The 273,478-nt window shown below is 51.0% G+C and overlaps 15 protein-coding genes across 33 annotated transcripts in view; 12 read left to right on the forward strand and 3 right to left on the reverse strand.

Annotated features, from left to right (window-relative positions):
- The first annotated feature begins 16,693 nt into the window (after positions 1–16,693).
- LOC118357322 (tubulin alpha-1B chain) lies at positions 16,694–20,186 on the forward strand. The gene is made up of 4 exons (XM_035729104.1): positions 16,694–16,825; positions 18,187–18,409; positions 18,580–18,728; positions 19,026–20,186. Exons 1-4 carry the CDS (start codon positions 16,823–16,825, stop codon positions 20,004–20,006), a joined length of 1,356 nt encoding a protein of 451 aa, XP_035584997.1. The 5' UTR covers positions 16,694–16,822; the 3' UTR covers positions 20,007–20,186.
- A 10,104-nt stretch (positions 20,187–30,290) lies between these two features.
- On the forward strand, positions 30,291–44,012 carry LMBR1L (limb development membrane protein 1 like). The gene is made up of 17 exons (XM_027593408.1): positions 30,291–31,815; positions 34,972–35,056; positions 36,197–36,230; positions 37,227–37,366; positions 37,564–37,667; positions 38,503–38,626; positions 39,404–39,472; positions 39,613–39,677; positions 40,009–40,081; positions 40,173–40,256; positions 40,353–40,429; positions 40,987–41,064; positions 41,211–41,284; positions 41,504–41,594; positions 41,695–41,761; positions 43,071–43,232; positions 43,435–44,012. The coding sequence occupies exons 1-17, from the start codon at positions 31,744–31,746 to the stop codon at positions 43,500–43,502; spliced, it is 1,467 nt and encodes a 488-aa protein (XP_027449209.1). The 5' UTR covers positions 30,291–31,743; the 3' UTR covers positions 43,503–44,012.
- A 1,943-nt stretch (positions 44,013–45,955) lies between these two features.
- On the forward strand, positions 45,956–54,063 carry DHH (desert hedgehog signaling molecule). The gene is made up of 3 exons (XM_027593410.2): positions 45,956–46,554; positions 49,222–49,483; positions 49,763–54,063. Exons 1-3 carry the CDS (start codon positions 46,252–46,254, stop codon positions 50,386–50,388), a joined length of 1,191 nt encoding a protein of 396 aa, XP_027449211.1. The 5' UTR covers positions 45,956–46,251; the 3' UTR covers positions 50,389–54,063.
- Positions 54,064–66,156: 12,093 nt separating this feature from the next.
- Positions 66,157–69,306, forward strand: RHEBL1 (RHEB like 1). The gene is made up of 8 exons (XM_027594557.1): positions 66,157–66,371; positions 66,986–67,057; positions 67,409–67,476; positions 67,757–67,839; positions 67,929–67,985; positions 68,178–68,225; positions 68,571–68,652; positions 68,817–69,306. Exons 1-8 carry the CDS (start codon positions 66,320–66,322, stop codon positions 68,904–68,906), a joined length of 552 nt encoding a protein of 183 aa, XP_027450358.1. The 5' UTR covers positions 66,157–66,319; the 3' UTR covers positions 68,907–69,306.
- A 1,716-nt stretch (positions 69,307–71,022) lies between these two features.
- KMT2D (lysine methyltransferase 2D) lies at positions 71,023–112,587 on the forward strand. 11 transcript variants are annotated; one of them, XM_027593480.2, is made up of 56 exons: positions 71,023–73,852; positions 78,109–78,194; positions 78,454–78,580; positions 78,984–79,207; positions 79,332–79,441; positions 79,611–79,773; positions 80,092–80,257; positions 80,363–80,477; positions 80,618–80,775; positions 80,981–81,126; positions 81,253–82,737; positions 82,831–83,939; positions 84,431–84,544; positions 84,896–85,006; positions 85,623–85,727; positions 86,736–86,917; positions 87,098–87,262; positions 87,355–87,464; positions 87,554–87,601; positions 88,251–88,472; positions 88,755–88,874; positions 88,963–89,076; positions 89,287–89,417; positions 89,500–89,647; positions 89,844–89,909; positions 90,088–90,198; positions 90,401–90,538; positions 90,643–90,727; positions 90,920–91,161; positions 91,262–91,335; positions 91,545–91,595; positions 91,720–93,531; positions 93,638–93,820; positions 93,909–94,045; positions 94,269–96,133; positions 97,508–97,631; positions 97,785–97,869; positions 97,957–98,041; positions 98,155–98,387; positions 98,487–101,297; positions 101,434–101,574; positions 101,698–101,865; positions 102,022–102,181; positions 102,826–102,901; positions 103,113–103,288; positions 103,385–103,515; positions 104,153–104,285; positions 104,364–104,491; positions 104,639–105,779; positions 106,640–106,776; positions 106,872–107,002; positions 107,465–107,512; positions 108,674–108,959; positions 109,207–109,280; positions 109,407–109,515; positions 109,673–112,587. In XM_027593480.2, exons 2-56 carry the CDS (start codon positions 78,146–78,148, stop codon positions 109,763–109,765), a joined length of 16,656 nt encoding a protein of 5,551 aa, XP_027449281.1. In that variant the 5' UTR covers positions 71,023–73,852; positions 78,109–78,145; the 3' UTR covers positions 109,766–112,587. The 11 variants fall into 11 exon arrangements, with proteins under 11 accessions (XP_027449281.1, XP_027449285.1, XP_027449286.1 ...); XM_027593484.2 differs by having other exon boundaries at positions 97,975–98,041; XM_027593485.2 differs by having other exon boundaries at positions 90,941–91,161.
- A 155-nt stretch (positions 112,588–112,742) lies between these two features.
- On the forward strand, positions 112,743–126,234 carry PRKAG1 (protein kinase AMP-activated non-catalytic subunit gamma 1). 4 transcript variants are annotated; one of them, XM_027593496.1, is made up of 13 exons: positions 112,750–112,853; positions 114,102–114,213; positions 117,174–117,222; positions 122,799–122,908; positions 123,109–123,190; positions 123,289–123,347; positions 123,468–123,513; positions 123,616–123,670; positions 123,975–124,101; positions 124,623–124,788; positions 124,955–124,992; positions 125,256–125,402; positions 125,543–126,234. In XM_027593496.1, exons 4-13 carry the CDS (start codon positions 122,837–122,839, stop codon positions 125,645–125,647), a joined length of 897 nt encoding a protein of 298 aa, XP_027449297.1. In that variant the 5' UTR covers positions 112,750–112,853; positions 114,102–114,213; positions 117,174–117,222; positions 122,799–122,836; the 3' UTR covers positions 125,648–126,234. The 4 variants fall into 4 exon arrangements, with proteins under 4 accessions (XP_027449295.1, XP_027449298.1, XP_027449297.1 ...); XM_027593494.1 differs by lacking the exon at positions 114,102–114,213 and having other exon boundaries at positions 112,743–112,853; XM_027593498.1 differs by lacking the exon at positions 122,799–122,908.
- A 2,942-nt stretch (positions 126,235–129,176) lies between these two features.
- Positions 129,177–131,990, forward strand: DDN (dendrin). Its single transcript, XM_027593490.2, has 2 exons — positions 129,177–129,386; positions 129,806–131,990. The coding sequence occupies exons 1-2, from the start codon at positions 129,178–129,180 to the stop codon at positions 131,715–131,717; spliced, it is 2,121 nt and encodes a 706-aa protein (XP_027449291.1). The 5' UTR covers position 129,177; the 3' UTR covers positions 131,718–131,990.
- Positions 129,268–160,310, forward strand: WNT10B (Wnt family member 10B). 2 transcript variants are annotated; one of them, XM_027593491.1, is made up of 7 exons: positions 129,268–129,386; positions 154,368–154,495; positions 154,827–154,966; positions 155,872–155,991; positions 156,124–156,386; positions 158,121–158,494; positions 159,134–160,310. In XM_027593491.1, the coding sequence occupies exons 4-7, from the start codon at positions 155,918–155,920 to the stop codon at positions 159,590–159,592; spliced, it is 1,170 nt and encodes a 389-aa protein (XP_027449292.1). In that variant the 5' UTR covers positions 129,268–129,386; positions 154,368–154,495; positions 154,827–154,966; positions 155,872–155,917; the 3' UTR covers positions 159,593–160,310. The 2 variants fall into 2 exon arrangements, with proteins under 2 accessions (XP_027449292.1, XP_027449293.1); XM_027593492.1 differs by lacking the exons at positions 154,368–154,495; positions 154,827–154,966 and having other exon boundaries at positions 129,290–129,386.
- WNT1 (Wnt family member 1) lies at positions 144,040–147,069 on the reverse strand. Its single transcript, XM_027593493.1, has 4 exons — positions 146,966–147,069; positions 145,990–146,243; positions 145,028–145,293; positions 144,040–144,528 (listed from the first exon to the last, which is right to left on the reverse strand). Exons 1-4 carry the CDS (start codon positions 147,067–147,069, stop codon positions 144,040–144,042), a joined length of 1,113 nt encoding a protein of 370 aa, XP_027449294.1.
- A 4,194-nt stretch (positions 160,311–164,504) lies between the features above and the next one.
- On the forward strand, positions 164,505–182,480 carry ARF3 (ADP ribosylation factor 3). The gene is made up of 5 exons (XM_027593047.2): positions 164,505–164,715; positions 177,423–177,663; positions 178,501–178,611; positions 178,848–178,972; positions 179,506–182,480. Exons 2-5 carry the CDS (start codon positions 177,516–177,518, stop codon positions 179,665–179,667), a joined length of 546 nt encoding a protein of 181 aa, XP_027448848.1. The 5' UTR covers positions 164,505–164,715; positions 177,423–177,515; the 3' UTR covers positions 179,668–182,480.
- Positions 182,481–189,666: 7,186 nt separating this feature from the next.
- Positions 189,667–192,920, forward strand: FKBP11 (FKBP prolyl isomerase 11). The gene is made up of 6 exons (XM_027595184.1): positions 189,667–189,984; positions 190,164–190,229; positions 190,627–190,714; positions 190,995–191,028; positions 191,394–191,464; positions 192,684–192,920. The coding sequence occupies exons 1-6, from the start codon at positions 189,862–189,864 to the stop codon at positions 192,899–192,901; spliced, it is 600 nt and encodes a 199-aa protein (XP_027450985.1). The 5' UTR covers positions 189,667–189,861; the 3' UTR covers positions 192,902–192,920.
- Positions 192,921–193,037: 117 nt separating this feature from the next.
- CCDC65 (coiled-coil domain containing 65) lies at positions 193,038–232,132 on the reverse strand. 3 transcript variants are annotated; one of them, XM_027595182.2, is made up of 8 exons: positions 231,823–232,132; positions 201,733–201,938; positions 197,922–198,091; positions 197,248–197,386; positions 195,190–195,387; positions 194,771–194,989; positions 193,819–193,971; positions 193,038–193,705 (listed from the first exon to the last, which is right to left on the reverse strand). In XM_027595182.2, the coding sequence occupies exons 1-8, from the start codon at positions 231,857–231,859 to the stop codon at positions 193,388–193,390; spliced, it is 1,440 nt and encodes a 479-aa protein (XP_027450983.1). In that variant the 5' UTR covers positions 231,860–232,132; the 3' UTR covers positions 193,038–193,387. The 3 variants fall into 3 exon arrangements, with proteins under 3 accessions (XP_027450983.1, XP_027450984.1, XP_027450982.1); XM_027595181.1 differs by lacking the exon at positions 231,823–232,132 and adding an exon at positions 202,461–202,801 and having other exon boundaries at positions 193,040–193,705; positions 201,733–201,900; XM_027595183.1 differs by lacking the exons at positions 194,771–194,989; positions 231,823–232,132 and adding an exon at positions 202,461–202,801 and having other exon boundaries at positions 201,733–201,900.
- Positions 232,133–235,209: 3,077 nt separating this feature from the next.
- Positions 235,210–242,514, forward strand: RND1 (Rho family GTPase 1). Its single transcript, XM_027595252.2, has 5 exons — positions 235,210–235,454; positions 236,232–236,319; positions 239,146–239,255; positions 240,126–240,260; positions 241,393–242,514. Exons 1-5 carry the CDS (start codon positions 235,335–235,337, stop codon positions 241,636–241,638), a joined length of 699 nt encoding a protein of 232 aa, XP_027451053.1. The 5' UTR covers positions 235,210–235,334; the 3' UTR covers positions 241,639–242,514.
- A 3,134-nt stretch (positions 242,515–245,648) lies between these two features.
- DDX23 (DEAD-box helicase 23) lies at positions 245,649–259,306 on the forward strand. The gene is made up of 17 exons (XM_027593506.1): positions 245,649–245,788; positions 249,364–249,572; positions 250,209–250,319; positions 251,272–251,365; positions 251,477–251,542; positions 252,099–252,237; positions 252,520–252,653; positions 252,782–252,894; positions 253,146–253,289; positions 253,387–253,612; positions 253,886–254,031; positions 255,038–255,215; positions 255,944–256,186; positions 256,605–256,756; positions 256,977–257,085; positions 257,859–258,033; positions 258,409–259,306. The coding sequence occupies exons 2-17, from the start codon at positions 249,364–249,366 to the stop codon at positions 258,630–258,632; spliced, it is 2,463 nt and encodes an 820-aa protein (XP_027449307.1). The 5' UTR covers positions 245,649–245,788; the 3' UTR covers positions 258,633–259,306.
- Positions 259,307–260,113: 807 nt separating this feature from the next.
- Positions 260,114–273,478, reverse strand: part of CACNB3 (calcium voltage-gated channel auxiliary subunit beta 3) — a 13,685-nt gene continuing 320 nt past the window's right edge. The window contains exons 1-13 of one of the 3 annotated variants that reach the window (XM_027593508.1): positions 272,374–272,567; positions 265,182–265,304; positions 264,843–264,965; positions 264,280–264,395; positions 264,025–264,089; positions 263,789–263,808; positions 263,510–263,590; positions 263,251–263,309; positions 262,971–263,080; positions 262,499–262,650; positions 262,223–262,318; positions 261,937–262,086; positions 260,114–261,485 (exon numbers count right to left, since the gene is read on the reverse strand). In XM_027593508.1, coding sequence (XP_027449309.1) covers positions 261,171–261,485; positions 261,937–262,086; positions 262,223–262,318; positions 262,499–262,650; positions 262,971–263,080; positions 263,251–263,309; positions 263,510–263,590; positions 263,789–263,808; positions 264,025–264,089; positions 264,280–264,395; positions 264,843–264,965; positions 265,182–265,304; positions 272,374–272,415 — 1,452 coding nt within the window. In that variant the 5' untranslated portion in view covers positions 272,416–272,567 and the 3' untranslated portion in view covers positions 260,114–261,170. Of the gene's footprint in view, positions 261,486–261,936; positions 262,087–262,222; positions 262,319–262,498; positions 262,651–262,970; positions 263,081–263,250; positions 263,310–263,509; positions 263,591–263,788; positions 263,809–264,024; positions 264,090–264,279; positions 264,396–264,842; positions 264,966–265,181; positions 265,305–268,999; positions 269,477–272,373; positions 272,568–273,478 lie in introns of those variants that run through there. The other 2 variants (XM_027593507.1, XM_027593509.2) reach the window with 2 other exon arrangements.

A 273,478-nucleotide genomic window follows, 5' to 3' on the forward strand; every position in this document is an offset into this window, starting at 1 on the left:
ATTATTCAGTCATAAAAAAAGAATGAAATCTTACCACTTGCAATGACATGGATGGAGCTAGAGAGTATAATGCTAAGTGAAATAAGTCAGAGAAAGACAAATACCATATGTCACTCATATGTGGATTTTTTTTTTTAAGATTTTATTTATTCGTTTGACAGAGAGAGAGAGAGCACCCGAAGGGGGAACAGCAGGCAGAGGGAGAGGGAGAAGCAGGCTCCCCACCAAGCAGGGAGCCTGACATGTGGCTTGATCCCAGGACCCTGGGATCATGACCTGAGCTGAAGGCAGACACTTAACAGACTGAACCATCCAGGCACCTTCATATGTGGAATTTAAGAAGCAAAACAAATGAGCAAAAGAAAAACAAAGAGACAGAGACAAACCAAGAAACAGACTGTTAACTCTAGAGAACAAAATGATGGTTACCAGAGCGTAGGTTGGGGGGCTGGGAAATGGGTGAAACAGGTGATGGGGATGAAGGAGTGCACTTGTCATGATGAGCACTGGGTGATGTATGGAATTGCTGAATCACTATATTGTACACCTGAAACTAATATAACACTGTATGTCCACCTTACTGGAATTAAAATTAAAATTAATTTAATTTTTTTAAGAAGAAGCATTAAAAAATCTAATTTCCCAAAGAAAGTGAGTTTTCATGGTAAAAAAAAAAAGTTATGCAATGCAAGAAAATAAGGCATCACCCCATACAAACAACATAGGATAGAAATAGGTCAGCAAAGATTTTGGATATTAGAATTATTAGATCCAGATTATAAAATAACTCTGCATACTATATTTCAAAAAATAAAAGATAAGCTTGAAAATATCTGTAAGAAATAGAAAACAAGAAAAGACCAAGGAGATTAGAAAAAATAATAAACCAAAAATAGTAGAGATAAAAATTAAAATGATTGTATTAGTTTCCTAGAGCTGCTATAGCAAATTACCACAAACACATCTCAATAACAAGCATACAGGGGCACCTGGGTAGCTCTCTCAGTTAAACTTGTGATCCCACCCCCACCCATGCCAACATCGCTGACTGGGGAGCCTAGATTTTCACCTTTGCCAGGCTGTAACAAGGTGCCCCCAAAGAATATGCTTTTCTGAAAATAGTGCTGGGACAACTGGCTATCCACATGCAAATGAATGAAATTGGATCCTGTATTGTGTTGAATTGTGTTCCCCCCAAAATTCATGTCTACCTACAACCTCAGAGTGTGACCTTATTTGGAAATAGGGTATTTGCAGATGTAATTAGGTAAGATGACGTATTACTGGATTAGAGTGGGCCTTATATTCAGCGACAAGTATCCTTATAAGAACACCACGTGGAAAAAAAAAAGAAAAGAAAAAAAGATGCCACACAGGGAGAATGCCAGTAGTGATGGAAGGCAGAAATTGTAGTGATATGTTACAAGACAAGGAAGGCCAAGAATTATCAGTAACCACCAAAAGCTAGGAGAAAAACATGGAACAGATTCTCCTTCAGAGCCTCCGGAAGAAACCAACATAGTCAATTCCTTGATTTCAGACTTCTAGCCTACAGAACTATGAAAGAGTAAATTTCTGCTGTTTTAAGTAACCCAGTTTATGGTACTTTGTTATAGAGCCCCAGGAAAGTAACACAGACTCCTATCTCCCACCATATACAAAATTAACTCAAAATGGATCAAAGATATAGATATAAGAGCTAAAACTATAAAGCTCTTAGAAGAAATCATCAGAGTAAATATGGTCTTGGATTAGGTAATAGTTTCTTGGGTATGACACCAAAAGCATAAGCAGCAAAAGAGAAAAAAAGATACATTGGACTTCATTAAAATTTAAAACTCTTGTGCTTCAAAAGACACCATCTTTTAAAAAGTGAAAAGAACACCTTTTTAATGGGAGGAAATACTTGCAAATCAAGTATCAGAGAAAGGACTTATGTATATAAAGAAATATAACTCAACAATAAAAATTAAAATTCAGGGGGCACCTGCCTGGCTCAGTCAGAAGAGTATTCAACTCTCAATCTCGGGGTCATGAGTTCGAGCCCCACATTGGGTGTAGAGCTTACTTTAAAAAAATAATAATAAAATAAATAAAAATAAAAATGCAAAAATGGGCAAAGGATTTGAATAAACATTTCTCCAAAGAAAATATACAAATGGTCAGTAAGCATATAAAAAGATGCTCAACACCATTAGCCATCAGGGAAATGCAAATCAAAATACAAAGAGATACTACCTCATATTCAGTAGGATGTCCATAATTAATAAGACAGACAATAACAAGCATAAGCAAGGATGTGGAAAAATTGAAACCTCATACATTGCTGGTGGGATTATAAAATGCTACAGCCACTTTGGAAAACAGTTTAACGGTTCCTCAAAATATTAAATGTGAAGTTATCATATGACCCAGAAATTCCCCTCTTAGACATACAACCAAGAGAAACAAAAACATATAGCCACACAGAAACTTGCAGATAAATGTTCATAACAGCATTATTTACAATAGCCAAAAAGTGGAAACCACCCAAATGTCCAACAACTGATGAATGGATAAAGAGAATGTTGTATATCCATACAATGGAGTATTATTTGGCAATAAAAAGAAACGAAGTACTGATACATGTTATGGCATAGATGAACCTTGAAAACATTATGCCAGGGGCACCTGGGTGGCTCAGTCGGTTAAGCGGCTGCCTTCGGCTCAGGTCATGATCCCAGGGTCCTGGGATTGAGCCCCACATCGGGCTCCCTGCTTGGCGGAAAGCTGCTTTTCCCTCTCCCTCTGTCTGCCACTCTGCCTACTTGTGCTCTCTCTCTCTGTTAAGTAGATAAATAGAAATCTTAAAAAAATAAAAAAAGAAAGAAAACATTATGCCAAGTAAAAGAAGTCACATATTGTATGATTCTGTTTATATGAAATGTCCAGAATAAGCGAATCCAAGGAAACAGAAAGTAGATTAGTGGTTGTCAGGGGCTGGAGGGAGGAGTGAGTGAAGAGTGAAGACTCATGGATACCAAGTTTCTTTTGGAGTGATAAAAATATTCTGGAATTAGAGACTATCGATGGCTACACAACTATGAATATGCTTTAAAAAAACACTGAATTGTACTCCACTCCTTAAGGGTGTTTTTTATGGAATATGAATTATCTCAATAAAGCTGGGTTTTTTGTGTGTTTTGTTTTGTTTTGTTTTGTTTACAAAGTAGGGAAGGGACAAAAACAAATATTTCTACCTCTTAAATGAGTCTTAACCCATCTTTTACTTTATTTTTTTTTAAAGATTTTATTTATTTGAGAGAGGGGGGAGAGAGAGAGAGAGAGAGCATGAGAAGGGGGAGGGTCAGAGGGAGAAGCAGACTCCCTGCCGTGCAGGGAGCCCGATGCGGGACTCGATCCAGGGACTCCAGGATCCTGACCTGAGCTGAAGGCAGTCACTTAACCAACTGAGCCACCCAGGCGTCCCCATCTTTTACTTTATATTGGCCCTTTTTAAACACTAATTTTAATTATGAAAGTAACACATCTGGATTTTAAAAAACTGTTAAATATAAGAAAGCAGAATGAAGATTTTTAAAATCACCACAAATTTTACCATTCGATATTGAGATTTCCATTTTCTTTTCAGCCTATTAAGTATCTCCCTCTGTAACTGCTATAGGAATTTTTTGCTTTCTCAGTTTTTAAAATATTTTCTGCATCTGTGCTCCTTTCCTATAGAATATAGTTCACATACATAAACTCAGATCATGGTTAGTCTCTACTTAAAAATCTTCTCCTCAATCCTCTTTAGTTATTATTGGTACTTTATTTTCATCACATTCAAAGTGCCTTATTACCAGTTCTCATTTAACCTGAGGAAAATGGAGCCTTCCTTTCTTCTTCGTTTTTTTTTTAAAGATTTTATTTATTTATTTGAGAAAGAGAATGAGAGATAGAGAGCACGAGAGGGAAGAGGGTCAGAGGGAGAAGCAGACTCCCCGCTGAGCAGGGAGCCCGATGTGGGACTCGATCCTGGGACTCCAGGATCATGACCTGAGCCGAAGGCAGTCGCCCAACCAACTGAGCCACCCAGGCGCCCTTCCTTTCTTCTTCTGTATAGAAACTTTAAGTACTCAAGTCTCTAGATGTGCACTGTGCAATATGGTTGCCACTACATGTAACCATTTAAATTCAAATTAATTAAAATTTACAAAAATAAAACATTCAGTTCCTCAGTCAGATTAGTTACAAGTCTAAATGTTCAAAGCCAAATGTAGCTAGAGGTTACCATATTGGACAGACTACTCCAGATCTTGGAGTATTTTCAAACACAGTATTATCAAAATAGTATTCTCAAAAGCATTTAACCACTCCTGGTATCTTAATTCTTTAGTATTATTATTAATTTTAAATATATAACAAAGAATCCATGTACATGACTTAAAAATAAAATACTCTTGATCTGGGTACTAATTTACACAGGTGTGTTTAATTTACCAAGTTGTACGTTTATGAGTTATACTCTTTTCTACATGTAGGTTGTTACATATATGTTATAGTTCAATAAAAAGTTTACAAAAACCAAAAGTCAAATAATATTGTTTTAAAATAACAGTACTCCTGCATCATTCCTCCTCTACTCCAGTCCCATTCACCAGAGGCATATACCCCTAATTCATCTAGTCATTTTCCTTGGAATTTATCTACTTCTTTTTTTTTTTTTTTAAGATGTTATTTATTTATTTGACAGAGACAGAGAGCACAAGCAGGGGGAGCAGCAGGGAGAGGGAGAAGTAGGCTCCTGCTGAGCAGAGAACCCGACGTGGGGCTCAATCCCAGATCCCGGGACCATGACCCAAGCCAAAGACAGATGCTTAACCAACTGAGCCACCCAGGCACCCCTACTTATTTCTGAATAATATGCCTATGCTGCTTTTTCTTAATTTATCAATTTTAGACATTACCTATTTACTTTTCACCATGTCAGGTGAGAACTTAGTTCTTTATACTCCTCACACTTCACCTCCTGACTATCTCAACACAGTTTTAATTGAAATCAGCTAGTGTTTATATTATGATTATTTAAGTATTATTCATTGCTGAAGCGAACAGTCCACTGTAATCATACTTCCTTTCTCATACGAACTTTTATTTTTCCTGAGCCTCATAACTGCCTCAATCTTTGCTTGATTTTTCATATAAAATTTTCCAAATGCTCTCACCTCTCTGCCAAAAGCCCATTAGTAGTATTAATGACATTTTTGTTCTTGTTGTTCCTTTGCATTTCCCTTCTCAATAGCCGAAATTCAATATCTCATAAACCCTCAGCAAGGACAGAAAACAAACACTACTTCAAGGTCAATCAGTTACTTCTTGTTTAAAATGGTCTCATTTGAGTAAATATTTAGTCTAAATCAAGATTTAAATTCTTTCTCCTTCTCCTCTTATCTTCTCTAAAAGTGATCTAAGTTCCTGGAGGGGCTTAGGTATTTTCTTGACTTCTTGTCTTCTGACTTCTTGTGCTGGTGTCTAGGTTCCTGCCTTGGTCTCTAGTCACAGCCCTTCTTACTGTAATTCCAGGTCTCTTTTAGTTTGCTGGCCTTCTCAGAAATTCTACATTTCACTGGGTACTTGGGCGCTCTCAGCTGCTTTGCCCATCATCAATGGTGGGGTGTAGGGAAAAATTTTGTATGGTTGCTTTTAGTCCCAGCTGCCTAGGCACCCCCCCCTTAGCCATGGCTACTCAACTACTCAGGCACTATGTTAGATGTTGGGCTTCTTTAAGAATCTTGCAGTCCTCCAACCTATACCATAGAAAGTGAAACACAAGATTTCTCTACTTAGACTATCTCCTCAACTGGCTAATCTACCCTAACCTCAACTGCCAGGACCAAGGCCCAGTGAAGTAAAGTAAGAAAATCTTAAGATATGAGAATCTGGATCTGGTTTAAGGAACCCACAAGCAGCTAAACTTTAACCACTCTGCTTTAGATTCACCACTTCCTGTCTGTTGCTTGAATCCTTACTTCTTTTTGGAGAGATAATGATTTTGTTCATCATCCTGCATTCTTCATAATTCTATGGATCCTGGCATGAACTTTAAACATGAAGTCCTGCTATACTGACTCCTTGGAACCCACAAAGCCTTAAAAAAAAAACAAACAGTTCTTTCAAAGAAAGGCCTTGCTTTCAAAATATTCATTAAATAAATCATGATACATCCATAACAATAGAATACTCTTTTTTTTAAGATTTTATTTATTTGAGAGAGAGCAAGAGTGAGAGAAAGCCTAAGAGGGGATAGGGTCAGAGGGAGAGGAAGACTCCCCGCCGAGCGGGGAGCCCGATGCGGGACTCGATCCCGGGACTCGATCCTGGAACTCGATCCCGGGACTCGATCCCAGGACTCGATCCCAGGACTCCGGGATCATGACCTGAGTCTCAGGAAGTCGCTTAACCACTGAGCCACCCAGGCGCCCAACAAGAGAATACTCTTGATGAGAGAAAAACTCTCCAAAGGCCTGATACACAAGAGAAGCCATTTTAGATTTCTAAGTCAGCATGACTACATAAACTTCGTTTAAACCAAAAGCCAGATTTATGACTTGCCACGTATGCATTGTACATCTGCATTGTGAACAAGTAGCCTAAAGGAAAACCATCTTGTCCTTGAGATATCCATCAATGCTCCTACTCCCTGCATTCTTTTACGATAAAACCTGTGATTCCTGCCTATATGCTAATCTATAATCCTTTGAGCTTTCACAAGATGTAAAAAAGTATATAACCCTGTGAAAATTATTCATTCTCAGAGCACTTTCCCTGTGAAGATCATGTTTCCTGGGCAGCTGCCTTAACTTGGGCTCAAATAACACTCTCTTTCTTATGTTTAAAGATCCTAAAAGGCTCGTTCATTTTACATTGACATTTTGTAGATGGAATATAAAAATAAAAATAGGGGTGCCTGGGTGGCTCAGTCGTTGGCCATCTGCCTTCGGCTCAAGTCATGATGCCGGGGTCCTGGGATCGAGCCCCACATCAGGCTCCCTGCTCCGCAGGAGGCCTGCTTCTCCCTCTCCCACTCCCCCTGCTGTGTCTCTCTCTGTCAAATAAATAAAATCTTAAACTAAATAAATTAATTAAATAAAATAAAAATAAAAATAATGAAGATACTCTTTAGGAGTTGTTGATATGGAAGGATATCCAGAATATACTGAAAAGTGAAAAAAGTAAGGTGTAAAACAGCATGCACTATAATTTGATACCCTCTTGTATATAAGAAAAAGGTGAAATAAGAATAGATCAATCAATATATGTTTATATTGTCATAAAGAAACATTGAACAAATTCACAACAAACTAATACAAATGCTTATCTGTAGGGCTAGTGGGGAGGACTGGAATGAATGAGCATAGAGGTGTGTATCAGGCAAGATTATCCAGAGAAAGAGAACCAACAGGATCGATCGATCTATCTATCTATCTATCTATCTATCTATCTATCTATCTATCTATCTATCTGGATTATAAAGTATTGGCTCACATGATTATTGAGGCTGAGATGTCCCACTATCTGCCATTTATAAACTAGAGACCTAGGAAAGCCAGTCATGTAGTTCAATGGCTGGAGAGCTAATGGCGTAGATTCCTGTCTGGATCTGAAGCTTGAAAACCAGGAGCACTGAGGATAGAAGATTGATGTCTCAGCTCAAATAGTCAGGCAGAAAGTAAATTCAACCTTCCTTTGCCTTTTTGTTCTATTCAGGACCTCAGTGTTTTTTGCGTGTTTTTTTTTTTTTTAAGTAAACTCTACACCCAAATGGGGCTTGAACTCAGGACCCTGAGATCAAGAGTTACAGGCTCTACTGACTGAGCCAGCCAGGTGTCTCAGGCCCTCAACGGTTTGAATGATGTCCACTCCCACTGGAGAGAACCAACTGCTTTACTCAGTCCACCAAATTCAAACGTTAATCTCTTCTGGAAACACCTTCACAGACACACACAAAAATAATATTTAACCAGCTATCTGAGCATCCCTTGGCCCAGTAAAGTTGACCCATAAAATTAACCATCACAAGGTAGAAGCAAAACTTCTCAGTGTATATCTGCTTATCTCTTCAACTTGTTTTTTGGGTTTTTTTTTAAGATTCTAGTTATTTATTTGACACACAGAGAGAAAGAGCACAAGCAGGGGGAGCAGGAGAAGGAGAAGCAGGCTCAGCAGGGAGCCTGACGCAGGGCTCAATCCCAAGACCCCAGGATCACAACCTGAGCCAAAGGCAGATGCTTAACTGACTGAGCCACCCAAGTGACCCTCTCTTCAACTTTTGAACCATGAGAATTTTTAACTATTCAAAAAATGTGTTTAAGTTTTGCTTTTAAGTCTATTGTTTTTACTACATGTTTTTTAAAATCCATTGAGATATTCAATTATCTTCTCAGTGACTAACATCTACTTTGTCTTCTATTTACAGTGGTGATCTAGCAGTTTCAGCAAAATACCAATCCTGGATAAATCCATCTCTCCACCTGTTTCATATCTCACCTGAGCAGCTGAACCGGACTTGAGAAAACATAACCAGGATGACTGATATCATTTTATTTATTTATTTATTTCAAGATTTTATTTATTTGAGAGAGAGAAAGCACAAGCAGGGAGAGTGGCAGACAGAGGGAGAAGTAGGCTCCCTGAGCCCCCAACATGGGACTTGATCCCAGGACCCTGGGATCATGACCTGAGCCGAAGGCAGACGCTCAACTGACTGAGCCACCCAGGCGCCCAACTGATATCATTTTATATTTACAGCCATAAATGTCTGAAAAACCTACTATGCCTTCAACAATACTTGGAAATTCTACTACATTTCCCTAGTTAATTTACTCTCCCACTCTCAGAGATGATTATTTTATATATTTACTCTCTTTAAATCTCCCAAACTCCCTCCCCAACCTTCACATTTAGCCAATGACCCTCCCCTCCGCATTTCACTGAAAAAAAGACGAAATTTTAAAAACAGAAGAGAAATTCCACAAGGTCCCACCACATCAATTGTAAATTCAATCAGATGCAAATAACAGACACACACATCCCAGAAAAAGGAAAAAAGGGAAAAAGATCAGTGTGACTTAAACAAATTGTTTTATTTTCTTCCATAATGAGAAGTCCAAAGGTAGGCAATCCTGGACTTGTGTGGCAGCTCCACAATGTCATCAGGGACCTAGACTCTATCTTCCTCTATCCTTAGCAATGGTTTAGGTTCACTTTATTGTCATAAGATGGTTGAACTTCAGTTATCATGTCCACATTCTAAGCAAGAAAGAAAGGACCAAAAACATATACCAGTTCAGATGCCCCACAAGACAACTTCCACTAACAACTCACCAGAACTTAGTCACATAGACATCCCTTGTGTAGTTGGAACAGAAACTTGGCACCCTGCTCCCAACAAAATCAGGGTTCTGTTGTTATTAAGAAACAGGGAGAGTGGCACCTGGGTGGCTCAGTCTGTTAAGCCTCCAACTCTTGATTTCGGCTCAGGTCATAACCTCAGGGTTGTGAGATCGGGGGAGCCCCACGTTGGGCTCTGAACTGGGTGTGCATCCTGCTTAAGATTCTCTCTCTTCCTCTCCTTCTGCCACTCCCCACCCTTCTCTCTCTCCCTCTCTTTAAAAAAAAAAGAAAGAAAGAGAGAGAGAAGAAAAAGAAAGAAAGAAAGAAAGAAAGAAAGAAAGAAAGAAAGAAAGAAAGAAAGAAAGAAAGAAAGAGAGAAAGAAAGAAACATGGAGAGAATAAGGACAAATTACCTATTTTCCTATTTCACTAGGGTGGGGAAGAAAAAAGAAGCAACTAGAAGAGAAATTCCAACGTTCCTACCAACAAATCTAACTATCAACCTGAATCTGTACTCCTCTGGCTTCCTCCTATGTGTCAATGGCTAAACTATCATGCTCCTCTCCAAGGTTAACCCCTCCAGTGGCGCACTGAATTCCTTCCCATTTCACTATTCTAAAATTTTGCTCCTGAATTTATCCCCTTTTCATCAATTTCCCCCTCCCTTTTGTTTATTCTCACTAGCAAACAAACATGCCAAAATATCTCCCATCTTCTTTAAAAATCTTCCCTTTGTTGAACATCCCTATCCAACTACCCAGCTATCACCCTTTATTCTCTTAAAGCAAAATTCCTCAAAGAAGGTTTTTATCCCACTTTCTCCACTTCCTCACTTGCATTCTCTCTAAAATCCACTCCAATCAGGCCCTTCATTCATTCCTACTGCCCCACGGCAGCCACTCTTGCCCAAGTCACCCATGACACCCACACTGCCAAATCTATTAGCCAACTCTCAGACATCTTACCTAACTTCCCAAAAGAATTTGACACAGTTATCACTCTCCTGCTTGAAACACTTGCTTCATTTGGTTTCTAGGACACCACACTCTTCATGTTTTTCTTCTTACACCACTGGCTGCTCCTTCTCACTTTGACTACAGGATCCACTTCCTAATTTTTTAAAAGCTGAAGTGCTCCAGGGTTCAATCTTTGGTCCTCTTTTAATCTACACTTTCTTGCTAGGTGATGTCACCCAGTTTCTATGCTGGGGACTCTTAAATTTATCTCCAGTATGACTTCTTCTCTACACTTTAGCCTACTGCCTAATCATTTCTACTTAGATGACTAATAACCTATATCTCAAACTTAACATGTCCAAAACTGAACTTCGGATTCCCTCCTTATATCTGTTCCTCTTTCAGTATTCCCCATTGTTGCTCAGGCCAAAAACCTTAGGATCATGTTTGACTCCTCTTTCTCACTCTACATTCCATGTATTAGTAAATCCTACCAGTACTACATTCAAAAATTATCTATACACTGACCTTTTACCACCTGCACCACTGGTCCACCCTGGTCCAAGTAACTATCACCTCTTATCTGCATTACTACAATTCCCTTCCAACTCATATTTCTTATTCCACTCTTAACCTCTTATACTTTATTCTCATAACAGCTAGACAATCCTTTTAAAATCTAAAATAGAGTATGTCACATCTTTGCTCAGAACTATGTAATTGCCTTCCCTGATTTTAGAATAAAACACAGTCTTCCCATGACTAATAAGAAAGACACTTATGTGACCTAGACACAGGTACTTCTCTGATCTCATTTCATAATACCCTCTCCCTCACTTCCTCGGCTCTTATCTCACTGACTTCATTAATATTGCTTTAAAAAAGACACACACCCTCAACCTCAGGCTTTTGCACTTGATGTTCCTCTGCTTGAAATGCCCACTCCACCACATAATTCAGGTCTTTGTTCAAATAACAACCTCCTCAGAGAGGTCTTCTCAGATCACTTTATCTAAAATAGCCTTCCTCTGTAAATTTAATCTCTTTTCCACACTTTATTTTTCTTCATAGCACCCAAAAGCACCTGACATTACATTTCACATCTCTTTGCTATATATTTATTTTCTTTCTCCTTCACCAAAATATAAATTCCATGAGGGGAAGGGCATATTTTGTTCATTGTTATATCTACCCAACACTTAAAAGGAGTATTTGCATCGTAAGCTCTCAGTAAATATTTGTCCAATAAATAAATAAAAACAGAAGTCATATTGTTTTCTATATACATACAATGAACACTTTCCAGTTTTTACTCTGCTTAACTTCTCTGCAGCATTTGGCATTGTACCACTTCTCCTTCTGGAAACTCTCTCTTTCCTTGAACTGTGAGACCTCCAGTTCTCCCTCTCTGATCATTTCTTTTCAGACCCCTTTTACAGGTTCCTTTTCTCTACTTTAAATATGACCAATCTTCAGATTCCCTACTAAGGCCAGGTTCTCTACTAAGACCACCACTCTCCAAGTTCTATGCATTCCCCCTGAAGGGTCTTATCCATCTCCACGGTTTAATTATCATCTTTATGCTGAAGACTCTCAAATCTCTCTCTCTCCTCTCTCCATAGCTGCATACATGACTAATTGGACATCTCCAGGTATATGGACCACAGACACTTAAACCTCCAGACATGTCAAAAGCTGAATTGTTAGCTTCTCCTGTGTCCCTTCTTTAGTTCCCATCCACTTCTTCCTTCAGTATTCTGTTTTGTATTGTTAAGATTTTATTTATTTATTTGACAGAGAGAGACAGCCAGAGAGGGAACACAAGCAGGGGGAGTGGGAGAGGGAGAAGCAGGCTTCCCGCTGAGCTGGGAGCCCGATGCGGGGCTCGATCCCAGGACCCTGGGATCATGACCTGAGCTGAAGGCAGACGGTTAACAACTAAGCCACCCAGACGCCCCTGGACGTAGCTAGTTTTCAGGTTGGCTCAGCAGCTTCAGTGTCAGAGCACTGAGATGTCATCTCTTTGATTCTTTTTATATTAAGACTCTGAAAATCTTAAATTGGCTATAGGCATCACACCTTCACAGAACATTTCTAAAAGCAGAAAAAAAGGGGAAGAAGTGAAACTAAAGGTCCTCAAGGGTGCAATCTCTTTTCATCAGGGAAGAAAACTGTAGCTGGGGCACAGGGGTGCAAGAGCACCTGGCTCTGGGGGTCCCAAACAGATCAGGTTCAGCCACTCACCAGTGACAAAATCTAAAGGCAGAGAAAAGAGTGGTGGTGAAACAAGAAAGGAATTTATTTCAGTGAGGCCAACACTGGGAAGACAGCAGACCAGCATCTCAAAGTCTGACTCCAAAGTGTCAAAAATACTTCCAGGTATATATAAGGAAAATGTGGAGCAAAGGTTGGTGGGTACATGCAGGTAGGCAGTGAAAGTTAAATTGATCATTGTCTTAGGGTCAGTCATGAGGGGTCTTGCTGGCTCAGGGCAGTCCTTATTGCTCGAAGGGGTAGTTTGGGTTCCCATCAGAGGATGCTTTGCCCACAGGGTCTTTTGCCTAGGTTAAGAGATAAGTTTGGTATGGGCCACCTGGCTGTCTGTGACTCTTGATCTTGGGGTTGTAAATTTGAGCCCCACGTTGGGTGTAGAGATTACTTAAAAATAATATCTAAAAAGAAGAAAAAGAGAGAGAGAGATAAGTTTGGAAAAAAGAAGTTAGTCACTTAGAAAGTACAGACTGCGATCAAAATGAAGGTAGTTGAAGTCCTCTTTCAAATCCATTTGCAGAAATACCCTAGCCAACTTCCCTTTATATTCCATTGGCCAGAACTGGGTTCAATTTTAAAGGAGACTGAAAAAGCAAGTAAATATCTGGTAAAGGGAAATAGGGTTCCTTTGATTTATCCCCTGGGATCGAGCATATAAATATCCTTTAAAAAGAGACAGAGTGAGAGGGGCACCTGGGTGGCTCACTCGTTAAGCATCTGCCTTCGGCTTAGGTCATGATCCCAGGCCCTGGGATAGAGCCCGGCATCGGGCTCCCTGCTCCTGGGGAAGCCTACTTCTCCCTCGCCCACTCCCCCTGCTTGTGTTCCCTCTCTCACTGTGTCTCTCTCTGTCAAATAAATGAATAAAATATATTTTAAAAAAATTAAAGGGGCGCCTGGGTGGCTCAGTCATTAAGCGTCTGCCTTCAGCTCAGGTCATGATCCCAGGGTCCTGGGATCGAGCCCCACATTGGGCTCCCTGCTCGGCGGGAAGCCTGCTTCTCCCTCTCCCACCCCTGCTGCTTGTGTCCTTCTCTCGCTGTGTCTCTCTCTGTCAAATAAATAAAATCTTTAAAAAAATTTTAAAAAAAGAGAGACACAGAGGTTATCTTGGCAAAGAAGAATGGAAGAAAGTGTTTTTTGGAGGTGCAACCAAGATTGGCTTCCACAAAAACAGACATGGAGCTTGCATGTAATTGGGGAAAAATTTTAAATAAGTAAATAAATATACAAACAAGGTAATTTCAAGTTCTATAAATGCTATGAAATAAGGGGATGTGATAAAAAGTGATGGGCATATTTTGAAGATAAAACTGGTAAAATTCACTAATGGGTTTGAAGGTGACAGGATGAGAAAAAGATGATTCAAATTCACTGATTCCCATTCATAAATGAAGCTGGAGAAAGATAATTAAGGGTCTAGGGGCACCTGGGTGGCTCAGTCATTAAGCGTCTGCCTTCAGCTCAGGTCATGATGCCCCACATGGGGCTCCCCGCTCAGCGGAGAGCCTGCTTCTCCCTCTTCCACTCCCCCTGCTCGTGTTCCCTCTCTCCCTGTGTCTCTCTCTGTCAAGTAAATAAATAAAATCTTTAAAAACAAACAAACAAAAAAACAAAACCCATTTTCTTTCCCCTATACCATCTACCTGTGGGGGCAGGGGTGGAGGGGTGGGGGGGAGAGAGACAGAACATAATATAGCATATGTAAATTTATAACACTGCAATAAATAAGAATAAAAGATCAAATATTCAAAAATAGTTGATGTTTGGTAAGTTACTGCTACTTATTTTTGTCTTTCCCTGTAGAGCTGGTTAAAGGAACAAAATATATTGTGAACTATTGTGTCTAAACCACAATATGGAACTATTAGAAATGTTTCTGACTGCGTAGAACAGTAGCAAATGGCCACAATACTAAGTAGCAAAAACGGGAGTGGCTCAAATAGCAACACAGGGTTTCCCACTACACCAAAGACTTAAAGCAAATAGTTACAGACCCTGAAACAGTCCAACAAAACAAAGATCTAATAATCAGTTAAAATGTTAAGACAGTGGATAATACTGTGTTTATATTCCAGCAATAGATAACTACTACTTAGTTGTTAAATATATACAAAGTATATGCATCTATATATAATAGAAGCAAATATACCTATATAAGTTTAATATAGGTAAAAAAAGGAAAAAAAAGTCAGCATTTCCTCTCAGGTGCTAAAGAGGTAGCAAAATAAACTTAGCATTATTCAATATTTTTCTGGCATAAAGATACCAGACTAGATTATATTTAAAAGTCCATTTTGGATCTAAATTACTCTCTGAAAACTAAAGTGTCATCAGGGACCTAAAAAACCCTCAAATACTTCCTCATTCACAACAGGGGAATTCACAGAAACAAGGCTAGCAAAGCTAATGATTTTAGGAAGGTATCTGGGGAGACATACAGGCCCACAGGAGCAAATCTCTGCAGTGAAAGCTCTAAGGTTCTGCAGAGAGCTAGAAGGAGGGAGGTGCCTGCTTCCAAATGGCTTTCATCCAGAGCAGACAGCAAAATGGAGTTAAGCAGGGTGGTTCCCTAACATTCATTTGCTGGTCCAGGCAAACTAATTATTTTCCATCTCCTTTAAGAATAAGTGAGACAATATTCAAATATATTCCTGTCCCCAGTAACCTAGTTTGGAAAATATGTGGAAATTTGGATCGAGTTGAAAATCTTTTCACAAAAAAACATCCTACAAAAAAAAAAGAAAGAAAAGCAAGAAAACCTTTTAACAGGATTACAAAAAATATATTTATTAGAAATAAAAGAAAACCTCCTTGTTTGTATTCCAGGTTCATATGAGTGGAAATTTTACATACACAGAAAATAAAAATTGTGTGTGTGTACATATATATACACATACATATCCTTACAAACTACACACACATATTAACAGTATAAATCTGTTATTCGTCTGATATGAGGGTGAAGTCTTTACCAAATCTGAGCAAGGTAATAACTGAATATGAACTGTGAATTGTTAGTTTTACATTTGCTTTTTTTGTTACATACTATCCCTGGGAGGATATTTTGAATAGTGTAAACAACAACAGGTTTCTGCTAGGGCCATTTTAAATTCACACTTTAAACCTAACTAACCACTTCATGCATTTCCAAGGGTTTACATAGTTTATGGTCTTGGAATAGTCTCCTGAAAGGCAGAGGTGGGGAGGAGGGTATCCACTATAATCTGGGCCTCCTAGAAGGAGGCTACGACCAATTGATCTTGACATAACAGAAAGCAGTTATTAAATAGAGTTTTACAAAGCTCTATATAACACAAGGATTCCCTACTTCCTAATATCCTTCAGTGTCAATTTCCTCACTACCCAAGTTTCTGTCCTCACTTCTACAATTCAGCTGCCAAATTTGAAATGTATCTTTGAATCTCCCTTTTTAAAAGCCCCTGGGACTGTTCCATAAAGTTATTGGTTGTATCTAAAAATGGGGCCTAGTAGGCCCTTTTAACAGCTTCAATGTTCAATGCTTAGGTACTACTCTTTGAATGACTGAAATACTTTTGCTTCCAACATCTGGCACCTTAGTTTAACGCACAAGTCATTACAATAAGCCAAATAAAACTAGTCTGTTTTCTAAACCTTGCATCCTCCACATTATCAGGTAAGTACTGAGAAAAGAAAAAGACAAAACTCACTGACAGATTGTGGCAACATGAAAATAATCAGCTGAGCTATCCGGACCAGAAATTTCTGCATCTCATGGTGCTTCATCTTTAAAACTGTACAGACGTCTTAAGTCTTAGGGTTCGTCCAAATTAAGGCAAGCCTGCTTTCCCGTTCCCATGTTGGTTGCTTTCCGAACCTGCGCCCGCCCCCGCCCAGGCCCTGGCGGCCATGCGCCGCAGACTGCAGCACCCGAGCTCGCTGTCCGCAGGCGCGGCGGACCCCGCCCCACAGGGCCGGCGCGGGGAGGGGGCTTTGGGCCAGGAGCCCGCCTCTGCGGCGGCCGAGCCGGGCGCCGAATGGGCGCGCCGGGCCGGAGGAGGGGCCCGCGGCCGTGGCACCGCCTGGGCCCGCCCGCCCCTCCCCGGACCGCTACTTAAGTAGCTCCGGCACCGCCCCTGCCTCAGTGCGTTACTTACCTCGACTCTTAGCTTGTCGGGGACGGTAACCGGGACCCGGTGTCTGCTCCTGTCGCCTGCGCCTGCTAACCCGTAGCCACCATGGTAAGTGGGCCCCTCAGGACGCCGCCCTCGCTCTGGAAAACGGGAAAAGCGAGCCGGGCGGTCTTGAGGGGGCCGTTAGCCAGGGATCAGCGCTCTGGTTTTGGGAGGCGAAAAGCGAGGTTAGAGGCGAGGGTTGTAGTAGTTAGAATAGTTGGGGCCCGGGAGGGAGGCCGCCGCGTTTTCTTCTCGGACTCTGGGAGGGCATCGCCGGACGCCGGCTCCCCAGACTGTGATTGGGGCTCTCAATTAGCCCTTACCTCTTGGGCGCGGCGACCCGAGACCCTAGTCTTTTCCCGCGCGTTCCCATCCCCCTTTCCTTCCTCCGCTTTTGGCGGGCGCGCGCGCGCGCGGTCTCTCCACGCCCTCACTTCCTCCTCTGCCAGAAACGCGGAGGCGGGAAGGAACCCGACACAAAAGCGCAGGCGCAACCGTTACCTTCCCGCCAGGGAGCGGCGGGAGACCGCCTTTGCCGTCTGCGCGTGCGCGCCGGGTGCTGCGGGCCTACCACCGTAGGGCGTGTCTTCTGTTAGCCTGAGTCGCGGCGCAGGGGGAAGGTGTTTTTTAACTAGAACAATAAGATGAATGTGGAGAACGGCTCCTTGTCACTGTCCCGCACTACGCCAGAGTATTAGGACAATTAGCTCCCAACAGCTTCTAGAAGCCATCTGTCCTTCCTTGGTCTAAGTGAGGAAACACATAGGAGCAGGTGGTGGCAATGACGGATTTTGAGGGAACGGAAATCGGATCTTGGTCGAGATCTGGGCCGCCGATAATCCCCTGCTGTGCCCTGACAGGTGTGAAGGTGCTGGGCTGAGCCCAACGCCTGGGGGAGCCGAAGATGGTTGGCCATGGCAGGCGCCTCTGCAGACGTGGCTGTTGCGTGTCTCTGCAGCTGCGCGGCCCCGGTGGCCGCAGAGGGGCGCGGGTGCGCGCACACCCTGAATTGCTCATTCATCCTGTGCCGCAAAGCCCCGCCCTTTGTCCCTGCGGCCAGACATTTCCTCTGCACTGTTCTGGCCACGTGCTTCCTGCGATGGTAGCTGCCCGGAAATCTGGCCGCCTAGTCTCAAATGGAATTCTGAGGCCTGAGCACTGGATGAATACCCTCCCTATCTTCGTCTTCCAAAGGAGGAAGCTGTGACTAAGCGCTCTTGTTCTGGAAAGAGACCTTCCCAATTTAGATTGGGAAAAGAAATTCATTAAAAGCCATGATATCAAAGTATACGGAGTCTCCCCTGGAAGAGTATTACATTTTAAATAGTTTTAGAAGGGGAAGTTTGTAAGATTGTTTACATAAATTATTTTGTTCTGCTTTAGTCATTAGATTAATACTGATTTTGTTTTTTTCTATTCTTCCACAGCGTGAGTGCATCTCCATCCACGTGGGCCAGGCTGGTGTCCAGATCGGCAATGCCTGCTGGGAGCTCTATTGCCTGGAACACGGCATCCAGCCCGATGGCCAGATGCCAAGTGACAAGACCATCGGGGGAGGAGATGACTCCTTCAACACCTTCTTCAGTGAGACGGGCGCCGGCAAGCATGTGCCCAGGGCCGTGTTTGTAGACCTGGAACCCACGGTCATTGGTGAGTTGGCCTCGGTGACCCCAGTGAGCTCCCGGGGCCAGACAGTGGCGGCCGGGGGGCGGGGGTGTCTGGGACAGGAGGTCCGTCTTGAGGCTCCGTGGACACCCTGGGGTTGAGCGGGCTTGTGCAGGGGGTGAGTGAGGGGTGGCTGCTCTGTTTGCCTTTTGCAGATGAAGTTCGCACCGGCACCTACCGGCAGCTCTTCCACCCTGAGCAGCTCATCACCGGCAAGGAGGACGCTGCCAACAACTACGCCCGAGGGCACTACACCATCGGCAAGGAGATCATTGACCTTGTCTTGGACCGCATTCGGAAGCTGGTAGGTTTATTCTCAAGAATAAAGTAAATAATGATCCTAAGGAAGACATTGGAAATACATTCTTTTCATCTTAAACACAGAACTGAAATGTAATAGAGTGAGGTAAACTATTCTGTTATAGTTTTTTAAAAAAATCCAATTAAAGCATTAACTATTTGGTGTCATTTTATAGATATTAGTGAAGCTATTTTTAACCAAATGCTTAGTAAGATCTGTATTCCTGGAATTATATGAAAAGTGAAAATATATTGCAAAGAGCAGTAACAATATGTTTCCTCTCTTCCTTTTTTCTAACAGGCTGACCAGTGCACCGGTCTTCAGGGCTTCTTGGTTTTCCACAGCTTTGGAGGGGGAACTGGTTCCGGGTTCACCTCCCTGCTGATGGAACGTCTCTCTGTCGATTATGGCAAGAAGTCCAAGCTGGAGTTCTCCATTTACCCAGCCCCCCAGGTTTCCACAGCTGTAGTTGAGCCCTACAACTCCATCCTCACTACCCACACCACCCTGGAGCACTCTGATTGTGCCTTCATGGTAGACAATGAGGCCATCTACGACATCTGTCGTAGAAACCTCGATATTGAACGCCCAACTTACACTAACCTTAACCGCCTTATTAGCCAGATTGTGTCCTCCATCACTGCCTCCCTCCGATTTGATGGAGCCCTGAATGTCGATCTGACAGAATTCCAGACCAACCTGGTGCCCTATCCCCGCATCCACTTCCCTCTGGCCACCTACGCCCCCGTCATCTCTGCTGAGAAAGCCTACCACGAACAGCTTTCTGTAGCAGAGATCACCAACGCATGCTTTGAGCCGGCCAACCAGATGGTGAAATGTGACCCTCGGCACGGTAAATACATGGCCTGCTGCCTGTTGTACCGTGGCGACGTGGTTCCCAAAGATGTCAATGCTGCCATTGCCACCATCAAGACCAAGCGCAGCATCCAGTTTGTGGACTGGTGCCCCACTGGCTTCAAAGTGGGCATTAATTACCAGCCTCCCACTGTGGTGCCCGGTGGAGACCTGGCCAAGGTGCAGCGGGCCGTGTGCATGCTGAGCAACACCACAGCCATCGCTGAGGCCTGGGCTCGCCTGGACCACAAGTTCGACCTGATGTATGCCAAGCGTGCCTTTGTTCACTGGTATGTGGGGGAGGGCATGGAGGAAGGAGAGTTTTCTGAGGCCCGTGAGGACATGGCTGCCCTGGAGAAGGATTATGAGGAGGTTGGTGTGGATTCTGTTGAAGGAGAGGGTGAAGAAGAAGGAGAGGAATACTAATTACCATTCCTTTCAGCCCTGCAGCATGCCACACTCAGAACTTTAGCTTCAACATTAGCTGACAGGCATTAAAGCTTTCTGGTTAGATTGTCTTCACTTTTAACTGTGATCATGTCTTCTCCGTGTGTACCTGTCGCATTTTTCCATCATGTCTCAAAAGTAAAGGCTATAAGAAAGAAAGTTTGACTTCTGTGCTTTTTCTAAATTGCTTTCTCCAATTCAGGATCTACTACCACTCATCTATATCTGGAAGATAGCAGGGTGCTGATATCAAGGATCCTATTTCTTGTGTAGCCACCTCTGGGGAAAAGGGAGTACACTGGACTAGAAAAGCAGGAGAGCTCGATTCTGACTGATCTGCTAATATCACCTCAACCAGTGTTAGAATCTAGATCAAACGAAGCTTAGAAAAATGTTAGTCCAGAGCTAATCTAGCTTTTGAAATTATTGGCTAATTACTAATCACTTAGGTATAGGAAGTTTTGAATGTCCTACAAATTCATGACTGCTGCTTAAACAAGTTTGCTAACCTATCAATGTAACTAAAAATTTCAGAATGACCCTTCTACAGGAAAACAGATGACTAGAGAAACTTTTGAGCATGATGAGGTAAAAGCTGTTTCCAACCCTGTCATAAGTTGCAGGATCATAATTCCTGCTGATGAACAAAAATCCTAATAGTAAACCAAATAAGCAGCTGTGGGTTAAAAAAAAAAAAAGGCCATGGGTGTTTGTGGAAGAGCACTGATTTAAGAGAGGGTGAAGTGGCAACATTTGTACAGGTTAGGATAAGAGTTTACAATTTAGGGCACTTAGCATAGTTTACATTGTTTCAAGAACAGAATTTGGGGGGCGCCTAGGTGGCTCAGTTGTTAAGCGTCTGCCTTTGGCTCAGGTCATGATCCCAGGGTCCTGGGTTTGGGCTCCCAGCTGCACGAGAAGCCTGCTTCTTCCTCTCCCACTCCCCTTGCTGTGTTCCCTCTCTGTGTCTCTGTCAAATAAAAAAAGTAGAATTTGGCTGCATCTAAAGGACTATGTAGGAGATAGGCAAACAGGATGCAAATAGTGCTTTACTGCAGAGAAAATGTATATTTGAAATTCAGAAAGTACAGGGACTATTAAGGCCTGAAGATGTTGATCCTTGGTTTAAAGAAATTAGGGAATGCCAAAGTTTTCCCTTTTTTTTTCTTACAAATTTACAAAATAGTTAATTGGCTCCTATTCTCAGATATTTCAGAGAAAGCTCTGTTGGGTGGCGCTGCAGGCTGAGCACAGAAACAAATGGAGCCACCACAGGTCCCGGGGGAAGGCAGATGCCAGGGCTGTAAAGTGCTATGGGGAACCTTAAACTGAATTAGTGACCAAATGGGGATTGAAGGTTTTGAATTAGTGCTAAACTGGAAGGAAGTCGGTCTTGAGAGATGTCTGAAAAACTCTGATGTGTCTCTTCTGTAAAACGAGGGAAAGGTAGCTAGGCTAGAGCCTGGGAAACAGCAGCAAAGTAATGCAGAGAAGAGCTTGCTTTTCAGGAAAATGTCCTGGGTGACCTAAAATTAGGGAAGCACACAGTGTACAGTGTGCCCTGTGCTTTTTTTCGGAATTCTGAGGCACAAGGCAGGGACAGGATCAAGAAGCGAGCGTTTCAACTGCATCTGATTTTTTTTTTAAGATTTTATTTATTTGACATGGGGCCAGGGGGCGGGGAGCAAGCACAAGCAGGGGGAGAAGCAGGCAGAGGGAGAGGGAGAAGCAGGCTCCCCACTGAGCAGGGAGCCTGATGTGGGGCTCTATCCCAGGACCCTGGGATCATGACCCGAGCCAAAGGCAGTCCCTTAACTGACAGCCACCCAGGCACCCCTGATGTTTTATTTTGGTTGGGTTTTATGTGTTGGGGTAGGGGGTGTTGTATTTTTAAGAAGATTAATCTGTAGTAAACAAAGCAAAATAAGGTGACAGGCTGGTGCTAGTTACATAGTTGTTTGCAATTTTATTACCTGTTGTCACATAACAAATTGCCCCAAGATCTATGTGTATTACCTCACCTTTAGCTGGCTAGTTCTGTCTTGGGATTTCTCATAAGGTTGCAGTCAAGATGTTGACTGAGGCTACAGTTCCCTGTGTGCTTCACTGGGACTGAGGGATTCACTTCCCAAGGTGGTTCACCTACCTGCCTTGCAAGTTAGTGCTGGTTGTTGGCAGGTGGCCTCAGTTCACACGTGGACCTCTCTCCAATAGGGCTCCTTGCGTGTCTTCAGAACATGGGGACAGCCTTCCCCCAGAGTGAGTGATCCAAGAGAGGGCAAGTTGGAAACTGCAATGCTGTGACTTAGTCTTGCAAGTCACACTTTCTCATTTCTACAATATACCATTTGTTACACATGTCAAACCTGTTTAAATCTGGGAGAAAACTATAGGAGGCAAGAATCAGTGGGAGTTACATACAAACCCCTAAGGTTTAAATTTCTAAAGGATAGAACAGTATCTTTTATATTATCCTTTTTTCCCCAGTATGATTGATATATTTTATTTTTTAAAAGGGAGGAAACTTGGGTGCCTGGCTGGCTCAGTCAGAGGAGCATGCGACTCAATCTCTGGGTTGTGAGTTTGAGCCCCACATTGGGTATAGAGATTACTTAACAATAAAATCTTTTCAAAAGGGGGGAGGAAACCTGTAATTTAGAAAGGTTTTCTAGGGGCGCCTGGGTGTCTCAGTCGTTAAGCGTCTGCCTTCAGCTCAGGTCATGTTCCCAGGTTCCTGGAATCGAGCCCCGCGTCGGGCTCCCTCTCCCACTCCCCCTGCTTGTGTTCCCTCTCTTGCTGTGTCTCTCTCTGTCAAATAAAATCTTTAAAAAAAGAAGAAAAAACCTTTTCTATTTTCTACAGTTCAAACTCAAATTTCAACATTTGTGGTTGTTTTAATCTAAGCTATCCTTTAGAATAGACACCTCCTATCTACCTTCTTCCTGAACTATCCAGTCCTCTTTATACTCTAATTATTTGGTTATTGATCCAACTGGCTGCCTGAATTCAGTATTCCCTCTGTCCCCTCTGTTCCTAATCGTCTTGTATGCAACATGACGGTTAGTAGTTACTAATAGTCAAAACCTTTGGTGACATGAAATACCAAGTGTGGGACTGGGGTGGAGAGGAAGGGGCTGCCTATAATGAAATGCCATGAAGCATTCCTCTGGGGGCACTGGGGTCTGATTATATCTCTGCCCTGGCAGCAAGCACAATTCCTGGTAATGATTATGGCCCACAGACTGCTCTATTGGAGGTAAAAATAAGGATTATTTATTTCCCTCTTAGGACAGATCATTCAATACAAACATCAAACCCTCAATTTGAGGGTTTGGTAAAACATATTCACTCTCTTTGCAGGCCCAGGTCTCTTTAAGCACCTTCTGAGTTGAGTTTCAGGGTAGAGAGGACTAGGAAACAGAGACACTTGACTTTTTGTTCTGTCATTAGTCAGGCTCTCTTAACCTCCTAGGCCTATTATCCCTTTTTTCTTTTTTTTTTTTTAAGATTTTATTCATTTGACCGAGAGAGACACAGCAAGAGAGGGAACACAAGCAGGGGGAGTTGGAGAGGGAGAAGCCGGATCCCCGCAGAGCAGGGAGCCCGAAATGGGGCTCGATCCCAGGACCCTGGGATCATGACCTGAGCCAAAGGCAGACGCCTGACTGAGCCACCCAGGCACCCCTTATTTTTTTTTTTTTAAGATTTTATTTATTTATTTGACAGAGACACAGCGAGAGAGGGAACACAAGCAGGGAGGGTGAGAGAGGGAGAAGCAGTCTTCCCGCGGAGCAGGGAGCCGGAAATGGGGCTTGATCCCAGGAACCTGGGAATATGACCTGAGCCGAAGGCAGACACTTAAATGACTGAGCCTCCCAGGAGCGCCCCCAAAGGCAGATGCTTAATGACTGAGCCATCTAAGCACCCTGGCCTATCTTCCCTTTTGCACTCCAGATTCCCATTCTGCCTTTCTCAGAGAGGGTGGTGAATAGGAAAATCAAGTCTGGAAGGACTTGGTTTAGCAGCAATGTGCATCTAAGCTTAGGAGATGAGGGACAGGGCACCACAGGACTTGACAGCTCTACTCAGTGAGACACCAAAGCCACTGCCAAGGAAAAATGAGCCATTTATTTAGAAAAGAAATAGAAATAAGTAAAACCCAAGGAGAGTTTACTTAGAGGTGGCGAGGATGAGGATGCTGATGATGATAATTAACCTTAGTACATCAGGACTTTCAATTTACATCCACCCATCTGTTTTTAAAAAACACCAGAATGCTTAAATGCCTTTACGATGCAGCATTCTTTTTTTTTTTTATTTTTTTAAGATTTTATCTGTTTATTTGACAGAGACACAGCGAGAGAGGGAACACAAGCAGGGGGAATGGGGGAGGGAGAAGCAGGGGGAATGGGAGAGGGAGAAGCAGGCTTCCTGTGGAGCAGGGAGCCCAATGCGGGGCTCGAACCCAGGACCCTGGGATCCTGACCTGAGCCGAAGGCAGACGCTTAACGACTGAGCCACCCAGGTGCCCCAACAATGCATCATTCTTAACTTCCTTGAGGTGACCTTAAAATGAAAGGAGCCCAGTGCCTCATTTTTTTTTTTTTTAACAAATGACAGATTTAATTGGCAGGGAAGAAGGGAAGTGATACTACAGCCCTGTGTCCTGCCTTGTAGGACCAAGGGCCTTAAATATGGCTTGCCAAAAGATCAGAAGGAATAGGGAGTCTTTCAGCCTTATGGAGGGCCAGGTACATGCTCAGATTAAGAGGCTTGAATGAGAGAGAAGAGAGATGGCATTTTCCCCTCCTGATCCCATCAAATTCCTGGCAAATTCCTTAATGCCCTGCAGATGGCACCACTGACAACGAGTTCTCTGCCCAGAAGAGCAGAGCTCAGATTTGTGAACTCTGCCCTGTCACCTTGGAGCTGAGCCTAAAAGATACATAACAACAGGAAGTAACTGACTTGGCATCTCTGGCTTGTCGGTTTTTGGGGGTTTTTTTTGTTGTTGTTGTTGTTCTGTCCATTCCTAAAGGCGGCAGCTAGGCCTCATGGTAGGCCATTATGACTCAGGCAGCCACAGGATTTAGGAACTCCCATACCCAAGCTCTTAGCTGCAGCTCCTGCCTCAAGGGTCCTCCCCAGGGTGGGATGGGTATCAAAACATGGTCTTGGGGTCAACATGTGGTAAGGGAGATTGCCAGATCAATCGAACTCATTATTGACGCAAAGTCAATAACCACCTGATGATGTGGAAATTATCATGTAGATACTGGTATCTTTGTGTTGTGAAGCCCAGCTACTTCCTCTCTGCCATTTGGTCCATACACCAAAATATAAACGTCCTTCCCCACCTACCCCTCAACTGATCCACCCATCTCCCAACTGACAGCTTGCCGTATGCTACTGTGTCAACTGTGATGAAATTAGCTCATCTCATTCCTGCAGGGGGCCTTCACTCTTCCCTCTACCTATGTAATACCTTTTCCAGACATAACTGCCCCCCCCATCTTTGCCCACTTAACTCATACTTTTCCTTTGATGATGGAAACTGAAATGTTACCTCTTCAAGAACTTAAAGATTAGGTCAGACTCAGATTTCCCCATTAAATATTTGCATAGAACCTTCTACTTTTCTCTCAAAGCAGGGATCATATTTGGAATTATATACTTGTGTGATCATTTAATTAATATATTTCCCCCCATCAGATTTTATAAGCTCTGCGTCTATCGTGCTTATTACCATTGTATTGCCAGTGCCTAGCTTGGTGCTTAGTGCATGACTGGCACTCAATATTCCAAGAATTAATTTGGGGCAAGAACAAAGATTCAAACTTTCTTTTTGAAGATTTTATTTATTTATTCATGAGAGACAAAGCAAGAGAGAAAGAGAGAGAGAGAGAGAGAGGCAGAGGGAGAAGCAGGCTCCCAAGGAGCAGGGAGCCCGATGCGGGACTCGATCCCAGGACCCTGGGATCATGACCTGAGCTGAAGGCAGACACTTAACCACCTGAGCCACCCAGGCGCCCAAAGATTCAAACTTTTAACTCTGAAAGCTAGAGATGACTGCCCCTCCACTGTCTTCCCTTTTTTCCCCTTTTCCCAGGCCCAAAGATCTAAGATGCCTCAGGAAGACACCACAGGGTAGATGGTGATATCAAATGAAGGTAGAAGGGAAAGTTGTTCTAAACATTCTTCATAAATAAGAGCTGTTCTAAAGATTCTTCATAAATAAGATCCTTCACCCTCTCTCTGGCCCAACTCGTCTTATGATAATAGCATGCAGAAACTTCTGCTGGCTCACACTGACCAAATGAATGTGTGCCAGGGGCCAAAGTATGACGCAGCTATCAGAAGAGGCAGGTGTCACCTTAGACATTCCATCAGTATGCAAAGGTAGGCAAAGCTAGGCAGCTGAGCATTCCCAACATCTTCTTCACTGGTTGCCCTGGTTGCCCTGCTATGCACACTGTTTGTTTATCCAGTTCTGGGCACCTCAAAGAGGATACAGAAAGGGCAAGAGAGTTCCCTTCAAGGGGTGAGTGGAATGCTAAGGAGCTTTGAGTAGAGGAACTCAGAGAACTGAGGATGTTTAGATTAGAATAGAGAAACCCAGTGAAGATCTGCTGTCCAGAAATTGCAGCAGCCTCATTCCTCAAAAACCCAGAGGGCACAGCAAAGGATGGGGAAAAGCACTGGAGCTCACTTTCTAATAATCAGCTAGGATCAACAATGGGCCACTATGCCATCCATGTTGTCAGTGGCAAACAGAGAGAACCGAAGATTTCTAAGATCCCTCTCCATTCCCAGCGTCCAGGATTTCACAAATTTTTCTATTTCAAGCCAATCTTTCATTATGACTATCCTCTCAAATATTTTTAGAAAGGTCAGAGATAGGTAGGGACAAAGGAACAGAATTGCTCAAAGCATGTTTCTTAAACCCAACCCCTGCTAACAACAACAGGCTCTCAGATCCAGGTAGGTCTTACCTAAAAGGAACCTCTGGTTTTCTGGCTTCCCTGGCATTATAGAAGAGGGCAATCCCAAAGTTGCTGGTCCATTTCTAGGAACTGGTCCAACTCCCATCAGAGAGAAAGGAGGAGGTTTACAGCCTTAGCTTGGGCTGCTACAACAAAATGCCACAGACTAGATGGCTTAACCAACAAACTTTTATTTTTCACAGTTCTGGAGGCTGGGAAGTCCAAGAATCAGTGTCTGGTGAGAGCGCTCTTCCTGGCTTGCCTTCTTGTTATGTCCTCACATGGAAGAGAGAAAGCTCTAGTCTCTTTCTCTTCTTATAAGGACATCAATCCCATCAAGGGAGCTGTACTTTATCTAAACATAATTACCTCTCAAAGGCCCCACCTCCTAACACCATCATTTTGTGGGTCATATAAAAATATGAATTTTTAACTTGGGACACCTGGAAATGAAATTGACACAAAATAGCCCAGCCTATAGCATTTTCACCCCAGAGCTGGAGGAGTTCTTCCCGAAGACCCAGGAAGTCCTGGGAATAAAATGGCCTTGAAGGTACTCAGAGTAAGCAGGACTTTTTCTGTACTTAATGTATTTTCTGTAGAAAAAAATAGGACATGTAGGTAAGGAAAGAGAAAATGAAGATATCCATAATTTGGAAAGTTTCTGAAATCTTTGTTTAAAGAAAAGGGCAACTTTTCCTAATCCTCCTCTCTGTGCCTCTCCTGCCCCAGTCACCTTGGGGAGTAGATGCCTCTGGTCTTCTATCTGCTCCTCTCAAGGTGCTGTTCAGCAATAAATCATCATTTGGAAGTTCAAAAGTGGTCTCACAGATACAGATGGAAGAGTTCCAGGGCTCTTGAAGGTATTGAAGTTCAAGTTTTAGCTTCCTATTACACTATCTAAGGAATATAGTAATGAGAATACAGAAGTGGGGTATATATTCACTAAGAGGCAACAGTAGAGTGTCAGGAAAAAGGGAGTCTTTGGAATCAGAGAGGCCAAGTTCAAATCCTAGTTCCACCACCCGGTGTTGCTGGCCCTTGTACACGTTACTTAATTTCTTTGAACTGATTCCTCATCTCTAAAAAAAATAATCTATTTTCTAGGGTCCTTTTGACACTGAAAAAATCTATGTAAAGTATCTATTAATATTTAGCACTTAGTGGAGGCTCAATCTGGACTTGTTCCCTTCCTTGTGTTGCTTGAAAAAGTTGAAATTAATCCTCCGTAATCAAGGTAGTCCTCTCCCAATGAAGGGTTACTAATCTCATAGGCAGATCAAATCCACAAGCATTGTTTACTATGAGAACTGCACTGAGACTGGAAGGGATGAATTAGAAGCCAAATACACGTTTCCAATCCTTGAAGGAGAGGGGAAAGGAGAAAAGATATAAATGGAGGTAAATTTAAACAATACAAAAGATTTAAATAATAGCTCAAGATAATGTTATGAAACAGTGCATATATGCCTAATTGTTCACTGAACTATATAGCTGAAACTGTACAGGCAGAAATCCCTTCAGGAAAGAATGGAAGAAAAGACATTATTGGTGTTGAGCCTTGAAGTAGATAGGATTTGGACAAAGTGAGACTTGGTAAGTTTAAAAATATATTATGGAGTGTCTTTTTGCATAGTTTTCTGAGTGTTAATTCAGTAATCAGAGAATCTCTTGCCAATTCTAAACATAGGCATTGAAAAGAAAGTTATTGTGCTTCCAATGGATTTGTAAACAAGGGCTCAAGGACTTGTGAGCAAATATATCAGATTGTCACTGGGCTCAAAACTACTTTCTCTAGGAAGTATTCTACATTCTTTCTCTCTGTTCTGAGCTTGAGCTTGTCTTCTACTATGCAGTTCCAAGTTCATAGGTTTATTGATATTTTGCCTTTTAAAATTCACTTCAGTTGTACATAACTGTACATTCTGGATGATGATAAGTCTCTAAGCAGAATCTATGCTAACCAGTTGTATGAATCAGATTTAATAGTCTGTGGCTCTGGTGATGTCACAGAACTTTGGAAACTGCAAAGGACTATTAACATTAGATTTTTAGACTTAGAAGCAATCTGAAGGGTGTTCTAGTTAAGTGTAGTCCAGGATGACAGTGCTAGAACCAGACCCAGCTCTTCTGATTATCAGCAATGCCTGCTATCTTTTCTCACCATATTTGTAAATATTTGAGTGTCTACATGTATTATGCACCAGGCTAAGGGCTAGGGAAATAACTACATCCAAGACAAATATGGGGTGCCTGTGTGGCTCACTCAGTTAAGCATCTAACTCTTGAATTCAGCTCAGGTCTTGATCTCAAGATCACGAGTTCAAGCCCTGCGTTGAGTTCCATGCTGGGGCCTACTTAAAAAAAAAAAAAAAGACAAATATGATTCTTTCCCTTTACAAGCCTATATGGAGGAGGCAGACAAACAAATGCAAGCAAATTAATTTATGGCAACCTGTTATAAACAATACGATTAGGTTGCTTTAGATAATGTAATGGGGGAAGGCTCTGAACAGGTATCATTTAAGCTCAAGCCTGAAAGAGATTGAAGTCAGCCAAAATGAATTGGGAAGGGGGAGGGGAGGAGGAAATATCAAGCACAGAGCCTTAATGAAGGCAAGAGCTTGGCAGGATCCACCAGGAACTGACCAAAGGCCAGGGTTAAGATGCTGGCAAATTGAAGCAGTAAAGAGGATTTAGCATAGGTCACAACCTCAAATGCACAGCTGGGCTGACAAAGTAAATGGAAAAACTGGTGAGGTGTAAGAGCTTACCAAGTGATAGGGACTGTGGAAGACTGGAGCACACCCTGCCCCATCTACTGGGCCATATGTCCTTTTTGACCAGTTCTGCCAGATCTTCTATTTAAGAGACGGAAATCTGAATTTTTAAGGTATCCTGATTTTTATTTATTTTTTTTTTTTTAAAGATTTTATTTATTTATTTGAGAGAGAGAGAGAACGAGAGATAGAAAGCACGAGAGGGAAGAGGGTCAGAGGGAGAAGCAGACTCCCTGCCGAGCAGGAAGCCCGATGTGGGACTCGATCCCGGGACTCCAGGATCATGACCCGAGCCGAAGGCAGTCGCTTAACCAACTGAGCCACCCAGGCGCCCAAGGTATCCTGATTTTTAAATGTTTATTCAAATTTGTTAAAAATACCGTGAGCCAAACAAAACACAGTATGTTTATTACTAAAACACACTCAATAGGCCCAAGCCACCTCCCTGTGCTCTCCTTTTCTTCCTTGCAGATCATCCCAGGACGCAGCCAGTTAGCTTCTTCTCTTTGTAACTACCCACTCTTCCTGCTGGAGTTCAGTTCACCCCCAGCTTGGTTGCTAAGAGGGAAATCAGCTCTTCAGCTTCTCTCATCTTGCTATCACCAAAGACAAATGTGTGTACATATACATAGAAACAAGTACATTCTTTTTATTTCCCAAGGTTCTGTTGCAAATCAGTGGGGAAACAAAAAAGGGACAAAATAACTTGCTTCCGAAAAGTTACCAGGGTACAGAATTCAGCTGTTAATTCTGGCCCCTGACTCTTGCTCAGATAGTAACTGGATGCAGTCTAGGCCTTTACAATTGGGCTCTTATCCTTCAGTGGGGCAGTTTGCAAAACTCAACCCTTCTTTTGAGTTTCCCTTACTTCTCCAATTTAGAGGAAGGGTTCAAGTCCATGAAGGCAGAACTACCCAAACAGTACATATTCCAAGGTTGCAGGAAGGTAACTGGCATTCCTTAATTGTGTGACCTTGGCACGTGACAACTTCTCACCATTTTCTAATCTCAAAAATGCTAACCATATCTTCCTCTGAAGGGCTGCTGTGATGTCAAAAGGAGATACAAGTCTATACGGTGAGTGGCACAGAGTAGGGTAACATTTGACTCAGCCCCATTAAGCAATGATTCCCCCGGGGGTACTTCCTCACAAAGTTTCAGGATATTCCTGTGGTTCTCTATCCACTTTTCTTCAGTATTTGCTCCAGCACACACTAGGCTTCCCACAAAAGTGACTGAGTGAAAACTCCTAGCAGTGGAGGGGCCCCACCCCAACAGAAACACACTTTCAGAAAATGCTGCTACAGGCCTTGGGTTACTGGGCAGCGGTACCTTTCAGACCCCCCTTGGTGCTCTCACATCCTGCCTTGCTGGCCTGGTCCAAAGGGTTCATTTAACCACAGTCAAACTAAAATCTTGGTTGCTCGGAAATGCAGGAACTGCCCTCTCAACCACGGCGCTGAAAGGAGACGGCTGTTTAGTTTTAGAGCAAGCACTCTGAGGCCCCAAAGATCCCGCCTCCTTCCACGGGGTGAGCCTATCAACGTTCCTCTAGCGATGAGCGGCAGCTCCCTAGGAGCCAATGAACTCCGCTCGCTGGAAGAAACCCGCCCATCCCTTGTGTCGTCAGTTGGTCTCGGGTAGATAGAACCAGCACCTGTGCTTCCTCGTTGCAAGCTTGTTGGAAGGTGTTTGCGTTAAAGTTGACTGAGTCCGGACCTTAAAGGGGAGGGAGCAGAGGGGGCCGGGGCCCTTTAAAACGAGGCGTGTGGTGCCTGCCCCTTTAAGGCGTCCGGACGACTGAATCTGAGCTCCAGATTACCCCGAGTTTCCGTCGCAGGCTGCGAGGAGAGGCTCTTTGGTTGGGTCCGGGTGCTTGGCGGCGGCGGCTTTATCCCCGCTCGTCCTCCCCGGGCCCGGAGACACCCCCGCCCCAGTCATGCTGAGCAGAGTATGGAAGCAGCTGACTACGAAGTGCTATCCGTGCGAGAGCAGCTCTTCCATGAGAGGGTTCGCGAGTGCATTGTGAGTACGGGACCCGGGCAGGGAAGGGTAAATAGGACCAAGCGGGAGAGAAGCACCGGTGTCGCGGGAGAGGGAGAAGTTCGGGTTGGAGTGCTACCACCCGGGCTCAGAGCGCCGTCAGGGCCTGCGTGGCCCAGGGGCGAGCGACGAATGGTCCCGGCCTGGTGAACCTCTAGATCGGATCAGTTGGGTAGTTGCGCGATAAACAAAGCCGCGGGTCGGTTTCCTTTCCTCCCTTCTACACGCCCCTCCCCCCGCCCGACCTCCAGTCCCCCACCCCTGCGGGGCTTCAGGGCGTGGGTCTGCGAGTCTAGTGATTTTGATCGTAATCGGATAGTCTGAGAGGGATGGGTTTAATTGGGGGAGACCCCGCAAACTCCGCTGATGTTTGACGAAAGGGAGAAGTCCAAACACTGAACTAGGTTCCAAAAAAGACTTGGTAGGTGTAGGGGTGGCATGCCAGAGGAACGGGGCACTTTGGTGGGTCTTCCAGTTTGGAAGAAAGGACTCTTGTGGGATGGATTCTACTGTGTAGAGATGGAGAACAACTAAGTTATCCCCTTACCCCCGCATTGGTGCTTGTTGGAACCCCCCCCCCCCCGCCTCGCCCCCCCGCAACGAGGTTCATAGCTCCCCAGCCATTCAGGGATTTCCCCTGTGAGTGATCCTTCCTCCCCAGTGCTCCAGAGGGCAGCAGGCTGCGTTCCCTACTCCCCCACTACCACCTTGAGCAGCCCCTGAACCTGCCACACAGCGATGGACTCCTCACTTCTGGGCCCCAGGGAAAAACCCCGGGGGAACTTAGGGAGCTGCATCTTCCTCAGGCCTGCTTTCAATTCTCATCTCTCCCCTCTTTCATCAGAGTTCCCCAGAGTAGCCCTCACCCCCAAACACTAAATGGAAGGCAAAAAGGAAAGGTTTGGAAGAATAGAAGTGTTAATGAATAGGGGGACCCACTGATGGGGTCATCTTTATTTTTCTCAGTCTGCAGCCTCAGACTGGAGGAGGGGTAAAGTGAACCACCACATAACTAGGTCTGCTCTTATCTGCGAGGACTGAAAAGTAGGGAATGTACCAGTCCATGTGTGGAACTCCAGATTAACTTTCCTTGTGTGATCCTTAGTGGATAGTCCCACATGGTGAGGTTGGGTATGTTGTGGAGACAGGACCAGGCCTTGAAACATTGTAGGGACAGAGGCCCACGTTCCTAGAGAACAGGGAGGAATGAGACCTTGGACAGAGAAGCAGCCTCCTTGATGTCTCCCCCATCCTTTAGTCCTATTAGCTGAGGACATCAGTGCTGGCCAAGGGCAGCCTGAAGGCTTCTGGTGCCTCCCCCACCTGGCTCCCATCCCCTGCGCTAGAGAATGACCTAGCCTCTGCTGGAACTGCGTGGAGCTCCAGCCTGACCTTTTGAGCCCTCCCACCTTCCTGGCTATTACGCAAGCCCAAGGGCAGAGGGAGTGTCAGGCAGTAGAAATCTTCAGTACAGGGGTAACTCATTCTACTCCACTTCCCTAATGTTAAAAGCTAAAATTTTCTAGACTCATCACTCTCCTTGGGTTTCTTTGACATCTTCCTTCCATGTATAGATATAGATAACATGTGTAGATTCCCTGTGGGGTGAGCTCCTCTTGGAGACTGGAGGACCTAGGAGACTGATCCTGCTTTCTTAGCTTACTTTATTTATTGTTTTTTTTAAAAGATTTCCTTTATTTATTTGAATGAGAGAGAGCAAGACAGAAAGCAGGAGTGGGGGTGGGGAGGGGCAGAGGAGAGGGAGAAGCAGACTCCCTGCTGAGCAGGGAGCTGGCTGTGGGGGCTTGATCCCAGGACGCTGGGATCATGACCTGAGCCAAAGGAATTACTTAACCAACTGAGCCACCCAGGTGCCCCTCTTGGCTTACTTTAAAAGCAATAACATGGCGGGGTGCCTGGCTGGCTCTGCAGCTCTCTATCTCGGAATTGTGAGTTTGAGGCTCATGTTGGGTGTAGAGATTACTTAAATAAATTAATTTAAAAAAATAAAGATAAATGCAATAACGTCTCAAGACTCTCTGGTGCTGATTGTAGAGCCAGGCTGACCAGCGGCTCCTCCCTTAGGCAACAGCAGCTTACTTGGGGCAGGGTAGGGATACATGCATGTGCAGACTAACCTGGCCAAGTCCTGCCATGACTACAGATTGGAGGGCCAGTTGCCCAGGGGTATGGGACAGCCTGGCTCTGGAGTTGGAAGTCACCTGAATAGGGACCAGGAATCGACCGTCTTTATTTTTTTTATTTTATTTTTTTAAGATTTTATTTATTTATTTGACAGAGAGAGACACAGCGAGAGAGGGAACACAGCAGGGGGAGTGGGAGAGGGAGAAGCAGGCTTACCGAGGAGCAGGGAGCCCAATGCAGACCTCGATCCCAGGACCCTGGGAACATGACCTGAGCCGAAGGCAGACGCTTAACGACTGAGCCACCCAGGTGCCCCAAGACTATTTCTTGATAGGAGAAATACCATGTACCTATAGGAATGAGAGAAATGGTTAGAAATTTGAAAATGCTCATGGTAGATTGTCTTTGGTTTCATATTCAAAGGGCAATGAATCTAATTCACCATATTAATAGAATTAAAAACCGCCCATACGATCATCTCAATAGATGCATGCAGAAAAAGAATTTGACAAAATCCAACATCCATTAATTAAAAAAAAAAAAACTTTCAGCAAACTACGATAGTAGTTTGAAGTTCTCATTATCAGAAAAAAATTTTTAAGTGTATATGGTGACAGATATTAACTAGATTTATTGTGGTGATCTCTCTGCAATATATACGAATATCAAATCATTATGTTGGTACGTGTGTATGTGTGTGTCTAGGAGTTTTCTCTGCCTATTTACCAACCAGGGTTCAGCTGAAGCTGTTTTCTCCCGGAAAAAAACTTCATAGGGCTGGACATAGTGCTGTTTCCCCATCCTCTGTCTGATGCTTCTTAGAGGCCCCTGAGGGCCCTGACTAGAAGGAAATGCTGGGGAGAAAGATTGAACTCCTAGAAGTATGGAGTCTTGTTTTGGGAAAGTGACCCCATAGAATTACCAGAGAGGCCACTGGGGCTCAGGAATGTGCTGGGGACAGAGCTTCTCATTCCAGCTCACACTCTGCCACAGATCTCAACACTTCTGTTTGCGACACTCTACATCCTCTGCCACATCGCTCTGACCCACTTCAAGAAGCCTGCTGAGTTCACCACAGGTACCTGTGACTGCCCTCCCTTTTCCCTGCTCTCTGCCAGTGTTCCTGTTGCCATGCGACCAACCTCAGGGGAGTGGGCCCATGGTGCTTGCTGGGAAAGGAAAGGTGGCTGTTCTGGAGCCTTTGCCTCTTCTGCTTCGCTTCTTCCACAGGCTGGGGCGAGGTGGTAGAGTGGAAAGTCTAGACAGAAGGATCTGCAACTAATAAAGCCCCTGGGCAAGTCATGTAACTTCCCTCAGTTCCATCCTCTACAAAATGGGCCTAATTGTCTCTAACCAGTTCATTGACCTTGTGTGGACCAAATGAGATGGTTAACATGAAAGCCCTCTGTGAACCTAAAATGATCAGCTACAGGGTGAACGTAATCATGGGCACAAGCTCTGTCCTCTCCTCTACTAGTGCACTCACACCCAGGAACAGAGACCTATCTGACCACTGGGGCCTCCCAGGACATGGTGATGGTAGCCTTTCTCTTTATAGAGAGTGTAAGTGTGCTCAGATTGGAGCTTTCCTTCCTGTAGGCATTGTGCGATTTGGGGGGACACATTTGCCCCCATTCCTAGCCCAGCCTGTCCAGATCATCCTGTTCTGGCCCTAGTCTTTCCTCCCCTCCAGAAGACTTCATGAACCCCCACCCAAGAAGGCAGCTACTCCTCAGTATAATTCTCCCAAGGACTTTCTCTGTGTATCTCCCCCCATCCCCCGTCTCATTTCCCTTTGCTGCCCCCAGTCACCAATGTAATCAGCCTCCTAGACCAGTTGTTCCTGATATTTTCAGCTGACAAAGAGAAACCTACACTGAGAGAGATCATGGGGAGAGAGGGAAGTGAGAGAATTTCTGACCTCTACTCTTTCTACCTGGGACCACAGATCTTGAAGCTGCCACCTTAGGCAGAGAATAGGTTGTGGGGTTCATAGTGTGAACTCTCCCGGAGCCTAAGTCCAGCTCTGCCTCTGTGGCCCAGGCCCTTCTTCAGGGGGCAGGGAGGGGGCAGGAGGGAACACTGCAGGACAGATGATCCCAGAGCTGCCCACTGATGTCTTGCCTCTTCCCCATGCCTCTCCCTCTCTCTCTCTCTCTCTCTCTCTCTCTCTCTCTCTCTCTCTCTCTCTCTCTCTCTCTCTTTCTCTCTCTCGTAGTGGACGATGAAGATGCCACAGTCAACAAGATTGCGTAAGTGTTGCTGACCCAGCTCCTGGCACTAGGAGCCTTTGGAAGCTGGGATCTAGTGAGACTCCTGGAGCTGGGGGGAGAGTGGGGTGTCATACAGTGAAGAGAGTGTTCCTGCATTTCTGGCTTCTTCCGGCTTTATCTCACCCTGGGGACGCTTGAAAAAGTTGTTGTTCCTGTCTCCCTGGTTAGGCCAGGAGTTTCTGGGAGCCTCTTGGCCAGGAACTGTGAGCTAGGGCCTGAGTCACCGGAAATGGTTCCAGCTTGGCTTCACCTCCCAGTGGTCATCAGGGAAGGAGTGGGTCAGGGATGTAGACCAATGGACTAGAGCAGCGATGTGGAAGGTGGGACCCTCAAGGGCAGGGTGGGCTTGGTTCTAACAGGATGGCCCTTGCTCCAGGCTGTTATTATTCATTAGCACATATAAGGAAAATATAGAGATGACCCCTCCGGTCAACAGATTAAAAGAAGGCAACCTTCCCCCCTTGGTGGACCAACTAAGTAAAAATGTCTCTTCTTTTCACCTGAGGCAGTCCTGGACACAGGCCTTGGCTCTGAAGCTGGGTTTCAGGTCCTTCCTTTCCCCCTTTGCCTAGTGCCTTCATGCAGGGCCTGGCCATATGGGGTGACCCTGCTCTTATTTGGGCTAGAGAAGGCAAGCTCAGAAATCCATATCTCTGAGCAGAGAAGAGAAACCCCTTAGCTTGGCATGCCTGTGCACCTGGCAGACATGTGTAAGAGGACCATATTCCAGGGGATAGTTCTGGGCAAGTGTCATGACCCATGGCATGAATGCCTAAGGTGTGCCCATCCCTGGTGCCAAGGCTTCCCTGGAGGGGAGGTTTAAGGGACAGTCGGGAGATCCTTAGCTGGATGGCTCCTTCCCTCGGTCTGTCACTGCTACAGGTAGGTCCAGGACGAGGGGGGATGAGCAGGGCTTCTTGGGCCCAGGGAAGCGAGTGTCTGAGCTAAGCAAGGGCACGACCATTCTCCGCCCAGGCTCGAGCTCTGCACCTTTACCCTGGCGGTCGCCCTGGGTGCTGTCCTGCTCCTGCCCTTCTCCATTATCAGCAATGAGGTGCTCCTCTCACTGCCTCGGAACTACTATATCCAGTGGCTCAACGGCTCCCTCATCCATGGTACGTGGCTCCTGGCTGCAACTTGGGGTGGTGATAGGGAACAGACTAGGTTCATGCAGACACAGGCAGCCTTGGCTAATTAGTCGTATATCACCTTGCCCCCTCCTCCACCACATGGTCGGTCCCCGGTAGGTGTCTACCCTCCCCCTACTCCATCCCTGCCACTGACCACCCCTGCTTTCCCTTTTTTGCCCTAGGCCTCTGGAACTTCGTTTTTCTCTTCTCCAACCTGTCCCTCATCTTCCTCATGCCCTTTGCATACTTCTTCACTGAGTCTGAGGGCTTCACTGGCTCCAGAAAGGTGAGTGGGGGATATATCAGTCAATCTAGGCAGGAAACAGAAGTCCACTCAGATGGTTCAACTGAAGAGATTTATTTTTTTTTTAATTTTTAATTTTTGGGGGAGGGGGAGGGGCAGAGGGAAGGCGATAGTCTTAAGCAGGCTCCACTCCCAGTGCAGAGCCTGACGCGGGGCTCCATCTCACAACCCTAAGATCATGACCTGAGCTGAAAGGAAGAGTCCACCGCTTAACTGACTGAGCCACCCAGGCGCCCCACTGAAGAGATTTTAACAAAGACTATTTGCAGAGGTTTAGTCAGAGTTAAGGGGATCAACAAGGAATTTGAGGTGCTACTGTCAGCAGGAAGTCATTACCACCCTTGGGCCTGTGGGAGCAAAAGGAAGAAATAGTTTCTGGAACCCATTGATAGTTGAAGCTGGGAGGTGCTTCACAGCTACTGCCCAAACCATAGTGACAAAGGTTGAAGGAAACTGAAGAAATACCCTGATCCCTCTCTCTTTCTACTTTCCACTCTCCTGCCTGTCCTCACTGGGCAAGCGGAACCAGAGGGCAAAGAGCTTGTGTGATGCAGCCCTCAGGGGTCAGCCTCCCACAGCAAGGCAGGATAGGGAAGAAATTTGGGGAGGGGGGGTTGCACATGAAGACTATACTGTATAAGGAATGGCCCTAGATGTAGGGTAGGAAGACAGAGTGATTTGGCAGAGTGAGAGGGAGACGCCCTTCCCTGTCTCCTGAATCTAGTCCTCTCTGGTTTCCCCAGCCAGGCTGCCATCCCGTGTCTCCTTCCTTCCCCTGATGTTGATCCTGCCCCTTACCTGTTGCCTCCTCCTATAGGGTGTCCTGGGCCGGGTCTACGAGACGGTGGTGATGTTGATGCTTCTCACCCTACTGGTGCTGGGCATGGTATGGGTGGCATCAGCCATTGTGGACAACAAGGCCAGCAGGGAGTCACTCTATGGTGAGAGGGCCGGCTTCCTCCCCACCCTCCAGGCTGAGTGGCTCTGCAGTTCGTTGATGGGTTTCCCTGCCTGGAACAACTGTATCCCTCTAAAGTGGAGAAGGTTGGGACTGTGTTTCTTAGACAGAAGTTTCAAACTGATGGATGTCAGGCCAAGTCCAACCTGCAGAAATGATCCATTGAGCCCATGCAATGATTAAAAATATAAATGAGTCTGTTGCTGACATGCAAAACTTGGGAGATTTCACATTAATATCCAGATTTGTGGCTTTACCTGACAAAGTTGAGGATCTGGCCACACTAGACCCCTAGGAGATTGGGCCTAATAGCAGTTGTGTTCCTTTTTTTTTTTTCATCTTATTTTTAAAAGATTTTATTTATTTATTTATTTATTTATTTATTTGAGAGAGAGAGAGAGAGGGTGAGAGAGCATGAATGGGGGGTGGGAGGGGCGAGGGAGAGGGAGAAGCAGCTTTCCCACTGAGCAGGGAGTCCGATGCAGTCTTTGATCCCAGGACATGACCTGAACTGAAGGCAGATGCTTAACTGACCAAGCCACCCGGGTGCTCCTGTTCTTTATGTATGGCTTAGTGGGCCTCCAGTTTGCTGTAGCCCCACTGCTCCCTCTTCTGCTGACACTGGCCCGGCTTTCCTCATTCACATTACTTGCCTAACCCCTGTGGGCTTATGTGTGATGTCCTTCCTAGTGTCTGAGGCCCATCAGCCTCCAGGAAGCTGGAAGAGAGACCAGCTGACATACTTCTTTTTTACCCTTAGACTTCTGGGAGTACTACCTCCCCTACCTCTACTCCTGTATTTCCTTTCTTGGGGTCCTGCTGCTCCTGGGTGAGTGTTCAGGGCCTTGGAGGGAATGGGTAAGGTCCGTGGATCAAAGTAACCAGGGTGGAAGGAGAGGAAATGGAAGGGTGGGTAGGGGAAGTGGTGGAGAGAAGGGTCTGGCAGGTAACCGGCTCCTGTCCCCACAGTGTGTACTCCACTAGGTCTCGCCCGCATGTTCTCAGTCACTGGGAAGCTACTGGTCAAGCCTCGGGTATGTAGTGCTCTTTGCCCTTCGACTCCTGCAAAGCTGGAGCCAAACAGTGAAGCTACCCTACAGTTGTGTAGTACACACCTTGCGGAAGGCCACAGCCTTTGCTGCCTCCCGTATCCTTCACCCCCATCATCTGGGGCTGGTCACCGGACATGCAAGGCAGAGCAAATGGCAGTTGGGAGGGACTGGATAAAGCTTCTGGCCACAGGGTGGTGAATGAGGGTTAGGGGAAGGAATGAGACTGTGGAGCCTAGGATGAGCAGGGGTCTCCTGGGGCCCCTGGGATCAGGGAGCCTCTGACAGGTAGTCCCTCTCTTTCCCCTGTCCCCAGCTGCTAGAAGACCTGGAGGAGCAGCTGCACTGCTCAGCCTTTGAGGAGGCAGCTTTAACCCGCAGGATTTGTAGTAAGTCGTGGTTCTCGCCAGCTGGGTTGAGGGCCATGGCTTGGGTGGGGGCTGCAGGACCGGAGGGCAGCCCCATCTTCTCTGCCCTCAGATCCTACCTCCTGCTGGCTGCATTTGGATATGGAGCTGCTGCACAGACAGGTCCTAGCTCTGCAGACACAGAGGGTCCTGCTGGGTATGTAGGTGGGGAGGGATTGGGATACCTGCGTTTCCCCAAGGAGGGTAGCCTGTCATTCCTGGCCCTTGCTAACAGCTTCCCATCCCTGTACAGAGAAGCGGCAGAAGGCCTCAGCCTGGCAGCGGAACCTGGGCTACCCCCTGGCTATGCTGTGCTTGCTGGTGCTGACGGTAGGTGTCCCATTCCTGGTGGAGGCGAGGAATAGTAGGCTCTTGACTACTTTAGGTCCTCTTAGGGAAGAGGGAGGAGATGCAGGGACCCGGTTATCAGTGATAATAGTAGTTGCCTCTCACTGATTGCCTACTTTGGGTCCTGCCCTGTACTGAGCACATTGATCCCATTTTGTAGGTGAAGAAACAGGAGTGAAGGAGTTTGCCTAAGGTCATACATGGCCACTGAGTAGTTACACAGGTTTTCTCTGGGGTGAATATAAGGGTGGAAATCAGTCCATCCCTCCACTTGCCATGTTCTGGACTTGGAAATAACTCTTATCGATCTGGGGGAGGAGGTACATTTTTCTATTCAAACTTTTTGCAATCCTTCCACCCCGAAAGGGTATCTTACAATAGCCTCAAAGGTGCTCCGTTGCTAGCAATAACCTTGAAGAGGTCCCACAGAGCTAATGGGAAACAAAATGTTGGACCAGAGTGTCTGCTCTTAACATTCAACTCTGAATACAGCTGTGGGCTGGGGCAGGAATGGGAGTCCGTGACCTTGCTTCCCATAGGGCCTCTCTGTACTCATTGTGGCCATCCACATCCTGGAGCTGCTCATCGATGAGGCTGCCATGCCCCGGGGCATGCAGGTACTGGGCTGCATATCTTTTGGGGAGGGCTTAAGAAAGGCTGGGGTGAGAGACCGAAACTGAGGCCAGAGGGAAGGCTGGGTGCTGGGTGTTGGGTGGTGCTCCTGGTTGGGAGTATTCCATAGTGACACCACTCCATCTCTCAGGATGCCTCCCTGGGCCAGGTCTCCTTCTCCAAGCTGGGCTCTTTTGGTGCCGTCATTCAGGTTGTACTCATCTTGTATCCTTCTGGAAATCCACTATTGCCTCTGTTCACTGAACCTGTCTCCTGGGACTGTGGTGGGAATGATGGGGAAGGGGGCAAGTCTTCACCCACCCTGGGGTTCAGGAAGAAGGAAAAGACTTCATTTGAAAGGAGGTTTAGGGGAGAGGTCCATTCTCTTTGAGATGAGGCATTAATCCTTGGGGGCTGGCCAGTTCTTCCTTAACCTAGTGGCAGTTACCTGATGGTATCCTCAGTTGTGGGATTCTACAGCTCTCCATTCTTCCGGAGCCTGCGGCCCAGGTGGCACGACACAGCCATGACGCAGGTAGCTGTGCGGGAATAAAGGAAGCCTCCTGGGGGCAGCATGGATGCTAGGTGCTAGCAGCTCGGCTACCCTCACCTCCCCTTTCCTTACTCCCACCTAGATAATTGGGAACTGTGTTTGTCTCCTGGTCCTAAGCTCAGCACTTCCTGTCTTTTCTCGAACCCTGGGTAAGTAGCAAAAGGAGGTAAGGGAATTGGCTTTTCTGAGTACCTACTGGTGCTAAGCATACATTTTATATACATGCTCTCTTTAATCCCCACAACAAACCTATGTGGAGGTATTACCCCCATTATACAGATGGAGAAATTGAGGCTCTGTAAAATGCCTGTGTTGAGCTTCAGAATAGTGTTGCTTCAAAGCTCATACTTTTCCATTAGGTGTATCCCACACCCTCCCCTATTTACTTTCATTTTTTTGGTGGAGAAGCACCACTTTCCCCCAAATCTTCGTCTGAGCTGGATCCTCTAATAAACATTCTCATTTTATAAAGACAAGAAACGGAGAAGCTAATCAATTTACCTAGTTATATAGCTCACTTGAAGCAAGGCCAAGTCAGACTAGAACCCTTGTCTCTTAAACACGAGTCCAGTGCTTTTTCCGCACACTGGGACATCAGATAATACACTCAGTCCTTCTCCCATCTTTAGAGCTATCATCTAGAGTTGCCTGGTAAAAATGTTCAAAAGTGTAATAGTTCTCCCCAGGGTAGTATGGGAGCTCCCCCTTCACCACATCATGAACCATCAGCTCTGTTTGGTTCTTCAGTCATACTGTCTCCACTGTGCCATTGTCCTTATGCCCTGGGGATTCAGTAGGAAACTAGGCTTGTGGGTCCGCTAGTTCATTCCTTTAGGTCGGATGCAGGTAAGAATATTTTTGAAGTGGGGGATGGCCCCAAAATTTGGACTTGTGATGACATTATTATGATGATTAAGGAGTCAAGTGTCAAAATAGTGCCTGGCACATATAGTGCTTTATATGTGTTGTTTCATTTCATTCTCACAGTCCCATTATTTTCTCTATAGTTAAGGAAACCTAGGCACAAAAATTTATGGAAGCTGCTGCAGATCACACAATTAGTTAGGGGTGGAGTTTGGATCTGAACCAAAGCAGCCTGATCAGAGTCGGAGCTCTTAGCCTCCACACTGGGTGACCAGCTTTTAGGTTCCTGGCCCAGGAACAAGTAGCAGGCCCAGGGAGCTCCTCGGGACACATGGAGCCAGAAGGGGTGCCCCACTGGAGGAGAAGATGCTGAACTCTGGAAGGGAAGTTGGAGCAAGCCTAGCTGCTGACACTCTCTTCAACAGCCATAACTCCCTCTGAGACAAGCTGGGAAGTAGGAATAACTAATACATTGGAAAGGCCAACCTATCAATTGCACTGTTGAGATGTGGCCACTAGGAGGCAGCAGAAAACTGGGCTCTGAGCCAGGGAGGAGCTGGGGAGCCCACTCCCATGCTGGCCTTTGTACTTCAGGGCTCACTCGCTTTGACCTGCTGGGTGACTTTGGACGCTTCAACTGGCTGGGCAATTTCTACATCGTGTTCCTATACAACGCAGCCTTCGCGGGCCTCACCACTCTCTGTCTGGTGAAGACCTTTACCGCGGCTGTGCGGGCAGAGCTGATCCGGGCCTTTGGTGAGAGGGAATGGGGGTGCAGGCTAATGGGGTGGTTGTGAGGTGGGGCCCTCTGGAACCATGGTCATCCAAGCAGGAGAGATGGCATGCTCTCTGCTTTGTTTGTAATGTTCCTCATATACCCATTCTGTGGCTTGGTTGTCTTATCCCTGAGACTGGACCTATGCCCTGCTTTTGACTGCCCACCCTCCCTCTTCTCCAGGGCTGGACAGATTGCCATTGCCTGTCTCCGGTTTTCCCCGGGCATCTCGGAAGACCCAGCACCAATGACTTCCAGCTGGGGGTGGGAGGGAGAAAACTGGATACTGCCATCTGCTGCCCAGGCCTGGAGGGGCGCCCAGGGGTGGGTGGACCTTAGGACCTGGAATCTGAGAGGGTGGTAGAGGGGAGCTGAGCTGTCTGCACTGTTGCATAATCTGAGCCAGAGTTTGGGACCAAGCCCCCCTGCTTTTCCAAATTTAACTGTGGGCCTCAGCATGGGGTGGGGCTGGTGACTGGGTCTGGTTCCTGGTCCCAAATCTGTTTACACATCAATCTGCCTCACTGCTGTTCAGGGCCATGCCCGTAGCCATGTTTACATGATTTGATGTGCAATAGGGTGGGGTGGGGACGGGAGAAACTGAGCTGGAGGTAGACTTGGGAGGCAGATTGTCTCCCTTGCCTCTGGCCCAGCAGAGCCTAAACACTGTACTATCCTGGAGGGGCTTTGGACCATCAGAGAGACAAGGGCGTAGGGAAGAAGAGACCACAACCATCAGCAATAAAGTTGATCCCAGGGTTTGCTTTGGTTTTTTAAAGGGCCTGTCTTTGTGTCTGTTGAACAGCCTTATTCCCACCAATTCTGAGTCTACCAACTGAGAAAAACAGAGGGATCCTGCCTCCCATCCTTTCTCTTCTCTTCCATCTGCATTCTTAGTATCTTTTAGAGACTTGGGTCTAGTGTTAGGTCATACAATTAGGCAGTGGGAGACTCCTCCTCCTTTAGCCTTGCTTAAAGCTGGCTGGTCCCCTGACTCTTCCTTATACTCATGCCTTATTTCTGTGCCTTGGTTATTGGGGTTAGGTGGGCATGGGTGTAGGAATAGGATAACTTCCCCTATATGCACACAACATCCTCAGCCCTGTCCTCCCTAACTTGGGTTTGACCTAAAGTGAAGGAAGGCTGACTGACACGGGTTTGTGATTCTCAGAAAAGAACATAACTCCATCTTTCCGGAAGCTATCAGTGCCTAGAACACTGTGCAAGCATCCCTGCTGTGTTGGGGGTAGGGACAAAGTTTCTGCTCAAGGTGACACAGATTGTGCATTGTGCAACTTCTAGGGAGCACCAATCACCTTGTAGGCTTATATATAGTTACTACGACTGTTTTCTTGCAAATGGCAGTTAGGTGTCTGGAGGAAGGAACACTTTTTTCTAATGTACACAAAGTTGCTACAAGTGCTAGCCATGGAGCTGAGGGAGGGGGGATTATTGAACACCAAAAAAAGTGTGGATGCCACAAATACTTTGCTGAGCACCCTACTATAGGTCAGGTACTTAGCCATGGGGATTCATGGTAAACAGTTTTTGTATTTAAGAATTGCTTTGTCTCGTAAGGGTGACATAATTCTAATACCACAATGGTTGTCAGTTAATTACTGGTTCTCAGGGAAACAGGTGGGCAGTGTCAGGACATCAGGGAAGCCTTCTTAGAGAAAGTGATTTTTTTTTTTTTTTAAGATTTTATTTGACAGCACAAACAGAGGGAGTGGCAGGCAAAGGGAGAGGGAGAAGCAGCCCCACTTGGAGCAGGGAGCCCAATGTACAGCTCGATCCCAGGACCCTGGGATTATGACCTGAGCCAAAGGCAGATGCTTAACCGACTGAGCCACCCAGGTGCCCCAAGAAAGTGATTTCTAAACAATAATAGATTGGTGGGTGAAGTGTTGCAGGCCCAAAGCCTCTGAGATGAGACCTGAGTGGTGGGAAGCAGAGCCCCAGGGGGTTCAGAGAGGGAGAAAGCTAGAGAGGTGCCTAGATGGAAGGTAAAGGGAAGCGACCATTAGCCTATTAAAGACTATGACTTTAAGTACCCTCTGCCCTCCAGCAGCTTCCAACTGACAAGTTATGCATTTGAAAAGAAGCAGCCATTGGGTGGGTGTCTGGCAAGGAAGAGACAGGAGGCAGAAGTTTGAAGTCCAGAACCAAATTATAACTACAGAGATCTATCCCTGATTCTGGGGAAAGCTCTCAGCAGAAGGCTGCAAAGTTACCAAAGAAAATGGTCCCCTGGTACCCACCCCTTCCAGTCCAGGCTACTACTGCCAAGGAGGAGAGATGAAAGTGGGGGAAGTTTGGGGAGGACCACGAGAAGAAAGTCTCTGGTTGTATGCCCAAAGGGCTTGGTTGGCCTTGGGTAGAAACTGGAACCCATACTTCCTGGATGATAGCAGAGGACAATGGCCTGCCAGGATAGGCTTTGGGAGAGTAAAGATCCAATTCAAGTATCAGAGGAGGGTGGTTTGGTGCCAGGCTTAGGCTTGGAAGTAGAAGGATGCTTATCCAGGCAGCTTAAGACTGAAAAGCTCCTAGGATTTCTTAGACAGGTGCCTGCCTGGTTTCCAGGATGGGACACGCTTCAGTCGCGAAATGGACCAGCGGTGACCGGCTAGAGCCCCCGCCCCGGTGGGAGGGGGCGGGACGGTCCTGGGAGAAGGGCGGGGGGCGGGGCCAGGGGCCACTTAAGGCGGAGCTGGGGTGTTCTGGCAGCGCCGGAGCCGGGCAGCAGAGCCAGGCTGGGCTGGCTCTCACCCACGACCCCCCTTCCCTGCTATGATGGCCCGTCAGTAGCAGGTTCCAGACCCCCCGGGAGCATGTAGGCAGAGCTAGCGGCAGCCAGGTGCGCAGAGCCACCAGAGCTCTAGGGCACTCTGGGGGCAGCTCTGCCTGCTGCGCTCTGTGGTGCCTGGGGAAATGCCCAACTGACGGGCGAGCTGGTGAGGACAAGAACGTACCCTTTGGTCCGAGCCCTCTGCATCCATGGCGCTGCCGGCCAGGCTGATGCCCCTGTGCTGCTTGGCACTTCTGGCGCTGCCCGCCCAGAGTTGCGGGCCGGGCCGGGGGCCGGTTGGCCGGCGCCGCTACGTGCGCAAGCAGCTCGTGCCCCTGCTGTACAAGCAATTTGTGCCCAGCGTGCCCGAGCGGACCCTGGGCGCCAGTGGGCCTGCCGAGGGGAGAGTGGCAAGGGGCTCGGAGCGCTTCCGGGACCTGGTGCCCAACTACAACCCGGACATCATCTTCAAGGATGAGGAGAACAGTGGTGCAGACCGCCTGATGACCGAGGTAAGGAGGACCTCTCCCCACCTGTGCCAGGGCATTGCCAACTCCTGTGGCAGCCTGGGAGGGTAAGCTGGGCTTCATCCATAGAGACCTTAATCTCAAAGATCTCCTCTCCCTACCCTTCCACCGCCCCCCCCAAAACAACCCAAACCTGTGCTCACTGGGCTAAGTGATCAGGAGGGATCCCAACAGGGAGAAGCTGGAATGGGGAGGGGAGGAGGGACTAGTGAGAGTGAAGCTGGGAGAGACAGTGAGGGCGGGGAAAAGAGGATGGCGGCAGGCGAGACGGGAAATGGCTGAGGCGTGGACCGGGGGGTCAGCTACCGAGCCAGGCAGGAAGGGCTGGGGTGAGCTGGGGGCCAGGAGCTGGCTAGGCAGCAGACAGAAAGCTCTGCCCTTAGCCTGGCTCCTGACCTGATTGTGGAAAAGATCTGCGGGCTAAAGAGATTGAAGGAGGCTGGGAAAGGGGTGGCCAAGGGTTAGGTCACCAGGCCATGTACCTGAGAAGGGGCTGGGCAGGAATTGTCTTCAGCATGGGGGAGGCATCCTAGAACCAAGGCAAAACTATTCTAGAGTCTAAACGACTGTTTTGGGTGAAAAGTAGTTCTCAATGGGAAGAACAGATGGGCCCACCTGAGAATCAAAGTGTTCCTGCATCCTTCAAGCTCAGCTTAGCTCAGGAGTTTTCCTTGGAATTAAAGAATTAAATTCAACTAGCATGTATCAAGCATCTGCTGCAGACTGGAACCTAATTGACCTAGGATAAGGTGAGCAATGCCTTGGGAGTGAAGGACCACCTCTGGCCAATGACCTCAAATGTCAGACCTGGAAGGAAACTTGGAAATCACATTCTTTCACCTCCTCGCTTCAATTTTGCAGCTGAGAGCTGGGCCCCAAGAGGAAAAGTGATTTAATCAAAGTCTTAAAACTAATTAGTGGCATGGCTGGGACTAGAATTCAGGACTCCTGATTCTAAGTCTATACACTTTCCATTACACCACCTAATTGTGTATGGAGTGGGGAGGTGGGGGGAGAGGGAGGGGTACGGATTTCCTCCGATTAATTGCCATAGTTTTCCAGGTTACTTTGTTAGGAAAACCTGTCCAGGGGAGAAAGAATTCCTTCTACTACTACTCAGAGATTGGGACGGAGACACTCCTTGGTCATGGAATATTGTGGCCCTTTCCCCTGTCTGGCACCTGCAGCAGAGGGGCCAGAACAAGGGACAGGCCCAGGAGGGGCTCTGACAAGGCCTGGGAACCCCTCGGTCCTGCTTATCTCCCACACCCTGGCTGCAAAAGGCCTCCATTGAGTTGGCTCTGCACTGGGCTGCTGCCCCCGCAGGTCAAGGCCTCAGGGCCTCCTTAGGGGACAAAACGACAAAAAGTTGGAAGGAGTTACCACTTTTCCTGTCTTCCCCTCCCCTCCTCTCCAACCCTGCGGAGGTGTAGAAAACTCGGGAAGAAGGGAAGGAGGAAAGTGCCCCTCTGGCACTTAGGAGAAAACCAAGCCTGAGGTGAGAGGTCGGAGCGGGGAGAAGAAAAGGAAACTGTCCTCCCTGCGCCTCCTCCCGCCGCGTCCGTGCTATGGTGCGCGCCAAGGTCTCCGGCTCCCAGACTAGAGCCGCCCAGATAACCGTGGTCTCACTCCCCCGGGTGCAGGCTTCCAGCCACCGCTGCTTTTCCTCCTCTCCACTCCCACCCTGCAGGGGGCCCCCCAGTTCCGCGCAAGGGCAGCTCCCGTTAATCTCAGGTGCTACTCCCACGCCTTTCTGGGCTGCATCTGGAACAGAGATGGAGAGACCGGGGTTCAGGGCTGGCAGAGCCTGAGATCGAATTGGGAGGGCTGGTCGCGCTGGGGGAGGGGCCCGGCGGGCAGGAGCAGGGATGGGGGGGCGCGGCTTTCTGCCCTTTCCTCTCCCCGAGCCGGGGCGGCTGAAAAGCGCCTTTGTGGATGGAGCTGCTGAGTCCGCTTCTCCCGGCGAGTCCCCGGCCTCGGCCCGGGATTCTCGCTCGGTTAAGTCATCCCTGAGAATGGCCATTGTACTTCGCGCAGCCCCCGCCACCCAAACCCTTTTTCCAGCAGCCTCGATCCCGCACCGCTCCGCTTGGGCACCTCTGTGGGGGGCACTCGCACCACGAAGGGGTTAATGCTAGGGGCCAAAAGGAGGAGGAGGAGGAAGGAAGGAAGGAAGCGATGCCCGGTGCCAGGGAAGGCAACGAAACAAAAGATGAATCAGGCGGAGGGAGGGCAGCCCGGGCTTGGGGCGGGGGCCAGGCTCAAACAGGGGCTCCTCTAGGGGAGCCAGGCTGCTCAACCCCTCCCTGACAGAGCTTCCACCCACCCTCTCAACTCTTGCCCTCTTCCAGATTGAGCCGAGGTCCCAAAACGAGTGAGGGGCGGGCGTCGAAAGAGGGGAAAGAGTTAGGTATGGGCACACCCTCTTAATCTCTGAGGTGACCCCACAGTTCTCCCACAACGCTCTGGAAAGGGAGTGCATATTGGCGACTACACCTCTTCGGATTCTCACTTCCCCAGGACATTTCAAAAGCTGGGAGGGAGTGGTGTGGGGCCAGGAAAACAAAGAAGAATCGGCCCTCCCTTCCAGGTCCCTTTTGCCCCTGCGGTGGGAGTGGTAGTGAGGAGACTGACTCCTTTATTCCCCGCCAGCGCTGTAAGGAGCGGGTGAACGCTTTGGCCATTGCCGTGATGAACATGTGGCCCGGAGTGCGCCTGCGGGTGACCGAGGGCTGGGACGAGGACGGCCACCATGCTCAGGACTCACTCCACTACGAAGGTCGTGCTTTGGACATCACCACGTCCGACCGCGACCGCAATAAGTATGGGTTGCTGGCGCGCCTGGCCGTGGAAGCCGGCTTCGACTGGGTCTACTACGAGTCCCGCAACCACGTCCACGTGTCGGTCAAAGCCGGTACAGTAGGGGATGGGTGGTGAGGTCCGCCCAAAGGGGGCTCCTTCCGGGAAACTGAGGCTGCACAGCTCTGGTGCGACCCTAGGGGAAACCAAGTGGGCGTTAGTGTTGTAAACCATCCTTCCATTTCTGCCCAGGTTGGGGCCAGATCCGTGGGAAATTACATGTCCCAGGACTGGCGAGGTCTGCTCTGGGCTTGACCCACATCTTTGAGAATCTGTACCAACATCCTGGAACCGCTGGTCTTGATTCAATCATCGCTGTGCTTGTGCCCTGCAGATAACTCACTGGCTGTCAGGGCAGGCGGCTGCTTTCCGGGAAATGCCACCGTGCGCCTGCGGAGCGGCGAGCGGAAGGGGCTTCGGGAACTGCACCGCGGAGACTGGGTGTTGGCGGCAGACGCGGCAGGCCGGGTGGTGCCCACGCCCGTTCTGCTCTTCCTGGACCGGGACTTGCAGCGTCGGGCCTCTTTCGTGGCTGTGGAGACCGAGCGGCCCCCGCGCAAGCTGTTGCTCACGCCCTGGCACCTGGTGTTCGCTGCTCGAGGGCCAGCGCCCGCACCAGGCGACTTTGCACCGGTGTTCGCGCGCCGGCTGCGCGCGGGGGACTCGGTGCTGGCGCCCGGCGGGGACGCGCTTCGGCCGGCGCGCGTGGCCCGCGTGGCGCGGGAGGAAGCCGTGGGCGTGTTCGCGCCGCTCACAGCACACGGGACGCTACTGGTCAACGACGTCCTGGCCTCGTGCTACGCGGTTCTGGAGAGTCACCAGTGGGCGCACCGCGCCTTCGCTCCTTTGCGCCTGCTACACGCGCTGGGGGCGCTGCTTCCGGGCGGGGCGGTCCAGCCGACCGGCATGCACTGGTACTCTCGGTTCCTCTATCGCTTGGCGGAGGAGCTCCTGGGCTGAGTGCGTCGCACATAGAAACCTCGAGGCGCCTGCTGAAACCCGGGCGTGCGGGCTGAGATCTGGGGATGTGGGCAGCAGAGGATGCTGACTCGAGGTGGAGGGAGGGGATAGGGAGAAAAATGGAGGCGAGACTGGACTGCTTGGTTTAGGGGCAACCTCCACCTGAGAGGAGATCCCTGGTCCTAGGTAGATGGAGTTGACGGTGGATACTCTTTGACGAGAACTATTTGGCCTCTTCTTCCCGAGTACCTCAGCCCCACCCGGTTATTTTATTTTATTTTCTATTTATGAATTGTAATATAATGATCTGCTTGCCCCGCCTGGCAAGGCGAGGGGCCAGGGCATGGCGTTAACACTGTTTGACACAGCCAGCCAATCTGACGTCTGACATTTTCCTACAGGCGGGCTAATAAAGGGAAGGCTTGCAGGAGCTTATTGGAAAATGTCTCTATTCTGAGGGTGATTCACCTCCAGAGGAGGGGAGAAGGGGACCAACTCTGAGTCAATACTTTACTTCCGACTCCTCCCTGCTTGCCCAGCAGGTCTTCCTGCCTGCTTCCTCCCCTCAGGGGGGGCATCCCAATTGATCAGCAACGGAGACCAGAAGAGTCGTGCCCTTTTCTAGGCTGCTGGTCCCTTCTCCCACCCAGAGAGGACCAGCATTCTGCCTGCATGGTTGTATGCAGAATGTTGGAGGGGCCAGGGTTGTTGAAGGAGCAAGAGGGTCCTCGTGTGTCCTTTCTCGTTTATAGAGGCTCCAGCGAGGTCTCAGGCTATTGCATTACTGATAGTCGGAGAATTCTGCTCCCTGATTGTTAGCCTGCCATCCTGGGCCCTCCATGAAGGCCATGAATCCGCCTAGTTCCCATCCTACCCTGGTGTCAGGATCTGAATGGGGGTGATGTTTTATTCTGGGATGTCACTGGACTAACTGATGACCCTTGGGAATCCCTAGCTAATTTATAACTGATAGTACCCACACACTCTTGGTCAAGAGAAAGAACGGGAACAGAGGGCTGGAACCTATCTCTCCTGAAGGGCTGTGGGCAGAGAACAGCTTCAAGCCCTGGTGTGTGTGTTTAGGGGGAGATGGGTAGGCTCTCCAAGCAAGGGCATATAGGCATATAGGCATTACAGCTGGAGTCCTCTTCTTGACCGCCTGTCCTAGTTGTTGTTTCTCCTGGCTTCCTCCACCCCCACCCCCCACCCGCCTCTTGCCTCTCCCATTCTCCTGGCTCTGCTTCCCTGGCCTGGGTGTTCCTGGAACCTTCGGGTTCCAATGCAGCAGACAGGCAGGAACTCAGACAGTCAGGTGCCCCTGAGTTAGAATGGAAGCTCAGAGGAAGTTGAACTTCAGTGGAAGGGGAATGCCTGGGCTCAGGGGGAGATGGAGGGGTTTGGTGGTACCACCAAGGAGCCAGCCCTTGCCTGTAGCAGCTGTGCAGCTTCAGTCCACAGGGTCCCTGCTATACACCGCCCTCTGGTGGCCTTCAGGATCAGTTCTCTTCCAGACCAAAGGAAAGAGAACTATACTGCAGGGATGGGTGGACTGGACCTGCGCAGAGGAGCCTTATCTCAGGAGGTGAGAGATGGTGGGTGGGGCTTGGTAAGCTGCCAGGGCTGAGCCACAGGTGTCAAGGTCTGGTGAGGAGCCCACACGCCTCTCCTTGTGAAAACTCGTCCAAGCCTGGCATTTTTGCATCCTTTGTGCCTGGTTTAGCTTTGTGGCTCCCAGAAGCTGGAGGTATAGTCGTAGCCAGATTCTGTGCACCTCCAAGTTGCACCTTGTGACACTTGAGTTCAATGTCTGGAGATGAACGCATACTTAGGGTTCCAGGAAGTGCTTAATAAAGGCGAAGATTGGAAGCGGAATAAGTTTATCTTTAGGGTCCTTCCACCCACCATCTCCTTCAATCCGTACCAGGTACCTGTTGCCACCTCCCTCCCCCTTTCCTGATCTCATAATCCAAGCTGTGGATCTTTCCCAGAGCATGGCCTGGAAGTCAGGCAGACCTGCAGATACTGATGCCACCCCAAGAGGATTGTTGACGAGATCAGTGTCTGTCTGTGCCCAATGTGGGATAGGCACTCGGTCAAATGTTCTCTACGCTCTGCTCCCATTTCTCACTGCCTTTGCGGATTTCTGCTCTTTGTCTGCTTCTCTCCTCACTGCTCTGCTAGAAGCAAGATTTATCCATGGTTCCCAAATATTTTGGGGGTTGTGTTGCCCCTATACTTGTTTGATTTCATAACACTCCTTCAGAAGGTGCTGTGTGAAAGAGTTGGGCTTGCTTTAGAACTAAAGTCTAATTAAAAGTGATCTTGTTTTGAGAATTTACAGAGTATTTTGTGATAATCTTGGCAAGACCTCTCTGCATACTGGGAAACCAGAGTTGAGAACCACTGCTTCAAGGTTCAGTTGACCTTTTTAACCCCCCGAATCCAGACTTTTTCCCCCCTTCCTCTCTTCAAGCCGAATTTACTGAACATCTAGAGTGTAGCACTGCATTAGGCATGAAAACTCAAAATATTAAGAAACTGCTTTCTCCATGGAGGAGTAGGCTTAAAGGTATAAGATGGGTAACTACCAAAGCAACGTTGTTACCTAATCAGGATGAGTTGAATGGGTGGAAAATGCCACATCAGTACAGAGAAAGCCTGTGGAGAAAGTAGGGCCTGGCTAGAATGTTGAAGCATGTAGGTGGAGGAGACCAGAGAGGGCATTCCAAGCAGAAGTAACAACATGAGCAGGCACTTGGATTCTGGAATGAAGATGTGCAGCCTGGCTAGAATGGGAGATCAGGGAGTGTAACTGTATGTAGCTATTGTTTCTTGAGAACTGACTACATGTCAGGCCCTGTGCTAGCTCTTTACATGCATTCTCACCTTTCCTCCTTACATAACCCTGTGGGATTCTATTACAGATGAGGACACCGAGGCAAAGACAGGTTTAAGTCTGTGGCTCAAGTTATTACAGCTAGTAAGTGGTAGACCTGGAGCAGGAATAATAAGAAATAAAACTGCTTTGATGGACAGGGCCACATCCTAGAGGGCCTTAAGTAGTTTCTGACTCGGTGCACCTGGGTGGCTTTGTCGGTTAAGCTTCCGACTCTTGGTTTTGGGGCTCAGGTCATGATCTCAAGGTTGTGGGATTGGGCCCTGTGTCAAGCTCCGAGCTCAGCAGGGAGTCTGATGGAGATTCTCTCTCCCTCGCCCTCTGCCTCTCGCTCTCTCTCAAATAAGTCAATAAAAAGTTTTGGACTCTCATTCCCTTCAGGGAGTCACTAGTAAATCTTAGCTTTTTGACAGTTATTTCTCTCTCATTTTCACTGGCTCTTCTTTCTCCTGCCTTGATCGCTGGCTTCCTTAACTAAAGTTACCTAGCCAGTAAAGGAAAGCCTCCAGATTAGAGGAGAGGGGAGACTGAGCTTCGTTATGGATTGAATATATGTGCCCCCTCCAAATTCATTCACACAAACCCTAACCCCTGTGTGGCTGTGTTTGGAGATGGGACTTCTAAGGAAGTAATTAAGGTCAAATGAAGTCATAAGAGTGGGGCCCTGATATGATAGGATTGGTGGCTTTATAAGAAGAGACACCAGGGGCGCCTGGGTGGCTCAGTCGTTAAGTGTCTGCCTTCAGCTCAGGTCATGATCCCAGGGTCCTGGGATCAAGCCCCGCATCCGGCTCCCTGCTTGGCGGGAAGCCTGCTTCTCCCTCTCCCTCTGCCGCTCCCCCTGCTTGTGATCTCTTTCTCTGTGCCAAATAAATAAATAAATAAAATGTTTAAAAAGAAGAAGAAGAAGAAGAAGAGACACCAGAAAGTTGCTTTCTGTCTCTTTGCATGAATCAAAGAAAGGGATGTAAAGACATCTTGAGAAGGCAGCCCTCTGCAGGCCAGGAAGAGAGTTCTCACCAGAAACCAAATTGGCCAGAACTTTGATCCTGGACTTTCCCAGCCTCCAAAACAGTGAGAAAATAAATGTTTGATGTCTAAGCCACCCAGTTGATGGTATTTTGTTATGACAGCTCTAGCAGACTAATACAGTCTTCCAGAAATGTGTGAAGTAAGAAGAAGCCAGTGCTAAGATGGAGTCTTTATTTAGTGAAAATAATGAACTTTGAAAAGTGAGCATTTCTGACCTAGAGCCTTGACATGTTTATCTCTGACTGTACCTGTGTGGTCACTACTATATTGGAGGAAGCTTTCTTCTCTGGCTGGAAGACTGAAGCAGCTGTGTATGGGAAAAAGGCTATGGCTGGTCAGGGTATTTCCTTGTGGGGACTGTGTGGCCAGTTAGCACATTCAGACTCTCCTCTCCCTGTTACTGTCTATATGTGAATTGGTTGATGTATACACATGAACATCTCCCATTAGATGGGGGGATATTTTCAGTCAGATCTTACTGAGTGCCTATCTTGTGCCAAATACTGTTGATGTGCCGTGGGGAGAGGACAGTAAGTCAGGCATGGCTCTCACAGCTCACCCGGCAAGACGCAGTGGTCAGAAGGTTGTTGAGGACGGTGAAGGAGATGAGGAGTGATACTGAAGCTGAGACCTGAAAGATGCGTAAGAGTTGTTCGAGCAGAGGTAACAACATAAACAAAGGCCTGGAGTTGGGGAGCAAGGGTAAATTGAACATCAATTCAAGAGTAAAGACGCATCAGTAAGTTCAGTTTAGTGAAAAGAAGGTGTGATATACTTTAAAGATTTTCAATTTTGTCCTGAAGATGAAAACCAATAGTAGGATTTGAAGCAGTTGGCGGGGGTGGGGGTGGGGGAATCAAACTTGCATTTTAAAAAAGAAATTGGCACTTGGATGGGCTTTTTGGGTCATCTTTAGTCCCTAAGTAGGTTGGTCCTCCTCTGTGCATGTGAGTGTTGCTAGTTTTTTTTTTTTTTAAGATTTTATTTATGTATCTGACAGAGAGAGACAGTGAGAGCGGGAACACAAGCAGGGGGAGAGGCAGAGGGAGAAGCAGGCTCCCCGCTGAGCAGGGAGCCCACAGTGGGGCTCGATCCCAGGACCCCGGGATCATGACCTGAGCCGAAGGCAGACGCTTAACGGCTGAGCCACCCAGGCGCCCCCGAGTGTTGCTAGTTCTGATTGCAAGTAGCAAATGCCCCATTCCCACACTGTGTGTTACGGGAGCAGATGGTGGGGGACAGTGTGGGGGTACTGGAGCAGCGCATGATAGGATAGGGACAGATTTGAAGGTGATGCCTCCAGCCCTGGCTTTGCTTCTCCCTAAAACCCAAACCCAAGCTGTCTCTCAACTTCTCTCCTTGGGACCACATAACCTAAGACCATAGTTATTTGACTCCAAACCACATGGTGTCCAAACAGAAGTCCCTGGTACTGGGAACTCCTTTTTTGCTATTCTCTTTTGCTCTCCAGCCATTCTTCCCACAGAGTTTGGCTTAGTTTGGAGCTGATGGCCCTAAGCTGAGACAGAGCTGCCACCCCGAGAGCCGGGTCTGGGCTGAACGCTGCAGCTGCCCAGGAAACAGCTGGTTAAGCCCTTAGCAGCTGCAGCAGCTGGGATTCCACCCAAAATTTGAGCTGGGATTAAACCCATTTCCTCCACACACATCCCTTCCCTGTTCTAGCCCTTGGCTAGTCTATAATATCTCCTAGAAGTTTTGAGACTAAATATCACAAGTCTCTCTGTGAACTAAGCTGAAGCCAAAATCATCCACCTTCTTCTTGGAGGCAGCTGACCCAAAGCACCTTAGGACCATCACAGGAAGGAGGGTGTGGGTCTCTCTCATACCCAACCTCCTTTCTCTCATTCTCTCTATCCTTTGATAAACTGGCCAGGATGGATTATTCTTTAAATTGTCCAGTTTTCTTTTTTTTTTTAAGATTTTATTTATTTATTTGAGAGAGAGAATGAGATAGAGAGAGAGAGCATGAGAGGGGAAAGGGTCAGAGGGAGAAGCAGACTCCCCACTGAGCAGGGAGCCCGATGTGGGACTCGATCCCGGGACTCTGGGATCATGACCTGAGCCGAAGGCAGTCGCTTAACTAACTGAGCCACCCAGGCACCCCTAAATTGTCCAGTTTTCAATAACCATTAGAATTGTCTAAAGAAGAAGGGGTTTCTTTGGCAGGGTGAGGAGGTAGATTTCCTTTATCTTGGAAAAACTCTATACCAAGACCTAGAAACTTGGTGGGAGTGTTATAGGAGGATCAAGAATCATATGGGTGGTTGTCACTTTTCAACCATGATTGCTTCTCACTTAACTGTGATTCTACACTTGCGAACAATAGGGCTGTATATTCTATTTGGTGCTTTTGCACCAGCTGTGTGACCTTGAGGAAATCACTTTGTAAGAGATGCCAGAGGCCACAATGAGGTACTTCCAAGAAGCTGGAGAGAAGGAGGTGCCCTGAGATTTGAACAAGGCAAATTAACACACAAAAGAACAAGGCATTTCCTCCCAGCCTCAGAGATTTGACTCCCTCCCTTCAACAAATATTTATTAGGCCCCTGCAAGTACTAATAGGCATCTTACTATGCTAAGGATTTTTAATGTTTTTCTAGAGAAACAGGCAGTCATTTGAATAGATTGAATTAATTTAATTAGGTTTTAGCTTTGTGGAATGGCCTGATCAAATTTGGATTTTATTTTATTTATTTATTTGACAGAGAGACACAGCGAGAGAGGGAACACACAGCAGGGGGAGTGGGAGAGGGAGAAGCAGGCTTCCTGCAGAGCAGGGAGCCCGATGCGGGGCTTGATCCCAGGACCCCGGGATCATGACCTGAGCTGAAGGCAGACGCTTAACGACTGAGCCACCCAGGCGCCCCTCAAATTTGGATTTTAAAAAGATCACTGTAGTTGCTGAGTGGAGAATGGACTAGAAGGGAGTTAGTGAGTCCAGGGAGGAGGGCAAAAGCAAAAAGGCAAGTGCAGTGGTGCAGATGAGAGGTGATGCTGGTGAGATAGAGAGGTGGCAATGGAGATGGAGAGAAAGGACAGTTGCAGGCAATATTTAAATTTGTGGGATGGATAGGACCTAGTGGTTGGTAGGATGAAGTAGGGAAGGAGGGGGAGAAAAAGATTTCTTTCAATTTTAGCTGCGTGATATTAATGTATCTAGAATGAAAGGGTGCCTGGGTGGCTCAGTTGGTTGAGCATCTGACTCTTGATTTCGGCTCAGGTCATGATCTCAGAGTCGTGAGATGAAGCCCCTAGTCTGGATCTACGCTCAGCATGGAGTCGGCTTGAGATTCTCCCCCTCTGCCCCTCCCCTCCCCCACTCTCTCTCTCTCTCTCATTCTCTCTCAAAATAAATATTTATTTTTGTAAAGGATTTTATTTTTTAAAAAAGATTTTATTTATTTATTCATGAGAGACAGAGAAGAGGGAGAGAGAGAGAGAGAAAGAGAGGCAGAGGGAGAAGCAGGCTCCCAAGGAGCCGGGAGCCCGATGCGGGACTCGATCCCAGGACTCCGGGATCATGACCTGAGCCGAAGGCAGACGCTTTAACCATCTGAGCCACCCAGGCACCCTAAAGGATTTTATTATTATTTTTTAATATTTTATTTATTTATTTGACAGAGAGACACAACCAGAGAGGGAACACAAGCAGGGGGAGTGGGAGAGGGAGAAGGCTTCCCGTGGAGTAGGGACCCCGATGTGGGACTCGATCCCAGGACTCTGGGATCATGACCTGAGCCGAAGGCAGACGCTTAACAACCGAGCCACCCAGTTGCCCCACTAAATAAATCTTTAAAAATATAAAACGAGGGGTGCCTGTGTGGCTTAGTCGGTTAAGCGTCTGCCTTAGGCTCAGGTCATGATCTCAGGGTCCTGGGATCAAGCCCCACATCAGGCTCCCTGTTCCATGGGAAGCCTGCTTCTCCCTCTGCCCGCAGCTCCCCCTGCTTCTGTTCCCTCTCTCACTGTCTCTCTCTGTCAAATAAATAAATAAAATATTTTTTAAAAAATAAAATAAAATAAAATAAAATAAATAAAAATATAAAACGAAATGAAAGAGAAAGAATAATTGATCAGCCAATATCAGTCTATTAAGCCAAAATGGAATGTGGTAACATGAGCAACTCAGTCAATAAGAATTGTTACTATGTGCCCAGAATGATCTTGGTCAGAGAGGTGCCCAATGTGGTCATTGGTGGGGCAGGAATGGTTCTTCAGGCCTCCAGATGACTGTCTGAAATACCCCTTTGAGAGAGTCCTAATTTTCTACTCAACAGGCAGCAATCTGGTACCTCACTAGAAAAAAAGGGAGTGCCCTAGATAAGAGGACACAGGCATTCTGGGCAGTAGAAAGGGAATGCGATGGATACATTGGCATGGTAGGACCCAGATCAGACACTCAGGAATTATTGCAAGGCTTCCCTAGCATGTGAATATTTGGAGGTGCCCCGAGCAAGTCCAGTCCCCAAATTGACTAGACTGAGTGTTCTTCCCAGGATCATCTTTCTCAGTGGTGTTTGGGGAGGGAGCCAGATCATCTGCCTTCCTGTGGGCATACCTCTCTAGCCAAACTGTGAATTCACTTTCAAACTCATAATGATAGTTATTATGATGGCATTAATTCGGTGAGTAACAGCTTACATACATTATTGTATTCACTTCTCACAACAGTTGTGCAAAAATAAGTATTTGATTCCAGAAGGATTTAAGCAGGTCACAGGGACCACTGGAGGCCTGGGTTGTGAGGCTATGCAGCCAGAAACAATGCCTCAAATCACAGAAGCAAGCTAGTGGGGACACTGTGGCAACTGCCACTGAACACTAGACCCTGCAATTTGCAGCCCAATGCTGACACCGACACAGGTGCTGGAAGGCCCTCCTGGCACCACTGCCATGGGCTGTCCTGGACCTCAATCTTCCTGCCAGCAGCCACAAAGAATGGCAGACATCTGCCACCATGTTGTTCCAGCCATTTCATAGAAGAGAAACCGAGGCTCAGAGTAGTGAATTAAACCACTTAAGATCACATAAGATCGGGCGCCTGGGTGGCTCAGTTGGTTAAGCGACTGCCTTCGGCTCAGGTCATGATCCTGGAGTCCCGGGATCGAGTCCCGCATCGGGCTCCCTGCTCAGAGGGGAGTCTGCTTCTCCCTCTGACCCTCTTTCCTCTCATGCCCTCTATCTCTCATTCTCTCTCTCTCAAATAAATAAAATCTTAAAAAAAAAAAATCACATAAGATCATACAACCTCTTTGACACCAGGTCTGCTTGACTGCAAAGTCCATGTTCTTTCCACTGTGTTTTGCTGCTGTGAACCACTATTTACTTCTCCAGGCTGCTGCTTCTCAGCCTGTAGTCTGGAGAAAATTGTGATATCAGCTGATCACCAAGGTCCTCTGGCTCCAGTAGGTTATAATTCACTTATTTTGCATACTGCTGGTTATGGTCCCTGGATTGAGCAAGTTCCCCTGAGGGGAGATAAGTACTTCCCATTTTCCTGAAATGGACTGGTATTTATCATCTCCATACTAGCAGAAGCCAAGAGTAGGTGTAGGAGTGAGGGGAGAACCAGACATAGGGAACACGCGAGGAAGACACCTGCATGTGTATCCTGGTTATTTTTCTGTGGAGTGCCTAGAGACACATATCCTTCAATGGCTCATCAACATGTGAATATCTGGGAGGTGCCCCAAAATCCACATGTCAAAAATAAATACATTAACTCAGTATTCTCTCCTCTTACCCCCACTAAAAAATTCCTGTTCTTCCTCCCATGTCTTCTAATCCTACTCACAGAATTGCCATCGCCCTTCCCTTTGTCTCCTTTAATCAGGTCATCAACTTCACAACTTCGATCTAGAGCACCTTCTCTATGAGTCTTCACTACCCTTTCTGTTGTTACCTGGTCCAGGCCCTCATCTCCTTTCTGGGTATTTTTTCTCCTAATAGACCCTCCACCGCCAGCCCCAACCTCTCTTGGTCCTACGTCCTCTATAGGGCCACCGGTGTGACCTCATAAAGCACAGCTCTCCTTGAGGTACTGACTCTCCCCATCTCCCCACCAAGTTAATGGCAAAGATCCCATTGCTCACTGCAGTGCTACCAAAACCTTGTACTGTTTTCATGACAATGTCCATAGTGTCTTTCCACCCATATAAATGTTTAATATTCTTCTCAAATTCTTTTTTTAAAAAGATTTTATTTATTTATTTGACAGAGAGAGACACAGTGAGAGAGGGAACACAAGCAGGGGTAGAGGGAAAGGGAGAAGCAGGCTTCCCACCAAGCAGGGAGCCCGATGCGGGGCTCGATCCCAGGACCCCGGGATCATGACCTGAGCCGAAGGCAGTCACTTAACCAGCTGAGCCACCCAGGTGCCCCTCTTCTCGAATTCTATTGGCTTTTCTTACTACCAGGTTTAGCTTCTGTGCAAGAGTATTTGTGAAGTCATAGTTTTGGCATTATATTGTTTTTCCCACCACACATTAAAAATTACATAAGAAAACAAAATTTTAAAGTGTGTGTGTTACCTGAATCATCTCACATACCACCACTAGTGGTGTATTTTGAGAACCCTGGATACTGAATAAAGGTCAAATTCTTTTAGTAAACTCTACCCACAACGTGGGGCTTGAGCTCATGACCCCAAGATCAAGAGTTGCATGCTCTACCAACTGAGCCAGGCAGGCACCCCAAATCAAATTCCTTTTTTTTTTTGAGAGAGAGAGAGAGCACGTGCATGGGGGTGAAGGAGGAGCAGAGGGAGAGGGAGAGAGAGAATCTTAAGCAGACTCCAGGTCCAGCACGGAGCCCCATGTGGAGCTTGATCTCATGACTCTGAGATCATGACCTGAGCTGAAATCAAGAGTCAGATGCTTGGGCGCCTGGGTGGCTCAGATGGTTAAGCGTCTGCCTTCGGCTCAGGTCATGATCCCAGGGTCCTGGGATCGAGTCCCGCATCGGGCTCCCTGCTCCTTGGGAGCCTGCTTCTCCCTCTGCTTCTCTCTCTCTCATGAATAAATAAATAAATCTTTAAAAAAAAAAAAAAAAGAGTCAGATGCTTAACCAACTGAGCCACCCAGGCGCCCCACAAATCAGATTCTTAAAGCTGGCATTCAAAGACCTCCCTGATTTGATCCCAGTCTAATATCCAGGTTTAATTTCCAGACAGCCCATATACACAGAGTGCTGCAGGGTCCACTCTGTATTTCCGGACGCACAGTCTTCCCTTAACTTTTTGCTTTTTTCCCTAGGGCTTTCTCAAGCTTTAAGGCCCGGCTCAATTATCAAGTACCATGTGAAATCTCAGATCTTTCCAGACAGAAACAAGCCCCCTTCCTTCTGTCCTTCCTTCCTTCCCTCCTTCCTTTTCTTCCTTCCTTCCTTTCCTCCCTTCTTCTCTTCCTTATTTTCTTTCTTTTTTTTTCTTGAGAATGGTTTCTTCCTCTATGCTTCTAGCTACTCATATGGTGATGTAAGGCTTAATATAATTTTGCCTCTAATCTTTTACTTGATAATTTTCCCTCTATAACATTAACATTCAGAGGTATATCATTCAGAGTCCTTGGGGAAAACAGATTGCACACTCAAATGGGGGAACTGAGGAAAATATAACAAGAGAGCTGTTCATATGTTCATAAAGTTGTGGGTAGGGTTAAAGAATATCTACCAGAGTGGTGAAACATTGAGTCTGGCATCAGCGAGGAACACTAGAAGGAACCCCTAGGCCTGAAGGGGCCAGGGAAGGAAGGGTTACAAGAACCCAGAAAGATCTGTAACGAGCTGTAGTTGGAGGAAAGGGCCACCCAACAGGGTCTGTGGCCTCTGGTAACCACAGGAGTGTGTCCAAGAGACACAACAGAAGAGTTGCCAGTTCAACCCACAGAACCAGGAGAAAGAATACATTGTTTTTTTTAAACTACCAAGTTTTTGTCATCATTGTTGCTGTTTTTAAGTAATCTCTATGCCCAACGTAGGCTCAAACTCGTGATCCTGAGACCCAAAGTTGCATGCTCTACAGACTGAGCCAGCCAGGTGTCCCTGGAACCGATACTTTTTAAAAAATAATTTATGTATTTATTTTAGAGAACGAGAGCATGAGAAGGGGGAGGGGTAGAGGGAGACAGAAAGGGAGAGAGAATCTCCACACTCCCCACTGAGCGCAGAGCCTGACACAGGGCTCAATCCCAGGACCCCAAGATCACCACCTGAGGTGAAACCAAGAGTTGGTCACTTAACCGACTGAGCCACTCAGGTGCCCCGGAACCCATACTTTTGATACAAACATAGTAAAAATGTTTTCACTTTTCATAGAGATACTTAAAACAGTTTCCTGAGAGCATTTAATCTTTATTTTATCTCAGTTGTTTGAGACATAGCAAAATATATGATGCTGTCTCTAGAAATTTTATTCCAAGCCCATTTACATGCCATTAGAATAGTTTACTTTCTTTAGTTGATCCTATATTTGTATATCTGTGATCTTTACAAAGTAACCATTTGTGCATTACTCTCTAAGGTGATTAATATTTAATAAACTAATATCTTGGTCCTGAGGTGTGCAGGTCTTGTGGATTGGCTCACTGAACATTTATTCCTTTTTTTTTTTAACACTGTTTGTCTTTTGTTTTTAGCAGTTTATCTATTTATTTATTTAACAGGGAGAGAGAGATAGAGTAAGAGAGCACAAGCAGGGGGAGCAGCAGGGAGAGGGAGAGGGAGAAGCAGGCTTCCCACCAAGCAGGGAGCCCAATGCGGGGCTCAATCCCAGGACCCTGGGACCATGACCTGAGCTGAAGGCAGGCACTTAACCGTCTGAGCCACCCAGGCGCCCCTGAATCACCTTCTCTTTTGCCTTCCTTTATTATTGAGGGTAGAAAAGAAAATGCTAAAATTTCCGGGCTCCCTTGCATCTAGAGATGGCCGTATAATAGTTCGGTTTGAGGAGATGTAGGTGAAAATCTGCTGTGAGATCTTCTTTCCCTGTATAAAAAGAAAAAGCCACAAGAGGAAGAAGCCCTTTGTCTTAGCCCTTTTGCTTTCCTCCTGATTGAAAACAAGAGAATTTGAGAATGATTTAATAAAGAACCTATTTACAAAGGTATAGGGAAACTACAGGGGTACAGCAGTACCCTAAGGTGAGTATCAGAGAAGCTGTCACCAATAAAGGCCAGAAGCAACTAGAAACAAAACAAGAGATGTGTGTGTGTGTGGGGGGGGTATTGGAGGAGTGACTTGAGGGGTGCTAGGACCTTCAGTGGGGGTCACAGATACTCTCCCCACTCCATCTGACCTTCTGTGAGGGCTTCACTTAGGCTGAACTCTGCTGGGATCCAGGGGGCAAGGTCTGCCTCCTGGAAACAAATCTGGGTGGAAAAGAATAGAGAGTTAATCCGGAAAGAAAAACAGCACAAAAGGCATCTCATTTATCTTTACATCCATATTGTGCAACAGGTGGTGCAAGTGTGAGTATCTGGTACAAAGTAGGAGATGAATAGATTTTTATTGAATTTCACTGAATATAGTTCTTTGTTCTACCCTGCAGTGCTTAAGACCCAATCTGGAATCTCCACCAACCTCACTCAGGCCAAATAATTCAACATAAAATTGCTGGTCTGCAAGGAACTTCATTTAGCCAGTTGAAAAGCTTTTTGGGTCCCTTTCTGAGGCCAGAGTAAGTGGCTCTTTGAAACAACTTTTGTATATTTGGACTTTCTAAAGCATTAGATAGTTCCACAGTTATACAAAGCCTGTCTTCCGGTACAGTCTAACTGCTACATACCTACTTCATGAAGCCCTTCCAGAAGAACTACCTTCTGTGTGCTATCTATATGGCTAAGTCTCAGTTTCCACATCTGTAAGATAAGGGTGATAATAACTACCCATCATTCAAGCCTCAGGTACAAATGTCACCTCCTCAGGCTTTCTAGGATACCATATAAAAGAAGGGGCATACCGCACCCCATTACTCTCTAGCCCATTAATACCTTGTTTTTCCTCCCACTGCAGTTATTACTTTTTTATTGTAGTTTATTTATTGTTCATTTGTAGATTGTTGGTCTTCTCCCAAAAGAATACTTGCTCCTTGTGAGCAAAGACCTTGTCTGTGTTGTTTGCTGCTCTATTCCCAGCATCTAGAAGGGTGCATGGGGTATGATGGTTGTTTGATAAATATTTGTAGATGAATGGATAAAAAATACCAATTACCAACTTTAGGGCTGTTGTGAATATTAAATGAGATAACAATGAAATGCACCTGGCGCAAAGTAGAACTCCATAAACCTGTTTTCTTTCTTCTTTTTCCCTCCCTGACCTGCTATATCCAATCCTTTAGCAAATCAGATTGACCTCAGCCTCAAAATGTATCCAAAATTCTCTACTTCATTCATCTCTGCCACTCTAGTCAAGCCCCCTTCACCTCTCACCTGGACTACAAGTAAGTCTCCTAGCTGATCTGCCTTCTTCCCCTCTTGCTCTTGTCCCCCTCATTCTTCACAATGAGAGAAATTTATTTATTTATTTTTAACCAGGGAAAACTTTTAGAAATACAGTTCAGATATTCAGATCATCAACTGCTTTCTGGGTACCCAAACTTCTTTACATGGCCTGGCCCCTGCCATCCTCTTAGATTTCATCTGCTTTAGGTCCACACACACTCTCTCTCCCTCCCTTTGTCCTGAAATTTAACAAATTTATTTTCATCGTGGCACCCATAGCACTGATGGATTCTTCTGTCAGAACTTCACGCTAACTGGCTCCTTATTGTCTTTCAGACCTCAATTTATTTATTTTTAAAGATTTTATTTTTATTTATTTGACAGAGAGAGACACAGTGAGTCTCTCAACAAACAGGGGGAGTGGAAGAGGGAGAAGCAGGCCTCCCGCTGAGCAGGGAGCCCGGCGGGCGGCGCGGGGCTCCATCCCAGGACCCTGGGACCATGACCTGAGCTGAAGGCAGACACTTGACGACTGAGGCAGCCAGGCGCCCCTAGACCTCAATTTAAATAGGGATTCCTTTGATAGGAAGTATTACTAATCTAATGTGGCCATTTCTTATTATACCACCTTTTATATCACTTAATACCATCTAATATTTCCTTGTTTATATGTTTGTCCCTTCCAACTAGGTTTTAAGCTTTGTGAGCACAGAGACGTCTGTCACGTTCTTCACTCTATCCCCAAAGCTAGAACAATGCCTGAAACACATAGCATATGCATAATAAATATTTGTTGAATAAATTAATGCATTTGATTATGATGATGACAACAAAATTTCAGACGACCTGGCCACAAATTCTAACGACTTTCTCAAGAATAAGAATCGCATTTCCGAAGATCCTGGTAGACTGGGGAAATCGACAATAAAAGATCTGGGGCCAAAGTCTGGGGGAAACAGAGGTAATATTTTGGAATTTGGGCCTTCCCCCCCATTCCAAGGATCTCAGAGACCTCGCAGAAGGGAAGCCTAGAATCTTCTGAGAAGAAATTCCAGCCCAGCCACAACGAATATTTTTCCATCCACGATTCTTCGCAGCCGCTTCTGCTAGGTTGAAAATGCGCAAACACCTCTAGGACCCCGGGCTCCTTTCTGTTTCTTTATGAATGAACCGGCTCTAGTCTGCGCAGGCGCAGCTCCAGGTTCTCCTGCTCCACGTGAGGCCCACCCTTCCCTCCCGCTGGCGGCCCCGCCCTTATTCTTTCTAATGAACCAATGGCGAGCGGCCTGGGGGGCGGAGCCCGGAGCGGCGCGGCACTGTAGATCCCCCGGCGCCCGGCTCCCTCGCGTTAGTCTTGCTGTGTTGTGATCACGTGGCCAGCTCCGGGCGCGGCGCTTGTTTTGGTTTCCCTCTAGCTTGTCCCTGGCAGCTTCGGGGTGAGCGACTTTGCTGTGCCGGTTGCTGCGCCTGCCTTACACTCTGATCTCCTCTGCTTAGGGCTCTTTCAGCCCGCAGTTCGGCAAGCCCCTCGGGGCCGGCTACTGCCATGCCGCTAGTTCGCTACAGGAAGGTGGTCATCCTCGGGTACCGCTCTGTAGGTGAGTCTCAGCCTTGGGGAGAGCACGGACGCACCGCGGCTTTGTGGCCAGAGGAGGCGCGCTGTCGCGGGAACGCGACCCAGAGAGGAATGGTGGCATCGCTAGAACGGGGTTGTAGGACGAGGATTGAAAGGATGGAGGAGGAAAGGCTGGGGTGGTGGTAGTGTGTGGAGGGCTGCAGGAAGTAGGAGCATGTAAGGGTTAATGTGGGCTTGGTTGCAGGAACACCAGAGTGGTCCCCTGTGTTAACCTGGGAGGGGTAGGGATGGGGTCAGGCTTTGATGACGGGGGCGCGGTCTGTGTGGGTGGCAAGTCTCAGGTGTCCGGGTGCGGGGCAGACCTGATCCTAGGGGAATCCCGGCTCTTCCCGGGGGTGGGGTGCGGAAAGGCGGCAGGAAAGGCTTCCTGCGGCGCTACTGAATGCATCCGGTGGCCAGGGTGCAGAGACCCAAGGCGAAAAGAGGGTGAGGGTAGGCTAAGGAAAAACATTGCATGGCACCCACAGGCTAGGGTGCTAATTTGGGGTCCTCTTTAGTCCTGGGCCACAGTCCGAAAGGACAGAGGATGTAAATGTGGATGGATGATTTGGATACAACTACCACTGCTTCCCACAGGGAAGACATCTTTGGCACATCAGTTTGTGGAGGGCGAGTTCCTGGAAGGCTATGATCCTACAGTGGAGAACAGTGAGTAGATTTCTCCCCTAGGGATGGAGCAGGGAGGTCTTTGTTGCCCCACCTAATTCTGTAATCTGGGGTTTTCCTGGTGCCAAGGGGCCGATTTAATTATCCATTAAATATAATCTCTTCTCTAGCAATCTTGTTCTATTAGTTGAGCTGGAGTGTGGATTTTGCAGGATACTGCATCCAGGATGGTGTAGATTAGACAATAAGAACCTTGACATTGTCTCTCCAGCTGCCTGGAGTGCTCCCTGGTCCTGGCCCATCTATATATCACCCCTAGAGTTAAGAACGCATCGGGGCACACATTGCTAGCCCTACAAGGCACCTCACAGTCAAGTTTTCTTTTCTTTTCAGCTTACAGCAAGATAGTGACTCTTGGCAAAGATGAGTTTCACCTACACCTGGTGGATACAGCAGGGCAGGTACCAGTTTGGGGTAGGGTAATCTAAATGTGGCAGTTCAGTAATGGGAGATGAAGTCTGGTTGCCTCCATGGCTCATCTATCTGTGAAGTAGTTTTAAAAGAAAAGCATTTTAGCAGCCGGTAGTGTGCAGTGCACATTGGAGCTACTCTGTAAATACTTGTCTAATAGAAATGACTGGAGTAGGGAGTGCCCCAGGGAGGGTCCCCAGGATGCAACCCACCAACCTTTGCCATCTGAGTGTTGTGTATCTAGGTGTTGATGTTTCTGTTTTTTGTCAGGATGAGTACAGCATTCTGCCCTATTCATTCATCATTGGGGTCCATGGTTATGTGCTTGTGTATTCTGTCACCTCTCTGCATAGGTAAGTGACCAAGGTTATGAGTGGGGGACTTGGGAGCATCTGAGGGCTGTCCCAGAATAAGTTTAAAGCTCCATTTCTTGTGTTTAAAGCTTCCAAGTCATTGAGAGTCTGTACCAAAAGCTACATGAAGGCCACGGGAAAACTCGGTAAGTGGCCCTGGGAGATAGAGACAGAGTATGGACATGAGGAGATGGAAGAGAGTGGAGGGTCCAAGTGAGGGAGGAGGCCAGGACAAATCCTGTCTGATCTGCTGGGGAGTTGTCCAGCCCCGATGTGAAGGGAGTTGGGTTCCAGGCAGACTGGGAGGGGATCCTGTAGTAACTGTTATTTCTTCACAGGCTGCCGGTGGTGCTAGTGGGAAACAAAGCAGATCTCTCTCCAGACAGGTACGGAGATCTCTATAGCTCAAGGCAAAGGAAAGTGAGATGGACTAGCAGTCAGTCAGGCTCTAGTCCTGGCTCTGCCACTGACTTGAATGAATCATTTCACCTCTTTTTGTTTCTAACTTGAAGGTTAAGGCAAGATAACCCTTCTATCGCAAAAGCTATAATTTCATATTTCAAGCCTCAGTCCTAGGCTTCTGAGTTCTCCTTTATTTTTCTCCTTCCCCAACCCACCTCCCAAACCTTAGAAACAGGATGGGTCAGAGGAAGTCTAGATTCTATAATGATTTTGCAGAGAACATGGGGACATTGCTATCTTCCATCTTTATGTTCCAAATTTGCTTCTAGGGAGGTCCAGGCAGTTGAAGGGAAGAAGCTGGCAGAGTCCTGGGGTGCGACATTTATGGAGTCATCTGCTCGAGAGAACCAGGTGCTTGGCCTGAAGCTTAGGGGCACAATCAGGGTAGCAGTGTTTTTCTTATGGCACTGCTTGGTGGTGAGGATGGTCGGGGAGTGGGGTATACACCTCAGAGCTGGGTTGTATTGGCAATGAACTGACTTTCCCCCCCCCACCCCGAATTCTGTCCCTTGCAGCTAACTCGAGGCATCTTCACCAAAGTCATCCAGGAGATTGCCCGGGTAGAGAATTCCTATGGGCAAGAGCGCCGCTGCCGGCTCATGTGAGCCCTCAGGCATTGGGTAGCTGCCTTGATTCTGCCCCTGGCACTTGCCAGGCTCCAGCGGGTATAGGCCCTTAGGACTTCACGGGTATGGTTGCCAGCTGTGTCCCCGGTCCTCTGGTCACACAGTGTGGTACCCTCATGTTTGCACACTTTTCCAGGCTCTAATGGCCTGGTTGTCAATGTTTACAATGGGGCAAGGATGTCTCATGGGACTGGCCTCTAGTCCTCTGTTTTTGCTAAATGAATTGTTATAACCTGCAGGGTTGGGATACGAGTCCTAAGCATTGTTTATTTAGGACCCTGTCTTCTGTGCAGGTTTTGGGCGTTGGCTGGGTGAGGGGAGCTGGGGATTCCTGAAGTGGAGCTGGCTCCCTAGGGTGACAATGTATATATGCAAATAAACTGAGAAATCTTTTTGTCGCTGGCTTCTCTGTATGTGGGGAGAGCTCAGGGCCGATATCTCCTTTTCCAAGGAGTGGTGACTGTGACTTTTGGTGGGGAATCAGGGCTAACTCTTTCCTCCTACTTCATTCCTATTCCTCGTGCCTCACTCATTCAGGAGGACCGTTAGCCTAAGACTTACTGCTTAGTTTTTCTCACCTTTCTTTTCTGCTAGGTTCTCCTATGCCGGTACCAGTTGGCTGCCACTCCATCCAGGATTATAGACGCTCAAGGTCCCCTTAACTACAGAAATACCGCCCTCTAGTGGCCAGCTGCCGCATGCTGACCTACCTTCCCTCCTGGGGCCTTGGCATTCGCTGGCACTCAGAGAGAGGCTAAGGTTTGGGAGGAAGGAAGCCCCTCATCCTAGTGATGTAATAATTGAGAAGGAGTGTAGAGGCAGGGACTGAAGCGTTGGTGAAGATTTTGGCTTTCTAAGAGAGTTGAGTAAAGTAAGAAATAATGCTGTGTATCCATCCTTCCACTCCCATGTCCCCAGAGCCTTTCATTAAGTCGATGTTCTTTGGTCTTTCATACCTTGGGTGACCTTTTCACACCCTTCACACTTTTGGAATTGTGCCACTTTTTTAGGTGTGAAAGGGTATTGCTTCCGTTTTTGTTTTTTTTTAAGGTTATTTATTGAGAGAGCGAGCATGCGGGAGCATGTGCCTGAGCCTGGGGAGGGGGAGGGGCAGAGGGAGAGGGAGAGAGATACTCTCGAGATTCTGGGGGCTCGATCTCATGACCCTGAGATCATGACCTGAGCCAAAATTAAGAGCTGACTGCTCAACGGACTGAGCCAGCCAGGCGCCCCTACTTCTACTCTTTCTTCTTAACCTGCCATCTCAGTAAGAGGATGGACATTTCAGCTAGGAAGAATTGGTCCTAGCTGCCTCTACTTTTTCTGCTCATCCACCACCCCCATCAGACCTAGGTCCTAACTGGCCTAATACCTCCTCCAAGGACTTATGAGTGTTACTGGAATAGTATCCCTCACAGGGAGAACACAGACTTCTCTTGCCACGTGAGGGAGTCTGAGGTACCCTGTCCATGCACTTAGTTGGGGAGGATGGGCAAAATCTTAGCCGTGATCTTGCTGGAGCCCGACTCTTGACTAGCTGGGCTTACAGTTGGGGCAATTGTGTGTCATGCTAGTTTTCGAAAGTTTTGCCGGCTGCTTTTGCATCTCTAATCTAGAATCTAAAAAATAAGGGCTGCTGGAAGAAGCATTCTCCAAAGAGCAATCTCAGTGGTTTAGAATTCTTTTTAGGGTTGTCACCACACTCTTTCCTTACATTAAAATGAGGTCCTTTTGCACATCTGACCTGGAATACTCACTATAGGTTGTCTATTGCCCTGCTGCCCTTTCCATGAGGTCTGGGATAGACTTACAAATGTTTGAAGTTTTCTAAAAGTGTATCAAGCAATCTCAAAGTCCTGATAAAAGTCACAAATAGTAGTTAGTGGCTAGGTTGGAATACTTTTCCACTTAGCTGTGTGACCTTGTGTAGTCACTTAACCTGGCTGAGCCTCAGTTTCTCATTTATGAAGTGCAGTTAAACCTTCATAAGGTTGAGTTGAGAATTAAATTGGGGTGATATATGAAATGCTTAGCATAGTCTCTCATACATAATAAACCCTTAAGAAACAGTGGCTATAGTGTTATGGGAGGTGTTTTTGGTGAAGGTCAGCCTCCCGGCCTCTGGGTATAGAGTAGAGAGGGACCTTCCATTTTCCAACTTTTTTAAAATTAAAAAGTGTTTATTTATTTTTAAAGATTTTAAGTAATCTCTACACCCAATGTAGGACTCGAACTTGCAACCCCAAGGTAGAGAGTGTGCTGTACTGACTGAGCCAGGCACGCACCCCCATTTTCCAACCTGTCTCAGTTAATTTATTCATTATAGCTGGGACAGGTGTGGGTCGCCCCTGGACTTTTTTTGCTGAACTAGAACTGCATGGTCAGTGCAGGGTATATGATGCCACTGTGTGACTAGCACAGGATATGCCTAGTTCTGATCCCTCCTATGAACCTGACTGGTAGGGATTTAGGTTTTCTGCACTGTCCAATATGGAAGCCACATTTCACATAGTTTTAATTTAGTATTAAAATTAAACAAAAAGGTCCTCAGTTGCACCACCTACATTTCAAAGTGCTCAATAGCTACATGTGGCTAAGCCAAATTAGTGTAGCTCTAGTGCCATTTCCATCATTGCCGAAAATTCTATAGGACAACACTGTAAACCCTTTCCCACAAAACCAGCCCTGTACCTGATTTGCCTCTTTCTTCACATCCTCCTTAAAAAAATTTTTTTTATTATATAAATATATATAATCCTAGGAAAAACATGGCCATTGGTTTGACTCATGGATGTCACTTGATGTGGTCCGTTGGGAAATTTTGCCTATTTTATTTAGCCTCAATCTCATCATCATAGTCTTAATTCCACTTAGTTCATAACGAGGGTGAGAAATAACTAAGAATATATTAAGTATCTAGCACATAGTTAATTTGTCTCGTTCTGTTCAGCCGTGGTTACAGCTAATGCAGAAAAGGCATTCCAATCCCTTCTTGCCCAGACTTATTGGGGTGTGTGGGGGAATGCCTGCAAGTAGTGTTTTGGGATCTTGTCTAGAGTAACAGCACTCCGGCCAGGTAGCAACAAGGCTCCAAGGTCCATCCTTTCTGTTTACTAGAAAAGGGGACACAGGGCCTGAAGGTCCCGAGAGAAAGACTGGGGGTCGGAGTGGGAGCACCCGGGAAAGGAAGGAAATTCCACATTTATGTTTTGATGGGGGAGGTGTGTGTGTGGTGATTGTGTGGGCACTGACTCTTCTTTCCTCAGGAGGGGGTTTGAGAGCCAGAAGGAACGACTAGGTACTCGTCCCGCTTTCCTTCGGGCCCCCGAACGTGGCAAGAACCCACCCATTGCAGCGCCAGGCGCCGTGCCTCACTTTCTCCATTTGCGGACTCCAGTTCCCAGGATGCAGAGCAGCGGCCAATCTCCTGGCTCTTCTTCCATCCCCCTCCCGCGAAAGACTGCCCCTGGCCAAGGCAAGGGGGCAGGTGGTTTCAGGGGCCGAGAACTGCAAGGGAACGGAACTAGAAAGTGGCCGGAGTCCTAGTTTCACCAGCCGGGCGGTGAAGGAGGCAGGTCCAGGGCCGGGGCGCAGAGGAGGGGGGCTTCATTCCCACGTGTCTGCACAGTGGCCGGCCCGGCGCAGTCGGGGTTAACCCGAAGCGGAGGGATCCCGCAGCGTGTGCGTAGAACTGCAGAGTCACAACCTTTCCTCCGAGAGGGCCGTATCCCTCCGCCGCTCCGCTCCAACACAAAATAGGGCCGCGTCTTCTCCTTTCTCCGCTTCTAGAGTGGGGTTCCCCAGGCAAAAGGCCCCCCCGGATCTCGCGCCGGAGGCTTCCCGAATCTCCACGACCGCTGCCGAGATCTTGGGCCAGGAAATAGCCCCTTCGCAGGAACCACCCTACCGGCCGAACAGGAGGCGGAGGGGGGGAGGCGGAGCGGCGCCGCGCTGCACTACTTTCCTCTCCGGTTGCAAATGGCTGCCTCGTTCCCCACTTTCCGCTCAGTTTCCTGACCCCCCGGTGCCGGGAGCCGGGGTTGGGCCATGCACCTCTAGGCCCCCCGCGATCACAGCCAGCCGGGGGTCGAAGGGGTGCCGCCGATCAGAGCCGGCCAGGCCGGGGGCGGGGCAGCTCCCGAGGCCAGAGGGGAAGGGAGGCGAGCGCCGGGCCTGGAGCGGCCGGAGGGGAGCGGGCAGAGGGCTCGCACCGCCCGCCCCTTCCTCTTCCTCGCCCACCTACCTTCCTCCCTTCCCCGGGGGGGGGGGAGCAGAAGGTGGGGGGCTCGAAGCCTCAGAGGGCGAGCGCTCGGGGTCGAGGAGCCCGGCGTTGGGTGTGTGTCAGGTTCAGCCCCGCGGCCCCGCCGGCTCCGCGTCGCCGTAGCTCGCGCGGCCCCGGGGCGCCGGCCCGGGCGGGGAGAGGGGCTCGGCGCTCCAGCGAGGGTCTCACGTTCCATCCGGGCCCGGCGCGGGGCGGCGCGGCATTCCTTCCGGGCTGCTGGGGAGGCGCCTCGACGTTCCATCTGGAGAGCCTCGACGTTCCGCCCGAGCCCGGCGCGGGCGGCCGGGGCGCTGGCCCGGCCCTAGGACTGAGAGGCCGCCCGGCGACGCGGATGCGGAGCCTGCTCGCCCAAGATCAAAGCCACCGGTGCTCTCTTTGTGTCCGCTCGGGATTCGCCGCCCTGGGGCTGTCCATGGAAACCTAAACTGCTGGAACCCGAGGCAGAGAACCTTTCTTTGGCTTCTTGCTTTTTTGGGGGGGGGGGAGGAGGGTGGCCACTCCGACCTGGATTTACCGTTCTTGGCCCCCGTAAGCCCCCCCGTGCGGGGGGCGGCTGTGATCGCTCTGGCGGTTGGAGGTCGGGGAGCGGCCCGGGCTCTGGCCATGTTCTCGGATGAGGATTTCTGGATCGCCCTGTGAAGAGGTGAGTGAAGTCTGCCCGGCCAGGGCCCAGAAAGGGTTGGACTGGGGGCATAGCCAGATGGACTATCTTGGCCGGAGCTGGCCTTTAGGTTGGAGAAAGGGGTGCCAGAGCTGAGGAGGGTTCCTTTGGCAGGGTCTGTCAAGGGAACCTGAGCCAGTCGCCGGGGCAGAACTGAGGCCTGGTGTCTGGGCTGTGCCTCTTTAAAGACTGGGGGTTCAGGGAACCACGGGAGTTTGGGAACCTGGCCAGATCGCCTTTCTGCCTGTTTATTTTTGTGTTGGGGGGAAGCTCTGCTAAACTAGGACCCAGGCCCTGATGCCAGCACCAATCCCAGTTGGCTGCTTCTCCCTCAGGGTTCCTTGTGGGCCTTGGGAACAGAACAACTTTGGGAGGGAGGATAGAGTGCCCCTGCCAGGTCAGACTTAATGCCAGGTTGGACTTTAAGGTTGTTCTTGCCCATCCGGGCACCCAGAAGCAGTCTCTGGGAGACTCCAGGAACCCTAGGTCTTTCACCAGGCCTTATTTCACTGTGCAAAGGGGAGAGTGTGTGGAAATTGACTAGTGTGATGAAGGGGGTGGCTAGGGCGAGTAGGAGGCGGGGCTGGGGGCAGCTCTGGCCTTGCTGTTCAACTTTAAACTGCCCCTGCCTGGCAAAGTGACCCCAGCGAGGCCTAGTGCTGTCTTAGCCTGCTTTGCCTCTCCTCCTCTGGGGATGGACATAATCTCTAGGGGATTATAGAGGAGGCTGTTGAGATTTGCTCCCTGCGAATGTGGGCTGCAAAAAAATGGCTTTTGTCTCCCGCTTTCTCTGGGCCTGGTGCGGAGAGCTGGTTGCCCATAAGTCCCTGGCCAATCCCACAGGCCCCTCCCAGACCTCTCCAACCCTTTTCAATCAGGGAATGTTAACTGGTCCTCTGATCTTGTCCCAAGCCTGCAGAATAGGGTGGCCTGTCCCTCTTTGGAGGAGAAATGACCTGCTCAGAGCTGTTTCTGCTGAAGCCTGTGTTTCCAACCCTGGCAGGAGGTGTTGGGGGAAGAAGGGGTGTGTATGTGAGTGTACGAAGGGTGCAGCATGAGCCTCATGCCTCTGGGCCCTGGGCTGGGACAGCCCCTCTCACAGCTGTCATGCTGCCCAGCAGGGATTTGGCTGGTGTGTTTTGCTCCCTCACTCCACCCCCTCCAACATACATAGGCTAGCTCCCTTTGGGCCTGGTCTTGGAAAGGAGAAAATAGGGATTTTGCTCTTGAAAGACTTCTGGGTGGTAACCCTGAGCTGAGAGGTGCTATAGGGGTGGTGGAGTGAGGCTAGCTGTCACCCATCTCTCTGCCTTTGCCTCCTCAGGAGCGTCCCTCCTGTTGTCTGGCCCCAAAGAACTTCCTTGGGAGGGACCTCTCCTTGTAAGCTGTGGCTAACCCCAGGATGACCCAGAGACAGTCTGGAGGGTCGACAGGGCCAGTATTGCCATTTGGATTTTTCCTGGAGGGCTGGCCTAAAATGGGGGTGGGGAGAGGTGTGGTTTGATTCTCAGGCTGGGAACCAGGAAGTCCTGAGTCCTACAGAAGAGCTGTTCACTCAAGGGCCTATTTCAGCCTTTCACCTCCCCAAGCCTCCATTTCCCCTTTGGCTGGGAAAATGGAGTTAAAGCTATTGATCTGGGATGGAAGCAGTGGGGGAGAGTGGGTTGAGACGAATCCATGTCTTCTTCCTTGCTGTTTTGGGCCTCTTAGGCCCAGGACTAAGGGAAGCCAGCACTGTTTTACTCCCTAGATCTGTACTTCTCTGGGATCTCTAGTTTCCCAGAGGAAGCCTAGCTAGGTATTAACCCAATTTAGATCCAGGGGAAAAAAACCCTTGGGTGTGTGTGTGTGTGATTTCTGGCTGTGAAAGATGGGACAGGGGAACCTGTGGTCTTCATTTGTTTGATCCGTTCAGGGGCCTGGCAACTGGGACTCAGCATTGGGGTGCAGGTGCTAGACTGCAGGGTAGAGAAATGGAGTCCAGGCTTCTTGGAGGTACCCCTAGATTCTTTTTGGTACAGCTTGGAGGATACTCTACTCTTTGCTGCTTGATCTATCTTCCATGGCCCCATGAGTGAGGCTCTGGCTTTGGAGGATGTTGGTACTCTGTCTTCCAAGGCTGGACAAAGGTGGTTTCTGTACCTCCCCGAGCAGTGCCAGCCTCACCAGCTTGAGAGGGCTGCGTTCGGGGGAGGGCAGAGGAATTTGTCCCTCTGGCCTTGTGTGAGGCAGTCCTCCTCCCACCTCCTGTATTATCACTGTTGCTTTTTATTTCTTACTGTTTGTGACTCCTTTGGCCTTAACTGTGAGAGCAGAGCTGGTGGAGGATCTTTGGGGTCATGTAGTGGTAAGGTACTGTAAGGTGCACACATTTAGGCAACTTTGAAGTCTCTGGGTGTGGTCAGGCCTTGAATGACTGAATAGGAAAAGGGACCTGGCTGGGGCCCTGACTTCGAACCCCTGCTTCCCAACAGTGGCTTCTAAGGGCCCCTTGAAGTCCCAGAGCTACTTTTCTGTGAGCTGGCCAGATGACCTTCCTACTTTCCTTTCAGGTGTGGTTGTGTGACAGGTTTGGGAAAGAGATGACCTGGGAATGGAGGTAACATTGTATCTTTCCCAATCTAGTAGATTCTGATAGTGTGGCGGGGAAAAAAAGTAAAACAAAACTTCTTTTCCTGTGATAAGTCACAGAAGGTGTGTTGCCAGTCTCTGGAAATGGAGTGTACGCTCAGGGAAAGAGGAGTGATAATTGTGGTTCTTAGGTAATTGATTTACCCATCCTGGGCCCCTTTGAGGGTTCCCCCATCTCATCTGCCCCAGTCACTCAGCCCCAGTGGTCGACCACTGGGGTATTTGGTTTGGGAAGAGACGCTTGTCCTTACTAAGGTTGGTGTGGACCCTCTGGTTAAAAAAGAGGAGTGGAAAAGGTGGGAGAGAGAAATTTCTCAAATTTTATTTAGAGTCGTTTTAGGGGTTTCCCCTTTCCCGTGCCCCCACCCCCAATCCTTAGGAACACTCTGCACTCTTTTCTCTGCTTACGCCCCTACCCTTCCCGTTAAGAGCTGCTCGCACCTATCCCTTTATTCCCTTCTTCTAAAAGATGTCTTTCTTCTTCCTCACCTCTGTAACTCTTCACTTCTCTCTTTTTTGTACTGTGCTTATTAGTTCCCTCTGGGGTTTAGGAAAATATGCCTAAAGGGTGGGCATACCTTCTTAGGTATAACTTCAGTGTGTTTCATTTGGCTCTGATATAGGCAGGCATACTGTAGAAAAGGGGACCGTTACCCCCCGCCCCCATAGTGTGTGTGGAAACCCTGCTTGACGGAAGAGGAAGGAAGCTACTCTGCTCTGCTGTGTCCTCCCCGGTTTAGAACTCCTCCAAGTGGCAGTGTGTTTCCTGAGACTACAACTCCCAGCATGCCTAGCCTCAAGCCTGGCTACACATGCTCAGTAACTCTTAAGGCCCACTTCTGTTAACTACTAGGGACATCTGAGGAGGAAGGGCAGTTGGCGTTGCTAAGGGCAACGACCTGAGGCCTTCAGGCTGGGTGAGATCCTGAGCTCAGTCACAGCAGGGGTCTGAGCTGGATTTGGATGGGCAGTGGGGGGGAATTGGGGAGTTTCTTCTGTTGTGATTGGAATCTCGTCGTTGAAACCTGTGGAAGTGGGAGAGATCCATCCATAGCTGGGCTTTAGTTTCAGTGATGTATTCTCCATCCTGCAAGACCTCAGGCTCTGTCTCTGGGAGAGGGATTTTGACTGGACTCAGACTTCTTGGGTTATGGCTACCCTTGGGTTGGCACTGACATACGTCGAGGATGGTAGCTGACTTGAGATCCGAAGAAAAAAGCCAGGGAATAGGGCTCACCAGGAGCCAAGAGCTCAGACCTGAGGCAACGGGTGGTACTAGATATAGATTGGATATGCTTCTAGTTGGGTGCTATTGCCCTGGGAACTCTCATGCAGGAGGTAGGAAGGGGGAAAGGGGAGTGGATCCCCTGAGAATCCAGAGTGGGAGAATATGGTAGGTGTTTATCTGGGGAAGAAGTAGGCAGTGGGATAAGGGTTAAGGAGAAAGACTTTCCTGGTTACTAGAACAGGAGTTTGTAGGTGTGGCTTTTCTCGATTTTCTGTAAAGTCTAGTTAGGTATAGCTGTTTTCCTTCTAGGATTCTGGGAAAAGTGTTTAGTTGGGGAGACTTACTAGACATATAGATCTTTCTTTTTGGCTCCCGACAGGTCTCCCCGAGAGGGCCCTGCCCAGTCGGAGAGAGGGATGGACAGCCAGAAGCCGCCTGGTGAGGATAAAGATTCAGAACCGGCAGGTGAGTAGGGCAAATTCTGGGTTTGCTGGCAGCCTTCTGCCCTTCCTAGGCAACCTTAGGTTTCGGGCCCTGACACAAGGACAGAAGCTAAGTCTGCCTAATAAACAGGTAATTGAAGGACTTTGTTCTTTGGAACAAAAGGCAAATTGCCATCACTGTGATCTACCAAGGGTTTTGGTTAATCTCCAGGGTCTGATGAGTGGACTAGTATCATATAGAGGATGATGGCTGATGTATGCTTCTCTCTCTGTTCATTCAGCTGATGGACCTGCAGCCTCTGAGGAGTCAGGCACCACTGAGCCAGACCTTCCCAACCCACATGTGGGGGAGGTCTCTGTGCCCAGTTCTGGAGGTCCTAGGCTTCAGGAGCCTCCCCAGGACTGCAGGTAACTAGTTTGGGAAATGAGGATATAAAGGCATACAGAGATTTGATTTGAGAATCTCAGCTTTCTTTTTTTTTTCTTTTAAAGATTTTATTTATTTATTTGAGAGAGAGAGAGAGAATGAGAGAGAGCACATGAGAGGGGTTAGGGTCAGAGCGAGAAGCAGACTCCCTGCCGAGCAGGGAGCCCGATGCGGGACTCGATCCAGGGACTCCAGGATCATGACCTGAGCCGAAGGCAGTTGCTTAACCAACTGAGCCACCCAGGCGCCCGAGAAGCTCAGCTTTCAGGGAGGAAGATTTAGGAAGCTGAGTGTTTGGGAGTCATAGGCATGCCAAATCACGGGGATGTTAGGGTTGCCTTTGGGCCGGGGCCCGGCATGGTGCTGATGCTTGTATGTCCACAGTGGGGGTCCAGTGCGGCGTTGTGCTCTCTGTAACTGCGGGGAGCCCAGTCTACACGGGCAGCGGGAACTACGGCGCTTTGAGTTGCCATTTGACTGGCCCCAGTGTCCAGTGGTGTCCCCTGGGGGGAGCCCAGGGCCCAACGAGGCAGCGCTGCCCAGTGAGGACCTGTCACAGATTGGCTTCCCGGAGGGCCTGACACCTGCCCACCTAGGAGAACCTGGAGGTAAGTGAGGGGAGGTGGGGTGGCCAACTTGGGCAGGAAGGGGGGCATGGGCTGAGCAGTCCTGAGCCAGTGGTTACTCGTTTGCTAACTCTGTCCTTTCTGTTTACCCCTCTCCATCGTGAAGGGTCCTGCTGGGCTCACCACTGGTGTGCTGCGTGGTCGGCGGGCGTGTGGGGGCAGGAGGGCCCAGAGCTATGTGGTGTGGACAAGGCCATCTTCTCAGGAATCTCACAGGTGTGGCTGGAGCTGAGGGGCTGCCCAGGCAGAGGGCAGAGCCGGCCGGGCTGGCGGGCTTCTGAGAGCCTAGGCTGAGCAGGGCAGTGGGGAGACAGGCGGGGCTGGTGGCCGACCCGTTGCTCGGGAGAGAGTGGCGGGCATTGACACTCTGTCTGCACCCCGGCAGCGCTGCTCCCACTGCACCCGGCTCGGTGCCTCCATCCCTTGCCGCTCCCCCGGATGTGCGCGGCTTTACCACTTCCCCTGCGCGACTGCCAGCGGTTCCTTCCTATCCATGAAAACACTGCAGCTGCTATGCCCGGAGCACAGTGAGGGGGCTGCACATCTGGGTAAGAAGCCCTGCCCTCTGGCCCTAGGGCAGATGAGGGGCCAGGTGTGCCCCGGGGGCTGGGTGCTCTGCACAGCGCCATCTGTGTGCCCCACGGAAATAGGGGCGAACCTGGGAGCGCAGGGACTTCTTGCCTGTCCTGCTTACTGTGGCGTCCGCAGTGCCTAGAAGAGTGCCTGGCATGTGTTAGGCAGATACTCAACTCTTTGTTGCTTGTTCATTCTGTGTCCTCTGGAATGTCTGTTATGTGGAGAGCGCTGTGCTGAGTCCTGCAGGGAATCCATAGCTGACCCGCGTCCTCTGTCTCTTCCCACTGTAGAGGAGGCTCGTTGTGCGGTATGTGAGGGGCCAGGGGAATTGTGTGACCTGTTCTTCTGTACCAGTTGCGGGCATCACTATCACGGGGCCTGCCTGGACACTGCTCTTACCGCCCGCAAGCGTGCTGGCTGGCAGTGCCCGGAATGCAAAGTGTGCCAAGCCTGCAGGTAAGAAGTGGGGGGCAGGAGAGAAGCCTTAGGTGAAGCGAAGCAGGGCTTAGGGTTGAAAATGAGGGGAGGAAGGACCCTGTTATGTTCCCCATGTCCCTGCAGGAAACCTGGGAATGACTCTAAGATGTTGGTCTGTGAGACGTGTGACAAAGGATACCATACCTTCTGCCTAAAACCACCAATGGAGGAACTGCCTGCTCACTCTTGGAAGTGCAAGGTGAAGATCCCCCGATTCAGCCTTCCTCTCCCTAATTCTGCCCACCTACAGCCTCTTGTTTCTCTGTGGTGCAGAGTCCTGCACTCTCCTCCAGGCTGCTCTCTGACCAGTGCCTCTTTTTGCCCGCTTCCTTCCCCTAGGCATGCCGGGTATGCCGGGCCTGTGGGGCAGGCTCAGCAGAGCTGAATCCCAACTCTGAGTGGTATGAAAACTACTCACTCTGTCACCGTTGTCACAAAGCCCAGGGAGGACAGCTCGTCAGTTCTGTTGCTGAGCAGCATCCCCCTGTCTGTAGCAGGTAAGTAGTGTGGACTGGAAGAGATAGGGAGGGGTGTTTGGAAGTACTGAGACCCGCAGGGGACATGTGAAAGCAAGTTGACTTTGAGAGGAGAGCCCCAAGGTGGGCAGTATGATCTGTAGTATTCCCGCCCTGCCCTGGTGTGCTCTCTAGGAGTTGATAGTTGACGAGAGCCACGGTGCCTGCTCCCCTGTACCCTCTACAGGTTCTCACCCCCAGAGCCTGGCGATACCCCCACTGATGAGCCCGAAGCTCTGTACGTTGCATGCCAAGGGCAGCCAAAGGGTGGGCACATGACCTCTATGCAACCCAAGGAACCGGGGCCCCTGCAATGTGAAGCCAAACCACTAGGTGAGTGGGGTTTGAGGGTCCCTGAAAATAATTCCTGTCTGTTCTGTGGCAAGGGACAGTGTCTGCTTCGCCTACTCTATGAAGTAGAGCTGGGCTAGGTGGGAGCATAGTGTTTTATATCTGCAGGGAGAGCAGGGGCCCAACTTGAGCCCCGGTTGGAGGTCCCCCTAAATGAGGAGATGCCACTGCTGCCCCCACCTGAGGAGTCGCCCCTGTCCCCACCACCTGAGGAATCGCCCACGTCCCCACCACCGGAGGCATCGCGCCTGTCCCCGCCACCGGAGGAATCACCCCTCTCTCCACCGCCTGAGGAGTCTCCTCTGTCTCCTCCACCTGAATCATCACCTTTTTCTCCACTGGAGGAGTCACCATTCTCTCCACCAGAGGAGTCACCCCCATCTCCCCCACTTGAGACACCCCTCTCTCCACCACCTGAAGCGTCACCCCTATCCCCACCGTTTGAAGAGTCTCCCCTATCCCCCCCACCTGAGGAGTTGCCCACTTCCCCACCACCTGAAGCATCTCGCCTGTCTCCACCACCTGAGGAGTCACCCATGTCTCCTCCACCCGAAGAGTCTCCTATGTCTCCACCACCTGAGGCATCCCGTCCGTTCCCACCATTTGAAGAATCGCCGCTGTCCCCTCCACCAGAGGAGTCTCCCCTCTCCCCACCACCTGAGGCATCACGTCTGTCCCCACCACCTGAGGACTCGCCCATGTCCCCACCACCTGAAGACTCACCTATGTCCCCCCCGCCTGAGGTATCATGCCTGTCCCCCCTGCCTGAGGTGTCACGCCTGTCCCCACCGCCTGAGGAATCTCCCCTGTCCCCACCACCCGAGGAATCTCCCACGTCCCCACCACCGGAGGCTTCACGCCTATTCCCACCACCTGAGGACTCACCCACTTCCCCGCCACCTGAAGACTCACCTGCTTCTCCACCACCGGAGGACTTACTCGTGACCCTGCCGCTAGAGGAGTCATCCCTGTTGCCACTGCCTGAGGAGCCACGACTCAGCCCCCCGCCTGAGGAGCTGTGCCTGTCCCCTCGGCCGGAGGAGCCGCGCCTGTCCCCTCGGCCGGAGGAGCCGCGCCTGTCCCCTGCACTTGAGGAACCATGCCTGTCTCCCGCGCCTGAGGAGCTGCGTCTATCCCCTTGGCTTGAGGAGCCGCGTCTGTCCCCCCGGCCTGAGAAGCCATGCCTGTCCCCTGCCCCTGAGGAGCTGCACCTGTCCCCTGGACCTGAGGAGCCCTGTCTGTCCCCCCGGCCTGAGGAGCCACGCCTGTCCCCTGTGCCTGAGGAGCCGCAGCTGTCCCCCGTGCCTGAGGAGCCGCGCCTGTCCCCCCGGCCTGAGGAGCCGCGCCTGTCCCCTCGATCTGAGGAACCGCACCTGTCCCCTCGACCTGAAGAGCCCCCTGAGGAGCCAGGCCTATGCCCTGCACCTGAGGAATTGCCCTTGTTCCTCCCACCTGGGGAGCCACCTCTATCCCCCTTGCTTGGAGAGCCGGCCCTGTCTGAGCCTGGGGAACCACCTCTGTCCCCTCTACCTGAGGAGTTGCCGTTGTCCCCATCCGGGGAGCCATCCTTGTCACCTCAGCTGATGCCACCAGGTAAAGGGATGTTAATACCTTCTTATCTGGGACAGTCTTAATCCTTTATGGCACATCTAATCTAAAAGCCTCCCTTTTTCTCTCTCTCTCCAGATCCTCTTCCTCCTCCGCTCTCGCCCATTATCACGGCTGTGGCCCCGCCGGCTTTGTCTCCTTTGGGGGAGTTAGAGTACCCCTTTGGTGCCAAAGGGGACAGTGACCCTGAGTCGCCGTTGGCTGCCCCCATCCTTGAGACGCCCATCAGCCCACCACCAGAAGCTAACTGCACTGACCCTGAGCCTGTACCCCCTATGATCCTCCCCCCATCTCCAGGCTCCCCAATGGGACCAGCCTCTCCCATCCTGATGGAGCCCCTTCCCTCTCGGTGTTCTCCACTCCGCCAGCATTCCCTGCCTCCCCAAAACTCCCCTCCTTCCCAGGGCTCTCTTCCTGCTCTGGCACTGTCCATTCCCTCCCCGCTGAGTCCCATGGAGAAGGCAGTGGAGGTCTCAGATGAGGCTGAGCCGCATGAGATGGAGACTGAGAAAGTCCCAGAACCTGAGTGTCCAGCCTTGGAACCCAGCCCTACTAGTCCTGTCCCCTCCCCCATGGGGAACCTTTCCTGCCCTGCACCCAGCCCTGCCCCAGCTCTGGATGACTTCTCTGGTCTGGGGGAAGACACAGCCCCTCTGGATGGGACTGACACTCCTGGTTCACAGGCAGAGGCTGGACAGACCCCTGGCAGTTTGGCTGGTGAACTTAAGGGTTCCCCTGTGCTCCTGGACCCCGAGGAGCTGGCCCCTGTGACCCCTATGGAGGTCTATGGCCCAGAAGGCAAGCAGGCAGGGCAGGGTTCACCCTGTGAAGAGCAAGAGGGGCTACGTGTACCAGTGGCCCCTACCCCACCCGCTCTCATCAAATCCGACATCGTTAATGAGATCTCTAATCTGAGCCAGGGCGATGCCAGTGCCAGTTTTCCTGGCTCAGAGCCCCTGCTAGGCTCTCCCGACCCCGAGGGGGGCGGCTCCTTGTCCATGGAGCTGGGGGTATCTACAGACGTTAGTCCAGCCCGAGATGAGGGCTCCCTGCGGCTCTGTACTGACTCGCTGCCAGAGACTGATGACTCGCTGCTGTGTGATGCTGGGACAGCTATTGGCGGAGGCAAAGCCGAGGGGGACAAGGGGAGGCGGCGCAGCTCCCCAGCTCGTTCCCGCATCAAACAGGTGAGAGGCTATCCGGCCACTGGTGGTGGTCAACGTGATGCCACTGTCAGGGGTGTAGCCCTGTGTCCCTGATAGCTTCCCGCCTGGCTTATTGAGTCCTAGCCTCTCAGAGATCCTTTGGTGCGTCCTCTTCTGTAAGGGGAACACTGATACATAGAGGGGGAAGTGAATTGCCCGGGTTCGTGGTCACTCGGTAGGAGAGCGAGGACTAGAAGTTCACGTCTCTCTAGCCAGCGTGTTTCTCCTCGTGCCATGTTGGCCCCTCTTTCTCCTTGGGACAGGGGCATGGTTTGAGCCGGAGCTACCTACCTGTTGCTGTCTGAGAGCTTGGCTTTTGCCCTGCCCTGACTGGGACTCCTGGGCCTTGTCAATAACTCTTATGCTCTGTCCATTCGTTTCTTCTCTCCCCACCCCCAAGCGCGCGGCCCCGGCACGCTGCAGGATCACGAGCTCCCGACTTGCCACTGTAACCACCCTCTTCCCTCACTCAGGGTCGCAGTAGTAGTTTCCCAGGAAGACGCCGGCCGCGTGGAGGAGCTCATGGAGGACGTGGGAGAGGACGGGCCCGGCTAAAATCAACTACTTCTTCCATTGAGACTCTGGTAGTAAGGAGAGGCTTCCCATTTCCCAAACATGCTTCAGCTGGCCCCTTCAAGATTAAGCACCCTTTAAACGCTGCCAGTCCCCTGCACGCTCACCTACCTGCCCGCTAGCCTAGGGCCCGTCCAGCTCTGTCTGCGCTCCTTTGTCCACCTGGCCCCCGGGCTCCTCTGAAATCTCTGCTGTCGGGCTGAGCCCCAGTTTGGGAGCTGGGGTGTTCTTCTGCTTCTTAGTGCTGGCTCCTGGCCTTCATCCTAGCCAGGGGTTCACGCCTCCTTCCCCCAACACCAAAGAGGAAAGCAGCTTAGTGGGGGCAGATGTAGCTGCCTCACTTGCCACAACTCTCTGCCTGTAAGGTTGCTGATATCGATAGCTCTCCCAGCAAGGAGGAAGAAGACGACGATGACGACACCATGCAAAATACTGTGGTTCTCTTCTCCAACACAGACAAGTTTGTCCTCATGCAGGTACCATGCTTGACCGGGGCAGTCCCGTCCTCAGCACCGAGACCCAGCAGACCCGACACTGGGTGTGCGTATTTTGGTGGGAGGGTAAATGAGGAAAACCAAACCAAGGACTGACTTCTGGGGATATCCAGCTAATGAGAAAACAGTGACTCGGCATCATGTTGCTCATTTGTTTATCCGTCCATCAAATTTCTCTTTAGCGTCTCCTCTGAGTTTGGCACTGAGCTAGGAGCAAGGGGTATAGCAGTGAAAAAGGCAAGACATGGTCTCTGCCCTATCGGAGGTTATGGCCTAGGGAAGTTAATGTACGTCCTCACCTGAATAACCTCGAAGCTGATAGACTTTTGTCAGACAAGCTACTCTCTCATCCTGACCAGTCTTTATTTTTCTTACCTTCCTTTTACTTCTCCTTCCTTTTACCCATGTCAGGATGTACCAATTCAGATTAGGCATGCTAGGAAGGAACAGGCCCATGATGGCTAAGTGTCCTAGCGACGGGGGGTGGGTTTTTGGTTCCCTGATTCCCTCCTTTCAGATTAGTGTTGTAGTTGCTCACTGGGACTGAGTGAGATGAGGAGACCAGTTTGGACATTTGGGTTTCTGTGTGTTTCTTTAGGACATGTGTGTGGTATGTGGCAGCTTTGGCCGGGGGGCAGAGGGCCACCTCCTTGCCTGTTCCCAGTGTTCTCAGTGCTATCACCCTTACTGTGTCAACAGCAAGGTGAGTTCAAGGCCCAAGAGTCCTGGGCCAGGGAATGGGATCAGTTATTTCTTATCTTAGGCCCCAGTTCTGGTCACACTACGTTTTTTTTTGTTTGTTTGTTTTACCTTTTTTTTTTAAGATTTTATTTATTTATTTACTAGAGAGAGAGAGGAAGCACAAGCAGGGGAAGCAGCAGGCAGAGGGAGAAGCAGGTTCCCCGCCGAGCAAGGAGCCTGATGCGGGACTCGATCCCAGGACCCTGGGATCATGACCCAAGCTGAAGGCAGATGCTTAACTGACTCAGCCACCCAGGCGTCCCATGTTTGTTTTAATTTTAAAATTCGAGTATAGTTGACGACTGGTCACACTACTTAAAGTGGCTGTTGGTCCTGGAAGTTATTTATCAGCCACTAGTGGTTATCCAACTCATCTTGGGGCAAAGTACTCTGGAAATCGTGGTGGTCTTTATTACGTTTCTTGGTGGTAGACCATGATTTAGGGGTATAATTGAATCTGTTGTATAAGCTGTGAGAGCTTTACTAATAGAAAACATGATATGGCCTGGAGATAAAGTATAAAATCAAAATTAAAAGCACATGTTTACAAGGTGAAAGCACTGTTTTTGACCCAAGCGTGATCACTTGTTTTGGGGTTTTCGTTAATGTCGATTTAAAACTTGTTGATTGCTAATGTTCATTAATTCTTAACAGTAGCGGGTTCTAAATGTTCAAGAAAAATTGGGGGAAATACAACCTAATTCTACCCCCAGTCTTTCTGGGGACTTGGCTAGTGAAAGATTGTAATGAAGCAGTGGCTGGGTGAGGTTGTTCTCTGGTCGGTGGGGGTCCCCGGGAGCCTAAGTTTAGAACCACTGCTTTTGGGGATGAGGGTGCTCTGCGCGGCCTTCCTGTGCTCGGATGGGCACCGAGGTCCTCCAGCCCTACCCATGGTAAGTCCCAGCCTCCCCTAAGAGATCTTCCCTCTCCTGTACGTCATACCCTGAGGCATTGCCATCTTCTACACCAGATCACCAAGGTGATGCTACTAAAGGGCTGGCGTTGCGTGGAGTGCATTGTGTGTGAGGTGTGTGGCCAAGCCTCGGACCCCTCGCGCCTGCTGCTGTGTGATGACTGTGACATTAGCTACCACACGTACTGCCTGGACCCGCCACTGCTCACTGTGCCCAAGGGTGGCTGGAAGTGCAAGTGGTAAGGAGACCCGGGCTCTTGAGGGGCCTGGGCCAGAGATGTTGGAGGGGTGCGATGTTGCTAACATGACAGAGGCTGGGTTTAGAAGGCCGGGCTGGTTGCTTGCTTCTCAGTGTGAAGGTGTCTCTGTTGCCTTGGGTAGGTTTAGGTGCTGAAGGTCTGTTTTTCTGCTCCCACCAGGTGTGTGTCCTGTATGCAGTGTGGGGCCGCCTCCCCTGGCTTCCACTGTGAATGGCAAAATAGTTACACACACTGCGGGCCCTGTGCCAGCCTGGTGACCTGCCCTATCTGTCACGCCCCGTACGTGGAAGAAGACCTACTAATCCAGTGCCGCCACTGTGAACGGTGAGGGCGCCCCTCCCTCCTTATGTAGGCCTTTTCCTTGTTCTCATCCTTGCACTGTCTGGATTTATCTCTTCCTGCCTCCCTTCTTCCAGGTGGATGCATGCTGGCTGCGAGAGCCTCTTCACGGAGGATGATGTGGAACAGGCGGCTGACGAGGGCTTTGACTGTGTCTCCTGCCAGCCCTACGTGGTAAAGCCTGCTGGTGAGTCCCAGGTGCTGGGGAGAGGGGCAGGGGTGCCTTGCTTTGGGACAGGGCCTCAAGTGGCCTTGGCTTGCTTGTCTCTTCCATAGCGCCTGTGGCCCCTCCAGAGTTGGTGCCTATGAAGGTGAAAGAGCCAGGTGAGTCACAGAAATCCGAAATGCCAAGGCCAGAGGAGACTTAGACACCGTCTAGTCCAGCTCCAGCCCCCCAACTTCATCTCCTCATTTTCAGAGGAGGAAACTAAGATCCTCGGAGGTTGAGTGGCCTGCCCAAGGTGATCCCAGTAGATTAGTGGTAAACTTGGGATGAGAACCAAGGCCTCCATTTTCCCAGGCAGAGTTCATTCCACTAGGCAACATGGCCTTCGCACTGCCAGAATCTCATCTCCAGAGAGCACAGAACACAACTTTTTCTCCTCAGTGAAGGAGGCTGGGGCCACCTCCTCCTCCAGCATGATGTGGGCACTGCTCCTGGCGTCTGGGGCACCATATGCTGGCCTTGGGCAGGCCCAGGCAGCTAGAGAATGTATTTGGTGAACTAGTGTTAGTCATGAGCAAAGTCAGGCTTCTGTAGTAGCCGTCTCTGTGAACCCCTCTGGGTCACTGATGGAGATCTCAGGCCTCAGCACCCGTCGGTGGCCTGTCCTCTCCAGCCCTCACACCCCAGCATTCGCTTTGGTCTGTCTTTTGCTGCTGTTGTCCCAGCTGGGGACTTAGGCTGGAACTTGGAGTTCTCATTTCTCTGGGGCCTCCATCCAGGGGTTACACATTCTTCCCCTTTGTGCAGAGCCTCAGTACTTCCGCTTCGAGGGCGTGTGGCTGACCGAAACGGGCATGGCCGTGCTGCGTAACCTGACCATGTCACCCCTGCACAAGCGGCGCCAGCGGCGGGCACGGCTCGGCCTCCCGGGCGAGGCAGGGCTAGAGGGTTCTGAGCCCTCAGATGCCCTTGGCCCTGATGACAAGAAGGATGGGGACCTGGACGCTGATGAGCTGCTCAAGGGTGAAGGTCAGGCTGGGGAATCTCAGGGAGTGCCCAAGGAACGGGAAGGCACCTGTGAGAGTGAGGTGTTGGGGGGGCAGCATTGCCACTCCCGGTCCCCCTCAAGCCACCGTTGGTCTTGCCAGATGCCTCTGTGGCAAGGCACCGGGCTCTCTGTTCTTGGATGGCAGGATGACAAGGTTAAAAGGGTCCATGCCTCTGATCTTCCTCTCTCTCTCTCTCTCTCTCTCTCTCTCTCTCTCTCTCTCTCTCTCTCTTTCTCTCCCTCTCTCTCGTCCCCATCCACAGGTGGGGTGGAGCACATGGAATGCGAAATGAAACTGGAGGGCCCCGTCAGCCCTGATGTGGAGCCTGGCAGAGAGGAGACCGAGGAAAGCAAGAAACGCAAACGCAAACCCTATCGGCCTGGTGAGGTCCTGGGATGGGGAGGTGCGTGGTGAGAGATAGCTCACTAGGTCCCCAGCGGCTTCTCAGTCTCCGCTGTGCCTCCTCCTAGGCATCGGTGGTTTCATGGTGCGACAGCGGAAATCCCACACACGTGTGAAAAAAGGGCCTGCTGCACAGACGGAGGTGTTGAGTGGGGATGGGCAGCCCGACGAGGGTGAGACGGGTGAGGGCTCCAGTGGGGCCTGGGAGAAGGTGGGGATCACAGGAACTCTGGGGCACTGCCAGGGAGGCCCGGGAGGTGAGGGCTCACGCCTAGGGCCGAGAGGGTGGTGGGCCCAACTGGCGTTGGGGAGAGTAGGCAGAAAGCATCCCTCAGCCGAGTTAGGAGCACAGCATGCCTGGGAGGGGCTGACACCTCCCCTTCGGTTCCCAGTGATGCCTGTGGACCTGCCTGTTGAGGGCCCTGTAGACCAGAGCTTAGCTGATGGGGATGAGAAGAAGAAGCAGCAGCGGCGAGGGCGCAAGAAGAGCAAACTGGAAGACATGTTCCCTGCTTATCTGCAGGTGGGTCTTAGGCTCTGTGGGGTGAGGGGAGCGCCTGCCCTGCAGACCATGAAGAAGCTTGTTTCTCTTATTTCTCCTGCAGGAAGCCTTCTTTGGGAAGGAGCTGCTGGACCTGAGCCGGAAGGCCCTTTTTGCAGTTGGGGTGGGCCGGCCAAGTTTTGGACTAGGAACCCCCAAAGCCAAGGGGGATGGAGGCTCAGATAGGAAGGAGCTCCCCACCTCACAGAAAGGTCAGTCATTTCGGGGTGAGGTGGTCTGAAGGGATCCAACTTCCCTGTGGTTAGGAGCTGGTGAGGGAATATAGTAGGGAATGGGCTTGTCTCCTGGAATTGGGGGTGGGTACGGCCCCAGCCTGGGGAGCTGGGGACCCATTCTGGGCATCAAGTGCCAGGCATCTCTGACTGGAGCGGGGACTATTGCTCACAGGAGATGATTGTCCAGATGTTGCAGATGAAGAATCCCGTGGCCCCGAGGGCAAGGCTGATACACCAGGTAAGAGCTGCTGGGAGGACTGTGTCCTGTCTTGGATTGGCCGCTGTCAACACGTTTTACCCCTGAGCACCATCTGGGCTGGAGGCTGGAGACTGTGTCATGCCCCCTGTGGTTCAGGGTGGCCAGGCTGGTGCCTCTACACTGTCCTTGGCTGATGGGTTTCTTCTGGCAATTGCAGGGCCTGAAGATGGTGGCGTCAAGGCGTCCCCAGTGCCCAGTGACCCCGAGAAGCCAGGCACTCCGGGTGAAGGGATGCTTAGCTCTGACTTAGATAGGATTCCCACCGAAGGTGAGGCTGTGGCTCACACTCTTAGTGTGTGGGGGTCCTCTGTGGGAGAAGGACAAGGTCCTACCCGTGGGACTGCCATCTGCACAACTTCTTTGCTGGGGAGTGCTGGCCACCTTCCCTGACCGTGGCCATTTGTAGCCCTGTGGTGTCCCCTCAAATTCCCAGTCTTCCTCAGCGGCATCCTTCATCAATCCCCCCACAGAACTGCCCAAGATGGAATCCAAGGACCTACAGCAGCTCTTCAAGGATGTTCTGGGTTCTGAACGAGAGCAGCACCTGGGTTGTGGGACCCCTGGCCCAGACGGCAGCCGGACACCGCTGCAGAGGCCCTTTCTTCAAGGTGATGTGGATGGGAGTGGCGTGAAGACTGGGTGGCCAGGTTTGGCTAAGCTGGCCCCAGGACGGGCCTCTTGCTCCCTTTCTCTGATCCTGTGCCTCTTGTAGGTGGACTCCCTTTGGGCAATCTCCCCTCCAGCAGCCCAATGGACTCCTACCCGGGCCTCTGCCAGTCCCCGTTCCTGGATTCTAGGTTGGTATCTGTGCTTAACCCCTGTGGGCAGTCCCTGACTCCTGGGTGCTGCTGTGGCAACACTTTACTCTGCTCCTTAGTTAGTGACCCTCCTTGAGGGGGCAGGGCAGTGGCCTGGGGGCTCTAGGCAGTTTGTCTGGGGGTGGGGCTTGGCATCCCTGCCCTCTGTGACTCTCTGCCCCTGCGCCCCAGGGAGCGCGGGGGCTTCTTTAGCCCGGAACCCGGTGAGCCAGACAGCCCCTGGACAGGCTCAGGGGGCACCACGCCCTCCACCCCCACCACCCCCACCACGGAGGGTGAGGGCGACGGGCTCTCCTATAACCAGCGGAGCCTTCAGCGCTGGGAGAAGGATGAGGAGTTGGGCCAGCTCTCCACCATCTCGCCTGTGCTCTATGCCAACATTAACTTTCCTAATCTCAAGCAGGATTACCCAGGTACCCATGGGATGGGGGCAAGGGAAACAACCTGGTGATGTGGTGGGCACAAGGGTCACCTTCCAAGTCTCCTCTAACGAAATACTTCTTCTGCCTCCAGACTGGTCTAGCCGTTGCAAACAAATCATGAAGCTCTGGAGAAAAGTTCCAGCTGCTGACAAAGCCCCCTACCTGGTGAGACAGAAGGGAGCCTGAGTCAGGGTGGGAACTGGCTCTCGGGGGTGTCTTTGGGAAATTCACCTCAATTCTTTCCATTCCCCACTCCCAAAGCGACTGGGCCAGAAGGGATCCGCTTCTGGGTAGGGAGTGAGTGATGTGAGGGATGGGGGCTGGGCATGAAACTGAGCCGTAGTAGGCCTAAGGCTGTGTCCTGTATCCCTCAGCAAAAGGCCAAAGATAACCGCGCAGCTCACCGCATCAACAAGGTGCAAAAGGTGAGTCGGGGCCAGGCTGGGCCGTGCCCTCCAAGTCCTATAGCTGGGGGCCTCTCGGAGAGTGTGGGGGACATAGGGCCTGCCACAGCAGCCTGACTGCTCTGTGCCTGGTCTCCCTCTGTAGCAGGCTGAGAGCCAGATCAACAAGCAGACCAAGGTGGGCGACATGGCCCGTAAGACTGACCGACCGGCCCTACATCTCCGCATTCCCCCCCAGCCAGGGGCACTGGGCAGTCCGCCTCCCGCTGCTGCCCCCACCATTTTCATTGGCAGCCCCACAACCCCCGCCGGCTTGTCTACCTCTGCGGATGGGTTCCTGAAGCCGCCGGCGGGCACAGTGCCCGGCCCCGACTCGCCCGGTGAGCTCTTCCTCAAGCTCCCACCCCAGGTGCCCGCCCAAGTGCCTTCGCAGGACCCCTTTGGACTGGCCCCCGCCTACGCTCTGGAGCCCCGCTTCCCCACGGCACCACCCACCTATCCTCCCTATCCTAGTCCGGCTGGGGCCCCCACGCAGCCCCTGACGCTGGGCGCCTCGTCTCGTCCTGGGACTGGCCAGCCAGGGGAATTCCACACTACCCCACCTGGCACCCCCCGGCACCAGCCCTCCACACCTGACCCCTTTCTCAAACCTCGCTGCCCCTCACTGGACAACCTGGCTGTGCCTGAGAGCCCAGGGATAGGGGGAGGCAAGGCTGCCGAGCCCCTGCTGTCGCCCCCGCCTTTTGGAGAGTCTCGGAAGGCCCTAGAGGTGAAGAAGGAAGAGCTTGGGGCATCCTCTCCTAGCTATGGGCCCCCAAACCTAGGCTTTGTTGACTCACCTTCCTCAGGCCCTCACCTGGGCAGCCTGGAGTTAAAGGCACCTGATGTCTTCAAAGCCCCTCTGACCCCTCGGGCATCTCAGGTAGAGCCCCAGAGCCCGGGCTTGGGCCTAAGGCCCCAGGAGCCACCCCCTGCCCAGGCTTTGGCCCCTTCTTCCCCCGGCCACTCGGACATCTTTCGCCCTGGCCCCTACCCTGACCCCTATGCCCAGCCCCCATTGACCCCTCGGCCCCAGCCCCCACCCCCTGAGAGCTGCTGTGCCCTGCCCCCTCGCTCACTGCCCTCAGACCCTTTCTCCCGAGTGCCCGCCAGTCCCCAGTCCCAGTCCAGCTCCCAGTCCCCATTAACCCCCCGTCCTTTGTCTGCCGAGGCTTTTTGCCCATCTCCTGTTACCCCTCGTTTCCAGTCCCCTGATCCCTATTCCCGTCCACCCTCACGCCCTCAGTCCCGTGACCCGTTTGCCCCCTTGCATAAGCCACCCCGACCCCAGCCCCCTGAAGTTGCCTTCAAGGCTGGGCCTCTAGCCCACACTCCTCTGGGGGCTGGGGGCTTCCCAGCAGCCCTGCCCTCAGGGCCGGCAGGTGAGCTCCATGCTAAGGTCCCAAGTGGGCAGCCGCCCAATTTCGCCCGGTCCCCTGGGACGGGTGCTTTTGTGGGCACCCCCGCTCCCATGCGTTTCACTTTCCCTCAGGCGGTAGGGGAGCCTTCCCTAAAGCCCCCCGTCCCTCAGCCTGGTCTCCCTCCACCCCATGGGATCAACAGCCATTTTGGGCCCGGCCCTACCTTGGGCAAGCCTCAAAGCACAAACTACGCAGTAGCCACAGGGAACTTCCACCCATCGGGCAGCCCCCTGGGATCCAGCAGTGGGTCCACAGGAGAGGGCTTTGGGCTGTCCCCGCTACGTCCCCCATCAGTCCTACCACCACCTGCACCCGATGGATCCCTCCCCTACCTGTCCCATGGAGCCTCACAGAGGGCAGGCATCACCTCTCCAGTTGATAAGCGAGAAGACCCAGGGGCTGGAATGGGCAGCTCTTTGGCGGCACCCGAACTTCCAGGTACCCAGGACCCAGGCATGTCCAGCCTCAGCCAAACAGAACTGGAGAAGCAGCGGCAGGTGGGTGGACATCCTGGAGCAAACCCCCGCATACCTCTGCTGTCCCTGTGCCAGCCCTGTGCTTGGAGGAGAATGGACTTAGCCCACTTGTCTGTTCTCTGCGCAGCGCCAGCGACTCCGGGAGCTGCTGATTCGGCAGCAAATCCAGCGCAACACCCTGCGGCAGGAGAAGGAGACAGCTGCGGCAGCTGCAGGAGCAGTGGGGCCCGCGGGCAGCTGGGGTGCTGAGCCCAGCAGCCCTGCCTTTGAGCAGCTGAGTCGAGGCCAGGCCCCCTTCGCCGGGACCCAGGTAGGTAGAGTGGCAAGGAGCCGGGGCGGGGGGGGGGGGTCCAAGGTACTGACGGTGGCCCGCCCTCATCTCCCTCTGTCTCTCCTAGGATAAGAGTAACCTTGTGGGGCTGCCCCCAAGCAAGTTGGGTGGCCCCATTGTGGGGCCGGGGGCTTTCCCCGGCGACGACCGACTCTCCCGGCCACCTCCACCAGCCACCCCTTCTTCTATGGATGTGAACAACCGGTGAGGCTCCCAGGGGTTCCCTCGGGGTAAAGTGAGGGAACAGACTTCACCACCGCTGTGTGCTGCCCCTGGTGTTCCCGTGGCTGACCCTTGTCCGGTGTCCACTTACTCTTTCTCCCCGTTCCCTCCGACTGCGGCACCTCCATCCTTCCCCGCCGCCCTAAGCCCGTGTTCTAGCTCTTGGCCCTGGTTTCGTCATACTGACTACTGCGTGTTCTTGCAGGCAACTGGTGGGAGGCTCCCAAGCCTTCTATCAGCGGGCGCCCTACCCCGGCTCCCTGCCCTTACAGCAGCAGCAGCAGCAGCTGTGGCAGCAGCAGCAGCAGGCAGCAGCCACGGCAGCGACCTCCGTGCGACTTGCCATGTCTACCCGCTTCCCATCAACTCCCGGGCCCGAACTTGGCCGCCAAGCCCTAGGTTCCCCCTTGGCGGGAATTCCCACCCGCCTGCCTGGCCCTGGGGAGCCAGTGCCTGGTCCATCTGGTCCTGCCCAGTTCATTGAGTTGCGGCACAATGTACAGAAAGGACTAGGACCTGGGGGGGCTCCGTTTCCTGGTCAGGGCCCCCCTCAGAGGCCCCGTTTTTACCCAGTAAGTGAGGACTCCCACCGAATGGCTCCTGAAGGGCTTCGAGGCCTAGCGGTATCTGGCCTCCCCCCACAGAAACCGTCAGCGCCCCCGGCCCCTGAACTGAACAACAGTCTCCATCCAATGCCCCACACCAAAGGTCCCTCCCTGCCCACTGGCTTGGAGCTGGTTAGCCGGCCCCCCTCAGGCACTGAGCTTGGCCGCCCTCCTCCTCTGGCCCTGGAAGCTGGGAAGTTACCCTGCGAGGATCCCGAGCTGGACGATGACTTTGATGCCCACAAGGCCCTAGAGGATGATGAAGAGCTTGCTCACCTGGGTCTGGGTGTGGATGTGGCCAAGGGAGATGATGAGCTGGGCACCTTGGAAAACCTGGAGACCAATGACCCCCACCTGGATGACCTGCTCAACGGGGATGAGTTTGACCTGCTGGCCTATACTGATCCTGAGCTGGACACTGGGGACAAGAAGGACATCTTCAATGAGCACCTAAGGCTGGTGGAGTCGGCCAATGAGAAGGCTGAGCGGGAGGCCCTGCTGCGGGGGGTGGAGCCAGTACCCTTGGGCCCTGAGGAACGCCCTCCCCCTGCTGCTGATGCGTCTGAGCCCCGTCTGGCATCGGTGCTTCCTGAGGTGAAGCCCAAGGTGGAGGAAGGTGGGCGCCACCCTTCCCCTTGCCAGTTCGCCATTACCACCCCCAAAGTAGAACCAGCACCTGCCACCACTTCCTTAGGCCTGGGGCTGAAGCCAGGACAGAGCGTGATGGGCAGCCGGGACACCCGGATGGGCACGGGACCCTTTTCCAGCAGTGGGCACACAACTGAGAAGGGCCCCTTTGGGGCCACGGGAGGCCCACCAGCTCACCTCCTGACCCCCAGCCCGCTGAGTGGCCCAGGAGGGTCCTCCCTGCTGGAAAAGTTTGAGCTAGAGAGTGAGGCCTTGACCTTGCCCGGTGGCCATGCAGCATCCGGGGATGAGCTGGACAAGATGGAGAGCTCGCTGGTAGCCAGTGAGTTACCCTTGCTCATCGAGGACCTGCTGGAGCATGAGAAGAAGGAGCTGCAGAAGAAGCAGCAGCTTTCGGCACAGCTGCAGCCTGCTCAGCAGCAACAGCAGCAGCATTCCTTGCTGTCCACACCAGGCCCTGCCCAGACCATGTCTTTGCCTCACGAGGGCTCTTCTCCCAGTTTGGCTGGGCCCCAACAGCAGCTTGCCCTAGGACTTGGAGGTTCCCGACAGCCAGGCTTGGCCCAGCCCCTGATGCCCACCCAGCCACCAGCACATGCCCTGCCGCAGCGCCTGGCCCCATCCATGGCCATGGTGTCCAATCAGGGGCATATGCTAAGTGGGCAGCATGGGGGGCAGGCAGGCTTGGGGCCCCAGCAGAGCTCACAGCCGGCGCTGGCACAGAAGCCCATGGGTACCATGCCCCCTTCCATGTGCATGAAACCTCAGCAGCTGGCCATGCAGCAGCAGCTGGCTAACAGCTTCTTCCCGGACACAGGTAACTTCGTTACTCAGGGGTGATCACTGCTACCTCCAGTTGGACACTGGAGCTAGAGACCGAAGCTAATCCTCCGCCAAGGGAAGTGGGGCACACAGAGCATGGGTGAAATGCCGCAGGAGCGGGGCAGGCAGAGGTGGTGTAGCTTTTGCAGAGGGAGGAACAGCGCCTGGCCTATAGCAGGCATTCAGATGTTGGAATGAATGGAATGAATGCACGAAGCCTGATTAGCAAAGGCTTTGTAGCCCTGGTGAGACCGGAAGGTGAGGAGCTGGAGAGAAGTGGTGCAGGACAAAGCAGTCCGGGTAGGTGTGAGCACTTGAGCGAGACTGCTGGTGGGGAGCCTGGGGAGCCGGCGGGTACGTTTGGAGATGGCAGTGGAGTGGTTAGGCCGCAGTGGACTCTGTGTGGAGGGAGGTGGGTGGGCACTATGCTAATTTTGGAGACGTAAAAAGGAGGGCCAGATTGAGGAAGATCTCAGATTACACTAGCTTTTATTGAATTACTGTTTGCTAAGTAAGCACTGTGTCAAGCACTTTACGCTGGTCGTCTGATTGAATCACAACAAACTCGCTAAATAGGTACTGCCATCGTCTTCAGTTATAGAAAGGGAAGCAGGTGTGGAGGTTAAGTATCTTCTCCAGATCCAGATCATACAACTGACAGAGCTAGAGTTTTAAGTCCTGGTCCTCTGACCCTGTTACCTGTTTCTTATTGCCTCAAAATAGGAGGAGAGGGAGTTTGGTTAGGCCTTTAGTTAGTTTTGGGAGCAGTGGAGAAATACACAGTGGGCAGGAAGATTTGAAGTTTTGGGGGGTTGCTTATTTCTCCTTTTTTACCCGGCATCCTAAACAGGCAAGAAAGTAGGCTGTAGGTGATGCATCTCGTGCCCAAAACAGCTCTGGCATCTAGGACTTTGGCACAGTGCCCATATCTTGGGTTCTTGGGCTGCACTAGTTGCCCTAAAGAATACTTTCTTTGAAGAATGTTTTCTAGGTTCATAGAGTGCATTCACAGTCTTTGTCACATTTGATTCAGTAGTTCCATGAGATAGGTGGGGTAGGGAATCATGAGCTCTGTCAGAGGAGGAAACAGGCTCAGAGAAGTCAAATGACATTGATATGTTGGCCCCACAGATATCTACGAAGTGGCTCTTCTTAGCACCTTGCAGGTGAAAACAGGGCCACATGTCTTGTGAATAGTAAAGCTGAGTCACCCGTGCTGCCTGGCTCCTAGTTAGTGGTCTTTCCATCACTTTTTTGCCATTCTGTTGTTCTGCTTGGTTCGGTGGAGGTCAAGGTGTTGGAAGGCACAGCAGACATAGCATGGAGTATTGAATCCAATGTCCAGCTTATTCGGCTCTCCTCTCTCCAGATCTGGACAAATTTGCGGCAGAAGATATCATCGATCCCATTGCAAAGGCCAAGATGGTGGCTTTGAAAGGCATCAAGAAGGTGATGGCTCAGGGCAGCATTGGAGTGGCACCTGGTATGAACAGGTAAGACTTGGGGGGTGGGAGGGGGTGGTTGGCTCTTTTCCTCTCCCAGTCCTTCCCCTCTCCTTCCTGCCTCCCCATCCCTACTTGTCCCACCTCTTTGTCTTTCACCTTTCCCCATGACCTACACGTTCCCTTTGTTTTGGCGGACTCCAGGCAGCAAGTGTCCCTGCTAGCCCAGAGACTCTCGGGGGGGCCCGGCAGTGATCTGCAGAACCACGTGGCAGCTGGGAGTGGCCAGGTAAGTGGTCAGGTGGGAGTAGGAACTTGTGTTCTCTACAGTCGGGCTGCTCTTCTTAGGGCCTGATTTGCAACAATGACCCTTTAGCGGTCTCTCTCACCACAGGAACGGAGTGCTGGTGACCCCTCCCAGCCTCGTCCCAATCCACCCACCTTTGCCCAGGGAGTGATCAGTGAGTATGGGGCTGGGGAAGAGTGTGCAAGGGAGTGGCTTGAGGCAGATGGTGGAGGAAGAGGGATTCCGATCTCCCTTTTGCGGGTCCTGACACCCTGTTTCCTTTCTCAGATGAGGCTGACCAGCGGCAGTATGAAGAGTGGCTGTTTCATACCCAGCAGCTCCTACAGATGCAGCTGAAGGTGCTAGAGGAGCAGATTGGTGTGCACCGCAAGTCCCGGAAGGCTCTGTGTGCCAAGCAGCGCACTGCCAAAAAGGCTGGCCGTGAGTTCCCGGAGGCTGATGCTGAGAAGCTCAAGCTGGTTACAGAGCAGCAGAGCAAGATCCAGAAACAACTGGATCAGGTAGGGAAAGCAGACTTCAGCCTGGCAAGCAGGAGCCCGAGAAGAGGGAGAGCATGGGTGGGCAGGCTCCAGGCTGACGTCCCGACTCTCCTGTGTTAGGTCCGGAAGCAGCAGAAGGAGCACACCAACCTCATGGCAGAGTATCGGAATAAGCAGCAGCAGCAGCAGCAGCAGCAGCAGCACTCGGCCGTGTTGGCCCTTAGCCCATCCCAGAGTCCCCGGCTCCTCACCAAGCTCCCTGGTCAGCTGCTCCCGGGCCATGGGCTGCAGCCACCGCAGGGGCCTCCGGGTGGGCAAGCTGCAGGTCTTCGCCTGCCCCCAGGGGGCATGACACTCCCTGGACAGCCTGGTGGCCCTTTCCTCAACACCTCCCTGGCCCAGCAGCAGCAACAGCAACATTCTGGTGGGGCTGGGGCCTTGGCTGGCCCCTCAGGGGGCTTTTTCCCCGGCAACCTTGCTCTTCGAGGCCTAGGACCCGATTCGAGACTTCTACAGGAAAGGCAGCTGCAGCTCCAGCAGCAGCGCATGCAGCTAGCCCAGAAACTGCAGCAGCAGCAGCAGCAGCAGCACCTCCTGGGACAGGTGGCAGTCCAGCAGCAACAGCAGCAGAGCCTGGGCGTACAGGCAAACCAGGCTCTGGGTCCCAAGCCCCAGGGGCTTCTGCCTCCCAGCAGCCATCCGGGCCTCTTGGTCCAGCAGCTGTCCCCGCAACCACCCCAGGGGCCCCAGGGCATGCTGGGCCCTGCCCAGGTGGCAGTGTTGCAGCAGCAGCAGCAGCACCCTGGAGCTTTGGGCCCCCAGGGTCCTCACAGACAGGTGCTTCTGACCCAGTCCCGGGTGCTGAGTTCCCCCCAGCTGGCGCAGCAGGCTCAGGGCCTTATGGGACACCGGCTGGTCACGGCCCAGCAGCAGCAACAGCACCAACACCAACAGCAGGGATCCATGGCAGGCCTTTCCCATCTGCAGCAGGGCCTGATGCCGCATGCTGGGCAGCCCAAACTTGGCGCTCAGCCCATGGCCGCCTTACAGCAGCAGCAGCAGCAGCAGCAGCAGCAGCAGCTCCAGCAGCAGCAGCAGCAGCAGCAGCAGCAGCAGCAGCAGCAACAATTTCAGCAGCAGCAGCAGCTCCAACAGCAGCAGCAGCTCCAGCAGCAGCAGCAGCAGCAATTTCAGCAACAGCTGCAACAGCAGCAGCAGCAGCAATTTCAGCAGCAGCAGCAGCCGCAGCCGCAGTCGCAGCAGCAGATGGGCCTCTTGAACCAGAGTCGAACTTTACTGTCTCCGCCTCAGCAGCCGCAGCCGCAGCCACAGCCGCAGCCGCAGCCGCAGCCACAGCCGCAGCCGCAGGGGCCCCTCGGCCCGGGCATGCCGGCCAAGGCTGCGCAACACTTTTCTAGCCCCGGAGCCCTGGGTGCTGCCGTCCTGACGGGCAAGGAGCAGAGCATGGTAGAGACGGCTGTTCCTCCAGAGGCCACAGAGGGGCCATCCACACATCAGGGGGCGCCGCTAGCCCTAGGGGCTGTTCCCGAGTCGGCGGCCACCGAACCTGGGGAGGTGAAGCCCTCGCTGTCTGGGGACTCACAGCTCCTGCTTGTCCAGCCGCAGGCCCAGCCGCAGCCCAGCCCTGCGCAGCTACAGCCGTCTCTGAGGCTCCCAGGGCCCCAGCAGCAGCAAGCTAACTTGCTCCACACTGCAGGTGTGGGAAGCCATGGGCAGGCGGGCAGCGGCTCATCCTCAGAGGCCTCAGCCATGCCCCACCTGCTGGCCCAGTCCTCTGTTCCTTTAGGGGAGCAGCCTGGGACCATGACCCAGAACCTTCTGGGCTCCCAACAGCCCCTCGGACTAGAGCGGCCGGTGCAAAATAACGCAGGGCCACAGCCTGCCAAAGCAGGATCTGTCCCCCAGTCTGGTCCGGGCCTGCCCGGGCCTGGAGTCATGCCAACGGTGGGTCAACTTCGAGCGCAGCTCCAAGGAGTCCTAGCCAAAAACCCCCAGCTGCGGCACTTGAGCCCGCAGCAGCAGCAGCAGCTACAGGCGCTCCTCATGCAACGGCAGCTGCAGCAGAGTCCGGCAGTGCGCCAGGCACCCCCCTACCAGGAGCCCGGGGCCCAGCCCTCTCCTCTCCAGGGCCTCCTGGGCCGCCAGCCCCAGCTTGGGGGCTTCCCTGGATCCCAGACTGGCCCCCTCCAAGAGCTAGGGGCGGGGCTTCGACCTCAGGGCCCACCCCGGCTCCCCGCCCCACAAGGAGCCTTAGCCGCAGGACCGGTCCTCGGCCCTGTCCATCCCACACCTCCACCATCCAGCCCCCAAGAGCCAAAGAGACCTTCCTCACAGCCCCCCGGAGCCAGCCCCCTCGTCCCATCCCAGCTCCCCTCTGAGGCCCAGCTCCCCCCTACCCAGCCAGGGACCCCAAAACCCCAGGGGCCATCCTTGGAGCTGCCTCCTGGGAGGGTCTCACCTGCTGCTGCCCAGCTTGCGGATACCTTCTTTGGCAAGGGGCTGGGACCTTGGGACCCCCCAGACAACCTAGTAGAAGCCCAGAAGCCAGAGCAGAGCAGCCTGGTACCTGGACATCTGGAGCAGGTGAACGGGCAGGCAGTGCCTGAGCCACCCCATCTCAGCATCAAGCAGGAGCCTCGGGAGGAGCCATGTGCCCTGGGAGCCCAGGCAGTGAAGAGGGAGGCCAACGGGGAGCCAATAGGGGCACCAGGTACCAGCAACCACCTCCTGCTGGCAGGCCCCCGCTCAGAGGCCGGGCATCTGCTCTTGCAGAAGCTTCTACGGGCAAAGAATGTGCAACTCAGCACTGGGCGGGGGCCCGAGGGGCTGCGAGCTGAGATCAACGGGCACATTGACGGCAAGCTGGCTGGGCTGGAGCAGAAACTACAGGGTACCCCCAGCAACAAGGAGGTGAGTGCTCTAGATAGATTGGAGCAGATAGAGTGGGGACTGCAACCCGGGGCAGCGTGAGCAGGTCTGGTTCACACAGAAGAGGTGAGGGCTCTGAGGAAGACCGCAGCCTTCACTGTGGGTTTATCCGGCTTAGGATACAGCAGCAAGGAAGCCTGTGACACCGAAGCCCAAGCGGGTGCAGAAGGCAAGCGACAGGTTGGTGAGCTCCCGAAAGAAGCTGCGGAAGGAGGACGGGGTCAGGGCCAGCGAGGCCTTGCTGAAACAGCTGAAACAGGTGACCCCCAGGAGCCAGCCCCCTGGTCCCATCCCAGGATAGGGGGCACGCTGGCCCCCAGCTGGGCAGTGGCAGAGATGTTCACGCTGTAGGTTTCCAACCTTGTCATTTTGCCCCTCCTAGGAGCTGTCCCTGCTGCCCCTAACGGAGCCTACCATCACCGCCAATTTTAGCCTCTTTGCTCCCTTCGGCAGTGGCTGCCCGGTCAATGGGCAGTGCCAGCTGAGGGGGGCCTTTGGAAGTGGGGCACTGCCCACTGGCCCTGACTACTATTCCCAGCTGCTTACCAAGGTCAGAAAAACGGCAATACCTTTTGGGGATGACGAGGTTCTTGGGGAGGTGGAGGTGGGAGTGGAAGCTGAGGAGATTGCTGATGTCGTGTGGGGCCAGGAGATTACGTCATTCTCCCTCTGCCATCTTGCACACAACACCCCACCCCACCCCCAGAATAACCTGAGTAACCCGCCGACACCACCCTCGTCGCTGCCCCCCACCCCACCCCCATCGGTGCAGCAGAAGATGGTGAATGGTGTCACTCCATCTGAAGAGCTGGGGGAACACCCCAAGGATGCTGCCTCTGCCCGGGATACTGAAGGGACGCTGAGGGGTAAGGCAGGAGCAGCGTGGGCCTCTCGTTCTCTGGTAGGATTTGGTGGCTGGGGTCCAGGTCGGTCAGTGTGCCCTCTCATACGGTTTGAGACAGGTGTGATCGCTTGTGGTCCCGTGTGCACACGTGAACAGGGTAGCTGAGCTAGGGAAGGGCCTCTTTAGGGCTGATTTGTTGGAAGCAAGGAGTCCAGAGCATAGGCGACAGAGGAGGTGGTGGTAGGAAAGAGTGTTGATGAGGCTTTTGTTTATGAGGCACAGCCTACAGTGCTTTAGTGGGTATAGAACTCCAGTCAAATCTGGATTTGAACTCTCTGGTTCCTGTATGCATTTAGCTGTGTTATCACAGCTAAGTAACATGATTGACTTGGGTGGGCCCCAGTTTCCTCACTGAAAATAGATGTTAGAATATTCCTCTGCTGGAGTTGTTAAAACTTGATAAACAGAGCCCGGTGCCTGGCGCATAGGAAAGGCTCGACAGACGCAGCTCATCTGCCCCAGACTTATAGGTAGGTGGGTGGGTAGACAACAGTGGTCATGAGAGCTAAGCTAGGTCTTGTACTAGTTAGGCCTGAAATTTGGGGGAGACAGCCCTGTGAGCTCTGGCCACCAGCCTGACTTTTTTTCTCCCTTCCTACCCTTCAGATGCTTCAGAGGTGAAGAGTCTAGACCTGCTGGCTGCCTTGCCTACACCCCCTCACAATCAGACTGAGGATGTCAGGTGGGGGAGCGGGGCTGGAAATGGGCTAAGGAATGGGGTGGGGGGCAGGTTGCCTCATTTTTCCCTTCGGCCAATGGCAGGTGCCACGTAAGGCTATGACATCTATTAATGTCTAGATCTGGGAGGGGGAGTCTGCAGGGCTGTACCAACAAATGTCTACTTGGGGGAGTCTGCAGGGCTGTACCAACAAATGTCTACTTTTGGCCCGTAGGATGGAAAGCGATGAGGACAGCGATTCTCCTGATAGCATTGTGCCAGCTTCGTCCCCCGAAAGCATCCTGGGGGAGGAGGCCCCTCGTTTCCCTCAGCTGGGCTCAGGCCGGTGGGAGCAGGAAGACCGGGCTCTCTCCCCTGTCATCCCCATCATTCCTCGGGCCAGTATCCCAGGTAGAGGCTGCTCTGGGCATGGGCCAGGCAGGGCTGGCTTGTCCGAGGCGGGGGGAGAGGGCAGCTGGAGCTTACACAGGTCCCTCTCTCATTCAGTCTTCCCAGATACCAAACCTTATGGGGCCCTGGACCTGGAGGCCCCTGGAAAGCTGCCTGCCACAGCTTGGGAAAAGGGCAAAGGAAGTGAGGTGTCAGTCATGCTGACAGTCTCTGCCGCTGCGGCCAAGGTATGTCCTGGGGGTTCCTTGGAGGCCAGAGGGATCCTGGTCAGAAGGCAGTCCCTGGAGCTTGTGTGGATGAATTCAACCACTCAGAACTATGTACGAGGACCTACTGTGTGTGACTGCCTGGGCTGAAGGCTGCAAGATCAGGGTAAATAAAGCACGAGGGGCTCACAGTCCAGTGAGAGACGCAAGTCAGCAAATTAGGAGAGCACACATAATGCGACGAATGCTGCAAGACAGCATGGCCCCAGTCACGTTTGGTGGAACTCTTATTTTTTAATGTTGACAGGGTTTTGTGGTCAAAGAAAATTGGAAATCCCGGTTGAAACCACAAAACAAGTTTCTTTACTACAGGACTTCTCAGATTCTTTAATTTGCTAATGTATATCGTGAGTTTCCAAGTGGTGCATATAGCGTGTGTCATTCCTAAACTTGGTGGGCACAGGTCCCTCTTTGTGGAGCGCCCATTAACAACCGCAGCATTCTGGGAGAGGTGTTGTGAAGGAAGCGTGTGAGAGGGGCAGGACTGACCAGCCGCTTGGGGAGCGGGGTTCCGGGTGTTCTGTCCCCACCAAGCTGGTGGCGGTACCTACTCCACACTGCCGACACGGTCCTCCCATCCCCTTCCCTGCCCTGGCAGAACCTGAATGGTGTGATGGTGGCAGTGGCAGAGCTGCTAAGCATGAAGATCCCCAACTCCTATGAGGTGCTGTTCCCAGAGAGCCCTGCCCGGGCGGGCATTGAACCTAAGAAGGGGGAAGCTGAGGGCCCTGGTGAGTGTGGCGGGAAATCTCCTCGGGACCTGCAGGGAGGGATTCTGGTGGGAGGTTCTGACCCCTTCCTTCTTGCAGGAGGGAAAGAAAAGGGTCTGGGAGGCAAGAGCCCAGAAGCTGGCCCTGATTGGCTGAAGCAGTTTGACGCAGTGTTGCCCGGCTATACCCTCAAGAGCCAGCTAGACATCTTGAGCCTCCTGAAACAGGTAGGTCTGGGGGAGAAAAGACGGTGGGTGTCTGACTAGGGTAAAGAAGGCAGAGGGCTTTTGGGAGAGTGGAATCTGGGTGAGAGGAGGGAGGGGGGCTCATTAAGTGCGGAACTGGCGATGATACCGGGCTGTGCCCTCCCCTAGGAGAGCCCCGCCCCAGAGCCACCCACCCAGCACAGCTACACCTACAACGTCTCCAATCTGGATGTGCGACAGCTCTCCGCCCCGCCTCCTGAAGAGCCCTCCCCGCCCCCATCCCCCTTGGCACCCTCTCCTGCCAGCCCCCCTGCCGAACCCCTGGTTGAACTCCCGGCTGAACCCTCAGCTGAGCCACCGGTCCCATCGCCCCTGCCACTGGCCTCATCCCCCGAATCGGCCCGACCCAAGCCCCGAGCCCGGCCCCCTGAAGAAGGTGAAGATTCCCGGCCCCCTCGCCTCAAGAAGTGGAAGGGGGTGCGCTGGAAGCGGCTGCGGCTGCTGCTGACCATCCAGAAGGGCAGCGGGCGGCAGGAGGATGAGCGGGAAGTGGCGGAGTTTATGGAACAGCTTGGCACGGCCCTGCGACCTGACAAGGTGCCTCGTGACATGCGGCGCTGCTGCTTCTGTCACGAGGAGGGTGATGGGGCCACTGATGGGCCTGCCCGCCTGCTGAACCTGGACCTGGACCTGTGGGTGCACCTCAACTGTGCCCTGTGGTCCACGGAGGTCTACGAGACTCAGGGCGGGGCGCTGATGAACGTGGAGGTGGCCCTGCACCGAGGACTGCTAACCAAGTGCTCCCTGTGCCAGCGCACCGGTGCCACCAGCAGCTGCAATCGAATGCGGTGCCCCAGCGTCTACCATTTTGCCTGCGCCATCCGCGCCAAGTGCATGTTCTTCAAGGACAAGACCATGCTGTGTCCAATGCATAAGATCAAGGGGCCCTGTGAGCAGGAGCTGAGCTCTTTTGCTGTCTTCCGGCGGGTCTACATCGAGCGGGATGAGGTGAAGCAAATCGCCAGCATCATCCAGCGGGGAGAGCGGCTGCACATGTTCCGCGTGGGGGGCCTTGTGTTCCACGCCATCGGACAGCTGCTGCCTCATCAGATGGCTGACTTCCACAGCGCTACTGCCCTCTATCCCGTGGGCTACGAGGCCACACGCATCTACTGGAGCCTCCGCACCAACAACCGCCGCTGCTGCTACCGCTGCTCCATCGGCGAGAACAATGGGAGGCCCGAGTTCATCATCAAAGTCATGGAGCAGGGCCTGGAGGACCTGGTCTTCGCCGATGCCTCCCCCCAGGGTGAGCACAGGGCCCTCGAAACGCTCGTGTGGAAGTGGAAGGGATCTGCAGCATCTTCGTGCAGGATCCTCCCTGCCCTGGCTTCGGGCCAGTGGAAGTCTTTTAGAGATCCCCTGAGGCAGTGCTTTAGCCTCTCTCAGCCACCTCGCACCCCCCCCCCCCCTCCCCCCGTGGCTGAAGACCTTCTCCTTGTCTCCTTCACGTGTGCTGGCTCCTTTTCCTATCCTCAGCCAGACTAAAGAATACGGTTCTGAGACCGCATCGTCTGGCCTGGCTCACCCTGTTCCTAACCATGAGTTCCTTACGATTGCTTTTCCCTGGTCAGAACTCTTTTGCTCTGAGCTTTAGCATTAACGATAGAAATAAGTGAGCAAGTTCCGTGTGCCACGAACTAAAGTAAGTGACGTAGGCTGTTTTGTTCATGGCCACCCTATGAGGTAAGTACTTTCATTTTGCCCAGTGTATACATAAAGAAACAGAGCTTTAGAGAGATTTAAGTATTTGGTGTAAGGGCCCATAGCCAGTATTAGAACCTGAACTCAAAAGTCTTCCCCACTCCAAAGCAGGCCTATTGTTCTGGCTCTCGGGTAGGCACTGTGGCCTGTGCTGGGTCTCCTGGGCCCTGGGGTCATGGCTCTGTGTCCTAGGGCTCTCTGGTGCCCCTCCAGGGTAGGAAGCCTACTGGCTTGCTGAGGGAGAGTGGGACTGGGAGGCCAGCGGGGGGTCCTGAAGAACCACACAGTCTCGTGGCAGGGAGGTGTGCAGGCTACAGAAAAGGACCGTCGCTCCCGATCGAGGTTAGGCTGAGGTCCGTCAGCAGAAGTTGCCTCTGAGGGCTGCTCTCTTTCCTTGCCTCTTAGCGGTGTGGAATCGCATCATTGAGCCTGTGGCTGCCATGAGAAAAGAGGCTGACATGCTGCGGCTTTTCCCCGAGTACCTGAAAGGCGAGGAGCTCTTTGGGCTTACGGTGCACGCCGTGCTGCGCATAGCTGAATCAGTAAGGAGGGGGCCGGGGGCCACGTGGGCACTGGGGACTCTGGTCCTGCCCCCGAAACACTCAGGCTAAGGGAAGCACACGACCTGTGTCCACAGCTGCCTGGAGTGGAGAGCTGTCAAAACTATTTATTCCGCTATGGACGCCACCCCCTGATGGAGCTGCCACTCATGATCAATCCCACTGGTTGTGCCCGATCGGAGCCTAAAATCCTCACACACTACAAACGGTGAGCTTGTGGGGTGGGGGCCATGGGATGTGGGAGTGGGGTTGGTAGGGGCCCTCTGGCCAATTATGAAGGTTTGGGGATTCACTCTAGGCTTCCTGATTAGAGGGTATGCAGGTATCACTTAGGTCATCCCTTTCCTCCTCCTCCATGCCGCTCAGGTGTCCTGGGTTGACCTGGGGTCTGGGACAGACTTATCTTGGGCACCCTGGGAATGGCTGTTGGGGAGGTTCTGGGTAGACAGTGGTGAAATTTTATGCAGTAGATAAGGGAGCCAGTCACCTCCTTCCTCTCTTATTTTGCTTCCAGGGGGCCTGTGATTTCTCCCAAACCTGAGACACCCCATAAAGGCTAGGGTCACCTTCCCTTCCCCAGGCTGAGTTGGTGTCAAAAATAATTAGAAATATAATAGAAAAATAATAAAACCTTACATTTGTATAGCACTTTATACTTTTTTTTTCAAAGCGTTTTCACATCCATTATCTCATTTGATCCTCACAACAACCTTATGAGGTAGGTAGGGCAGGTGGTATGACCCCCATTTTACAGCTGAGAAAACTGAGACCCAGAAAGGTTAAGTGACTAGACAAAGGTCACACAGCTGGGACCAGAACCTTACCTCTCGACTTGTGGTTCACTGCTTTTTCTGTGTACCACAGTAGCCTGACTTTGGTCCCTGGGTAGAGGGAGGCAGAATCCTTGTAGCAGGGTTTTCTCAAAGGCCTTCTGTTGCTCCTTGGGCTAGCCTAGAGCGTCAGGCTCTACTACCCCAGTCATCCCTAGTCCTTGATACTCTACAACAGTGGTTTTCAAACTGTGTGTGTTTCAGAAAGTCCTGGAACACATAAACCGAGTGAGCAGAACTTGGCCCTCCCCGTGCATAACTCCCCCTTCCCCAAATTGGATTCAACCGGAAGCATTCCTTTTCATCTAGTTTATGTATTGGAATTCCAATAACATTTTGTTAAAGAAAAAAGGAAAAAAATAAATCTCTACTAGATCAAAAAGAATCAAAAACGTTTGAAAACCACTGCTCTGGGATGGGCAAGGTTTTGGCTGGTGCCCTAGGGTGGTGAAGAGGCATCCTGCCAGGCAGCAGTCATTCCCCTGCACTGAGCCATCTGTACAGAGCCCAACATTATGTCAGAGAAGGGGACAGTCTGAAGAAAGGAAAGGGTACCACCTCTTGGCTGTGAATTCAGAGCCACTTTTAATTCAGATCCAGCCCAGTGTGGTAGACACGGCCCCCAATTTCAGGGCTTCTAGTATGTGCAGGAGGTAGAACTCAGATGTTTGAGCAAATCATGAGCTTAAATGCCAGGCCTGGGCTGCTTGGGGAAGACCTCCCAGAGGAGCGTGGCCTTGTGTAATGTTTGGCAGGAGGGTGGAATAAGGCAGGGAGATGGGAGAGCGGGCTCAGTGTAGGGGAATTGGTGCCCCCCCCACCCCTCCATCCCCCATCCCCCATCCTGGGCTCTCTGTGCCACTCAGGGTGTCGCACGGGTCCCCAAAACTAGTGGCTGTCTCACCAAAGCCAAGACCCACACGCCTCCACTCCATTTCCAAGACAGCACATGCCCCTAACTGGCATGTTGCACATCCCAGGGAGGAGGTGGGTGGGGTGTGCTTGGTCTGGGGGAGAGCTGTCTTGTCATGGCCTGTGTCACCTCCCAGGCCTCACACCCTGAACAGCACCAGCATGTCCAAGGCATATCAGAGCACCTTCACAGGCGAGACCAACACCCCATACAGCAAGCAGTTTGTGCACTCCAAGTCATCACAGTACCGGCGCCTACGCACTGAGTGGAAGAACAACGTGTACCTGGCTCGCTCCCGTATCCAGGGCCTGGGGCTCTACGCTGCCAAGGACCTAGAAAAGCACACAATGGTCATCGAATATATTGGCACCATCATTCGCAATGAGGTGGCCAACCGGCGGGAGAAAATCTATGAGGAGCAGGTATGGGCTGGCAGGGGGGCTGTCTGTCTTGGTTTATGGCCGCCCTCTCCACGGCGGAGCAAGGGGCTGAATTGGGGTCAGGGGAGCAGGTGGAAAGCTGTGGCAGGAGGAGGAGGTAAGACACAAGAGAAAGGCAGAACAGGAAATGAAGATAAGCCCGCTGCCCAAGTCTGCTACCTGATCCCACCGCCAGCGCTGTTGCCATTCCCTGATACTCTTCCCACTTCTGCAACTTCTTCCCTTCTAGAATCGAGGCATCTACATGTTCCGAATAAACAACGAACATGTGATTGATGCTACGTTGACCGGAGGCCCTGCCAGGTGAGAGAGGAATGAGGAAGGAGGAATTTAGGGGTCCCTGGGGGTGACACTCAGGGTGGGCCAAGAAGGAACCAAAACCCTCCCGACTCAGTTGCCTGGCATCCCCGACTCTGGCCCACTGCTTAGGTACATTAACCATTCCTGTGCCCCTAACTGTGTGGCGGAAGTTGTGACGTTTGACAAGGAGGATAAAATCATCATCATCTCCAGCCGGCGAATCCCCAAAGGAGAGGAGGTGAGAGGAAGTGTTCTGTGTGAGTGACAAAGCGGCTCCCGCTTCTCTTCACTTCCCCAGAACCAAGTTCCAAGGCCACTGCCGTCAGACCTGATCTCTGCCTGCCCCCCACTCCCTCTGGGGGGCTGCCATCGATTCTACCCTCTTCTCTTTCCAGCTGACCTATGACTATCAGTTTGACTTTGAGGACGATCAGCACAAGATCCCCTGCCACTGTGGAGCCTGGAATTGTCGAAAATGGATGAACTAAGAAGCTTAGAGGCTACCAGGCAGGGGAGTCCCCCCACCCCCAACCTCTTCCCTGAAAGGGATGAGGGGGAAGAGAGGTAGCAGCCAGAGCCAGGACCCAGGGCTGGGGCTGCCGGCTGACCGGAGCCCCTGGAGCAGGAGGCTGGGGCAGAGGGCCCTAGGCCAAGCCCACCCTGGGCACCAGGGACAACCCTCTTCCCCGCCACCGGCCCCCAGGCTGGCATCTCTGCCCCCAGCTCCAGGAGGGGCCAGACAGAAGCAGCCATTGGGCATCTCAGGTTTGAGGGGGATATGGGCCGGGAACTACCCAGAAGCAACTGGGAGGCAGCAGGGAGGGGGGAAGAGGATGTGTGGCCGGGCCTCACAGCCCTGCTGCCCCCACCGACCTCTCCGGCCCGACTCGAGGCTGCAAAGAGACTTGACTAAGCTTGACAATCCCAAAGGCCGGGTCCCACACCTGGCCCTGCCTGCCGGGTCCTGCCCCCACCCTCACTCCCATCCCCTTCCCTCTCAATCTGTCTCTGTCTCCCTCTTCTCCTCTGTGTTTCTGTCTCTCTATGGGTTGTGTTTCCTTGTTTTCCACTCTGACAAATGCAACATGAACGGGAAAGAGGCGCCCAGCTGCCCAGGAGGGCAAGCCAGGCAAGCCGGGCAAGGAGACCCCGCACCCACACCTACCTCATTTAAGTGTTGGATTTTTTGCTGTTTTGAAATGTGAGACCCTCTCCAAGCCCCCTACTGCCCCGACCCTCTCTTCCGCCTCACTGCCCTCTTCTGAGTGGGTGGAAGGGGGGTAGGAAGAGGAAGAAAAACAACAACAAAAAATCCATCTTTGTTTTTAATTATGGGCATGGGATGGTGGTTGAGGCTAATGATGATGAAGATTGGGGATAACTGGCCCCTAGTTGCTCTAGGACTTCCTTCTCCATCTGGACATGGGGGCAGGAGGGGTGTGCTAAACCTAGGACCAGGATATCTCCCTCCTGTTTTCCCAACCCCATCATGAGCCCATTTGCCCTCCAGCCCCTGGATGGGGTGGATGGGTGGTAGGGTGAGGGCTATCCCTGAGTGGCATGCCCATACCCAGTGAGGCAGGGTGTGGCCCGGAGCTCCCACTTTCCCTCAGTCACCAAACTGCTGCTGGTCTGGTGGGAAGGGGTGGTGATGTGGGGGTGGGGAGCTTAGTGTCAGCGCGGGGAGGGTGGGGGGTATTTATCTATTTATACATGGGATTGTACATAGTCTTGTGGGGAATGGGGGAGCCGGCTGGAGGTGAGAACCCTCCCCTCTCCCCCCACCCCCGGGGAGAGCAAATGTAAAACTACTAATTTTTGTGCTTTATATATTCTATATAAATATATCTATTTTCTTTTTACAAAACCAGTTTATAAATGGTAGGGGGGCGTGGGGCGGACACATGGAGCTCCCCTTGTGGGGGGGCCCCCTCCATTACCCAACCTACCGCCCTTTTCCTCACCCCCTCCTCCCCACCCCCTGGCTGTGACTGCTGTAAGGTGGGGGTATAGAGGCTGGGCAATTCTCACCCCCGTTGTATAGTTGGACTATGTTATAACGCACAAAAGTGAGCTGGCCCCAGGGGGAGCCAGAGGGTGATGGGTTCCCTGCCTCCCTTTCCTTCCCCCTTTCTGCCCAAGCTTGTGCTGCAGTTGAACCTCTTCCTGGGGGGTAGGGGTAGGTTGGGGGTGGGTGAGGCCCCAGACCCCCTCAAGTAGGGAGCGTGGGGATGAAGATGAAGCTTATATGCAGTTCTCTCCTAGGGGCTGTGGGCAAAGGGCATTTTGTAATTAATATTTTCAAGAATCAAATGTCTGGAGTGTAGGGGTGGGCTTGGTGGCGGTGGATGGGCGGGCCTGCTGGAGGGGGAGCAAGGTCGCTGTTGTGATTTTAGGTTTTGTTTTGTTTTGTTTTTGAATTTGGGGGGTTGCGGATTGATGGGGGTAGGGAGATTTTTTTTTTTTTAAAGCTGCTTCCTCAACTGTTTCAAGCTGCAAATGTTTAAGAGAATAACATCCCCCCACCCCCACAGAAACCACTGTCATTAAATCAGACAGCGGGGAGACTGGGCTGCTGCCCCCAAAGCCATTGGATATTCCTTTTCCAAGAGCAAAAGGTCTAGGCTACATAGAGGGGGAAGATTGGCTCCTGTGAGTCAGGCTCTGGTTGGGGCTTGGGCCCTGGGATTGGGAAAAGGGGATGGGGCAGACTTTGTAAGCATATGCTAGGTATCCGATAGTCCTGTAGAATTTAGTGAAGAAACCTATACAGTTTTTAATTTTTATATAAACTAACTCAGACCCAGGCTACAAGGTTGGAATTTTGGTTGTTGGTTTTTTTGTTTTGTTTTGTTTTTAAGTACCCCGCCTGTATAATTGCATCTGAATTCCCTCCTCTCCCTCCCCCGCCCCCCCCCCCCCCGTGTTTGTATTTTGGGTTGGTTTACACTTGCACATATTCAATTTTCAGTTTTTCCCTTTTACAGTCTTCTCCCCTCACCTCCAGGACCCTCCCCCTTTTTAAAAAATAAATCGCTGACAAGTGTGAATCCCGTGAAGACTTTATTTTGTGTTGTGTGTATCCTGTACAGCAAGGTTGGTCCTTCGTAACAACGGATGAAATGATTCCCTTTTTTAAAGCGCCCTCTCTCCCTCCACCCCCAGCGCCCTGTCCTTGGCATGTTTTGTATCAGCGATCATTCTGAACTGTACATAATTTATGTTGCAAGAGGCAAAGGGCAAGTTTTGGATTTTGCTTCTTCCAAGTTTGTTTTTAAACGACAAATAAAAAAGAACATTTTAAATACAAGCGGCTCCGTCCAGTCACCCTCGCCGTCGGCGGATCCGGAAGGTCCGAGAGGACCCAGGGGAGGGCGGTTACTGAGGCCAGGCCGCGCCGGAAGAGTGAACTCCCCGCCTTCCGCCCTTGGCTTGCGTGTGTCTGACGTAGGCGGAAGTGGTGTCGCGGTACCGGACGTGGGGCGGGGCCTGAGCCCCCTCCGCCCCTCCCGACCGGCTCCCAGAGAGCTACCCAAAGCGAGCGAACTCAGTCCGCGCCCCCTTGAAATGGAGACGGTGAGGAGCACGGGAGGGCGGCGGGGGGCGCTGTGGAGCCCAAGACCCTCGTTAGGGGACGGGGAGGCCTGGGCAGGGACCGGCGATGCACGAGAAGCCGGTGTCTGTCCTATCCCGTGACCCTGCCCCTCCGCTCCTTCGCTGGGCGCATCTCCTAGGACTGGGCCGCGCGGTGCCTACCTTACGTCGGTGGTACTCTCAGCCCGAGCTGGCAGTGACTCTGCTCTCCGTTAGGAACCCGAGCACACCTCGGCGATCTCGGGCCTCCTTTCCTCTGAGCACCTCAAACCTTTAGAGGTTTGCCAGAGAGAGCAGGGTTGTGATTCGGCTTTCCTGGGTAAGGCAAGGGGCTTCCGAGGGACTCCCGCTTGCGGGTAGCACCTGGCCCCCGGTTGTCTGAGTGTGAGCCCTGCAAGCGCTGGCAGGAGGGAGATCAGAAAGACTTTTATGCTGCTTCGAGATGTCTAGCGAAGTCACATTGCCTTAATAAGACTGGAAAGTGGGCTCTCCCTGAAGGAGGGACTCTTTCAGTGTTAGAGGCCACTGTGTCCCTGGACAAGTTTAGGTTATGCCCTGCTCTACGATTCTAAGCAGGCGTGTTGGCATAGATCATTCTTGGCTAGCAGGCACTGAACAATTGTGGCAGGTCCCTGTCATCCTCCCAGAGATGTTGCAGGTAGCCTGCTACATGTTTGGATCCACCGTCACTCTCAGGAGCCTTTTTCTAGCACTCTGGAACCAAATATCCTCTGTCGGCCAGAGTAATTCTTCCGTGTCTTGATTTTTATCATCTATTACTGGCAGGTTCATCTTTCTTTGGGTCAGTCCCATGCCCATAGTAATTCCTTTACCACACCCTTTCTCTGCCTGCAGAGAGGTCCTGTTCCTCAAGTTCTAAAGGAGAAAACAGACTGAAGTGGTAAAGTGATTTGCAGTTGGGCACCCGGGCAAGGGAATCAGCTCTTACAGATTAAGAGAATTTTGAACAAGAATAAAAGGTCTGGGGCGCCTGGCTGGCTCAGTCAGGAGAACATGTGACTCTTGATCTCAGGGTCGTGAGTTCTAGCTCCATGTTGGGCATAGAGTTTACATAAAAATAATAATAATAAATAAAGAATAAAAGGTCTGGTTCCACTAACGGCAAAATAACGTTATCAATTTTTATTTTACTCACAAATGTATTATGGTTTACAAAACATTTTTATATAGCTCTTCTAATTTAGTCCTCACACTTTTTGTATTGATTAGGTTCTTGGAATAGAAATTGTTTTAAAAAGAAGAAAAGAAAACCCTTGCTTTGAAAATGCTCAGCCTGCCTGGAGTGGGGGTGAGGGCAAACCAGTGACAGCTGTTATCGAAGGTAGACTGTAATAAATGCTATCATCAAGACGCAAACAAAGGACTGTGGAAGCATAGAGGAGGGAGAAATTACTATGAACCTAGGAGAGGGCATTGCAGGTTGAGAGAACAGTGTGAGCACAGGCATAGAAATCGGGGTATGTAGAGATTAATTGAGGGTGAGCCAGTGGCGTGATGTTGCTGGAGCTTTAGATTTTGCTTGCAGTGGGAGAAAAGATTGGAAAAGTAGGCTGAGGTCAGGTTGAAGGTATTGCGTACCACGCTAAGTTTGAACTTTGTTTTGTAATAAGGGGAGCCATGGACGCTCTATGAGCAAGGCAGCGAGTGTGCTTTAGGAATGTTCTTAACAGCTTCTGCAAATGGATGGAGCCACTTCAGAAAGTAGTGAACTGCTAGTTGCTGGAGATAAAAGTCCCTTACAGACCTGAGATGCTTAGTAAGAGAACTTGGAGACAGCATGAAAGATGAAAAGGAGATAGATTTAGGACAGGGAGACCAATTTAGAGAACATTGCAGAAGTGAGAGGTAAAAGCCTAAGTTAAAACTGTGAAAGTGGAAAGGAGAGAAATGGATTTGAGACATTTCTAACATACCAGCTTAGTTGATGGATGTTAAGGACAAGTTTAGGTCATGCCCTGCCCTGCGATTCTAAGCAGACATATTGGCATAGCTCATTCTTGGAGGAATCAATACTACAGTCCTAGGCACCTATAGGAGAGCAATGCAAAAAAACAGAGATGGGAGCCCCAGTAAGAATAATAGGATGAAAGGACAGATGCTGTTTTGTACTGAAGCGTTTGAGGAGTCTTTGTGACATCTGTGGTTATCCAGCAAACAATTAGAAATGTGGATCGGAGGGGTGGGGGGGGGACACCTGGGTGGCACAGTCGGTTAAGCATCTGACTCTTGATTTCAACTCAGATCATGATCTCAGGGTCATAAGATCAAGCCCCATGTCAGGCTCTGCACTCAGTGCCAAGTCTGCTTGAATTTTTCTCTCCCTCTCCCTCTCCCTCTGCCCCTCCCCCCAGCGTGTGCGTGTTCTCTCTCTAAAATAAATAAATAAATCTTTGAGAAAAATGTGGATCAGGAGTCAGAAGAAACTGTGAGTCCATGTGTCAGATCTAGCCTGTGTCTCTATAATAATACTTTGTACTCATGTATTACAGTGGTACTTTCTCAGGTTTCCTATATTATTAAAAGCAGAGAGAAGTGGACAGAATTATCCTCCTGTGTGGAGAAACAGGCAGAGAGGTAAAGTCATATTCAGTAATGCCTGACTCTGTTGTGTAGGTTTCTGTATCTCTACCTGTACATCACTTTCTCCCTGTAACTTAATCTTAGGTCTCTCTGTTCACGGGAGTGTGCATCACTGTCATTATCAATTGAGAGTTAAAAAACAAAACAATTGAGATTTATGTGTAGAACCCCATGCTAGATACAAAGAAATATAAAATAGTTCTAGGCTTCCAGGAATTTAAAACCTGTTTGGATGGATAATAAACTAAAAAACTGTAGCACAGTGCAGGATATAAGTATTATGTGATGGGTATAATAAACAGCTACACAAGTAGCTGTTTCTGTGTCTTTGTATAGATCTTTGTGAGACTATATTATCATGTGTGTATCTTTACCACTGAACAGCCCTCTCTCCCACTTATAAGTGATGAGGCTGTTGTTCCGATAGCCTTGCCAAAATGCCAGGCCAAGCTGATAGTCTAATGCAGCCCAGAGAGAAGAGAGGGTGATTATTCCCCTTCCCTCCTGCCCCCACCCTGGGCCATTAGGGGAGGGAAATTTAGAGCTGTCCTGCCAACTTGACCCTGTTTACCACCAACCTTCCAGGTTCAAGCCAAGGCCTTTAATTTCGTGTTACTACAGTAGCTATGTAGGTGAAGTATGCCTTTAAGTTAGTTTTGGTATGTTACCCAGAATAAATGGAGCCAAATCTGTTGATTCCAGTGGATTAAAATTAGCATGACCCCTCCTGGGTTCCTAGATAACAAGGAAATTTCCAAATGTTCCCACTTGAGGGAGCCCAGAGATGGTTCTGAAGGTTTCTCTATATTCAAAGCACTCTAATGTCAGACTGTCATGGTCAAAGAAGCTTGGAAAACCAGCATCCTCTAGGCTGTAGGAGCCTTTGACTCACAAGGTGCTAAGAGGAGTCAGGTCCCCAGTTTCAAAACACTTGTCCTCATCCACCCCTCAGTCATTCAAGCTTTAGCTCTCTGTGACAGTCAGCTGCCGGGATCCTCCCTAGATGTGGTCCTGTCTCTCTCTCTCTCTCTCTTTTTTTTTTTAGCACCCGCGCAGGAAGGGTGAGGGGTGAGAGAGAGAGAGAATCTTAAGCAGGTTCTATGCCCAGCTTAGAGTCCGATGTGGGGCTTGATTTCACGACCCTGAGATTATGACCTGAGCTGAAATCAAGAGTTGGACGGTTAACCCACTGAGCCACCAGGCACCCCTGATGTGGTCCTCTCTTAATGGTAAAGGGGCATGTCTATGATTCTGGTGTCTACAGCTAGGCTTAGTATTTGGGGGGAAGCAGTACTGTCTCTCTGGCTTCCTTGTTTTTATAAAGTAGATCTGTGAGAACCTTGTGGATTCTTAGATTTTCTAGTCTCAGCTTTTAAGTCTAATGTTTCATTAGGCATTGTGGTATATAAGGGCATAGGCTTTGGAACCATACAGATATGTGTTCAAGCTCCTGTTCTACCTCAGCCATGTGACCTTGGGCAGGCTGTTTAATATTTCCTGAGCCTCAGTTTTCTAATCTGTGAAAATGAGGCTAATAATAGTATTTACCTCAGGGTTGTTATGATTAAATGAGATAATATTTTAAGAGGGCCTTATGGTGCTTTAAATGACATCATTAGTTCACCAGCCTTTCTCATCATGCTTGGCCAGAATGGATGGAGCCTAGCATAGTCTGAATCTTTGTTCCTCTTTTCTCTCCAGGTCACTTCTTCAGATAGCTCCCCAGCTCTGGAAAATGAGCATCCTCAAGGTAAGTCTACTGAAGAAAGGAAACCGCTACGAAAGCAATAGCCCAATCCTAACTTGTCCTCAGCGGTGCTTTTGAATCTCTCTCAGGATGCCCCCTGGGAAAAATCAAAACTGGGCCAGATAATGTGCCAAACCATAACAAATCAGGATTAGTAATTTGGCAGGATCACCCAGGAATAAATCTTGGGCAGGGTGGGAATGACTAATATTTTCAGTTATCAAACCACTGAAATTTTTGAGGGAAAACTTCCATAGGCAACTCTGGGCTGGCTAACCATGTATCAGTGGTGCCTGTTATTTTCTGATTAGCCCAGAAACAATGCCACTAGGATTTTATCATCCAGTGAGCTCCCTAAAGCCACTGAGTGTACACAAGAAATTATAGAAAGGCCTTGAAAGCCCTTAAAACTAGTCTAGAAATAGAGGCACTAAACCCTAAAATCCAGGGCAGAGGAGAAGGCATTCTAGCACCTGCCCAAATAACTGGTTAGAATGGAATGGTCCAACCCTAGACTATCTAGAAAGAAGCAGAACTTACAGGCACCTGCCCTAAAGGATTTTATCCAGGAACACTCCTAGGTCTTCCCAGGACATGTTTATGGCATTAGGAGTACATGCTTTCTTAGAGAATTGAAATATGGGCTGAGATCTTAGGACGTATTATTAAGGGTCTGTGAGTTCTCCACAAGAATTTTTAAATGTTCTGTTTTCATTTTGTTGGTATCCTAAAAAGTTAATGTAGTCATATTTGAATTATCTGGGTGATATCTTCATAATTGAGTACTACCACATGATATCAGTGCCTATTTTATATTAGTACATTTGCAGTAGCACCAAGGCAAGGGTCAAAAACTCAAATTGTGAACCAAGCAGTGCTGTAGGCTGCAGATGACTATGACAGCCTATATAGATCTCATCGTATCTAAAAGGAGGCAGCAACTATCCAGGTCTTGTCAATTGTCACTGTTCAGAAATTCAAGCCTAGTGTGGTCAGATCTGATTTTGAAAAAAATTGAGAATTTGGGTTTTTATGTTAATCTCCACATTTTTACAATTGGGGAACTGATTTAAATTATTTTTAAAATACCGAGAAAGCCAAATCAAATATGTTTATAAATCTGTGGCCTAAAATGATGGTATTTAACTATCAGTGGAACATGTCTTAAACTAGCATCAAAAGGCATGTTCTTGGGAACTCCTTAGCCCAGCCACCTCGGGCAAGGCAGGGGAGTTCCCAGGTGGGGGACACTTGGGACACTGGAGTCCCACAGAGGCCAGCAGCATGGGGCCACAAGAGGTTTCCTTTGAAAAACAGTAGTGGGCTTCAGTTAAAGATGGTGGATGGAGTACATGCATCTACTTTTGTTCTTTCACAAAAACCTCCTAAAGCCACCATAAAAGATTTTTTTTCAAAAGGTACAAACCCACCAGAATAGGGAGAATAAGAGAGGAGACAATAGTAATTGGAAGCTGGAAAACAGATGCAAGAGTGGTAAATCATTTAGCAGACCTGAGAAAACTGAATTACAGACTAGCAGCAGGGAAAGCCAAGAGAAGCATTGGAGATCTAAGAAGCAGTTAGATTCAGAGACTCCCTGCTCCACTGAGTGCAGCTAGGAAACTCCTCCTCCCAACTCTGGCAAAGACTGGAGGTCTGGAGAGGGGTTCAGGCCCAGTTGAGGGCTGAAGTACTATACTAAACACGGGAGCATAAAGCGAACTGCACTGGATGCCAAGATCCCAGTCCTTTCCCTAATCTAATTTCCAGAATGCTTACAGAAAAGACTTCACCCTCCAAGCACAAGATTGAATAAATAATCTTCTCCAGAATCCCCTTGAAGGGAAAGCCCTAAAAATACAAGTATTGAATGCTCCCCATCTAAACGGCTCACAGTCAACAAGACTTAACGTGTACACTTGAGCTGCCAATCAGCTTTAAAGACTGCACTCTGGGGTACCTGGGTGGCTCAGTCGGTTAAGCATCTGCCTCCAGCTCAGGTCATGATCTCAGGGTCCTGGGATCCAGCCATTGGACTCCCTGCTCAGCAGGAAGCCTGCTTCTCCCTCTCCCTCTGACCCTCTCCTCTCCCCCTCCCTGCTTGTGCTCTCTGCTTTCTCTTGTGCTCTGTCTCTCAAATAAATAAATAAAACCTTAAAAAAAAAAAAAAGACTGCACTCTTAGAATATGGTTTGAATGCTCCTTTAAACCAAGGATAACCAGACATCTAAAGAAAGCGTCTAAAATAGGGGCGCCTAGGTGGCTCAGATGGCTAAGCATCTGCCTTCGGCTCGGGTCATGATCCCAGGGTCCTGGGATTGAGCCCCACATCTGGCTTCTGGCTCAGCGGGGAGCCTGCTTCTCCCTCTGCCTCTCCCCCTGCTCATGCTCTCTCTCTCTGTATCTCTGTGTCTCGAATGAATAAATAAAATCTTAAAAAAAATTTTTTTTAAATGTTTAAAAAAAAAAAAAAGAAAGCCTCTAAAATAAAAAGAAAAGTGATCCAAACTGCTCCCCCCAACCGAAGAAACAAGCAGGGGAAAGAAGCAACGGAAAGAAGAAGTCAATGCATAGAGAAGAAAACTTTTAAAAATTAACATTAATATAACTCAGATAAAGAACCTATTTCCACCATGCAACAAATAGAGGATGTCATTTTTTTTAAAAAGGAATTTTCAGAAAAGAAAGAGGAGCTCTTGGACATTAAAAATATAATAGCAAAACAAACTTTTTAGAAGATTTTATTTATTTAATTGACAGAGACAGTGAGAGAGGGAACACAAGCAGGGGGAGTGGGAGAGGGAGAAGCAGGCTTCCCGCTGAGCAGGGAGCCCGATGCGGGGCTCGATCCCACGACTCTGGGATCATGACCTGAGCTGGAGCAGTCGCTTAACCAACTGAGCCACCCAGGCGCCCTAATAGCAAAAATTTTAAACTAAGTAGGAGGTTTGGAAAATTAAGTTGGGGAAGACTCCAAAAAAGTAGAATTAAAAATCAAAGAAGTGTGGTGCCTGAATGGCTCAGTTGGTTAAGCTCTGACTCTTGATTTCAGCTCAGGTCATGAGCTCAGGGTTGTGAGATCGAGCCCCACACTGGGCTCTGTGCTGGGCGTGGAGCCTGCTTAAGATTCTCTCTCTCCCTCTCCCTCTCCCTATGCCCCTCCTGCCCCCTCAAAAAAAAAGTGGGGTGCCTGATTGACTCAGTTGGTGGAGTGTGTGGCTCTTGATCTTAGGGGCTGTGATTTCAAGCCCCATGTTGGGTAGAGATTACTAAAAAATAAAATCTTTTTTTAAAAGCCCCAAAAATCAAAGAAGTGAAAAAAAGAAAAAGAAGCGTAAACTAGGAGAGATAAGGTATTTTATTTAACAACAGTAACAACAAAAACAACTCACCAAATAAAACAAGAACAACCTTAAAGGGTCAATCTAGGAAGTCTGATATCTAAATAATAGGAATTACAGAAAGAGAAAAAGGACAACACAGAGGGAAGGAAGTAGTCAAGGAAATAATTCAAGAACATTTCCTGGAACTGAAGGACATTAGTTTTCATATTGAAAAGACTCACTGAGTATTCAGCACAGTGGATGAAACTGACCCACCCAAAGCACAATCATCATGAGATTTCAAAACACTGGAAACAAAGAGAAGATCCTGAGTTTCCAGAGAAGAAGACAAACAAACAAACAAAAACAAGTTACATAAAAGGAATCAGAATTGCCTTGGACTCTCAACACACCAGAAACTAGAAGGCAGTGGGGCAGTGCCTTCAACATTCTTCAGGAAAATAAATCCAAACCTAGAATTCTATATCCAGCCTAATTATACATCAAAGATGAGGGTAAAATAAAGATATCCTGCAGGCTGCAAGGTCTCAAAAAATTTACCTCCCATGCACCCTTACTCAGGAAGCTACAGGAAGATGTATAGCACCAAAACAAGGAAGAAAAAAAAAAAGATGAAAACATAGAGTACAGGACACAGAAGTGCCAATACAGGAGAGACATGAAAGGGGGCCCCTGGATGGTGATGAAGGAAGATCTCCGGAGGACAGCTGTGCACACCAGCAAACCAGCACGGATTTGAGCAGGTCAGAAGACTCCTGAGAGACTTCTCTGGGTGGTTTACATTGATAGATTGTCTAGTGCTTCTGAATTTCTTGAAAGGAGATCTAAACAACTGGTAGAGTTTGGGGTTGAATTAGTTATGAATACTTGAATTAGTTATAAAAAACAAAAAGACAAGACAGTTACTAACTCCAGGGAAAACAAAGTTGTGAAAGAAAGAAAAAAAGAAGTCAGGAGTTTACCACTGGGCTTAGCTCCGAAGAAGGAATATTCAGTCAAAATTATTTAAATACTAATGTAACCAACATTATAGGTTAACTTCTGGAAGAATGGGGAGATGGGAAGTGCTTGTTTGTGTTGGGGTCCTGGTAGGAGGGAGAACTAAAAATTCTCATATTCCTTGGATGATCATAGATAATGCCCCAAAATGGAAAAATAAAGCCAGCAATATAAGGTTGTTATTTACAGCCCTAGTAATAAGTGCCAAAGTAATCAGCTAAAAGAGGTCTCATCTCTGAGGAGGGGTAGGACAGGGCAGTAGGTGCCAGGGACGGCAGTTTTTCTTAACAAAATCTCTTGAACTGTTTGGCTTCTTAAACAGTGTACCTTTATAACGGGTAAGAAATTAAACACTAAAAACAACTGGCATAGGATTTTAAGATCATGAACTTTGGACTCAGGTCTGTGTTTAAGTCTTTCTTGCCACTTACTAATGGTGTGACCTTGAGCAGTTTATTTATCTGCTTCCCACCTGTTTTTCTCATCTGAAAAATGAGGACAGTATTTGCTTTACAGATTTGTTGTAAGGATTAAATGATGTGATATTTTTAAAGTACACATAGCGTAGTACATAGCACATCCAGGTGATTATTTTCTGGGTTGCTTCTCCAGTTTAGAGGAAGCAATTGAAGTCAGAGGAATGGACAGGTAAACACAGCCAGGATCTCCCATTTGTCTAGAGTAGGTGGGGTGATGTCTGATTCACGGGGTCATCCCAGGATGGACTCTCAGGACGTTTGGGGCCAGGTTCATTAAGCACTGGGCTCCAACTGAGTCTTGATCTGAAATGGCCCAACTTGGACCATGACTTTCTCATCTGCAGATCTTAGAAGAATTTTAAGAAGCTTACTTGAATTTTAAGAAGCCTAATTACGTCTTTGAGAAAAGAGAACAAGTGAAAATGTGCTTAAATATATGAAAGGGGAAATTTAAGTTAAAGATGAGAAAAAACTTTGAGACTAGAAGAGGTTAATGAAAGATATTAATAGATTTTCTGTTTCAGTAGCCATCTTTTGCCTGAGGAGCCAGTAGAGTCCTACCTGGAGATGGGGGTTGTATGAAATAGTTTCTAAGGGGTTTATCTAGTTTTTCTGGGAACAATAGGAACAAAACAGAAAAGGGGCCTTGTAAAAAAGCAGGCTCTAAATATTGGAACAACTACACTTTTAATTTCTGCCTCTTTTGATTGTGAGTCGTTGCATGGAAGGAAGCTTCTAACTATCCCACCCTATGCAGAGACCCCAGAATCCAACAATAGTGTGTATACTTCCTTCATGAAGTCTCATCGCTGCTATGACCTGATTCCCACAAGCTCCAAATTGGTTGTATTTGATACTTCCCTGCAGGTGGGTGAAATCCTCTTCTCCCATCCCCCTTCCTAGGAGCCTCTGGTTCAAAAACTCTCATCCTATCTCATCCCAAGGGTAATATCCTTGTCCTTATATGGGTTTAGTCTCATGTTTTCCCTAACATACCCAACCCCTGTTCTTTTAAAGTCTTGCACCCTGTGAATTTTCCTTTGTGATGAGTTCTCTTTTGGCTACAGGTGAAGAAAGCTTTCTTTGCTTTGGTGACTAATGGTGTACGAGCTGCCCCTTTGTGGGATAGTAAGAAGCAAAGTTTTGTAGGTAGGCAAAAGTTTCTGGTACACAATATTATTGGCATCTTGTGCTGGGCAGGGAGAGAAACTTTGGGCAGTGCTGAGGGATCTTGTCTTGGCTTCTAGGCATGCTGACCATCACCGATTTCATCAATATCCTGCATCGCTACTATAAATCAGCCTTGGTAAGACGCCAAAGCCCAATGACCCAAGTCCCTCATTCCTAGTTCCTTTCTTCCAAGCAAACTACGAGGGGTTAATGAAGCAGAGAGATCAAGTCTCAAGTCCTGTGCTTCTCTTTCCAGGTACAGATCTATGAGCTGGAAGAACATAAGATAGAAACTTGGAGAGGTATGTAGAGAACTGGGGGTTGTAAAAGGAAAAAGGGATGGAGAGTTTCCTGGGAAATGGTTTTCCATACCGGTATTTTGTGAACCTCCCTTTTCCCTTCAGAGGTGTACCTACAGGATTCCTTCAAACCACTCGTGTGCATCTCTCCTAATGCCAGGTGCGTTCCAGCTACCCATTTGTCCAGAAGGGGAAGAGCCTTGCCACCAGGGTAACTAAAGCCCTAGGTACCCAAAGATCCAGGGGCAGAAGAGAAACAATACTCTTCTGCAAACACACACACACACATACACACACACACACACACACACACACACACATTCACACACTCTATAGGTCTGGTTTGAACACTGCTCCCCTCTCCCAATCATTAGTTTTCCCTGTTTATAAACACACTCTTAGAAGCTATTTATTCATCTCAAGCTCAGCACTGTGGGACATCATTATCCCCCACCTTCCCACAGCTTGTTCGATGCTGTCTCTTCATTAATTCGAAACAAGATCCACAGACTGCCAGTTATTGACCCGGAATCAGGCAACACTTTGTACATCCTCACCCACAAGCGCATCCTCAAGTTCCTCAAATTGTTTGTAAGTGTCCTCAGCCTGGTTTTTACTTTTTTTTTTTTTTTTAAAGATTTTTTAAATTTATTTATTTAACAGAGATAGAGAGAGAGCGTAAGCAGGCAGAGCGGCAGACAGAGGGAGAGGGAGAAGCAGGCTCTCCACCGAGCAGGGAGCCTGATGCGGGGCTCGATCCCAGGACCCTGAGATCAGGACCTGAGCTGGAGGCAGACGCTTAACGACTGAGCCACCCAGGCGCCCCTTTTTTTTTTTTTTTTTTTAAGAGAGACAGAGAGCAGGGGAGGTGTAGGGACGGATGAAGAGGGAGAAAGAGAATCTTAAGCAGGCTCCACAGCCAGCACGGAGCCTGACATGGGGCTCGATCTCATGGCCCTGAGACCATGACCTGAGCTGAAATCAAGAGTCAGACACTTAACTGACTGAGCCACTGGGTGCCCCTGGTTTTTACTTCTTATATACTGGGTTGGAGGGTTATCCAAGGCTGGTGTGGGGGTTCTTGAAGATGAAGCTGATGGTTCTCTCCTCAGATCACTGAGTTCCCCAAGCCAGAGTTCATGTCTAAGTCTCTGGAAGAGCTACAGATTGGCACCTATGCCAACATTGCTATGGTCCGCACCACCACCCCTGTCTATGTGGCTCTGGGCATCTTTGTTCAACACCGAGTCTCAGCACTGCCAGTAGTAGATGAAAAAGGTGAGAGAGTGCGCAGAACAAGAGGGGAGGCTCCAGGGAAGCCAGGGTGGTTCTGGGAAAAATCTGCTGTTCCTCAGGTCAGCCTGGAGGGTGATGCTATAGGCAAGGGGGGCCTTGGACGCTTGGATGCCAGATCCTCCTTGCTGATCTGCCTCTGTCCCCCTAGGGCGTGTGGTGGACATCTACTCCAAGTTTGATGTTATCGTGAGTGATTGCGGAGGGGCTGGGAGGTAGGGAAAGGAGCGGGGTGTTGAATATGGAGAGGGAGAAGAAGAGAGTCTCTTCTGGGACCTAAGGGTTTTAGAAGCTTCTAAGCTTTCAAATCCAATTTGAAAAGGAATGAGTTGGGTGTGGCTTGTGGGCATGGCTAACAACTGCCCTGAATCCCCCTTGTGCGGTTGGGTGGACTTAGGGTTTGGGGGCTGGCTTCCTTGCTTCCCTGCAAGCACCTTCCTCTCTCTCCCCAGAATCTGGCAGCAGAAAAGACCTACAACAACCTAGACGTGTCTGTGACCAAAGCCCTGCAACATCGATCGCATTACTTTGAGGGTGTCCTCAAGTGCTACCTGCACGAGACTCTGGAGACCATCATCAACAGGCTGGTGGAAGCAGAGGTAGGGAGGCCAGTGACTCAGAAGGAGCTGAGGGGAGCAGCTTTGAGTGTGGGGTTTGGCAAGGTGGGTAGGGGTTGAAGGGCTCATCCTAACTGAGGCCATCACTAAACATCCCTTTTCTCCCTTGTTGCTCCGTGCAGGTTCACCGACTTGTCGTGGTGGATGAGAATGACGTGGTCAAGGGGATTGTATCACTGTCTGACATCCTGCAGGCCCTGGTGCTCACAGGAGGAGAGAAGCCCTGAGCTGGGGAAGGGGTCAGGCAGCACCAGGGGATATACCCCACTTACTGCCTGCCCAAAGTTCTAGGAACCACAGGTGAAACCTTGAGAGAATTGTGACTCTGTTCCCTGCTCAGGAGCCAGGGAGGGTGCGGGGGGAGGAAGAATGGATTTTTAGCTGTCCTTATCCTCATGCATACAGCCTAGCCCATCTTAGCCCCAGCCCTCTTAGATGTAGCCCCCTTTCTGGGTGAATGATGGGCTGTGTGCCCCTCAGGCCAATTCTGATCTCTGAGAGATCCCCAGACCTCACCCAGCCTTTGCCTCTCTCTCTGCCCCTGACTCCACCCTAAGATAATAGCACAACAAAACTCTTCCTAAAGATATTTTTATTCATCCTGTTTCATGCTATACGGAGGAGGCTGAGTCCATTTAGTGACTTTTCTTCCCATAATGGGAGTGGGGAGGATTCTGGGGAGGAGGGCCTTTGGGTTCTTGTGCTAAGTGCATATGAAGGGAGATGGGGGTTAGGTGGAGGAGGGCAGAGTGATTAGCTGAGGTTATTGCTTTTCATAGCAAACCTAATTAAAATGACAGGAACCTCTTCATGGTATTGCTTGATTGTTTGATTCTTGTAATTGGTGGATACTACTGCTCCAACCAACCTACTTCATATGGCTTCTTCAACTCATTACTAACAACAACAGGAATAACGGCACATACACACAATATATGTAAAACTGTGTCACGCACCATGCTCGGTGCTTTACGTCTATTAATTCATTTAAGCCTCAGAACAACAGTAGATAGGATTCCAGTTTTACAGATTAAAAAAACAAAAACAAAAGCTGAGGCAGAGGCTAAGTAACCAGCCCAACGCCACACAGCTGGTAAAATGTAGAGCTAGGATTTGTACCCAAACAGTTTGGCCCCAGAGCTCCTGCTCTTTACCACTACACTAGACTTACTGGCTTTCCAACTCTCCATTCATAACTGTTTCCCACCCTATTCCCAGCAGCTCTCCTTATTACCTCGCTTTCTCCTCTGCCTGAATCATAGCTGGGCCCCAGGAAAATCTCCTAACAGCGTTAGGTTTCCAGAGAATAGAGAGACTGAGGGTCTCCTTTAGGCAGAGAGACATGCCACCGTCATCAACTTTTCTTAGTCAGGGAAGGTTGGACTCTGTGTTTGAATTTTGCTGAGCTGGCACTATCTTTGAACCTACAAAATGCCTTGCCATTCTTCCAAGGTGAGAATGAGCTGGGGGGTCGGGGAGCAGACTCTACCTGTGCTGAAACCATGTGAGCGAAACAGTCAGCACCAAATACCATAAGGACTGCTAGACTATTGGGCCTGAGCCAAATTTTGGGTACCATCTCACCACTGACTTGCAGGTTTGATACCATTTCCTATCCAACACCAGAAGCAATCTCAGAGTACCTCCTAGCCCCTACCTAACCTCTCCCTACCTACGAACTCTGAGGAACCCTGCCATACCATACTGGTTCCTCCAAAGTAGGCTTCCTCATGGCTCATGGGGAAAAGTGTCAAGGCAGCTGCCAGGGCTGCCCTCCTGGCTTTGGAGAAAGCCCCTGCTTCTGCATTCACCTCTTCACAGCGCACAGCACATTCCCAGACTTGGGGGAGGGAGACTTCCAAGTTATTAAATTAGGGTATGTTTATGTGTGTGGGGGTGAGTGCATGGTGGAAAGGACAGATGTCTTCTTATGTCACATTCCATCACGGAGGGTTTGTCTAGGGAGGAGGCAAGGGCTTTAAAAAGCCCTAGGACTCTGGGGGGCCCTGGGTAGAAGGAAGCACCTTCAAGCAAAGAGCCACAAGAGTGCAGCTGGTAGGTGTGTAAAGTGGGGGAGGGGAGTGTTGTCAAATGGTGGGAATAGGGGCTGTTTGGGTTTCTCTAAAGGTTCATATTATGGAGCAGGGGGCCTGGGTTTGGTTGCTTTGGTTCTCATAAAGTCAGTCTCTGCCCCCACAATAACCCTCCTGGCCCCATCCTCTTAAAAGGAAGGGTCTGTACCCAAAGGGCTGCATGATCTTCTGCCTCTCCCATTCTCCCCTAAAACCCAACCAATCAGTCTCAAAATCTGAGAATGGAGCAGAGGGAAAGACAAGGGACAAAATTAAAGAGCCTCATAGCCTATTCTTACCTATTCCTCTCAAAAGAGGCAAATTATCCCTTCTTCCTTAGGAACCATTGCCATACACACTCTTCTCCCACCTCCCTGCACCCCTCCCCTCCACTGGAGCTGCTGCCATGGTTGCCAGGCATGGTTGCTAAGTCTCTGCATGGAAGGGTTGGCGTGGGCTGTGCTGCCACTAACATTACCATGGTGAATCAGGGGACACCTGGTATAGGCTTGGGGGGAGGGATCATGTGGATGTAAGCAACACCCCCTGCCCCTGGGACAGAATGAGCGGAAAAGGTGAGCATCTTGAGCACCACTTCAGGTGGGGGCTAAGTGAGCTAGGCATTGTGATAGCGGTGATGATGGGGAGCTCTACGCTAGGAAATGGGGGCCACTTTTATCATTTCATTTGGTAGGGGATGGTTTTCCAAGGGAGCACACCATTCCTCCTCCATCCGTTCTGAAAGGGTGCAAATGCATAAGCACCTTAGTCTGTCCTCCATAAGGCTGAGCAGAGCTGTGTGGGCACAGAACAGTATGACCCCCAAATCCTGGCTTCTGGATTGGGGGAGAGAGCCTGCTGCGGGGAGAAGGCTCCATAGGTGCCCAAGGACAAACATCTAGAATGGGAGCGTGGGACAGTTCAGATAGCCAAGACAGACTCCTGTGTCCTACCGGCAGCCCTGGGCTGCAACACTGAGAGGGTAAGGAGTTAAAGGTGTGGGGGTCACCCTTTCTGAGCTTGGGGGAGGCAGCTCTCCCCCAGAGTCACATAAAAGCTGCGAGAAAGCCACCGCCTCCTCCCTCCACTGCATGGAAGCTGGTTACTCATCCCTGCACCCGAACAGCCACTGCCGCTAAAAATAGACCCCCTGCACCCCAACCCCATGGAAACCAGCAGAGAGTGGCAGGCAGAGACCTTGAGTTCCATTCCCATCACCTCCTGAAGTCCGAGGCAGGAAGTCAGTGGCAGAACCCTGGTGATGGGGCACCCCGACAAGCAGAAGAGTGAAGGGTTAAAACGACAGGAAGGTTGAAGAAATGGGGGTGGGGGAAGGGCACTGTCAGCTTGGCAAAAATAAGTCCCCTGCCCACTCGCGCAGGTCCCATCAGGCTTGGGGGACATGAGCAGTGGGAAGGGGCGCCCAAACCCGGGCCCCAGGGGGCGGCCGTGCACATGGGGGAGGTAGCAGCGCGGTGCCGTCCGCGCCGCACCGTGTCACATGCGCGCGCGCGCACACACACACACACACACACACACACACACACAGGCACACACGTGTGCCCGGGTATATATAGTCCCCAGTCTCTGGGCCCGTCGCTCTGCAGTGGGCGCCGGCTCCTCGGGCTGGGAGGGGGCTCTCGGGGCGGGTGGGAGGGTGGGGGGCCGGGGTGGGGTGGGGCAGGATGCTGGATGGCCAGCTGTTCTCCGAGGGGCCCGACAGCCCCCGGGAGCCCCAGGATGAGGAGTCTGGCAGCTGCCTCTGGGTGCAGAAATCCAAGCTGCTGGTGATCGAAGTGAAGACTATTTCCTGTCATTATAGTCGCCGCGCCCCTCCTCGACAGCCCATGGACTTCCAAGCCAGCCACTGGGCCCGAGGGCCCCAGAGCCGCACGTGAGTGAAGGAGGGGTGACGGGTGACGGGAAGAGAGCGGTGGGGCGGGGAGTGGGGTCCGGACCTCCCTGCAGGCACCAGCCAGTGCTGCTGGCCCCCTTTCTCTTCCCCACGCCTCCCCCTACCCCATCCCGAGGGCTGGGGGCCTGACTCTTCCCGCATTGTTTTGGGGGGCAGGAGTGGGTGTGAGAAAGGGCAGGAGGTGAGATGGGGCAGACGCTGTTAAAGTGTGCATGGAGAGATGGTGAGGAGTCCGGCTTCGACTTCGGCCCTAACATATACGCACGTGCACACGGGCACACACTCACACACACCCCTCCACACGGCTGCCCCAAATGGACTCCAGTGCTCCCAGCTCCCCGGACCTCGGCTCCCTTCCCCCACAAACTGCTCACCTGGGTTCCTGCTCATTGTCCCAGGTGTGGGCCGCGCCCGGGATCCCCTGAGCCGCCGCCCCGCCGTCCCTGGGCCTCCAGGGTGCTGCAGGAGGCGACCAACTGGCGGGCGGGGCCCCCGGCCGAGGCCCGAGCCCGGGAGCAAGAGAAAAGGAAAGCGGCATCGCAGGAGCGGGAGGCCAAGGAGACCGAGCGAAAAAGGCGCAAGGCTGGTGGGGCCCGAAGGAGCCCCCCCGGTCGGCCCCGCCCGGAACCTCGGAACGCCCCTCGGGTGGCCCAGCCTGTAGGGCCCCCAGCTCCCTCACGACCCGAGCGCCTGGGGCCGGCGGGGCGACCGCCCCGTCCATCCGCGCAGCCGCAGAGCGACCCAGGGGCCGCGTGGGCGGGGCCCTGGGGAGGTAGGCGGCCAGGGCCCCCCAGCTACGAGGCTCACCTGCTGCTGAGAGGCGCAGCCGGGACAGCCCTGCGACGACGCTGGGACCGCCCGCCACCCTACGTGGCTCCACCTTCTTACGAAGGCCCCCACAGGACCTTGGGGTCTAAGCGAGGCCGCGAGCCCTCCCAGGCGCCAGCCTCAGCAGCCTCTGCTCCGACTCCGGCCAGGACAGAGGGAGGGTGCACAAAGAAGAGGCTGGATCCTCGGATCTACCGGGACGTCCTCGGGGCTTGGGGTCTCCGACAGGGGCGGGGTCTCTTGGGGGGATCCCCAGGCTGTGGAACAGCCGGGCCGAGGCTGGAGTCCCGCAAGGGGGCCGCGGAGAAAAGCCTGGGGCTGGCCACTGCTGGCCTGAATAGTGGAAGCGACGGCCATCCCCGAGCCAAAGCTGCTGGGAGCCCAGGCACGGAGACAGCTCCTGCGGGGTTGGCCACAGCGACTCCCAGCCCCCCGCGTCCCGCTCCCAGGTCCAGGCCCCATCTCAAGGGCTCCGGGGAAGGGAAAGAAAATAGGGAACAGGGCTGGCTCCCCAAATGCTGGATTCCCTCCCTTAAAAAGCAGCCGCCCCGACATAGCCAGACCCTCCCCAGACCCTGGGCTCCAGGAGGCACGGGATGGAGAGAGTCCCTAGGTCATAGAGAGGGGGCCGGACCTGAGACCTCGGAGGGTTGGAAGGGGACCCGCCGCGCCCACACCCTGCCCCGCAGTTCCCGCGGCCGTGCTCGGGGAGAAGGCGTCTTTGTCATTGACGCCACGTGCGTGGTGATACGGTCACAGTATGTTCCAACCCCTCGAACCCAGCATGTACAGCTTTTGCCCGATGGGGTGCCGCGCGTCGTGGGGGATGCCCCTAATCAACCGAAGCCCGACAAGGAGGAGGGCGAGGGAGCCGCGGCCTTTCCCCCTCCTTGGCAAAAACTGCTCTTGAGCAGTCGCCTTTCACACCAGTTCGTTGGGGGGCGCGGGTTCGAAGCTGAGGGCGGGAAGCCAGCGGACTCCTCCTTGGAGGAGCGCGCCTCCCGCATCCTGGGGCTCCCGGTTGGCGAAGTAAACCTTCAGGACGCCCCCACGCAGCCAGGTAGCCCAGAGCGCTCAGCCTCAGGCCCAGCGGCTTCAGGAGGCACGGTCAGTGCCGAGGGCTCGCAGCAAGTGGCGGCGGTCCCACGGCGCGCGGCCAGGGGCTGGGCGCGGACCCCAGGGCCCTACGCCGGGGCCCTGCGGGAAGCCGTATCCCGCATCCGCCGTCACACCGCCCCAGACTCGGACTCGGACGAAGCTGCGGAGCTCAGCGTCCATAGCGGCTCTTCTGATGGAAGCGACACAGAAGCCTCGGGCGCCTCCTGGCGAAATGAGCCGCCCCGGCCCGGGGAAGGCGGGAAGACAGCCGAGCTGAGCGACAGTATCCAAGAGATTCTAGATGTCATCAGCCGAACGGAGGAGGCCCTCTTCCGGACGAGGGACACTAAGGGGATCCCACAGGGAAATAGGGAGCGGCAGTGACAGGCCCTTTCTTGTATTTGTGTTCCCCACTTTTCCATCCTTGGGCCCACTGGTCCTCTTTCTTCCTCACAGACTTCCTTGTACCCCCTTACCCAGAGTCGTTCCCATACTTGAAATAGAAGCCATCCAAATGAAAGGAAAGGGAACATATGCCAATTCGTGATTTCTTTCTTTTTCTTTCTTTCTTCCTCCCTCCCTCCCTCGTTTCTTTCTTTCTTTCTTTCTTTCTTTCTTTCTTTCTTTCTTTCTTTCTTTCTTTCTTTCTTTCTTTCTTTCTTTCTTTCTTTCTTTCTTTCTTTCTTTCTTTCTTTCTTTCTTTCTTTCTCTTTCTTTCTTTCTTTCTTTCTTTCTTTCTTTCTTTCTTTCTTTCTATCTTTCTTTCTTTCTTTCTTTCTTTCTTTCTCTCTTTCTTTTCTTTCTTTTCTCATGACAGGTGAGGATAAGCAGTAGACTTTAATGCCTGCTCCATTCAGGGCACTGGGGTAAGGTCTTCAGTGGGGGCAGATGCACTCGGTGTGGAGCAGAGCAGATGGCCTAGCCAGGATCAGGCAGGAAGGCAGGGATGTTATAGTCATAGGGCAACTTTAGGGCAGGATCTTGGGGCTTGGAGGGAGAAAGTGATGGAGAGTCTTCTGACTGAGGTGACCAGATGACGTAGAGGCCCTTGGCAGAAGAGGAAGGGATCCAGATACAACCAGCAAAACAGGAAGAGGGCTCACTTTGGTGTCACATGCCTTGGGATAAGTTCATCCCTGATGCTTTGGATCCTTGGGGGCGGCTTTTATCTCACCCTCTCTTCCACAGGCCAAGAAAGAGAATTGGGAATAAATGAACAGAGTCTGAGGGTCCCTCAGATGGCTTCATTGTCACCTGCACTCATTCTCAATATTCAAGAGACTGTCCAGGGTTTGCAGAAGATCTGAGCAAATGGGTACAGGCTTCTATCCCAGTCTCTTAGGTTTGGGTGAGGGCTCCTCAAGGCAGAGGAGGATGGTGGCCTTGTCACTGTCCCTGGCCTGTGGTGGTCCGAGCTGGGGAGGGAAGGCAGCCAGTGAATCAGCTTGGGACCTCCTTAGGCCTCCCCCCTTCTCTTCCTCCCCAGTGTTCCTTAGTGATGCTCTGAATCGTTACCACGATTTCCCACCCCGGTGGTATCACTCATCTGAAAGAACCCTGAACATTTCTTGCATCTCTGCCTCTTCCAGAAACCTTGGCCAGGGAAGGAAGAGGGAGGTTGGTCCCAAAAAGCCTGTTAAGCGTGGGGTGTGATACTCGCTGTAGCCACTACGGGGCGCGCGCAGGTCGCGATTTTCCCCGGTAGCTAATTCCCGAGTCCCCCCTTCCCCGGGCACAACTAGTTAACCAGTTGATACCCAGATACTGCGCGCGGGTCCCCCGTCTTGCCACCTCCAGCCGTGCGAGGTCGGGGACAGGCCTCTGGCCTTCTAGACCTCTGGAAGCGCGCGGAGCCCCTCTTTGTTACTCACCCACGCCAACCGGCTTGGGACCCAGACACTGAAGTCTTTTTTCTCTCTGATCTTGGACAGTTCTGTCTCTACTTACTAGCCATGTGAATCTGGCCAAATCACTTCACCTCCCTGAGCCTCAGTTTCCTCATCTGTCAAATGGGGGTTTATAAACACCTACCTCGCAGGGTTGTTGTGAGGATTTTATGCGATAATGTATGTAAAGCGCCTTGCACAGTGCCTGGCACACAGTAGGCGCTCAATAAATCTAAGCTTCCCTTTGTCCAATCTTGGCATCTTTTTCCTTTCACCGGCCCAGTCCCTCCCGTGTCCCTCCCCCTAGGGCTCCACTGTTTCTTCCCGCTCGGTGGGGGGCTGGGGGGACTCCTTTCTTTGATGGAAACTCCCGGCTCACCCCTGTCACCCCCAGTAGGACTCTTCCTTCCTTGCCCCCCACCCCACCCCCGCTGACTCTTCCCACTGCCCCGGCGCACTCCCCCCACCCCCCATTCCGGGCAAGGGCTGAGTCAGCCTGGGTAAATTTAGCCGCCGACACGGCGGGCGCGGGGGCTTCGCCCAGACTCAGTCGCAAAGTCCTGGGTGGCCCAAAGTCCTGGGCAGCCCGCCTCTGCCCCCATCCCTACCGAGTCACTCCAACTCCCGCTCAGCATTCAGAGCCCCAGCCCCGTTCTCAAGCCACTTATGATTTTGGTCTTCAGTTATCTTGATGTCACTCCCTACCCTCATCCGGAGAGATCAGACAAGTCAGGACGGGTAGGAGAGAGCCGGACAGTTTGGGAGGTCGATGGGCTGGACCTTGCACTGGGGCAGGCTGACCTTGGTTCAGTGTGTGTGTGTGTGGGGGGGGGTGTCTCTTTGGGCTTCTGAACCTGAGGGGAGAGCATTGATCAAAATTACACTGGAGAGTCCAACCCAGAACCTGCCTGGGACCCACAATGTCAGGTTTCAAGTTAGCTCTTGCTGGAGGAAGTAAAGGAATTGAGGTTCACCTTAGGCAGAGATCAAAGTTTCCTGAGGTCTGCCTACCTTCCACCTGCAAGTCTAACTACTGCTGATTCTAACTACTGAGCATTTACTGAGCACCTGAGAGGAAGCAGGCCTGAGCTGGGCTCCAGGAAAGACATGAGTAAGGCCTGCCTGCAATGGGATGAAGACGAACACGCACCAATAATGATAGTAGTAAGCAGTGAGTGGTATTATAAGGAGTCAAACAGGGAGATTGTATGGATTTTGTGAGATCAGGAAAGGCTCCCTGAAGGAGGTGGCATCTGAGATAGAATTTGGGTAAAGGAGCTCCAAGTAGAGGAAAGAGCAAAAATAGTCGTATGGATTGAGGGAAGCCGAGTATGTGTTGGAAATTACCAAACGGTCTGGTTAGACTGGAGTTGAGGGTACATTCTCAGGAGTGAAAACTGAGGACAGGCTGGGGCGAGCCTGGCCCCCTCGGGAGTGTGTGCCTTGGACCTCTGGGCTTGAGAAGAGAACAGACTTGAGGACAGGAGGAAGACAGAGGAAGGCGAGAGCAGTGGTGAGAACAACTGCCTGGATTTTGCTATAGCCCAGGGGCTCCAGGCTCTCAGGTTGGGAGAAGAGGTGAGCTATATGGGTAGTGGAGGGGCCGGCCCTGTGGAGGGAGACCCCACCACACAGCTAAAGACTCTGTGAAGTGGAACACTCAGGAGCTGAGTTTCTAAGAGTTCACCCACACTACTATCATTACCGGAAAAATAGGGTAGCATTGTGTTTAGAGCATGGACTCTGGGGCCTGACAGCATGGGTTTAGATCTTGCCTCTACCTCACACTAGCTGTGTGACCTTGGGCAAATTACTCAATCTCTCTGTGTCTTAGTGTCCTTAGTTATAAGATGGGGTTATGAATAGTGCTTTTTTCATAGGCTTGTTGGGAGGATTAAATGATTCAATATGAAAAGCACTTAGAACAATGTCTGGTACATAATAAGGGATATACAAGTGTTAAGCTCTGATTATTATTTCTCTCTAGAGCTATTTCATTAGTATTGGGAGCATGAAAACAGGAGGCGGAGGAAAGAAAGATTGGGGAAGAAGAACAACAGGCAGCTGAGGCCAGGTCAAGAGGAGAAGGGAGCCCTGGGGTGGAGACACAGTCCCTTGAATGGGTGGAGGGTGTACAGGGAGGATTTGGGCAGTTAGGGTGCCAGGCAACACACCCTGCTTCTCCAGGACTTCCTTCATCTTTGCCTAAGGGTGGAGGCAGCAGTGGCTGCTAAAGATCTGGGGAGAAAGGGACAGAGAGAGGGGAGGGGTGACTGCAGGTCTGGGGCGAGCCCTTGGTGAGCCATATCTCAGACTGGCCCTGCATGGCACTGTGGGTGGGAGGCTGGAGGCTCCCTGCTGTGAAAATGACTTCTAAATCTGGCTGTGTCTGCCAGCCGGCCAGCCTCAAGACGGAGGCCACAACCACCCCCAACCCAGGGACAGCCTCCCAGGTCAGGTGTAGGGAGACCAGACGCAGTAGGGCGTGGTCAGGATGGGGCAGCATCTCTCAGGTTAGCACAGGCCGCTACCCTCCCAACAGCCAGGTTCTTCCCAGTGAAACCCTTCTCTGTCCCAAATGGACCCTGCCCCCAAATGGGGCCGGGTTAATATGGCTTCAGAGGGCCTAAGGGCCCCCTCTCCTTTTGGACTCTCATGAGAGCCCTGGGACTTCCCTAGATCAGCCACAAATGGCCAACAGAGAACCAGGCCATAATTCTGGGACTTCAGGGGATTCGGGGTGAGGAGTGTGTATATGGGGTGTGAGGAGGAGAGAACCAGGAGAGATGGCTAGACATGAATACGCAGGGAGGGGGCAAAGTGTGTCTGTAGAGAAGGGTGAGCATTCCCTCAGTTACTCATCCGGTCACTCCTTCATTAAACTTGTATGCCAGGCCCCAGGGACACACAAGAGACTCAGACAGGGCTCCTATTTTCAGGGAGCTTCCAATCCAGGGTGTGTGTGAGACAGGGGAAGGGATATGGGAGAGGAAACCCACAAAATCATTACAGTGCAGGCTGTACAACATAATATATGTTAATGAAGGCATTCCTGAGGATCTAGGCAAGCATGTAAGAAGGAGCAGTTCCCCAACTGTGAGTTACTTCTGGGGAGTAGGAGATGAGTCACTGAGGGTGCATTCGTCGTGAAGGAAGGCTCAGTCTGGATATTGTCCCCTTGCCTGCATGCCTTGCTTGGCATGGAGTGGGCTTCCTCCCTTGAAGCCCCTGACACTACATAGCTTTTGATGAGTCCTTTTAAAGAAGAATTGCTTCATCCACCCGTCCATCCATCCATTCATGCCTCCATCCTTTTGTTCATCCATGCATGCATCCACCCATCTATATATCCCACCCATCCCTTTATCCATCCATCTACCAACCCCTCTGTCATCCATCCATCCATCCATCCATCCATTTATCCATCCATTTGTTCATCCACTTATTCATCCATCCATCCAACCATCCATCCATCCATCTCTTTCTTCTCTTAATGATGACATATGATGTGCCTAGCTCAGTGCCACAAGGAATGCCAAGATGAACAAAACACGGAGCCCATGTCCTCAGGAAGGTAGAAGCCTAGTAAGAGGATAAGTAACTTATGCAGATAACCTTCCACGGGACAGCCAGTATGGGCTGTTAACCAAAGCCCTGCCAAGAAGCTGCTTCAGGAGGCAAGGCCACTTCACCAAGGGAAATTAGAAGAGCTTAATGGAGGGAGGGACATTCCAGATGGGTTTCAGTAGGGGGAGATGGGGAAGAGGCGCATTCCAGGGTGTGGGCAAAGGTAGAGAGGTGGGAAAGCACAAAGCCTTCACAGGGAACAGAGGCCCTGGGAAATGCAGAGGTGCGGGATCCTGGAATGATGTGTGTGAGCCAAATCATGAAGCGTCTCTGAAAAGCAAGGATAAAAGTTTGAGCTTTAGTGAAAGGAATTGAGGAAGAGGGGAGGGGCAGAAAGTTTTTGAGCTCCTAATGTCCCCGTTGCCTCCTCAACACCTATATCATTGTTTTCTCTACTGCCTGATTATGACCTTTGTTGGTCTTGTTAGGCTGTGGAATCCCCTGCTGGACCATGAGCTACTCAAGGGTAGTGCCTTTGGTTTAGCTCTGTATCCCCTACAAGCTCAGCCTGGAGCAGGCTCTCAGCAAATGCTAGCAGAAGGTAGGAACAAGTGGTAAAACTGTGTAACAGGAACACTGGCACAGGAACTCAGCCTCAGATATACAGGAGGAGAGGGGGCTGCAGCCTGGTGTTCCCACCCCCCAGCATAGGGAAGAACCCTGCTTTCTTTGCCAGTCTCTCCAGGAGCTCTTCCAAGAGGCACCACAAGGTGGCGCTGTTCCAACAGTAGCTCCTCATCCTGCCAAGGTCCTTAAAATGTTTGCAGTTGGAGGAGTGCCCATCCAAGAACTGTCCCCGGATGGTCTAGACACTTCCTTCCAGCAAGTGCTGAGACAGAATAAAAAGGCTAAGTGCAGCTATGGAAAAGAAGAGCCAAGAGCCCCCCAACTCCAATGTAAGAACTGGCCTCATCTATCCATCCATTCGCCGGACAGTACCTACTATGTGTCAGGTACAGTGTTAGGCTCTTGGAAAAACAACAGTGACCAAGACATAGTCCCTGTCCTCAAAGAGCTCAGTTAAAGTCCTAATCAAAAACCAAATCTTCTTTTGCTAGCTTTCTCTCTCTTTTACACACACATACACACACAGATGCACACACACACACACATACCTGTTCCCAAGGCCAATCCCCTTGACCTGGGAAGCCATCTCCATGTGAAATCTACACTTTGGCACTGCCCACCCCCTCCAAATCTACGTTTCTCCCTAAGGTTGCTGCATGGCCACATAGATGTTCCTTAGATGTTCCTTCCTGGGATGACTCCTCTTGCCTTATTCAAGCTCCCTGACCAGCCCTTTCCTAGTCTCTCTCCCAACCTCTCCCATCATACCCACAGCCATGGCACCAGCTCTGGAGGCTAGGGACCTCCTGAGAATATGCCTGGTATGGATTAGGGCCTCCCAATATTCTACAACTCTGGAGGCTACAGGAACATGAAGGTGGATCCACAGAAAGGCCCTATGAGACCCTAGTGTCACCAGCCCAGAGATGAGGAGTTGGAGAGTCCAGAAAACCAAAATCTCAGAAACATGCCCCTGTATGGCCTGGGGGCTCTGCCAGACAAACCTGTCTCCAGACAGACTGCCTTCCTTTTCTCATCTACTTTGGGGTGACCAGGCTTCTCCCTAGCTCCAATTCCATAGTGGTGGCTGTGGGAGACACTGGTTGGGAGGTGAAGCATTGTGGGACATTGTCCACTTTCCCAACATGCTCTAGGGCCCAACTCAGCCCTTGGCGGGTTTGGGAGAAGAGAGGAGGGAGGGTTGGTGCTGAGAGTGGGAGCCAGGCCCATCGAGGTCCCGGGAGTGAATGCGGCATTGTTGGCCAGGCCAGAGTCACAGATAATTACCTCAATTAGTGACAATGGGAGAGTAATAAATACAGGCTTAGTGTCTCCTACCCCACCAGGGCTCCGAAGATTAATCCAGGCTGACGGGCGGGCCCTGAAAGGCGTGATGGACAATTCATTAAACTCCCCAAATGCCGCACAACCTGGGCGTGAAGGCTGAGTTAGCCCCCTGGGGGCTGCGCCTTTGTCCTGATTGTGTGTCTCCGCCGCAGCCGAGCCGGGCAGCCCCCAGAGAGCGGGGAGGTGAGTGGGGCTCCCCCAGCCCGGCCAGGCGGCGGGAGGATTAGGCCTCGGTCCGGCCCTGGTTGCCCTGGCACACCAGCCCGGCCGGGCTGGAATGTCCGTGGGGGGGAGCAGGCCGAGCGGAGGGGCGGGGCCGACAAGGTGGGGTAAGGGGGGCACACAAAACCGGGGGCAGGAGGAGTTAATTAGACGCCAGCCGAGGAGGGCGAGGGGCCACAATAGGGCCGAGGGGCCGCCAGGGACGGCCCCTTCACTTCCGAGGATTAATAGGGAGGAGGGAGCGGGGAGGGGGTCAGCCTTGGGGGAGGAGAGCTGGAAGCTTCCCAGGGTGGCACTGCCCCCTTTTGCCCAGCTTGGCACCTACTTGGCAAGTGGCTGGGAAGCAGGAGGCTCTGGCAGCCTGGGCAGGTGCCCCCAGGATCCCACAGAGTGGCTCTTTCTTCCTGGCATGGTGCCCGCATTGGGAGATGGCTGGGCAGGGAGGAGAAAAAGGACCGTCATTTACCGGGGCACTAGTGGGAGCAGGAATGTTTGAGGGCCCTGGTTCTCAACATCCCCCACCTCCGCCAACCCGCCCTGAGGCAGAACCAGGAGCCTGGAGCTTTCCCCTTCCTGGTGAGCCTGCCAGGTTCAAGCCCCGAAGTCCATAGGGAAGGCCGGCGCTGATGTGAACCCATGGGAGGGAGTCAGGGCCACCGTGTGTGCACACACGTATGCGTGCGGACACTTGTGTGTGCAGGTGTGCTTAGGCACACGGCCTGGGGCTCAGCAGGCCCCCAGCAAATGCCTGTTGAATGGCTTTGCTGAGACTAAGCGAGTGTGAGAAAGAGAAGTGGTGCTGAGCTGCGCTGTGAGCCAGGGTGGCGTTGGGCCCTCTCCTTCTGAGGTCCCTGCCGAGGCTGGCCGGGGAGGGATGGAACCCCACCTCTGGGCAGATGAGCCAATGTCCAGGAGAAACGAAGTGGTGGTGGTTCCTTCCCTTTGAAAAGGGCAAAAAAAAAAAAAAAAAAAAAAAGTGCAGTAGCCTCTTGGAAGCCCCACTTCCTCCTGGGCCCCAGGAGCAGGGCAGCCCTGGCCCCTCCCTAGGAGCCACCCCACCCTATCCCCTCCCGGGGAATGACAAGGGAGCGAGTTGGCGGCAGTTCCCCGGGCATATTTATAACCTGCTGCTCGCTCACCAGCGTCTGCTTTTAGCCCAGACGGGGGAGGGGGCAGGGGGGTGGTCTGTCTCATGCTGGGCGCCCCGGCTGGGTGTGGAAAGAGTGAGTAAGGGTGAGTGGTGGGCAGCTCTGTATGGATATTCCTGCTCACACCACAGCCAAACAGCTTATTTTCTCCTCATTTTGTTATTTTTCTCCCTCTGGCCTGGAGAGGAGGACTGAGCCAGCCTGAGGTGGGGGGGGGTGCCTAGACCCTGGGGTATTTGCAGCCCCACTGACAGGGTTTTTCCAGGGTGCGTGTGGCAGGGTGTGTGTGGTGCCGGCTCGCTGACCCCCTGGGGACTGTGCAGGTCTGCCATCTCGGTCCTCTCAGCTTTTCCGCTCCCCCCAGGATATTTCAGGACTAGTGCCTCCCTCACTCGCTGAGGCCACCCGTATGTCCGGGGTCCCTGACAGCCTCAGGTCCCCCTGGCTGTGTGGCACCTGGCACCTGAAGCTCAGAGGTGGGCAGAAGGATAACCTGGGCAGATGGGGCAGAGCTGGGGCATCAGGTCCATTCCTGCCAGCACTATCCTATGGCGACCTCTCTAGGCACAGCCCTCCGTGACGATGGCCCAGGTGATCAGAACATCAAAAGAATTAGCTTGGGGCGCCCGGGTGGCTCAGTCAGTTAAGCCCCTGCCTTTGGCTCAGGTCGTGATCCCAGGGTCCTGGGATGGAGCTGGTGTTGGGCTCCCTGCTCAGGAGGAAGCCTGCCTCTCTCTCTCTCTCCCTTTACTCCTCCTCCCTGCTCAGGCTCTCTTTCTCTCTCTCTCTCTCAAATAAATAAATAAATAAACTTTTAAAAAAATTAGCTTCTATGTAATGCTTGTAGATCCTATCCCCGTTTGCTTGTCCCACCCCCCTTTTATCTTAGTGCATGGCCCCTCAAGGGCCCAGCCTTATTCTGCACTTCCCTACCCACTGTGAAGTCCCAGCCCCTGGAACTGAAGGGCCTCCATGCAGCGGGCTTGAGCATGGGAGTCTGTCCTTAAACCTCATGGGTGTGCCGACGGCTTTACACTTCACTGAGCCTTCACTTCGCTCCGCTATTACTCTGACAATATGTTTTGATGTGCTTGATTCCCTGGCCACACCGTAAACTCCTCCAAGTGGGCACTGGCTCATACAGCCCTGTACCCCCAGCGTTTGGCATATGCCTGGTGCAGAAGAGGTGTCTGCAAATGTTCAAATGACCCGCGTTTTCATATATGTGATCTCATCTGAACCTCATCACTTTCCGGAAGAAGATTCAGTACTGACAACCATCCCTGTTTAATAGACAAGGTAACTGAGGTTGAGAAAACAACAGATTTGGTAGAAGTCTAACTAAGGCCAGAACAGGATTCATTGCTCCCCTTTACCCTTCCTCCAGCTCCTATGTGTCAGTTCGACTCAGAGGCCCTAGCTTCTGGGCCTGAAAACTGATACCAGTTCCAGCTCTTGGGATTAGGAGTTAGGTGAGAGTGACTGGGGACAATGGCCAACCCCTCAGCTCCCCAACCGCTGCTTCTCCCCAACCCTGGGCATTGTCCAGCAGGGCCCGAGGCTCCTCTCCTGTCTCTGGCAGCCCATTAACTTCTTGCTTTCGTAGCTGGGGATCTAATAATTCATTGGATTATAGACTGGATATTCTCTGCAGGGGGTTCTTTACTGGAAACCCAAGGCTTATGAGGTGTCTTCTACTCTGGATCAATAAGTTTTCTATTCCTCCCCCTCCACTGCCCATCAGAGCTGAGCTGGTGCTGGCTTGGCAGACGGAGAAAAAGGGAAAGGGATGTCCGTTGCAGGGTTGAGCAGCTCCTGGCTCCACTCCCCTACCCCCACACATACCCCAAAGGCCAACAGGGGTCAGAGTTCACATATCCAGGGAGAGGTGGGAGGCAGCAACAACAGTAAAAGAGTCCTGGGGAGAGTGGGAAATTCTCCAGTCGTCTGGGATCAGTTGTTGCCCTTGGGGGGTGGGGTGCTTCATAGCTCCCCCTGCCCTTTAGGTCCTCGCCTGGGGGAAAGTGTTAGGATTAGGGATAGGCATTAGAGCTTAGGAAGGGGTTAGTGTTTGTCTGAAGTTAGGGTTAAGGCTAAGGTTAGACCTAGACCTAGGGAAGGGGAGAGGATTAGGGTTAGATATCCATAGGTTTAGGGTGTGGGCAGGATTAGTAGTCCTGCCCACTCCGGTGAGTGTGCGCACGGAGGTATCTGTGTTATTAGTAACAGTCCTCTTTCAGGCTCTTTACGGGAATGGCTAACTTAATGGTTGAGTTATGGACCACACTTGGTTTCCTTTTGGTTACATCAGTTTAAGCCCTAGCCTCTGTTTGGATTCTGGCCCTCCAGCTCCCTTCTGCTCCCCAACCATCATCCCTGAGATTTTGGGTCCAGGACTAGAGCCCATCATGTTACCTGGATCCTCCCGAGCCCAAGTTTGGGAGCTGGGGTCCTAATAAGGTGTTTCCTTCTCTTGGGGAGGGAAGTGCCTTCCCCACTGCCCCATGCTCTACAGCATCACCTTTTCTGCTTGGATTTCTCTTTCTTCTTTGGTTTCTTCTCACAACACGGTCATGGCTATCACTCAGTTGTGGCTATTTTCACAACTCCAGATGGGAAAGGCAGGCTCAGAGCTTGTTTGTCTGTTTGTTTAATACCCATTTAGCAAGGGAAGAAACTGAGGCAGTTTGGACTTGCCCGATATCACACAGCCAGTTGGTGTTCGAATAGGAAGAAGAATCCTGCAGGGTCTCTTGGCTCCTGACTAGGTTCTTTTGGAGACCTGGATCCCCAGTAGCCTCATTAAGGTCATCCAAGGGTCAGAATCTCAGGGTGCTCCTGCAGGGCCAGGACACCAGTACCCCAACAACATATTCTATTTGTTTAAGAGCAGTAAGCAATGGTGTGTTCTGGATTCAAGGAAAAGCCACCAAGTCATTGATAAAAATAGAGATTTTATTCTGCAGAGGAAGATACTACGTTGGTGGGGGCGAGGAGCCACTAATAGCCACAATGGAAGGAAATACTGATTCCGGTAGGCAAGAGCATCTTTGAGAAATTGGAGAGAGGAGAAGAGGGATCAAAAAAGGCTGGAGAGCAAAAGGAGAGAAGGGAGAGGGGTTGGGGTGAGTGGGATGGGGTAGAAGTGGTCTCTGCAAGCCAGGCTGGAACCCAGCACAATAAATAGTTTTATTTACAACAACCAAACTCGTGGCTTTGTATCCACGATTCAGTGCAAATTATTTACACACTGATGAGGAGGCAGGACAGGAAGGGGTAGGAGGTGCCCGAGGGAGGCATGGCTCACAGCTGTTCAGTGGCTCCATGACAGAGGCTGGGAGAATGGGGGTATTTCGGCTGGGTCCCCCAACCTCATTTTCCACATCACCACAGCTGCCCTTTCACCCTGGCACCTCCTGGTTCGGCTGTAGGTGGGGAGGAGAAAGGCCCCGATGCCCAGGTGTGTGTTCAGGGTCTGCGCCCTTGGCAGGAGAATGGGAAGGGCACGAGCGGACCTGGAGAAAGACTGAGGATAAAGGAGAGGGAGAGAGGCAAGGAGGTCACCGGCGCGGTGGAGGAGGCCGAGCCACACGGTCAGCCGCTGACCCCCACGGGGGAGGGAATGAATCCTTCTCTCACCTCGGGGCCAAGCAGGGGGCAGTGCAACAAGGGGTCTCCCGGGACAGGGAGGGAGGTAGGTCCGGGGCAGGTCCGTCAGGATGGCAAGAGGGTTTGTGCCGGCCCAGGCAAGTGGTGTCAGGAGTCCCCAGGCAGGAGGAGGTGGGAGAAATGATGGCGTACGCAGGAATCCCGGGGAGTGTGGCTGGAGGGGCCGGGTGGGGGCGTGTGCGGGACTGTTTGGAGGTGCGCGAGAGGAGAGCGCTCCCCGGCGCGAGTCCGCGCGGGCTTTCACAGACACTCGTGCAGTACGCGCGTGTGCGTGCAGTTGCGGCAGCTGACATGGCAGCACCAGTGGAAGGTGCAGTTGCAGCGCTCGGTGACGCGCTGTGTGCGCGTGCGGTGGCCGCGGCCACAGCAGAGCAGCTCGCAGCCGTCCAGCGCGGGCGACGAGCTGTTGCAGGCGCGCCCCGCCGTGCCGGCTGTCCCCAGGCGTCCGCTGTACGTGCAGAAATTGGGCGATTTCTCAAAGTAGACGAGGTCGTGGGGGGAGGGCGGCTTGTGCGCGGGGTCTTCGGGCTCCAGGCGCAGCAGTTCTGCCCGCGAGGCGCGGTTGCTGCCGCGGTTGCCGTAGAGGACGCGCGAGGCGCCGTCGAATCGGTCGCGCAGCACGTCGCCCACGGCGCGCAGCGTGGGCAGCCGCATCCAGCACGTGCGCACCGTGCACGAGCCCGACATCCCGTGGCACTTGCACTCCTGGCGCATCTCGGAGAACACGGTCTGGGAGGAAGGCGGGGGGAGGGAAGGAAGGGTGTCCCAGGGTGGTCACAGCCAGAGCCACCATCCCAGATACCGCCCCCTCCCGGACCCTGCCAGGACCTCCGCAAAGGCGGAAGGGAAGAAGGGGAAGGGAGGCGTGAAATGTCGCGCAGAGATTTGGACACCAGGCACAACTCTGCTCCACGCCGGACAGTGGCCCCGGCCTCCAAGCCTCATTTTTTTTTTTCAGTGATTACAACGGAGGGGCTGTAGGCAATACATTCCACGGGTTGCATGACTCCTAACCTCTCCAGTTCTCCCCGCCCTCCACCACTCTCTTCCATTCTCTGCCTTCCCTTCCAAACCTCCACCACCCTCTGGACGTCCTCTCCTGGTTCCCTGCCCCGACGCCTGGCCTCATCACCGTCCGTTACTGCCCAGATTCGAGGTCAGCCCCTGCTCGGGGCCTCGGAGATCCCTGCCACTCCGCTTCCAGGCAGAGCCCCCGAAGCGCGCTCACCGTGCGGCCCGCCTCGTTGTTGTGGAGGTTCATGAGGAAGCGCAGGTCCCGCCCCTTCTCCCCGGAGTCCACAAACTCCCTGCCGAAGAGGCGGCCGAAGTCGATGTTGTCGCTGCAGCCCCCCCAGTGCCAATCGGGGCCCCCAGGACCTCGCCGCCTGTAGTCGCACGTGCAGGACTCGATGGAGCCCTCTGAGCAGGAGCGTGCCACTGAATGCGTAACCCCGGCGGAGGTGATGGCGAAGATAAATGCAGTTTCTCGACAGCCTGTGAGGGAAGGGAGCGGGGATGAGCGAGGAGGTAACGCGGGGGTGCGGCCAGCCTCCTCTGTGGAGGGTTCGGGACCCTTGAGTCCGGTGCCCCGACTCCGCCTTTGGAGTCCTGGGAGCCAGGCGGCCGGCTGTGCTGGGAAGCTGGTCTCCTAGAGAAAGCACGTGTGTGGGCACGCAACCCTGTCCACGCTTGTCATCACGCGCTCCCGAGACTCAGAGCGCACTTGGCTCCTCAGTGGAAGTGGGGCAAGCTCCAGAGAGAGAAACCGAAAAGAGGGGAGCGGAAGAACTCTACACTGTCAAAATCTCTCCGCAGCCCAAACTTTCGGCCCGTGTCGGCGATGGGAGCCTTGCTGGGCTTGGAGGCGAGACACTCTCGCAGAGATCCGCTTCCCGGGCGCCTTTGAGAGGGGCCGGGAAAGCGGTGGCCAGCCAGCGTCCACGACCTAGGACTCGCTTTTGCTCAGGCAGTGGCGCAGAAAAGCTAAGCTCCGCGCCCAAGGTGCACGGCTTGAAAACGCCTGGTAGAACGAGTCTGGCCCAGAGCTGGCGCTGGGCGTGAAGCTCTTGGCGGGTTGATCATGTAACCCTGCGGGCGCCGGGGACATCTTCCCTGCGCTCGCCCGCCCCTGCCCTGCGGGTGACCCTGCGTTGCCCTGGTCCTGGAAACGTCGCTTTCCTGGGTACCCACCTCGGTTGACGATCTTGCCGAAGAGGTGGGGCCCCGAAGCCGTGGGACAGTTCCAGCGGCGGTTGCGGAACTGCCACTTGCACTCTCGCACCGCGCTCTGCAGCCCCCCGCTCACGCTGTGCAGGATCCCCGGGTTCTGGCGGATCAACCTCCGCTGTTTGCGGCTCAGCAGCTGAAGACTGGGCTCGAGCACCAGTTGTAGACTCTTGGAGTCGGTCAGCAGGTTCGTGGAGGAGGCTACGTTCACGATGCCCCTGGTGAGATGCATGATAGGAGATCAAGCTCTGGAATGGGGACCTGCACCCTTATCAAAAAGGTCGTGTCTACCCCGCCCTCTTCCTGGGGCTATTTGCCTGAGAGAGCCGCAGGAGATCAGAAATGAGGTAAAGACTCGGCGCTCCCTGGCTCAGTAGTTTGAAAGGAACGGGCGCCCAGAGTTTTGTGCAGGGCCACTCGGGGCCCTGGGTCTGGGGACTGGACAGGGGAGGCATGGGAAACCTGAAGGCCAGATGTCCACCTTGGCTCTGAGAGACTGCTTCCGGGCAGCCTGGGCGAGGAAATCCTGGCCTGGAGTCCATGCCCACCCAAGGCGTGAAATGCATAGGAGTCCCACCCTCTTCTTGCCTCCTTTCTGAGCGCTGGCCTGGCCCTTCGCTTGCGGAGGCAGGGAAACCTGTGGTGTGGCTACCACCGTGAGGCTGCGTTTGGGGCTCACGGACGAAGGGCGGTGCTAGATGGGAGTGGGCTCCCTGCCTGGAGTATCGTGGGCCGCCGCGGGCGGACCATTCACCCCACCTCATCAGAACTAGATTCTCTGGAGCACCTCCGCTCCAGAGCGCCCCTCGGTGTCTCGCAGCAAGTCAGTGCGGTGGAGGGAGCCTGTCTGCGCACGGATCCCAGAGCGTGGGAGCTGGCTGGGGCTGGCCCCTGGCTCTGCGCCCCGGCACCAGTGGCGACCCCGCACCAGCTCACTTACCACCATCGGCCACTGCTGTTGGCGGCCAGGGCTGCGGGCAGGGCGGCCAGCGCCAGCAACAGCGTAGCAGAAACCCAGCCGGGCAGCAGCGCCCAGTGCCCCATGGCCTGCCCGGCCTCGCCTGCTCTGTGCTGAAGTTGGGGCGGCTTTGGCTGCTGCCCGCGACGGTGGGACGGGATGCGGCGGTGGAGGCAGTGGCGAGAGTTCGCAGTCTGGCTCTAACAGCCCTGGGGGCGGGCGGCGGGCAGCATGGCTCGCGGTCCCAGCTGGTGGGCTGAGGCAGCCACGGCGGGCGGCACCGCCTCTTATAGTTGCGGCGCTGGCTGAAGTGACGATAGGAGGCTGCCCCGCCGGGCCGCACTGTGGCACCAGGGCGCACCGGTCAGGGGCGCAGACAATGGGCAGCGAGCGGGGCCGTGGCTCCCGCCCGTCTGAGGCGAGAGCTGACGGGCTGGCCGTCGGGGCTCACCCCCGCCCCCTGCCCGGTGGCTCCCGCCTCCGGGCCTGCACTGGCCGCCGACCCCTCCCCTTGGGACGCCCTCCCACGCGCGCCCGCCTCACTCCTCCTCGCGTCCGGAGCCCGTCGCGGACCAGCGTCCGCCAGGGGGCGCGGCGATAGTGTGCTACGTGGAGAGTCGGCCAGGAGCCCGGCCGCCTCGCCACCACCGGCCGTGGGGCTGTCCCCTCGACGTCAGCCCGGGCCTCCGCTGGCGTCCCCTCTCTCCCCACTCCTGAGTAGAGGAAGGCAAGGAAAGCTGTCGTTCTGGGCGGCGACTCCGGGGAGACTCCTCCTTCCCAGGAAACCCCCCCCCCCCCGACGGCTGGACAGGGAGGGATAAGCGGGAGTCTGAGGGTGCGGGTGGGGTCGTGAAATCCTGGGGGTGGGGGGGGTTGGGGGTGAGTTCACCAAACAGAGCCTGCCGTGGAGAGAAACCAACCAGGGACAGCAGCAGTCTGTGGGCTGGAAGGCATGCACAAGTGACTGTGTGTGTGTGTGTGTGTGTGTGTGTGTAAGTGGGACAATGCAAATGCGAATGCATATGCGAATGTGTGAGTGTGTCGAGAGGGTGTACACCCATGTGCGTCCTCATGTAGGGAAACTCCGTGTTTGGAGGAGGGATGTTAGGAACGTTTCCAAAGAATCTTGGAATTTAGCTCAGGTCAGAAGGGATCAATCGAGTCATCTTGTCACAGCCACCACCTGGAACAGTGCATCATCGATGTGTGGGGAAGGAGGTGGTAGCTACCGTCAGGAAAGACCCAGATGATTGACTGAGGGATAGAGTGTCTGGAACTGTGTGTGGAGATGGGTGGATGAGTATGTGTGCGTGGGGAGATTAAATATGCATATATGTGTCACACTCGCCGTGTATACCTTGTGTCATCCTATGGTGCGTCACCCCGTGGCATGTGTCAACCCGTGCGCGTCACTAGGGGAGGGGCCTGAGCCGGCAACCTAGGCAGCATCAAGATGGACAAGGCCTGGAATGGCTGAGTCTCTGCGGATTAGGCTCAGGAAGGGCAGTGGAGTAGATGCCAGGTGTGTGTCCGTGTGCAGGAGGGAGGGCTGGGAAGAGAAGAGCTGCTTGCTGAACTGAACCCAGAATAGAGAACTTGTGCCTCCACGCGTCTGTTTCTTTTTGGATTTTTCTGTTGAGTTTCTGTCTTCCTCCAAAACTCTGGCTCTTTCTACTCTTACACATTGAGATACCCAAATGCTTGCAAGCATCTCCTCCATTGTACACTTTTCTGTTTTCTCCCAGGGACTCCAACTCAGCTTCAAGGCTACCCTTGGCCTCCTATTGAGGATGTAGCTGCTGTTCCCTCTGTGGGGCATAGGGAGCACTGCCAGCCTGCTTATCATGCCCTCCCAGCCCACACAGATGGCCCCTGGAAGGAGGGAAGATCTCCTCCTTCATGTCTCTCCTCTCTCTCACTTCACAGAGGAAAAGGTAGATTAAGAAGTTGTCCAAGGTCCACACAGCTAATAAATGGGGGCACTTGGCTGGCTCAACCAGTAGAGCATGTGACTCTTGATTTTGGGATTGTAAGTCAGAGCCCGACGTTGGGTGTAGACATAGAAAATGAATAAATGGGGGGGCGCTTGGGTGGCTCAGTCGGTTAAGCATCGGACTCTTGGTTTCGGCTCAGGTCATGATCTCAGGGTCCTGAGATCGTGCCCTGTGTCGGCTCCATGTGCAGTGGGGAGTCTGCTTCTCCTCCTCTCTTCCCTCTCCCTCTGCCTCTCTCCCTGAGTGCATGCTCTCTCTCTAAAATAAATAAATAAATAATCTTTTTTTTAAATGAATAAATGGTAGAGCCAGATTAAAACTCAGATCGTTTTGTCTCAAAGCCCATGTTCTTTCCACCTTACGAGCTGTTTCTGAGTGTGCAGCAATAGCAAGCTTTGGGCCCGTCTCAAAATTGACAGATAAATAAAAATGATCTTTAGGATCTTTCTGTCTCCCTTTTGGATCTTCTCTTTTTCATCTCCCCCTCCTTCAGGGTACTTTCTAACTGAGTATGTACCCAGGTCTGATCTTGAAGAGTTCCAAGCCTCGGAAATAACCAGGTATCCCCTTCAAGGCAGGGAAATCACTCTAAGGAGTACATGTCTGATGAGTTTAAATAATCTTCCTGGAGCACTTCCCTTTTAAGTGAGATGTTGATTAACCCAAATGAAGCCTGAGGGAGGTTATTTTTGAGGGCAACATCCTTCCCAGGCCTATTGCCCCATCCACTCTACCTGGTCCCTCCAAGGCTTTGACCCTGAGGGAAAAAGTGTACTGGCCCAGCACCCTCCCCAGGTCCAAAAGCCAGTAACCTCTCCAGAGGGCACCCAGTAGAGATGGCTCAAGTAAATAGACAATGATGGGCAGCTTGTCTGGGTCATGTCTTTTGGCCTATGGATTGATAAAACTCCATGGAGGCTGGAGATGCACTGGAAGACAGGAAGCCCTGTCTGTGGCCAGTGGTGACAAGCAGAGGTGGAAAGAAAGAAAAGAAGGAGCGAGTATCCTTTATTCCACCATTCCACCCACCAGGAGTAGTGGGGAAGAGCGGGAGGGGAGGTCTCTAATTCTGGGTCACACGGTGCGTGCTCTGGCCGAAATTTCTATTTAGATCAAATCATCACTCTGGGGGCGCCTGGGTGGCTCAGTCGGTTAGGCGTCTGCCTTTGGCTTGGTTCATGGTCTCAGGGTCCTGGGATGGAGTCCCGGGTTGGGCTCCCTGGTTAGCAGGGAGTCTGCTTGTGGCTCTGCTCCTCCCCCAACTTGTTCTCTCTCTCTCTCTCTCCCCGTCAAACAAATAAATAAAATCTTTAAAAAAAAATCATCACTCTGTCTGTTGTCCTCTGTTTCTTTCCTGCATCTTCAGTTTACCTCTGTACCAGATCATACCCATCCACATGCAAAATGCTGTAATATTTCCCATCTAAAACCGCCAAAGCGTCATTTGACTCCACATTACCTCCCAAGATTGTCCCGTTTCTCTGCTCTCTTTTACAGCAAAGCTCAAGAGGATTGCTTTAATCACTAGCACCAATTTCTTTTCTTTATTCTCTCTTTCCATCCTGATCACATCTTTGAACCTGCTATACCTCCTTATCAAAATCATCCATGACCTCTTGGTTGCTCTATGGTCAGTGCTTGGTTCTCATCCTAATCAACCTCCAAGGAACAGCAGCCAGAATTGAACGCTTTCTCCTTCTTGAAATACTTCCTCACTTGGGTTCTAGAACACCATTCCTACCTCACTAGCTGCTCACCTTCTCAGGCTTCTTATCTGGTTCCACCCTGTGTACCAATTTCTAAGCTTCAGAGTGTACCCCGATTCAAGCTGGACTTTCTTCTCAGTCTACACTCACTCTCTTGGTGAACTATCCAGTCTCATGCTCCCTAATTTATACCTCTGGCCCTGAACTCTGCACTTGCACATCTAACACTTGAATAAGCTAAAAATGTACCTGTTCAAAACTCGAACACATGATTCTTCCCCCTCCTAACCTGCTCTTTCTTTGGTCACCCCATCTCGGGAAGTGGCACCTCCATCCTTTCAGTTGCTCAGGACAAGAGTCTTAGGGTCATCCTTGATCCATCTGTTCTCTTGTACTCCGTGTCGAGTCCGTCAACAAATCCTGTCCTTCTGTCTTTAAAATATATGCAGACTCGGACCCATGCTCACCCCGCCGCTGCTACATCATTGGTCAGAGCCACCACCCCCTCTCTCTTGGATTACTGCACTAGCCTCCTGGTAGCTCTCCTCGCTCCTACCTTTGCCCCCCACAGTCTCTTCTCTACCCAGCAGCCAGAGCCATGCTTTCTAAAACCGAAGGCAGATCATTTCATTCCTCTGCTCAGAATTTTCCAAGGATTCCCCATCTCACTCAAGGAAAAAGGCGAAATCTTTACAGTGGCCTACATGACCCTATATGATCTGACCCTGCTCCTTCCTTGTCCCCGTCCCCCAACTTCACTGTCTACCACTCTCTCCCCTGTGGGTTCCTCCCTTTGGTCACACTGGCCAACTTGCTGATTCCCTGAACATACCAAGCAAGTTCCTGTCTCGGGATCCTTGCACCTGCTTTTCTGTGTTCTGGAATGTCCTTCCTCAGATATCTCCATGGGCTTGTTCCCTCACTTTCTTTTTCATCCCCCTATATAAGATGGAATTCTGCTACCTAGCTCCTTTACCTTCCTGTATTTTTCTATCACTTTTTTAAAAACAGTTCTTTTTTTAATATTTTATTTATTTATTCATGAGAGACGGAGAGAGAGAAGGAGAGAGAGAGAGAGAGAGAGAAGCAGAGGGAGAAGCAGGCTCCCAAGGAGCCTGGAGCCTGATGCGGGACTCGATCCCAGGACCCTGGGATCATGACCTGAGCCGAAGGCAGACGCTTAACCATCTGAGCCACCCAGGCGCCCTTTTTCTATCACTTTTGACCACGGATAACTTTAAAGGCTCGAAGTAGAAAATCAGTAGCAAACCACCTCTCTGGAATAGGAACAGGAGAGAGATGGCGGAGGGGAAAGGGGGTCTTACCTTGTTGTTGGGATGTGGGGAGGAGGCAGGAGACCAGGGCTGAGAGTTTGTGGGCAGAGGAGCCTACCTTCCTTTGAAGCACCAGCAGGCGGCACTGCCTCCTCGTGCTGGGAAGGCATCAGCCTCTGGTAGAGAAGGGGGCAAAATTGTCTACGGTAATCCCACAGATTTGTTGGGGCTAACTGCTCAAGTGTTGGGGGTTTCCCCGGGAGTCCAGTGCGGCCTGGCTGCAGACCCTTTGGTGCCTCCGGGTGGTGGCCTACGGTGCTGCAGCAGAAGGCGTGAGAGGCGGAGGGTGGGCAGCGCAGCTGAGCTCACCGCTGAGGGCGCATCCATCCCTCCTGGGCCTATAATTTGGGTTCCCCGAGCTTGGCCGCCCCTATCAGCGGCTCAGCAATAGATGAGTCACCCGGGACCCCGGGCCAAGGCAAACATGAGGGGAGGGGGAGGAGAAGGTTCCCAAGGCTTTGCTCTGCTTTAGCCACCGCCTCAGTTGCTCGATCCCCCAATCTCCCGGGGGGGGCCCCACTCTTTTCTTTGACCCCCGCCCTCCAGGGCCCCAGTGATCTTCCCAGATTGTTCTTGCTACACCCTCCATCCCCATGATGGGAAGGCAGCCCTCCAGTCTTCTCATCGAGCGGAAGGGGGACCAGCTTGCTCCCACTCTCTCCCCAAAGTAATGACAGCCCCTCACTTTCCCCCTCCTGTCGTGGCCCCAACCCCTGTCAAGGTCTCTCTGGTTCCCGCCCCTCCCCTTTCCTGGAGCTGGCCGCGTGCTTGGGGTATTAGGCAATGGGTGTGTACCCACAGCCCTCTCCAGACCCCGCCTGCTCCACCACCCTTCAGCCGCCTGCGGGTCAGCGCTCAGGCCAGCCGGTCGGGCCAAGGGCACTGGGGGCCAGCTCAGGCCACCCAGTCTGCCTGCCTGTGGCCTCCTGTCCCAGAGCTGGGCTTCTGCGTGGAGAGGGAACAGGAGTGTGGGTCCTTGGATTTGGGACAGACCAGCGTGGGGAGCCCTGGAGTCACTGAGAAGTTGGAGTCTATGGTAATAGATCTGACCTTGGCCCTTCCTTGGCACCTGACTGTTCTATAGCCTGACAACGGTAGAATCAGAAGTAACAGTCGGAAACCCGAGGGAGGTCCAGAGACCCATGGAGAAATACAAATGCCCATGGGAGAAGAGGGGCATAGGAAACCTCATCCCCTTCCTCCAGGGACCTGGGTGGAGTCCCCAGCTGACATGCAGGAAGAAGGACAAAGACGCTGGCCAGGGTCACTGCATCCAGGTGTAAGGATGAAAGGTACTGAGATCCGGCTTACAGATTCCAGTGGCCTCAAAAGCCACACATGTTTTGGGTCTTGGTGTCTAAACAGGAAGGAGAGGCAGGAGTTCTAGGGCTATTTCTCTTCCTCCCCTGCCCCCAGAGGTGAGAAAGCAAAGCAAAGCAACCCTCTCTGGTCAGAGCTGTCCAGTGTCAGGAACCATGGCACTTTTACCTCCTCAGGCCTGCTCCAGACCCGGCACATAAAGGTGGTTAGTAAGTAATATGCCAGCCGATGAAAAGTCACTGATCTCTCTCAGATTGCTCTGCCCCCCAGACAGCAGCGCCCCCTGCAGCATAGGGCAGGCCCTGCAGCAGGACAGGCTGGAGGCTGACTGCCCAGAAGAGCTGCAGGGCCACCACCAAGGAAGAGATGACTGTGGCTGTGGGTTTCGGGCCCCGTGGCTCTCCTTCCCCAGGGGGCCTGTCTCTGAGTCAACGTGCCAGCCTCGGGCGCGCGGGGCCAGTCGTGCCTTGGGCTGCGGTCTGGCAGGGGCGGGGGGGGGGGGCGGCTGGGAAGCCTGGGGCCCCTCTCTGGCAAAAATAGCCCGCAGTGGTTAGAGCTGGGAGGGTGAGTCAGGCAGGAGCGCAGTGGCGCCTAACCCCTTCACTGCCACTGGAGCTCCGTAAGGTGGTTTGCTCTGGTCTGTGCACCCCAAGATGCAGGCTCTTTCCCTGGCTATCCAGGTCTGAAAGCCTGGAGCAAGAATATGGGCCACTCGAAGTGCAGACCCGGGATCCCGGGATGGGCAGGAGAACTCTGCGGGCAAGGATGCCTATAAGCCAAGGGAAGCATAGGAGAAGGCTGGAGATCTTTGGGGCTACCCGAGTCTCTGCTAGGACCAAACTCTGAGGCCAAGTCTGACCCCTCCCAAGGGGCAGGCGCAGAGCTCAGAGGTGGGTGGAAGCCAAGCCACCCAGAAGGGAGCTTTTCCTGCTGGCTCTGAGTGCCCTGCGGCGCACTCTCGCTGAGGGCTCTACACAACATTGTCCAGGGAGGGAAGTTGAATCTCAGCTCCGTGTTCATCTTGTCAAAGGCACTCTCCAGCCATCCAGCTCTCAGTGGGGAAACTGAGGCAAAGAGCAATGACCACGTGGGACCAGGGTCCTGTCTCCCTAGTCTGGGTCACGTCACCCTCCTTGCAGACTTGGCTACCCAGAGCAGGTGAGGGGCACTCTGGTCACCACCCCCTTCAGTGGGGCCAAGCGTGAACCCAGGCGTCGGGGGAGAGGGTGTGTGTGTAGGCTGGGAGGAGGGGGAGCGCCTGCGCTCCCCGGGTCAAGGCGGGGGGTGCGAGGAGTGGGGTGGGGATGCCCGGGGCTTGGGGAGGGGCCGCAGCTCTGTCAGCCGCAGCAGAGCCGCTTGTGAGCTCGGCGTGAGTAGAGTAGAGCCGGAGCCCCCAGTTCTTTGCTAGACCACTCGCTAGCTTTCTCGATCGCTCCCTCCCTTCCTCCCTCCCTTCCTCCCGGCGGCTGCGGCGGCGCTGGGGAAGCAGCGAAGAGGAGTGGCCCTGCCCTGGAAGAATGCGGCTCTGCCGAGGGGGCAGAACCCGGCGCAGTCTCCGCACGGTTTGAGAAGCCCGAGCCCAGGCGACCCAATCGTGCCGGTGGCGACCCCGCACCAGAGCAGCTGGAGGTAATCGGAGCCGGGAAAGCAGGGAGAGCAGGGATGCGCACACGGGGCCAAGACAGGCACACGGGTAGTCAGACAGACAGACAGACAGACACGCATCCGCCCACTGGGGCACGGAGACAGAGAGAGAGCCAGGGATATTGGCAGAGATAAAGACAGCAAATAAAAGAATATCCCCAGATCAGAAGGGCAATGAACGCGAGAGCAAAGGGGTGGGGAATGAGCCTGGGACCCAAGGGGACCACACGGGCATCGCAGATGAGGGGGACACTGAAGTTAGGAAAAGTGGCAGAGGAGGAAGAGAACTCAGCCTGCGCCGCCGTCCTCTTCAGGCGGGAACCAGGTCCCCTCCCTGTCTGGTGCACCTGGAGCCTCCCCTCTCTCCCAACTGTGGAAAAAGTGGGTAGAGCAGGGTTGGGGGCCCATTCCTCCAGGTCTCTCACGGAGGCTGCCTGCCCTCGACGGCACCTGAAGGTGACCCTCCCCCACACCCCGCCGTCTGTAGGGGGTGCAGAACCCTCTTCCGAAACCGCCCCCTAGCCCTGAGAGCCAGGCTCTGGTGGGCGAGGGAAGCCAGTTGTGGGGCCCTCAAAGAGGGAGCGGGGGGGGGGGCAAGATGGTGGAGTGGTGTTTGTGAGTCAGTACGTCTGCGTTTGCACGTGAGTGTGTCTGTGTGCCAGGCACTGTGTCTGTCTGGGTCCAGCTCCAGGGGCTCTTGCATAAGTCCCTGCTGCGGTGCCCAGACCCTTCCTCCAGGGTCCAGGGACAGGGGTGATTCTTACTGTTTTGCTTGGGGAGGGATGAGAAGGGTCACTGGGGTGGCACTGGTGAGTTAGGAATCCTTGGTTGCCGGGGGGGGGGGGGCAGCCCACCCTATTCCAAAGCCCCCAAGTCTCCCTGTCCCGCAGGCCCTGATCGATCTGCCCACCGGGGCCTTAGGGCCCGGGCTTCGACATGCGGGAGGAGCCCCGGCCGCGGCCTCCGCCCTCGGGCTTCACGGGTCTCCTGTTCCTGGCGTTGTGCAGTCGGTGAGCAGCTCCCCCCTGTCACCCAGCCCACGAGAGAAAGCCCTAGGCTGAAAGCACCGACCCAGGACGGGAGGAGTCGGAGGGGGCGCGAGGCCTGGACCACAGACCCCGCAAAGCCTTCTGCGTTCCCAGGGCCCTCAGCAATGAGATTCTGGGCCTGAAGCTGCCCGGCGAGCCGCCGCTGACCGCCAACACTGTATGCTTGACGCTGTCGGGCCTGAGCAAGCGGCAGCTGGGCCTCTGCCTGCGTAGCCCCGACGTGACGGCATCCGCGCTTCAGGGCCTGCACATCGCGGTACACGAGTGTCAGCACCAGCTGCGCGACCAGCGCTGGAACTGCTCGGCGCTCGAGGGCGGCGGCCGCCTGCCGCACCACAGCGCCATCCTCAAGCGCGGTGAGCCGGGCCAGGCGGGTCTGCACCGGGGGGCTGGGGCTGGGGGGGCAGGCCGAGGCGAGCGGAGGCGGGAAGGGACCGGTTCGCGACTCCGGGAGGGGCCTCTCTCCGGGAATTCCCCCCCACCCCACCCCCGGGAGCCACAGAGCTGCGCCTGGCCACCCGTCTGGGCCCCTGCGCCTCACTTCCACCTGCGTGCTGCCGGCAAAGCAGCTGAGTCTTGCTATCCTACCCTAGGGCCCCCCTTGCCTGCCTCCACCAGGCTCGATCTGGGTTGCACCTGTGAGCAAGAGATGCCCCCAGCCCTGGAAGCTTCAAACGCCCCCCCATTCCCTCCCCCAATATCCTCCCCCCTCCCTCTCCCCAGACAAGCCCAGGCTGGTGTCCCCAGAGCCTCAGCGGGGGTGGGGTGACGCCCCCAACCGTTTAAGGGTTAAACCTACTCCCCTAATTGCTGGGGTTCCCAGGAGCAGAGGCTGGGAACAAAGACCCTGATGGCTTTGAAGCTGGGGAGCAGCCCCCTCCTCTGTGCTGTGGGGGCCCCAGGTGGCTCTCACCTGAGCAGGTGAGGAACGGCTGGAGGGGCGAAGAACAGGTCACTGCTGGTCTGGTCTGGGAGGTATGGTCTGGAAGGCATCGTTGCCTCTTGCCAGGCCATGCCCGTGTTTCCTCCCTGGAGGAGTAAAGATCCATTCTGGGCTCAGCTCGAGGGTGGGGGCAGTACTTCAGGGACTACGGGGTTAATAGGCAGCTGCCATCTGCGGGGGAATTCCCAAGACGTGTGCAAACAGCTTCACCCCGGAGGGTTGAGGTTGGGGGGGATTGGGAGGCTGGGCCAGAAGCCCTGCATCCTGGGGTGGGAGAGGCTTGGCCCCTAAAGAGGAGCTGTCTCTCATCCTCTCAGGGCTCAAGAGAGCCCCTACCTAAAAGGAAGTGAGGGACCCCCTCCTTCTCTAGAGGGCCGGGTGTAGGGAAAGGCGTTGATACCCAAATGAGAAGCATGGGAAAGGCTTGTCATCTTGAGCCTCTGTGACCCCCAAAACATAACAAAGAAGCCAACATTTTAAGAGGGCCTCAGGGAAAATCACCCCCCACCCCTTTCCCCCTCCCAGCATTTTATAGAGTAATAGCAGGTTAGGATAAACATAAAGGGCAGTCTTAAAGGGCAAATATAAAACTAGAAAGTGGAAAGGGGAAGGATAGCTCCACAGCTCCAGTGCTTTGGGGGTGTTGGGGTGGTGGAGGAAGTTTGGTTAAAGGGCCCTAAAGAAAAAAGAAAAAAGAAAAAAAAAGAACACGAAAGTCTCAGCTTCCACCCCACCACCCAAGCTCCCTGCTGGGCTGGGGAATTTTAAAGCTTTCAGATGTAGAACTCAGTGATCACTTCTTCAAAGACCTCGGGGACTCCCTCTCAGTCACCTGCCAACCTCAAGGGTCTTGCCCTCCAGCTAGCTCTTTCATCTGCACCCACAAATCCCAGACTTACAGAACGAGGATGGGCCTCAGAGATCATCTCAGTCCAGCTCCTCCCTTAATAAATGAGGAAACTGAGGCTTCGTGCTTCCGTTCCCTTCCTTCTCCGTGACTTTCTCCCAAATTACGCAGCTGGTAAATGACAGGGTCAGGATTCAGCTAGGAATTCCTGGAATTGAAGGGTGGCTGCTTATTTCCTCCCACCTCCCTACTCCAGCTGCCTGTCAACCTTATCCCCCGTCACACCCTTTTTATCCCCAGGTTTCCGTGAGAGTGCTTTTTCCTTCTCCATGCTGGCGGCAGGGGTCATGCACGCGGTCGCCACGGCCTGCAGCCTGGGCAGGCTAGTGAGCTGCAGCTGCGGCTGGAAGGGCAGTGGTGAGCAGGACCGGCTGAGGGCCAAGCTGCTGCAGCTGCAGGCTCTGTCCCGGGGCAAGAGTTTCCCCCACTCCCTGCCCAGCCCTGGCCCCGGCTCAGGCCCCAGCCCTGGCCCCCAGGACACATGGGAATGGGGTGGCTGTAACCATGACATGGACTTTGGAGAGAAGTTCTCTCGGGATTTCTTGGATTCCAGGGAAGCTCCCCGGGACATCCAGGCAAGAATGCGAATCCACAACAACAGGGTGGGGCGACAGGTATGTGTGTCCGACGTGTCCTGGGTCTCCTTAGCTTTTGAGGCCTGGCTGGAGTTGGAGAGGCCGAGCAGAGTAAAGAGGATGAGATGTGGTGGGGGATGGCCGCTCACCATCTGGATGACCTCAAGCAAGTCACTTACCCTCCGTTCTGCATCTGTAAAAAGAGTCTAACGATACCTACCTTAAGATGTCATTAGGAGTGAGCTATTAAATAGGGCACTGGGCAGAGAGCCTAGTCCTTGGCAGGTGCTCATTACATGGTAGCTAGTACCACAACTGCCTTCCTACAGAAGCGGGGCTCATTTTAGTGCTCACTCTGCAAAGAGCACTGGACTGCGAGTCAGGACAACTGGAGTTTAGTTCTGTTAGCAGCTAGTTATCGAAGCTGAGTCTCTCTTACCGGCTAGTGATTAAAGATGGGCGGATCACTCTGCTCTGGCCTCAGTCCTCAAACCAGAAGATGAGGGAATTGAGCTCTTAGCCAGCCCTGCAGTGCCCTTTCTCTTCTGATATTCCATGGTCATTCTTGCCTCTATGTCTCCCTCCCTGTGCTCTCTGTTCCCTCCCCTCTGCTGCGACCCTGTGCTCTGCCCCTGTGCTGCCCCCCTTCACCTCTGCCCCCCCCACCCAATGCTCTAGGTGGTAACTGAAAACCTGAAGCGGAAATGCAAGTGCCACGGCACATCGGGTAGCTGTCAGTTCAAGACGTGCTGGAGGGCGACCCCAGACTTCCGGGCAGTGGGGGCAGCGTTGAGGGAGCGCCTGGGCCGGGCCATCTTCATCGACACCCACAACCGCAACTCCGGAGCCTTCCAACCCCGCCTGCGTCCCCGTCGCCTCTCGGGAGAGCTGGTTTACTTTGAGAAGTCCCCCGACTTCTGTGAGCGAGACCCTGCAGTGGGCTCCCCTGGCACTCGGGGCCGGGCCTGCAACAAGACCAGCCGTCTGCTGGACGGCTGCAGCAGCCTGTGCTGCGGCCGTGGGCACAACGTGCTCCGGCAGACGCGAGTGGAGCGCTGTCACTGCCGCTTCCACTGGTGCTGCTATGTGCTGTGTGACGAGTGTAAGGTCACCGAGTGGGTCAACGTGTGTAAGTGAGGGGCGGCTTCACCTGGCCCGCGGGGCCGGGGCCGGTGGGGAGTGGGCGCGCCTCCTCGGCCCTTTGCTCTCATTTCTGTCCAGGGGCAATCTTGGCTCCTGGCAGCAGCTTTGGGGGCGTGGGGGGGTCAGGCCGAGTCCGCGATGTGCAGCCTTCTCCCCCACCATAGGGGGGCCTGGGAGGGAAAGCTGTCACCCCCTCTTCTGCTCCAGAAACACCTGAAATGAACTAAGTTGACATGCACTGTATTGCCTCCCTGTCCCCAGCCCTGGGGTCCCTTTAGCTCTGGTTCATACACCTTCTGGCTGGGGTGTCCCTGTAGTTTGACCACGCCTCTCCTTTGAGGGATAGCCCCAGGCCTTGTGTGGAGCCATAAGACCTGTATCCAGGGAGACCACTCGTTCCTATCTGCTGTTCCCTAACTCCTCTACAGCAGCCTGGGCCCCTTCTTGTGGGGGAATAGGAGACAGTGGTAGAGAGGTTTTTCCTGGGGAAGGGAAGGGGGCTCTCCCTAGAGTCTTCAGAGAGTTGTTTGTCTAGGCCCTTAGGGAAACTAAGTCCCCCCCCAATTCAGATGTTAAAGGGAACCCTCCAAAGGAAGAGTTTTATCTAAAACTCTCTGAGCCTCTTACTTATTTGTTGTTAGCAGGAGGGATGGGAATGAATAATTTATTGTACTGAGACTTGTTCTTGGTTTCCGTTTGTAACTAAAATAAATTAAACTACTGGACCAGTGGATGCATGTGGTTATATTTCTGCCCACACTTGGGATCCCAGTCCATCGCTTCTTTTCCAGGTGAATTCTACCCTCATACACCCAATGAGTATGTGTATCCTGCCTGGGTTCCACAAAGGATTTGAAATGGTCCTCACTGATTTAGTTGGCAACTTTCAGTGTGAAAAACCAGGGGGTACTTCTAGGTAGAGGGGGGCTAGATATCCAAACATAGGCCCAATTTACCTTTTTTTTTTTAAGATTTTATTTATTTGACAGAGACGCAGCGAGAGAGGGAACACAAGCAGGGGGAGTGGGAGAGGGAGAAGCAGGCTTCCCGCGGAGCAGAGCCTGATGTGGGGCTCGATCCCAGGACCCTGGGATCATTACCTGAGCTGAAGGCAGACACTTAATCACTGAGCCACCCAGGCGCCCCTACCCAATTTACTTTTTATGTGCTTCAACTCCAGACTTCACCTTGACCCTTGTCCTAGAACAGGGGTTGGCATTTTTTTTTTCCTGCAGAGGGCTTGATAGCAAGTATATCAAACATCTGTGCATAACTTTTGATTCCCCCAAAACTTAATTACTTATAGCCTACCGTTGACTGGAAGCCTTACCGATAATAGAAACAGTCGATTAACAGATTAACACATACTTTGTATGCTACGTGTTTTATATACTGTGTTCTTGAAATAAAATAGAGAAAAGAAAATGTTATTAAGAAAATCATAAGGAAGATAAAATACATTTACATTAGGGTACGGTAGGTATTTACTAAAAAAAAAAATCTGTGTATTAAGTGAACCTACACAGTTCAAACCTATGTCATTCAAGGGTCAGCTGTATTAGGCTTGTGGGATTTGTCGCAACTACTCAACTCTGCTATAATTACGCAAGTCTGTTGTTGTGAATCAAAAAGTAGCCACAGACCACACATAAACAAATGGGTGTGGCTGTGTCCAATAAGGCTTAATTCACAAAAATGGGACTGCAGATGAGATTAGGCTCTCTGGCTGTACTTGGTTAACCCTTGCCCTACACCATGGTTACCTCTGTTCCGGAGATTTCAAGTCCTGAACGCATCTCAACATTAAGCCTGGACCCAAAAGTGCAGGTGCTTTTCTTTATGGCTCCAAGTCAGAGAACTTGGGAGGTAGATATAAGACTAATGGGAAACATATAAAAGAGATTCCAGTGCTTGAAAAGGGAGTGTTTTGCTCTGGAAACCAGCAAAACCAGCATGCTTTCCTATTGAATTATTTGCATGTGTATTGTGTTCTTCCTTATTCAGAGCTCTTCTGCATTTAATCTTAATAAAATAATTCCTTTCTCTTTCAGGACATAACCAAAACTAGAGAAAACAGATTTTTTACAGTTACAATCTGTCCATTCCTAACTCTATCTTTGAAAACAAACCATTATCATTCAATTCAGAAAAGGGATAGGCATCACACATTCAGAACTTTACAAGTGACTAAATGTTTGTGGGGTTGCAAGATGCTGCCTCTAACAGGTCATCTCTTTGGCTGGGGAATGTAGAAATGGTTTTCTCTATTTCTCTAGGCAATAGATATGTCTGCTACCCAAATTACCCTCAAATTTAGGTGATCTTGCTACTCAGGTAGCAAGGGCATTTTGAGGAATGTTGGGTTAGGCTAGTACTTTATGACAAAATTTTATGTCCAGAATTTCCACCTGAGAATCCTGGGCTTGGAAACTTGATGGAAGCAGGAAGACATCTCATCCTTACCTTAGTCACTGACTGAGCCTGGTGTGTATGGGGGTGTCGGGCAGAGAGGGGATGCAGGTAGAATGGGCATAGGAGAGAAAATAATGATAAGGAACAACCAGAATGGGAATTTCTCACACTTAGAAAGAGGGAGGAGAATCTCCAATGGTATTACAGCAAGAATATTTCGGCTTTTTCCTGTTTCCTTCCTCTGTATTCTCTTTGGCTCCCTCTCTTTCTTTCTCTTTCGTCAGGCACACTCTGTGGCAAACTTAAGCCCCAAACCACAACCTTGAGAAATTCCAAATGGATTTTGTCAGCATGGCCAACACCCCCCCACCCCTGCTCCCGGCACACGCACTGGGCTCAGACCCAGACCTGGGGTCAGTGACTGAGAGTGGGAGTGTGCAACCCACAGAGCGGGTGGCTACAATTTCAGCTTTCACTTAGCTCCACTGGCTGTCAGAGGGAGGGAGAAAGACTGATGAACTCTAAGTCGGGCCTCTAGGCCTCCTTCAGCTCTGGATGAGCTCTTTTCCCTTAGCCTTTCAAGTGGTTGGGAAGCTGGGGAGTGGCAGTGGCTGGCTGATTGCCAGCTAGGCAGCACCCCCTCCTATCTCTGCTCCTGTTTGGTCCATGGGAAGCGCCCACTGATGCTGCAGCAGACTCCAGACTCCAGACAGGTGAAGGACAGAAAGCCTGGGAGATTCTCCAGTCCCATTCATCAGTTATTTTATTTTAATTATTTGAGAGAGAGAGTGAGCATGGGTGGGGGCAGCGATGGGGCAGAGGAGAGGGAGAAGCAGACTCTCCGCTGAGCAGGGAGCCTGACAGATGTGGGGCTCCATCCCAGGACCCCAGGATCATGAGAGTCTAGAGCCGAAGGCAGACACTTAACCCACTGAGCCCCACATCCATCAGTTCTGACTCAAATGTCATGGTACTTGCTGCTAACCATATTAGGCTGTCACCATTTCCATCCTTCCTAACACCCGGGACCCATCCTTGAGAGTATGTGAAGTCTCTGGCAGGAACACTGAATTTCTATCTCCTGTCAGAATCTCAAAAGGCATGTTGGTGTGGTTGGGGCACTAGTGAAGGGCGGAGGTGCAAAGCATAATTTTGGTGGTTGGTGTGGGGGCATAACTTGGTGGGGTGAAAATTTTAGGAAAAGAAATGGAAAGAGTAGTCATGTGGAACTATCACAGGGCCTGATCCAAGAGTCTGCAATAAAACTGAAGAAGTCTTCTGCCATTTACAACACAGAGCTTAGCAGGGCAAAGGCCCTTAAGAGTAACAGCTCAGGACATATACAACTCTGTTATAAACATGCTCCTTGTTATCCAGATCATCCCTCACTATGTTAAATTAGGGTCTTCTCGGCTTCACATTCTAGGGTCATATTATTTTCCACATTAGAATAAGAGAGAAAACAGACTGGGATAAGAGGAAGAGAGTGGTGAATATATACATCAGGGATTGATGAGGACAAGGGATAGACACAGTATGGCTATCTACCAACCTGGTTCCTCTTGAAAGAGACAAGAAATAAGGCCAAAAAAAAAAAAATCCAGAAAAGCACCAATTTTGGCTCAAGCCTTAGGGAAGAGCTATGTGTTCCCTTATACTGAGGAGAGAGGCCACTTTAAGAACCTTCTGTTCTTAGTATTACTAGTGACCTTTTATCACAGCAGAGACTGTTCCAAGGCATCTCTGCATGTCTAGATCAGATGAAGAAATGAGTGTAAGGGAGGTGGGAGTGGGCAGGGGAGGAGAAACATGGGTGTAAAGTCTCATTTTCCTTGGGATACTAAAATTCATAGTCATCTAGGTACACTTCCTCAAACCACACCTCTAAATATTAGGCTTCCACGGTTGTCTTTCACTTTCCAACTTCCTAACTGTACCAGAGTCCAGTTCTTTCCTTCAGTCTCTTAAATTCATCACCTCTCTCTCCTCTTCCCCATGGGAAAGGATCTCCTGATTCAGACCCCTGAGTAACCTAGTCTTAGCTTGGGAGGGGTGAGTAGCAACAGTGATGCAGCAAGGGCTCTCAGGGAGATGCAGCTAGCCGTGGTTAAGAAATAAAGGTATGGTCTGGAAGAATAGGGTGGGTCACAGCAAGGGCTCTTCACTCGTACCCTGCTCCTGGCTTTGCGTCTCCGCCCAGCCCCTTCCAGCGTGGCCAGCATGCAGTTCCAGTCCTTAAATTTCAGGCATGGCCCTGGAGCTTGGAATTCTCACCTCAGTGCCCACTGCCTCATCCCCACTTCCCGGCTCCCGGCTCCCGCCTCCGCCGCCCGCAGCCTGCAGCCCCCACATCGGCCCCCGCCCAGGCTTCAGCTCCAGCACCCGGCTGCCTCTGCTGCAGCCGCTGCCATGGTGATAGATCTCGCGAGAACTGCCGCTCGCTACCGCGCAGTTCTCGCGCGATCGGGGAGGTGGGACGTATCCCGGTCTGGGGGTGGGGGTGCGCCGCACAGCTCCTGTCGCCGTCGCGGCTTCCGGTGCTAGGTGGAGGAGAGGAAGGAGGGAGCTGGGGAGCGGGGCCAGGGGAGCAGTCTTGTCGAAATCGGCTTGGGGGAGTCGGAGGGAGCGGAACCAGTGCCGAGCGGAACCTGTGGGGGCGGCGGCGGCGGCTGCTGCGGCGGCGGAGGAGCTGGGAGCAGGAACAGGTGAGGGGCTGGGGAAGGAAGGCGGGTCCCGGTAGAGGAGAGGCTTGGGGTGGGGGATGAGGAGATAGACCCCCCCGCCCCCCGCGGCACTGCCGGGCTTGGAGCGGTGTGGTCCTTCCCACCCGAGAGCTCGGGGAGGGGGCGCCGGGCCAGTCTCTCGCCTTCCCCCACGTTTGAAGGACGCGGAGCTGGGGTGGGGGTGGGGGGCGCTCACGAATTTGTGCTCTGCCTCGCACGCGGGGGCGACCCGGGCTGCAGTTGGGTTCCCCTCGCCTGCAGGAGGTGGGCTTACGAGGGGTCGGGGTTGAGGTGGAGGGAAACAGTCCAGAGAGAGGTGATGCGGGGGCGGTGATGACTGTTTTGTATCCTTTTCCTGTTAAAGGGCTAGGGAATGCCGCTTTTTCCTACCCTCTCTCCTGCTCCACCTTAGTACTAGGAGACCAGAGCCTTGTAGAGGTGACACCCTGTACTCCCTTCATGGGGCAGGGGTTCGTAGGGGGTTTAGGGATCAGACCGCCAGGCAAGCTAGTGAGGCACCCCCAGGGGCACTATTCCGGTAGAGGTTGCGCTTTGGGTCTTGGGAACCACACGTTGGGACGAGGGCAGCAGGTGGGGAGCGGGAGGAGAAGAGGCAGAAGAGGGTGGGGGGGATCAGATCTTGCTTGGAGAGGAGAGGTGGTGCCTTCCTCCCCCAGGCAAAGCGGGGGCGGTCTCACAGGAGGAGGGAGCAGCTTGTCGCTGGCTCTGAGTTTGTGTCTTCCAATCCGCTTTCTTTCTTTAGGAAGTACCAGGATTCCCGGAACAGAAAATGGAGCCATTGCTTACACCAATGTTTGAGGGAAGGAGGGGGAGGTGGAGTTCCCATTTAACCCCGGCCACTTGCACAGCAAAGTGGTAGCTCCTCTTTTGGGGGAGTTCCCTTTTTTCTGGGTTGTATTACTGCCGGTCTCCCTCTGGCCAGGCCAGGAGGAGTGTGGTATGTGGTCAGGAGTGAGAAGAAATAGTGAGGTCATCTGGTTGAGGGAGAAGCGTAACTCAAAACCTGCCTCCGCTGCTGTTGGATTGGGTCACCCCTGGTCTATGGCATGAAAGTTTTATGGGTAGAAGAATGCTGCAGGAGTCTGATTGCTTGGGTCAGTGCAACAGGACAGAATCTAGTCTCTGCATACTTTTCTCCCCTGGCCTTAATCAGGTAGTGACCATCTTTGCTGCCATTTTGTCTTGAGCTTCTTGGGTAAGTGTCTCCACTTGATATGACTGGAGTGGAGCAGTGAATTAGTTATTGCACATTAGACCTGAGTTTGAATAACACATCTCTAAAAGCTCATTTTAAGAAAGAAGCTGATCCACAGAGGTCACCTGTTCACAGAATCATTGACCTTGGATTTAGGGGGGAAGGGCCCCCTGTGTATCACATATTTATATGCTTCCCGCCTCCCAGCATAGAAATTATTATTATTACTATTATTTCAAAGATTTTTTTTTTTGAGAGAGAGAGAGAGAGAAAGCATGAACGGGGGAGAAGCAAAGGGAGAAGCAGGTTCCCCGCTGAGCAGGGAGTCTGATGCTGGGCTCAATTAGGATCATGACCTGAGCCCAAGGCAGCCGCTTAACCAATTGAGCCACCCAGGCGCCCCCAGCATAGAATTATTACCTTGCATCATCAAAAATTTTATGTGTAAGTCTTGTTTTTCCAAAGAGATGAAACATTTTGATTGCAGGGATTGGATCTCATGTTGTGTCTCCCACAGTGCCTAATGCAAACAGTAGGCTCTTGGGATGAATACAGGATGTTAATGGGTAGAACTCAACAAGCTTTCTGACTACAGTTTAAGGAAAGAGAAGGAGATGGCTTGACTGTCAGAGTGCCTGGAGATAGCTGAATGAGGGTACAAAGGCCCTTGGGCATTGTAATTACGAAGTCTTGGCCTCTCCACCTTCCTAAGAGGCACAAAACAGGCATGGATAATGGAAACTAAGACCCAAAAAAGAAAAATATTACTAGAACACAAAGTCATTATTTATCCGAAAGCCCAGATCTCCTGCTTCCCCATTGTGGGCAAAGATGTCAAGTCCTTCAGAGTATTGTCAAAATTGGAATTCTGGAGATTACAGAGGAGAGAGCCAATGTATGTATGTGGTGCCTGGCACAGCATTGGTGCCAGTGAATGGTAGCTGCTATTATTAAACTGAATGCAAGCATAAAGGAGGGGTGACAGCGGGCTGGAAAGAGTGGAAGTGAAGTCTCAAGTGCACAGAGGATCATATTGTGTGTGTTCATTTCTGCTACTCTCTTTCCACTGGAGTCATAATAAGAGGAAATGGACTCAGAGGATAGTGGGTGGGATTTGTTGCTTTGAAGGAGGAACTTCTTTAAAACCAGGTTTGTTAAAGCTGAGTAAATAACAGGGAAATTGTGGAATCTGCTTCCCCATACACCTTGAGAAATGCATGCCAAGCGGCCCGAGACTCAAAGCATATCACCGTTTTTGGCTCTCTTCATTTTTGTTGTGGGTCAGTTTAGAGGCAATATGGTATGGTTATTTAGAGTGTGGACCTTGGAATCAGACAAAATTGGGTTCAAATCCTGCCTCTGCTAATTACTAGTTTTATGATTTTGGTGAAAAACTTGTCCTCCTTCATTTTCCTCATCAGTAAAGAACATGATAATGATAGTACCTACTTCATATTATTGGCATGAGAATTAAATGAGATAATATATGTAAAATACTTAGTACCTTACAAAGCACATAGTAAGCCCCAAATAAATGTTAGTTGCTATTAATAATCATCGTCATAATAGCAATGGTAATATGAGCACTTAGGGCTCCCTTAAAGGACAGGAGGTTGACAAAAGAATAACTTGCTGCCTGTGTAGAGGGATGATTGTTACCATGACTTTCTTTGCTGGTCGTAGGCTTATGAGCAATGAAATCTTTTTTCAGCATCAGCCTCACAGAGGCGGCTCCTGCTGCCTGAGTGGGAGGTGAAGCTGGAGCAAGGCAGGGGCCCTGAACCATCAACTTGGATGCACGGTGAGGATGTGGGGGCTCAAGAATAGTGTTCATGTTAGAAGAGTCAGCATGATTGAAGCAATGGTTGACTCTTTCATACAAGAGCACTCTAAATGACCTAGGTCAGGGATTTAGATTCCTGGGCCCCTTTATTTTAGGTCTCAATTAGTATTTCAGCATCCTCCATTTCCTGGGCCACTCTTCATTTAGTCATATCTCCTTTAAATGTCTCCCTCTGAGTATGTTTCAGAATGTACTGTATTAAGGTCCAGAGTTGTAATATCAGTATATATAATTCTACCTGCTATACCTTTTCAACATCTGTTGCAAATATAGGTAGAATGCTAGTAAAGCTTTTTGATAATGAAGAAACATGGGGAGCATTTGGAAGTTCCACAAATGTCTGAAGGCTTGCATTATAGTCTGGGAAAGAACTGACTGAGGTAGGGATTCCATGAACGTTTTAGAGCTTTGTATTGGACTTCTACAAAGGATCTGCTGTGCCGTATGGACCCGAAGGGACATGGCTTGGGCATTCATGGATCCACCATTATCACCATATTCCTGAAGAAAGGCAAGATGACTGGGTGGAGCAGATCTCATTGTACCCGTTAGCTCTTCCATTACTGAGGAGACCCTGGTGTAACCCTTCCTTTATGAGCTTTTACACTAGAGCATCAGGCATGGATGTTCTTTATTTTATTTTATTAAGATTTCATTTATTTATTTGACAGAGACACAGCGAGAGCGGGAACGCAAGGGGGGCAGTGGGAGAGGGAGAAGCAGGCTTCCTGTGGAGCAGGGAGCCCCATGCGGGGCTCGATCCCAGGACCCTGGGAACATGACCTGAGCCGAAGACTGAGCCACCCAGGCGCCCCAGGCATGGATGTTTAAACTTCAGCATGATTTAGGATGCAGGAGAACATTTGCTCTCTGTTGCAGTGGTTTTTGACCCCCTCTTCCTCTTCTGTTAAAAGGAATTAAACGTTACCTTCTATAAAATCTTATTTGAAGTCTAATACATTACATGGATAAAAATGGAGCTGCTCTACTGGTGGGGTAGAGGGGAGGAGCATAATTAGAGCCTCTCATATAGTTCTCCCCACACCCCCAAGCCTGTGAAGCCCATCCAGGGAACCCTAGGGCTAGGGCTCTGAGAACATAGCAACCATTTCTCGAGTTTGTCAGATACAGGAAAAGGATCAGGGATCACCTCTAGAATACTGTCTTCCTCAACCTCAGAAATGTTTTATCACCATCAGTAGAACCATACTCCTCAAAAGCAAGCATGTTAGTCACTAGCTACAGACTAGTCATGGTGCTGGAGACATGAAACATGAATAAGTCATGGTCCCTGCTGACAAGGGACTCATAATTTAGTGAAGTACTTCCCCAACCTTTTGTCATCATGGCATACACAGAGAATGGTAATAGAAAGACATAGTGCTTGCAAGCTGAGATGACTGGCCCTTGGGCTCTAGCCACCTTAAGCCCTGCCTAGCCATCCAGTACTGATGGGATGTATGGCAGACCTGTAATGTGTTAAAGGCACATAATTTTTTTTTAAGATTTTATTTATTTATTTATTTAAAGATTTTATTTATTTATTTGACAGAGAGAAACACAGCGAGAGGGAACACAAGCAGGGGGAGTGGGAGAGGGAGAAGCGGGCTTCCCGCGGAGCAGGGAGCCTGATGGGGGGCTCGAGCCCAGGACCCTGGGATCATGACCTGAGCCGAAGGCAGACGCTTAACAACTGAGCCACCCAGGCGCCCCTAAATTCACATTATTTGGGAAGTTCCAGCTCTGGAAAGCAAAACAGATAAATGTGAATAAAACATCTATGGTGAGTCCTAAGAGTAGGAGTGTGTTTGAGGTGCTAAGGGATCACACATAACTCTTATTCCCCAAGCAAGGAGTGCTCTGTTTTCTTTTTTATTTCTTTTTTTTTTTTTTTTAAGATTTTATTTATTTATTTGACAGAGACACAGCGAGAGAAGGAGCACAAGCAGGGGGAGTGGGAGAGGGAGAAGCAGGCCTCCCGAGGAACAGGGAGCCCGATGTGGGGCTCGATCCCAGGACCCTGGGATCATGACCTGAGCCGAAGGCAGACACCCAACCGACTGAGCCACCAAGGTGCCCCAGTTCCCTGTTTTCTGAATCCTCAGACTGCTCTGTAATGGTGGGCCTTGTCTAAACCATAGCTTCCTGTGTCGTCTGTTTACCAGCAGCTCGATTTTGACCTGTGAAGTGGGAACCAGATTGGAGCAAAGGTTTATTAGGGCTTTAGGCTGACTGCTTATGGAATTTCAGTGCTTTTGTAATTAAGAAAGCATAGTGAAACACTAGAATAGTAGAACCCACAGGATTTAATTTAGGAAGGAAGAGTAGAAGAGCCAAAAATGATTCCCAGGTTTCTGGCCTGGGTGATCTGGTGGCACTTCGTTAGCCAAGAAATACAAGAGGAACAAATCTGAGATTGAAGATATTTGTTTTTATTTTTTATTTTTTATTTTTTTTAAAGATTTTATTTATTTGAGAGAGAGACAGAGCATGAGCAGGGGGAGGAGGCAGAGGGAGAGGGAGAAGCCGACTGCCTGCTGAGCAGGGAGCCCACCGCGGGGCTCTATCCCAGGACCCTGAGATCATGACCTGAGCCGAAGGCAGACGCTTAACCGACTGAGCCACTCAGGTGCGCTGAAGATACTTATTTTTAGATTAAACTTCGATTTTGAGGTGCTAAGATAGAAGTTCAGGAGAAAGGCTGACCTGGGTATTTGGGAATCATCTGCACAGATGGTAACTGAAGCCATAAGAGAAACCAAGATCCAGGATGACAGCAGTTACTGGCTATCTACCCAAAGAGCAATTCTTCCCCTTCTTGCTTCTAACACAACCCCTAATGTGTTAAGATGTTGGGGTGGGGGTATAAGGATACCCTTCCCCAACCCTACGGTATGAAAACTGATCAGCCTAAGGGATGTGGGCATTCCATTTCCCTTGCCAATGACTGAGTCGCAAATGGTCATGTACTAATTCTAGCCAATAAAATATAGGGAATGTCTCCTGGGAGCATCTGGGAAAGTTTTCCTCAATCTTAAAAAAAAAGACATATGGCAACATTCTCTTGTCCAGCCTTTAGATGTTGATGTAGAAGAATGAGATGCTGGAGTCATTCTGAGAGCGTGAAGAGACAGACATAAGAACTCTAGGATGTCAGAGCAGAAAAATGGAGAAAATTTGGGTCCTTAATAACACTGTAGAGCTGGTGGATTAAAACAAGCACTCTAGCTCTAGATTTCTGTGTGTGTGTGTGTGTGTGTGTGTGTGTGTGTGTGTGTGTGTGTGTGTGTGTGTGTGTGTGTGTGTGTGTGTGTGTGTGTGTGTGTGTGTGTGTAGGGGAATATACATAACACAATTTACCGTTTTGACTATTTTTAAGTGCACAGTTCAGTGGCATTAAGTACATTCACACTGTTGTGCAACCATCACCACCATCCATCTCCAGAACTTTTTCATCTTCCCAAACTGAAACTCTGTAATTGTTAACCAATAACCTGCATTTCCCCTACCTCCATCCCCTGGCAACCACCATTCTACTTCTGTCTGTATGAATTTGACTAGGTGCTTCATATAAATGGAATAATACAATTTTCTCCTTTTGTGTCTGGCTTTTTTTACCTAGACTTCAAGCTATATGCTTTAATAAATCTACTTGTCATTGAAGCCACAGGTGTGTCTTCTGTCTTTTGCAACTGATGCTACTCTAACTGATAGATCTAGGGAGAGTGTGTACAGTGGGACAAGAGAAAAGGCCAAAGGCAGAAACTTGGGGCACATCAACATTTAAATCAGTAGGCAAAACAGAGGCCAGGAAAGAGTAAGAAGCAACCAGAGGGGCCAAAAGGACATCAAGACAGTAAGACATCATAGACACCAGTGAGGAAAAAACATTAAAAAAAAAAGGGCAGGAGGATCAAAGGTTGTAGAAAAGGCAAATTAAAATAAGGCCTGAAAGGGGCGCCTAAGTGGCTCAGTCAGTTAAGTCTGACTCTTGGTTTTGGCTCAGGTCATGATCTCAAGTTTGAGACTGAGCTCCACTGTGGCCCCATGGACAGCCCTTTTCCCATGGACAACGAGCAAGAGAATCAACAGAGAATTGGGGCTGTTTCAGAATATATGGCCAGATAAAAAAGTGACCAGATAAAAACTAGACTCATTTGTTTCTTTGGAACGTTCCGTGGCACTGCCCTCTAACAAAGCTTTCAGCTCGCCCTATTCTTAGAAACTGACCAGCTTACAACCATTTCATCTCCTGATATTCCATAGCTGCTCCAATGCCTACAGCTAGAGCCTTGAATATTCAGAACACTATGCTTTCTTTTTAAAAAAATTTTTTTAATTTATTTTTTTGATTCTTTTTTTTTTTTAAGATTTTTACTTAGAGAGCACAAGGTGTGGGGGAGAGGGAGAAGCAGACTCCCTGCTGAGCAGGGAGCCCGACCACGCGGGGCTCAATCCCAGGACTCCGGGATCATGACCTGAGCCTAAGGCAGAGCCTTAACTGACTGAGCCACCTCAGCGCCCTGTTTTGATGTTTCAAATCTGTCTTTTCGTTTTTATTGCCTCCTGTGGTTAAGAACTTTTGATTTTTCGGCTGTATTGTACCTCCCACATGGTCTCTCTGCCTCAAGTCTTTTTCCCCTTTTAATTTACAACCTAAATGACTGCCAGAATGGCCTTTTTTTTTTTTTTTTTTTTTTTAAAGCAAGCTTTACACCCAACATGGGGCTTGAACGCACAACTCTGAGATCAAGAGTTGCATCCTCTACTGACTGAGTCAGCCAGGTGCTCAGAGAGAATGGTCTTTCTAAAGCACATACTAGATCGTGTTACTAAGTATGGCCTTTAAGGCCCTTCATGATCTAGCCCCTTCTTATCTCTCCAGTGTCGTCACTTCCTTTTACTCACCATGCGGCATCCAAATAAACTGACTCCCAACTGTGCCTGGCTTTGGCTAGTAAAAAATGCTGTCTCTAACTCAGGTCTTTATGCCTTTGACACATGTTCCCTCTCCCCCACTCCCTCTTCTTTATTGTTTGATTACTTCCTATTCTGTCAGAGTCAGCTTGTGGGGGGGGGGGGGGCGCTGACCTGAGAATCATGTCTGGGAATTGCCCTTTACTCCTTAGTCTTGGTTAACTGCTCCAGCTTGCTGTCCCCATAATACTGTGTGCTTGTTCCACTCTTACTCTCGTGCTGTTTTGTAATTCTCTGTTTGCTTGTCTTTCTCTCCCACTGACTGAGTTTCATGAAGGCAGAAGTTGTCTTCCTCTCTGTATCCCTAGTTCCGTATACCCAATAAGTGCTTAGTGAATGGATGGAAGCTGACATCAGAAGCTGTTTCTTGGCTTTGGGAAATCTCTGAGTCCAGTAGAAGTCATTGAGATATTAATCTAGGAGTTCTTGTGTGCTTGTGATTACAGTGCTCTTGAGACAAAAACTTGGAAAGTTTATAGAGGTCACAAGCCAGCTGTGCTAAGGAAACCAAGTACAGGCAGACCCTGCTTTTGTTTCCTTACATTTTATTGGTCTGCTCCATTGGCTGTACTAAAAATAGCATATCTATTAGTGATATCTCAAGGTGAAAATTGTCTGGGAACAAAGCTGCTTTTAGTGCACCTACCTGGCAGTAGAGGGTTTGGGAGACCTTGGTCTTCCTTTCCCTGGACCCATGCAGCCTGAAGAGGAGGAGGTGGTGTCAGATCAGAAGTCCCCTCAGAGGTAGGTGTCATAGGACGCAAGCCTGAGTCAGCCACCAGAGTCAGGTCGGGGGAGTTGTGTGTGGTAGACTGAGTGTGACTCTCAGAATCACTTGGAGAGTGAGGCAGGCATGTTCCTGCAACACACACAAGCCAGGATGGCTGAGCAGTCATGGCAACAGCCTGCCTCTCCTGGTGGGGGCGGGGGGTGAGGATGGACTAGGGGGCAGTAAGTAGTCGCCAGTGAGGACATCCTCAGATGAAGCTTAAATCAGGCAATGTGTTTGATTGAACTCCTGCAGTGGTCCACACGGATTGTACTGGAACACATCTTAAGAGCTCTTGTTATTTGTACCACTGATAACAAAGCTTGTGGCTGTAAAATAGAATGTTGAGATATACTTTTTTAATAATAGGGATATTGCTGTAGTCCATTTTGCATCCTAAGCCACTCATCTTCAGTTTTAACTGCTGATTCCTGGTTTCTCACAGCCTGTGGAGCCCTGGCATTTTGCCCTTTCAACACAGGAGTGCCATCTGTGGTAAAAGAGAGTAACTATAGGCTGTACAGTACGTAGGGAAGCAATCCAGGGTTTATGTATTTTTTTTTCATTCTGCTTCCCAGAGCTTTTTTTAGGAATGCATTATGGGTGAAAGTAAAAATCGGCTATATAACCCAGGATTTGTGTTCATGACACAAAGCTGAAAGTTGCCACCATCCTCGTGGTAGAGGCAGCATGCTATTTGGTGATAGGGACAGAGAAAGCCAGGACAAGAAAACCAACACCCGCTTTGGAATGCTCATCTGAGTCTGGCTCCTGATTGTATTAAAGAGGAGTCATAATGTCCACTAATTTCAAGGTGTGGCGCTGCCCCCAGAGGACACACAGTGACTACGTGGGCATTTCATCAGTTATCCATCAGGCCCATTGAGTATTAAATGGCAAGAGAAAATTCCATCGATTTTAGTCTTCTAGTCCTTTTGTGGTGTTTCCAAACCAGTCTTGGGGTCAAATATGGTGTGGAAAATGGCCAAGAATTGACAGGGTATCTAAGAAACCATCTGTGCTTCACACAGAGATACCAAGTACTGCTAGGGCAGAAGAAATGATATAAGGACATCCTCAGAGGAGGCTTAAATCAGCCCCTGTGCTTGGTTGAACTCCTATAGTGGGCTTGGCACTGGGAGTGGGGACAGATCCAAAATAAAAGGCATAGTCCTTGCCCATGGAGAATACAGTTAAACTGTAGAGACGGTAAATGTACAGACTTCTAAGAAAGAAAAAGCTCCATGAGGTAGTAAGTGCCACGTGAGTGGCTCAGATAATTCAGGGACATGCCAGGAAAGAGAAGTAAGTGTAACACTGGGATCAGCTTTTGAACCAAGACGTTAACATGCTAGCTTAGCAAAGAAGCAAACCAAAGGCCAGTGTGTGCATGTTTTGGGGCCAGGGGTATTTTTCAGCCACTCAACAGTTGGTAATCCTTTAATCAGCAATCGTTTCATTCATGAAGGACAGCAAGATAAATGCCTGGTATAAATTCCAATTCAGAACCTGGAGCCTCCAGCCTCTCCAGAGCCTACTACCAAAGCCTTAAAGCAAAGTATCGTCTGGAACTGGAGAAGAGGAGGCCGAGTAGGAAATAAGATCAAGACTAGGAAGACTTGGGGACGTTTTAATTTCCAGAGATGAGGGTGGCAGAACCAGAAGTCTGACTACTACAGATTGCCAGGGTTGATGGAATCTGATCTTATTGGCTGGGCAGATGTCCCTTCCTGCCTACAGATCCTCTAGGATCTGTCTGCCTGGGTGGGTTTAGGCAGGATGGGCAGGGAGGATGGCTAGTGGGCGACTTGGCTGAAGTTGAGCCCTAAGGTTGAGCCAGGTCCTCTCCCTGGGGTGTGAGTCCTCTGGGTCAGGGGCAGGGCTCCTCTGAGGAACCTACCAGGAGCACCACGCCTGGCTCATTAGTGGATGTCTGGGAAGGCCTTTGAAGATGAAACACTCCATAAGCACTCATTGTTTCTGTTTTTTGGACAAACTAGTACTTTGGTCTCCAGGGGCTGTCGATCTGGCTCCTTTGTACTAGTCTGGAATTTGCTGCAAACTGAGGAGAGTAGGAAACAAACAAAACTGAAATAGTTTTTGAGAAAACAGCTCAACTCCCACTAAACCCCCATGCTTTAGCTTATAAATCAGATTCCTCCCCATCCACCTTTCACATTCTTGGGTTTGGGTGCACTCTGTCTTGACCTGTTCCTTCGCCTGCTGGGTTTGGGGTGTGTGTGCCTCTGGTTCCCAGACTCTATAGAGAATGCCAGCAGCTGGCATATGGTGATTGCTGAATAAGCTGCCCGCTGACGCCTGTCTCCTGCAGGCACAGAGAACTGGCTGCCATGGGCGATCCTGAACCCTGTTTCATTGGCTCAGAGATGCAGTTCTGTGGCCATCCTGTGCCATAGAGAAGGGAGGGAAGAGGAGAGGGAATGATTGACTCTAGGATTCTGTCTTTTGGGGGCAATGGGTGGGGTGGGAAGATAGGCAGTTTGTGCCTTCATAGTCCTTCTTACTGCCATCTTCATTTTCTCAGCAGATAATTTGTTAAGATCCTAGTATGCACCAGGCATAAGCTTCCAATCAGTCTTAGTGAGCTGCTTAGTAAGGTCAGTATTAGACCCTGGGAGTTCTAGTTCATTTGTTCAGCTGCTATGTCAAGGTACCAGGAACACAGCAGTGAACAAAAACAGATAAGGAGCTGACATCGTAGTAGGGGAAAAACAGTACAGCAAGAAACAAATGTGTGATGTGTCTGATGATGATAAATGCTATGAAGAAAAATGAAGTGGGATAAATGGGGTAGAGGGTGATGTGCGTGTTTTAGAGGTGGTTGTGGAAGGCCTCTTTGATAAGGTGATATTCAAATGGATACCTGAAGGAAGTGAGGGCATGCTCCATGAAGGTTATCTGGGAGAGGAGCGTTCAGGGCAGAGCGAATAGCAAGTACAAAAGCTTTAAGGCAGGAGAGTGTCAGGGAATTGAAGTGGAGTAAGCCAAGAGAAGAGTAGTAGAAGATCTAACGAGAAGCAGGGGAATGCAGATCGTGCAGGACCTTGCAAGCCACGGTATGGTTTTGGATTTTACTGAAAGGGAGACAGGAAGCCAAGAGAGGGTTTTGAACAGAGAAGCAGCATGACCTGATTTTGGTTTTAAAAGTAGTCTGACTGCTATGTGGAGAACAGACCGAAGGGGGTTAGGGAGGAGGCAGGGAATGAGGTGACTGCCTCATTGCAGGTGAGAAAGTGGAGAAGCTGTCCTTGGATGGGCCACGATGAGCCTAGGAATGAGGGGTAGCCTAGGCACACCGTTGTATGAACAGGGCACAACTTTCACCTTATTTCTTCCTGATTAATTTTGGTGTGTGGAAAGAAGGTGGAATCGCAGACATACGGAAAGGGAAGAAGTGAAGTCTCTTGATTTGAGTATGGACCTTGGGAACCTGGCAAGCCCGAACCTTGTCAGGAGTCACAAAGAGCCACTCCTCATTCCGCTCCCTCCTCTCCCAGCCTTTCCAGGAGTCTCAGGGGAAGGTTGCGGGAGGGAGGGGCATTCATGGTCTTGCAAGGCCTTGTATGGTATAGAGTGTCAGAACTGAAGGGACTTCAGAAGTCATCTAGTTCAGTCCCCTCCATTTATAGGGACAGATGTGGATGGGGGGAATAACTCATCCAAAGTCACACCGGTACATTATGGCAGAGCAGGGGTCCTGAGTGTTCAAGGCTTTGTCTCCGCTCCCAAAGACTCAGGATGTGTCTGAGTGGGACTGGATCTTCATAGCTTGTTATAAATTCCAGCCATGCCTTTGGCAAATCCCATTTACATGGAATCCTGACTAGCAGATGTGGTAATGAGTTTATGTTTCTTTGCCTTAGGATCGAGTTCTCCATACCAGGGCCCAGGCCAAAACCAGACTGCCACTGCCCCCACTTGAGCCCTCCTGTCCTCAGAAAGTGGTTGCTGTGATCATGGGTAATATCTTTGGAAACCTTCTGAAGAGCCTGATTGGGAAGAAGGAGATGCGCATCCTGATGGTGGGCCTGGATGCTGCAGGAAAGACCACCATCCTGTATAAGCTGAAACTGGGGGAGATCGTCACCACCATCCCCACCATTGGTAAGGGCACAGCTTAGATGTAAGCTTTCATGCCAACAGCTGGGCCAGGCAAGGGGCCTATTCCTAGATCCCCCACCTGGCCACCAGGCAAGTCTATGCAACTTGGGGGGATTCAAGGAAGGATGGTTATTTAGCTTACTAGCAGGTGCTGGGGCTGCCGTTTGCCCACCTACCCGGGCCCTCTCTGATGCGGGAACTTCCGCAGCCTGGCACTGAACAGTTGCCCTCAGGCACTGAGCTGGTTTGTTCTCTGTGTTGTTTGGAAAGCGGGTGAAAGGCTTTGATGTTCCTGCCAGAGGCCAGGAGTTGTTTCAGTTTAGATCCTCAGTGGACCTGATCCTGGTGAAGACCTGCCTGTGGGAGGGAGAACGTTTGCCTTATAGATGGGGCTCCAGATCATCGTTGTCCACTGGTTCTGCATCTGGGGCTCCAGGACTAGAGCTCACTTTTTCTTCACTGTGTTTCCCAGGCCCTACATTTTAGCTGTGGCAGACTCGTGATGGCTGAGGTACAGGAGTGGGGCTGAGTCATTTCTTTGCAGGAGAGAGAGGCAAAGACAGAGAATGAGCAGAGAAGGGTAGCTCATGTGACCAAGGGGATTGTGAACCTCCTGACTGGCCCTCCTCATCCTCTTCTACCTTTTCTCTAAGGGTTGTTGTTGTTTTTTTTTTGGCCTTTAGGCTACTAGGTCAGGGAATACTAGGCCTGAGGAAGCCTCAGCTTTCTTTCCTTTGCTAGGATCAGAACCAGGCTGGGGGAAACAGAAACAAACCACTGGGGTATTGTTTGCAGGCCTGGTGTTGGAGGCCAAGTGGCCATTGTCTGTTTTTTCCAAAGGGTTCAACGTGGAGACAGTGGAGTACAAGAATATCAGCTTCACAGTCTGGGACGTGGGTGGCCAGGACAAGATTCGACCTCTCTGGAGACACTACTTCCAAAACACCCAGGGTATGGCGTATGAGTCGCCCAGCTTGGCACGGGTTGGTTGGGTGTGAGCAGAAGGTGTGGCAGTCATTCTTGGTTATGGGCAGCCAATCCTTGCCCTGCCGCAGCTCCTTAGGGGTGGGAGAACGGGAGGAAAGGGGGCAAATACTTGGAGGGTGTATGGAGGGTGTTGTCTTTTGGTGGTAGGGATGAGGGGAGTTCATCTGCTATCTTACGCAGCACATGCTCTGCCTCCCTAGGGTTGATATTTGTGGTTGACAGCAATGATCGGGAGCGAGTAAATGAGGCCCGAGAGGAGCTGATGAGGATGCTGGCAGAGGATGAGCTCCGGGATGCAGTGCTCCTTGTCTTTGCAAACAAACAGGTGAGACTTCTCCCCACCCTGGATTTGAGAGAGGTCAACCTGGCTGTGGAAATCCTGGGCGTTGGGGCTCATTGTAAGGGAAGCCCTGGGACTGTGTTCTCAATTTTGGAAGTGGGGGGAATATGATTAGCTGGCTTCTTTATGTTCCTCTTCTTGTCCCCTACCCAGCTTTAATTAGCAACACTTCTCTCCTCAGGGATTGTTGTGGTAGATACCTCAGATTCCTCCTTCATCTTCCCGGTTGTCTACCTCAGTGGAACTGCCCTCACTTCTGTAGTCAGACAGACCTGAATCACCTCTTCACTTCCCTACAACCCCATATTTGGTTTGCAGCTCCCCAATGGAGTGACCTTTAGCGCCTTGGATCTATGGTTCTGGGATGAATAAATCCAAAGCAGCTCTTTACGACCTTGTTCTGGTTCCTACAGTGGAGGAGGAGAGGGTGCTGGTACACATCTCTTTGGTAGATGGGTGTTCTAGAAGCCTTTGAAAGATCCTGAGCCTCCTTTTTGTGTGTCTCCCTTGTGCTCCAGGATTTGCCTAATGCTATGAACGCTGCTGAGATCACAGACAAGTTGGGCCTGCATTCTCTGCGTCACCGCAACTGGTACATTCAGGCCACCTGTGCCACCAGCGGGGACGGGCTGTACGAAGGCCTGGACTGGCTGGCCAATCAGCTCAAAAACAAGAAGTGAGAGCCAGGCAGCCCTATCCGACCACCCCGCCTATCCCTGACACACCTACTGTCTCCCTGCCCCAGCCCTGCCCCTTCCTTCCCGTTGCCAGTGTGGCCAGGGCCCTGGGTATCATGTCCGCATGCCCAACAAGAGCCTTGCCTCCCCTGCCTCCCCCCGCCCCATCCCCTGTCCATGACCAGTCCCCAGTTGCTGTCCTGATGATGAATCATTCCAATTTATCGGATTTAAAACAAAAACAAGGTTGTTATGGTTTCATGGGTGGCCCCCCCCCCCATCCTCTGGGGTTTGGGAGGTAGGGGGTGGGGTATTCTCTCCGTTCGCTTCGTTTGGCTCTGATTGCTGTGCTCTTGGCATCTCAGTCCCTTCCCTCTCCCCACAGGTTCCTCCTACTCCCCGTCTTCCTCTCCTTTGCCACTCTCTCCCTGTTCTACATGGATATTGCACGGGCCTCTCTGTGTGTGCGTGCATGTGTGCGCGTGTATATACATGTATAGAGAGATATATATGCGGGGGCCAGGGTGGAGGTGTGGAGTGCAGCTCGGTGCTGGGAGCCAGGTCACTGCCCACTCCAGCCTGTCATCTGTTCCTCCCATGTCGGTGAGATAAAGGGAAGAAGGTAGAGGGAAGGCTGCCCCAGTCTTGAGCTGGTTCCTCTCCTCTCTGCAGGTGGGTTTTTCTGGATGATAGGACAGATGATGGATTTTTCCACAGCCATCTTCCTTGTACCCCTCTCTCCATCCTGTTCAGGGCAGGGGGATGGTCTTTATCTCTAGATGACTGTTCCCAAGGAGATGCCATTCTGCCCTGCCTTGTTACTGGGAAGGAGAGAACAGCCCATTCACTCTTATCAGCCCAGTGTTCAGCTGATCCTCCTCATCCTTAGATCTGTTCCTCAGGAGCTTGTGAGGAAGATGGGGAGAGCAAGACCATGGGGCGTGTTTGGGATCCAGGGCACTGGGGGGTGGGCCTCAGGTTTCCCATCTTCATCCTCTTGTGTTGTTAGGAGAAGGTGAGGCATGGATCAGTCTATTCCTGCCTTCCCATCCCCCCCCATCTGCTCTTGGAGACTGGGTGGTTCGTCTGTCCTTTGTCAGAAGTTTCCTCACCCTAGTAGTCCTGCTGACCTGACCGGGGCTGGCTGGGTGGTTAATGGGGAGCAGGGGAGTGGGGGTGACATAGCAGACCTCAGTTTCAATTCCCCTATTCTCTACTTCTCTCTTTTTCTAGTCTAGGATGTGCTGAAGGCTTAAAATTTTCTGTTCTGTTTCTAGACCCTCAGACTATCCTGCCGTCCCTCCTCACTCCACCCCAACAGTTTTCTCCTGCCCGTTTCAGCCACTTCCCATGAATCCATTTGAGGTTGGAGTGGAGGAAATTCGAACTCTGAAGTAGTTGTTGGTGCTGGTGGGATGCAGTGGTCTTCAGGGTCCTCCCCCCATTACTATGTAGTTGTTCAGAAGCTGCTGCTACTGCGTCTCTCTGTTTACAGGGGGCGCTTGTCCCTGAGGTCCTGGCCCAGGTCCTGACTTTGCGGTTTCTGTGAAGCCGTGGCTTTTCTGTGGGCTCCTGTGTGTGCTGGCTGCGCCCTGAGCTCCAAAACGGCCGCCCATAACCTTTCTGCTATGGTCAGGGCCCCGGCACCCTGCCCTCCCCCCACCCCCCCAGCATGGCTGAGGGACCCCTTCCCAGAAGGACTGTCCCAAGCTACACCCCTGAGGCCAGGCTTCCTGCCACCTTTGTCTACAACAGGCAGATCAGTAGCCCCACCCTACCCCAGGTTGAACTGTGAAAGAGGTTCCAGGGGTGTCTCCCTCAGTGCCAGTTCCTTAGTGATGTACTATTTACCCAAGATGCAGTGGGAGTGTGCAGGTCTCCTGATCTCTAGGCCTGTGTGTGTGTGTGTGTGTGTGTGTGTGTGTGTGTGTGTGTGTGTGTGTGTGTGTATTTGGTGGCAGGGTTGAGGGGAGAGGTATGCTGGAGCTTCTAGTTCATTTTAACATGTATTCACTCCCCTGACCGCACGGATGCTTCCCTCCACCCCTTTCCTTTGCCTCTGCCTCTGTTTCCTCATTTTTTTGCTCCTGCCCCTGTTGCCTCTCCCCTCCTGAACTGTTGCCTTTGCCTTCTCAACTCATTCACTGCTGTTGCCTGTCTCCCCTTTCCTTGTTTCGTTCCTATTTAGGATTCCCCACTCTTGGTCTTTGCAGTAGCTGAGGATTTTACCTCTTCTTCTGCCTCCCAGTCTGACCCTCCCTAGTTAGATGGCAGTCCCAATTAGGTTTTTCTTATTTAAGGCCCACCCCTACCTTGTTTTTGGGGGGCTCCAGAGACCAGTGGGCCTGAGGGTGTTAGGAAGCAGCCTTGGAGGTTGCCTTGGTGCTGCTCAAGGATCCATCCAGCAGGGGGCAGTAAGTAATCTTGGTAGTATCCCTGGTTGCTAGGCCCTTGGCAGGGGTGGGTGGTCCTTTCTACATTCCCATTCTCCTAAAAGCTCTTTCTGGATTGGGTTTCTCATTCCATTTTTGCCTGTTCCCTCCCACACTCTCCTCTGGTAGATTTAATTTTATGCTTTCCTTTGTTACAGCCTTTTTTTTCCCCTAGAGATTCCCCTCTGCGCCCCCCTCCCCCCCCAAAGTTTGTTTTGTGGTGTTACGGTAGTAACTGCAGTTCTGGTTTTTCTCTTCTTTTTTTCTCCTCTGGAATGTAGACTGTATATGTTTAATAACTCACCTTCTCTCTCCTTGCCCAAAATGTGGGATACGCGATGACTGTGACCCTGGTTGGAAATTAAACTTGTTTTATGCAGCTTTGGAGCAGACCTTCATCCTTGATGTGCAGCAGCATGGGACAGTATTTAAATGGTGAGGGTACTTCTGTCTCTGGTCCCTCTCTCTAGACTGCTCCTTCTCTCAGCAGAGGGGTAAAAGGTACACTTGACAGGGGGAGAGTGAGGTTATGGAGGAACTTAGGCTTATTTCTACACTGCTTACTACTTTCCATCATACTCTGGAGGGGAGCCTAAATGAATTGGGCACCAGAATGCGAGGGCTTCGTGACTTTGCTCTTTTAGTTGTAAAGGATTTCATCCTGTTCTTAGCCTTGTTTATCACCTGTTGGTAGACATTAGGGACTTCATTGGCTAGAGGGTCCTGAACTTGGAGTGGCCCACCCTGCCTCCACTCTCAGATCTCCCCAGCCCTGTGTAATCAGGTGCTTCCGGTTGGAACAGGGTCCCCTCATCCATAGGTTGGAGTCCCCTCACCCATCTAGTTCTGGACTTTGGCAGTGGTAAAACACGAAGGGTAAAGGTCTGGATGGTGTAATGAACTTGATCCTCCTTACAGCTATGGCCATGTATCACCTCTGCTTCAGGCATGCGGTTCCCCATTGTCAGGATGCCAAGCCTCATCCAGAGATTCCACAGTGTCCTGAGGGAAAGGACAAGCCTTCGCCCTCCCAGCCTGCTCCTGCCCCTACGTTCTTCCTCTCCTGCTACTACTGTCTGGCCCCAGGAAAAGAAAAAGATGGTGCTCCCCTTCCTTTAGTGGGTGAGGTCTTGGTGAGCTAGGGAGGCCTTCCCCACTCTCACCACTTTCTTAAGCTTTGGGGACAGAGACCTTCCCATCTTGATGTTGTGGGAAGGGACAGGATTTAGGCATACAGTAAGTTGGAGAGCCCCAAGTACCAGTGTGAAAGAAATCATTTGTGTTCAGTTACCTCTGTGCTCCTCAAAAGTCCTGCTTGGTGACCAAGGTTACTGGTAAGAGCACCTTTCCCAAGTGCTTTATTTATACATTAGTAAGCATATTCCTTCTAGTACTATAGCCCCTCATAAGATAATGGTAATGGAGAGGACTTTAGCTGGATAGCAGGTCAGTGGGTGTCTTTTGACCCCTGAAGATGATGCCCTAGTCCCTTTTGTCTCTCAGTACTCCCATTTAAGGTGCCAGGAAGGAGGTGGGGGGAGCCCTCTTGTGGCAGTTCACTTAAACTTTCCAGCTTCTTTTGAGGGCACATGGTGGGATGAGGGAGAGACTTAACCTGGAAGATAAATGTTCAGCATCTAGCTCTTAGGACAAATAGCAACCATATCTGCCCAGAACTTGAATAGCTCTTCGGTTATGGCTTGACAGAAGACTTGGGCCCAGGGTCTACTTCAGAATAATTTGGGCAAGGGAGTTTCCAACATGAGCCGGGAGAGAGCCAGTGGAAGGCCTTGGATTGGTCTGGGTGGGATGGAGGACAGAACTGTCCCCTTCATTTCAGAGTTTGGGGACAGTGACAGGGAAAGTGAGTGTGGTATGTAGGAGTTTCTCAGACTTGAGGTGTAAGATCTGAAGGCTCTGGGGGTTCACTGCCTCACTTCTAGTTCAAGTGCCTAGATGGGTCAGAGCAGAAAATTGACAGGTATTTACTTAGTACCTTTTAGGGTTCCAGACCTGTGCTAAGAAGGAAGTCAAACCACTCTTCTGATGGAGAGACCTGGGAATCCATCTCTGGGATGCTCTGAAATCCTTTGGGATATCCATAGTGCAGCACGTGGGGTAGTGAGAGTTGGGGAACAACTGTGTGGGGGATACCCCTTTGCTGCTGCTTTGTACACAGAGTGGTGTCTTTGGGCAGGCAGTCATAGTACTAAGAACACTTCTTTTCCAGTTCTGAAGGGTGTGGAGATAGGAGGGCCAAAGTCTAGCTCTCTACTTTCTAACCTGGTAACTGGAGGGATAGAGTAAGTATCCTGCTTGTCGCTGGGAAGCGATGGGACCCGGAGGCCTTCTTCCTCTGTAGGCTTTTCAGTCTAATTGGGTTTCCTGGCCCTGGTTGCTGGGATTGGGTAAGAATGACCCCAAGTTCCTGAGCAAAGGGAAGAGGTTAAGTCTGAGGAAATCCAAACCTTAGGAAAGGGAGCAGTGCAGTGGCTGGAGGTCTGGAAGTGAGGAACTTGGGTCAGGACTGTACACCATCAACGGCTTGAAGGTGAGTGTCTGCTTGTGTGTGTCACTTTGGCCCTGAGCTGCAGAAGAGAGTGGGCTGAACAAGAGAATAACCATACCTGAAAAGAAAACATTTTGTCATCCAAGGTATACATGCCCTTGAAAATATGGCATTAGATTTTGAATCCAGATTTACATATGCTGACTCACAGGCTTTTTGTTTATTAACAGTCTGTTAAAAATAAACATATTAAAAATATTTAAAAAGCAGTGCCCTGCTTACTGTCTGGCACGTAATAGGCATTCAGCCTTGATGAATGAATAAACATCATTGTCTTTAACCAAACTGGACCTGGTGAGTACCCTGTGAGTCCAGGGGGCTGTGGTAGAGTTTCTTCTACTCGCTGACAGAGACACCTTTGAAGGTGGAGGCTTTTCTAGGAGTGGCCCTCTGATTTCAAACTTGTGCCTCCAGTCAGGGTTGTGCCAGCTTCCCTACCTTTCCCACAACCATCTCACCTTCCTCTGTCCTTTAGGTTCCTCTTAACTTGATCCGAGGAGAAAGCGCCTTCCTCCCCGTTCCCTTCTGGGCTCAGGTGGGCTTATGCTGCCCTCTGTGGTGATACTGTTGTCTTAGTTTTGCTCGATTCCCATGACCACCCCCCTCCACCCCCACTTCCCCTTCCCATCCTGGACAAAGCCTCAGACCTGGACTGGGCAGGAGCCTTCCAGCTTCATGACACTGTTGCAGTCAGCCTGCGCATCAGAGCGGTGTGCACAGTCACAGCTTTGCTCAGAAACCTTCAGTGGCTTCCCATGCCTTTGTCTGACATTCAGGCTCTCCACAACCAGTTCTTGCTTCCCTCTCTAACTCCTTCTTCCTACTCCTCTGCCGGAATCCATTACTTTAGCCAAACTGGGCCACTCATTTTCCCCAGATAGCTGACATCGGACCTGCTGCCTTTATCCCCTTTCTCACTTTTTAAAAAATACCACTTTTCTTTAAGATCTACAAAGCTGCCCATGACCTCTCTAATCACAAGGACTCCTCCCTCCCTTTTTAGTTTCATTAGCTCAACTCATTCAACATCTCCCACACATTCCCTTGTATTCTTATATATTGTGGTCATTCATTTAATATTTAATTTTAAAGCTTATTTTTGTAACCAAAGTAATTTTCATTGCAGAACATCCAAACAAAACATAAATATACAGAGCGACATGTGGAACCTGTTCCCCTCTACTTTTCTCACTCCCATACCCAAGGTAACCACCTGTGGTTATTTAGTGTGCCTCCTTCTGGTAGTTTCTTTTTTAAAGAGCTATACCTCCACACATTTGGGGAGGGGTTAAGATATAAGTGGACTCTTTTCATATCTATTATTATTGTTTTTTATTTATTTTTAAAAATATTTGTCAGCACAAGCAGGGGGAGCGGCAGGCAGAGGGAGAAGCAGACTCCCCGCTGAACAGGGAGCCCGATGTGGGACTTGATCCCAGGACCCTGGGACCATGACCTGAGCCGAAGGCAGACACTTAACTGACTGCGCCACCCAGGCTCTGTTCTTGTCCTCCTTGCCTTTTTTTTTTTTTTTTTAACATAAGGGTATATATTTGTCTTGGAGGTTTTCCAAGTTAGTATAATTATATATATTTATTTTTACAAATTTATTTTTATTTTAGGGAGAGCATGAGCAGGAGGGGCAGAGAGAGAGAATCTCAAGCAGACTCCACGATGAGCGCGGAGCCTGACTCAGGGCTTGATCTCACAACACGACCTGAGCTGAAACCAAGAGTTGGATGCTTAAGCAACTGTGCCACCCAGGCACCCCAGTATAGTTAGATATTTTTAATTCTATTAAAAGTATCGCATAGCAAAAAGAAAATATTATATAGCATAATATTCAATATAAAACACATCTGTCTAGAATCTGTTATATGGGGGGTATTGTGTAGCTAGTACCTAGGGGACCCCAGGCGTGATTATAACCTTGTCCTTGGCATCAGTGAGCTGGCTCTTTAGAGAGAGGGAGAAGTGGGGCATACACAAACAACTGCAACACAAGGGAAAATATAATAATGTCCCCCAGTGTATGCTGGAAGTTCAGAAATAAGAGAAGTGACTTCTAAATAAGGGAATCAGGACTTTACAGAGGAAGTAATACTTGAGCTTGGTTTGGAGGCAGCTTGACAGGTGAAGGAAGAGCATGAGCCAGGGCACAGAGATGGAAACGCATGACGCAGGTTCATCTGATGCCAGACCACAGTCCATGAGCAGGAAGAGGATTTGGTTCTATTCATAAATGTTTATTGACCCATCTATATATCAAACACCATACTAGGCAATGAGAGTATAGAAATGAGAAAGATGAGGTTGGTATCATTAAAAGACCTTCAATTTAATGGAATAAAAGCCAAGTTTGGAAAGGCAGACTAGGACCGGATGGTAAAAGCTTTCAACTGGCACGTCATGGAGTCTGAATTTTATTCACTGGGCAGTGTGGGGCCGTAGGCTCCATGACTGGAGCTGAGCAGATAGCAGCAGTGTACAGAATGGGCGAAACTAGGAAGAGGCTGGGGATGAGGGACGTAGAGTGCTCTCTCTCTCTCTCTCTCTTTTTAAACCAGATAGAAATTCATTTCTACCTCAGTTAAAAAGTGGTGATAGGGAGTCCAGGGCTGGAATGGTGGCTCTACCGTTATCTAGACGACTTCTTTTTTCTTTTTAAAGATTTTATTTATTTAGGGACGCCTGGGTGGTGCAGTCGGTTAAGCGTCTGCCTTTAGCTCGGGTCATGATCCCAGGTGTCTGGGATCAAGTCCTGCTTCAGTCTCCCTGCTTAGTGGGAAGCCTGCTTCTCCCTCTGCCTGCCGCTCCCCCTGCTTGTGCTCTCTCTCTCTCTGACAAATAAATAAAATCTTCTAAATTTTATTTATTTATTTGAGAAAGGGAGAATGGGGAAGCAGGCTTCCTGCCAAACAGAGAGCCCCATGCAGGACTCAATCCCAGGACTCCAGGATCATGACCTGAGCCAAAGGCAGACGCTTAATCCACTGAGCCACCCAGGCGCCCAGGGCTTAGGCTTCTTTTTGCTTCACCATCCTCACACATAGCTTCATCCTCATGGTCACCTCATGGTCTGATGTGACTGCTAGAGTGTAATTCATCTCCTCTACATTCCAGGCCGCAGAACAAAGGAAGGGAAGGAGCTTGGGGAGAGGAGGAGGAGCACACAATGACACACTTCTTAGCTGAATTAATTCCCTTTAAGGAGCCTTGCTGGAAGTCCAGGACAGTATTTCCAACACTTCTGTTTATGTCTTACTGGCCAGAACTTAGTCCCGTGGCCTTATCCAGCTTTAAGGAAGACTTGGAAATGTAGTTCTGTGTTTATTATTTCTTAATTTGAGGTATAATTAGATGTATAATTTGCATGCAGTGCAATGCACAGATCTCATATAGTTTGATTGATAAGTTCTGACAAATGCATACACCCATGTAAGCCACCTCCCTATCAAGATATAGAACATTCCATCATCCCTAGAAATTCCCTTGCCATCCTGCTGAGGAGACTTTTTCAACAACTCCAAAGAGAGAGGTAATGAGGGCTTAATTAGCGTAGTAGCCCTTGGAGAGGTGGTGGAAGGAGAATCCAAAGGAGACTGGTTGATGTGAGAGATGAGAGGAGAATCTAGGAGAACGCTAACAGCAGAGCCACTAACAGAAACTAACAGAAAACAAAATAAGGAATTCTAGATTGTTACAGACGGGATGGATGGAGAAAAAGGAATTTAATGGAATAAAAGTACAGTACAGTATTGGGTGTGTTGATTTGATGTGCTGGTCAAACATCCAGGTGGAGACACCCAGTAGGCAGTTGTATCTAGAGCTTGGGAGGGCATTCAGAGCTCAATGGCATCAAGTACGAGAGAGATGCTAAAGAGGCCAAGGGACCGAGAAATGACCCAAGAATTTGGTGACTGAGCTCACTGATGACTTTTAGAGGGAGCAGAATTCAGATGCCATGGCCTGAGTGGGCATTGAGGGCTTAAATCGTACAAAAGGGGACTGGTTGCATTGTCTGAAATAATTTAAAATTTATGATGTATATGTCTGAAATAATTTAAAACCCCTTTAAGAAACTGAAATCCTTGGGGGTACCTGGCTGGCTCAGTCTGTAGAGCATGTACACCCATCTTGGTGTAAGTTCAAGCCCCACATTGGGCAAAATAAAAATAAAAACCGAGGTCCTTGCACAAACAAATGGGTTATAGGTAGTTGCCCTTTTTACAAGCTTGCTGATAAAGGAGGAGGGATACGTTGGTGTCAGGAAAAGATAAGGCATTCACCCCATCCTTACAGGAAAATAGCTCCTGGCTCTTTGAAATTAGCTTTCCAAAGAACAGGGAGATGAGACAGCTCCCTGCCTCCTATGACCTCCAGAATTCAAGCTGAAGGGCTGGAGGTGGGAGAAGGATGCCCTCTTTTTTTTTTTTTTTTTTAAGATTTTATTTATTTGAGAGCGAGAGAATGAGACATACAGAGCACGAGAGGGAAGAGGGTCAGAGGGAGAAGCAGACTCCTGCTGAGCAGGGAGCCCCATGTGGGACTCGATCCCGGGACTCCAGGATCATGACCTGAGCCCAAGGCAGTCGCTTAACCAACTGAGCCCCCCAGGCGCCCGAGGGATGCCCTCTTTAACAACTGCTGGGTGGGGTGGGCCAACCAGACACTGCCAGGACGGGTGTGAAGAGACAAGTATCTTCAGAGGAAAGCAAGCAAACACACTGGACTCAGGCAATCCTGGGTTTGAATCTCGTCTCTGTCGCCACCTAGCTAGAAGACCTTGGGCAAGTTACTTAACCTGAACACCCAGCTCCGCATCTGTAAAATGGAAACAATTATGCCTACCTTTCAGGGTGGTTTTGAGGATTACAGAAAAGTGACTGGCACACAGTAGGTCATCGTAAGTGGGTGCTATTAAGTGATCCAGCCCCTCGCTATGGGACAGAACGGCTAACGGATGGGTCATAAAACGGGACCTTCGATTTTAGAGGGTAGGGAGGGCTCTCGGCGGCCTCCTCCCTCCTGGAGGTGGGGACAAGGTGGAGGAAGGGCTGCTGGAGGAGGAGCTGGCGCGTCGCGACCCGCCCCGTCCCGTCCAGTCCGGCCTGGGCGCCAAGGGAACCGCTGTCCTAAGCCGTCGCCCCCCGAGCAGGCTGTCCTGGTGCCCCGTGCCTTGGCCCGCATCCAGTCATGACCCTGCGCCCCTCACTACTCCCACTCCGTCTGCTGCTGCTGCTCAGTGGGGCGGTGTGCCGGGCTGAGGCTGGGTTTGAAACCGAAAGTCCCGTCCGGACCCTCCAAGTGGAGACCCTGGTGAGGACAGGGTGTCCCGGGGCTGCGGCGGCTGGGGCTTGGGAGGGAATGAGGGGGTCTGAACGAACCTGGGAGCGGGGAGGAGAGTGAGTGCGGGAACTGGGCAGGGGAGTGCTGGGTGCAGGGGCAGAAACGGGATCTCTGCAGGAGCCTGCGTGACTCCCTTAGTCCGATCATAGGTGGAGCCCCCCGAGCCGTGTGCGGAGCCCGCTGCCTTTGGAGACACGCTGCACATACACTACACGGTGAGGGATCTGGGGGGCCGGGGCGGGGCCTGGGAGGGGGCGGCGCCCTGCTGGAACACGTCAGCGTTGGCTGCGACACGTGGCAAGCGGTGCGGGAGTGAAGTTGGAGCTCTGGGGTCGTCGAGCACGTGGCGGGGGGAGGGGCGCTCCTCTTGCCTGCCCATTTCCCTTCCCCGCTTTTCCGCTAGTTCCGCCCCGGCTCAGAGAAGCGGAGGGTGGGGAGAGCTCCGAGAAGTGCCAGCCCTTTGGGGCTTCCTGTTGCTTTCTGCCCAGAGGGGAATGCTGGGCTGCAGCTGCGAGGGGGTTGCCGCCGCCGCCCAAGGGCCCAGGTGAGTGTGGGGCGCGCCTGCTGAGAGGGAGCTACTAGGTGTGCGCTCCTGCTGCCCTCTCCCCACAGGGCAGCCTGCTAGATGGACGCATTATTGACACTTCCCTGACCAGAGACCCTCTGGTTATAGAACTTGGCCAAAAGCAGGTGATCCCAGGTATGTGACCTTTGCCTCCCATTCTATTTCTTCCCAACCTAAGCCCTTCTTCGCCTCCTCAAGCCCTGAAATACATTGGAAATGCCCCCAGGACTCTACCGGTCACCTCCCGAGGTTCAAATACGGCTTCTAACACTCCTTTTGCCCCATGCCCCACTGGCAACCAGGGATTTGAGAAGTGGGGAGCTTAGTTGAGGGTCATAGGGAGCCTTTGATCCTCCTCTCCTGGGATTTGGGGAATGTAGGTAGCTTCCTGTTCAGTTGTGTCTTCTTCCTCAAGGTCTGGAGCAGAGCCTTCTAGACATGTGTGTGGGGTGAGTATCTGGGCAGGGGTGGGCTTCGGTACCCCCTTTGCATGGGGGGAGGCTTACTTTGCTATCCTTGCTCCTAGAGGAGGCAGAAGAATGTGTGATAAGGGCTTTGCACTGGGCAGGTCCAGGTCACTGGGACCCCTAAGGGCATCCAAAGCCACTGTGCTGATCTGTCTGTGGGTTTTGTTGGAGGAGTTGAGGCATGTGGGGGGACAGAGGCCTTTCCTGGTCAACCTGCTTGGTGCTTAGGTGGGGAAGTTCATCATTTGGGTGAATATCCAGAGTTTTGCTGGTGGGGCTGCAGATGGACTGAGGCTGCTGGCCCACCTGGTCCCACCTCTAGCTGTGATTCACATTCCTTCCCTCAGAGAGAAGCGAAGGGCAATCATTCCTTCTCACTTGGCCTATGGAAAACGGGGATTTCCACCGTCTATCCCAGGTAATCTGACGAGGTCTTTCTCTCTCAAGGCAGTCAAAATACCCAGACCCTCAGAGCTCTGTCTGGAGCTTGAAAAAGTCTAAATCCAGTTTGCTGAAAAGGCCAGGGTGGCTGGGACTCCTTCTGCAGGGCTGCTTTTTTCCTCTTCAGATCACCAACCGGGACTAGAGACCTAGAATCTGTTAAGGCTATCTGGCTTCCCTCTAGCAGAAAGCAACTTTTTAGGGAGGAGATACCTACTTGAGCCACTTGGGTCTGTTGCCTCTGCTACCCCCTCTCAGAACTCTAGACTTTTTCCTGCCTTTTCTCCACAACTCCAACCTGTGTCATCTGTGCAGTTGGCATGGCTTTCTCACCGCATCTCCACCCCTCCTTTCAGCCTCCACCAGGAAAGAGGCAGTACAAATATTCACAGTCAAGTAAATCAAAACAAAGCAAAACAAAAAACAACTTTTGGAAGCCAAGCCCACCCTATAACTTTAAAAGCTATCGACAGGTCACTGGACAGATTTCCTAAGATGCAGATCTCTTGCTTTGGGTTATAACAATGTTCTATTAGCTAAAATGTTTTGTACTTCAGATTATTAGGATAAAATTTCTTATCCTAGCTCCAACTTAGAGGAAGAACCGCAAAGAGGGTCATGGGACTAAAGAAAAACTCTTTTACCCAGAGCTCTATGATCTCCCCATTTCCAGTGTTTGCATTTCTCCCTGACTCACTCCTCTTCATTCACCTGCTCCTTACTTCTTAAGCCACCTCCTTCGTCTATGTTGAAACATCTATGTTTTCTAACAGTCACATTTCATGTGCTCATTGGTTGCTGACATTTTAAAATGTCTAGGTTAAATCCAGTTAATTTCAGCCCTGCAAAGATTCTGTCGATGTGGCTATTTGGAAATGGGAGCACAGTTAGGATAGAGGTTCTCTCACTTATCAGTGGCGAACAGCCTGTATGCCTTAGATCCACAGGAGGTTCCCCTGTCCTGTCATAGACTTGTCACTGAACACAAGCCACACTTGTAGATTTGGGGTAAACATAACTATCAGTAGTCTGCTCATAACCCTTCTGTACTTTTGTCTAAAGGAACTCAACATGTTTAAATCTTGCCAGCTTCATAGTTGTTGCTCTGGTGTGGCCTGCCCTCCCTGTTTTCATTTAGATTCTGAGCCCTGGATCAAATGCAGAGATTCTAACCCTCACCCCCTCTCTGCCTTCAGCGGATGCAGTGCTGCAGTTTGATGTGGAGCTGATTGCACTGATCCGAGCCAACTACTGGCAAAAGCTGGTGAAGGGCATTTTGCCTCTGATAGGCATGGCCATGGTGCCAGCCCTCCTGGGCCTCATTGGGTATCACCTATACAAAAAGGCCAACAGACCTAAAGTCTCCAGAAAGAAGCTCAAGGAAGAGAAACGAAACAAGAGCAAAAAGAAATAATAAATAATTTTTAAAAATTTCTCTGGATTCTTCACCTGATACTTTCTGAGGCTACTGCTGTAAGTGGGAATGAGGAAAAGGGCTGGGGAAAAAGCCATTCTGAGTTGGATCTTGCTTGACATTGGGGTGGTTGGAGGCTTTGGATCACCTCTTCCCCTGCCTCTTCTTCTTGTCCTAACTTACCACCAAGGACCTGCTCTTGAATGTTCCCATAGGATCTCTACATCCCAAAGGTATGGGTTCTGGCCCTCCTAGTGCCCAGACTCGAAGAAGCAGTGCTTCATTGAACAATGAGCCTCCTGATAATTGCCTAGCTATTATCTCCACTCTGGGGCCACCGTATTCCTAGTATCTTCCAAGTAGACTGCTCTGTCCAATATGGCAAACATAGAAGGAGCTCATAAACCTCATGGAAATTTTTAATAGCAAAGTCCTCCAGTCTCTCAAAAAATCGTTTGGGGTTTGAAAAGCGATTTTCTCCTTCTATCACAGGATGTGGGAGATCACATGGGCTGCTTCAGTGATGTTGTAAGTAGTTGGAGGTGGTTTGTCACCTGGCTGGGTGGTAGGTGTGGACAAAGGCTGGGTTAAGTTACTTCGATGGTTGACGATAAAGAGTGGGTTGAGCTGGCTCATCACTTCGTCACTCACTGAGATGCCATCCAAGTACTGCTTCAGCATCTCCCGCAACTTCCCATTGATTTCTAACAACTGGACATGTCTGTGTTGGAGGCTCAGTTGCTCCAGTTTCACTTTGTTGTACCTTTTCCAGAAATTCTCCATCCCTGTGTAGTTTACTATCACCTGGGAGTTGGTTAAAGGGAGAAGGTGCGTGTTGAGGCCCATTAGCAAATGCAGCCCAGTACCCCATGATCCCCAACCTTGGGGGATGGCCTCTGGACCCTAGGAACTTTTACCTTTGCAAGCTGTTCAGTAAGCTCCTCTGGGTAAATTTCTTCTATCTCCTCCTGCTCCTTGGGAGTCAAGACTGATGAATAGAAAGGCAGCACTTTTTCTTCCTCTGTTTCAAACTTCCTACATATTTCAGCAAGTTTCAGTATCTTTTCACCCTATCAGAAGCAGGAAGAGACCTTTTATTAGGAAAGGGGGTGGGGAGGAGAAATAGTGGAGCTGGTTCCCCTGCTTAAACCCAGGGAAGCAATTCATCCAAATGTGAGACAAGAATAATGAATACATCTAACACAGAGTGCTTACTAGGTGCCAAACACTATTCCAAGTGTTTTACAGTCTTAGCAAATTCATTATTAATTCATTTAATTTAAAATGTGAGGGGCGGGCGCCTGGGTGGCTCAGTTGGTTAAGCGACTGCCTTCGGCTCAGGTCATGATCCTGGAGTCCCGGGATCGAGTCCCGCATCGGGCTCCCTGCTCAGCAGGGAGTCTGCTTCTCCCTCTGACCCTCCCCCCCTCATGTGCTCTCTCTCTCTCTCTCATTCTCGCTCTCTCAAATAAATAAATAAAATCTTAAAAAAAAATAAAAATAAAATGTGAGGGGCACCTGGGTGGCTCAGTTGGTTCAGGTCATGATTCTGGAGTCCCGGGATCGAGTCCCGCATCAGGCTCCCTGCTCAGTGGGGAGCCTGCTTCTCTCTCTGACTCCCCCCCCCCCCCCGCCTCATGTGCTCTCTCGCTCTCTCATTCTCTCTCTCAAATAAAATAAAATCTTTAAAAAATAATAAAAAAAATAAAAAATAAAATGTGAGAGGGGAGAGAACATGGGATAAAAAAGGTACTCCAGATGTCCACTCAGGCAGGAAGCAGGAGAAAGCTCTCTACCTCTCTCAGACCCCTTTCACTTTGCAGGGAGCCAAGTTCCTTGGTTTTGTTTGACTGCCCTCTCTCCTGTTACCTTATCAACGATCCTTCTCAGGGCCTTGAGGGTGGCATTACTTTCCATGGTGAGTTTGACTAAGTTTTCCTGGGATAGTTCCCGGGCCTGAGTCCTTTGGGCCTTAAGTTTTCGCAGTTGGGCAAGGACCAGCTCCTTGTCCTTACGAATGTACTGGTTCTGGTCTTCACTCTCACGGCTGTGCACCATGATCTTGCTTTTTAAAGTCATTATGGAGTCCTGGAGGAACAGAGTTTAGAGGAAACCCTTGACAAGCAAAAGGTCTTCAATGAGACAGGTAAAAGGACAATCTGGGGACTGAAATCCAAGGATCTCGTCTTTCCCCAACCGGTGACAGGGTCCAGTGGAAGCTGGGAGAAGATGACCAGGGGATACTGGAGCAGTTAAAGCAGTGAGTATTTCCAGTTGGCTGCACTCACCTGTAGTCTCTGTATTTTTTTCATCTGTGCTTCAATCTCTTTGGAGCTCTTCTCATCTTTCACCTGCAGAGTCTCAAAGGCAATCTTTTGGTCCTCTGTGGCATCAGTGTAATTCTTGAGTGCATCCTGGAACCTTCTCCACAGATCTTCTACTATGTTCTCCAGTTGCAGTCTTAGAAAATGCTTCTCTTCTAAATTCTAGGAAGTGGCACCAAAATAGCCAGTGCTTGGAATTACTCTATCAGTGCCCTTTTACTGCCTCCAGCACCCTCATCCTCTTGAACTGCTTATAACCCAGTACAGTGCAGAGGTCGCCAATGAAAATGCCTACAAAGACCAGGCAGATGATGTAAATAAGTGCTGTAAACTAGAGGGGGCCTGTGGTGAACCAGAGAAGAAATGCTCCATGGACATTGGGGGAGGGGGGTAGCAGATCTGTTCAGCTCCACACGAATGTATTCCCATTTGGAAATGTGACCCAGTGTTACCAGATCTTTTTTCAAGAGAAGCTAAAATTTTGGGTTTTTATGTGAAATCTCCCCCATTTTTCTTATATTAAAAAAAAATTTTTTTTTTTTTTTAATTAAGTAGCCTCCATGCCCAACATGGGGCTTGAACTCATGACCCTGAGATCAAGAGTGAGGACTCTATGGACTGAGCCAGCCAGGCCCCACACTGAAATCTCCCAATTTTTATTATTTATTATTATTTTTTAAGATTTTATTTATTGGGGTGCCTGGGTGGCTCAGTCGTTAAGCGTCTGCCTTTGGCTCAGGTCATGATCCTGGGGTCCTGGGATCGAGTCCTGCATCAGGCTCCCTGCTCAGCAGGAAGCCTGCTTCTCCCTCTCCCATCCCCCCTGCTTGTGTTCCCTCTCTCGCTGTCTCTCTCTCTCTGTCAAATAAATAATAAATAAAATCTTAAAAAAAGAGAGTAGGCAGAGAGGCAGACAGAGGGAGAGGGAGAAGCAGGCTTTCCTCTGAGCAGGGAGCCCAACGCAGGGCTCCATCCCAGGACCCTGGGATCATGACCTGAGAGGCAGAGAGGCAGACAGAGGGAGAGGGAGTAGGCAGAGAGGCAGACAGAGGGAGAGGGAGAAGCAGGCTTTCCTCTGAGCAGGGAGCCCAACGCAGGGCTCCATCCCAGGACCCTGGGATCATGACCTGAGCCGAAGGCAGCCGCTTAACCGACTGAGCCACCCAGGCGCCCCAAATCTCCCAGTTTTTAAATGTAGGAAGCTTATTTTAAAAAATTTACAAAACAGGGGCGCCTGGGTGGCTCAGTCGTTAAGCGTCTGCCTTCAGCTCAGGTCATGATCCCAGCGTCCTGGGATCGAGCCCCACGTCCGGCTCCCTGCTCAGCAGGAAGCCTGCTTCTCCCTCTCCCACTCCCCCTGCTTGTGTTCCCTCTCTTGCTGTCTCTCTCTGTGAAATAAATAAATAAATAAAATCTTTTAAAAAAGAAAATAAAAATAAAAAAATAAAAATTTATAAAACATGGGGCGCCCGGGTGGCTCAGCCGGTTAAGCATCTGCCTTCAGCTCAGGTCATGATCCCAGGGTCCTGGGATCGAGCCCCACGTCGGGTTTCCTGCTCTGCGGGAAGCCTGCTTCTCCCTCTCTCACTCCCCCCTACTTGTGTTCCCTCTCTTGCTGTGTCTCTCTCTGTCAAATAAATAAAAAATAAAATCTTTAAAAAAAAAAATAGGATGGTGGATAGCACTTTGGGCCAAGGGCAGACCTGGATTCTCCTGGTTCTATCACAAAACAGCAGCATGACTTTGGCAGATCATTTTATTTCTTTGGGCCTTAGTTTCTTCATCTACAAATCACCAGGGTGAAGCCAAATGATCTCCTTGGTGCCTTTTAGCTTTAAAATGCATTTCCTTGACATTTCAGAATGGTTCTTCCCAACCAATTTCTACAAAATTACAAAATGCAGTAGGGGTACAGGCATTTTCTTGATTGTGTTGGTTAGGTGTCTCCAGGACCTCCAGTGGCCTAGAGCATTTTTCTCTCCCTTCTCTCCCAGCTCTTGCCCAGCTACTCTCCTTCCATACCTTGTTTTTGAGATCATCCCACAAGCTCTGGAACTCCAGCTTACTTTCATACTCAGCATCTATATAGTTCTGCTCCATGGCCATGAAGACATCTTGTAGGTAGTGAATCTCTTTTTCATGCTGGTCAATAATTGTCTTCCTGTGGGATATAAGACACTGTCCCTGCTCTGAAGGATAAAGCATATGGACCAAAAAGGACTCAAAGCAGTATGTAGTAAAACTATATGAGTGGTTCAAACTCCTAGGTACTGAAGGGTCAGAGAGGGAGGGTAGGCTCTCTTCATTTTAGGGTCAGAAAGAGTGAATAAGATTATTTTGATTTTTGAATAGGCAGTACATTCATATGATACACAAAGCAATAAAGTACAAAATGTTTCAGTGAGAAGTCTCCCTCCCCTCCCTGTCCCCTGCCAGATAGGTTGGATTTTGATAGCTGAAAGTAGGTGGTGAGGGTGTTACAGATAGAGACCTGGCATGGGCATAGGGAGGCTAAAGCCACAAGCTTAAACCCACATTAGTTTAGAAGGAACTCTGGATGTTCTCTGGTGGGGGTCATGTCCTAAGCAAGATGGGATGCTCCAGGTTGCTAGCCGCCTGCTTAGAGGTAGCTCCTTGACACAGGCTCTGGATACTCTCCTGGACTCCATCCCCGGTTTCCTCTTAGGTCCCCATACCTTTCTGTCTCAAACTCTTTGGTTAGGGCCTCCAGCTCTGTGTTGTAACTCTCCTCTAGGAGGTTGAGCCGGCGTCTCTGCAGGGCTAAGAGCTGGTCAATGCTGTGCAGGTGGCCGCGCAGGGCGTGGGCGTACTGCTCCTCTGCTTCTGACAGGTCCTTGGCTAAAGACTGGGTAGGAAACAGAATTACCATTTTGGCTGAATGGCATCAGTGCAAGAAAATAAAAATGTCTTCAGCTGGATGGCATGAATGGCATTTTCCCCTAGTTCCTGATGCCGGCTCTCTGGCTCTAGGAGAGCTGGTTCTCTGACTCATGATTGGAAAGTGAGAGTGACATTAGGGAATCCCAGGTAGCCAGGCGGGGTCCTAGGCACAACAGACGTTTATAACGATGAGGTTACCCCTAAAAGGAATTGAGGATTTTTGTCTTTTCATCCCCGAATCTTTGGCATCCAGCACAGTGCTGGTCATGACAGGTTTAGTAAACACTGGCTGAGTGAATGAAGAGGCTTCCACTATCAGCACCTATTTCAAAAGATCCTGTTTCAGGGCGCCTGGGTGGCTCAGATGGTTAAGCGTCTGCCTTCGGCTCAGGTCATGATCCCAGGGTACTGGGATCGAGTCCCGCATTGGGCTCCCTGCTCCTTGGGAGCCTGCTTCTCCCTCTGCCTCTCTCTCTCTCTGTCTCTCATGAATAAATAAATAAAATCTTTAAAAAAAAAAAAAGATCCTGTTTCATACCATACATTTAGGTGAAAATAGCCCTGCATAGAGGTTGTGATAGTTTATAGTGAGTGACTCAAAGTGCCTGATCATGTAGGCATTCACTAAATCCTCGTTTTGTTGTTGTTTCATTCATTTTTTTTTTTAATTTTATGTTTAAGTTATCTATACACCCAATGTGGGGCTCGAACTCACAAGCCTGAAATCAAGAGTCGCACGCTCCACTGACCAAACCAGCCAGGCACCCATTTCATTCATTTTAATTTTAATTTGTTTTACTTTTTTGAATAGGTAATAGACTCACATTATTCAAAATGGCTGGTTTTACAGAACCTGGAAGTCATTAATATAAAAGTGATATTTAAAGTCAGGGTAGGGGGGCACCTGGGTGGCTCAGTTGGTTAAGCGACTGCCTTCGGCTCAGGTCATGATCCTGGAGTCCCAGGATCGAGTCCCGCATGGGGCTCCCTGCTCGGCGGGGAGTCTGCTTCTCCCTCTGACCCCCTTCCCCCTCGTGCTTTCTGTCTCTCATTCTCTCTCTCTCTGAAATAAATAAATAAAATCTTTAAAAAAAAATAAATAAAGTCAGGGTAGGGGTACCTGGGTGGCTCAGTTGGTTAAGCGACTGCCTTCGGCTCAGGTCATGGTCCTGGAGTCCCGGGATCGAATCCTGCATTGGGCTCTCTGCTCAGCAGGGAGTCTGCTTCTCCCTCTGACCTCCCCCCTCTCATGCTCTCTCTCTCTCTCAAATAAATAATTTTTTAAAAATTAAAAAAATAAAGTCAGGGTAATGAGGGGCACCTGGGTGGCTCAGTCGGTTGAGTAGCTGACTCTTGGTTTCAGCTGGGGTTGTGAGATCGAGCCCTGCGTCAGGCTTTTCGCTTGGTGAGGAGTCTGCTTGAGATTCTCTCCCTCTCGCCCTCCTCCCACTCGTGTTTGCTCTAAATAAATAAATGAATAAAATCTAAAAAAAATTAAGTCAGGGTAATGAGCACAACTGTCTAGGCCCTAGACACCTGGTTAAAGGGTGAGATGGCCAGACTCAGAAACGTGGGAAATGTTAAAGTTCAGGCATTGGAGAGAGGAAGATAAACTCACAAAGAGGATTCGCTATATATCCCAGAGGCAGGAGAAAAGCCAGGAAAGAATGGTGTCATGGAAACCAAAGGGGAGTTTCAAGGAGGGTGCTGTGACCAAGAATGTCAGTGCCACAGGGGCACCTGGGTGGCTTGGTTGAGCATCTGACTTCGGCTTGGGTGGTGATCTTGGGGTCCTGGGATCAAGTCCCACGTAGGGCTCCTTGCTCAGTGGGGAGTTGGCTTGGCCCTCTCCCTCTGCCCCTCCCTTCTGCTCGGGTCCTCTCTCTCTCTCTCTCAAATAAATAAAATCTTTTTTAAAAAGTCCGTGCCACAGAGGAGTCGGATTAGATGAAGACTAAATGATGAAAAGTATCCGTGATTCGAGTCTGGTAGTCTTTACCAGAGCAACCTCCTAGGGAAGAGTGGAAGTCAGATGTGGGATGCAGGATAAACGGGAAGTGAAGAAGTGGAGATAGCAGGTGAGTGACATTTGCACATTTAACACATGTAGGTTCGGTTATTCAGGAATGACCCTGAAGGTGCTTAATTAGCAGTGTGTGATTTACCTAAGGTGGGGACTTGTAAGCATTAGCTACATAGCTGGAAGCTAGCTGGCTTAAGGGTGAGCCTGACCACTGCTCAGCATCCCTAAATGAACACTGCTTGTTCTCTTCTTAGCAAGTATTTGATAACTCTCAATAAGGGTCTAAAGAAGTCACTTGAAAAGCCATAAGGTATAACTGGTGGGGTAAAGAATTCTAATGTACAATGGTTTTTGCAAATCTGGGGACTCTTAATATGTATCATTTGAAGCTTGCCCAGGTCTACTGAAATTTTTTTCCCTCAGGAGTTAGGCTGTGAAGGAGAGATGCGTCTTTTCAAGAGGGGGCATGCCACGCTGACAATGTATATTTTGCTGTTACTGTGGGATTTCTGTTGTTGTTGTTTTAAGATAGAAAAGACTGAGGAGTCAGTAAACAGAGGTTAAAAATGGGATAAAAGAAGGGATATAGCAAAATCCCTTAGAAAAGAATATGGTGTGGATTCAACACAGTCTCCCAAGAGCATATGGCTGATTGAGTTGCTTAGAGATCCATAACTGCTCTTACCCGTGGAGATCTCAGATTCATCCAGGGCCACTGAACTTTGAATCAAAGAGACCAAACAATTTGGTTAAATAAAGCACTGGAGTAGGAATCCAGAAACTCATGCTCTGGTTCCAGCTTTCTTGCTGACTGGCTGTGTGACACTGGGCAAGCCAGTTCCCCTCTCTGGAACGGAGTCTTCTCACAGTGAAGTGAAGATGCGAGACTAAGTTCAAGTCATTGGGTGATGTCTGCTGTGCCTTACAACTCTAACATTGTACAGTGCTGGTTTCAGGCAGTAGATGACCAAGGAAGATGGGTACGCTGAAGCAGGGGAGAGGGAGGACAGCCCAGTAGTCCACTTGTCATTTCAGTGAAAACTGGTATTACTAATGCCCGCTTCCTCACGGCCTGCATCTTGTGAAGGCTTTAGGTTGATTAGAAAATTAGGGGCGGGGCGCCTGGGTGGCTCAGTTGGTTAAGCGACTGCCTTCGGCTCAGGTCATGATCCTGGAGTCCTGGGATCGAGTCCCGCATCGGGCTCCCAGCTCAGCAGGGAGTCTGCTTCTCCCTCTGACCCTCTTCCCTCTTGTGCTCTCTATCTCTCATTCTCTCTCTCTCAAATAAATAAATAAAATCTTTAAAAAAAAATGAGGGGCGCCTGGGTGCCTCAGTCGGTTAAGCGTCCGACTCTTGATTTCAGCTCAGGTCATGATCTCAAGGTTGTGAGATGGAGCCCCACGTCAGGCTCCACTCTGGGCATGGAGGCTGCTTGAGATTCTCTCTCCCTGTCCCTGTGCCCCTCCCTATCCCTCTCTCTTTCTCCCCCCAAAAAATGATTCATAAATTAATTCAGTAGGCCCATTCTATTGAAAAGATCAAGGCAGCCAGGTTCAAGTGTTTCACTGGGAGGAGCGCCTACCTTGATGACACTGTCCTTGCAGTCCACCACTCGTTCAAATGTTTGGCTGAGGATCTCAATGTCCTTATGAAGCTCTCTGGTCTTGACCTCCCTAAGGACGGTTCTCCACTGTGTGTTAATCTTGTTAAGGTTCAGAGCACTATTGTGCTCCTCCTTGGCCAGCTTGTCCTGTATGAAGGAATAAATACACCCCAGGAGGGCAGGGCCTAAAGCCCTGTTATGGTAAAACAAACAAGATCACAGGTTGTCACTGACACCTTACCCTTTGTCTTTTCTGAGAGACCAGAGTTCCTGATGACTAACACTCAGGGAGTTCCTGTTCTTGTTTTTGGGAGGGTCTGAAGTAAGACAGAAACAGCCTGATGGCACTTTGGGGAGGGCAAGGGTGAATTTCCTTCAGGTGAAGACATCAGAGCAGGATGTTGTTTATAATCTCCAGGGAGTATATCAGAATTTCAGACCGCTCAGACAGCTGATAACACCTACTGTCCCAGTCTGGGGCTCAGTTGTGACCGTCAACCTCTATACCACTTGACCCCCTCTGTGCTTCACAAAGAACTGCCTCCTCCCCAAACAATGTTGCCAGAAACCAAAGTATATTTGGGTTTCAAGATTTCCGGAGGAGGGGAGGCCAGCATGAAAACAGGCTGCCACAATGAGAGGGTCAAGGCGCAGGGCCAGTGCAGGGAGTGGGTGGGGTTGGGCAGAGTAATGCAGAAAGCCATCACCTTCAAGAACTGGCTCAGGAGCCTCTCTTTCTTCTTGGCCATCTCCTCCTCTGCCAGCAACTTCTGCTGAAACAGAAGCAGCTGCTCCTCATCGGACAGGGGCAACTTGGCCTTTTTCCCTTTCTTAGGCATAGCTGGGGGCGGGGGAGCGTGGATCTAGGCAAGGATCCTCAGTCTGCTTTGTTCAGCTTTAGAAGAAATAGGAGGAAAACGCCCCAGAAAAGGGCCTTACGGAACTGCCCCTGGATGGTAGCGCGACCTTAGATCTTAGCCCTTCCACAAGAGAGAGCGCCTGGGATAGCAGCGAGGCTGAGGTCTGGAGCCAAACGCATCTCCGTCTCCTAGCAACGGGGATCTCGCTAAGATGGCGCTGTGAAAGGCTAGGAGGAGAGACTCTGGCTTGGAGCGCCCTCTGCTGGCTGGAGGACTGCAGTCAGTTTTTTTTTTTTTTTTTAAGAGAGACCGTTTTATCTCTCAAAAGGCTTAGCCTCCTCCCTGAACATCTTAAAACTTTTTATTGTGTGTGTGTGTTGGGGGGGGTTGTTTTTCATAGCATGTCCATATTTTAGCATGCAGGTAATAACAAAGTTTGGAGGGAAATGTGGAGAAGTGAGAACCTTCACGCTTTGCTGGTGGGAATGTAAAATGGTGTAGCCACTTTGGAGAACAATTTGGCAGTTTCTTAAAATGTTGAACATAAATTTACTGTGTGATCCAGCAGTTTCACCATTACATATCAATCTAAGAGAAGTGGAAACGTATCCACACAAAGACTTGCTTAGGAATGTTCTTAGCAGCATTACTCATAATAGCCCAATTAGAAACAACCCAAATGTCCGCCAACACGTGAATGGGTAGACAAAATATGCTCTTTTCATACAATGGAATACTATTCAACAATAAAAAAGGAACAAATTACGTATGCATACTACCACGTGGATGAACTACAGAAACATGCTCAGTTTGTTTCCGTAGGAGCCAGACAGAAGAGACCACATATTGTAAGTTTCCATTTATATGAAATATTCAGAAAAGGCAAAGCTATAAAGTCAGAAAGTAGACTACTGATTGCTTGGAGGAGGGAGAGGGGAGATTAAGGTTAAATGTGCATGAAAGATCATATTGGGTTGATGAAAGTGTCCTAAAATTGGATTATGGGGGTGTCTGGGTAGCTCAGTTGGTTAAGTGTCAAACTTTTTTTTTTAATAAAAATTTTATTTATTTATTTAACTGACACACAGAGAGAGAGAGAGACAGCTAGACAAAGAACACAAGCAGGAGGAGTGGGAAAAGGAGAAACAGGCTTCCCGCCAAGCAGGGAGCCCGATGCGGGGTTCGATCCCAAGACCCTGGGATCATGACCTGAGCTGAAGGCAGCTGCTTAACCAACCGAACCACCCAGGTGCCCCAGGTGTTGAACTCTTGATTTCAGCTCAGGTCATGGTCTCAGGGTCATGAGATTGAGCCCTTTGTCAGACTCCATGCTAGGTATGGAGTCTGCTTAAGATTCTTTCTCTCCCAGGCACCTGGGTGGCTTAGTTGGTTAAGCGACTGCCTTTGGCTCAGGTCAGGATCCTGAAGTTCCTGGATCGAGTCCAGTATCTGGCTCCCTGCTCGGCAGGGAGTCTTCTTCTCCCTCTGACCCTCCCCCCTCTCATGTGCTCTCTCTCTCATTCTCTCTTTCAAATAAATAAATCTTTAAAAAAAAAAAGATTCTCTCTCTCCCTCTCCCTCTGCCCTGCCCCCCTCCCAGACACACACACTCTCTCTAAAAAATAAATAAATAAGGGGCGCCCGGGTGGCTCAGTCTTTGGGCATCTGCCTTCGGCCCAGGTCATGATCTCAGGGTCCTGGGATCGAGCCCTGCATTAGGCTCCCTTCCTGGTGGGAAGCCTGCTTCTCCCTCTCCCACTCCCCCTGCTTGTGTTCCCTCTCTCACTGTGTCTCTCTCTGTCAAATAAATAAATAAAATCTTTAAAAAAAAATCCTTGATGAACAAAACATCAACATTTTATTTATTTTTTTAATTTAAATTCAATTAATTAACATATAACATATTATTGGTTTCAGAGGTCGAGGTCAGTGCAATCTTATATAATACCCAGTGCTCATTACATCATGTGCCCTCCTTAATGTCCAGCCTCCAGTTACCCCATCCCTGCACCCCCAATAAAGTTGTTTTAAATGTAAGATATAATGCTTGTATTAGGGTTCTCCAGAGAAACAGAAGCTGTAGGATGTGTGTGTGTGTTTGTGTGTGTGTGTGTGTGTGTGTGTGTACATACACATGTGATGTTTCAGTCTGAGTCCAAAGGCCGGAAAAGACCAGTGTTCTAGCTCAACAGTCAAGCAGGAAGAATTCCTTCTTGCTCAGCCGTTTTTTTTTTTTTTTTTTTTTTATTCAGGCCTTCAGTTAATTGGTTGAGGCCCACCCACAGTACAGAGGGCAATCTTTACTCAGTTTACTGATTCAGATGTTAATCTCATTCAGAAATACCTTCACAGACACACCCAGAATAATGTTTGACCAGATGTCTGGACACCTTGTGGCTCAGTCAAGTTAGCACATAAAATTAACCATCACAGGTCTACCTCTTCTCAATTCACATCTTTTTAAAACCATATTTAATCTCCATGGGGTGCCTGGGTGGCTCAGTTGGTTAAGCGACTGCCTTCGGCTCAGGTCATGATCCTGGAGTCCTGGGATCGAGTCCCGCATCGGGCTCCCTGCTCAGCAGGGAGTCTGCTTCTCCCTCTGACCCTCCCCCCTCTCATGTGCTCTCTCTCTCTCTCTCTCTCTCTCATTCTCTCTGTCTCAAATAAATAAATAAAATCTTTAAAAAAAACCATATTTAATCTCCAAATAAAGACAATAACAAAATATAATATTTAAATACTATGATATAGAGTCATAGGATACTAATGATGATGATAAGGAAATAAGAGAGGAAAGAAAACAAAGATATTTTATTTTTATACACACACATACACATATTCATAGCAAAACAAGAAGGAACTGTTAGGACAATTATAGTTCTGTAATTACGGAGATTACATTTCTATAACTGGTCATGTGGTTGTAGCTGACAATTTATAACTACCTTCTTCCACTATCCATTCTGTATTCTCTTTGTCTTCAACAAGCACCTCCGCTGGCCAAACTCATTCCTAAAGGATCTGGGCCATTAGTAGTCCTGCCCATGACCCAAACATGGGGCATAGGAATACTAAGAGACACCCTGAGGGATCTCCTGTATCCCAGACATTTTTTTCCTTTACCTCCATTGTGGAGCAGTCGTCCAATTTCCCCCTGGTAGTCAGGACCCATCCCAGCCAGCACAGTGACTCCCTTCTTTGCTTGTTGACTCAGACGCATGAGGAGGCCTAAGTGGCTGGGTGACAGTCTTAACTTCCAGTTCAATGGAATCATTGTGTCACCTGGTGGATGTATCCCTCCTTGCAGCTAAGACCTCTAGGGAGGCAGAGCATAGGGTTACAGGACAGAGGCAAAAAAAACTGTGGTAGTGGATCACTAGGGATCATAGTGTTGGGTGCCACTCCCATTCCCCCCCCCCCCCGTCCCCGCCTTGATTCCTAGACCTGTGAATACCGGCTATCAGAAGAATAGCACCATACACTGGACGCTGATTTGGAGCACTTACAGCCTTCTGGAGAACCTTGCCTCAGCTCTGCAAGGTATTGCCACCTAGTGGGTACTGTAACTGAGACTTCAAAAGGCCAGTCCACTGTTCTCTCAAAGCAGCTGCTTCTGGATGTTAGGGAACATAGGCCAGTGAATTCCATGAGCATGGGCCCATTGCCATGCTTCATTTGCTAGGAAGTGACTTCCTTGATCAGAAGCAATGCTGTGTGGAATACCATGACAGTGGATAAAGCATTCTGGAAGTCTGTGAATGATAGTTTGGGTAAGAAGCATTAGAGGCAGAGAAGGCAATCTGTATCCAGAGTAAATATTCCGGTAAGAACAAAACACTGCCCCTCCACAATGGAAGTGGTCCAGTGTAATCAACCTGTTCAGCCAAGGGAATGGTATGATGTCAGAGGCCCAGTGTTGGTCTCTGCTGCTGGCTGACTGAGTCCTCAGTGACAGCCATAGCCAGGTCAGCCTTGGTGAGTGAAAGTCCATGTTGCTGAGCTGATGCATGAGCTCCATCCTTGCCACCATGTCCACTTTGTTCATGAGCCCATTGGGTGATGACAGGAGTGGCTGGGGGAAAAGGCTTACTGGTATCCACTGCATGGATCATCCTATCCACTTGATTATTAAAATCTTCTGCTGAGGTTGCCCTTTGTAAGCATTCACGTGAGACCCAATATCTTCATGGGTTTGCTTTTTTATTTTGTGTGTGTGTGTGTGTGTGTGTGTGTGTTTTCTCATCCAGAGAGACCTATCTATATACCTTCTCACATTTCCTTGTCAACAATTTTCCAGTCATGTTTCTTCCAAGTCCCTGACCATCCAGCTAAACCTTGGCCACAGCCCATCAGTCAGTATATAATTGCACATCTGGCCGTTTCTCCTTCCAAGCAAAGTGAACAACCAGGTGCACTGCTCACAGTTCTGCCCACTGGGAGGATTTCCCTTCACCCCTGTCCTTCAGGGATGTCCCTAAAAGGGGCTGTAGTATTGCAGCTGTTCACTTTTGGGTGGTGCCTGTGTATTGTGCAGAATAATCCGTAAACCAGGCCTGAGTGTTTTCTTCCTCTGTGAAATGATCATAGGGAAGTGCCCCAGAGGCTGTAGGTGCAGGCTGGGGGTAACCACGGCATTTGGGCCGTATATCCACATAAATCGCTTATGCCATCAGGGCCTATATGGACCCAGTCTCATATACTCCAGTTTCATTTGCTGATAGAATGCTGTTTTGCATGCCCAGCTTACACGGCATGGTGGGTCAGATAACACCCAGTTCACGATGGACAGCTCAGGTCACAAAGTAACTTGGTGGTCCGCTGTTAAGGACTCAGTCTCTACTAAGGCCCAGTAAGCAAGCTAAGAGCTGTTTGGAAACAGAAGAGTCGTTATCAGCGGAGGATGGCAAGGCTTTGCTCAAAATCCTAAGGGCCTGTGCTGCAGTTCACCTAGAGGGGGCTGATGAAGTCTTCAGACAGCATCCCTGCCTGACCTGCTGCTCCAAGCACCACAAAATCTAGATCAAGTGGTACAAGTGACAGAGCAGCTTGCACAGCAGCCTGACATGCCCCAGAGCCTTCTCCTGTTTGGGGTCCCATTCAAATCTAGCAGCTTGGCGGGTCACTCGGTAAATGGGCCAGAATAACACAACCGAAGGAGGAATGTGTTGTCTCCAAAATCCAAAGAGGCCCAGTAAGGTGTTGTGCCTCTTTTTGATTATAAAGGGGGCCAGGTGCAACAAGTTATCCTTCACCTCTGTAGGGATATCTCAACATGCCCCACACCACTAGACCCCTAGAAGTTTCACTGAGCTAGAAGGCCTCTAAACTTTGGTCAGATTTATTTACCACCCTCAGACATACAAATGTCTTTTTTTTTTTTTACTTTAAGATTTTATTTATTTATTTGTCAGAAAGAAAGAGAGAGATAGTAGAGCAGGGGAAGCAACAGGCAGAGGGAGAAGCAGGCTCCCCACTGAGCAGGGAGCCCGATGTGGGACTTGATCCCAGGACGCTGGGATCATGACCTGAGCTGAAGGCAGATGCTTAACTGACTGAGCCACCCAGGCATCCTGACATACAAATGTCTTACCAATAAGGCTAGAGTAGTTGCTACTTCTTGCTCACTAGATCCAGTCAGTACGATGTCCTCAATGTAATGGACAAGTGTGATATCTTGCAGAAGGGAAAGGTGTTACGCAGAACTTATGCACTTGTAACTAGTGTCAGGAGAAGGCTCCAACTACATGGAGGATAGCAAAGAGCATTACAGTGCTAGTCACCCGAAACAGAAATCCAAACACTTCTGCTTGTTGTCTCTGGGTGTCAGAGTCACCAAGGAAAATGCAGTGCAGTGAAGCACTAGATGAAACAATGCTTTTTCTGCACAGAGAAGAGATAGAACAAGATCCGCTTCAGTCATGGGCACTGGTCCCCCATGGCCAGCGGGTGCCTCCTGGAAGCCAATGCAGGGCAGTTGACTAGCCTTCCCCCCTCTGGAGCCACAGTAGAAGGATCTCTCTCCCTCACCCATGGAGTCTCACATAGCTGGGGGCATGCCGGAGGGCTACTGATGCTCACACTTAAGCAGAACAAAGGAGTACACATAGAGCATGAAACAAGCAAAAATATTCCCACATAAGGTGATAAGTCCAGCACAGGCTGTGTGGGCTCTTTATCTCTTGGTAAGAAAGTGTTCCAGGCCCAAGGTCCATTCTTACGTGGCTGAGCAGGGGTGGAAAGACTTCAGGCATGAGATTGTCTTTTCCAACAAAAGGTGATCAAGAGTCTTGTGAACTAGATGATGATATAGGGCTGGAGAGTTGATATACCCGGGAGGTAAGAGAGTGAAAGTGTATTGCTGGCTTTGCCAGCTGAAAGTAAACTACTCCTGGTGGTCCACACTGACAGGGATGGAGAAAAACGCATTTGCCAGATCAACAGCTGCACGTCAGGTACAAGAGAACATGGTAATTTGGTCAAGCTCTGAAACCACATCTGGCACAACAGCTGCAATCAGAGTCACCACCTGGTAAAGCTTAGGATCATCCACTGTCGTTCTCCAAGATCCATCTGTCTTCTGCACAGACCAAATAGATGAGTTGCATAGGAATGCGGTAGGAATCACCACCCCTGCATCTTTCAAATCCTTGATGGCACTAATTTCTGCAATCCCTCCAGGAGTGTGGTATTGCTTTTGGTTTACTATTTTCCTAGGAAAAGGCAGTTCTAGTCAATTCCACTTGGTCTTTCCCTACGCTCCATTGGTCAGGGAACCAATGTGGGGATTCTGGCAACTGCTGAGTGCATCTATGCCAGTTCTGTATCCAGAGCTGGGAAATTAACCATAAGATGGGTTCAAGGACCCATTGTCCCACTGTAAGATGGCCTCGAGCTGAAACTCCATGATCACCTGACCTCCATAAGCCCCTACTCTCACTGGTGGGCCATAGTGACATTTTGGATCTCCTGGAATTTGTGTCTGTTCATAGCCAGTGTCCAGTAGTCCCCCCAAAGTCTGATGATTTCCTTTCCCACAGTGCACAGTTACCCTGATAAAGAGCCATTGGTTTGGGTGGGGGGAAGGCTAGAAGAAAGATTAACAGTATAAATCTTTGGCAGTGTCCTGGGGCCCCTCCTTAAGAGGACCCAACCTCCCCTTCATTCAAGGGGTACTGCTGTATCAACTGGCTCAAGTCTGGAAACTGTTTTTATGATTCAGGTTAGAATTTTGTTCACGTGACCTAGAACTTTTCTGTTTGTATAGATCAAGTGAGAATTTAGTAGGCTTCTTATCTATCTCACTTCTATCTCACCATGATCAACTAGCCAATGGCATAAATCTTTGTAAGTCACACTGTCGTGTTTTTTCTTTTTTAAGTTTATTGATTTTTTGGGGGGGTAATCTCTACACCCAACACAGGACTCGAACTCACGAACCTGAGATCAAGAGTCGCCTGCTCCTCTGACTGAGCGAGCCAGGGCCCCCAAATCAGACTGTTCTAATTTCTGCTTTGACTCTGCTGTCCACTATGGAAACTACTCCCACGTTGCCTTTGGTGGTCGAGGACAACCACTTGGCGTCTGCCACCTTGGGATCTAATTACTCCCATTGCATTTCATTTTACCAATTTGGTGACTACAGTTCCCACCGTAAGATCTGGCCTATAGAGCAGAGCAATCACAAAGCTCTATAAGGATGCTGAAGCTCCCCTCACAGCTTTTTTTTCTGCAGTCATGGTGAAAGGTATGTCATCTGAACCCTCCCAACGTATGTGAGTAGATCTTAAATGACAACTCCACTTTAACATTCCAGTGCCCCTAACCCGTTGAATCCCTTTCTCTACGTTCAACCAAGTCAGGGCTGGCATTTCCAGCTTGCTCGATGGGGGTCATCTTTTGGTCCCTGTTTCAGCCAACTAATCAAATTGTTAAAATCCTTTCTAATCCCCCAGGACGCAATATTAATTGCAGAATCTGTGCTTAATGAGCTCATGTCAATAAATTGAGCCAGATCCAACTTTATGTTTCTTCCATCATTACCCCATACCCTTAATATCCATTTTCACACATGTTCTCTAAATCTGTCAGTATAAATTGGAATACTCAAGTAGTTCTTTTGGAGTGTAGTACACCTCCTCATAGGTCATACTTTGCACCTCACCTTTAGGGGCCTGCTGGGAACTTGAGTCTAGTTATAAGTCTAAAGCAAAGAGGGGTAGTGGCTGTGGGTCCTGAGAATAGGCTTTGTCTTTGGGCGCCTGGGTGGCTCAGATGGTTAAATGTCTGCCTTCAGCTCAGGTCATGATCCTGGGGTCCTGGGATTGAGTCCCACATCGGGCTCCCTGCTCCTTGGGGAGCCTGCTTCTCCCTCTGCCTCTGCCTCTCTCTCTCTCTCTCTCTGTCATGCATAAATAAATAAAATCTTAAAAAAAAAATATAGGCCTTGTCTTTCATGGCAACTGCCTCAGGGGAGGCAGATACTGTTTCCTCAGGCAGCGCAAGGTCAATTCCCTCAGATGGGGGGTAGGGAGGCCAATACCACAGAGGGTAGAGAGGCCTTTTCTGATGGTAAAGAAGATTTGTTAGAATTTAGGGGCTCAGTGTCCACATCTTCATCAGGGTCTTCCCACCATCCCCATTCCAGCTTTCAAGATCCCATTCCTTGCCAACCACTGCCCTTGCTTTAACAGTAGACACCCTGAGAGCCTGGGAGTTCAAGTTGTGTTGTAATTTGGATGAGATTCTGTGTTTGATTTTCAGCAGTGTCCACCCTGCCACCATAGGAGACGGTCCATCGTTGAGGACACACATAGTAAATTTGAGGTCATTTCTGTGGCACTTGAGTTCAGAATTTGAATCTCTAACCTCTTCCTTTTCTTTCCTTGTTTGTCCAGTAACAGTCGGAACAAGCAGCTAATCTCATTATTTTTGTTAGTTTGCCAAAAACATTAGAGTATCATATACACAGTCACCCAGGTCCTTGCTTCTTATAAGGGGTTGATTAAGAACATCCAATAGTCATATTTTGCACACCTCTCTTGCCAGATCATGCCATGGACAATCAGTGCTCTCTTTATCACTGGAAATAGAATCATGAGTGTCTTTATATCTAATCAGATTAGAGAGTCAATTCCAGAAACCCCGGAACCAATTCAGAAAACTCATCTTTAAAGCTCTGTTTATCTAGAACCACTCCCAGTACCAGCCAAAGTCTGTAGGAGTCAGAGTTCTCCAGGGAAACAGAACCAGTAAGAGACAAATAGATAGATGATAGATAGATAGATAGATAGATAGATAGATAGATAGATAGATAGATAGATAATAGATAGACAGACAGATAAATAGATAGATGATAGATTTATTATAGGAAATTGACTCATGTGTTTATGGGGGCTGAGAAGTCCCAAGATCAGTAGTCAACAAACTGTAGGTTGGTATTGCCTTTTATTGAAGTGTATATAAATAAAATCAATAAGCTTGTATTACTTGTATATTACTTCTATTCTACTGTCAGTGCACATATGGTTCGTTTCCCGTTTAGAGTGATCATGAATAATGGGGCAGTGAATATTCTCGTACATGTTCCTTGGGGGCACTTGTGCATGTATTTCTAAGGGTGTGTACAAGTACTGGTTCACAAACTATGCACATATGAAACTTTATCAGAATAGACTGGGCTATTTTCTTTTTTTTTTTTTAAAGATTTTATTTATTTATTTGAGAGAGAGAGAATGAGAGACAGAGAGCACGAGAGGGAAGAGGGTCAGAGGGAGAAGCAGACTCCCCGCTGAGCGGGGAGCCCGATGCGGGACTCGATCCCGGGACTCCAGGATCATGACCTGAGCCGAAGGCAGTCGCTTAACCAACTGAGCCACCCAGGTGCCCCATAGACTGGGCTATTTTCCAAAGAGATTGTGTCAGTTTCTACACCCACCAGCCGTGTATTAGAGTTCTTGTTGCTTCACATCCTCCCCACACTTGTTGTTTTCAGTCTTTTTAATTTGAGTGTTTCTGGTGGGTGTGTATTTTCTTAATGATTAATGAAGTCAAACACCCTTTCCAATGTTTATCGCCATTTGGGCATCCTATTTGGCAGTGCATTCATTCAAATTTTTTTTTAAGATTTTATTTATTTATTTGACAGAGAGAGCGGTAGTGAGAGCAGGAACACAAGCAGCGGGAGTGGGAGAGGGAGAAGCAGACTCCCCACTGAGCAGGGAGCCTGATGCAGGGCTCAATCCCAGGACCCTGGGATCATGACCTGAGCCAAAGGCAGACGCTTAGCGACTGAGCCACCCAGGCGCCCCTCATTCAAATTTCTTGCTCATTTTTATAGTAGGTTTTATGTCTTTGTCTTATTGATTTGTAATACTTCATTTGATATGCTGGAGGTAGGTCCTTTATCAGTATATGTGTTCCAAATTTGTTCTACTTTGTGGCTTAACTTTTACTTTCTTTTCCTTTTTAGTTCAAATATAGTTAATGTACAGTGTTATATTAGGCTCAGGTGTCTAATATAGCAACTCAACAATTCTATACATTTCTCCGTGCACTTTCTTTTCATTTTTACAAAACTTAATTCACATACCATATTATTAACCCTTTTCCTTTTCACATTTTAATTTATGTTTTGCTTGTTTTTGGCCAACAGAATATTTTAAAAATTTAATGTGAGCAAATGTATTAGTTTTTTTCTATAGGCTTATCATTTCCTTTTGTATACTGTTTAGATGTCTTTCCTGGGTGCTTGGGTGGCTCAGTCAGTTAAGCATCTGCCTTCTGCTTGGGTCATGATCCCAGGGTCCTGGGATCAAGCCCTGCATCATTGTTGTCAGGCTCCCTGCTCAGCAGGGAGTCAGCTTCTCACTCTCCCTCTGCCCCTCCCCCCATTTGTGCTCTTGCACTCTCTCACTCTTTCTCTCAAACAAGTAAATAAAATCTTGGGGCACCTGGGTGGCTCAGTTGGTTAAGCGACTGCCTTCGGCTCAGGTCATGATCCTGGAGTCCCGGGATTGAGTCACGCATCGGGCTTCCTGCTCAGCAGGGAGTCTGCTTCTCCCTCTGACCCTCTTCCCTCTCGTGGTTTCTATCTCTCATTCTCTCTCTCTCTCAAATAAATAAAATCTTTAAAAAAAAACAAGTAAATAAAATCTTAAAATAAAAAAGATGTCACCACCTCACTCACACCAGTCAGAATGGCTAAAATTAACAAGTCAGGAAACGACAGATGTTGGCGGGGATGCGGAGAAAGGGGAACCCTCCTACACTGTTGGTGGGAATGCAAGCTGGTGCAACCACTCTGGAAAACAGTATGGAGGTTCCTCAAACAGTTGAAAATAGAGCTACCATATGATCCAGCAATTGCACTACTGGGTATTTACCCCAAAGATACAAATGTAGGGATCCGAAGGGGTACGTGCACCCCAATGTTTATAGCAGCAATGCCCACAATAGCCAAACCGTGGAAAGAGCCAAGATGTCCATCGACAGATGAATGGATAAAGAAGAGGTGGTATATATACACAATGGAATATTATGCAGCCATCAAAAGGAATGAGATCTTGCCATTTGCAACGACGTGGATGGAACTGGAAGGTGTTATGCTGAGTGAAATAAGTCAATCAGAGAAAGACATGTATCATATGACCTCACTGATATGAGGAATTCTTAGTCTCAGGAAACAAACTGAGGGTTGCTGGAGTGGTGGGGGGTGGGAGGGATGGGGTGGCTGGGTGACAGACATTGGGGAGGGTATGTGCTATGGTGAGCGCTGTGAATTGTGCAGGACTGTTGAATCACATATCTGTACCTCTGAAACAAATAATGCAATATATGTTAAAAAAAAAAAGAAGAAGAAAATAGCAGGAGGGGAAGAATGAAGGGGGGGAAATCGGAGGGGGAGACGAACCATGAGAGATGATGGACTCTGAAAAACAAACTGAGGGTTCTAGAGGGGAGGGGGTTGGGGGATGGGTTAGCCTGGTGATGGGTATTAAAGAGGGCATGTACTGCGTGGAGCACTGGGTGTTATGCACAAACAATGAATCAGGGAACACTACATCAAAAACTAATGATGTAATGTATGGTGATTAACATAACAATAAAAAATTTAAAGAAAAAAATAAAAAGATGTCTTTCCTTATCCTAAGGTTGTCAAGATAGTTTCCTGCCTTATTTTCCAGAGCCTTTATTGTTCTGCCTTTTACATTTATGTCTATAATTCACCTGAAGTTGCTTTTTGTATATTGTAATTTTCTATATGCCTTGGGGATATTTCCTCACTACTCTGCACTGTTCCCTTTGTCATAAACCAAATGTCCATATACATGTGGGTTTGTGTTTCAGTTATTTGTTCTATTTTGTTGGCCCGTTTCTTTATTCCTGTACCAATACCACATTGTCTTAATCCTTATAAGTCTTTATATATGCTACACCAAGAACTCACATCTTCTTGAAGAGTGTCTTGGTTATTCTTGGCCTTTTGGGTCTCTATATAAAATTATAAATCAGCTTGTCAGTTTCCATTAAAAAACCCTCTTGGGATTTTATGGGGGATTGCAGTGAATTTGTAGATAAGTTGGGGGAGAATTGCCGTCTTTATAATATTGAGTCTTCCAGTTCATGGACATGATATATCCCTCTATTTCTTTAGGTCTTCCTTAAATTCTCTTAATATTATTCTGTAGGTTTCCTATTAGAGGTCTTGAACATATTTTGTTAGAATTATTCTTAGATATTTGACATTTCTAATTCAAATGTAAATGGTATCTTTTATAACTTACTTTTTCTGTTTGTTGCTGATATATTGATTGATATGAAACATTGATTTTTGGAAACTGATCTTGTATTCAGCAATATTGCTAAACTTACCCTCTTAATTCTTATAATTTATTTGTAGGTTTCTCTAGATTTTTTATATCACAATTATATCATCTGTGAATAATGACAAGTTTATTTCTTCTTTTCCTTAAGTCTTTTATTCCCCTTTCTTGCCTTCCTGCATTGGTTAAGACCTCCAGGACAACGTCAAACAAAATTGAATAAAAAAATGATATGGGGCATTTTGTTGTTGATCGATCTCCAAAGGAAAACTTTCAACATTTCACTGTGAAGTGTGTGATGTTTGTTCATGAGGATTTTGAAATTATTCTGTATCAAATGAAGAAACTTGGGGCGCCTGGGTGGCTCAGTTGGTTAAGCGACTGCCTTCGGCTCAGGTCATGATCCTAGAGTCCCGGGATCGAGTCCCGCATCGGGCTCCCTGCTCAGCGGTGAGTCTGCTTCTCCCTCGGACCCTCCCCCCTCTCATGCTCTCTCTCTCTATTTCATTCTCTCTCTCAAATAAATAAATAAAATCTTTAAAAAAATGAAGAAACTTTTCATTTATTCCTTACTTTACTAGATTTGACCATTTTAAATCATGAACGGATGTTGAATTTTACCAAACACTTTTCTGCATCTATTGCTCTATGCTGTCTCCTTTGTCATAAATCAAGTGTCTATATATGTGGACACAATTATTTCATTTTTCTTAATGTTTGGTTCATACAGTGAATTACACTGATTTTCAAATGTTAAAATAACTTCATCTTTTGATGGAGGTGAACATAATCATGATGTATTATTCTTTTTATAGAAGGCTAGCATAAGGATACCTGTTGGCTCAGTCAGTTAGGCATTTGTCTTCAGCTCAGGTCATGATCCCTGGGATCGAGCCCCGCATCAGGCTCCCTGCTCAGCGGGGAGGCTGCTTTGCCCTCTGCCTGCCGCCCCCCTGCTTGTGCTCTCTCTCTCTCTGACAAATAAATAAATAAAATCTTAAAAAAAAATAAGAAAAATAAATGGCTAGTATAAGTGTTTATACTATAAACAAATCTAAGACTTTGCTTATAGGACTTTGCGTCTGTAATCATGAGTCTAATTTCCCTTTTCTCATAAAGTCTTTGTCAGTTTTGGTATCAAGGTCATACTTGCCTTATAAAATGAGTTGGAGAGAGTAGCCTTTCTATTATTTGGAAGAATTTGTGTTCAATTGGTATTTTCTCCTTAAATATTTGGTGGATATCATGGGTGCCACTTCGGGGCCTGGTATTTGATTTGTGGGAATTTTTAAAATAAGAGCTTTATTGAGATGTAAGTCACATACCATACAATTCACCCACTTAAAATGTGCAGTTCAATGTTTTTTTTTAAAGATTTTATTTATTTATTTGACAGAGAGAGACACAGCGAGAAAGGAAACACAAGCAGAGGGAGTGGGAGAGGGAGAAACAGGCTTCCCGCCGAGCAGGGAGCCCAATGTGGGGCTTGATGCGGGGCTCGAGCCCATCGATCCCAAACCCTGGGATCATGACCTGAGCTGAAAGCAGACGCTTAACCGACTGAGCCACCCAGGCACCTGCGATTCAGTGGTTTTTGGTACTGAGTTGGGCAGTCATCACCACAATCAATTTTGGAACATTTTCACCACCCCCAAAAGAACCCCAAACCCTCAGCAGCCACTCCCTTTTTGTGGGACTGTTTTAAATTATGGATTCAATTAAGAGTTTTCTGCTTCCTTCAGGGTCAAACCCAATGCCCACATTTCAGGATTAGCTCTTCCCTGAGACTCCTGCCCCAGGCTCAGTGTCAGCAAGGACAACAATGAGATACTGTGGGTGCACCGTGCTGGGCACAGAGACAGACAGAAGATTAGCGCACAGGGCAATGAACTCAGGCTTTCGAGAACCCTGAGTTATAGCCCTAGGTTAGAGCTGAGCCTTTAGACAAGCTTAAACTCTGAATCTGCATCTTTGTCTGCCAAGTGGGGAGAATAATCTCCCTTTTTCAGGATTGAGGTGGGACACATGAGAGAATGTGTGCAAAAACACTGAAGATTGTGAAGTGTAAGCTATTATATTACTGAAGGGCTGCCAGTTGAGCTAGAGGGACACAAATGATAGAGAGACACGGACAACAATAACCATGTTTCTGAGCACTCACTACGTGCTAATAACTGCGGTGTTGTATATGCATCACCTCATTGGATTCTTGCAATAACCTGGTGAAGGAAGTGCTGCTATTTTTTTTTATTTTACATTTACAGATGAGAAATGTGATGCTTAGGGGGTTAAGGAAGTCACTCAAGTTCACCACTCTACAAAGGACCGTGGGGTGGGGAGGGGTTGGTCAGTTTGGACTGACCAGTGGCCCAGGAGGGGACTGCATTTATGGCCTGTCGAGGAAGCTGCCTCTCTTTCACAGGGTACAAGTTATTCTAATAACCCCCTCCCCCACCCCATGTCTCTCCTTGTCTCCACAATTTCTGTGAACGTTATCTCTTTGGCCTTCCTATGCACCCGCACCCCGCCCCGCACCCCAATCCAGATTCTTCTCATAGCTTCACAAATCAGCTCTGGGATGGACGCAGAGCCTCCTGTTTCCATGGTGATGTGGGGAGGCTGGTACAGCACACGCCAAGTGTAGGCAGGCGATGCAGAGAATTGGCTCAGGATCCAAAGGTGTCGGCAGTAGCCAGGCTCTAGGAAAAGAGATGGATCCAGCAGAAAGCCAAGTGACTGGAGTGACTGGACCTCCCTTGAGTTCTAGAAGAACCTCCTCCCGCACGGCGCCCCGGGCCCTGCCTAAACTCCTAATTTGGGAGGAGATAGGACCCTGCCCCTGACTCGATTGAAAATAAAGCCTCCTCCTGGAGGGAAAGACTGCCCGGTGGGGGGGGCCGCCCCCTGCCCCGCCCCCCGTCCCTTGCCCGGCTCTCCGCTTTCCTGTTCTGACCTCATTCTTCGAGCCCGCGCTGAGGGAAGAAGGGCAGCCGGCAGGGGGCAGAGTCTCCCTCGTTCAGAGCTCCTGCAGGACTCCTTCCTCGGCTCCGCCACCCCTGTGCTCACCAGGATGATTTTCAGCCGACGGGCTGCAAAGGCGCAGCAGGTGGATTTCGGGGACTGGAGACGGGCTCCCGCAGGAGCTTGGAGCCGCTGGAGCTTTGGCCTTAAGCCGTGGGCCCCACTGGGGCAGGGATATTTGAGCCCACAGAGTTAGGGGCTGAACTGGCAAAGGTTTCTTCTGGCGTTGTACTCGATCCGTTGAAAATATTAAAAACACCCTAACCCTGAGGTGGAGGCATAGTCATCCATCCAGTAACTGTTCATTGAGCATCGATTGATAAAACCAATCAAAAACAAGTGTTTACCGGTACCTACAATGTGGTTCTTAACCTTTTTGAGGCGGGGGGGAGGAGGGATGGGTGTTACATGTCCTTTGAGATTATGATAAAAAATACAGACTCTCTCCCAGGAAGAATGCACTACAAATCTATAAACATTTTCATATGGTTTGGGGAGACTTGTGAACCCCTGGAAGCTCATCCATGGGCTCCAGGGCGTTAACTCCCGTCTGTTATGGGCCCTGTGCTGGGCACTGAGGATCCAGGAGCAAATCAGATAAATATGATCTTTGCCCTGCCTGAGTTTGGCAGGCTAGTGGGAGACATAGATAAGTAAAGAGATAAGCAGGGAGATCGAGGTGCTGGGAGACCCACTGGCCTAGACCACGGGCCTTCCTGGAGGAAGCGTCGGGTGAGCTGAGACCTGAAGAAGGAGTAGGAGCTGGCCAGGCAAAGACCTGGGGAAGAAGACTTCGGGCAGGGAAAAGAGCACATGGAAAGGCCCCGAGGAGGGAGAACAGCAGTCCTGAGACCCTGACAGCCGGCCTGTGTGGCTGGCCCAGAGATGCCAGAACGGGGACCGGAGAGAAATGAGGCTGGAGGGGGCACTTGGGTGGCTCAGTGGGTTAAGCATCAGCCTTCGGCTCAGGTCATGATCTCAGGGTTCTGGGATCGAGCTCCACATCGGGCTTCCTGCTCAATGGGGAGCCTGCTTCTCCCTCTGCCTGCCGCTCCCCCTGCTTGTGCTCTCTCTCTCTCTGTCAAATAAAGACATAAAATCTTAAAAAAAAGAAAGAAAGAAAGAAAGAAAGAAAGAAAGAAAGAAAGAAAGAAAGAAAGAAAGAAAGAAAGAAAGAAAGAAAAAGAAATGAGGCTGAGGGATAAGCGCCAGTTTAGGGGTACAGCAGAGAACAGGGGACAGTTGCTGCCCTCAAGGACACACATAAGAAAGCTGGCAGTGACAATGTGGGAGTATGAATGAACACAGGGTGATAGGGGAGCAGGCGGGAGTAGCTTCACGTTCAGTCTTGGGGATCAGACCCAGGGCCCAGGAAATGGGGTTCAATGATATACTCAGTGTACCCAGAACACCCTCAGCTTCTGAAAACAGCTGAATGGGGAAAAGGCAGGGAGGAGCCCCAAGGGCACCTTGATTCGACCGCAGCCTACTATTACCAACACCTTTTCTTCTTCGGGTGACCAGAGCTGGGCTGGAGTGAACTCAGTTCTGTCTACTTTTTAGAACTGGACTTGTGGCCAGAGGGAGCCACGGCTAGAAAAGCAGAGGAAGAGAGAGAGCAGCAGGCTTGGCCCCTGGTTGGAGGTCTGGGAGAGCATGGATGAGACAGAGAAGCAGATGTTGCTATGATTTATTGCCAGTGATTTATTTCATTTAACAAACACTCATATTGTGCTTACTACATGCCAGGCACTGTCCTAAACACTTAATAAATATTAACTCATAACATTCCTAGGAGATAGGCATGATCATCATCCTAATTTCACACATGGAGAAACTGAGGCACAGTTAAGTAACTTGGCAAGATCAAATAAGTGACAGCCACCGTCTGAACCCAGCCAGGCTGGCTCCAGAGTCTGTGCTCTTCACCACTAAACTAGGCTACTTCTTGAGAGGAAAGGCAAGGGTTAAGAATTGAACTGGGCGGGGGGGGGGGGGGGGGGGGGGCGGGTTGCCTGGGTGGCTCAGTTGGTTAAGTGACTGCCTTGGCTCAGGTCATGATCCTGGAGTCCCGGGATTGAGTCCCACATCGGGCTCCCTGCTCAGCGGGGAGTCTGCTTCTCCCTCTGACCCTCCTCCCTCTCGTGCTCTCTATTTCTCATTCTCTCTTTCTCAAATAAATAAATAAAATCTTAAAAAAAAAAAGAATTGAACCTGGGCCTCCCATATAAGACAGATGAGAAGCCCACTATTGCAGCTCCTAGGGCACCGAGAAAGTACAAGGAGCACCCGCTCTGTGGGAGTGCCCTGGGCAGTGTAGGCTTTATGGGGAATGGTGAGGCCTCGCAACTGGGGAGAGCTGCTGGAGACCAAGGCCTAGGGATCCAGGACTGGACGGGGAGGGGCAACTAGTTAAGAGATAAGGCCAAGGGGCTGGGCAAAATGGAAACTCCCACTGTGGCCTAAGAGGTCTAGACCCTTTCTCTCTTGTCAACCTCATCTCTTCCGGTCTCCCCTCACTCACACTTTTCTTGTCACACTGTTCTTTCCTGCCCCAGGGCCTTCTTACTTGCTGTTGTCTCTGCCCAGAACACTTCCCTGACAAGCACACACAAACACCGCCGCCACCACCCTTTTCCCAGGCTGACCCCCACTCATCCTTCAGATCTCAGAGAGGCCCTCTGGGAGTCAATCTCTGAATTAGATTTCTTCTGTTACTCGCTCATAATAGTATCCGATTATTTTCCTTCATCACCTATGTCATCATTTGAAATTATAGATCCAATTGTTTATTTGTTTAATGCCTGTCTCTCCCGTTAGACTCTAAGCTCGTTGAGGGCAAGGACCCCATCTTATTCTCCACTGGAAACCTTGCTCCTGGCATAGCACTGGGCACATAGAGATGCTCCATAACATTTTGCTTAATGAGTTCATGAATTTAGAGGGATCTCAGAGGTCTACATGTCCGATCCTTCTACCTTCTCCTTGAATACTCCCAGTGACAGAGAATTCACTATTTCACCAAGAGGCCCATTCTACGTTTGAAGAGATTTAATACTTAGACAGTCGTCCTTATCAAAGAAAAATTGGACTCACTCTTACTTCTTGGTCTTAGTTTGGCCCTTTGGAGCTATGTGCAATTAAGATAGTCCTTCACAGAGTTGCAGAGAGCCATCATGCTCACCCCTTCCGCCCTCAATCCTTCTCTGTGTCGCCTAAATAGGTCTTTCGGTTTTGGTAGGCTTGGTTTCTTAGCCCTTCTCTACCCTGTTCCGCTTTCTCAAGAAGCACCCCCTTTGGTCAGCACACAGAATGTAACAGCCTGGTTTATGAATTATTATCATCCTCCGCAGCCACCCCCACCTGGAATACAAGTCCAGCAGGATAAGGGAGAACAGGGAGGAGAAAGTGAGAAAAGTGAGCTGTTTCTTTCTCACCAATGTAACTGGGGATGTATTCCTCCAGGAAACAATGTTATTAGGGATGGTTGGGGCCCCGGGCTAGTCCTGAATTAGATGTACCATTGTCAGCTCCGTTCTGGGTCAAACGGTCTTTCTGGACCCATTTAATACTTTTCCTCTGGGGAAAATGTGTTTGGGTTCCAAACAGCCAAGTTATATATAAACCCTTTAGATAACCAGCTTACGGATTGGGAACTGCTTCTATAGAAGTATTTAGGTAACACCGAGTGGGAGAGTGAAGGGATGAGAACAGAGTGGGCTTGCTCAGAGAAGTTTCCAAGAGGTTTTTGGAGCAAAGATGGTGAACGTGGTAAGGCACACAGGCTTTAGTCACACAAACCTGGGTTTAAACCTCAGCTCTGCACTTAAAACCTGCTGGCTTTATCTAACTTCCCCTCAGGTTGCTCTCTCTAAGGAAGACAATAGTTTTTACCTGACAGAGTTGGAGGGGGCATAAAAGAGAGATTGTTTACTGCCTTCAGCACAGTGCCTGGCACAGGAATGCTGATGGGGGGTAGGTATTGTCATGTTTTCAACATGGGGGTCTTCCCCCTCCACTGAGGTGACAGGCTAAGTAAGGTCCCTGAAGCTAACCTGCCCCTTTCCCATATGCGGGAGGGAGTCCAAGCTGATTACAGTGAAGACTATCCTCTGCTGTCCTAAAGAGACCTTCCAAAGGATGGCTTCGAAAAGGGGGCTCCAGAGGGGAGCCAGGGGGACAAGCACATAGGGGGTCTGAGTGTTACCCAAGCCCCATGCTTCGGCACACACTGCTTCTGTAGCGTGTGTGTCTTTGTGGGCCCCGCGTGGCTCTGGGACTGGGTGTGTCAGTATGACACCTTGCGAGAATCTTCTACCAGTCTCAGTGGGACTCAAGATTCCCCTCCCTCTGTCAGGCTCCATTACTCAGCTTTTTGTAGTTCCAGGCCTTATCACTTAGCTGTCTGCCCTCTGGCCTCTTCCCTTTGTTTACCAACTTGGCTGGCTTTCCCCTCTGGGAACAAAGGAGGTGTTCAGTTCTGGGCAGTGCCTGGCTCCTGCTACCCCACCCCCACTCCCTTCCCTTTCCAGGAGCATTGCCCCTCCCTGTCTCAGGCAGACCCCTGGCTTCTGAGAGGCCCCTTCCCACAGTTCCCAGGAGAGGAGAAACTGAGCTCCTGGCTGGCACCCCCTTTTTCTCACCCTCTGGCCCCCTTTCTTGTCCCCAGCCAGGCCCCTAAAGCTTCACTCGTCTGGGCTGGAGGCAGCTCCTCTCCCCATTGTCTGGCCAGGATTTGGAAGCTCTGGTTTCCATAGCAACCCCTGGGCATTTAATTAAGGGAGGAGGCCTTCATCTCTTCTCGTCCAGGCAGTTCCAAATCTCTACCCGAAAAGGATACCCTGAGGGGGTGAGGAGAAGCGTTGTCCTCCAGTACAGCACAATTCTGGCTTCTCTGCAGAGCCCATTATAGCTTTCCCAGCCCGCCCCCTCCCACCTGCCACCCCTGTCCCCACCCCACACCAGAGCAGGCTGGGGGAGACCTCGTGAACCGGCGAGGGCGAACCCCAGCTCCCAGGATAGCAGGGGTTTTGAGGGGATGGCAGGCACCTTCCCCCATGTACACCGTTGCTTTGTTTACTGTTTGGGGATGGGGTGGCTGATACTTCAACATTGGCCCTACTCTCCAGTTGCTTTACTGTTGAATAGGTTCAGGGGCTCTTTGAACTCCCTGGAATTGAATGTAAAATGTTGTACGTAAGTTCATTACAAGCTCTTTCTTGGGTCCTGGGTACACAGCTTTCATCAGATCCACAGAAGGGGTCTGTGAGCTCACAATGGTCCCAAACTCTGCCATTTGCCGGCTTGTGAGACCTTAGGCAAATTACTTAACCTCTCTGTGCCTCCCAGTCCTCATCTGTGAAGGGGGATGGTGATACTTCACAAGACTGTTGGTATCAGCTGAGTGCTTAGTAAGGGGTTGTTGTTAAGAGTTTTTGTTACTAGGAGAGAGGGTGAAACGAAGACCCCACAGCTTATGCACTCCACACTTATACCCCTCAAGGTGGCAGGTCTTTCACCTGGGATGAATTAACACCCCCCCGCCCCCCCCCCGCCCCCCCCCCCCCCCCCCCCGGGCCCGGTCGTTCTCTCTCTGCCCCACCCCAGGCTGCTGGAAAGTGCTCTCGGAACTCTGATCGGAAGCTGGCAGCTTTCAAGAACCTCGTCATGGGGTGGAATTTCCATGCCCTGGTCACTGAGATCCCAGTTCCTGAAATTCCTGCCTCTGGTTTCTCAACTGTGGCTGTGACCACTTTTCCCCATTTCTGGTTAATTTAGTTTGTGTGTGTTTCCTTTTCACTGTATTTTTAGACTTAGGAAAAAATAAACACAGTTCACACACTAGCACCTTCCTGATGGTTCGGTTCCTCGCAGGCATGAGGGTGGGGGCCCTTGTTTCCCCTGACGGGGCGGCGGGGGGGGGGGGGCGGGGGGTGTGTGTCTCCAACTCTGCCCTCCCGCTGCTACATCCTTACCTTCTGTTGAAAATTCCCAGACTTACCCCACCCATCTTTCATCACTCTGCCTCTCCCACCCCTTCAGCACCGATCAATGCAGATTGTAACACATGGCTGAACCGTACGTGCCTCTGGGTCTTTTATCCTTTTTATGTTTTTATCTTGTTTCCCTCCTGGAAACTTCCCCCACTGTCGCATTTTTTTCTTCCTTCGGAAGAGGCACCTCTAGCCAGGCAGCTCTTAGCTAGTCCCACTGATTCAAAGGAGGAGCTGCGGAGTCAGAGGAGCCGGGGACCGGGACAGCCCTCCCATTATGTTGAGGCTTCGTCAGGACAAAAACGGGGTTTACCTAGGACAGCTGTGGAGAGATTTCGGCGCAACAATGCGAGAGAGCCCTGAGCGCAGTGGCCTGCTCCGGCAAAGGCCTCAGTGTTGGAGCTGTTACACCCCGACCTAAGGGTCCCCCCGGGACGCAGGGCCATTTCGCAGCCCTATATCCCTCAATTCGGTTCACACGGCAGCCAGAGTCGCGGAGCTGGACTCGGCTCCGGCGGAGTCAGAAGACGCGGGTGACACCGGGGGACGCGAAGGAAGAGATGTGGGAAGGGCTGAGAACTAGCCTGGGGAGGCAGGGAAAGGGACTCAGTCTGCACAAAACCGGAAGAGGGAAGGACAGGCTTCCTAAGCACAGCCGTGGGGGCTGTCTGGCCACTCTCTTGACTCTCTCTCGGGGAAGAGGAAGTGGAAGGGTTGGAATGACTGAGGCTGGCCAGCAAAACGTCCTAGCTGTGGATGAAACCTCCGGCTCAGGAAATCCAAAGTCCTTGCTGAGGAAGCCGAGGCTCCAAGAGGTCGAGGCTTGTCGAAGGTCACGAGTTAGCCCGCGCTGGGTCCTTGACTCGGGACCTCCACCCACTGAGGGCCCCGGAGCCCTGGAGGCTAGTGGCGCCCCGAGGGCAGGTGGATGGCGGGCCGAGTGGAGACTCCCAGTTTGCTTAAGACTTGCACCCCGTAGGAAGGGCCAGAAAGAATGCTAGGTAAGGCCAGTGAGGCCTTGCCATATTAAAGAAAGCTCAGGGAGAGAGGTCCAGTAACCTATCGGAGGTCGCAGGACCTTGACTCGGAGCGTCAGGACTCAGATCCAGGTGGGCCATGTGGCTTGAGCTCGCACTCTCCACCGGGGCTGCCTCTGCGAGTATGCGTGCGAGTCAGGGTGTGAAGGTGGCCTGGCTGACTCCTGAGCCAGATTGCTATCGGTCCTCTTCTACCCTCAGAGGACCGAGGACTGAGCGAGACGATGCAGGTGGAACACAGGACACAGAAAGTAGCCAGCAGGGCTGGTTTCATTATGTCTGGCTGCCTCCAGTTCCGCCTTTTCTGTCATTCGCTCAGGGCCTGGGCTTACACCCTTGGCTTTTGCCAGCTTGGAAGTAAGGCCCTGTCCTCAGCGGGACACCGGATTGCGGGGAAACGGGGGACTGCTTGACCATCTCTGTCTGGCCTGCTGCTGGACTCTGGCTGTCTGGAGGGCATTCTCTGGTGTGTCCTTGAAGACTGACTGTAGGTACAACCAGAAGGGCTCTCAGAGAGCAAGTCCAAGTTCGAATTCTGTAGATGACAATCACCCAAAGGGAGAAAGAGCCTTGTTTGTAGTCATTCCTTCAGGTCGACAAATAGTTACTGAGCACCGGCTGTGCTCCAGGCACTGTTCTAGGCCCCAGGGGAACAGCTGGGAACCACAAAGGAAAAGGTCCTGCCCCTACAGGGCCCACTTTATCAGAGTGGAGGAGAAAGACAAAAAATAAAAAATAAAAAAATCGGTCAACAGACAACATAAACCAGAAAATATCATAGTGACAAATGCCAGAGAACATGAAAGAGAATGATCGGGTGGCTACTTTAGCCTAAGTGACCTCTCTGGGTAGGTGACACTAAATCTGAGATCTAGGGGATGAAAAGGTACCCGCGGAGATACTCAAGAAGAAAAGAAGAAGGACATTCCAGGCTCAGGGAGAGCAGTAAAAGGCCGCTTTGGGAAACTTTTAGTTTCAATATAAATGTACACGTGTATGTGTGTCTGTGTGCTATCTATATGTATATATACGTAAGTGGGTATGTACATAAGCATGAGTGTGTATATGTTTTGGGTTGTGATTAACATGTTATTTCTGACTGTGACTTGTCAACAGAAAGTTGGAAAGCCATCATCAGAGGAATCAAACCAAGGTCAGTATGGCTGGACATAGTGGGAGAGAGGAAGCCTGCGGGGGAGGAGGCCAGCTGGGGGCAAGGGCAGGTCCTGTTTGGCTCTAGAAGCCAGGACAAGAACTTGGATTTTATTCAAAGTGGACCTGACCCCAGAGGAAGGCTTAAGCCGAGGATGGCCGTGATCTCCGTAGTTTCTTGGTCTTGTTTTGAATCTAGCCATTTAGAGATAGAGAAACTGCATCTCCTTGCAGTCATTCTCCTGCCAAAACACATTTGCCTCATGTTTGCAGGCCAGATATGTGGGGAGAGGTGGGGGGGGTTATACTTGTACCCCTCTTTGCCTGATCAAGAAGGACCAGATCAAGGAACCCAGGAGAGACTCCCCAGGGAGGCGGTAAGAAGGACGGTGGGAGAACAGAGGATGACGAGGGAATTGCTCCGTGGGAAGATGCACGTGGGGGTAGGTCTGGCTTAGGGTCCACACCCTTGTCCAGCTCCCTCCCACGTGTCTGAGGTGTTTTCCTCCCTTAGGATTCTGCACCCCCCAGCACGAGGCCTCCCTCCTGCTCACCCAGCGAGCCAGTGGCCACCTCGGTCCTGCCTGAGCCCTGGTGATGGAGAGAGAAGGCAGGCAGGCAGGCCTGCAGCTGTGGTCTCACCAGTCTCCTGCTCCTAACGCCTGCTCTGCGTACGGCTGCCCTGTGCTTCCTCTGGCTACCTTCCGCTCTTCTGTTCCTCCAGCCAAGTCTGAAACCAGACAGAAGCCAGACGGCTTCCTCTATCACCCTCTGCCATTCCCATACTTTACTCCTAAATCTCGGTCCAGCTCGTGGAGCTTTGTGCGTGTGACTTTTCTCCACCTGTGTACATCTTTACTCACACAGACGTACACGTGTGTTCCCAGGTCCTCTTTCCAGACCTCCATCTCTTGCTTCCAAGCCACCCCATTCCCTAGAACATTCCGTATACCCTGGCCCCCTCTCAGCACCTTTTCTTTTAAAGATAATGAATAAATAAATAAATAAATAAATAAATAAATAAATAAAGTTTTATTTATTTATTAGAGAGAGAGAGCGGCAGAGGGAGAGGGAGATGCAGGCTGCCCGCTGAGCAGGGACCCCCCGACGCGGGGTCGCAGGACTCCAGGATCATGACCTGAGCCAAAGGCAGACACGTAACCGACTGAGCCACCAGGTGTCCCCTCCCCCCTAGCATCTTGTTCTTGTGTTACCTCATAGCTCCCTGCTATTTCCTCCAGAAAATTTTCTTGGGAAATTCTCCTCTTTCCTTTTGTTTCTCCTTCTAGTCTCTCACCAGACTCCTGTAACAACACCCAGCTCCCAGAAAGAGCACGAGAAGGGGAAAAGCCCCAGGAATGGGCCTGGCACTCAGAGCTTGGCTTTGGTTTTCTTCCAGGGAACATACACGGTGTTGCAGAGTACCACCATCAAGCCAGGCCACTCTCTGACCATGCTAGGTCAAGAACAAGACTTCCCTGTAGTCACACCCAAACTCAGACAGAAACAAGAACGTTGTCCAAGCCACAAATATGACCAAGCCCCCCCTCCTCGCCCGCGGCCGTGTTGCTCTTTCTTCGACCCCTCCTACTTTGGGCGCAGTTGTACTCCTGCCTCCTCATAAGATGCATTAAGTTTCCCAATCACAGAATTCCCCAGCTTTCTGATAACAAAGCAATCCCTCGCTTCCTCGACCTCTCCCTAAATCAACAAATGTTAAGTCCAAATCCCAGGTCCTGGGCGCCTGGGGGGCTCAGTTGGTTGAGCGACTGCCTTCGGCTCAGGTCATGATCCTGGAGTCCCCGGATCGAGTCCCACATCGGGCTCCCTGCTCGGTGGGGAGTCTGCTTCTCCCTCTGACCCTCTTCACTCTCGTGCTCTCTATCTCTCATTCTCTCTCTCTCAAATAAATAAATAAAATCTTTAAAAAAATAAAAATAAAAATCCCAGGTCCTTTCTATCGCCCTTTTCCTGGATGCCCACAGCTCCACCACGGTGTGTGGTCTCCTTGTTGGAATGAATCCTTACGCCCAATTTTGTTCCACAGTTTTATTGCTGGTCTTTGGCTGGAGGGCATTGACAATCAGGAACAACATATAGGTACACACTTTATGTAATTTTTTAAACTACAGACTCCTATATTTTGGTTTTAAGTGCATTCTATGGTATTCTATTTATTTATTTAGTTAGCTTTTAAAATTTTATTTAAGTAATCTCTACACCCAACGTGGGGCTCGAACTCATGACCTTGAGATCAAGAATCACACTCTCTCCTGACTGAGCCAGCCCCCATTTTATGATATTTTAGCATCACATTTCCTTTCCTAATCATGTTCTCAGGCAAAATGTCCCACCCCCTACTTTGAATCATCCTTCCAGTCGATCAGATTGATTCTTTAGTCCTTGGGCATGCTTAGCAGCTTATCATTTTCCTGCATCAGTATCTCCCCTCACCAGTCTTTTTTTTTTTTTTAAGACAACTTTTTTTTTTTAAAGATCTTATTTATTTATTTGACAGAGAGAGACACAGCGAGAGAGGGAACACAAGCAGGGGGAACGGGAGAGGGAGAAGCAGGCTTCCTGCTGAGCAGGGAGCCCGATGCGGGGCTCGATCCCAGGACCCTGGGACCATGACCCGAGCCGAAGGCAGATGCCTAACGACCGAGCCACCCAGGCACCCCTCCCCTCCCCAGTCTTATATCAGAATTGAGACCCTGGGGGCACCCAGGTGGCTCAGTCAAACATCTGACTCAGTTAAGACTCTTGATTTTGGCTCAGGTTATAATCTCGGGGGTCATGGGATGGATCTTCGCATCAGGATCTGCGCTCAGTTCGGAGTCTGCTTGTTCCCTCTCCCTCTGCTCCCCCCCCAAATAAATAAATAAATAAATAAATAAATAAATAAATAAAATATTTTAAAAGAGAATTGAGACCCTCTTCCATCGCCTTCCAGATCGTGTAATGAGATCTGAACCCTCCCTCCTCATCACTCTTACTGCACTTGGTGTTAATTACCCAAAGGGCTCTTGCTTTATTTCGCCACATAGCTGTAAACTCTCTGAAGGCAAGCACTGAGTCTTTAAAACTTGGTTGGCACTCCAGGGGCTGCTCCAGCTAAAATGCCCAAAGGCCAGGGGCTCCCCAGTGCTCGGAGATCCTTGAGATCATGAGAAGTTGTGGCTTTAGGCTAAAGGAAGAGGGCACCTGAGTCCTATTAAGGGGAGGGGAGAAAGGGCCTCGTCCCACCACGTGCATAGGGGATGTAGGTGGCATGTTGCCTCAGAGCACTTTGTAAGAATCCCTAGGGCAGAGAAAGACTGGGCTTGTGTACCTTCTAGTAAGAGTCTTAGTGAATTTGAATTTGCCATCACCCTGAACACCTTTGTGTATTATGTCACTGTCCCAGATAAGGCATTTATCAGAGTAATCAGAGCCAAAAAAAGATAGGGCAGCCCTGAGCTTTGAACATGTGGTACACACACACACACACACACACACACACAAACTATCCTGGCTAGTGGGTTTTTTTTTTTTTTAAGATTTTATTTATTTATTTGACAGAGAGAAACACAGCAAGAGAGGGAACACAAGCCGGGGGAGTGGGAGAGGGAGAAGCAGGCTTCCCACCGAGCAGGGAGCCCAATGCGGGACTCGATCCCAGGACCCTGGGATTATGACCTGAGCTGAAGGCAGACGCTTAACGACTGAGCCACCCAGGCGCCCCTGGCTAGTGTTTTTTATTTTTTTTTTAATTTATTTTATTTAATTTATTTATTTTTTAATAAACATTGTTATTTTTTTAAGATTTTTATTTATTTATTCATGAGAGACAGAGGGAGAGAGAGAGAAGCAGAGGGAGAAGCAGGTTCCCAAGGAGCAGGGAGCCCGATGCGGGACTCGATCCCAGGACCCTGGGATCATGACCTGAGCCGAAGGCAGACGCTTAACCATCTGAGCCACCCAGGCGCCCTGGCTAGTGGTTTTTAAACTGTGTCCCCTGTAGTTTGTTTCTTGGAAGCACCCCAAGAGCAGAGGGGAGGGGAGGCTGACAGATCCCCACTCCAAGTCCCTCATTCTGATTCAACCAGGGTGGTTTGGTTTTTCATCTTCTTTTGTGTTTTGGGATTCTGTATAAGATTTAATGTGTAAAGGAGCTTTACTACGTGTAAACAACACCATTAAGATATAATCAGCAAAATCCCAAATCTGGAAGACACTGTAAAATAAACAACTTGCTTTCTTCAATAAATGAATCACAAGGAAAAAAAGGGGCAATAGAACCTATGAAATAAAAGACATTTAAGAGCCATATGAACCAAATTCAGTATGTGCGCCTTGTTTTAGATTAAATCAATGTATGACACAGTTGGGAAAATATTAACACTGACTGGATATTGGATGATGCTAAGGAGTGAGTTATTTATTTTTAGTTGTGAACATGGTATTATGGTTATGCTAACACACTCATTAGAGATGAGTACTGAAATATCTATGGATTAAACAATATGATGCCTAACATGTGCTTGGAAATCATCCAGTACAGGAGGTGTAATGGGGAGAAGTGGGTGGGGGAGTAGATGGAGCAAGATTATGTTGATAATTATTGAAGCTGGGTGACAGGGGGTCATCGTATTATTCTTTCTCTGTTTTTAAATGTTTGAACATCCCCCCCCCCCACAAAAGCTTTCAGAAAAAAATAAGCTAAAGGAGACTATATGAATAAGATTTGGAATTATAACCTTATTTTTTATTTTATTTTTTATTTTTTAAAGATTTTATTTATTTATTTGAGAGAGAGAGAAGGAGAGACAGAGCACATGAGAGGGAGGAGGGTCAGAGGGAGAAGCAGACTCCCCGCCGAGCAGGGAGCCCGATGCAGGACTCGATCCCGGGACTCCAGGATCATGACCTGAGCTGAAAGCAGTCACTTAACCAACTGAGCCACCCAGGCGCCCTAACCTTATTTTTTAAAGTAACAGATTTATCAAGATATGATTCAGATACCATATAATTCACCAATTTAAACTGTACAAGTCAGTGGTTTTTAGTATATTCACAGAATTGTGCAACCATCACCCAATCAAATTTAGAAGATTTTCATCACCCCCCCCAAAGACACCTCAAATCCATTAGCAGTCACTCCCCATTCCCCTGATCCTGATGGCCCCAGGCAGCCACTCACCTATCTGCTGTTTCTTCAGTCCGTCTACTCTGAACATTTCACACAAATGGAATCAGACAATATGCGGTCTTCTGTGCCCGTTTCTTCCACCTTAGGATAAGGTTTTCAAATATAACCTTGTTTCAAGTATAACCTCTTTCTTGATAGGAGAGAGCCACCTTGTAAGTTTATTACTCTGGCTATGGATTTTTTAAATAAAGACACTTGGAAAAGGTTTAAACAAACTTAGGGGCGGGAGTCTAACAAAAAAAAGAAAGAAAAGAAAAAGAAAGAAAAGAAAGAAGAAAGAAAGAAAGAAAGAAAGAAAGAAAGAAAGAAAGAAAGAAAGAAAGAAAGAAAGAAAGAAAGAAAGAAAGAAAGGAAAGAAAGAAAGAAAGAAAGGCTAAGAACCCCATTCTCCAGTCCAAACCTCTCACATTACATGTAAGGAATGGGCCCAGAGAGGGAAGTGACTTACACAAACGTCCTAACAGCTTGTTAAGGGCAGAGCAGGGTCCAAAATCCCCACCTGCTGAACTTTGGCTCTGTTCTCTCTTCAGGTTGCCACGCTGCCTTCTGACCTCTCTCTCACACACACACACACTCACACACGTCACTTTTCCCACCACAACTCATAACCATGTGACCCACAAAATATCTTCAGACACATCTTGAGAATCAACCATAATGGGGGCTGCTTTGTCTCACAGCTCAGGCTTTCTGCTGTCCTGCCCCGAGACACAGCCACCCAGGGAAGAATCGGTGTTAGCACCAGCTCCCAGAATGTCTATCTCAGAGGAGCTCAGGAATAGCAATCTTGTTAGAAGTCAGAGGAAGCCGTTTGCATGGCAGGAACAGTTTTCACTTACATTGAATGTTTCTTTGGAGTGGCTAGTAGAGAGGGTGTATGGGGGGGAGGCTGGTAGAGAAGATGGGGGAGAGAGAGGGCAGAAGCCTTTGGGGTTTGGAGTCCAATGGGGGCTACCGTTGGAGGGAACCAAGTTAAGGGTTAGAGGATGTATGGGAACATCACAGAGGCCTCCAGAACTGAGTCCAGATGAGACTGAGGGGGAGGAAGAGGAGGAAAAGGTCAGGCTGAGGGAAAGGACTGCAGGTTGAAGCAGTCTGTGGTCTTACAGCTGTTCCTGGAGCTCTCTCAAACCTCACTTACGGGCAGTTCAGACGAGCTGTCAGGCTGCTGAAAAAGGGCAACAAGAGGACAAGCTCTACAGATGAGTATCAGCCGAGGGCTGAGAATGACGCCTCTGGGATGAAGTGGGGAAAAGCTTCCAGAGAGCCTGGGAGTGGAGGCTATGGTAGCGCCTGGATAACTCTTACTACTCTGGAGGTTCCCTTAGGAAGGGGCGCCTCAGGAGATGGGTAGAGGACCATGCAACACTTAGTCCCAGAGCCCTCAGCCAAGTAATTTGGACTGGATGCCACAGGACTTGACGAGAGGCACACAGGCTAGGCTATATTCTCAAAATACCCTCCATTCTCCTGTCTATAGTGAGCATTGGAAAGCTCACTCTTAGAGCCTTTGGGTCTGGGAAAGGTTTTTTTTAAAGATTTTATTTATTTATTTGAGAGAGAAAGAATGAGAGACAGAGAGCATGAGAGGTAGGAGGGTCAGAGGAAGAAGCAGGCTCCTGATGGGGGACTCGATCCCGGGACTCCAGGATCATGACCTGAGCTCAACCAACTGAGCCACCCAGGCACCCTCTGGGAAAGGTTTTTAAACATCCTTTATTTATTCATTTATTTATTTTTAAAGATTTTATTTATACATTTGAGACAGAGAGACAGAGAGAGAGAGAGAGCATGAGCAGGGGGGAGAGGCAGAGGGAGAGGGAGAAGCTGACTCCCCACTGAGCTGGGAGTCTGATGTGGGGCTCGATCCCAGGACCTGGAGATCATGACCTAAGCCGAAGGCAGATGCTTAACCATCTGAGCCACCCAGGCGCCCCAAACATCCTTTATATCAGGGGAAATATCCCTGGGTGGGAATGCAATGAAGGTAAAGCTCAGAGAGAACAAGACCCAGGGCATGCTCCAGAGGCGCTGAGCTTGACAAGGAGAAGAGACCTGAAGATAAACTCTGGGGTGCTCTCATTTTTTTTTTTTTTTAGATTTTATTTATTTATTTGAGAGAGAGAGAATGAGAGATAGAGAGCACGAGAGTGAAGAGGGTCAGAGGGAGAAGCAGACTCCCTGCGAGCAGGGAGCCTGATGCGGGACTCGATCCGGGGACTCCAGGATCATGACCTGAGCCGAAGGCAGTCGCTTAATCAACTGAGCCACGCTGGCGCCCTGGGGTGCTCTCATTTATGCCCAGGATCAGTTTTACTCCAATCCCTGATCCCCAGGAGGCCTTATTTAGACTGTCTTGGTTCCTGAATAATCAGTGGACTATTCAAGCTGCGTATATCCCACGGTTCTGCCTAGTGGAGAGGCTCCTCAACATGGTCTGAGGGGCAGGGCTGGTAGGCAGTTACGTAGCTCCTCTCAACCTTGGGTTGCCCTCCAGCCTGCTAACCCCAGAGTCCCAGGCCCAGTCTTCCACTCTGGACTTTAACCAGATGACACACAGAGTGTGTCGGCATTAGTAGGTATCAACCTGGAACTGGACCTGTGCCCGATTCATCCAGGAAACTGACCCCAGGCGGCAGAACAAACACTCTTACGCAGCTCCTGCCAGGCATGGGGTGAGAAGAGATCTGACCCAACAGGGACTTTGTTTGCTTTGTTCTCCTCTTCTCTCTCATCCCCAGTTGCCAGACACCCTCATTCCTTTCTCTCTGCCCATCTCTGGGTCAGGAATTATGTGGGTTTTTTCCAGATGATGCAAGAAGACTTATCTATCTATCTATCATCTGTCTGTCTACTTAGGTGAAGGCGATTCCAGCCTTGGACGTTGAAAGGGGTACAGCAGGAGCTGATAAAGGGGTACAGCAGGAGTCTCTGGGAGAGGAAGCCAGAAGTGGTTTGGATGGGGATTAGATGGAACAAAGAGGTCAGAGATCTGTGGGGCCACCCTCCCACCCCCCAGCCCGGCTGCCACCTGTCTATAGTTGAGGCAGATCCTGCTTTTCTCTTGGGACAACGCCAGTTTGACCTCATTTTCTGCGTTCATGGCCAGTTTGCTTTTGACACTAATTGATGGACACGCAAGACCATTAATTTTGCTTCACGTCCCCTCCCCCCTTCCTAATACAAATGCAAACAGCGTGGGAATCCCCTTGCAGAGGAAGCAAAGATGCAGCTTTAAGAGAAAGGGAAGGGAGGAAGAGGGCACTGACTCAGATTCTCCTACCATTGGCTGCCGGAGGGGATCCCACCTCCGGGATTGGCCTCGACAGAGTCCGCCTCCTCTTGTGATTGGCTCGGCCGGGGAGATATAAGGTGGCCGTGCCGGCCTCCTTTTCATTTGGGGAGAGGCGAGGAATCCGACGGACTTTTTGTGCAGCGACGCACCTGGCGCAACCCTCTCCTCTCTGAATAATCTGAGTCCAAGTCCCGCGGAGGCTACAGCCATGAAGGAGAGACGCGCCCCGCAGCCAGTCGTGGCCAGATGTAAGCTCGTTCTGGTCGGGGATGTGCAGTGCGGGAAGACGGCGATGTTACAGGTGTTAGCGAAGGACTGCTATCCCGAGGTGAGCGGCCCGCCCGCTGGCCAGCTTTTCTCCTTGCCTGCCCGCCTTCCCCGGGGCTAGATTCCCACCTGCCCGGGGGAGCTATCTCCCCCAGCTCACCGCACGCCACCCTGCCCGATCTCAGCCGCCCGGCTGGAGGACCGCCCTGCCTTAGCTTCCCCTGAGACCTGTTCCACTTCTGCCGCCCCGCCGGCTCCTCCTCACCTCTTCACCCACAGGCCCCGATCCAGTGCCCTCCTACCTCCCTTTATCCCGGGGTTTGCTCTCGGGAGAGGGAACTGGAGGCATTTGAGAGTCTGGGGTTTCTTCTTGACGTAATACCTGCCCGTCTCCTCATCCCTCCTCAGAGGTTCTTGAGCACGTCTCCAGGCGGGCTTCTGCTACCCTGCTGGTCCGAGGGGCTTGTGGGAGAAGATGAAGAGCTAAGCATTTGCTTGTGGCTCTAAAATTGGGAGACATACAAGTCTGGAGATGAGAGAAGTCTGTGTGTTTGCCTCCCTGACCATCTAGGATTGGGGGGCGGGGGGCCGGAGGGGAGGGGGCTTGTCCCTGGCTGGAAGTCATTCAGATTTCTTTTTTTCCTGGAGCAAAGTGCCTGTGCCTCTACACTCCCCTCCTTCCTGTCCCATGTGGTCCCTCCTGCCCCACGTATCCCCCTCCCTTCCCCTCCCCTGCCACGTTAGTGTCTCACTAGGGTGCGTGGCTTCTTGTGTCGCCAGAGGGTTATGAGAGTAGGGGCGCCCAGGGTGTGACGAGCTCCTTCCTGTCTTTCCACAGACGTATGTGCCCACCGTGTTTGAGAATTACACGGCCTGCTTGGAGACCGAGGAACAAAGGGTGGAGCTCAGTCTCTGGGACACCTCAGGTAAGACTGCTGGCCCCAGATGCCCCCTTCGCACTGCCACTGGTCTGCTAACAGCTGCTGTGTTGAAGAAATTGTTTCCCTCTTTGACGGGGAGGAGTGTGTATGATGCTGGCCAGGAAACTGACAGAAGGGGACCTGAAGATTCCCTTGGTTGGAGGGTCCAGGGGTGCAGAGCGGATGAGCCCCAGAAGCCACTTCCCTGGGTCTAGCCCCTTCTTTCAGAGGGCTGGGATGGTGAGGTGAACGGACCCATGAATACACCTGGGGGGGGCAGTCAGGCAGGGCTTCTCCATTTCCACTCCCTGCCCCCACCTTTACTGCCCCAGAGTCAAGCCAAATAAGAGGCAGGAGTCCATGCTGCTGGAGGCAGTGGAGGCAGTGGTGGTTGAGGCCGGAGACAAGCCTGCTTTGGGGAAATACTGCTCCTGACTCAGTTTTCTCTCCTGCATTCCATCCTGGGCCACTGCTGCCCGCCTGCCGCAGCTCGGTTCCACTTGTCATACCGCTGCGGCTCAGGGATGAAGCGATGCATCATTGATGTTTTGGAGGGTGGGGGAGATGGCTTTAATGTGGGGCACAGTCTCGTTGTAGATGGTGGCAGGGAGGGGGGTGGCTGTGACAGTCACCCCACCCCCACCGTACTGGGCTGAGGTAGAAGATGCCCAGTCTTTCTGGAATGTAGAAAGCAATATTTTTCCTCTCAACCCTAAACCCTCAGTGCTAGGCTGTCCTTTGCTTTGGTTCTCATCCCTTACCGTTATCTCTTTTGCCCCAGTTCTTTTTTAATAGACTGGGCTCAGAGTCATAATTAAGGACTAAAAGCCAGGAATAACAGAAAGAAAATAAAATCCTCCCTCCAAAAATGCACATTCAGGCTGAACTGTGTAAATCACTAGGGGTTTCCTGTTACCTATAATAAATATGCCATTCTACTCCTCAAAGAGCTGTTGTTCCCATGATCTAATTTTTAAGGTCTGAAAAGATTGGGGGTAGGGGATGGATAAACAGAAAATGAGACTCCCCCCTTGTTTCCCCCCTCCCCCAAACAAAGCAAAACAAAAATTCTTCCACCTGGTATGCCTTCCTCCGTTGCAGTTCCAGGGGCTGGGAGGCAGGGTTCTGGTTATCCTGGACCGTGCTATGCTGGCTGGATCCGACTGGAATGCAGCTTGGCTGCATGATGTATGGGATTTGGGCCGCCCTACCCTGCCCACCTCTGTCTTCCCAGAATCTTACTGCAGCTCATCTCTTTTTACTACCACCGCCCCAAAGTGCCCCCGCCCTGCCCCCATGTCAGTTTGCAGCCCTTGAATCCCAGTCCAGATAATGGAAAGTCAGCAAAGTGTTGTCTCTTCCCTGTGTCGCATCCCCACCGCCCAATTTTGGAAAGGATGCAGGCTATCAGCCCTCCTCCAACTCCTTCTGGCAAATGAGGTGCCCACAAGGAAGGAAGAAGTGGGAGAGCGCGCGGGCTGCAGCTTCCCAACATCGGGGCCAGGGTCGGGCCAGGGTCGGGCCAGGGTCGGGCCAGGGTCGAACCTGATCCCATTATTCACTTACTGGTCTGAGGGGAGGGGGATCGCCTGGAGCCAGAATGGAGGCCTCCTCCCCTCCCCTCCCCTCCCCCTTCCCCAGTGCGGCAGAGCTCTGCCCTCTGCTCAGTGCTGCGGAGCTGAGACCCCACCTCAGACAGGGGGTGGGGGCGGGTTGCTGAAGGGGCAGACAGTTACTGCAACAACTCTATACGCGCTCTCTCTCTCTCTCTCTTTTTTTTTTTTTACAACCAACCCCCCACCGCAGCTTGGATTCCCCCCAGTTTCCATGGCGATTGCGGTGTAGGGAGAGGGGCTGCTTGCTATTCTGAGCACGGATTGTCTGGGTTCCAAATCTGCTACTGTTCCTTCCTCAGGGTGGGGGGGGGTGCAGGCTGAGCCCCTAGCATTCTCCTATACTGGACCACCTGGGTCTGCATCGCCTGCTGCCCTCCCGGTGAAGGACCCTTACTCGAGCCTCCAAATCCCTAGCTATGGGTGCTGCTCTCTCTGAAACTGCCTCCCTGAGATCTTGGGGGACAGGGGCTGCAGCTTTTTGCAGGCAGAAGGAGTAAGGCACTGAATCCATGAGGTTCCTCCTCCCCTACCAGCCTTCTAGAGCTCTGACCCCATGGCAAAGAAGCAGGGCGGCTAGTTATGTAACAGGCAGGTTTGTTTCTTCGTTGGAGAGACCCTGGAGCAGAAGCATGGAGCAGAGGTTGGGCAGCAGGCCGACTCTAGGAAAGACACCTGACACAAGCCCTGGTCTCTCTGCAGGGGTGGGGGCGTCCTCTTCTGGGACTCAGAAAACTGGCAGACCTGAAATTAAGGGCACTGTAGGAGACCTAGACAGGACCAAATTATAGTCTACCCCCCTTTTATTTCCCCTTTTCCAGGACTCAGGAAGATGAAAGATTTTATTTATTTATTTATTTGAGAGAGAGAATGAGAGAGAGAGAGAGAGCATGAGGGGGGGAGGCTCAGAGGGAGAAGCAGACTCCCCGCTGAGCAGGGAGCCCGATGTGGGACTCGATCCCGGGACTCCAGGATCATGACCTGAGCCGAAGGCAGTCGCTTAACCAACTGAGCCACCCAGGCACCCAGGACTCAGGAAGATGATATTTTTGTCAGGTCCCAAGCTTCTAGGCTGCAGCATGTTCCCCTGGGAGGTGGGTGGGGCCAACTAATCTAAGGGCTGAGAACAGTATTCCCAGGGCCCGGGCTCATTGGGCTTAGGCCCGTTGGGAAGGGCAAATGCCACAGTTCACCATCAGCTCTTTCTCCCACATACCAGGATCTCCCTACTATGACAATGTCCGTCCACTCTGCTACAGTGATTCGGATGCAGTATTACTATGCTTTGATATCAGCCGACCGGAGACAGTGGATAGTGCACTTAAGAAGGTGAGTCTGGATAACTGCAACCCCTAGCTTAGCTGGAGAACAAAAAGGAATCTTGGGGACCTTGTTGTCCAGTCCCCTCTTCTGTAGCAGGAAGAAACTGAGGCCAGGGAAGGAAGAGATTTGCCTGAGACCGTACCATTAGCTACAGCTCTGGGACTAGAACCCAGATTCCCTCCCCCTCTGCCTCCTGCCCTTGCCATATCCTATACTGCTCTGCCAGAGGCCCAGCAAGGGAGGGTGGTATTGAAGACGCAGGACGTGAAGGATCGAGAGTCAGAACCTTTCGGTGATGGAGTTTGAGGGTTGGAGATGGGGTCTTTTGGAGACAGCTCCTGTAGCCCTTGATCCCAGGTCACCAGGACTGGGCAAGCCAGACAGGCCAGAGTGGAACACTGGCAGGAAACCCCTGGTCTGGGGGGCAAAGTCTGCCTATCCCGAAGAGTCTCAGGATACCTTGTGGAAGTAGTTTCCCAGAAGACTTTGGGATTATCTCGTTTTCTTGGAAAGAGACTGGTTGGCTTCCTCCCTATTCCTCCTGGCTTTCTGAATCCGTGAAGCCCTTTCACTTAGTTGGGGGGGCAGATCCACACCCCACATGCTTGGCAGAGAGTGGGGGGAGATTTTCCCCCTGTGCTTCCTTTGGTGAAATGGGCTGATGAGTGAGGGGACAGGCTCTTGGGTTAGCACTCCTGTGGCCCCAAAATCCTCCCCAAAGTCCTCCCTGGCGGGAAGATGATGTAATTAGTGCATTGGTGACTCAGGGAGGGCTGGGCTGGTGATAAGCTGGATGGCGTGCCGCTGGGCTTCTCCAGGTATCCGTCAGCCACTGACTCTTCTTCCTCCCCCCTCCTCTTTTACATGGCTCTTCAGTGGAGGACGGAAATCCTAGATTATTGTCCTAGCACCCGTGTTTTGCTTATTGGCTGTAAGACAGACCTGCGAACAGACCTGAGCACACTGATGGAGCTGTCCCACCAGAAACAGGCACCTATCTCCTATGAGCAGGTGTGTGTGTGTGTGTGTGTGTGTGTGTGTGTGTGTGTGTGTGTACACACACGTGTTGAGGGTGGGGTGGGGAAGGCTACGGGCAAAGGACTTGAAATGTGGCCCTTGCTCAAACTCTGACTTTGGCAAGGGATAATTGGTGTTCTGGGGGGCCATCTCTAATCAGCAAACCAGTCATCTTGTTAGAGGCGGTAGGCAACTGTTTACCCCGATTTATGCTGTAGGCTGGCAGGTGCGCGCCAGTATTTCTGAGATTGCTTTTTGTTGCCCACCTGCATTAGAATCACTAGAGGTGCTTGTTAGAATTCCTGACTCCATACCTATCGAGTCACGCTGGGAGAAAGATACAGAAATTGCATTTCTTATGAAATTCCTGGGTAATTTCTTTCACACGTGGGAGTGTAAGGATTCTTTTATTTTTTTTTTAAAGATTTTATTTATTTATTTGAGAGAGAGAGAGAGAGAGAGCACATGAGAGCGGGGAGGGTCAGAGGGAGAAGCAGACTCCCTGCTGAGCAGGGAGCTCGATGCGGGACTCGATCCTGGGACTCCAGGATCATGACCTGAGCCGAAGGCAGTCGCTTAACCAACTGAGCCACCCAGGCGCCCAGGATCACTTCTTTTATTTTTATTTATTTTTAAAGATGTTATTTATTTATTTGAGAGAGAGAGCGAATGAGAGATAGTACGAGAGGGAAGAGGGTCAGAGGGAGAGGCAGACTCCCCGCCGAGCAGGGAGCCCAATGCGGGACTCGATCCGGGGACTCCAGGATCATGACCTGAGCCGAAGGCAGTCGCTTAACCAACTGAGCCACCCAGGCGCCCCAGGATCACTTCTTTTAAACCAGTGGTTCACATTAGAATCATCTGGAGAGCCCTTAAGAATATTAATGCCTAGGCGCTACCCACAGAAATTCTGACTTACTCGGTCTGGCACTAGCATTGTTTTAAAAGTGTTACAGGTGATCGTAAGGTGCACTTAGGCTTCCCCTTCAGAAAATCGTTAGCAGAGGGTGGTGGTGGGAGACTGGCACTTGGGTCCCATCGGGAGGAGTCCCGGGGAGTACGACTAAGCATAGAAGGCAGGGTCCCACGTGGGACAACTGCCTTGACCACCTCACCCCTTCCACAGGGCTGTGCGATAGCCAAGCAGCTGGGTGCGGAAATCTACCTGGAAGGCTCGGCTTTCACCTCAGAAAAGAGTATCCACAGCATCTTCCGGACGGCGTCCATGGTGTGTCTGAACAAGCCCAGCCCGGTGCCCCCAAAGAGCCCTGTCCGCAGCCTCTCCAAGCGACTGCTTCACCTCCCCAGTCGTTCCGAACTCATCTCTTCTACCTTCAAGAAGGAAAAGGCCAAAAGCTGTTCCATTATGTGAAGTGGGGGTTGGAGAAGGGAGGCAACCTCCCACTTCCTCCCTTGGGTGGCAGAGGCACAGGGAGAGGGAGGATGGGACAGTTGAGGACACTGGACGTGCGTTTTTCAGACGGCCACGGGGAGGCCTTGAAAGGAGACAGGAATGGGACGAGGAAAGAGCCAGGCCCGGCTTGAGGACCTGACACTGAGAAAGAACCATCACACCCCAAGCCAGGCACTCGGTTGTGGTGGGGGCGGCTGCCCCAGTGTCACCCCCACGCCCCCGCCCCCACTCCAGAGGAAGGAAAGGTGTGGGGGTGTGGGGGCATGCTGGCCTCATGGGCTTGGGGGCCTCCAGGAGCCTCACCTTCAGCATCATGCCTCTTCCACACAGCGCTTCCATGTGGGCCAGGGGTCGGGCGGGGTCCCCGAGCCCTTCCCGTCCCCTCTGAGGAAGCCGCGCAGGAGTGGAGTGGGGAAGCCAAGAGGCGGCTCCCTTGGGAGTCGAGCCCAGGTGCTTCATGACGGGAGTCAGAAGGCCAGGAGCTGGTCAGAGCCAATGAGAAGGAAACCTCATCTTTGCATAGCCCATGCCTCATGGAGAGCTGACATCATACATTCATATGCTTCTCACCTAAGTCCCCAGGGTCCAAGGGAGAAGCCCCAGACCCCCTTCTCTCGCAGTGTGGGGGTGGTGGTGCTGCCGGGGGCAGGGCTGGGTGGGGGGGGGTCACCAGACTTTTTCTGCCCTCAGGGCACGACAGCTGGCATTTGTTTTATAGACTCTTGTCTTTGGAACCGGGGGGAGGGGGGAGTGTTTCAATCTGTTCTACGTTCTGTGTTTAAAGAAGAAAAACCTATTTATTAATGAAAAATACAACACATACAAAGAAGTTGGCTCCGCTTTCTTCGTTTCTTTCTCCATTCTCCCGGTTTGGTCTTTGCTAATGAGAAAGAAGCTACTCCAGGGCCCTTACTATGGGTTGCGGAGTGGCTGCCTCCACTGTTCCCTGGCATCTCCGGCAAGGGTCTCCCTTTCCCCCTCCCTGCTACCTCACCCAAACCCTACCCAAGTCCAATAAGGCGGTGAAGAGCCCCTTAGCCCCAGGCCAGGGTTTCTCAACCATGGAACTAATGACATTTTAGACTAGGTAATGCTTAGATGCTGGGGCCTGTCTTGTGCATTGGAGGATGTTTAGCAACATCCCTGGCCTCCCTCCACCTGCTAGATGTCAGCACCCCGCCTTCCCACCACAGCACCGCCCCCCAAGTTCTCACAATCAAAATGTCTCCAGATACTGCTGAATGTCCTCTGGGGCAAAATCACTCCTGGTTGAGAACCACTGCCCTAGAGACTCTAGAGGAGAGAGACAAGGTTTGGTGAAATTATTGGTAGAGGACGCAAGCCACTGAGATTCCAACCCCTGCGGAACGTGGGACAGACTGAAGCCATGGTTGGGGGGAGGTTCCTGGGGTTCTGGTTTCCTCCGAGTTCAAGGAGAGGTGATATCTTCTGCCTTCTTGACCTCCCGGTTCCATTGCCTGTTGATGGCAGCTCAGGGGCCTTAACATCCCTTCCTTTTAGTCACTTACTGGTCTTTTTTCCAAGTTTCACAGTGTGCTGGAAATAGAAAGTTACCGTGTATTGAGCACTTACTATGTGCTCAGCACTGTGCTGAGAGCTTAACCCACATTATCACATTTAACCTTATAAGTGACAATAGCCAACATTTGTTAAATGTTTACTATGCGTCAGGGGCACTTACGAATTCTTTCTATGTTACTTATTCCTGTGATAATCCTATGGGGTACTATCTACCTCCTTTTACAGACAAGGAAACTGAGATTCAGAGAAGTTAGTTAATGTGCCCAAGGTCACACATAGTTAGAAAGTGATAGAACCTGAATACAAATTTGGCAGCTGGGCTCCAGAATACTCACTTTCCTTTTTTTTTTTTTTTTTTATTACTGCTATCCTATTCTGTAAGGCAAGAAATATTCCTATTTTATAAATGAGGAAATAGAAAAGTCAGAGATACTATATAACTTGCACAAGATCATACTGCTAGTAAGTCATGGAGTCAGGATTCCAACCGGTCTCAGTGTTAACTATACTCCCATGGGCTCCTTATTGTTAGCCGTGTTGTACCTAAATAGGAGACTCTACCTATGGGCCTAACTAGAACGTAGCTCCTCTGTCTCCATCTCCAAGGACACGTCTTTGCGAGAGAACCAGCAGGGTAGGACAAAGCATATGAGAACCCTTTAAGCACAATGTCTTACATGTGTCATGAGAAAGCTGTGCACAAACACTAGGGAACTCTGCCACTATAAACTTGAACAAGCTTCACCACCTTTCTGGTTTCTCAGTTTACTTATCCGCAAAGAAGAGTAGTAGCCTGGAAATAGGGGAAGAGCATGGATTCTGAAGTTAAATGAACCTGGAGTTGAATCCTGGCTTCATTCTTTTAACTATGTTGCCGTTGAAGGCATAATTAAACAGTAAAATGATGATAATACCCGCATCATACTGTTATCAGAAATAAGTAAAATAAGTAACTTAAGTGTCCAGCACAGAGTTGGGCACTTTGAAGATTCTCAGTAAATACTATAGCTGCCGCTTAAGGTCTACACCTTGGGTCTGATTGTTTAAAGTTCCATTCTGTGAGTGAAGAGCCCTCCAGTGTTCACTGCATGAGTTACATCTAGTAGATCTCAGACATCCTTTCCCTTCTGATCTTTCTCTAGGGTAAAAGCGGGCGAGTCGAAGGCTTCTATTCTAAGAGCAGAAGCCTATCTCTCCCAGGGTTACTTTGGGCCATTGTGTGTGGTGTTCAGGGTTTTAGGATTATTTGGGTCTATCCTGAGGCTCTGTTTGAAGAGAACTGAACATACATTCAGCCTACAGCCCCATGGTATTGAAACCAAAAAGCTGCTGATGGGAAAATGGGAAGGGAGAGGGCATTAGACACCTTCTGGTATCTATCTAAGCTATCCCAGAAGTTTCAAGGTTTGGCTTTTTTGGGGGGTAGGGTGGGGTGGGGGTGGAGTGGTGAATTATGAACCATAAGACCAAAGAGAGCCAAAGTAAACATACACTTTGGGGTAAAGAAAGCTCAGTGGATGATTGAAGAAGGGGGACTAGGGGGAAGAAAGAAGCAAAACTAGGAAGGTCGCCCAACAACTGGCCAGGTTCCAAAGGGCAAGAAAATGAGGAAGACAGGATCCTATTTGGAATGTCGAGAAAACAGGTGTCACAGCCCAGGTGATACAATCCTTCCAGGACTCTATAATCCACTTATGGGTTCATCTGGAGTTGACACAATAGCGGGTTGTTCCTGCCTTGCCAGCGTTGCTAAAACGTCCTCCTAAAACTAGGATAGCCCCACACAATGAATTGTCCCACCCTCATTGTGAAACACTAGGCTACCCCTGTAAACTAACCTTTAGTTTGTCTACCTGTAAAATGGGGCTAATCTACCTCACAGATTTTTTTTTTTTTTTTGGTAAAAACGCTTTTCCTTTTTTTTTTTTTTTTAAAGATTTTATTTATTTATTTGACAGAGAGAGACACAGCGAGGGAGGGAACACAAGCAGGGGGAGTGGGAGAGGGAGAAGCAGCCTTCCCACCGAGCAGGGAGCCCGATGTGGGGCTCGATCCCAGGAACTGAGCCGAAGGCAGACGCTTAACGACTGAGCCACCCAGGCGCCCCTAAAAACGCTTTTCCAACAAACGGTACAGTATTTGTTGTTACTCTAGTTGTTAGTGACAATTAAGCGCTATTGATAGCCAAGGAAGCCCTTAAATTCCTTCGTAGTAAGCCACAAGCCATGATAGTCTGGGAAGACGAGCGTATTCCGAGGAAGACTGCCCAGGGAGAGAACCTGAGGCTGGATGCAAACCCATGGGTAACTCGTAACTCCCGCAGACTCAGATGTTTGGAGAACCACATTGCCCAGCAGACCCCTCAGCCCGGGGCCGGCGCTCGCGCGATGCATTATGGTATTAGTAGTTCTCAGGTCCCCTATGTCAGCCCGCGCCGCCCTGCACCAGGAACTCGACTTCCCAGCTTGCCGCGCGGCCGGGGATGCATTTCGGCGACCAGGAAACGGGAAAGATGGCGACTGCTCGGCGACGTTGAGGCCGCGTTGGGCGGTTCAGACTCAGAGTGGTGAGTCCCGAGCGATGGAGGCTGTCCTCACGAGCTTGCAGAGAGGGCGAGAGTTGGGGCACGGCGGTGGCCCCTGCCTCCGGGACAAGGCGGGGAAGAACGCTTCAGGGTAGAGGCACGAGCCCGGAGAGCTCTGGCGGGCTGGAGCGAAGGGGCGCGGGCCCCAGCGCGGAGTGTTGGCTCCTGGGGACACAGGCCAGGTCCCTGGACGATGTTACGGGCCAGACCTTTGCCCATGAGCACACAGCACCTGTGATAACCTCCATGCGAGCTTATTCCTTCATGTTTCGAGTAGCTCTTGCTCCAGCCAAACTGGAACTTTGGCTTTTCTCCCAGAATCAGTCATGCTTTCCCGCCTCTGTGCTTCCTGTATTATTCTTTTGCTGGGAATGACTTTTTCGCACCCTCAATTACACATCTTCAAATTCTACCTATACTTAAATGCTCAAGAGGCACTTCCTCCACAGATCTTTCCAAATCCCCTTTTGCAAATGAAAGGAAACTTCTTTGAATTCCTATAGTACTTCATCTGAGTCTTCATCTTGGTAAGTGCCTCATACCCTCTATTGTTCTGTAACCTTCCTTTGGACAGGATCTTCCTGATTTCCTTTTGTAACTCAACACAACATCTAGCATGCTGCCTTGCATATAGTAGATGCTTGATAAATACTTAATTGGTTGAGAAAAAGAATCTGCCACTACCCTACAAGAACTGAGGAACTCAAAAGACTTGGAGGTTTGCAAGGAAGGCTGCTGGGAAGCGAAGACCAGGGTAGGCCTGGTTATCAGGCCCATGTGATAAGTATAATTGATAATAAAAGTTGCCCATATTTACTGTTTCCTTATTCTGACTTCTCATTCTCTTCTAAACCCACTCCACTCAGTTTTCTGCTTTCTCCAGGCCATCAAAACAGCTCTTGTCAAGGTCACCAACCATCTCCATTTTTCCAAATGCAGGGGTTGCCCCTCTATCGCCTAGTCTTTTTCCACTTGGAAAAGTTGACCACTCCCTCCTTGAAACACTCTTTTGGCTTCTGTGAGGTCATACTTACTCCGCCCGCCCTTTCTTAATGGCTGTTGCTTCTTTTCCAGTCTTTTTCTCTTGCTCCTCCTTTGCCTGCCCTCTAAATGTTATAATGTTCCAGAGCTTAATCCTGCCTGGTTCTCTTCTATTTCCTTCTTTAACTATACTGCCTACTTAGGTAAAATTATTTAGTGTCCCATGGCTTTAAAAGCTATCTCTATATTGATGACTCAAATTTTTGTCTCCAGGTTCTCCTGAGTTCTAGAATTGCATTTTCTAAATGAAACTTGTGATTTCCTCCTAAATCTGTTCCTTCCCCAGTCATTTCTGGTCACTAATGGCACCACGAACCATTAGTTTGGTCAAACCCTATGTTTGGAGCTATCTTTGTGTCTCCTCTTTCCCTTTCTCCCTTCATCCGTTAAGTCCAGTCAGCTCTGCCTCCAAGTATGTTCTGAAGCTCTCTACTTTTTTCCATCTCCATTGCCACTTCTCCAGAACAAGCTACTGTCATCTCTTGCCTAGACTACTAAATGGCATTCTCAGTGGTTCTGTTTCTACTCTTGCCTCCGTTATTCTGTATTTTCTCGCAAGTCACCAAATTCTTTAAAAGTGTAAAATGAGATCACACCACTTCCTGTTTAACACTCTTTAAGGTTCCTGTTGCTGTTAGGTTGAAATCCACGTTCTTTTCCCCTGGCCTAAAACACAATTGACTATCTCCCTGAACTCATTTTGAATTGGTCTTTGCCCTGGGTCACTGTCACTCAGCCACACAAGTCTGTTTTTAATTGGCAAGCATGCTGGGCTAGCTTTTGTCCTAGTGCCTTAGTACTTGCTGTCCCTTCTACCCAACAAGATCTTTCCCCTGATCTTTGCAGTCTCTCTTTCCCATCGTTCAAGTCTCAGCTTACATGTCATCTAAAAAATAATTTCCTGAGCCATCTCTCATTCCTACCCCTCCCCGTCATACCCACCCTATTTTATTTTGTTTATTAGTTCTCATTACTATTTGAAATTCTCTTATTCTCCTTGTTATCTGCTTCATTGGAATTTAAGCATTATGAGATCAGAGACTTTGTTTACTGCCATATCTCCAGTAGGTACAACAGTTTCTGGAACCTACCAGGTGCTCAGTGAATATTTGTTGAAAGAGTGAGTGATGTTGTGGATGTTTTATAGAGAAGATACCTTTCTTCTGGATTGTTTTCTTAGGGATCTAAGTAGAAGAAATATAAGTATACTTGCATGATGTACTAATATAGAACATTCAGGCATTTCTCAGACAGTTGTGAGACAAGACGGGTTGTCTTCACCTTTTGAAAGTGCCGCGTGTTCATTTTTCTTTTCTTTACACATTACCCTTTCTTAAAGATATATGGCAGGAAATTACATGAGGAAAGAGATTGTAAGCAAAAGCCTAGGGAGCTGATATTCCAACCGAACAATTTGGGGATAAAATAAGTTCTGAGAAATGTATTCTGAGTCTTAGGGATGATGGTGATGGGGTAGAAGTAGATTCAGACTTAGTGTCCTTTTAGCTCCTGGCTGAAACAGATTTTGTAGTCTGAAGGACAGTTGACAGGGCAACATGGAGGGGCACAGAACATATTCCTTCTTTTTTTTTTTTTAAAGATTTTATTTATTTATTTGAGAGAGAGAATGAGATAGAGCATGAGAGGGGGAGGGTCAGAGGGAGAAGCAGGCTCCCCGCCGAGCAGGGAGCCCGACCTGGGACTCGATCCTGGCACTCCAGGATCATGACCTGAGCCGAAGGCAGTCGCCCAACCAACTGAGCCACCCAGGCGCCCGGCACAGAACAAATTCCTGCTCAAACCTTTCATGGGATGGGGTAGTGGTCAAGGCTGTGAGAATCTGAATCCGAGTAGGGAGTGTAGGTCAGAATGCCTGTGAACCTGTAGTTTTTGGTACCTTTCTTTTTTTTCTTTCTATTCTGAAATAATTATAGATTCACAGTAAGTTGGAAAAAAAAAATGCATAGAGGTTCTGTGTACCCTCCATGAAGTTTTTCCCATTACGTAATGAAAAGTACATTTCTTTTGATCTGGGTGAAAGTGAGTTTGTTTCTCCATTTATGTTTAGGTTTTCTGGGCACCTGGGTGGCTCAGGCAGTTAGGCGTCTGCCTTCAGCTCAGGTCATGATCCCAGGGTCCTGGGATTGAGTCCCACGTTGGGCTCCCTGCTCAGTGGGGAGCCTGCTTCTCCCTCTCCCTCAGCCCCTCCTCACCGCTTATGATTTCTCTCTCAAATAAAGAAATAAATGAAATCTTTAAAAAAAAAATTAAATGTCGGTTTTCTTGAGGTGCTGATTATAATCCCAGATCTCAAAGTTAAACTCTTTTTTTCCTCATTTGAACTTTTCTTTATGAGCTCAAGAGAACTTACCTGCCTGAGCTTCCATTTCCTCATCTATGAAGTAGGCATTCCAGTATATCTACCTCATAGGGTTGTTTTGAGATTAAGTAGATTATATATAAACAGTTGAGAGCAGTACCTAGGACATGATAAGTATTCCTCTTATCCATGACAGATGGCAGGGGAGCTAGCTGACAAAAAGGACCGGGATGCATCACCTTCCAAGGAGGAAAGGAAGAGATCTCGGACTCCCGACAGAGAGCGAGATAGAGACCGGGACCGGAAGTCTTCCCCATCTAAAGACAGGAAGCGGCATCGTTCAAGGGACAGGCGTCGGGGAGGCAGCCGTTCTCGCTCTCGTTCCCGTTCCAAGTCTACAGAAAGGTAAAGTAACTTTGTATGTCTCATATGGGAAGGGAGAGTACATTTCAAACTGCTTCATTCTCGGTTCCTCTGGTGCCTCCAGTATTAGGATATTAGTCTTTCATATATTTCTCCACACCTAGTAACCCAGTAGCTCTTAAAAGGCGAGAGGGAACTTGTAAGATGAAGGTCCAGATGGTCGAGGAGGGTAGTTCCTCTCTTCACATAGGCCATGGCCCGTCGTCGCCATTAATGCTTAGTAGTACAACTCTGATCTAGAAGACTTTCTTCTTCTTTTTTAAGGTTTTATTTACTTACTTGGCAGAGAGAGACAGCGAGAGAGGGAACACGAGCCGGGGGGGGTGGGGAGTGGGAGAGGGAGAAGCAGGCTTCCCGCCGAGCAGGGAGCCCGAGGCGGGGTTTGACCCCAGGACTCTGGGTTCATAACCCGAGCCGAAGGCAAGATGCCTAATGACTGAACCACCCAGGCGCCCCTAGAAGACTTTCTTAGAATTCCCTCTTAGCATTCCCTGGACACATAATCCCCGATTTGTAAAATATTACTTTGTGGAGAAAAGAGCCTGAGAACCTCTGTAGGGCTGCAGCGAAGCCACATACTCCGGCTACTACATGATTTCTTACGTTTGCTGTCTTTAGAGAGCGAAGGCATAAGGAACGAGAACGGGATAAGGAGCGTGATCGGAATAAGAAGGACCGAGACCGGGACAAGGACGGGCACAGACGGGACAAGGACCGTAAGCGATCCAGGTACCTGAGAGAACGGACGTGGGCTTTAGGAGAATGCTCCCATCTCTTCCTCTCTGCCTCTAAGCTGGCTTGGCCTCATAGGAAAGTAAATTGTCCTTAGTGGCTCCTACTGGTCGTGATTGCAGAGCAGGTATCCTTAGATGCTGTAACCAGTTACTGAGGTCACAACCATTTAGGGCTTGTTCTTAACTTGTTCTTAAAGGTTAGAAATTCGTTTGAGAGGGTTACCAGCCGGTAAAACATTCCCTTAGCTCCATTGGACCATTCAGGTTTCTACCCAAGATAGACAACATGCATTTGTTGGGATAGCTTAATGTCCCAGTATCTTGATCTCTTTCCCCTGGAAGCTTTGTATGCAAAGTTTTTATTAGGCTCTGAGTGTGTAGATGAGAATTCGGGGCAAAGGGCATAATTCCATGACAAATACAGGGGGTTGTTTAAGATCTCTTGTGGACTGGGCTTGTAGCAGTTGCGGGGGGGGGGTCACTGGGACTGCTAGGAAGGGAGCATGGGGGTAGAGAGCAGATACAGAGCGGTGTCTGGGAGGGGTGGATGGGGAGGGACTCTGGAGACTAAATTCACTGTGTATTATAAAGTTAAGCAGGGTTGGTTTTTTTGCTTTTTGTTTTTTTGTGTTTTATCTTCAATGTGCACCTGCTATTTGGAAGAGAGATTTTTGCCCTTGGTACTGAAGACCCACTGGTGAGAAGAGATTGATTAGTCTTGGAAAAGGAGATTCAGGTAGAGTGGGGCCAAGACAGGGCCATCATTAGGTTTGAGAGCAGACAGTGGCCACGCCTGCAGAGGGAGCTCCAGGCTATGCTGGATGGCTATGGGCCAGTCTTGTGGAGTCGTGGAAAAACTTCCATCCTCTCCGGGGCTCAGCCTGACCCTCCTCCCGGGGTCGGGGTAAGACAGCGATAAGGACCTCTCTTGTTCCTTTTCCTTAAAGCTTGTCTCCTGGCCGAGGAAAAGATTTTAAATCTCGGAAAGACAGAGACTCTAAGAAGGATGAAGAGGATGAACACGGTGATAAGAAGCCTAAGGTAAAGGAGAGGCAAGATTTCTCTCATCTTCCTCTTCAGTTCAAGTTCTCTGTTACTGATCTTCAAAGGGAGAGAGCCTTTATTGCCTGAAGTCCTGTGTTTTATCTTCAGGCACAGCCATTATCCCTGGAGGAACTTCTGGCCAAGAAAAAGGCTGAGGAGGAAGCCGAGGCGAAGGTGAGAACATGGGGATCTCTGTTAGTTGGCAGGGCTGCTCTAACAGAACACTGCAGGCCGAGGGACAGAAACGACAGAAAATCAATCTTCTCACAGTTCCAGAGGCTAGAAGCTGAGATTGAGGCATCCACAGGGTTGTTTCTTCTGAGGCCTCTCTCCTTGGCCTGTAGGTGGATGTCTTCTCTGTCCTCACGTGGTCTTCCCTCTGTGCGGGCGTTCTCCCAGTGTCTCTGTGTGTCCAGATTTTCTCTTGTAAGGGCACCCGTCAGATTGGTTTAGGGTCCACCCGAAGAGCCTCATTTTGCCTTGAACACGTCTCTGAAGGTTCTGTCTCCAAAGACAGTCATATTCGGAGGTCCTGGGGGTTAGGGCTTTGACGTACACATTTTGAGGGGGACATAGTTTGAGGCCCTAGCGGGGTCCTGGACCTGTCGGCCTTTTCCTCAACAGGTGTCATGCCTGGGCCAATACTGTCGGCCTCCCTGCCGTTCTCGTCAGTGGTGCGATTATACCCTGCTCCTGTGGCCTTTGTTTACAGTTCCAATCTATTTTGTAGCCCAAGTTCCTCTCCAAAGCAGAACGAGAGGCCGAGGCCCTGAAGCGGCGGCAGCAGGAGGTGGAGGAGCGACAGAGGATGCTGGAAGAGGAGCGGAAGAAGAGGAAGCAGTTCCAGGACTTGGGCAGGAAAATGTTGGGTTCGTTTCCGTCCCCGGGGTAGCCCCTAGAACGAGAGGTAGGAGAGGGTGGGCCGGGGTTGTCGCGTCACCCACGAGGGCCAGAAAGCCGGTTTGCTCCGGAGCTCGGAAGAGGGAGCGATGGGCGAGTTGATGAGGGAGCTGTCTTTGTGTTAGGTCTCCATTTCCCTTGTGTCGTAGAGCTGCCCCTTCTCATTTGGTGTCCGTCGTGTGGGCCCTGTCCACGTGCTCTCTTTTCCCTGCACTGAGCTCTTCTGCAGCTTTGCTCTCCTTGGTCTGCAGAAGACCCTCAGGAGCGGGAGCGTCGGGAGCGCAGGGAGAGGATGGAGCGGGAGACCAACGGAAACGAGGATGAGGAAGGGCGGCAGAAGATCCGGGAGGAGAAGGATAAGAGCAAGGAGCTGCACGCCATCAAGGTGCCGGCCTCGGTCCCGTGTTCGCCCCCCGCCGCACACGCAGCAGCGTGGTTTGGCGCTTTGGCCATCCCGAGCTCTGCGTGTGACACCTGGCCGGGCCTTGAGCTGTGCGTTCCGTCCCTGGGCAGGAGCGGTATCTGGGTGGCATCAAGAAGCGCCGCCGAACGAGGCATCTTAACGACCGCAAGTTTGTCTTTGAGTGGGATGCCTCCGAGGACACATCCATCGACTACAACCCCCTGTGAGTGGCTCCGGGCCCAGGCGCTAAGTCCTTTAAGCTGGGCTCTTCAGCCGTCCCTGGGGAGAACTGGCGACCGCGGAAAGAGAAGTAAGGTTCTGGGCCGGGGCAGTTGGCCGGCGCGGATCAGCTAGCTCCTCGGGCGAGGACAGACCCTGGCCGGGCAGGTAGACGGGTCGGGACATTGGGGTGGTGCACCCCTCCCCCCTGCCGCTGTCACAGCTTCTGTTTCCCCTCCTCCGTCGCCGTCTCAGGTACAAGGAGCGACACCAGGTGCAGCTGTTGGGGCGGGGCTTCATTGCAGGCATTGACCTGAAGCAGCAGAAGCGGGAGCAGTCGCGTTTCTATGGAGACCTAATGGAGAAGAGGCGGACCCTGGAAGAAAAGGAACAGGAGGAGTGAGTGGCAGGGCTGGGGGCGGTGGGCGGGGGCCCGGCGCCTGCACAAAGGAGCCGCGGGGCGCTGACCCCACTCGCTCCCCACGCCCTGCTCCAGGGCCAGACTCCGCAAGCTCCGAAAGAAGGAAGCCAAGCAGCGCTGGGACGACCGGCACTGGTCCCAGAAGAAGTTAGACGAGATGACGGACAGGGACTGGCGGATCTTCAGAGAGGACTACAGTATCACCACCAAAGGTGGCAAGATCCCCAATCCCATCCGGTCCTGGAAGGACTCCTCCCTGCCCCCACACATCTTGGAGGTCATCGATAAGTGTGGCTACAAGGTAAGGAGAGGCAGGTTGGCCCAGAAGACCTGACACGTTCCCACACTCCAGGGGAAGCACGCTTAACTTGGGAACAGAGAGCTTTGTTCCTTTGCTCCTCTGGTGCCTCCTCTCCCACGGAGCACTCAGGTGACCCCGTCTGGCCCTTTCCGGTGGAAGTATTGGCCTTTGCTGACCGTGTCTCCTCACTCTGTACTGGTGTCCCGCTCGGTCAGCAGTAGCCCGGGGAGCAGGACTCCATCTGTACCCACTCCCCTCTCTGGGCCTCTACAGGAACCGACGCCTATCCAGCGTCAGGCAATCCCCATTGGGCTGCAGAACCGTGACATCATTGGTGTAGCCGAGACCGGCAGCGGCAAGACGGCAGCCTTCCTCATCCCGCTGCTGGTCTGGATCACCACTCTCCCCAAGATTGACAGGTGGGGTCCGCTGGCACCCGCTGGGGTGGGCGGGTTTGGCTGAGTGGGAAAGGTCCCAGTGGCAAACGAACATTCGGTTTTCTCTTTCTTTTTTTAAATGAGTTTTACATAAGTCTGTGTATGTATTTCTTTGAAGATGTTATTTATTTGTGAGAGAGAGAGAGCGCACGCGTGTGTGTGCACAAGCAGGGGGAGCAGCGGACCGAGGGAGAAGCAGGCTCCCCGCTAAGAAAAGACCCCGATGTGGGGCTCGATCCCAGGACCCTGGGATCATGACCGGAGCCGAAGGCTAGACGCTTAACCAACAGAGGCACCCGGGTGTCCCTGTATTTACTTATTTTTTAAACAATGTTTATTTATTTTAAGTAGGCTCCATGCCTGGCGTGGAGACCAACATGGGGCTTGAACTCACAACCCTGAGATCAAGACTTGAGCTGAGATCAAGAGTCAGATGCCTAACCGACCGAGCCACCCAGGCGCCCCTATTTTTAAGTAATCTCTGCACCCATTGTGGGGCTCAAACTCCGGACCCCGCGGTCAAGAGTTGTATGCTCTTTGAACTGAGCCAGCCTGGTGCCCTGTTTGGTTTTCTTTTTAAGTCTGTAATCAGAAGCCCCCTTCTTTAGTCTGGGTCAGATATTAGGGAATACTTGGATCACAGTATCAGAGAAAGAGATGATTTGGATGACCAAGACCACTCCCTGAAGAACTTCGCTGTCCAGGAGACTCCGATTTTTTTTTTTTTTTTTTTTTTTTTGGTGGGCAGCAAAGCGAAGTTTATTGAGCGATAGTAAAGTGATAGTTCAAAGCTCCCAAAGAGGGAGGGCACCCGAGAGGGTTGCCCTGGAGTCTCTTGATTTTTAAGTGAGATCTTTGCACCCTTTTCCCACCACCCTCCCCATCTCCATAGCTACCCTTAAGAGTGACTTTGTTTGTCTTGCTCCTGTTTGTGGTTGGCTGAGAGAACCAAAGCTCATGGAACTGTGGGATGCCCCATTTACCACAGGATCGAAGAGTCAGACCAGGGCCCTTACGCCATCATTCTGGCCCCCACTCGTGAGTTGGCTCAGCAGATTGAGGAAGAGACCATCAAGTTTGGGAAGCCACTGGGCATCCGCACTGTGGCCGTCATTGGCGGCATCTCCAGAGAAGACCAGGGCTTCAGGCTGCGCATGGGCTGTGAGGTTCGTTCGCCTAGCTGGCAGCCAGCCCGCTGTAGGAGGGCTCTCCGTTTGGGGGCTGTGTTTCTAGTTTCTGCCATGGATGTACAGTAAGCTGAAGAGAAGTTCTGGCTTTTATGTATGTGCTATGACTTAACTGAGAACTTTTGCACCAGGTATTGTACTGGGCACATCCTTAATCCTACCGACAACCGTGCGAGAATAGGTAGAGTACCTCCACTGTACAGGTGAGGCTGGGGCTCAGGTCAGGAACTTGCCCAGAGTCACAGCTGGCGGTAAGCAGAGCTGAGGTTCATGTCCAAACCCTGTGCTCTTAATTACTCTGTCATAGACCGTGTCTTCTCAGGGTGGGGGAAGAGAGCTTTTTAGAAGAATTCTGATCCAGGAGTTGAGTCTTTTGCAGACTTCTTGCCATAATTCTTTTATGTAACCCTCTCCATAGTTGCCCTTAGTCCCTCTTCTGTCTGAGAAAGTTCCTTCCGATTTTGCCTCTTCTGTCTTAACTACTGGACCTTATTCAGAGACCCTATTCATTCCTAAAAAAAAAAAAAAAAATCCAAGGTGGCAACAAGTGATTTTGTGCCAGTTCTTAGGAACCTTTGCTGCCAATCCTAACTGGAGGTCGGGGTCCGAGTTCCTTAGCATTGTTTCCCAAGCGGGTGGATAGTTCACAGGAGGGAGAAGAAGGGGGTACATGCTGGGGCTGCATATGTTTCCACTGTGCCCTCCAGATTGTGATCGCTACCCCAGGACGTCTGATTGATGTGTTGGAGAACCGTTACCTTGTGCTGAGCCGCTGTACCTATGTGGTTCTGGATGAGGCAGATCGGATGATTGACATGGGCTTTGAGCCAGATGTCCAGAAGATCCTGGAGCACATGCCTGTCAGCAACCAGAAGCCGGACACAGATGAGGCTGAGGACCCTGAGAAGATGTTGGCCAACTTCGAGTCAGGAAAACATAAGTACCGCCAAGTAAGGCTGCTTCCCTAGGCTGGGAAATGGGGGCAAGTTGCCAAACCTGCTCTGAGGCCCTTCTTGCCCTGGGTGGACCTGGAGTACATGGACCAGCACGTCAGTCCTCTGAAAGTCCTCGCAGTGCAGCCATTGGCCGTGCCCTAGAAAACGATTCCAAGGCCTCATGCTGCTGCCTGCCCTGGGTGCCGGCAAATGGTCTCAGCCCTTCCTGTCATCGTAGGATGTAAAGGCTTGGTGAACGGGTACTGAGGAAAGGAGGGGGAAGGCAAAGGGCACGATTTCCTACGGTGGTGGTTGTCAGAGCTTACTCCGTGGCTCACTGTAGGTTCTTCAGCCCAGGCCCCACTGCCTGTGGTGACGGGGGTTACATGGTGGTGCCTGCCTGGGCCCAGGGCTGAGCTTCCTGTTTCCGTAGACAGTCATGTTCACGGCCACCATGCCCCCGGCGGTGGAGCGTCTGGCCCGGAGCTATCTTCGGCGACCAGCTGTGGTGTACATTGGCTCTGCGGGCAAGCCCCACGAACGTGTGGAACAGAAGGTCTTCCTCATGTCAGAGTCAGAAAAGAGGTACGGGGGCAGCTGAATCAGGAAGAATATGATGGAGAAGAAGGGGCCTTTTTTCAGTATGAGGGTTGGAGGGTAAATGTTCTGCTGCGTTAAAGAGCTGCTCTTTTCTTGTTCGGGATGCCGTGGGCTTGGAGGTCGTGGAATTGGTGTTGGTAGATCGGGGTGAGCCTCTCACATGGAGCTATGCCTCTCGTTTTTCTCCTCTTCCTCCTCTCCCCAGGAAAAAGCTGCTGGCAATCTTGGAACAAGGCTTTGATCCACCCATTATCATTTTTGTCAATCAGAAGAAGGGCTGTGATGTTTTGGCGAAATCCCTGGAGAAGATGGGGGTGTGTCTGGCTGGGGCAAACCAAGTCTGCTCTCTCTGGTGGGGCTTTCTCAAAATAGAGGGCCCCTCTAAGGCTCCTCCCTTCAGTGCTCTCCTGTTCTTTCAACTCTTTAACTGTCACGTCAGGGCCAGGGGGAAGAGGGCGGCTTGATGGGGATAAGGGACGGGTCTGTTGCTGTGATTCCCTGTCCAGACAGACCATCAGTGTCAGCCAGAGATGCCTTGGGTCTTCCTCCAGGGGGGCTGAGCCAGGGACAAGTCCTGAGACACACATCCTGGCCAGATCTGAGACTGTGGAAGAGTGGATCAGAGTTCTTGGTGTTAATACATGTTTGGGAAAGGGAGTGGTGTGGTCAGGAGGGAGTTGGGGGTGATCGGTGTCCTTTAGTCCTGCTGCTGGTGTTCGAAGGGAAGGGTGTGTCCTCTCCACTCAGCCCGTGAACTTCCTAAGTGTCTTGGTCCCTGCTTGCCACCCTCATCTCAGCCTCATTCTCTCTTTGATGACTTCCCATCTCTCTGGCTCCACATCCCCTGCCCCCAGCTGCCTTACCTTTGACCTGACTGTCTGCCCCTGCCACCCCACACCCTGTTCTCTCCCTTCCCTTTCTCCAGCTTGCTTGTCCTCTTGCTTTCAGTCTCACTCATCCTCTCTCCTCCTTCCTTCGCCTTCTGTCCTTCTGCTCTGCAGTCCGCCCTCGGTGTCCTCACCCCCTTAATTTCTGCGTCTTTCCGTGACCCCGCTGCTCTTCCTTCACCTCACCGTTCTTCCAACAGTACAATGCTTGCACACTGCATGGTGGGAAAGGCCAGGAGCAGCGAGAGTTTGCCCTGTCCAACCTCAAGGCTGGGGCCAAGGACATTTTGGTGGCTACAGATGTGGCGGGTCGTGGTATCGACATCCAAGATGTGTCTATGGTTGTCAACTATGATATGGCCAAAAACATTGAAGGTACGTGCAGGGGAAAGCAGCTTCCATCCAGGCAAAGGGAGGCTACTTGTCGGGTACTCACTCCGCACAGCTCCGACTGTGAGATTGCTTGGGATTGCTTGGGATTGCTTGTCCTGAGATGAGCTCTGCTCTTCATCTCCCATGGGTTAGTCATTCCCGTATGTGCGACAGCTGTCTCGGGCTGTGGGGAAGAATGGCGCTGGGCTGCTCTCAGTCTGGGTGTGGTAGGATGACCACCGTTAGTAGTGGGGGGGAGAGCACTGTGGGTGCTGCCGGGTCAGGCGGCACGAGCGGTATCGACTGCCCTCGGGAGGTGGGGTGGGGTGGGGTGGGTGAGGCCTGGTATCTTCAGTGGCGTTTCCTCCCCCTCCCCAGATTACATCCACCGCATTGGCCGCACGGGACGAGCTGGCAAGAGTGGTGTGGCCATCACCTTCCTCACCAAAGAGGACTCCGCTGTGTTCTATGAGTTGAAGCAAGCCATCCTGGAGAGCCCGGTGTCGTCCTGCCCCCCGGAGCTAGCCAACCACCCAGATGCCCAGCACAAGCCGGGCACCATCCTCACCAAGAAGCGCCGGGAAGAGACTATTTTTGCCTGACACAGCACACTTCCCGTCAGTTTAAGGGCATGTTCTGAAGCCCGTTCTTCAGGACCCTCACATCTCTCCAGGTCCTCACTCTTAACGGGGCCTTAGGAAACAGACTCCTTGGCCCCTCCCTCAGGTCTGCAGGCCTGAGTGTGGGGCTGCAGAGGGAGAGGACACTGCTGTAGGCAGCAGGGAGAACAAAGTACCCCGGATTCTGGCTCAGCCCTGCCCCTCCGGAGGGCTCCGGGATTGCACTGGGCCACCAGCTCTTGCCAGTCGTGGGGGCGGCCGGTTGGCATTGCCTCAACGCACTGAACGAAAACCTGGCTGCCTGGCCTCTTTGGCACGGACTTGGCCGCGGAAGCGGCAGCTGGGTCGCCACCCGAGGTGACCCCGGGGGGTCTGGCACGGTGAGGGTTAGGGACCTTGGACTCTGTCATTTTGACAGCCATTTGCCCTTTTGGATTATAAAACAAGTTGAGAGCCTGGTTTAGAGCTGTGCACGGCCCCTGTGCCAAGGGGTGCTGTGCACTCTAGGCACCCCTCACCCAGGGAATTTTTTTAGTAGATGTGGGGACAGGGTGAGCTGGCTGTGCCCATCTTGAAGTCACTGAGTGAAATTTCTGTTTTTTTATTCTCTGAGAAGATGAGTTTGTATGTTCTGAGAATAAATACATGAGGATGAAGGCTGTGTCATATTCTCGCTACACTCTGTCTCCTGGGTTCTCCCTGCTGCCACAGAAGATAGGCGGACAGCCCTGGGTGGGTTGACTTGGGAGATGAAAGAAAATTACATCCAGAGAAGAGCCTGGGGCCTCAGCTCATAGTCTGAATCGACGGCAGGCCACTCGAGGGGAGATGGAAAAGCCATGGGTGGCAGGGTCAGAAGGCATCTACCCCGCCGGCTCTGGCCTCACTGACTTGTAGCTTGGCCTGCCTGGGCATCCTCTGGGGAGCTTGGCACAAGGGTGGGAACGGAGAGCAGCCGTGAAACTGGCACGTGAGGCACGGTTGTGGCCTGTCGTAGCGCCTCTGACACCCAGTCTTCAGTGCCTCTGCTTGTGGCTCCCTCGTGGCCGAGTCCACTGCTCACAGGAGGTGTGGCGATGGGGACCAGGGGCCGGAGCTGGGGCCCGCTGAGCTGGTGGTGGGGAGAGGGCTACAGAGCTGGGCAAGTACATGGAGTTCAAGTTACAACGATTCTTGGGCCTTTTGGGCCTGAGGTAGGGACAGCGTAAGGCTGTGACCAAGCCTCCTCTTCCCCACCTCCCAGAACAGGTCCCTCGTCCCTTCTGTGCTGCCGAATGTTTTCCTCCTCCCGGCCCCGCGGTGTGGGGGGGGGGGGGGCCTGGGAGCATCGTGCCTCCTCCAGCTCTGTCCTTGTTCCCTTCCCACTCAGTGGCTCCTTTGTGAGAGCCACTCTCTCCGGACTCGGACTGCGCAGTGACGAGCTTGGCCACCTGAGTCGGCAGACACAGAACAGGAGCCCGCAAGACTGTGCATGGTGTTTATTAGTGATGACTGTGAGGTGGGGGTCTTGTGGAACATGCTCTGTAGGTCACACACTAGAGCCATAAGGCAAGGGTAGTCGGGTAGACAGGGCATCTGGGGGCTGTCCACTGTGTCCTCTCTCTCCCCATCTAACCCTAACTTAACAAGCAGCAGCTATGAATCAGCAAACAAAGTTGGGCCCATATTCCCCAGGAGGCGTGAGGGCCAAGAACAGAAATGACAGGATGCAAGAGCAAAAGAATGAGGGAGGCAAGGAGGCCCCTGAAGCTGTTCCGTACAGTCTCCGCAGTACACGCCCTCCCTTCCCAAACCCCCAATCCAGGTCGGCTCCTGTCTGCCACCCGTCTGGCTTGACCATGCTCCGGTCTCTGCTGCTGTCAGGTGTTAGCTTTCCCAGCAGGGGAAGAGAGCCGCTGGGGAGCCTCTGGCCCCAGCCTCGCCGGCCGACTGCTCCAGCCTTGTGTGTGGATGCCTCACCCCAGCTGATGGACGGGAGTGTCACCCTGTTGGGCTCTGATTGTCTCATTTCTAATGTGTGGCAGTGAGGCGAGTGGAGGGCCTCGAACCCCAAAGCACAACCCCTGAGTCCCTTGACTGTTAGGACTCGTGCCTGTTCAGGGACCTTGTTTCTTCCTCATGCCATGCTGTCCACACACCCCCACCCTCGTCACTTGGAGGGGGCATCCCTTCCCTGAGTCTGGTGGGAAGGCCCTGGCAAAGGGGATCCTGGCCTGAGGGCACTGCCCGGGGGGGGGCGTGGCAGCTTCTTGTGCAGGAGAGGAAGGTGCCAGGGGTGCAGCACACACAGCTAGTACCTGGAATGGGAGCCTAGGGGGGTCACTGTGCCCAGGAGGTAAGGGGGCTCCCTGCTTTCTCCAGAACCTTGGGACCACAGGCAGCCCTGGAGCTGGGGCTGGGCAGGGGGTTGTGGGGGCTGAGCCTAGTGCCAGCCTAATGCCAGTCTACCTCCATCCTGCCTGGAGTGGGCTCCCTAGCCGGCTGTGCCTGCGCCTGCCAGGGGAGGGCAGCAGGAGGCGGTCAGTAGCTATCCTTGGGCCAGGGCCGGTTGCGCTGCCAGTTCCGGTCATTGTGGTTGTGCTCCGAGTCCTGGGCTAGGAGCCGGTCTTGGGGGTCATGCCCATTAGCACTAGGTAGCCCCGAGGTGTGCTGGCGGTGAGGCTGGTACAGGTCCTGGTAGGCGTCTGCATAGTCCTCCTCCAGGTGGCGGGAGCTACGCTGCGAAGACCCTGTCCAGGCTTGGCGGGAGCTCTCGCTGGCCTCGTCTGAGGGCATCAAGCTGTCCCGCTCCAGGGGCGAGTGCTCCTCGCCGCGCTCCCCCAGCAGCTGCTGGTTCTGGGGGCAACACAACAGCTCTAAGTAGGTGGGGCAGACCTCGCAGGGCCTCCCTCCCACCTCTAGTCGGGTGGGGGATTCTTCCCCCTCAGCTCTCAGTTCCTGGATACAGGAAATGGTGCAAGGAGGGAGAAGCATCTTCCACTTGAGACATGGAAAACCGGAGCTTTGGACTCCTGCAGAATTCAGGCTCTGCCTTCAAGACAGACTACGTGAAAGAGCGTGTTTCTTCTGAGCTCAGAAAAGTAACCTCAGATTACCCACCTCATTGATTTCTTCCCTCTCTCATCAGGGAGTTCCTCTGCCCATCTGCCCTAGCTCTGTACAGCAGAGCTGAGTTCTCCAATCCTTTGGCCTTCGAGCTGGAGGCCAAGGACAATCCTCTGGGCCAGGAGGGGGCAGTGCTTTGGCTGGCTTAGCCTGAGCATCTGTGCCCATTGGAAATGGGTACCTGAAGTCCGGGGATGGCACTGGGAGGGCCCAGAAGTCCAGGGCCAGGGGCTGGGTGGTGGGTGGCCCTCCAGTAAACCTCTAGGTACTCAGCCAGGTGCTCACAGGCATCCTCCAGCTGGTTCTCATCCAGAATCACATCAAATGACTCCTGGTGGGGAGAGGGAAAGCAGGGAGATGGGCTTCCTCTCAGTAGCGGCCCCCCACCCATCTCCAACACTCCCCCAGCCCTGGAAAAGCAAGAGTGGGCACAGCAGTCTACCTGTGTCGCTGACCCAGGCACTCACCGGTGGGCACTGAACCAGCTTATCATAAGCCATCATCTGTACCGTCAGGTGCTTCATCTGTGACTTCCCCCGGGAGCGGATGAGGCGCTGGAGGACCTGAGGGGGAAGGGCAGGGCTGGGCCTAGAAAGAACTGGGCCTGTCCCCCACTTGTGATACAGCATCAGTAGCAGGTGTGGACGATCAGGAGGGGGCAGCGGGGAAAGGGAACTCAGGAGTTGTACTGCATGGTGGGAGGGCAGCCCCATGGACCTCCTCCATCGCCACTGTTGATGTACCTTTGGTGAGGATACTTTGACAAAGACGATGATGGGCGCCAGTGAGGTCTTGGCCAGCTGTGCCGGGTGGTTGATGGTGTCAGCATCTAGCACTACCAGCTGCAGGGATTTGGCCAGCTCGAATATGCGCTCGATCTCACTCTGTACTTCCGCTGTGGAGGGGGCAAGCGAGCCGTGATGCTCACCGTGGGGCTCCTCCACCTGCTTCTTCCTCCAGCGGGGCTGCAGGCACTCCCGGATGGTAGATGGGAAGGAATCGGAGGGGGAGGGTACTCATCGAGGCCCCCCGGGGCAAGCAGAGAAACAGGGAGCGGGGGTGGGGGGTGGGGGACGGACTGGGATGGTTCTCACCAGTCCTGGGGCAGGTAGAGGAGCTGGGCAGGACTGCAAGGTGCCAGGGAAGAGGAAGGTAGGAGGAAGGGTCTCACTAATGCTCGAGCAGGCCGAGAAGCAGGAGACCGGGGCTTCTCACCAATGCTGGAGCGGGCGGAGGAGCGCTCAATGATGGTCCTCTTGCCAGGGTTGTTGAGCACAGATCGCTTTGCCAGCGAGAGGTCCGCTGTGACTCGGGTGATGGAGATCCTGGGGTGGGGGTGGAGAATCACAGCCCAGCTCTAAATTTCAAGCCTTAGGCCTCTCCTTACCCAGGTCCCGCTAACTGTCTCTTTAGAGAAGACCTGGCTACAGGCACCTGGAAGGAGATAATAATCTTCTCCCGGGTTCTCATGCCACCTGAGGCCAGAGCAGCTTACCTGCCATCAAACCTATGTTTGAGGAAGTCGAAGAGAGCCTTCTGCATCATGTCGGTGACCTGGGTGGGAGGGGTGAGGGGAGAGGCATGCGACTGACTGGGGGGCCTCTTGGGGAGAGGCAGCATCCCTAGGCCTGGCCCTGGAGCCCGCCCCCTCCACAGAGCTGATGAGGGGAGAACACCCCCTCCCACCATCCCTGCGGCCTTCCCATGGCAGGCTGGGCAGGGGCAACTCTTTGGGGTCAGGGACCTTCTCTCACCTCATAACCTTTCAGAGAGGGTCCCACCAACACCACAGGCCGCATGGAGGGCACCACATCGTACGGGGGAACGTGTTCTGCCTGCGGGATTGACCTGAGGTCAAGCAGGGCCGTGGCCCTGTCGCCTGTCCTATGCCTGACTGCTGCGGGGCAGATTCAGAAGTTCTGGGCTCCCTCCCTTCTCTGTTCTCCTGCCCTTCCAACAACGACTGCCCAGAAAGCTGTCCCCACAGCCATAAGCCATGAGCCCCCCCAGCCCAGATCCCTTTCTTGACTCACCTGCTTTTGCTTCTGCTTGGCTTTTTGGAAAAGGAAATAAAAGATTAAAGTTGGTGAAGGGGGAAAGGCCCCGGGGGCATGGTATTCCCTTCCCCAGGGGAGACACTGGGTTCCTCTGAGCTCTTTGGCCTCTCCACCAACCCCTTCCCACATGGCTCACCTGGGAACCAGCTCCCTTTTCCCCCTGTGTCTTAGTCACCCACCTACCCAAGACGGGCAGGTTGGGGGGAGGCTACCTAGAGATGGAGGAGGGGAGCGTCGGTTGCCAATGTCACTCAGGCTGGAGGGGTTCCCAGATCTCCTGAGAGCAGAAAGGGAGGTCAGTAAGCTTCCGTGTGCATGCAGGTTTGACACGTTATTTACCAGTTGCATACATGTCTTACATCTTAGCTAGTGAGGGAGGGGTGTGTGTAACATCTGTGTATCTGCACGTGTGTCAGCTTCGGGGTACGAGGGGGGTATGTTTATGGAGTCACAAACCCTGCTCTCACCTGGCCTTCTGCTCCTGCTTGAGCCGGATGCTTTCCAGGCGCTGGGGGCTGGGGATGAAGGCGATGTCCCCACCCTCTTTCACTAGCCTCCCGATCCACCAGTCATTGCTGTACTTCTGGGGGAAGGGGCGGTGAGAGGAGGCACCCAGGCCTCAGTCCTGGCTCTTCAATGTGAAGGAGCCAGGGAGGCATTCAGAGAGTTGGCCTGAGGAAGGCAGCACGAAAGGAGGGGGGCAGGAGAAGGTGCCAGAGGCAAGGGCAACCAGGTTTGAGCCACCCAAGATTTCAGTGTGTGGCATCACTGATGTCACAGGGGACCTAAAAGGCAACTCATCCAACTGCTCGCTTTACACATATGGAGGCTGAGGCCCAAGCCAGGTCTCAGAAGGATGGAGGCCCTGGGGATTGGGGTTTAGATACGAGGGGCATACAGGTGTGTGTTCTGGGTAAGAGCTGAGGAGTCTGGGGACTTGTTTATAGACTAAGACTGAAGTAAGAGGCATGGGAGCCAGGGCAAGAGCAGGGGAATTAGGTGGCTTCTCTTTGGGGTTGGGGTTGGTCACCTCTTTAATGTGCAGAAAATCTTTGGCCTCAAAGTTGACTCCAGAGCCCTGGACTGGGCACTCCTCGTCCAGTACGCCACAGTAGCTGACATTGGTCCTCACAGCAAATGCCACAGGTTTGTGCTAGGGAATTTGGCCATCAGTGCGAGTGAGGGGAGCTTCGCAGCACCCCTTCTAACTTCAGTGCCCCATCAGTAGCGGGCAGAGACCCCAACAGAACGCCCATGACACACACATACACTCACACTCATGAGCATCCTGCCCACTGAGCCCTGGGGACTTAGGACTGAGCACAAGTTTCCACACAGCCTGGCCTGGCCTGCCCACCCAAGTTGATACCTTGGCCCTTTCAAGCTGCTGCTGAGCCTGGCTCTCCACTTCCCGCCGGGCACTCTCCCGGTCCTCCTCCAGGGACACGTCCGAGTCCAGAGATGGGCGGCTGGTATAGGAGTCGGCTGAACCCTGGCATGGGGGAGAGGCTGTGACCCCTGGGCTCAGGCGTGAAGGGCACTGTAGGCACCCTCTAAGCCCTACAGCAGTGCGTCCACATGGGCAGCTGGGCCCCAGCGGTCCCTTCCGTCTCCCTGAGAAGGGCCCAGTGCCTCCGGGGCTGCAGGAAAGCCAGCCCAATTCCATATGTGCTAAGATCTGGGCCCCTCCCCCCAAGCCTATGAATACTGCAGCCTTGAATAGAGCTTTCCCTTTCCTCCTTCCTCCCTTTCCTCCCCTCTACCCTGGCCTCTGGGGCAGAGTGAAGGGAGATGTGCTGAAGATGATATACTGGAGATGATTCGGAATCTAAAAGACCCAGCCCTCTTGCTCACATCAGCCTGCAAAGCAGCCTGGACCTTATCCCTTTAAAATGCGTGGCAGGAGTACAGTCAGCCGGGAACAGTCAAGAGACTCTGGTTGGCATGGCACTGGTCCTGAGTGTCAGGATAGAGCCATCCACCCCCTTAGATCTCATCTCCCCCAGTGCCTACCCTTCCAGGGTGAAGAGGAGGACACAGAGCTGCCAACTCCTGGAAGTCACTTCCTCTGCACCTCCCCGCCCCCACTTTCTTTCCTCTCACACCTGCTGGGGCAACTGGCCAGGTGTGGGCAGCAAACAAGACACCGACTGAGAAGGCAACACAAAGCTGTCTCCCTGGGCCCCAGTGAGGCTCGGCCACGCCTACCATCTGGCCTACATCTCCCCAGCCCTTCCCCAAGGGGTATCAGCCCTAGAGGAAGGACCTGTCAGCGCCAGGCAACCCAGCCGAGGACCCTGGGGTGGTAGGGACAGGGTCTTTGGTAACCTGAGCCAGGAGAGTCTCCGAGTCCTGCCCATAGGAAGGGTCTTTGGGCAGGGGGTACATTTGGAGGGTTGCAGAGCTCACCCTGAGGGAGGCGCTGAGGGAGATGCACAAATGAGCAAGGGAAGCTGGACCTCAGGACAGGAGAAGTCAGGATGTCTGGGATTCCCCCTCAGTCTAGGGGAAAGGGAATCCTTTGTTTTCTGCCTCAGTTTCCCCTCTTTATGATCAGAAGCCTGACGTGCTACTTCCATCAGTTCTGAGGTGCAGGTGGCAGAGATAAGATAAGGGCCTCCGTAAGGGGTCCATGTGGGAATGTGTGTGTGTGTGTGTGTGTGTGTGTGTGTGTGTGTGTAGGGAAGGGGTTTTTAGAATGTACTCAGACCGAGGAACACTCCTTCAAGCTCACCGTGCATGCCCACTTAGAGAAGGCAGCGGAAGCCAGACTCTCAGTGGGGAAGACAAACTCACATATCGTCATGCCCTCTGCCCCAGCCCCGCCATCGGCAAGAGGGCTGGTCGGCTGGCTATCAGCCCGGGGCCTTGAGCTGCAGCTAAAGACAACGTCTGTGGTAGATGGAAGGCATGAAGATAGCACAAAGGGGAAAAAGTCTTTCATTTTACAGAGGAGTAGAGTCGGCCTGCTATTCCCCATCTCTCTTGAGAACAAAATAAGGCTGGCTTGACAGCGGGATAAAGAGCAGCTGAGCCCGGGAAGAAGCTTCACACTGTCAGTGGAGTGGGGGGACCTCCTTGTAGGGGTCTTAGACATAGGAGACGGCCATCTAAAGTGAACAGGGGCCAGTGGGAAGAGAGGCGAGAGACAGGCGGGCTGACCGCTCGCTTTGATAAGTGTACATCAGATGCCTCCTAGATGTCCCGGCCCATGCTGGCAGAGGAATCTGACCTTCACCCTCTGCTCCACAGGCTCTTGGCCTAATTTCGTCATCTTAATGTCCCTGCCTGGGGCATCTGGGTCACCTGGCCTCTCGCCTCAGGATGGGAATGACAGGATCTGCCCCTAAATGTTTAATGAGTTGTGCTCAGAATGGAACCCCCTCTCCACTATTCCCAAGTCCTCGGAGCTCACCCATCTCTCATGCGTGGGTACCACCTGGGAGGCCGGGGCCACCCTGCCAAGTGTGCTCTGGGCTCTTGCCTCCCTCACCCCCCGTTATGCCGAAACAGCCAGAGGCTCAGTGCTTTTGGAGCTGCCAGGAGTTGGCACAGTGCCCTGGTGGTGCCCCCCTTGCCTGGTGAGTGTGTGGGCAGGCTGCAGCTCCACTCTTGCCTGGCACAGGGGAAGGAGGGGAGGGAGATGAGCCGGTGGATTTATTTAGAGCCTGATCTCCCTCCTACTGCTTCAGAGGGGGCCTCAGGGAGAGCAAGGAGCCAGGCAAGAGAAAGGAAAGTGGGGGAGGGTGATCTAGGAACCAACAAGGGGTGCGGAGCCAGAGAGGGGGCAAGAGACTGCCCCAACACCAGCCACATGTCAGTCTTTACCTTGCAACAGCCCTTGCCGTCTCACCAGGGCTGGGAAAGAACCTTCTAGGGCCCGCCAGCCCCTCAGGGAGGTTCATTCTCAAGCTCACCTTGGCACCCTGGGCCATGTCAGCTGTTCCTTCAACTGTCAGAAAGAGGTGTCCACCAGAGCCTTGAAAATCATCTGCTCTAGCTGCAGTGTAATTAGCCCCAGAGGCCCAATGGGGAATTGGGCCCAGCAGGAGCCCAGTCCCAGAAAAGGGCGGATAGCTGTCTACTCTGAACCCGAGGACTCCTGTATCCTGGGCTTGGCACCAAGAGATGGAAGAAAACGCAAATACTCTCCTTTTGACTGGAGGGCTCTACCCTCCACACCTATCAGGGACCCCTCCCGAGCCATCTAGCGGTCCTATCCGAAGGAGGCCTTCATGCAGGAGGTTTGAGGGAAGGGACAGAGAAGCTGCTCCCCATCCTTGCCCCATCTTTCCAGGCACTCTCCCTGCTCCCTGAGCTCCGGGAATCACTGCCTAATGAGCTGATTTGTCTCAGTGGGTCAGGAGATAAAAGCAAAGAGGAGAATTAAATATTTATCAGTTGCCTAGTTCTCTGAGCAAAGAGCTTCCTCTCCATCCCCAGGCCCTCAGCTCCTCTGGCCTCACCTCCAGGCCCTCCACGCTGAGCAGGAGTTCAGGAAGCCCACTGCTCTGAGGAGGCCTCAGCAGGAGGCAAGGAACGTATGGGGCTCAGTCAGCTGGCCCACCCATGTGCTGGGCGCCTAGTTTCCAGCCCGGGAGAGAAGCTGGGCTACAGCAGGCAGGGTGAGGAAACAAGGCAATGCTCAGGGATGGCAGCAGAAGGGAATAATGGAGGTCCTCAAGTTTATGATCCTTCTGAGGCTGGTACCTGACTCTCTGATGCTCTCCTAGGCTCTGAATTTGTCCTTTACTTGAAGCACAGGAGGTCTGAATTCTCCTCCTCCCAGAAAGCTCCAGCTTCTCCTGTAGCTGCTGTGTTCAGACCCCGGCAGTCCTCCTTTGGGAACTCCAGATGCTGCGTGTGCCCTCTTTACAGCCTCTGTGCCCTCAGCCTCCAGCCCTTCCTCCCTCTGTCCTTCAGTCCTGGGCTCTGGAGCCACCTGCTTGAGCCTTTCCCCCACACTACCCCCCGCCTTGCACACACCCTATACCCCTTGGTCTAGGACTGGGGTCCTGGGAAGCCCTGGGCATGAAAATCCATCTCCCCACTTTCCAGGAGCGCCCCTCCCTGCACGCCCTGCCGCTCCACTGAGGTGTTTTTCAAAGTCCTGCACGGGGGAAGGGTCCAAGGGAGAAGAGGAGTCACCCCAACTTCCCCACCCCCACCCTCACCGTGGGCACTCACCGCCTCCGAGTCCTCAAACCCGGGCACGTAGGAGTCGTCATACATGGGGGAGTCCGGGTGGGGGGGGAGCGCGCGGCGCCGGGGGCGGGAGCAGCCCGGAGACAGGGGCGAGGACAGCGGGCCGCGCCCGAGAGATGCCACCGAGCCCCGCAGCCCTGCGGGCGGCGGCGGAGAGCGAGGGAGCGCGAAGGAGAGAGCGAGCCGCGAAGACCAGCTGCTCGGAGCTCAAATCACCGCTCCCCCCACCCCACCCCCCCCAAACCCTGCCGGTCCCACCCCGAGCGCGGCTGAGGAATCTGGCGCCGGCTCCTACAACAATAGTGCCCGCCCACCTGACCCCCTCCCCGGGAGCAGGCGAGGGCGGCGGCGGGGGGCGCCGGCCACCCGGAGAGCCCGAGACCGGCCGGGGAGAGGGTGGCCGGCCGCAGCCGGGGGAAAGGTGGGTCCCCAAGCACCTATGGGGCACAGGGGCGGCGGGGAGGAAGGGGAGGAGAGACTGCGGGCGGGGCGGATCCAGGCTCGGAGGAGGCGGGGCGAGGAGAGATGCGGAGACAGAGACGCTCAGCAACCCAGGAAATACTCCGCCGGGAAACAAAGGGCTGGAGCGGGGGAGGGGAGGGGGCGCGGAGATGGTACCCAAGCCGAGAAAGCGGAGGGTGCAGGTTGTGGGGAGGCAGGAGACAGAGAAAGGAGGGGTCGAGGCAGAGGGAGAAAGGGGGGGGAGACAGGAAATTAGGGAGACTGGGGGAGCTCGGAGAGGCGGGGCGGGGGACGGGCGGCCGATGGGGGAGGGGCCCCAGGTGAGAGGGCGGTGTGTCTGGGCCCTGGCGGCCCAGAGGCTTGGAAAGCAAACCCGCAATGGGGGGGGGGGGGGGGAATGGGTTTGGCGACCCCAGGCCAATGTCGTGAAAGTAGCCCCTACCCCAACAGGTGCTCGGCCCCCTTAGGGCTGGGACCCTGCAGCAAAGGGCCTTGGCGCCCAACCCGTGCAAAGGGGGATGTTTTGGGTCCGGCCGCCCCACACCTGTTGCGCGAGCGGATTCCATCCTAGTCTGGCCAGGATGGGGGTTCCCTTCCTCACTTCCTTGCCAAGGACTGAGCCAGGCAGTGCCAAGGCATCCGTGGGAACTGGGGGAGGGAGGGGCTGTTTTAGGTGAGCCTAAAGGGAGGAGGAAAGAAACCGGAGGGTGGAGGTAGGGGGACCGTCGGGGCTGGGACAGAAGGTGGGATCCTGGCCACCCTGGGGTTGGGACGGGGTGGGTGGGGGAGGGCAAGACGAGCGAATCACTAGTGTGAGGCCAGATTCCCTCCTTAGAGAAAGGATGGGGGTGGGGTGGCCGGTATCCGGGTTGGAGCCACGGGGCCGCTCTGCACCAGTCAGTCTCCTTCCCAGGGGCACTGAGATGTGAGGTTAGAGACCGAGCAGCAGCCCTCCTCTTTGAATAAACTTCCCCAGAGATCCACCCATTTGAGCTCCCTCCTTTCTTCCATCTCCTGAGCAACACTGTTTCTTTGAATTTTGATTACTTACCTGCCGCCCTCCCCCACCACTCGGGGGATGTGAGATATAAAGAGGGTTACACTTGGAGCCCTTCTGAGCTCAGTCCTTCTCCAGTCCCAGTTTCTCACACCCAGGAGGGTGAATCAGGAATCTGCTCATCGCTTTATCTTCCTGAGCTACAGGGGAGTCAGAAGACGGAAACTGACACGGTTTGATGAGGTCTAGGGGGGAAGCACTGCGCAGGGGAGAGAAGAAGACCACCCAACCCAACTGGCTTCCCCGTTTATGTCCCTTGTTCATGTTCCATTGCCAAGAAAGAAGGAGAGAGGGGGCCTCATCTGAAGACTATCTTTAGTCTGCCTTTAGTCTGTCTACCCCTGTGAGTGGTGCAGCCCAGCTCTGCTTAGCATCTTCCTCCTGCTGGATTTGGCAGACAACTTTGTTGGAGCCCTAGGGCCTGGCAAGCACTGTTGCCGGGGGGGGGGGGGGGGGGGGGGGGGGCGGGACAAGCCGGCTTTCACAGTTCCCTCTGCTGAGTCCAGCACCATTTGGGGGTTGGTTATACATTGGATTCTTTGGTAGTGCCGGTTCCCAGACAGTGTTCTTGTCACTTTCGTGCCCTCTTCCAGTTCCTCAGAATTCCTCGGATCCTGTTTTATTCTCTGCCTCTTCAGTTCCTTCTGTTTTTCCAGAAGGGCAGAAAGGAGGCACGAGGTGTGAAAGAATAGGACCTTCAAGGTGCTCTCTCTCCTGGAAGATGATTCCAATGAAGACAGCTGCTGAGGCACCTGCTTCTCTTCCCATCCCTGAATCTACTCTCCCGGTCTCTCCTTTTGGGACTCTTTCCACCACCAGGGGTCCTGCGGTCCAGCGGATCTGTCATCAGCTTTCACTCCTTCCTCACACATCTTGTTGTCTTCATCCCCATCTGGGACAGTGGTGTCCAAGTCTGCTTCTGAGGCAGGAGGTGCCATGCCAACCACCCCTGGGAGATGGGTTCAAGTTTTTCACACCTGGGCCCATCCCTTGGGTCTCACAGGAGCTTCAGAGCCGCTCTCCTTCCCTTATCTCTGAGTTGCTACTCAATGCCCCCTTCCAATTCTCACCTCACCCACACCTGCCTGCTCCAGTTCTCATACCAGCTTCCTGTCTTGAAACAAGACATGCGCCTATCAGTATCCGTGTGGCCCCTAACCCCTTTTCTTTTCCGTGGCTGAGCATAAGGGGAGAGAGCGAGGGCACAAAAAGGATTCGAGGATTCCTGCTCTCCTTGTTCTAGGAGAGAGCTGTTAGACGGGCAGCTGGCTGGTAGCCAAGACGCAGGACGTAGGGGCGGCGGCTGGGTGGGGGTGGGGGACCTGGGTAACCAACCAGGTCTGGGAGTTGGAGTTCTTGGGAGTCTCCAGAAGACATTCTAGCTTCTCCTGTAAGGGCACCAGGAAGCTGGACAGATCCTAATCCCTCTGCATTGAGTGGGGAAACTGAGCTAGTACCTCTGGGAAGTCTTTCTCCCCAGCAGTCTTTAAGAGCTGGACCACGCCAAACCCCCCAGCATTCTAGCTGCTAGGCTGCCCTCAGGGAGCCTGGAGAGGGGCACCCGGGGAGCTTGGTGGATCCCTCTTATCTCCTTCCTTCATCTAGCCCCTTTTCTGGCTCCCCAGGCAGTCTTCCCCTCCCGTCCCAATCCCAGTGCTTAGAAGCTGCCCCCTCTCTGGTTGCTCCTTCCTTTCTTGCCCGCCTCTTCCACCCTTAGCCTCACCTCCTCGATCTTCCTCCCTCCCCATCCCTGCAGTCTCCCCCAAATGCGGGCCCTCTTCCTAGCTTGGAGTGGGGGTCTCCTCCCACCCACTGGGGAGGGGGCCCCCGCCTTTACCTCATTCAGCAGGAAGGTTGCACTGGAGTCAGAAAAAGACATAGACCGGGCTAGCGGCCTTTCCCCCTCCCCCGGGCCAGGGGCTCCGAGGCGGGAGCAGGACCCGGCCGCCGCTCTGCACACTGGCTCCCGCCTGCACGCCTGGCCTCGCCCCACGCCCGCCCGGCTCGCCGCGGGCTCGCGTCCCTCTCTCCGGGTTCCCTCCCCCTTTCCTCCTCCTTCCCTCCCTCTCCCTCCCTCTCCCTCCCTTTCTCGCCGCCTCTGTCACTCTCTCTCTCCGACCTTTCAGTCCTGCTCTCTCCATTTCCGTCTCTTCTTCCTCCTCTCTACGGCCCGTGCTCTCTGTTTATCTGCGAGCCTCCCACTGTCCTTCGACCCCCACATCTCGCCTCCCTTCTCCGCCTCCCCCTTCCTCCTCCGGCCGGCCCCCCCAAAAGGTAGGGGCTCTGGAGCTCCCACCGCCGCGGGCAGGAGGGCGGCAGTAGCTCCGGGGCTGCCCGGACCCCGGAGCTCTAGGCGGAAGGTTCTGGTCCCTCCCGACCCCCCGCTCCGTGCGTCCGCGCTCGACCCCGACCTCAGCAGGGGAAAGGATCGAAGGGAGGAATGCCCGTGTGCGGCTCGCTGGCCCCCGCGGCAAGGCGCCCCCTCCGGGGTCCGGGGGAAGCCACGTGCGGCCACCCGTTCCCGACCCAGACCCTGCGTCTCCAGAGCGCCCGGGAGTCTCTCCATCTCCCCTCTCTCCCGGGTTCCGGCGCCGCGGACTCAGCCCGCGAAGGCGCGGGGCGAGGCGAGGCGAGGCGGCTCCTCCCCGACCGGCTGCAGCGCCCCCTAGGCTCCACTCGCCCGGTGGCCGCACACGCCCTCCAGGTGGCGGCACCCGCCCGGGGGTCCAGTGTGTCGGCCGGCTGGGGGCCAGCCCTGCCAGCAGGAGGCGCTGCCTTGGCCGGAGCGGAGGGGGCGCTGCTCGCAGCCAGACCCCCACCGAAGCCAAGGCCGAACCCCTCTCCTTCTCTTTTCCAAGAACTGCGGTCCCACTGGTCGGACCTCCCGTATGGGACTCCAGGCTGCACTCTATCTCCACTCCTGTAGGATTCCTTTGAGACCC

The sequence above is a fragment of the Zalophus californianus genome, chromosome 9, assembly GCF_009762305.2.
Source record: "Zalophus californianus isolate mZalCal1 chromosome 9, mZalCal1.pri.v2, whole genome shotgun sequence".
NCBI lineage: Eukaryota > Metazoa > Chordata > Mammalia > Carnivora > Otariidae > Zalophus > Zalophus californianus.

What these genes read in the sequence shown, in the direction of transcription:
- LOC118357322 (XM_035729104.1), top strand. An exon ending in CCTGGAACCCACGGTCATTG is followed by an intron (nt 18,410 to 18,579) that starts GTGAGTTGGCCT and finishes TGCCTTTTGCAG; the next exon opens with ATGAAGTTCGCACCGGCACC. An exon ending in TGGACCGCATTCGGAAGCTG is followed by an intron (nt 18,729 to 19,025) that starts GTAGGTTTATTC and finishes TTTTTCTAACAG; the next exon opens with GCTGACCAGTGCACCGGTCT.
- LMBR1L (XM_027593408.1), top strand. Translation starts at nt 31,744, where the DNA reads ATGGAAGCAGCTGACTACGAAGTGCTATCCGTGCGAGAGCAGCTCTTC. An exon ending in ATTCAGGTTGTACTCATCTT is followed by an intron (nt 41,285 to 41,503) that starts GTATCCTTCTGG and finishes ACCTAGTGGCAG; the next exon opens with TTACCTGATGGTATCCTCAG. An exon ending in AGAGCTGATCCGGGCCTTTG is followed by an intron (nt 43,233 to 43,434) that starts GTGAGAGGGAAT and finishes CCTCTTCTCCAG; the next exon opens with GGCTGGACAGATTGCCATTG.
- DHH (XM_027593410.2), top strand. Translation starts at nt 46,252, where the DNA reads ATGGCGCTGCCGGCCAGGCTGATGCCCCTGTGCTGCTTGGCACTTCTG. An exon ending in CAGACCGCCTGATGACCGAG is followed by an intron (nt 46,555 to 49,221) that starts GTAAGGAGGACC and finishes ATTCCCCGCCAG; the next exon opens with CGCTGTAAGGAGCGGGTGAA. An exon ending in CCACGTGTCGGTCAAAGCCG is followed by an intron (nt 49,484 to 49,762) that starts GTACAGTAGGGG and finishes TGTGCCCTGCAG; the next exon opens with ATAACTCACTGGCTGTCAGG.
- RHEBL1 (XM_027594557.1), top strand. Translation starts at nt 66,320, where the DNA reads ATGCCGCTAGTTCGCTACAGGAAGGTGGTCATCCTCGGGTACCGCTCT. An exon ending in TCTGTCACCTCTCTGCATAG is followed by an intron (nt 67,840 to 67,928) that starts GTAAGTGACCAA and finishes TTGTGTTTAAAG; the next exon opens with CTTCCAAGTCATTGAGAGTC. An exon ending in GCAGATCTCTCTCCAGACAG is followed by an intron (nt 68,226 to 68,570) that starts GTACGGAGATCT and finishes ATTTGCTTCTAG; the next exon opens with GGAGGTCCAGGCAGTTGAAG.
- KMT2D (XM_027593480.2), top strand. Translation starts at nt 78,146, where the DNA reads ATGGACAGCCAGAAGCCGCCTGGTGAGGATAAAGATTCAGAACCGGCA. An exon ending in CCACCTAGGAGAACCTGGAG is followed by an intron (nt 79,208 to 79,331) that starts GTAAGTGAGGGG and finishes TCCATCGTGAAG; the next exon opens with GGTCCTGCTGGGCTCACCAC. An exon ending in TGAGCTGCTCAAGGGTGAAG is followed by an intron (nt 88,473 to 88,754) that starts GTCAGGCTGGGG and finishes CCCCATCCACAG; the next exon opens with GTGGGGTGGAGCACATGGAA.
- PRKAG1 (XM_027593494.1), top strand. An exon ending in GCCAGTAGTAGATGAAAAAG is followed by an intron (nt 124,789 to 124,954) that starts GTGAGAGAGTGC and finishes CTGTCCCCCTAG; the next exon opens with GGCGTGTGGTGGACATCTAC. An exon ending in ACTCCAAGTTTGATGTTATC is followed by an intron (nt 124,993 to 125,255) that starts GTGAGTGATTGC and finishes CTCTCTCCCCAG; the next exon opens with AATCTGGCAGCAGAAAAGAC.
- DDN (XM_027593490.2), top strand. Translation starts at nt 129,178, where the DNA reads ATGCTGGATGGCCAGCTGTTCTCCGAGGGGCCCGACAGCCCCCGGGAG. An exon ending in CGAGGGCCCCAGAGCCGCAC is followed by an intron (nt 129,387 to 129,805) that starts GTGAGTGAAGGA and finishes TCATTGTCCCAG; the next exon opens with GTGTGGGCCGCGCCCGGGAT.
- WNT1 (XM_027593493.1), bottom strand. Translation starts at nt 147,069, where the DNA reads ATGGGGCACTGGGCGCTGCTGCCCGGCTGGGTTTCTGCTACGCTGTTG. An exon ending in AACAGCAGTGGCCGATGGTG is followed by an intron (nt 146,244 to 146,965) that starts GTAAGTGAGCTG and finishes GCATCTCACCAG; the next exon opens with GGGCATCGTGAACGTAGCCT. An exon ending in ACAACGAGGCGGGCCGCACG is followed by an intron (nt 144,529 to 145,027) that starts GTGAGCGCGCTT and finishes CCTTCCTCCCAG; the next exon opens with ACCGTGTTCTCCGAGATGCG.
- WNT10B (XM_027593491.1), top strand. Translation starts at nt 155,918, where the DNA reads ATGCGGGAGGAGCCCCGGCCGCGGCCTCCGCCCTCGGGCTTCACGGGT. An exon ending in TTCCTGGCGTTGTGCAGTCG is followed by an intron (nt 155,992 to 156,123) that starts GTGAGCAGCTCC and finishes CTGCGTTCCCAG; the next exon opens with GGCCCTCAGCAATGAGATTC. An exon ending in ACAACAGGGTGGGGCGACAG is followed by an intron (nt 158,495 to 159,133) that starts GTATGTGTGTCC and finishes CCAATGCTCTAG; the next exon opens with GTGGTAACTGAAAACCTGAA.
- ARF3 (XM_027593047.2), top strand. Translation starts at nt 177,516, where the DNA reads ATGGGTAATATCTTTGGAAACCTTCTGAAGAGCCTGATTGGGAAGAAG. An exon ending in CTACTTCCAAAACACCCAGG is followed by an intron (nt 178,612 to 178,847) that starts GTATGGCGTATG and finishes CTGCCTCCCTAG; the next exon opens with GGTTGATATTTGTGGTTGAC. An exon ending in TTGTCTTTGCAAACAAACAG is followed by an intron (nt 178,973 to 179,505) that starts GTGAGACTTCTC and finishes CTTGTGCTCCAG; the next exon opens with GATTTGCCTAATGCTATGAA.
- FKBP11 (XM_027595184.1), top strand. Translation starts at nt 189,862, where the DNA reads ATGACCCTGCGCCCCTCACTACTCCCACTCCGTCTGCTGCTGCTGCTC. An exon ending in CGCTGCACATACACTACACG is followed by an intron (nt 190,230 to 190,626) that starts GTGAGGGATCTG and finishes CTCTCCCCACAG; the next exon opens with GGCAGCCTGCTAGATGGACG. An exon ending in CCAAAAGCAGGTGATCCCAG is followed by an intron (nt 190,715 to 190,994) that starts GTATGTGACCTT and finishes TTCTTCCTCAAG; the next exon opens with GTCTGGAGCAGAGCCTTCTA.
- CCDC65 (XM_027595181.1), bottom strand. Translation starts at nt 202,592, where the DNA reads ATGCCTAAGAAAGGGAAAAAGGCCAAGTTGCCCCTGTCCGATGAGGAG. An exon ending in TCCTGAGCCAGTTCTTGAAG is followed by an intron (nt 201,901 to 202,460) that starts GTGATGGCTTTC and finishes TCCTTCATACAG; the next exon opens with GACAAGCTGGCCAAGGAGGA. An exon ending in AAAGAGTTTGAGACAGAAAG is followed by an intron (nt 197,387 to 197,921) that starts GTATGGGGACCT and finishes TATATCCCACAG; the next exon opens with GAAGACAATTATTGACCAGC.
- RND1 (XM_027595252.2), top strand. Translation starts at nt 235,335, where the DNA reads ATGAAGGAGAGACGCGCCCCGCAGCCAGTCGTGGCCAGATGTAAGCTC. An exon ending in CAGTCTCTGGGACACCTCAG is followed by an intron (nt 236,320 to 239,145) that starts GTAAGACTGCTG and finishes CCCACATACCAG; the next exon opens with GATCTCCCTACTATGACAAT. An exon ending in CACCTATCTCCTATGAGCAG is followed by an intron (nt 240,261 to 241,392) that starts GTGTGTGTGTGT and finishes CCCCTTCCACAG; the next exon opens with GGCTGTGCGATAGCCAAGCA.
- DDX23 (XM_027593506.1), top strand. Translation starts at nt 249,364, where the DNA reads ATGGCAGGGGAGCTAGCTGACAAAAAGGACCGGGATGCATCACCTTCC. An exon ending in ACGGTGATAAGAAGCCTAAG is followed by an intron (nt 251,366 to 251,476) that starts GTAAAGGAGAGG and finishes TTTTATCTTCAG; the next exon opens with GCACAGCCATTATCCCTGGA. An exon ending in ATGTCAGAGTCAGAAAAGAG is followed by an intron (nt 256,757 to 256,976) that starts GTACGGGGGCAG and finishes TCCTCTCCCCAG; the next exon opens with GAAAAAGCTGCTGGCAATCT.